Source organism: Lemur catta, chromosome 1 (assembly GCF_020740605.2).
Source record: "Lemur catta isolate mLemCat1 chromosome 1, mLemCat1.pri, whole genome shotgun sequence".
Lineage (NCBI taxonomy): Eukaryota > Metazoa > Chordata > Mammalia > Primates > Lemuridae > Lemur > Lemur catta.
In genome coordinates, this window is record NC_059128.1 from 110,130,207 (window position 1) to 110,334,378 (window position 204,172).

The 204,172-nt window shown below is 52.2% G+C and overlaps 8 protein-coding genes across 25 annotated transcripts; 6 read left to right on the plus strand and 2 right to left on the minus strand.

Annotated features, from left to right (window-relative positions):
• Positions 1-337: 337 nt before the first annotated feature.
• ILF3 (interleukin enhancer binding factor 3) lies at positions 338-28,673 on the plus strand. 5 transcript variants are annotated; one of them, XM_045545859.1, is made up of 20 exons: positions 340-528; positions 12,710-12,802; positions 13,173-13,402; positions 13,556-13,733; positions 16,339-16,486; positions 17,790-17,881; positions 18,271-18,366; positions 18,996-19,107; positions 19,538-19,635; positions 20,206-20,317; positions 20,403-20,513; positions 20,854-21,053; positions 21,453-21,620; positions 21,932-22,069; positions 22,212-22,388; positions 22,489-22,642; positions 22,815-22,868; positions 26,206-26,571; positions 27,337-27,465; positions 28,004-28,673. In XM_045545859.1, exons 2-20 carry the CDS (start codon positions 12,800-12,802, stop codon positions 28,138-28,140), a joined length of 2,703 nt encoding a protein of 900 aa, XP_045401815.1. In that variant the 5' UTR covers positions 340-528; positions 12,710-12,799; the 3' UTR covers positions 28,141-28,673. The 5 variants fall into 5 exon arrangements, with proteins under 5 accessions (XP_045401850.1, XP_045401833.1, XP_045401841.1 ...); XM_045545867.1 differs by having other exon boundaries at positions 21,944-22,069; XM_045545877.1 differs by lacking the exon at positions 27,337-27,465 and having other exon boundaries at positions 339-528.
• Positions 28,674-36,947: 8,274 nt separating this feature from the next.
• Positions 36,948-42,504, plus strand: QTRT1 (queuine tRNA-ribosyltransferase catalytic subunit 1). Its single transcript, XM_045545908.1, has 10 exons — positions 36,948-37,212; positions 37,453-37,521; positions 37,620-37,758; positions 40,262-40,340; positions 40,414-40,529; positions 41,343-41,481; positions 41,687-41,762; positions 41,886-41,995; positions 42,093-42,180; positions 42,265-42,504. Exons 1-10 carry the CDS (start codon positions 36,970-36,972, stop codon positions 42,415-42,417), a joined length of 1,212 nt encoding a protein of 403 aa, XP_045401864.1. The 5' UTR covers positions 36,948-36,969; the 3' UTR covers positions 42,418-42,504.
• Positions 42,505-44,876: 2,372 nt separating this feature from the next.
• On the plus strand, positions 44,877-121,142 carry DNM2 (dynamin 2). 11 transcript variants are annotated; one of them, XM_045545936.1, is made up of 21 exons: positions 44,877-45,274; positions 71,026-71,099; positions 78,731-78,880; positions 79,680-79,883; positions 82,253-82,351; positions 85,784-85,944; positions 88,951-89,093; positions 92,705-92,840; positions 95,291-95,358; positions 95,978-96,116; positions 98,214-98,300; positions 100,118-100,188; positions 103,459-103,510; positions 104,429-104,440; positions 108,028-108,141; positions 113,050-113,159; positions 114,380-114,491; positions 115,031-115,195; positions 117,313-117,617; positions 118,228-118,479; positions 120,272-121,142. In XM_045545936.1, the coding sequence occupies exons 1-21, from the start codon at positions 45,114-45,116 to the stop codon at positions 120,309-120,311; spliced, it is 2,655 nt and encodes an 884-aa protein (XP_045401892.1). In that variant the 5' UTR covers positions 44,877-45,113; the 3' UTR covers positions 120,312-121,142. The 11 variants fall into 11 exon arrangements, with proteins under 11 accessions (XP_045401892.1, XP_045401965.1, XP_045401874.1 ...); XM_045546009.1 differs by having other exon boundaries at positions 117,313-117,545; XM_045545918.1 differs by lacking the exon at positions 120,272-121,142 and adding an exon at positions 119,061-119,966.
• TMED1 (transmembrane p24 trafficking protein 1) lies at positions 120,426-123,355 on the minus strand. Its single transcript, XM_045546021.1, has 4 exons — positions 123,093-123,355; positions 122,326-122,423; positions 121,995-122,178; positions 120,426-121,335 (listed from the first exon to the last, which is right to left on the minus strand). The coding sequence occupies exons 1-4, from the start codon at positions 123,273-123,275 to the stop codon at positions 121,117-121,119; spliced, it is 684 nt and encodes a 227-aa protein (XP_045401977.1). The 5' UTR covers positions 123,276-123,355; the 3' UTR covers positions 120,426-121,116.
• A 7,646-nt stretch (positions 123,356-131,001) lies between these two features.
• C1H19orf38 (chromosome 1 C19orf38 homolog) lies at positions 131,002-143,722 on the plus strand. Of its 2 annotated transcripts, XM_045546034.1 has the most exons (7): positions 131,004-131,148; positions 132,587-132,895; positions 135,718-135,810; positions 137,209-137,236; positions 138,015-138,058; positions 139,365-139,399; positions 143,140-143,722. In XM_045546034.1, exons 1-7 carry the CDS (start codon positions 131,118-131,120, stop codon positions 143,284-143,286), a joined length of 687 nt encoding a protein of 228 aa, XP_045401990.1. In that variant the 5' UTR covers positions 131,004-131,117; the 3' UTR covers positions 143,287-143,722. The 2 variants fall into 2 exon arrangements, with proteins under 2 accessions (XP_045401997.1, XP_045401990.1); XM_045546041.1 differs by lacking the exon at positions 139,365-139,399 and having other exon boundaries at positions 131,002-131,148.
• A 1,297-nt stretch (positions 143,723-145,019) lies between these two features.
• CARM1 (coactivator associated arginine methyltransferase 1) lies at positions 145,020-183,952 on the plus strand. 2 transcript variants are annotated; one of them, XM_045546055.1, is made up of 16 exons: positions 145,020-145,351; positions 167,286-167,411; positions 169,500-169,606; positions 170,532-170,636; positions 173,310-173,420; positions 174,258-174,435; positions 176,321-176,411; positions 176,630-176,711; positions 181,658-181,743; positions 181,910-181,999; positions 182,448-182,585; positions 182,665-182,754; positions 182,856-182,968; positions 183,114-183,191; positions 183,431-183,499; positions 183,680-183,952. In XM_045546055.1, exons 1-16 carry the CDS (start codon positions 145,132-145,134, stop codon positions 183,817-183,819), a joined length of 1,824 nt encoding a protein of 607 aa, XP_045402011.1. In that variant the 5' UTR covers positions 145,020-145,131; the 3' UTR covers positions 183,820-183,952. The 2 variants fall into 2 exon arrangements, with proteins under 2 accessions (XP_045402011.1, XP_045402019.1); XM_045546063.1 differs by lacking the exon at positions 183,431-183,499 and having other exon boundaries at positions 145,040-145,351.
• A 355-nt stretch (positions 183,953-184,307) lies between these two features.
• On the minus strand, positions 184,308-189,090 carry YIPF2 (Yip1 domain family member 2). Of its 2 annotated transcripts, none has more exons than XM_045546074.1 (9): positions 188,697-189,090; positions 188,132-188,292; positions 187,957-188,040; positions 187,289-187,385; positions 186,137-186,253; positions 185,890-186,056; positions 185,620-185,802; positions 185,389-185,524; positions 184,308-185,294 (listed from the first exon to the last, which is right to left on the minus strand). In XM_045546074.1, exons 1-8 carry the CDS (start codon positions 188,725-188,727, stop codon positions 185,408-185,410), a joined length of 957 nt encoding a protein of 318 aa, XP_045402030.1. In that variant the 5' UTR covers positions 188,728-189,090; the 3' UTR covers positions 184,308-185,294; positions 185,389-185,407. The 2 variants fall into 2 exon arrangements, with proteins under 2 accessions (XP_045402030.1, XP_045402039.1); XM_045546083.1 differs by having other exon boundaries at positions 187,298-187,385; positions 188,697-189,088.
• Positions 188,925-190,390, plus strand: TIMM29 (translocase of inner mitochondrial membrane 29). The gene is made up of 2 exons (XM_045546095.1): positions 188,925-189,204; positions 189,281-190,390. Exons 1-2 carry the CDS (start codon positions 189,111-189,113, stop codon positions 189,967-189,969), a joined length of 783 nt encoding a protein of 260 aa, XP_045402051.1. The 5' UTR covers positions 188,925-189,110; the 3' UTR covers positions 189,970-190,390.
• The last annotated feature ends 13,782 nt before the right edge of the window (positions 190,391-204,172 follow it).

Sequence of the window (204,172 nt, forward strand, 5' to 3'; positions counted from 1 at the left end):
CCCTGCGACACGTGGTAAGGGCGGTTCAAAAACCGCCATTGCCAAACCAGCGCGGCGACCTCATCATGTGATGCAGACCTACCTATACGGCCAAGGGAAGGCGCAAAAGCCCTCGTCACATGGAGCAGAACTCGGAATTCGCTACTGTCACATAATGGAGCTAAGCTCTCCAAAGAGGAGACCGGCGCCACGTGACCAGCCCACGCAACGCCCACGCGCCTGTTCACGTGACCACAATCCACCTCCTTATCTCTGTTCACCCCGCCCTCCCACTCCGGCTGGGCCTGCGTCGAGCCGCAACGCGGCGGCAAGGGGGCGGGGCTCCGGCCGGTCACGTGCCCCCGCACCTCCCCGCGCGCGTCCGCCTGCCCGCTCGCTCGCCCCCGGCCCCGGCTCCTCCTCCTCTTCTCGCCATTGCAGTTGGACTCAGCAGCCCGGCGCGTACCGCGTGGCTTTTGGGGGGAAGACACCCCGGCGGGCTGTGGCAGGAGGGCGGCGGCGGCGGTCGGGGAAGGGGACGCCGACAAGGTAAGCGTCAATGTGGCGGCCGGGCCCGCTCCCGCCTCTGCCCCTCCCCCCGCCCTCCTCCTCAGCTCGGTCTCAGCTGAGGGGTCGCGGTGACGAGGCTGAAGGCGCCCCGCGCCCTCCGCCTCCGCCCGGTCCTCCCGCCCCTGCGCCTGCTTCATTGCTGTCTCGCCGGCCTCGCTCCCGCCCTCAGCCGTTACTCTCCCCCATTGTGCCGAGGAAACAAAATGGCGGCGGCGAGGGCCCAGTGCGCGCGCATCCGCTCCCCCCTTCGCGGCCCCTCGGCCCGCTGCGGCGCCACGCGCGGGGGGTGAGCGCGCACCGGGCCCCCGGCCGCCGCCTCCGCCGGGCCCGGCTTTGTCTGTTGCGGCGCCAGAGCTACGCGCGCACGTGCCTGGAGCACACACCCCCTCGGGCCCCGAACATCCTGGCGGGGGCTTCCCCCTCCTCTTTGTCTCGGTCCCGGTCCCGCCCCGGGTTCCAGGAGGGTCCCACGTTCCCGAGGCGGGAAACGTCGCCTCCTTTGTCCTCACAGTGCGCGGAGAGGCGGACCCCCTCCTTGGAAACCCTTTACCCACGCGGATTGCAGGGGAAGCCTTTGTGGGTTCGCCAGGTTCCCAAATGTCTGGTCAGCCAGGCCTCCCTCAGAACAGGATTCAAACTTGGGAGGGTTTAAGGTTTCTTTTTCTTTAGTGTTTTCTTTAGGTATTTTCATTGATGTTGAGTGTTTTTCAGATTGCTTAAGATTTGTATCTTTCCCCCAAAGGGATGCGATGTTTGGGTGCACTGTAATATACCAAGATTGCTACCCAAACGTGGGTGCTTAAAATCTCTTTCTATATTTTCTCAAGTAGTTGAGTGACTGGGATTCTTGTTGTCTACTCATGGGGTTCTGCCCCAGTAAATCCTATGCCTGGATGAATTATTTGGGGTGTACAGTGCTCTGCATGCTGTCTCTCAGCTCAGTGTCCAAACGAGGGGAGAGTAAGTGATCTCTTATCAGTATTTACAAAATAAGTTGCCGCGTGATGGATCAGCGAGGAAGCATCGATTTTCGTGTTAAATCTTCCTTTTGTGGGCTTAGGTATTTCAGTCATTCTGAATCTGCCTTTATGGTTGTTGAAGATTCTACTGTTTAAAAAATGAGTGGTGTGATGGCATATCTGGGGTCCACGGGAGAACACGAAGTGCCTTCCAAAGTTAGGATTCAAATTTAGAACTTCAAGCTCTCTTTTCCTCAGGTATTTGGGAATCTCCAAGGATTGCTCACAGTGCTGCCACTATGCTTTGTGTGTGATGCTTTGTGTGTGGTCTCGTGGGATGTAGCTACTGCAGCCGCTCAGACTGTGAATGAAGTGTGGGAACCAGGGCCTCATTCACAGCTGAAAAGAAGGGAGAAAGGCCCCAGGACACTGGGAGGTGTTACTGTCCCTATCCAGTAGTGGTGGGGTCTTTGCCCTAGAGCTGTCTCTTGCCTATGTGGGTAGCTCTTGGTCCCAGGATTTGTGAATGGAATCTGTACAGGCGCTGGTTCTGTCTAGGGTATTCTTTAGGTCAGGTTGGTGGCTGGCCATGACTGCCACGCTTGGTCCTGCCGGCACTGGGCACTGATTTATCAGTCTCCCTATCTTCCTGGAGCTTGGACAGCCTTTTTCTGTAGCTGAGAGGTGCCTAATTGTTTGCGGGGTTTTTTTTTTTTCTCCTGATACAACTTGTCTAATGCCTGCAGGCAAAATTTCCTTTAGCTTCTTTTAGTATTCTTGATAATTTTAGAGGCCCGTATTCCTGAGTGAGAAATCTAAAGCTGTTATTGTTCTCAAGTTCTTACTGTCAAAATACCACATTGACAGCAGCTGCTAATTTTGATCACACAAATACTGTGCTCCCTGGTTAAGGCCTACAGGTAGGGACAGGTGGAGCCATTGATGGGGAAAAAGCCTTCTATAAGACACCTTCTTTGGCTAAACAGTAGACAGCATCTTATGTGTCTTTAGGCTTTAGCAAGATGTGGGGTTAGAAGTGTTCTTACTTTTGAAAAGGGCTTTAGAAATTTTCTTTGGGCTGGAGCGGCTCCCTCTTACCTCTTTCACGCTTCTTCCCAGTTTCTTATGATCACCTTTCATGGCCTCAGAGACGTGATCACTTTCCTCATTTATACCTCTTGGATTTGCCACCCTGCTACATTTTGTCAGCAAGTTAATTGACTTTGTGCAGTTTTGAAAGATGTGTAAATGTTACCATTTAGTGTTAGCATGTCTGGCCCCAGAAATTGTGACCTATTTGAACCTTTGCAGGAAATGGGATTTTCTAGGTTCTGTTTGTTGGAGATGTGTGTGTGTGTGTCTGTGTATATATATATACACAGACACACACACACACATATATGTATATATATATATATTTTTCCCCCTTAGCAGAGTCCTAGGAGAGGAAGATATGATTTGTTTCCACTGGAAGGGTTTGGAGTTATCGGTAGCTAGTGGTTTCACTGGAATCTATACCCAGTGAATGAGTGAAGAGGGTTGGGGCCGTGAAGGATTGAAGGTGGACTTCAGTGTCCTGCTACAGCATTTGACAGTTTTATCTGAAACATGTAGGTGATCTCCTTGCATTATTATATAGGGCAAGTTGGTGCTGAAAAGATAGTGAGAGCAGGATATCCAGGTGTGTGTTAGGGAGCTTCATCAGTGTACTGATTTATTTATTTGTTTATTTTTTTGAGGCAGTCTTGCTCTGTTGCCCCAGGTAAAGTGTAGTGGCGTCATCATAACTCACTGCAGCCTCGAACTCCTGCGCACAAGTGATCCTCCTGCGTAAGCCTCCCAAGTAGCTGGGAACTACAGGTGCACGCCACCACACCTGGCTAATTTTTCTATTTTTTTTTTGTAGAGATGGGGTCTCACTCTTGACTCAGTCTGGTCTCAAACTCCTGGCCTCAAGCTACCCTCCTGCCTTGGCCTCCCAGAGTGCTAGGATTACAGGAGTGAGACAACTTGCCCAGCCTGATTTTGAAAAATTTTTAATGATATTTATGATCTGTTAAATCCCTGTGAGATTTTTTTCCAAGGCAACACTTCACAGGTGATCCTCTTATAAATAGCAATTGGAAATTCGGACGCTTAACATCTGCTATTTTAAGATAAGTGAAAGCCATGTCCAGTTGAAATTTAATTAAAAGTGTAGCTAGTAGTTTTAAAAGGAAAATGTGTTAACTATCTAAGGATCATTTTTTGTGGACCATATATGATCACCAAGGAACATATAGTCACAAAATCAAATGTGTATCGTTTTATTAAAGTGTTTAAATAATTTGCTTCAAATTATTTTTATAAACTTAGGTGATTAGTGAGAGGTGGTTCTACTGGCAATTTGAAGTCCATGATAGTTTTTCTTCAACATGCCAAACAGCTGTCCTTATTTTCATTAAGATTGGGGTTCAAGCTCTCAAGGGTAATTAAGGTCTTATTTGGAGATAAATCAATCTTCCAGGCCACTTGCTTTTAAGGTACTTTCTCTTATGATTGGGAGTGATTTTAAAGAATGAAATGTTGCAGGTTAGGTTTGCTTCTCAGTTGTACATGTAGATTTTTTGCAGGTTAATAATTGCTGTGTGTTCATAATTAAGAGGAAAAAAACCCCCAAATATCACCAGTATTGAAATAAGCAGCCCAGCCCGATGCCTCATAGCTTAATAAATATTTGTCCTGTGGGTGACCTGTGCAGAATCCTTTCAGGAAGGAGTAACGGCTGGCCAGCAACCATGGAGGTCTGTGGGAGCTCACTGGTGACCACTGCTTTGCAGTGTGTGTGCAAACTGACAGAAGAGAAGGGAGGAATTGAATCACTTCTGAAGTTGATTGAGTTTTTTTTTTTTAAACGCAAGGCTTCAACTCTGAAAAACAGTTTTGGCAGTTTCTTACAAAACTAAACTGCCAGCTATCATATGGCCCAGCAATTATATTCTTGAGTGTTTATCCCAAAGAAATGACAATTTATGATTACACAAAAACCTACCTACAAATGTTCATAGCAGCTTTATTGGTTAGAGCCAAGGACTAGAAACAACCTAGATGTCCTTCAGCCAATGAATAGCAAATTAAAATGTGGTACATCCATCCTTGAGAATACTACTTAGCAGTAATAAAGAATCATCTAATGGTGTACATGCATCTTGGATGAAACTTGAGGCCATGTTTCATCCTGCTGAGTGAAACAGACCAGATCTGGAAGGTTACATACTCTGCAATTTCATTTCTAGGGCATTCTGGAAATGACAAAATGGTAGAAATGGTGAATGGATTAGCAGCAGCCGGGGATTAGGGATGAGGGAGGTTCGAAGGTGGATGTGACTCCGCAAGGGCAGCAGGGAGGATCCTTGTGCCTTGGCAGTGCTCTGTGCTCTGTCAGTGTTCTGGTTAGGATTTTGTGCTACAGTTTTGCAAAATGTTACCATTGGGGGAAGCTGGGTAGAGAGAGGATCTGCTATTTTTTATAGCTGCATGTGAAGCTGTAATTATTTCGGAGTAAAAATGTTTCACTTAAAAAAGGTACCCTTTACTACTGTAATAATTCACATGTCTGTTACTATATAACATCGTTTGAGAGAGTTGGTCTTTTTTTTTTTTTAACTAGGAAAACCTGCTGATTGAAGTAAACACATTAAATTTGCACACGAGGTTTTGGGAAGGGTTGCCTCTGTCTCCAGCCAGGTGTGGGAACGTTTCCTAGGTTTGCTCCTCCTGCACCCCTGCCTCCTTTGCTGCCTGAAGAGCATGTTGGAAAGGTTTGCTAATTCCCACGTGGAGTTGTGTTCAACATTTTTCTGTGATACTGTGTACTCTCATAGGCAGATATTAAAGTGTTTCTGTTGGTTCATCCAAGAGCACTAAACCTTTTTTTTTTTTTTTTAAGAGACGAAGTCTCACTATGTTGCCCAGGCTGGTCTTGAACTCCTGGGCTCAAGCGAACCTCCCTCCTTAGCCTCCTGAGTAGCAGCTTAATTAATCTTTTTAATACATTTCATTTGTAGTATTAGTCCTTAAACTTTTCCTACATTGTCACTTACAATCCTTCCTATCTGCAACTGTGAGGCAAGTGAGATTTTCATTTTTGACCCACCTCCGAAAAGGTAAGTGGTTTGCTGGAAGTCCCACAGCTACCAGGCTGGAGAGGCCAGGAACAAACCCTAGCCTCCAGGCTTCTGTCTCTTGGACTAGCTGGTGCTTCACAGTATGAATGGGCCTGGCACATCCTGGGTCTCCAGAAACATTTTGGGGAGCAACCTGTATTTGCCAACTTTTTATTTTATGAAGGAAAATATCTTTTTAATTAGTTATTATATACCATCTCCATTTTTCTTAACAAGAAAGGTGGTTTTAACACCAAAAATACACTTAGAAATAGTATAAATAAAAACAGAAGACTCAGTAAAGATTGAAAATGTTTGTTAAAATCTTTATTCCTAACTTCGACATCTCTGTTTGGGCCTGTAAAAACATTGTTGCAGACTAAACAGAATTGCACTTGACTTTGCCTTTGGGTTGGGGCTTTAAATTTCTAGAGTGGTAGTGATAACCAGATTTTATTTTATTTTACTTTACTATGTATGTATTTATTTCGAGATAGGGTCTCAATCTGCCACCCAGGCTAGAGTGTAGGAGTGTGATCATAGCTCACTACGGCCTTGAATTCCTGGGCTCAAGTGAGCCTTTGGCCTCAGCTTCCTGAGTACCTGGGACTGCAGGCTCTCGCCACCATGCCTGACTAATTTTTGTTACTTTTTGTAGAGACAGAGTCTCACTATTGCCCAGGCTGGTCTCAAACTCCTAGCCTCAGGCAATCCTCCTGCCTTGGCCTCCCAGAGTGCTAGGATTACAGGCACGCATCACCACACACATCCCATAACCAGATTTTAGATTGGTATCACCTGGCTAGGTTGCTGTGTAAAAATTATTTTCGATGTGTTCTTTATCATGTGGCTATGTAAAAGTTTAAGGAGTCACCAAGAGATTAGTATGTGTGTATTGTTTCAATTCGCAGCCCAGGATAGGCAGGCTCCAGAGGTCATGAAACCAGGAGCTGGGTTGAGTCTGTATAAAGTGCACAGCCTAATTGGGTCGCTAAGATAAACATCCACTTCAGGACCATTCCTCAGAGTCGATCAGGAGGGCTGCAAGATTTTATGAAATACCCTGGAAGAGAGGTGGGGCCATACCTTTTAGGGTGTTGCCACTATGTCTGTTAATTCCACCAATGTTTGTTGATCCATGCATGCTAAACTTGGGCATGTTTCTTTTCCAACAGCAAGTGCCATTAACCCTCATACTGTAATTAGTAAGAAGTCAGAAAGATGGCCATTGCACCACAAGCATAATGTTTTGTGGTTAAGGTTCTATGAGTGTGCCTGCTGTGGGTGGGCTGGTTTCAGGAACAAAAGAAAGAAACCTGATCCCTGCGTGTTAGAACATCCCAAACCACACAGAGGTCATTTAAAATCCTGATACTTTACTTACCACTTGTTCCTGCATTGGGTTTCTTTTCAGAGAAACAAGTTTTGCTGGTGCCCAGGTTTGAATCATAACGGGGCTGCAGGAGCAGCTTTGTTCAGCATTACAGCTTTCTTTTAAAGTTAGATTGGTAGGGGCAGTGGAGTGTTGAGTGTGGGTGGGTGCTGTAGGCTTCTCGCCAGCAGTGTTCCTCACTGAAAATCCTTTCAGAAAGGTTTCTGCTCACTCTGAAAACGCCTGCATCAGTCAGTGAGATGAATTCTCTGAGGCTTGGTTGGATGACAGATCTGGGCTCACATAGACAAATGAGGTCAGTTTTCTTGCTCTCCAAAGGAGTGATAATTCCAGTTTTTAAACATTTGTTTTAGTCAAGATAATTAGTACTCTTACTTGCTTTGTCCACTTGAATCAGGAGGCATTGCCATTGTGCCTGGTCTAAGGAAGAGGGCCCAAGGATGAGTGGACACCACCACACAGGCCAAGTGTGGTGGTCAGAGCCAGGCAGGTTCCAGCGAGGTCCTTCAGGGATCCCTTTGTGGGCCTGCCTCTCAGAGCAGAGGAAGACGAAGTGAGCACGCCCACTGTAGCAAAAGGATGCCTACGTTTCTCGTTTTTACCAGTGAAGACGGCAGATGGACCACCTACATGGAGGACATTTATGTGAAGACAGGTGTATTGGGGGTGTGTGCATGTCCTGGAGGCATTTTTGACATGGTGATTTTTAGAGGCAGAATCTCGCTCTGTCACCCAGGCAGGAGTATGGTGACAAGATCATAGCTCACTGCAACCTCGAACTCCTGGGCTCAAGTGATCCCTTGCCTCAGCCTCCTGAGTAGCTGGGACTACAGGTGTGAGCTCCTGTGTGTGGCTAGGGGTGATATTTTTTAAAATTTATTTTAATTTTTATCTTTTAAATTGATAAAAATGATTTATATTTAGGTGTACAACATGTTTTGATATGTGTGCATTGTGGAATGACTAAATCCAGCCACGTGGCCGCCTTTTCTGTGTGCATTTCCTTGGTATAACTTTGCCCATCCTTCCATTTTTAACTTTTGAGAATCTTTGTTTTAGATGTGTCTCTTGCATACAACATATTGTTGGTTTTATTTCTGATAGCTTCTAAAAGTTTTTTCCCCTTAATAGGTGATTAAAATCCATTTACATTTATTGGTATGACATTTGGTCTCAGTTCTGCTGTATTATTTTATGCTTTGTTTAGTGTGTTTATATTCCACATTGTGTCGAATCTGTTACTGAAAACTCGGCACTTGTCCACAAGGCTGAATCAGAAGAATGAGGCCGAATGTTTTGGGGAGGAGGAAAGACATTTACTTTGCTGGCAAAGGGGAAAAAGGGCAGACTTTCTCCTAGGGGCGATATTTTGACCCAGTGATATCTTGTTGCCTGGAGGTTGAAGGGTGGTTTTCTACTTCTGACCCCCTCTAATCTGTCAGTTGGTGTTTTTATTAGAAATTCTCAGCATTCACTGGGGCGAGCTTCAGTCCTTTAACAATTTTCAGAGTGTGAAGTTGGGATATAAACATTTCTGATGTGGCAAATCAGGTTTTTTTTTTTTTTGGAAGTATCTATAGACTTATGAATTTGTGTAAATTTAACGTGCTGCATCAGTTTTAGTTATATTTTTGTAACATCTTATGAAAGTATTCAAACATTCAAAAAAGGTGCCACAATTTTACAGTGAATACCTATCTGTAAAACACAGCCTAAGAGAGTGTCGTTGACGTTTGACTATACTTGTGTTTCATACATTTCTCCATCTGCCTCTTGTTCTGTTCCATTCTTCTGTCACTTTATTTATTTATTTATTTATTGGCATTTTTTTTATTTCAGCATATTATGGGGGTACAAAAGTTTCCGGTACGTATATTGCCCTTGCCCCCCCCCCCCCCCGAATCAGCTTCAATCATGTCCATTCCCTAGACAGTGCGCATTGCACTCATTATGTATTGTCACTTTATGACGCATTTCAAACTAAGTAGCACAAAGTTGCTGCAGTATTCCCTGTATATAATAAGTAGACTTATGTATTTATAGTTTTTTTTTCTTTTGAAACAATGTACAGATCTTGAGTATATTTTTCAGTGAGTTGTTTGTTTGTTTGTTTGTTTGTTTTTGAGAGAGGGTCTCAGTCTGTTGCCCTGAGTAGAGTACAGGCTTCATTATAGCTCACTGCAACTTCAAACTCTTGAGCTCGAGTGATCCTCCTGCCTCAGTAGCTAGGACTACAGGCACAGGCCACCATGCCTGGCTAATTTTTTGTATTTTTGGCAGAGATGGGGTCTTGCTCTTGCTCAGGCTGTTCTCGAATTCCTGACCTCAAGTGATCCTCCCCCCTGGCCTCCCTGAGTGCTAGGATTACAGGTGTGAGCCACCATGCCTGTTCAGTAAGTTTGTTTTTTTTTTTTTTTTTTTGAGACAGAGTCTCAGTCTGTTGCCTGGGCTAGAGTGCCATGGCGTCAGCCTAGCTCACAGCAACTTCAAGCTCCTGGACTGAAGCAATCCTACTGCCTCAGCCTCCCAAGTAGCTGGGACTACAGGCATGTGCCACCAGGCCGGCTAATTTTTTCTATATATTTTTAGTTGTGTGGTTAATTTCTATTTTTTTTTAGTAGAGGCGGGGTTTTGCTCTTGCTCAGGCTGGTCTCGAACTCCTGACCTCAAGTGATCCTCCTGCCTTGGCCTCCCAGGGTGCTAAGATTATAGGCATGAGGCACCGCACCCGGCCTGTTCAGTAAGTTTTGACCAGTGCATGCACCCAAACCTTACTAAGAGGTACACTGTGACCATCACCCCAGAAAGCTCCCATGGGCCCTTTCTCACATGATCTCTGCTACCATCCCCCAAAGGCAATCACTGCTGGCATTTTTTTTTCCAGTTTTGATTAGTTTTGCCTGTTCTAGAACTTTATATAGGTGGAAGCATTATTTTTTTGGTTGTCCCAAAGGTAGCCAGTGGGAGCCCACACAAGTGAGTTCTCATGTCCTCTGGACAAGCTGGTGTCAGTCTCTAGCCCTTCTTTGCTTTCTTATGCTACAGTAGGACCCTGGCACACCTGGTATCTATCTGTCTGTCTTTCTTTTTTTTGGAGACAGAGTCTCGCTCTGTTGCCCGGGCTAGAGTGCCGTGGCGTCAACTTAGCTCACAGCAACCTCAAATTCCTGGGCTTAAGCAATCCTTCTGACTCAGCTTCCCAAGTAGCTGGGACTACAGGCATACACCACCATGCCCGGCTAATTTTTTCTATATATTTTTAGTTGTCCAGATAAGTTCTTCCTATTTTTAGTAGAGACGGGGTCTCACTCTTGTTCAGGCTGGTCTTGAACTCCTGACTTTGAGCGATCCTCCCGCCTCGGCCTCCCAGAGTGCTAGGGTTACACTGGTGTATTTCTTGTCATAAGCGAGGAATAAACCACTTCTCCAAGGAGCTCCTTCCTTCCCCCTCCCCCCATATAAAAAGGGGTTTACTTAGATGTTAGAATCATGTAGTGACTGAACAGACATAAACCGTCCTGGGCTTCAGCTCCTTTTTAACAGGTTTTAGGCAATATCTATCTTAGAAAACCCTTAATGAAAAGGTCTTAGCCACCTGGAACCTTGGTTTAGTGTCCCTACGTTTGATGTTTGTAGTGGATGCCAAATTTGAGAGGTGGTAAGTGTAGACTGAGGTGTGGGCTCCTGACACCATGTTGGACTTGCAGGGAAGGAAGAGTTTTTCTCCTTCAGGGTGTATTAAATGGTTAGCTCTGGGGGAGCTGGAGACTTGGCTGAGTTGTGTATCGTTGTACCAGCATCGTGCCCAGCACCTGGCACGGGAGAGGTACATGCTAAATACTTGTTGAATAAATAAATAGGATTTTAAACATCAGCCCACATGATCAGATTGGTGAGATTCCAGCACAGACATGGCCAGCAGTGGTGGCTGTGTGACACAGGATGCATGAGGACAGTCAGCTATAGCTGACTCCTCACCATTTAGCTCCAGAGCTATTTCATGTCCCAGAAAACAGGCTGTGATTGGTTTTTTTTTTCAGCTTTGGTTTAATTTTTACGTTACTTGCCATGGCTGTACTTTTGTAAAAGTGCTTAAGTTTACTACGGATTTAAGAAAAAAATTTAGAACTTTTCAGACATGTACAAATGAATCCATCACCAGCTTCAACCGCTGTCGCGCTTCCCGGAGCATTTTAGAGCAAATACCAGGAATATCATTTCAGCTATAAGTTTGTCTTAAATACGTATGGAACAGATTAAGATATTCTTTTCAAACACAACCACAGTATCATTCTCTTCACTGAGTGAATGATAGTTTCTTCCCTTCTCTCATAAGGCTGCGCTTTGGCATGTGGATGACTCACTCAGCCTGTACAGCAGCCTGGGGGTGTGTGTCCTGTCGGCAGTAGAAGCTGCTACCATTTTTGAGCATCTGTGGGATTTGTGCTCATTTAATTTTCACAGTCTCCCTGCAGAAGGTATAAGGGCCACTTCCATTTTGCAGGTATAAGTAGGAAGCTCCATAGAGACTTTTCAAGGCCACGTGGCTAGTGGCTGCGTAGGCAGTGTTTCAGGCCTAGGTCTGTATAGAAGCTTCCACTTGGGATTGGTCATCCACCCCTCCGATCCCGTGCCCCTTCACGTCCCTCTGTCATCCCCACCCCCATCACGGGGCCTTTGACTGTGCCATGTCTTATTGCCTGGCTCTGCAAGGGCATCACCTACCATTCAACCCTGGGATTTTAAAGTTTAACTTTGGAACCTTTAAATTTCCAGTTGGAATTGCTAAGTAGTCCTGAAGCATTGTGGGAAATTCTTGTTTTGCCCAATCCTATCAGTTTATCCTCGAAGCTTGTACCTTTTCAGGCTTGAGCCTGCTGTGCTGGCTGGTGACTAGTTTAGATGGAAGGGTAGATTCATCTGTTGCATATTACGCTGATGGGAGTTTTTATGTTGTTTACTCATTTAGAAGATTTCAGTATGGACCAGACTGTTGGCACTGAGTGGGAATTGAGTAGGTTGTAGTCGGCATGTTATTTAGAGATCAAAATGGTAATTACAGCTCCGTTTGTCCTGAAGCCTTCTGTTGTGCACTTTAGTTGTCTCTGCCTCTACAAAGCTGGACCCAGTGTGGTTGTCGTTGTCTGCCTGACATTTCAGATACTCACTCTGCAGGAGGTTCTCGCCTTCCTGTGTTCCAGAGGCTTTTGGGTCCTCCCTTGTGCCTGACTCCCGTCTCCATTACCCCTGAGGACTGGAGCTCCTTCTCTCGTTTCCTTCCCCGCACACCAAGATTTTGATGAACGTTATCTACCTGTAGCTTTTTTTGGAGGCTTGTTAATGTTTTTATGTTTTATATTTATAAAAATTGGAACACAAATGTCAAGAAACAATGAAGGAAGAAAGGTAAAAAAAAAAAAAGACCATCTGAAGTAGTGGGGGTCTGATGGCAGACCTGGCTTCTAGAAACCAGCTGTTTTCATTTTAAGGGCATTTTATAATTAGCAGTTTGATGCCTTGGCCTAGCAGTGGTTACTTGGAAATAAAGATGTGTCCTGCTGTGTTAACAGGCGCTTTCATGAGGCAGCTGCGCATCGTTCTTGCTGCTGAAATTAGTCCATCTCTGAATTATTTGGAACTAAAAAGATTTTCTGATCTTATAGATAGTTGAAGTATTGATAACACCAAGGAAATCTGTCACAGTTTGAAAAGATAAAGTTTGATTTCCAGACACTACAGAAAAAGGAGTAAAAATGGTAAGTTTTTTTTTTAATCACCAGATACTGTTCTTCATTCATGTATAAAGATGTTTGTAGCATTTCCCCCGAAGCGTTGGATTCTGTTACCATTTTCATTAGACTTTCTGAGTTACAAAGTAATAGAATATGTGTGGTATCAGCACAATCCGGATTGTGTGGAAACATACAAAATAAGTGCCCCATTGCTCCCTGTGCCCAGCGAATAGCAGTTAAGCTGGCTTGTCCTTGTCAGTCCTTCAGTTGTGTTTGTACAGTCTTATTTTTATGCAAAACATAAAGCATAATTGTGAGTTACTACAGCTTACAAGCTCAGCGCTGGGCTGCCTCTCTCTTTACATCATTTTTAACTTAGTTTTCACACTTCCAGCGTCCGATGCGAATTTTTGTGAATGACGATCGCCACGTGATGGCAAAGCATTCTTCCGTTTATCCAACGCAAGAGGAACTGGAGGCAGTCCAGAACATGGTGTCGCACACTGAGCGGGCGCTCAAAGCTGTGTCCGACTGGATAGACGAGCAGGAAAAAGGCAGTGGCGAGCACGCCGAGTCTGACAGCATGGACGTGCCCCCGGAGGATGAGAGCAAAGAAGGGGCTGGGTAAGTGTGAGGTTTTGCGATGGTAGTTTCTGTCTAGGGAGGCTAGCCAGTGCCAGGGTCAGCATCTCTCTAAGAAACTCCAGCCTCTCACGGGCCTCTGGGTTCTGGCCAGAACGAATTCCTCTCTGAGCCATGCTGTGGTCTGTCCCTCAGGGAACAGAAGACTGAGCACATGACGAGAACCCTGCGGGGCGTGATGCGGGTGGGCCTCGTGGCAAAGGGTCTTCTGCTCAAGGGGGACTTGGATCTGGAGCTGGTACTGCTGTGTAAGGAGAAGCCCACGACTGCCCTCTTGGACAAGGTGGCTGACAACCTAGCCATCCAGCTCGCTGTAAGTGTGACCGCTGCCGATGGTGGGGTGGGGGTCTGGTGGGGGTGGGATGTGCTTGTCAAGGACATGGGGCAGAGGACGAGATGCCCGATTTGTGCCGTGCACTAGGAAATACACACCAAACTCCCACTTGCACTCGTGTGCTCATACCTTCTTGTAGGTAACAGGCAGGATACCGCAGAGCTGCTGAGGTTCTGTGGAAAGTGGCTGACACACTATGGTGGCACCCAATGCTCTGCCAACCAGTAGGGACCCAGTGCCTACTGTGCACCAGGGTGCAGGAGGCCAAGGTCATCATTGGGTGTGAACTTTATATCCAAACTGTGTTGGATGGATGATTAGATAGATAATACAGTCATTAACTTTTTCTCCCTGATCAGACCTGGATAAAAACAAAATCTGTTTTTAGTAACCCATTATGTCTGGATGTTGTGGCTCACACCTATAATCCTGGCATTTTGGGAGGCTGAGGTGGGAGGATTGGTTGAGCCCAGGAGTTCGAGGCCTCAGTGAGCTATGATGACACCACTGTACTCTAGCCTGGATGACATACCAAGGCCATATCTTTTAGAAGAATAAATAAAAACCCACTTATTTGTTTCGTAACAAAAGGAATGCATAAATAGTGGCTTCTGACATTTATTGAACGTTTACTATGCCAGCCAGCCCCTAGGCCAGACAGGCTCTTTACCTGTGTTATGTCTTACTTACCTAAGTAGTACCTAGGTGTGATTGAGGTGCAGGGCAGCTGGGTGATCGACCCTGGGACCCCCAGCTCTGGGGCATTGAGAGATGTCAACCTCTGCTAGGTGCTGCCTCCTCAGGATGCAGTCACCTGGATTTAACTACAGGATAAACAAAAGAAGAAAGTAAGATGACCCTTGAATCACATTCCTTAGAAAGAAAAACCTGATTCACTTTCATATGTAAGCAGGGATTTGGTCGTGTGTGACTGACAATTTTGAGGTTCAGGACAAAGATCAGAAAGTGGAGCTAATGTACGTTAGCTACTGACAAGGAGCTATTTAAGGTGAAGCCCTAAAATTTTCTTTTTACCAATAATTATTAAATTAATTTATCCTTATCTATAACAAGTATATTAAATGAAGCAAATTGTTGTAAATGTTTCTAAAGGAAAAACAACTTGTGTAAAGAATCATTCCTTAAAAATAAAAAGAATGGGGCCAGGCGCAATGGCTCACACCTGTAATCCTAGCACTCTGGGAGGCCGAGGCGGGTGGATCACTCGAGGTCAGGAGTTGGAGACCAGCCTGAGCAAGAGTGAGACCCCGTCTCTACTAAAAATAGAAAGAAATTATCTGGCCAACTAAGATATATATAGAAAAAATTAGCCGAGCATGGTGGTGCATGCCTGTAGTCCCAGCTTCTTGGGAAGCTGAGGCAGTAGGATCGCTTAAGCCCAGGAGTTTGAGGTTGCTGTGAGCTAGGCTGATGCCACAGCACTCACTCTAGCCCGGGCAACACAGCGAGACTCTCTCTCAAAAAAAAAAAAAAAAAGATAAAAAGAATGCGCGTACAATTTTCCATTAATGGTTTGTAACGTGTGATTTTTTTTTTACACCCCCCCCCCAATGGGACATTAGGCAGTGTCTGGAAACAATGGGGGACGAGCACTGTTACTAGTACCTAGTGGGTGGGGGCCAGGGGTGCTGCTAAACACCCTATAGTCGAGTACAGTGGTTTGCGTTGTAGTCACAGCTACTCAGGAGGCCAAGTGGGGAGGATCTCTTGAAAAATTCAAGGCTGTAGTTCATTATGATGGCACCTATGAATAGCCACTGCACTACAGCCTGGGCAACATAGTGAGACCCCATCTCCAACAAAACCCAAAACACCCTGTAATGCACAGAGCAGCCCCTACCCACCGCAAACTGAAAATTATCCAACCCAGGAGATCACTTGTGCTGAGGTTAAAAAATTCTAATTTAGACTTTCTCATACATTTGTCCTCCCCCCATGATATTTGTTTCCTTTAACAGAAATAATAAAGCTTGGATTTTGTTTATCACACTATTGTGGGCTTCCTTGTAGACATGCATTTGCAGCGAGTGTATGCTCTTATGCATCATAGGACACAGACTTTTTTGCTGCACATGGTTTTCATTCCACACTGTCCGGCTACTCATACTGGCATGAAAATAGCAGTGGCTGGTTGCCCACTCTGCAGTGGACACTGCTTCCTGTGCAGTGTCCATCAAAGCTTTTCGAAGCTTGTGGCGTAGGTCATGCTGTTAAGTACATTTTACAAATTAGAAACCTCAGTCTTAATGAGATTGATTTATCCAGAGTTATCTACTTAAGTGGCAAAAGGACGAATTCCTCTTGCCTCCTAAACTCTTCCCCATTATATCTTAAAGCTCCCATGGAAATCACTTTTCACTGCAGTTAGTCATCCCCTCTCTGGAGTACCCAGAACACGGCCCACAACCTGGCCAGCTAGAGGGAGATCATGATGGCCCAAAGAAAAGCAGTCCTGGGACATGACACCCAAGAAATTGGCCTTTCTGCTGCAGGATCTGGTGGACCAGATAAAATGGTTGATTGCCTTAAGATAATGTTTTGAAAGTTCCATTTTCTTTTTTAGGCTGTAACAGAAGACAAGTACGAAATACTGCAATCTGTCGATGATGCTGCCATTGTGATAAAAAACACAAAAGAGCCTCCGTTATCTCTGACCATCCACCTGACATCCCCTGTTGTCAGAGAAGAAATGGAAAAAGTATTAGCTGGAGGTAGGGAGGCCGAGACAGGCCCGCAGGACTTTGAAAAGGTGGTGTTCCCTCACTATTCAAATGTGCTATTCAGTTTTAGACTGCTTTGGTAAAAGGCTATTTATTGGTGTAGATTTGACCACCTTTACTCTGAGATCACATCTCCCGTTGGCTTTGATTGAGTACTTGGGAGTTTGACAAAACGGTCGCACTAAAAGTGAGTAGCACTTTTCATAGGGGATTGCACCATTTTTATCTTAATCCTTGAATGTTCTCAAACATAAGTGTGAAACTTGTTTTTCTGTTGAGCCATTCTCTGGCCTTGCAAAAGTGTGTCCCTGGCAATTTTATGGTTTTTAAATGACGGCAACCAGACGGTTTCTGCATGAGCATCACGTTGGAGTTGTACAAACAGCTTGTGCTGCAGCAAAACTGAGGGCCTCATTTTTCTTCTTCCATTGGCGCTTTTAATCAGCTAGAGTGACAGAAACACGAAGAGCTGATACAGAGTTTTGGATAAAGTTTTAAAAATTGTATGAGTTTTTTCCAAACCACATCTTTGGACCTAATACGCTGATGATGCGTTCACCATTCATAGTCCACCCAGGGCCCCTCATGTGCCTCTTCCCAGGCCTTATCCAAATCCCTGATGTACAGATAGCGGAGAAGATGAGCGCTCCAGTTGGGCTGCAGCAGAGGCTGGCATAGCGCCCTTGTTGCTGTTCTGTTCATTACCTTCAGTTCTGACTCATCTGATTCCGACTACCAAAGCCCTTCTAGTTTATCAATTTAGGGACGCTGGACCTTTGACCAACAGGACTCTCTCTGTCACGGGCTGGGGCTAGGGCAGTCCTACCTAGTGGGCGGAGGTGGTCCCCTTTGCTGCAGATGCCTTGGGATGGCTGTTGTGGGAAGCAGAGAGGGAGTTCATTTCCACTCCCCCGCCTTTTTTTTTTTTTTTCCTATCAAAAATTTTAGAATAGCTAATTTATTGGGAGAACATGGGGAGGAGGCTCGGGAACAGTCTATTAGAAGATAGGATCCACCTATCTTCCCCCTCCCCCATGAGATTATCCCGTTCAGAGTAACTTCCCACTTTTTTTTGTTTGTTTTGTTTTTTTCTGGAGGGGCCTCCGATTTTTGTGATTTCCTCTCAGGGCCGAGTTCAGTGCACTCTAGTTTCTCCTTCCCTGGTCAAGGGCGGAGATGAATTCAGCTTCTGGGAAATTCAGCTGCCCTTTAGGTCGCTGCCACATCCCCTTTCCACCTGACAGAAACCCCTTGGTCAAACTGTGCCTTGTCTTCTTATTCCATCCATGAATAGAAACGCTATCAGTCAACGATCCCCCGGACGTTCTGGACAGGCAGAAATGCCTTGCTGCCTTGGCGTCCCTCCGACACGCCAAGTGGTTCCAGGTTTGCATTTTGTTCTTCTATTTGTCTTTTGGTAGAGCATTCCTAAGTTTTAACTTGGCTAACTTTTACCATAACGATTCTTAAACCTTGACGGTAGCCGTGCTGAACTTAGCGCCTGCAGACACGCAGCTGCTAAAGGAGCGCACATCCACAAATTGACACCCCCAAAGGAGGCTGTGACTGAGTCGGTGGGCTGCTGCTGCTGCTTTGTGTTAAGAGTAACATTCTTCTTGTATATGCAGTGGAACCGCTGCTGGCCACGCACTTAGTGGTCATGAACGTTGACCGCTTACCCTTGGCAAAGCAGCACCGTAAGACTTGTGTTTTTCATGTTGGCCTGTGTTCGGGAAGTTGCCTTAGCCTAAAGAGCCTGTGCTTTCTTCTCCTAGGCCAGAGCCAACGGGCTGAAGTCATGTGTCATTGTCATCCGGGTCCTGAGGGACCTGTGCACCCGTGTGCCCACCTGGGGTCCCCTCCGAGGCTGGGTAAGCCACCATGTCACTGTGGCCACCAGGGGGTGGTGGGTGCAAAGACCCTCTCTCATATGCCAGGAACACTTGATGGTGAATAGACAGGAGTGGCCCTTTGAGGTGTGGCCATCATGTTCCCTTCAGAGCTGCTCTTCAAACTGTAGCTGCTGCGTTCCACACCTTGGGTGGGGTATGGGGTATCAGGGTGAGATGGGCCCCGCGTGGAGGACATGTAAGCAGTGATACCCTCCACGAAGAAGCGTTTGTGAATGCTATCAGACAGGGGTGGCAACCTAGGGCCTGTGGACAAGTTCTGATGAGCTGCCGATTTTGTTCCAGTGTATAGTTATTAATGGTTTTGTATTTCTGAACATGTACGTTTTAAATATAAATACCTATATCACAGCCTCAGCTTTGCCTCTGGGCCCACACAGCCTAAAAGATTTCATGTCTGGCCCTTTAAGAGAAGGTTGGCTGGCCGTTGGCCCAGGTGCCCTGGCTTTGGCTTAGCCCCCAGGCTTTGGCTTCACCAAGACTGGATGATTGTGACTCCCAGGCGTCCTGCTACACACACACTGACAGCTCCCCAGCATTGGCTGACCCTATCCTGCAGGCTGTGGCTCACTGTCCTCTTTCTCTTCCAGCCTCTCGAGCTCCTGTGTGAGAAATCCATCGGCACAGCCAACAGACCCATGGGGGCCGGCGAGGCCCTGCGGAGAGTACTGGAGTGTCTGGCGTCGGGCATCGTGATGCCAGGTTGGGGCCTTGTGCTTTGCAAGTGTCAGGGCAAGGACAGGGATCAAGGCCCCGAGGCCACTTCTTCGCTGGTCCAGTGACTGGGTTAGGGCAGCAGCAGCTCCGTGTCCACCCCCTGTAGGGCTGAAGCATGTGACTACCCTCTTGCACCATCATATCCAGCCCTGTGCCGGGTCCGCAGCCGTGATTTGGAGGGCGGATCCAGGGGCAGTGGTGACCCACTCCCACGTGACTTTCTTGCTCTGAGACACATGTGGATTATTTCTGTCAAGGGCTGGATGCCGAGTGGGTCACCGAGCTCGGCGTGTTTTCCAGAGCTGGGTGTGGATGGGGCGTGGGGGGTAACGCACCTGGTTCCCTCAGCCAGCACAACTCTTCCGAGATGCTAAAAGATAATCCTCTGCATATCTTCCTTGTTTCCTGCCTTCAGATGGTTCTGGCATTTATGACCCTTGTGAAAAAGAAGCCACTGATGCTATTGGGCATCTAGACAGACAGCAACGGGAAGATATCACACAGAGTGCGCAGGTATAGTCATCGCCATTGCCAACGTGAGCCCTTACCCAGTCTATACTCACTGGCTTCCAGTTCCATTACTGGGTATTCTCAGAGCAGCCCCTGGACTTGCAGGCTCAGGTTGGGGATTGAGGTGAAGGGATTGTGTTTGATACAGGGTGCCCCAATCTGGGCTTCTTCTTTCCCCTGGGGCCATGTGTGGTTGTCATCTGCCCCCTTGGCCTGCTCGAGTGCTGTTTTCAGACACCGAGTTCAGCGGGGAGATGTGTTTGTTGTGTGGACCACTTTGGGGGTCCTCCCCCTGCAGGCCCACCACGTGGCTCCGTGTGGCAACCAGTCCCCAGGTTGGGGTCTCCTGTATTCCTCTCGAAGGGGGGTGGTCACAGGCTGGCCTTCCCCTACAGCAAGGCTGGGCCCGAGCAGCCAGGGCCTCCCCTGGCTGTTGGGAGACCCCTTGCTGTTGTAGGGGAGACCATTAGCAGCCCCTCAGCTCCTGCCCCTCCTCAGAAGGCGTTAGTGAGCAACACGGACTTGGCCTTGAGCGCAGGGCAGCTGAGTCAGACTCCTTTTCCCCTCCTCCAGCACGCACTGCGACTCGCTGCGTTTGGCCAGCTCCACAAAGTCCTGGGTATGGACCCTCTGCCTTCCAAGATGCCCAAGAAACCAAAGAATGAAAACCCAGTGGACTACACTGGTAAGCCCATGGCGGCGTGCGGTTGCTGGGGCGCTCTGCAGGGCGGCTGCCTGCATCCTCAGCGCCTCTGCCTGCTCTCCCGCAGTTCAAATCCCCCCCAGCACCACCTACGCCATCACTCCCATGAAACGCCCGATGGAGGAGGACGGGGAGGAGAAGTCTCCCAGCAAGAAGAAGAAGAAGATTCAAAAGAAAGGTATGGACGTTTGTCAGCACTACTTCCTTCACTCCCAGCCTGGCTCCCAGTGAGGTTCATCCTAGTGGTGCAGTGCCTGCTTTTGCTTTTTCTTGGACTCAATTTTTAAGTCCTTTCAGCAATGATTACATATAATATGGGTGCTTAACACGAGTAGAATGGTGGTACCTCAGCTGGTAGTCACAGAGACACTCAGGCCAGGCCTTGGTGCACATGGCCATGTAGCTCCCTATGTCATGCCACAGAGGCAGTCACCTAGTGTTCAGAATTGACTAAAGTGTTCTTAGGCAGAGACCTGCTGAAGTGCTTATCCAGAACCATCTTGCTGTCCTCTCTTCAGAGGAGAAGGCAGAGCCTCCCCAAGCTATGAATGCCCTGATGAGGCTGAACCAGCTGAAGCCAGGCCTGCAGTACAAACTGGTCTCGCAGACCGGGCCTGTCCACGCCCCCATCTTCACCATGTCAGTGGAGGTCGATGGCAATTCATTCGAGGCCTCTGGGCCCTCCAAAAAGACAGCCAAGCTGCATGTGGCCGTTAAGGTAAGTGTGGCGGTCTCACTGTCCTCTGAACCTCAGAAGCATCGTCTTCATCTTGGGCTTCTTCTGAGCCATCGCCCCTCAGGGAAGCCCTCAGTGTGGAGACCATGCATCTTGGCAGGGTGGGGCAGATCCTGAAAACACAAGTCGTTAGCCATGTGGCCCTCTGCCAAGACATGTGACAAGAAAAACACCTTCCTCACTGGGGCTGACGAATAGAGGTTGTCCAGTCAGGGCCTCCCGGGGAGCTAAGGGAATGACTGTCCTCCAGGTGGCTGGATTTCTACCCTGGGAGCTGGTGGTTTAGGTATGCCGGGATGCCTGTTTGATGGAGAGAATCCATACAGGTGACTCCATGCTGAGCTCTCCCTCACCAGAGCCTGGGGGTCCCTGTGTCAGCAGGTGTTACAGGACATGGGCTTGCCGACGGGCGCGGAGGGCAGAGACTCAAGCAAGGGGGAGGACTCGGCAGAGGAGACAGAGGCGAAGCCGGCCGTGGTGGCCCCTACCCCTGTGGTGGAAGCTGTGTCAACCCCCAGTGCTGCCTTTCCCTCGGATGCTACTGCCGAGGTGAGCCCGTGGTGGTCACTGGGAACAACTGCTAAGTCAGGGCTGGCAGGCCTGTGCCCGCAAGCAAGGCAGTTACTGGGCCTTTGGTTTTTCACACACAAGTGGACCTTCCCTGCCAAGAGCCTGCACAGGGAGCTGGGGATTGCCCCCGAGCCGTGGCAGAGGGTCTTGCTGCTATTTGCAGAGTGAAGAGGGTCGCATTGCTGGGAGGCTCACACACCAGTTGGCAGCGACTGGCAAGGGCTGGCTAGGAACACAGGGTTGAAAAGCTCTAGCTGAGGTAGCTGGTTTTCTTTGCCGTTTCCTCTGAGAACGTGAAACAGCAGGGGCCGATCCTGACAAAGCATGGCAAGAACCCGGTCATGGAGCTGAACGAGAAGCGGCGAGGCCTCAAGTATGAGCTAATCTCTGAGACCGGGGGCAGCCATGACAAGCGCTTCGTCATGGAGGTGAGTGCTGTGCCCAGCCCTGAGCTTGCTGGGAGGGTCAGTCCGTGTGGGGGCCGGGAGCTCTGGAGAGGGGCTCTGACTTGGGACCCCAGCCCGGAGGAGAGGTGCTTAGTCATCCCTGACATGCATCTGTCCTTTCCAGGTGGAGGTGGATGGACAGAAGTTCCAAGGTACTGGTTCCAACAAAAAGGTGGCAAAGGCATACGCTGCCCTTGCGGCACTAGAAAAGCTTTTCCCTGACACCCCTCTCGCCCTTGATGCTAACAAAAAGAAGAGAGCCCCTGTACCTGTCAGAGGTGGACCGAAATTTGCTGCTAAGGTGAGCAACTAGTTACCTGAGAACCTTCTGAGCTTGGGCACGAGTTCTCCTGTGGTTGCAGTGTGAGTCGAATGTAATTTGTCTGCTCTCTCCTGTCCAGCCACATAACCCCGGCTTTGGCATGGGTGGCCCCATGCACAATGAAGTGCCCCCACCCCCCAACCTTCGAGGGCGGGGACGAGGAGGGAACATCCGAGGGCGAGGCCGAGGGCGAGGATTTGGTGGCGCCAACCACGGAGGCTACATGAATGCTGGTGAGGGCCCTTGTCCTACACTGTACCTGTGTACCCTGCTTGCATGCTCTGGGATTGTCCATGCTCCCTTGAGCCCATGGGGCCCCTGGGGTTGGGCTGAGTCTCCGGTAGGGGCAGGGCAGACCCACTGCTGACTCCCGGACTCCTGATAACCCTGTCTGTCACCTTCCAGGCGCTGGGTATGGAAGCTATGGGTACGGAGGCAACTCGGCAACAGCAGGCTACAGTAAGTGTGTGTTTCTCTCTGTCTGACTTGGGAAGCAGCCGCAGCTTAGCTCCTGGGCCCAGTTAGCGCAGGGCGGCCAGCAACAGCCTGGTGGAGGCTTCAGAGTGTGTCGCGAACCTTTTTGCAGTGATTAGGTCAGAAAGTCCTCAAGCCCCCCGTCCCACAGAGTGGGACTGATTCTTTAAGAGTTAGCACGTGAACTCGTGTGACTGCACGGTGTCTGGAAAGTCAGAATTTTAAATTTCTCTGCTTCAAGCCATGCGAAGCACCAATCTTGTGAATACGCTTTTCGTGATAGTGCACAGCTCTTGTCTTGAGAAGGAGCCTTCACTGGGGGGTTACAGGAGCAGAGAAATCTAAAACATGAATTTCAAATGTGGCGCTCTGTGCCCTTTTTCAAAAGAATTCTAATTTCTTCTCTCTGCTCTGTCTCCCCCTTTTGTAGGTGACTTTTTCACAGACTGCTACGGCTATCATGATTTTGGGTCTTCCTAGAGCGTCTAAAAGTATTGCACACAAAATCAACTTTTTACTCCAATTTCCTCCAACTCCAAAACCCAAAGTGTCCGTGCTGTGTCCCTGTGTGTGCTTCACTGGGTTTCTCAACCGTGGCTTTTCACCGCAGCTTGTCTGAAACTCTTAGCCTGCAGAATTTAAGACAATGGCAGTTTTTATCGTGATTTGCCTTTGAACTTGGTCATATTGAAGTTCACAATAAGTGGAAAACAATTTTTTCAGAGAATGTATTTTTGTGCAGAATTGCACAGAATTCTAGAGCCAGCGTTGTTCAGCATCAAGGCAAAAGCCCACCTTTGCTTTTTATGGAAAGCATTACTTTATTTAAAAGACAGACAATGACGCATTTTAATCTACCTTTGTCTTAATTTACAGCAGGTTTTGTATGAATTTTTAACCTTTTAACAAATTCCCAAATCTGGTTGATGCCTTTGACAGTAATGAAAACGGTTTCATCACATCTGAATCCAGAGCAACTGGCTTTTTTTTTTTTCCTTCTGAGCATGTAAATCGTAGGGATTGTGGGGAATTGTGTATTACGCTGAGTTAACTTCTCCCGCCTTTTGTAAATGCTCTGGTGGGTTCTTGTTTGGGGATGTGGTATTTTGTGGCTGGTTTAGCTAGAGAGTGAACTCTCAAAGGTATCAAAACTGTGCTTCCATAAATAAGTGCAAGAAACAGACAGGCTTAAAAGGGTAGGTAACGTGAAATTTTGCAAGTCCTAATTACAACTGCAAATGCATGAGATTCTGGATTTTTTTTTTTTTTTTAAATGGGGCTTTAAAAATAAGGAGAGAGCCACACATGTCCCTGCTTCTCCAGCCAGTTTTGGCTTCAGCAGGGCCTGTGCCACACTGAGTGCACAGTTGCCACAGACTCCAGAGGCCTGGCAGCTTCTGCCTGTGCGCAAAGGTACACAGGGTCACCCCGGCACTTTACTGGTGCCCCCGTTTTCTGGCGGGAGCCCCCCTTGGAAACCGTGGTTTTGGCTCGGGTCAGCAGTTCTTTCTGCAGCAAAGCCTGCCTCTGTGTTGACTTGCAAGATTTGGCGTTACTCAGGCAAAAACCGGTCGAAATGGTTACTATATGATTTGTTCCCAGAGGTTTGAAACATTCAGTGAAACTTTTTAAAACTTTGATTGCATGATGTATTTTTTTTTTAGAAAGTTACTGTTTGAGAATAATGTCTTTTTATACCAGGAAATAGTTCTCCTGAATGACATTGAAAACTTCCCCTCCCCTTTATTTTTTTTTAATCAATACATGTTAAAGTAACAAGGCCTCGGTACTTGCGTCTTCATTCATTCCCGGCTTCAGGCGGGGCAAGGTGGTGTGCTCAGTGCAGGACACTGGGGAAGCTGGGCCTGGGGGGCTGGGGGGGGACTTTCTGAGGGGGATTCTGAAGATCCTGTCCTCTCAGCCTCCTCACTGAGCCTCCACACATTTGCTTTCTCGCATTGTGGGACATATCCTTCTCCTTGGTGTGTTGGCTTTGTGATGGGGCGGTGGGGTGGGGAGAAGGCCTGCCTGTACAACACAGTTTGCAGATCAGTTCTCTGCAAACTACTGTGCAGACAGTCCATGACACACACATCTCTAGTGGGTGGAGGCACGTGAGGACTCCCAAGATGGCCCCACCCGGCAGACGTGAGACCCTTGGTGCTCAGGCTGGGAGGGAAGGACAAGCTGAGTGGGAGTATCTCCTCGCCCTCCCACCCACTCTGGGCCTAGCTGAGCAGACACCCCAGCTGCCTGGGCCAAGGCAGTCATGTGCTCAGGCCTACCTGCTTAGGGAGCCCAAGAGCCCCGCTACCCTATTGTATGCTGGGCATTGCTGTGCCAGGCTGAAGCACTGGCTGCCCCCACCACCTGGCCTCCAGCCGTGCGCACTCGCTGCTGTGGCCCCTGGCTTGGGGTTTCCTTGTGCAGCGTTCCCTTAGCCAATGACACTTGTCACTCCATCTGAGTCCCTGGTGGGGCTGCCTATTAACCTAGTGACCAGAAGCAGGGGCCTTGCCATCACATTCTCAACTTCAGGCCTGAGAATGTGGCGGCCACACTGCACGCTCATCCGTCCCGCTGCTCAGTCCCGCCTGTGCCCAGCGGCTGTGCTGGGAATAAGGAAGGGGCCTTGGACCCCCAAGGCCGTAGCTTGAGGCCCCACTTGGATGTCCTGATCCCAGCCTTGGCCAGTTGCCCTTCCCACGAGGCTGGGGCTTGCTCTGCTCCTTCAGTCATGTGTTTGCACAGATAACACTAGAAAGTGCCCGGTAGCATTGGCAAAGTCCCTATTTCTCTTCCAAGAACCAGCTTGGACTAGTTGGTCTTCTGAGAATGCTTGACAGTCTTAGGGGCCTTGTCAGAGAGCATCTCCTGGGGTCCCCAGGCCTGTGCCTTCCTAGCCTGTTCCCAGCACAGTGGGGAGGAAGGGGGTGGCCCGCTGCTTTTCTGGGGCTTTGCTTTTTCTGTCACCGTTGGGGACATCTGGGTAGCCAGCAGCTAGCCGTGAATGTCGTCCTGCGCTCGGAGCCCATCTCATTGTAATGTTGACATCTGCTACAAAAGCTGCTGTCGTGCACTGCTTGGCAAAGACCCATTGTTGTCATCAGCTGATGGGTGAGTGGAGCTGAAGGCTGGGCCGCCCTGAGCAGGGCTGCTGTAACGACGGGAGGCCACCGCTCCTCTCTCCTTCCTCCTCCTTGCTGCCTCTGTGCAGCAGGCTTGCGGGTCAGCCTTCAGGGCCCACGGCTGTGACCTTCCCTCCTCTCCCCTCCTCCTGCCCTTCCCGATGCTACACCTGACCCGCTGCCTCCCTGTTTAGGTCAGTTCTACAGCAACGGAGGGCATTCTGGGAATGCCGGCGGCGGTGGAGGCGGGGGCGGTGGCGGCTCTTCTGGCTACGGTTCCTACTACCAAGGTGACAACTACAACTCACCGGTGCCCCCAAAACACGCCGGGAAGAAGCAGCTGCACGGGGGCCAGCAGAAGCCCTCCTATGGCTCAGGCTACCAGTCCCACCAGGGCCAGCAGCAGTCCTACAACCAGAGCCAGTATAGCAACTACGGCCCCCCGCAGGGCAAGCAGAAAGGCTATAACCACGGACAAGGCAACTACTCCTCATACTCGAATTCCTACAGCTCGCCTGGGGGCGGGGGCGGATCCGACTACAACTACGAGAGCAAATTCAGTGAGTTGTCTTCCAGCACCCCTCAGCCTGGCCAGAGTCTGGGCCCAGCGGTGCAGCCCATGGAATGGCAGAAGTGTGGCACTGTTGGGGGACCAAGAGGCAGTCAGGGTGTTGGCTGCGGGCGGGTGTTAGGAAGAGCCAGGAGGCAGGACCCCCAGCACCTTTTCCAGAGGCGAGTGTGGCTGAGGCCTCTGTGCAGAGGTGTGGGCTGGAGGCTGCGAGGTGACCTCTTGGTATCTGTTGTAGAGACAGTGTTGCACCCAGTCCCTGAAAGAGCCTGATTTGCTTTCTCCTCCGCTGCTGCCTGTCCCTCACGAGCCCAAGTGGTAGGCTGCCACTGCACAGCGGCCAGCGAGGCAGATGGAATGGCGTTCAGCAGCGGGCTTGAGGCTTCACAGAACCTCTGCTGGGGCGTGGGTGCAGGAGGGGTGCCATGTGCTTGGTGATGCCGGGTGAGAGCAGAGGCGGCTGCTGTTGGTTTTTGGCTGGCAAGCTTGGGTTGGAGGAGCAGGTGGGAAGGCAAGACAGCTGGCTTCAGAGCTCGGTGACCATCCAGGCCTATGGCAAGGTGACCTTGCAGGGCTGTGGCTGGCCCCTGGCACATCTCTGTTGGGCTGATGTATGCCACCTTTGAGCAGACAGGGAAATCTGCACAGGGCCTGCGCCAAGGCCCTGCCACACCCAGGAGTGCATCCTGAGGCCTCTGGCCGCCCCGAACCGTGTCTTTCCCGAGGCCCCTTAACCACCCTGTCTTCTCTCCCTCAGACTACAGTGGTAGTGGAGGCCGAAGCGGCGGGAACAGCTACGGCTCAGGCGGGGCATCCTACAACCCGGGGTCACACGGGGGCTACGGCGGAGGTTCTGGGGGCGGCTCCTCATACCAAGGCAAACAAGGTGGGCCTGGAGCTGCAGGTGGCACAGTACAGGGGTCCCGTCAGATGCTATGAGGAGGGATGTGGACCTGGTGGGAGCAGAGAGCAGCGTGGGCAGGCCACAGTGGCTGTTGCGCCATGGCTTTGCTTGGGGACCTGTGAGAACACAGGCTCAGGCACACTACCAGCTGCTCGGACTTTTCAGGGGAAGCCAGAGAGCGTGCAGTGTCCCCAGTCTTAAACATTGGCACTTACTTGAAACGTAGATGACACTAAGGCAAACAGGGCTGTGCTCTGTGGTTCGGGCCAGCAGCTTGGCACCTTGGTCAGGTAGCCTGAAGCCACAGTTTCCTCTAGAAGCCAGGATCACAGTGATCCCACCTCTCACGATGTTGGTGACAGACTTGATGATGTGTGACAGGCAGTTAGCAAAGTTAGAGCCTGCAAGTCTGCCCACTTGTGTCCTTGCCGTCTGTGTCTCGGGTTTGGGCTGAGGTCCGGCGCTCTGGTGGCTGGGCAGGTCTGAGTCCCTCAGCTCTAACCGCCCCTCTCTCTCCTAGGAGGCTACTCATCACAGTCGAACTACAATTCCCCAGGGTCTGGCCAGAACTACAGTGGCCCTCCCAGCTCCTACCAGTCGTCACAGGGCGGCTACGGCAGAAACGCAGACCACAGCATGAACTACCAGTACAGATAAGCCCCCGAGGGGCGGAGATTTGTACCTTCTGCACTTACTCCCCATCGGAAGATCCAGTTTTATGCATCACAGTTAACATGTCAACCGGCCCCTCCAGGCCCTGCCCCCACCCCGTCCACGTTGCTGTGTTGTGAGGTGCAGCGGGTCGCCTCCGTGGCCCGTCCTGTGACCCATTATTTAGCCGTGTTTGGGACTCCGTGTCTTCAATGGTTTGTTAGTTGCCATGACAACTTTGTCTGGGTAGAGTTTTGCGTTCTGCAGTTCAGTATCCCTCTGTCTATTTACAATTGGTGTTCGTGTTAACTCAGTTTGTCTTTAAATAGTTACAGAAGGGATACGTCATCTGTTAATGCTTTTGTGAAGTGAGTTAAACGAGCTTTATGTATTTTAATGCTTTAGTGTTTCAGTTTTATAAGTGAAGATTTTATTTTAAAAACCAGTGGGAAAGAGTGGGGGTTTTTTGTATGTCTGGGTCATTCAGGCAGTACATCTGAATTAAGATGAATGTAGACAAATAAAGAAAAAGAAAATGGCGCCTGTCTTAGGCCTGGGTGTCTGACCCACCAGCAATGGATGGGCAGGTTCCCCCACTCTGTTCCCGCTCTTGGGAAAGCAGGGTGGGCTGGCAGGATAGTCCCCGGTCACCAGGGAGGGTCCACCTCCAAGCCTCTAGACACCTTTCCTCTGTGCTTGGCAAAGATGAGGTGCCTGGTCACCTGAGGTCTTGTGGATGCAGTGTCCCAACAGGCTCTGCACCGCCCGGCTGTCTTCGCAGTTGTGTACAGTGGCCCACGCTGGTTTTTGAGGTCTGATCACAGATCTCTGGCAAGCTTTGTTTTCTGCTCCCTGATTCTGGCATAGTTTTAAGTGCAATTTCTCATCGTCGTGGAGTGAAATGTCCCTGTAGGATCCATACCTCAACCCAATTTGACAAGGGCAGGTGTGACCTGGGTAAACCCCAGCTGCAGACCATCTGTGCCCGGATGGAGCTGTGTGTCTGTGCTGCAATCTTGACCCCTAGTGCTGCACCGCCCAGAGGCTCACAGAGAGGGGAGCTGAGGCTCTTTTCAGTTGCCCAAACTTACTCCAGCAGATGTCTGTAGAGCAGTGATTCTCAACCTGGATCGGTGTTGCCTCACAGGGAAAGGTTTGCAATGTTTAGAGGACGTTTGTCACCCCTAGGCAGTGCTCCTGGCATCTCGTGTGTAGAGGCCAAGGATGCTGCTAAAGATCTGCCCTGCACAGAGCAGTGCACACAACATGGCACACAGGTGGAGAAACCCTACCCTACCGCAGCCCCTTCTCCGCTCTCACCCTGCCTAGGGAGGGAGGGGGCACGCTTTATGGGGGCAGTAATAGGATTGCCTTTGCCCAGGCGCTGCTTCAGCCTATCTGGGAAGAGCTTTGCATAGCAGGCCTGGGGACCTCACCTCTCTGCAGGGACACAGCACCTCTTGCCAGTTGCCTGCAATGCTCGGAAGCTGCCTCTGCACCCGCAGACCAGGCGCTGTCTTGGGCCTCAGCTATAGCCAGCCCCTTGGCCTCCCGTGCTTGGGTAACCATGGCCACTGGCTGAAGCAAGGACCCTGCTCACAATCAGGTGATGTGGAAGGTCAAGAAGCGAGGACCCTGCTCACAATCAGGTGATGTGGAAGGTCAAGTGCTTTCAGAGGATAAATATCTGCCGCCTTGGAGGGTGGAAGAAAGGGCTTCTGCACTAGAGAAGGAAATGCTGAAGGAATTCTTTCTGCCAGAGCAGAGGAGGTCCCAGATACCAAGTGGCCCAGCCCAGTGAGAGGTGGGAAAAAGGTGGCCCCATGATGCAGAAATTCGAGTCATCCTGAGCTGCCCTGGGATTTCACCAGCCCAGCAGTGGTGGAGGCATAAGAGGACAGACCTGAGGGACGGTCCTACCCTGAGTGATGGGGGAAGTATTTACGTCCCCTGTGCTCTCCCAGACGTGGACAGGGCTAGGACAAGAAGAGATGCCTGTGAGATCATCAGACCTTGCGTTTGAGGTGCAAGGATACAATCTGCAGAGGGAACCCTGCGTCCTTCAGACACCGAGGGAAGAGAAGGAACAGACCCAGTCCGCACCTGCTATGTCCCTCCGAGCTCCAGGCAAGCACCTGCATTCTCAACACAGGTCTTTCCTTCCAGCCACTTTCCTGATCAGCTTCAACCACCATCACATTGAATCCTAACGCAGTACAGGGGAAGGGACCTCCTGCCTGCTCAGAATCTGCGGCCTAGTCAGGCACCTGTCCCAAGGGGACAGCTCATGAGCATCCTTGATGCCCTAACTCCACTCGCTGGGGCCGATGGTGCCATGATGCAGTTGGCTTGTGGCAGTGTCAGGCCTTGCAACCTGCCACACCAGGAAGCTTGGTTCAGAAGATGTGGCTGTCACTTTGAGTGGTGCTGAAGGCCTTCTAGGCCAGTTCCCTTCAAAACCCTGGAAGCTGACCTGGGCTAGGTCCCCCTTGGCCCAGCAACAGGTGGGCAACCGGTGGCTTATGATGAAGAGAGGTGCCTTGGCCCACGTGCTTCGGGTGGATGGTGTCCTGCATCTTTTAGTCACCAGGGGAGGACACTGGGTGCATCAGCAGGAAGGGCAGGGTGCCCAGGAAGGGCCTGGCAAGTTGATCAGGATGGGGTACTTGGTGTCTAGGCCGTGGGGTGACTAACCAGGGACTGGGCGCACAGGCCAAGAGAGCTGTGGACATGTGTGCAGGACTGGGGTGAGGGAGGGAAGGGCAGGGCCTTGTAGGGAATCTGAACAGATTCCAGGGGTCAGGGGCAAGTATTGGGAATTGGTGACCTGGGACCAAGGGTAGCCTGTGATCCAAGAGGGGCACAGATGCAGCATTTCCACTGCCCTGCATTTAGCGCAGTTGCTGAGGCCTGATTGTCACTTTGGGCTGGGACCTCGTCTGACCTGGGGGTCACCCCCTAGCTGCCTGATGGCCCCCTGCCCCTGGCAGGGAAACGCTGTTCTGATCACTGAGCCTCCTGATGCAGTCAGGGGTCCTGCCCTGAAGGACTACTGTGTGTCCCTGTTCCCTGCAGCACAGTGTGGGCCCCGCCCTGGCTGCGCACTGCACATACTGAGACGTCTGCACAAGATGTTGGGCAGCAGCGACACAGCAAGCCTTCCTGGAGGCCACATGCTCGCTCTTAACCCATCCCAGAATAAAGGACTTCTTGTGTGCATCGTTTCATTATTCGGCATGTGTTTATCGGGTGGTAATTGTGCGTCAGGTTGTGCGCTGGGTGCTGAGAATGTGAAGGTGAACTGGGTCCCTGTTCATGGGGAGCCCTGTCCCAGCGGGGCAGAGAGTGTCAAGGAAGACTTCCATGTCTCAAGGGGGACAGTGTGTGAGCTGGAGCCAGGTGTGTTGGGGAGGGTGGCGGGTATGCCTGGAAAAGGTGCTGGCATGAGGGGAAGTTCAGCTGAGGGTGAGATGGACCTCAACAAGCTGAAGTTGGAGGGGGGCGAGGTGCAGGGGAAGCATTTTGGACAAAAAAGGGAGTGGTGAGATCCTGCCCAGAGGCCAGCAGGGGAATGAGAGGCATTAAATGCAGCTCCAGGCAGAGGGCTTTTGAGCCTGTATTGTGAGGGCAGCAGGGAGCCATGGAAAAGGTTCTGAGCTGGGAAGACTCCAGGCCAGTTTATGCTTAACAGCAGTTCTTGAGGCTGCTGGGCAGAGTAGGCATGTTGGGGAGGTGAGAAGGGGGGCCAGAGACCAGCAGAGAGGGCTGAAGTCTCGGACGCTGGAGTTGAGGTTTCAGTGATTTTAGGTGCAGAGTCCAGTGGACTAGGTAAGGAACAGCTCCGGGACTGAGAGGGTTCAAAACTGCATGGCCCATGTTGAGCCCAAGAGGGACATCGCCTTGCATGGAGAGGGTCCCAGACTCAGGGGCCCTCCCCTTTGCTGTGGGAAGACCAGCAGGAATGGAGAGTCACTGTGGAGGACATCCCTGAGGTCACAAGCCCTTCTAGTAAACGCTGGCACCTGAGCTCAGGGGGCTTGGCAGCCTGGCTGTGGAGGCGAGAGGGGAGAGAAGATCATGGAGGGTCAGCCCCACACCATAGTTGGACCACCTGGAGCAAATATCCTTCAGGCTCCCAGGACTCCTATGTCAAACCCTAACGCCGCTTTGTAGTGATTACAAATTCGTGTTCTGCTGGTGTGGGTCCCAGGACCTGAGCACCCACTCCCTAAGCTCTCCTATTCCACGGCTTAGGGAGCTCGCCTGGACAGCCACAGAAGATCCCAGAAAAGGCAAGTTCGGGGTCTAGTAGTCGCCATTCCTGGCCCCGCACGTGGGGTAAAGCCTCTGCAAACCTTCCCAGGCTGCCCGTGCCCACCGCTTCTTCCGCGCGCAATTAACACGTCGCCTCCGAGTAGGATTTCACAGACTCCGCTGCCAACGCGCCCGGCTCTCTGAATGCCTCCCGCTTGGTCCTTGAGCGCCGTCAATAATTTTTCCTAATAGGACACTGTCGCAGGGCCTGCTCCTGCCTGGTCGCCCACTTCGTGGAGCGCGCCAAGGCTACAGGGACATCTGCAGGCCACGCCCCCAGGGCGCTGCGTCCTGGGGCTCCAGGCAACGCTCTGGCGCTGTCCGCGGTGCTGAACCCGCGCCCCCGCGCCACTTCCCACGGCTGGTCTAGGACGCCCCCAGGGGAGCAGCCCCAACACCCTCAAGTAGGTGCCACTGAGCCTCCGCTGCACCCTACCCCCAGGTTACCTCTGGGTGAAAGAGAACCCACTTCCCTCGACGTTCTGTTAAGCAAGCCCCACCCTCGCACCACATAGCTCTGCAGAACCCGAGCTTTGTGCTTCCTCACTGCAATGAGGGCTGGGAAAGTATCTGGCAATGGCAACCTCTACCGAGAGGTAGCCTTGGCCTTAACAGATACGGTATTCCGTAGACACAGGCAGGCTAGGGTGGTCAGGTGTTAGGTAGCCAAAGAAGCAGAGGCTGTATCAGTTTCAGAACAGCAAATACAGGCAACCATTAATCCCACCATCCATCCATGCAATCATGGTAAATGCGTTCTGAAGTCCAGAGGATTCCCTGCAACACACCTGAAGGTTCAGGTAATCAAGAATTGTGAACAGGTCAGAGCTCCATGAGAAAGTCACCCTGCAAAGGATAAAGATTCTCAGATCTGGTGAGATAATAAAATGCTATTTTTGGAAGTCAAACCACTGAAAGTCAACATTGGTTGCACATTGGAGTCACCTACATTTCTCTTTTTGTTTTTGTAGAGATGGGGTCTCACTATGTTGCCAAGGTTGATCTCAAACTCCTGGCCTCAAGTGATCCTCCTACCTCAGCCTCCCAAAGCACTGGGATTATAGGCATGAGCCACCACACCTGGCCTATAGTTGACTCTTGAACAAAATGGGTCCACATGGCTCATGCCTGTGATCCTAGCACTCTGGGAAGCCAAGGCAGGAGGATTACTTGAGCTTAGGAGTTCGAGACCAGCCTGAGCATGAGCAAGACCCCATCTCTACTAAAAATAGAAAGGAATTAGGCAGACAGCTAAAAATAGAGAAATTTAGCTGGGCGTGGTGGTGCGTGCCTGTAGTCCCAGCTACTTGGGAGGCTGAGGCAGGAGGATCACTTAAGCCGAGGAGTTTGAGGTTGCTGTGAGCTAGGCTGATGCCATGGCACTCTAGCCTAGGCAACAGAGTGAGACTCTGTCTCAAAAAAAAAAATAAAAATTACAACTCAAGTGATAATCCACAGTGCACTCCATAGGTGATTATAATGCACTCATATTTTGGGATAATAGGCAACTGTTGAAAGAAACAAAGAGACCATGTACTGAGATGATGTTCCCCCGTGAGCCAGTTTATGCAAACCTACCCCTAAAGGCCTAGGAAGCAGAGAGGCAGAAGAAAGAGGCTGACATATGCAATTTCTCAGGAAGAAACATTTAATTGGGATTTATGAAAGAACCCATGTATGTCCAGGGCTTACATATTTTAGGGAAGCAATGTGCAGGACAACTGAAGTCACCCCTCAAGGAAAGGCAAGAATGCTATGTGCATCTGCCTAAGGGCAGGATTTACAGTCAAGGTTCTGATCTAATGACAGGATTTATGTAACAGTAGATAAAGTAGAAATCTTAGAGGCATTCCCAGAACAGGGATTGATTAGAAGTCAACATGCTGGCAGGATGCAGTGGCTCATGCCTGTAATCCCAGCACTTTGGAAGGCCAAGGAGACAGGATCACTTGAGCCCAGGAGTTTGAGACTAGCCTGGGCAATATGGTAAGACCGCTTCTCCCATCCAAGTATTAACCAGGCCTGACCCTGCTTAGCTTCTGAGATCAGACAAGATTGGGTGCATTTAGCATGGTATGACCATAGATAAGACCTCTTCTCTACCAAAAACTAAAAAAAAAAAAAAAAAAAAAAAATCAACATAATGGATTAGTATCAGAGATGGAGATGCCTGAGCCTCCACTCATGGGATGATCACCAAGGTACGGACAAAAAGCTAGGTGCAGCCCACCAGTGTAACTAGAGGCCTCCTTTTGTGTAAAAGGGCTACATATATGGTTTTACCTTTGTATTTGCTTCTGTTTGCATGAAGAAATACTGGAAGAACACAAGACTCTAATAAAACGTGTTACAAGAAAGTCTGAGGTGGCAACTGGGTGGATGGGGTAAGAGTGAGTTTGTCTTTTACACACTTTCTGAATGTGTCACACATTAAAATGTGAAATACTAAAAATACAGAAAAGTGCATAAAACATAAAAGTACAGCACAGTTCAGTGTCAACTCTTATGACAATCCCAAAAGACAACCATTTTGTATTATTGGTCCACCTGAAAAATGTATTTAAAAAATTTGAAACAGTAAATTAAGAAAAGAAGTGTTTGGCAGCTCAATCATACTGAATTTCTCTTCTTTTTCTTTTCTTTCTTTCTTTCTTTCTTTTTTTTTTTGAGATAAGGGTCTTGCTCTGTCACCTAGGCTAAAGTGCAGTGGCATCATCATAGCTCACTGCAACCTCGAACTCCTGGGCTCAAGTGATCCGCCTGCCTCAACCTCCCCAAGTGCTGGGACTACAGGTGTGAGCCTCCATGTTGAATTTAACTGCCAAATCACCTAAGCTGAGTATTGAAATTTGTCAAAAAATGTTTGACACATCTGAAAAGATGCTCAACCCCAGTTGGAATCATGGCAATGCAAATTAAAAGCCCAATTGACACCATTTCACACAGAATTGATTGGCAAAATTTAAGAGTTCTGAAAATACCAAGAGTTGGCAAAGATGGGACACAAAGGGAGCTTTTTAAAGCTGCTTTGCGGGTGTCAGCTGCTGCAATCACAGTGAAAAAAGGTGACCCTTCTTTGTACAGTTGAATATACCCCTAAAACAACACCAATTTCAATAACAAACCCCGAAACACTGAAAAGACCACAAATCCATTAATTCATTGACTGGAGAATGTGTAAATAAGCAGTAGTTGGTCTATACATCTATTTATTAGTCAGGGTGTTGCTCTGATGCCCAGACTGGAGTGCAGTGGCCTGATCATAGCTCACTGCAACCTCAAATTCCTGGGCTCAATGCATCACTGCCTTGACCTCCCCAGGTCCTGGGATTACAGGTGTGAGCCACCATATCCAGCCAGGAGTGGTTTTTTTTTTTTTTTTTTTTAAATGAAACCTCATGTGCCACCTGAAAGGAATATTCTTGACATTAGGAGAGGGTGTCAACATTTTCTGAGGTGCAGCAACAGCAGTGAAAAGTATTAGCCATACATGGGGAATTCAGAAAGGATGAATGTTGCACACAGAGGAAACAACAAATGCAAAGGCCCTGAGGTGGGCCTCCTTGAGGGGGTATTTTCCAGGTGCGGGCTCACAGTGGATGCTCCACCAGCCTAGGAAACTGGCATCATTAGATTTCTTACAGGAGAGGAAGCTTGCGGTTCCCAGATGGGCAGTCTTTGCCCAGAGTAGCCCAGTTTGAAGCAGTTGTCATGCTCTGGTTTCTCTTCAGGTCGCATAAATCCTTCGCCTTTAAAAACGGTTGTTATCTGAGAGGCAACGTTCTGGGCCAATGGCGCTCTCTGCTGGCCAGGAAAGCTATCATCTCCATTTCCAACGAAAACGATTACTGTGTATTATATATTAGATATTGTTATTATACATGGAACACAAACAGCGCTCGATAAATTCGTGACCCCGCCTCCTTTACCCCTGTGTGGCATGGAGGCTGGCGCTAGTGGGGGATGTATATATAGGTGGGCACTGAATAAACAGGTGAACGAATAAATGTAGCCAGGTTTTGGGTTTTAGCCTCTCCCTCTGTAAATCTGTAAATAAAAACATTCATTCTTTTATTAAATAAACTAATGTTTATTAAGCACTTGCTATGTGCTAGGTCCTGTTCTAAGCTCTTGGGACAAAGCAATGAACAAGACTAAAGCCTGTGCCAGGCACTTTGTAGAGATCACCCTTCTCGTTCAATCTTTACAGCGTCTTTACACGGAGATGATGCAATTCTCTACATTCTACGCAGGATAAAATTGCTGCTCAGACAGGCTTTGATTGTACCGCACAAAGTGGCAGGAAGGGGATTTATACCAAGAACAATTTTGATTCTTCCAGCTAGCGCGCTGTGCACCAGCGGGAAGTGGGCGCCCGGCTGCGATAAGCCGGGCGGATGTCCGTTGTCATGGTTCCCTGATGCTCTCCCAGGGCTTCAGGCCCTGACGCGCGTCACGTGAGTGCGGTCAACATGGCACCGCCCACGGGGCTCCGCAGCCCACGTGGTTCCGGCAGTCAAGATGGCGGCGACGGCTTCTCCGGCTTCTCTGGATTCGGCTCCGCGGATTATGCGGCTGGTGGCCGAGTGCAGCCGCTCCAGGGCCCGGGCGGGCGAGCTGCGGCTGCCGCACGGGCTGGTGGCCACTCCAGTGTTTATGCCAGTGGGCACGCAGGCCACCATGAAGGGCATCACAGCCGAGCAGCTGGACGCTCTGGGCTGCCGCATCTGCCTAGGCAACACTTACCATCTGGGTCTGAGGCCGGTGGGTGGGGTCTACCCGCTCGTGGTGGTGGCGGAGCGTGGGGAGCCGGGGGGCGTCCTCCAGGCCCCGGCACACCTCCAAAAGTCAATCAACAAACCATAATGCGCACCCCTGGTGGTCCAGGTCCTATGCTGGGCGTTAGAGAGCAGCGGGGACACAAGTCGTTCAGCCCCATCCTCCAACATGGGCCCCCCAGGGTCGTGCTCACCCCTAAACTGATATTTTCTTCCCCCAACTCAGGGCCCGGAGCTGATCCAGAAAGCCCACGGTCTCCACGGCTTCATGAATTGGCCCCATAATCTGCTGACGGTGAGGTGGGGTCAGGGCCGGGATCCGAGGACGCTTCTCTGGAGTGAGGGGTCCTGCGTCTCCACCCCGTGACAGCCCTGCGGTGGGGTTTCCCCCAGGACAGCGGCGGCTTCCAGATGGTGTCCTTGGTGTCTCTGTCCGAGGTGACAGAGGACGGCGTCCGCTTCCGCTCGCCCTACGACGGCGATGAGACCCTTTTGAGCCCGGAGAAATCGGTGCAGATCCAGAACGCACTGGGTGAGTAGACCCCGGGGAGCCTCCCCTTCTCCTGTCTGTCAGGAGTGGAGGTGAGGCGGGCCCGATCATTAGGTGGTGTGTGGTTTGGGATCAGTCACTCCTTTTCCTTAGCTTTAGCTGAGCCAGCTCAGTGGGGGCTACCTGGCCCTGTGAATACTTTTAGGCTCCTCTGTATTGAGATTCTGTGGCCTCCACGCCTAGCTTTGGGACTGGGATTCTGGTTGTATTACATCATCCTTGGAGCATACAGTACACACTGCAGACAGGCGTTGGTGAAAATGTCATAATTAGGCAGAAAAAAGCGCAGGTAGAAGGTATTGTATGTTTCCATTGGTATGGAAAAAAAAACAATCCCAAAACACATATATGATTTGCTTTTTTTTTTTTTTGAGACAGAGTCTCACTCTGTTGCCTGGGCTACAGTGCCGTGCCGTCAGCCTAGCTCACAGCAACCTCAAATTCCTGGGCTTAAGCAATCCTTCTGCCTCAGCCTGCTGATGATTTGCTTTTAGTTGCATAAAACATCTCAGAAAAGAAACCTGGCCAGGTGTGGTGGCTTATGCATCCCTATAATCCTAGCACTCTGGGAAGCCAAGGTGGGAGGATCGCTTGAGGCCAGGAGTTTGAGACCAGCCTGAGCAAGAGAGACCCAGTGTCTACAAAAAAAATATAAAAATTAGCTAGGCATGGTGGCATGTGCCTGTAGTCCCAGCTACTCGGGAGGCTGAGGCAAAGGGATGGCTTCAGCCCAGGAGTTTGAGGTTGCTGTGTAGCATAGAGTGTGGGTATACAGATATCTGTTTGAGTCCCTGCTTTGGATTCTTTGGGTATCTACCTAGAAATGGAATCTCTCGATCCCATGGTATATACACTTCACTTTTATTACATTCACATGTAAGAATCTTCATACTACATTGTATTTTTTTCTAGACCTTTTTGTTGGTAAGAAACTAAATTGGATTTTAAGAGAGTTTTTAACCACCTCAAGTTTGCTGTCAAATGAACGTGCCATAGCATATGAAAAAGCACTCCCTTTATTTATTTATTTATTTATTTTTTTGAGACAGAGCCTCACTCTATTGCCCAGGCTAGAGTGCTGTGGTGTCAGCCTAGCTCACAGCAACCTCAAACTCCTGGGCTCAAGCGATCCTCCTGCCTCAGCCTCCCGAGTAGCTGGGACTACAGGCATGCGCTACCATGCCCGGCTAATTTTTTTTTCTATATATGTTTTTAGTTGTCCATATAATTTCTTTCTATTTTTTTTTAGTAGAGACAGGGTCTTACTCTTGTTCAGGCTGGTCTCGAACTCCTGAGCTCAAACAATCCACCCACCTCAGCCTTCCAGAGTGCTAGGATTACAGGCGTGATCCACCGTGCCTGGCCCCCCTTTCTCTTTTTTAATGGACTTTATTTTTTTGAGCATGTTTAGGTTCACAGCAAAATTGAGTGGAAAGTACAGGGAGTTCCCATATGCCCCCTGTCCCATACATACTGCCTCTTCCACTAACTTCATCGCCTGCCAGAGTGGTGCATTTATCATTGATGAACCTACACTCATACATCATTATCACCCAATGTCCCTAGGTTATATTCGGGGTCACTCTTGGTTTTGTACATTCAAGGAGTCTGGACAAATGTATAATGACACAATTCACCATTGTAGTATCATATAGAGTAGCTTCGTTGCCTGAAGTTTTGTTTCTTTTAATGTAAAAACACAAAAAATGGAGAATGAATTCCCATTTCCTCTTTTTGAAATAAGGGTTTTATGCATTTCTTGACTGATCAGTGCCAAATCATCAAATTTTCCGCTATCATGAAAGGTTTTTCTCATGTGTAGTTTGTTTGTTTGTTTGTATGAAGCCATCTGCATTTGACCCTGGATGCCTGGGGCCTTTGTGCCAAGCGCCGTTCTGGCCTGTGTGGGGCTGGTTGTGTTCTTGTGTTGTCACTTTACCTTTTTCTCAGTTCGTTGCATTTTGGGGAGCTACTAGTTCCATCTGGTCCATAGTTCACATTAGGGTTCATTGTCAGTGTCCTACATCTTATGGGTTTGGACAAATTTATACAATGACGTGTATCCACTATTATAGTATCATGCAGAGGAGTAGAAATCCTGTGTTCTGTGAAAGCTTTTGATCCAGAAAAGTCTCTGGGTGTTGGAATTGTGGGAAAGGAACATTTCGTTCAGGGCTGTGCCAGGTTTATTTAAGCACAGCCGTATTGACGATGTGTGGCTTCCCCATCTTGTCATGGGGCAGTGAGGAATCACTTTGTATATTTGGGGATTTCATTCTGTGTGACAGGACAGGATTTTGAACTGGGGGAGGGGCAAGGTCAGATACACATTTTGAACAGCTCCCTCGGGGCTGCCGTATAAACAGATCGGTACAGCTACACGGGAGTCAGCAAGATGCTGGGCAGGAAGGTTTTGGAGGGGTCCAACTTGTCTCCACCAAGACATGGGGGCTTCCCAGTGACAGTGCTCCTGTCTCATCCTAAGGCTCGGACATCATCATGCAGCTGGACGACGTCGTCAGTAGCACTGTGACGGGGCCACGTGTGGAGGAGGCCATGTACAGGTAGGCACGTGCGTGTGTGTGTCAGGGCAGGGTAACCTGGTCCTTCAGCCTAGTGACCAGGGCCTTCTTGCAGGTCAATCCGCTGGCTGGACCGCTGCATCGCAGCCCATCGGCGGCCGGACAAGCAGAATCTCTTTGCCATCATCCAGGGTGGACTGGACGCAGATCTCCGGGCCACCTGCCTAGAAGGTGTCCTTGTTATAATCCCACTCTGTCCTCAAACCTCTCCTTCCCCCCTTCCCATTCCACTATTTTTTGTTGTTGTTTTTTTTTGAGACAGAGTCTCGCTCTGTTGCCCAGGCTAGAGTGAGTGCCGTGGCGTCAGCCTAGCTCACAGCAATCTCCAACTGCTGGGCTCGAGCGATCCTACTGCCTCAGCCTCCCGGGTAGCTGGGACTACAGGTGTGCATCACTATGCCCAGCTAATTTTTTCTATTTTTAGTAGAGACAGAGTCTCATTTTGCTCAGGCTGGTCTGGAACTTGTGAGCTCAAGTGATCTTCCCACCTTGGCCTCCCAGAGTGCTGGAATTATAGGCGTGAAACACCGTGCCTGACCTGCAAATTTTTTTAAAACAATTTTTTGTAGAGTGCTGTTGCCCAGTCTGGTTTGAAACTCTGGGGCCCCCAAAGCGTAGGCAACAGCCACTGCGCCTGGCAAGCCTCACATATTTTGTTGCAGAAATGTTACGGTATTTGATGTCTGGCTATTACTCAGTACATGGGATGTTCACTGTTCTCAAATCTGGAAAATTCTGAAACATATCTGGCTGCAAAGGTTTCTGCTGAGGGTTGAAGGAGAGGGTCTTGTATAAGGCATTCACTCAATGAATGGAAGCTGAGATCACCAGCCGGCCCCTCCTCCCAGACGGACCATCTGCCTGTGTCTCTCTCTGTCTCTCCCTAAGGGACGGTGGAGGGTCTGGGCAGGGTCCTTCCTGGGGATAAGGACAAAGCATGTTTCCTTTTGTCTGGTCACCCCTCATCTTACTGTGTACCCTCAGAGATGACCAAGAGGGACGTGCCTGGCTTCGCCATCGGTGGCCTGAGCGGTGGGGAGAGCAAGGCCCAGTTCTGGAAAATGGTGGCTCTGAGCACCTCCCGGCTGCCTAAGGACAAGCCCCGATACCTGATGGGGGTCGGGTACGTTAAGAGGGAGACAGAGCCTTTCCTGTGGGGAGTGGATTCCTGGGGACCTCCTGCCCTGCTTGGAGAGGAGATGAAGGAGCACATGCTGTCCCCTGGGGGCAGTCCTGAGGAAATGTGGTCCAGTCCAGGGGAGTTCATGTTAGGAGGGGACCTGGGAAGCTGGAGCCCAGGGCTAGAGGCTCTCTGCTCCCCTCTCCAGCTATGCCACGGATCTTGTGGTCTGCGTGGCTCTTGGATGTGACATGTTTGACTGTGTCTTCCCCACTCGGACTGCGGTGAGGCCCTGGGCAGGGGCAGAGAGGGAGATGGGGCTGGGGGTTGGGGGATGGGGGGTTAAGGTGAGGGTGGGGCTGGGGAGGTTGGAGACCCGCCTGACCCGCCTTCCCCTCCTCCCTTAGCGCTTTGGCTCCGCCCTGGTGCCCACTGGGAACCTGCAGTTGAAGAAGAAGCTGTTTGAGAAGGACTTTGGCCCCATAGACCCCGAATGTACCTGCCCCACCTGCCAGAAGTAGGCAGGATGGCAGTGGGAGGGCTGAGGAGGGGCGAGGGTGTGGAGGGGGATAGGGTGGGCTCTGCTGAGCTGTGCCCACCGTCCTTGTCCGCAGGCATAGCCGAGCGTTCCTGCATGCACTGCTGCACAGCGACAACACAGCCGCCCTGCACCACCTCACTGTGCACAACATTGCCTATCAGGTGGGCCAGTGCCCCGGGGCAGGGAAGGGGTGGTCTGGGGCCTCCCGGGTGCCAGTTGCTGACGTTGACACCCCCTCCCTGCAGCTGCAGCTGATGAGCGCCATGCGCGCCAGCATTGTGGAGAAGCGCTTCCCTGAGTTTGTGCGCAGCTTCATGGGCACCATGTACGGGGACCCCACCCTCTGTCCCACCTGGGCCACCGAAGCCCTGGCTTCCGTGGGAATCACACTGGACTGACCTGGCATTGGGGAAGGGGGGAAGGGGCTGGAGCATACTGAATGGTTTTTTTTTTTTTTTTTGGAAGGTTTTTTTATTCTAATTTAACGAGTGTGTTTGTGTCTTCTTGGGGAGGTGGTCTGTCTTGGTCTCCTACCCGGTCTCAGCGTCACTTCGCTTGGATATCTCCCCGTCCCACTGATAATAACAAGCAAGTATGATGGCACCTGGGGACTAGAAACCACCGGGCACAGCCCAGCATGTAGGATTTTTTCCCAGGGTGGGAGCTGCATCCCTTTCCTGTGGCCCAGGTCCTCCTGCCACCCTGGAGGTGGCCACTGCTGTCATCCCCATTTTTGCAAGTGAAGAAACAGGCCCAGGGAGGGGAAGTAGCTTGCTCAAGGTCATTACCATCAAGGAAATGGTAGCTTGGCTTTAGTGCTTACACTCTTACCCTTGACTCTGCAGATATGTGGCCCAATCTCACACTCAGTAAACACAGTGATGACAATAGGTGTGATCTAGCAGGTGCCCACACTATGTGGCACTGTTGTAAGAGGCTGTCATGTGTATTTAATTCTTGCAACTTTATGATGTATGTACAGTTATGTTCCCACTTTACAGAGGACACTGAGGTTCAGAAGAATGAAGTCATTTGGTCATTATCACTGTCTTAGTCTGTTCGGGCTACTATAACAAAATACCATAAACTGGGTGGCTTATAAACAACAGAAATTGGCCTGGTGTGGTTTAATCCCAGCACTGCAGGAGACTGAGGCAGGAGGATTGCTTAAGGCTAGGAGTTCAAGACCAGCTTGGACAACATAGTGAGACCTCATCTCTACAAAAATATTAAAAAAACAATTAGCCAGGCATGGTGGCGCAGGTCTGTAGTCCCAACTACTCAGGAGGCTGAGGCAGGAGGATCGCTTGAGCCCAGGAGTTCAAGGCTGCCGTGAGCTATGATGATGCCACTGCAATGCAGCCTGGGCAACTGAGCAAGGCCCCGTGTCTACAAAAAGTAAAATAAAATAAGCAGAAATTTATTTCTCACAGTTCTGGAGCCTGGGAGAGTCAGATCTAAGTGCCAGCAAATTAGGTGTCTGGCTAGGACCTGCATTCTATTTTTTTTTTTTTTTTAAGCCTTCAGCCTTCTGAAGGACCTGCATTCTAGATGGTCATGTTTTCTTTGTAACCTCAGATTGTCGAAGGGGAAAGTGAGCTCTCTGGGGTCTCTTTTATAAGAGCCTGAATCCCATTCTTGGGAGCTCTCGTCTTATGACCTAATCACCTCCCAATTGCCCCCGCCTCCAAATAACATCACATTGGAAAATAGGTTTCAACGTATTGGGAGGCTTGGGAGGTCACAAGTAGTCAGACCACAGCAATCACCCAGTAAATAAACAGGCCCAGGATCTAACCCAGACAATTTTTTCTATTAATACTAGCACTTTGGGAGGCCGAGGCGGGAGGCTCTCCTGAGCTCAGGAATTCTAGATTAGCCTGGGCAACACAGTGAGGCCCCGTCTCTAGAAAAAGTACGAAAAATTAGCAGAGTGTAGTGGCGCCGGGTTGTAGTCCCACCTACTCAGGAGGCTGAGGTAGGAGGATCGAGGTTGCAGTGAGTTATGATCGCTCTCCAGCCTGGAAGACAGGGTGAAATGCTGTCTCTTAAAAAAAGAAAAAAAAATCCATGGTGCGCTAAAGATGAAGAAGCGGCACGTGAGCAGAAAGGGTTAAGCATTTGCCAAGGCGTGGAGGCGTGACTTTAGTGGCTTCTCTCTCTGGGAAACACTAGCACCGCCTCACTCTCCTCTGCAAAGTGCATTGCGTCCCTGCTCCCAGAGCTGGTTTGCAGGCCGGGAGCAAAGATGGATTCTGGGACTTGTAGTTTTCTCCAGAGCACGGAAACTCAGAAGTGACAATCACCGGGTCCCACCACGAGGTGTCGCCCTTCGGAGAGTACTGTGGGTCTTTTCCTGCACTTCGGAAGACTGTCGAAGACATCCTACAATCACAAGGAAGAACGGGACTTTCTCGGATTGACAGATACAGTTCTCAATCAGAGTCAAGATTCTGATGCTAAAACCCACCCTCTTTTGCCTTGTTGGCTGAAGGAACGAAGTGGTATTTATATAAGCCAATGGGAAATTCTTAGGGAACTAGGTAGTGTCAGGTGACAAATCAATGTCTAAGGATTGATTCCTAACACCATTGGCCAACCTTTTCAACTGGCGGGACTTCCATCCAATAAGACAGTCGGACTCTGCCAATGGGCGGAACCAATATGCCTTTTCCCGAAACACCGCCTACCGGCGTTAATAAATCGGTGTCCGCAGCTATTGGTTCTTGCACAACAGTGACAGTTCTTTCGTCCAATGATCCTGTAAGACGGTCCCCAGCGGGAAGGCTTACTCAGCCATAGGCCCGTGCTTGGCTTTGATTGGTTCGTATCTCTGAGTGGCTGCGCCGTCGGCCAATCGGAGGCGGTGCGAGGGCTTTGGGCGCAGCCCCGGGCCCGGGGCGGGAGGTCGCTCGGGTCGGGTGTCGCCTGAGAACCGGATGAGGCGGCGACCGTGAGGCCGAGCCGGGAGCGGGCGTCGCGCCGAGGCCCGGGCGGGCGGGGAGCAACGGCCATAGACGCCGCGGGGCCGGGTCGTTGAGGGTCGGGAGCGGGCGGGGAGCGCGGGGCGCTCGGGCCGGGAGCCGCCGGCGCCATGGGCAACCGCGGGATGGAAGAGCTGATCCCGCTGGTCAATAAGCTGCAGGACGCCTTCAGCTCCATCGGCCAGAGCTGCCACCTGGACCTGCCGCAGATCGCCGTGGTGGGCGGCCAGAGCGCCGGCAAGAGTTCAGTGCTGGAGAACTTCGTGGGCCGGTGAGCGAGCGCGCCGGGGACTGCAGGCGGGAGAGCGGCGGCCTAGGGCGCGGAGGGCCGACCGGGAATGGCGCGCCCTGCGCCGCCGGCGTAACTGCGGCGCTTGCGTGCCCGCGACGGGTTCGGGGACAGCGAGGCGGGTCTTGTGGATCGCCCCGGCCAGAGGTCTCCCTGCAGGGGCTGGAGAGCCGGCCCGGACCCCAGGCACGGTCTCAGGGGCCGGAGGCCGTGAGACAAGAGGTGCAGTGGACCCTTGCGGTCTGTCTGGTCCCAGCTTTTGTGTGTCAACTGTGCCATCTGGTCGCCTGTGGGTCAGGAGTAGATTCACCTTCTCCTCTGTCTGGCTGGCTGTTGGGGTGAAACCTGCTACCTAAGTATCAATCGGGACGACCCCTGCCGTCTGGCTGGCTGTTCATTTATCTGGAGCAGCCTCCGCCGTCTGGTTGGCTGTGTCCGTGTGCTGGGCAGGTACCCCCCACCCCCGTACCACCATTTGGCTGTCCATCTGTCCAGTCCCACCTGGCGGCCCCTTGCTGTCTGGCTAGCTGTCTAGGGTGACCTCTGCTGTTTGGCCGCCCATCCGAGCCTCTCACAGACTTCAGCCCTTAGCAGTCTCACTGTGCGGTAGCCTCAACTGGCCTCCACTGTCTGAGTGGCTGGCTGGCTGGCTGGGCCCTAGGGGACCCTGTTGTCCCGTCTCGCAGACTGAGTCTTCAGCTTGGTCCGTGGTGAATGCTGGTTCCTCTCTTCCAAGTGAATCCTTCTGTCTCTCTGTCTGTCTGTCCCACCTGGTGTCTGTCCATCTCCTAGTCTGCCCGTCACTGCCTTTGTCTGGCCCAACCCTTCAGGTAGGGAGTGGGGAGAAGGGAGCGGAAGGATAAAGCTTGAACCTCCCCTTTCTCTCTCAGTTGGAAGTAGAACCCTGGGGAGAACTTTCTCTAGGATTCTTTCTTGGCCCATGTCGGGGTTCTCCAGGAAACACAGGGGCCAGCTCCCCAGCTACAGCCTGCAAATCACAGGCTTCCTTGCAGCCTGGGAAAGGACTTCTCACCCAATCAAGCCTCAGTGGCAAGAGCTGGGATGTAGTCTTCCCTGGGCAGCCCTGAGAAGCCTCAGTGTGCCCATCTGTCCAGTGGGCAAATTCCACTCTCTTGGCTGTTTCCAGGATACAGGAAGCAATTGAATGAGAACAGTCTTCCCCCTTCCCCTTTCCCATCTCTTCCGTTCCAGGAAGTACTCCATTTGTGAAGGTGTGGCTGCCAGATGATAACCTCCTCCTCCTCCTTGTCATCACTGTTATTGTTATTATTGCTGGTATCAGTGCTGAGGGTTAATGTTGGTCCAGCTGGCCCCAGACTGAGTTCTTTCTTGGTTGGGCATCTTGAATCCCACAGTGAACGAGTAGGGTAGAGGTTCTGTTATCATTCTTATCTTGGAGAAGAGCCGGAAGGAAGGCTGCGAAAGGAAGGCTGCAAAAGGACTCTCTGTTCACCCAAGGCCACCAGGCTGGCGCATGGCAGAGCCCGGCTGGGTGCCCAGCCCTGCCCCTGTCGTCCAGAGCTCTGGGGCTTTGCTCCCAGGGGCACAAATTTCCTTCTTAGCTGCTTTGTCGCTGTCATATCGTTCTCTGTCTGCTGTGGCAGAAATGTGTAGACTTAGGGTCGGCCAGGGCTGCCTTTCTCAGGCTTGGCTGGGAGCCCCTCTGAGTGGCAGTCTTCCTTCCTGCCCAGCCTGCTGGTGGGGGCATCTGCAATGCTCAGTTTTATTTGCCTTGTGATCTTGCACAGATTGTTTGGCCTCTCCAAGCCTCAGTTTTCCCTCCTAAAAATGGGGCAATGATCCCTCAACAAGATTGTTGCAAGGATCCAGTGACATGGTGCCATTGAAATGCTTGCTTAGCACAGCGCCTAGCATGAGTACTTTCACTTAAGCGTGATGAGGGCGGCATTGCTATGATCCCCATTTTACAGACTGGGAAACGGAGGCTCAGAGAGCTGAACACAGCACTCTTGGCTGTTAGGAATTGGGGGCCCTGGGTTGGGGACACAGGTCTCCTTCCCATCCCCACCTCTCCTCATTCCCTCTGCCCATTGCTTTTCCCTCCTGCCCACCCTGGCATCTAGCGGCTGCCAGCTGCTACTGAGCTGGCTCCTGTGGCAACCTTATAGAAATTGCTTGTTAAAAGCATTAATTCAATGCCTCACTTGGAATTGCACTCCCTGCTTCCTTGTAAATTTGGCCAAACTGAGCCAAGAATATGTTTCCTCCCTGGCACTGGAGATGTGTACCGTGAGCATCTTGGCTGACTGCCAGGTGTGAATGGGAGAGTGTGTCAGGGGCCTGTGGCCAGGCCAGGCACCTGGGGTGTCTGCACAGGCCACTTCATGTCATTGTCATTGCCCCCTCCTTGTGGATTTTCTAAGACTATGTTCCGAATGGGAATGGCCCAGTTAGCTCAGCCCTGTACAGTTGAGAGAGAGTGTGTGTGTGTGTGTGTGTGTGTTGGGGGGGTGTGCAGATTGCTGGCCCCTGGGGGCTGCCTGCTTGCTGGGTTTTTTGTTTCACCTGCATGACATTTAGAAACCTGTCTTTAATGAGCTGCCGATGTTTAAAAATTAGATTTCACATCAAAATCCAGATTTCCGCAGTGCTAGAATGCACCCAGATCTTTAGAGTTTAGTGGTGGAGCACACAGACTCTGAGCCCAAAGCCTGGCTCCACCATGGTTGGCTATGTGACTTTGGCTCTCTGGGCCTCAGATTCCTTTTCTGTAAGATGGGGTGATCACTGGACACTGCACCCCCACCCCCCATGAGGGAGTGGATGAGTGAATGTGTGCTGAGTGCATGGGTCCTGCACCGGTGACGACTGCTGTTAGAAGCATCATCTGGCCTTGGTGGGCCTCCATCCTTCGTGGCACCAACTGCTTGGATTTCAGAAGCAGCAGCCACTGTTCCGGCAGACTAGGAGTGGCCACTTGAGCTGCCACAGTTGCCACCACTCCCTAGCACCCACCCAGGCCCAGCTGACATTTGCTTGGTCCCTGGTTTATCTGCCCTGTCCCAGCAGATAGACTTGGAGCCCTAAGAAGGGCATGGTTCCCTCTTGACACCTGTCATTCAACCTCAGGAGCTGGCAGGAGGGAAGAGCTTGGGAGGGGCTTGGGAATTCCCCGCCCACCCATCCAGAGAAGAGCAGGAAGAGGCTGGGGCCCCCAGCTCACATTGCACATGCTGGCCTGAGTCCTTGAGGTTCCCCTCTCTGAGGTTCAATTTCCTCAGCCAGGAAACCTGGCTGTTAACACAGCAGATAGGATCTTTTTCAACTCATAGGACTGATAAAGTCACCTGGTGCCTTGTCATTGCATGCTTATGAGATCTTGGGCCAAGGACTTCATCCCTCCTGTTCAAAATGGGAATTATACTAGCACTTCTTTCTTAGGATTGAATAGGGATTCAGTGAGATCACGTGGAGTGCTGGGAACAGTGTGAAGCACAGAAAAAGCACTCAAAACATCAGGTATTGTTCATTTGTTCATTGAAAACTTTTCTGAGCACTTTTCTTTGAGCACTTTTCCTCTGTGCCTAGGGGCATAGCCCTGAGCAAGTTACCAAAACCCCTGCCCTGGGGGAGCTGGCCTTTTTGCAGGGGCAGATAAAGGAGAAACATGGCAGAAGGTGACAAGTATGATGGAAAAAAGGGTTAAAGGAATATGATAAGGGAGAGCTCTCACTGGGGAAAACTACATTTTGTTTGTGGGTTTTTTTTTTTTTTTTTTCTTTTTTTGAGACAGGGTCTTGCTCTGTTGCCCTGAGTAGAGTGCAGTGGCGTCATCATAGGTCACTATAGCCTCAAACTCCTGGGCTCAAGTGATCCTCCTGCCTCAGCCTCCCGAGTAGCTGGGACTACAGGCACATGCCACCACGCCTGGCTAATTTTTCTATTTTTTTGTAGAAATGGGGTCTCACTCTTGCTTAACTGGGGAGATGGGGGTAATCCTCAGGACCACTGCCTTCTCCTTGATGGGCACCAGTCCATTGCATGTCAGATGACTCTTGGCTCGTGTCCTTCCTAGACTGAGGGTCATGTGATCTGCCCCCTGGTCTGGTTTGTCCCTTAACAGACATAGTCTGACTTTGTTGCCTGGGCTAGAGTGCCGTGAAGTCAGCCTAGCTCACAGCAACCTCAAACTCCTGGGCTTAAGCAATCCTTCTGCCTCAGCCTCCCGAGTAGTTTAGGACTACAGGCATGCACTAGCATGCCTGGCCAATTTTTTCTATATATTTTTAGTTGGCCAGATAATTTCTTTCTATTTTTAGTAGAGACAGGGGTCTCACGCTTGCTCAGGCTGGCCTCGAACTCCTGAACTCGAGCGATCCACCCGCCTCGGCCTCCCAGAGTGCTAGGATTACAGGCGTGAGCCACCGCGCCCGGCCCATTTTTAAACGGGAATCATGACTGCAAACAAATAATTTGGCCATGAGATATTTACACCCATTTCGCGTATGGCGGTGGGAAATCGGGAGCAAAAATGTCCAACAATAGGGGATTTGGCCGGACAAACAATGCGTCCAGACAACCGACTGTGAAATAGCTACTGAGAGGGATCTAGAAGAATATTTAATGACCCAGAAAGCTGAGTAAGACCTGTTAGGTGCCAGACTGAATGGGCCATGTGATCCCATCTTCTTTTTTTTTTTTTTTTTAAAAAGTTGTATTTGCTTAGTCAAAAGCCCAGAAAGACATAAACCACCCTAACCCCACACATGAATTGTTTCCCCATGTGATTCTTGGTTTGTTTTTGCTCATTTGGGGATTATGTTTATAACCAGGAAGACAGATTTCTTCAAAGCTCGGCTCTAGACTGTCTAAATGCTTTTTCGGGGTTATTTGTCCATTGGTAATGTTTTTTGCTAGGTACACAGCACTGAAATCCCCTGGTAATAAGCTGGTTCATTTCTGGGTGAGGGCAGAGGATGGCCTCGTGGATGTTTCTAGATTCAGAGCTTTCCAAGGTAGCCTGGGAGGAAGGGGCTGGCCACCGAATGGAACCCTGTCTCTCTCCCAGCGGTTGCGTTTGGCTCAGAGCCACATCTGCCAAGCTTTCACCTGATTTGAATGAAAACGCTGAAATTATAGGTTCCTCAACCACTGGAAAAAAAAATGAGAATGTCATCTAAACCTTAATTTCCTGGGGTTGCCAACTACATGCTGTGATTAAGCGCTTATTGTGTCAAAGCTTTGGGAAAATTCAAGCCAATAATGAGATACTTACAGGGCATTAGCTACAATCTGAATACAGGAAAAAAGTGGCCCTGCCTTCTAAGCAAGATTGCACACGAGAGGGAAGACGCCTGCTTCCGGGTGTGTTTTGGGTTTTCTCTTAATTATCGGGAGCTAAGTCCCTGCTGGGTGGTTGGGAATTTTCCTCTGTGGAGTCCCTGTTAGCTTGAACAGAGAGCTGGGTGACTATTTCAGTTTCATCTGCTACTGGTTGCTTATGACATATTGAGGGCTGATGTTGGTGGAGAATGACTCTGTGCCATGCCTGGGGACTTACGTGTAAAATCTGACCGCATGGTCCTAGCAGCGCTGGGGGTGGGGGCAGCTTCTGTTGTTAGCATTCCTGGTTTACAGGTGGGGAAACTGAGGCCAGAGATGGGGAGACTGGCTTGAAGTCACAGGGAGGAGTACAGGAGCTGGAGCTTGCATTGGGTCTGTGTCCTCTAGAGCTGGATATCTGGGGACAGCAGGGACGGGAAGGTGTGGGCCTGCCTGTTGGCAGTGGGGCCACCATGGCACTTATACCAAGGATGGGGCTGAGATTATGAATAGAGTGACTTCTGGCATTTGGGATGCTTTCAGGTTGTTAGTTGTGTGTTCGACTGGCGTGCCAGGTGCTGGGGACGTAGTGGGGACCGAGCTGGACAGAGAACAGGAGACCAGTTAAATGAGCAAGATTTTTTCTGCACTGCATTGGGCAGGGGGAGGGACGGGGGTGCTGCTGGGGGCTGCTTCAGATTTGGCTGTCGGGGTGAGTGCCCTGCAGTGGAACCTGCCCTGTAGGGAGGGAATAGCAGACACAGAGGCCCCTGCACATGCCCTGCTGGGTGCAGGAGGCCTATGAGTGTCAGGATATTGCCCATCAGATGTCTGCTTTTGCTAAATTTTAATTATGTAAGTAGAGCTAGGAGACAGCATTCTAGTAAAAAGGGAACTGTTACAGATAGGGAGGAACACATCGCCCACTTTTTCCTCCCAGCTCCACGTGGGATCAACATTGTCAGTTTGAGGTATACCCTGCCAGATCTCTCTCGTGCTTTTTTGTACATATGGACATGCCGCGCGTGTCGTTGCCTGTAGGGAATATTAACATATAACACTGACTGGTATGGGTGGTTCTTTTTTTTTTTTTTTTTTTTTTGAGACAGCGTCTCACTTTTTTGCCCGGGCTAGAGTGAGTGCCGTGGCGTCAGCCTAGCTCACAGCAACCTCAAACTCCTGGGCTTAAGCGATCCTACTGCCTCAGCCTCCCGAGTAGCTGGGACTACAGGCATGCGCCACCATGCCCGGCTAATTTTTGCTATATATATTTTAGTTGGCCAGATAATTTCTTTCTATTTTTTTAGTAGAGACGGGGTCTCACTCTTGCTCAGGTTGGTCTCGAACTCCTGACCTCGAGCGATCCACCCGCCTCGGCCTCCCAGAGTGCTAGGATTACAGGCGTGAGCCACCGCGCCCGGCCTGGGTGGTTCTTTTTCGGCGTGTTTTCCTTCCAAAACTGGGGTCACCCATTCATCTCATTCAGCAAATGGTTTGCCAAGCACTCAGCACATCTTCGAGGTCTTTCGTTGTTGGTGTATTTGTAACTGCCGCTTGGAGTGCCCTGACTGCCCCCAAGGGGGTAAGGAATGGAGGTGAGGGGGGTGGCATGGAGGAGTCGCTGTGCCTGTCCTAGTGATAGATTATAGCACTTTGCACCTTCCTTGTGCTGTGATCCTCGCTGGGGCTTTGGCACAAGGCGCCCCACCCGCTTTGAGGCCGGTGCTTGAACCTGCTTACTGATGAGGAAACTGAGGCACAGGGCTTTCCCAAGATGCTGGGGTTTTGAGTGGTTAGACTCAAACCCAGAGCCTTGGACCTGAGACTGGCTGGCATGTACCTCACCCCTGGCTTGGTCAGAATTTCCAACCTTCTGTGTCTTTGGCAATGTCCCTGTGTGCCAGGCGCTGAGTACTGTGTATCCTCTGGGGCCGCCCCCATATGGACGAGGCAGCTGGGGGTCTCCAAGCCCCCTCTCTGCCCACTTCTTCACTCAGCACATTCGTCCTCAGTGGAGAGCAACGCTGTCCTGGCAGGGGCTGAGGCAGGGTTGGAGTGGGGATGTCTCAGCAAGGGAGACCAGAAACTCCTGACCCCCAAAGGCACATTCTAGTGGCAGATTGGTGGGACAGTGTGCAGGGTGGACGCCCATACTGGGAGTCTTGGAGTGGGAATGGTGGTCAGGGAATACTTGGAGGAGACAGCAGTGGCCAGTCTTCCCGCTGAGGTGACAAGGATGGGCAGAAGCAGAGAGGTGACCTGCTGAGCTCCTTGTACCTTTGTGCCCATTCCAGGGGGCAGGGGGACAGATGAGACCTGGGACTCACCTTTAGGGGTTCACAGCCTGCTTGCGGGTACGGGGACCCTGAAGCAGGGGCATCTTCCTTCCAGGGTGGGCTGAGGTTTGTCCGTGTTGATAGAGGGAGTGATAATCACAGGCTAAGACCCCGAGGTCGGGCAGCGTGGGTGTTTCTCCGGGCTGGATTCCTGGCCTGTAGAGATGGGCAGCAGGGTCCCCTCCCTGGGCTGTGGTGAGTGATGCCCCGTATAGCCACCCGTGGGATGCCCCCTCTGACTCTTGCTTCCTGTCCAGGTGCCAGGTGGCCCTGGCAGGAGAGGGCATCACTGCTCTCTATGTTAAGGGAGGACTCTTGGATAAAACCTGAACCCACTCTGACCACATACACATGGGGCTGTGGACGGGAGGCCAGCAGAGCTGTCCAGGCCCTGGTGACACCCCCACGCCCAGACGAAGGAGGAGGCACCCTGGAGACTGCCCATAACACATTTTCCCAGTGATAAGAGCCTTTCAGGGCTGCTAGCCTGGCGGGCCAGCCGCGTGGGGAGGAACAGTCCCCAGCTGGAGTGACCCCGCCTGCCGGGTGATACGCCCTGGCACGACCAGGCCAGCCCCAGAGGAAGCCCCCAGGGGGGATTGGGACACAGTTCCATCTGTCCTGGCCACAGGGCCTCTGTCTTCTGTGCTGATAGACAGGGTCCTTCTAGGGGTTCGCATCCTCCTTGTCTAAGAGACATCCCAGCTGGCGCTGTCATCAGGAACCTACCAGCTATAAGGACAGTGCCTTTGGAAGTTGGTTTTTTCTGTCTGGTGAGGCAAGGGAGAGCCCAGGATCCATAAATCAAGATCAGGGGCTGTGACTGGAGCCACAAGCCACTGGCTCAGCTCGAGAGAGTCTTCCTGTGGTTTTGGTTGGTACGTCTTCTTGTCTTGCAATACTGAGCTTCCTGTCGTCTGGGCGGAAGCTGGTCAGACGGAAACCCAACTTCTGGAGTGTATGGCCCAGTGGCACTGCTTAGTGGCACTGCCTGGCAGAGGTTGCCAGGGAGCTCAGGGCAGGCTGCTTTCTGAGGTGTGCAGGTCTCATCTGGAATATACTCCCAGCACTGGGGGAAAAATGATGTGCTGGCCGGATTTTTAAACTTTTTTTTGTTTGTTTCTTGTTTTTGAGACAGAGTCTCACTCTGTTGCCTGGGCTGGAGTGCTATGGTGTCAGCCTAGCTCACAGCAACCTCAAACTCCTGGGCTCAAGTGATCCTACTGCCTCAGCCTCCCGAGTAGCTGGGACTACAGGCATGCGCCCCCATGCCCGGCTAATTTTTTCTATATATTTTTAGTTGTCCAGATAATTTCTTTCTATTTTTAGTAGAGATGGGGTCTCACTCTTGCTCAGCCTGGTCTTGAACTCCTGACCTTGAGCAATCCACCCGCCTCGGTCTCCCAGAGTGCTGGGATTACAGGCGTGAGCCACCATGCCCGGCCTAAACTTTTTCGTCATTGTAGGAATTGTTCAACTGTTTACTCATTGTAAAAAAAAAAAAAAAAAAAAAAATTCACTCTATCTGGAAGTGGACAGAGTAGGGTGGAGATTTGTACTGCCCTTTGCACAGAAACCACCTCTATCAGTGTGGGACTCTTGCCAGATCTTTTTTGTTTTTCTTTTTCTTTTGTTTAAGAGGTGGGGTCTCTCTATGTTGCCCAGGCTGGCCTCGAATTCCTGGCCTCAAGCAGTCCTCCCACCTCCGGTGCTACAGGTGTGGGCCACCATGCCTCGCTGCAGATCTACTTTCTATGTTTCTAAGTGGGAGTGCCCTCTGCCCACCCACCCAGTGCGACTCTACACTCCGGCTCCATAGCCCAAAGTCTCATCAGAATGTGAACTCCTTGTTCCAAGTCCTGGCTATTTAGTGCCTTCAAGGGCGTTTGCCTTTTTGTTTCTGTTTTGTTTTTAATCAACTTTTTATTTTGGAATAATTTTAGATTTACAGAAAATAAATGAGCTTGAAATTTATAGAAAAGTTACCAAGATAGTACAGAGACCTCCTGTTTCTCCTCCACTCAGCTTCCCTTAATTGTACATTTCTCACAATAGGAAATTAACCTTGGTATATTACCAGTGAGAAAGGCAGTCTGTTGAGATTTCTTCAGTTTTTCCCACTGTGTCTGTTTTCTGTCTCAGGATCATCCCACATTGCATTTAGTTGTCACGTCTCCTTAAATCTGGTCTGGAAGAGTGCCTTACTCTTTCCTTGGTTTTTATGACCTTGATATTTCATAGAATGCCCCTTAATTTGAGCTTATGTGGTATTTTCTCATGGTTAGCCTGGGGTTGTGAGTTTTGGGGAAGAAGGCAATATTGGTGAGGTGCCCTTCTCGTCTTCGAATCCTGTTGGGGTATATGATATCAACAAGAGTTATCACTGATGATGTTGACCTTGGCTGTGGTGGAGTAGCCAGGTTTCTCCACTGGAAAGTTACTATTTTTCTCTTTTTCATATCCTTTGGAAGCATAGAGGGTTCTTTTTCTTTTCTTTTTCTTTTTTATAAAGACAGGCTCTCACTCTGTCTCCCAGGCTGGCATGCAGTAGCGCATGATCACAGCTCACTGCAACCTCAAATTCCTAGCCTCAGCAATCCTCCCGCCTCAGCCTCCCAAAGTGCTGGGATTGCAGGGGAGAGCCACCATGTCTGGGTACATTTTTAATTTTTTGTAGAGATGGGGTCTCGTTTTAATGTGATGGTTTGAATAGGTAATACATCCACATGACAAGATTAAAAAATGTCATAAAATTTGGAGAAAGAAGCCCGGCTTCATAGTTTCCCTCACTTTCTCCATGCATATTGAAGCAAATATTAATACAAATGTGTCTTATTCTCCCCTCGCCCAGAGGGCAGAATATAACTGAATATAAATATAACTGATTTATACCCTGTTCTGCGCAATGAGATTGTTATTTAACAGTATTTCTTGAAGATCTTAGTGTATCAGCACATAGAGAGCTTGCTCATTAGTTTTTTTTGTTGTTGTTCCCTGGAGGTATAATTTAGGTACAGTAAAATCACCCTTTTTAGTGTTGAGTTCTATAAGTTTTGACAAATGGAAACAGTTGTATAATCACCACTACAATGAAGATACAGAACACTTCCATCACCCCCCAAATCCCCCTCCCATACCCCTTGAAGTCACCCCTCCTCGACCTTCGGCACCTGGCAGCCACTGATCCGTTCTCCAACCTCATGGTTTCCACTTTTCCAGAATTTCATGTAAATGGACTCATACAGCCTTTTGATTCTGGCTTGTTCCACTCAGCATAACGCATTTGGGAGTCGTCCAGTTTGTATTCATTAATAGTTTGTTCCGGCCGGGTGCAGTGGCTCACGCCTGTAATCCTAGCACTTGGGAGGCCGAGGCGGGAGGATCCTTTGAGCTCAGCAGTTCGAGACCAGCTTGAGCAAGAGCGAGACCTTGTCTCTACTAAAAAACATAGAAAGAAATTATCTGGACAACTAAAAATATATAGAAAAAATTAGCCAGGCATGGTGGCGCATGGCTGTAGTCCCAGCTATTCAGGAGGCTGAGGCAGGAGGATCGCTTGAGCCCAGGAGTTTGAGGTTGCTGTGAGCTAGGCTGATGCCATAGCACTCTAGCCCAGGCAACAGTGAGACTCTGTCTCAAAAAAAAAAAAATAGTTCGTTCCATTTTATTCCCCAGGAATATTTCATGGTGGGGCTGGATGGCGGTTTGTTGAACCATCCACCCCCTGAAGGACATGGGGTTGTCGCCAGTTTTGGACGATTATGAATAATGCTGATATAAACATGTATGTACAGGTTTCTGTGTCGCTCAGAAGAAATACAAGCCATTTTTTTTTTTTTTTTTTGTGAGACAGAGTCTCGCTCTGTTGCCCGGACTAGAGTGAGTGCCGTGGCATCAGCCTAGCTCACAGCAACCTCAAACTCCTGGGCTCAAGCGATCCTCCTGCCTCAGCCTCCCGAGTAGCTGGGACTACAGGCATGTGTTACCATGCCCGGCTAATTTTTTCTATATATATTTTTAGTTGTCCAGATCATTTCTTTCTGTTTTTAGTAGAGATGGGGTCTCACTCTTGTTCAGGCTGGTCTCGAACTCCTGCCCTCTAGCGATCCACCTGCTTCAGCCTCCCAGAGTGTTAGGATTACAGGCGTGAGCCTCCGTGCCCGGCCAGTACAAGCCATTTTGATTTAACTTTTGTATGACTTGCAAGGTATAGGTTGAGGTTTTAATTTTTTTTTTTTTTTTTTGAGACAGAGTCTCACTCTGTTGCCCAGGCTAGAGTGTCATGGCGTCAGCCTAGCTCACAGCAACCTCAAACTCCTGGACTCAAACAATCCTACTGCCTCAGCCTCCCGAGTAGCTGGGACTACAGGCATGCGCCACTGTGCCCGGCTAATTTTTTCTACATATTTTTAGTTGTCCAGATAATTTCTATATTTTTTAGTAGAGACAGGGGTCTCGCTCTTGTTCAGGCTCGTCTCGAACTCCTGAGCTCAAAGGATCCTCCCGCCTTGGCCTCCCAAGTGCTAGGATTACAGGCGTGAGCCACCGCGACCGGCCAATTTCTTATTATTTGTTAGTAGAGACGGGGGTCTCGCTCTTGCTCAGGAGGGTCTCAAACTCCTGAGCTCAAAGGATCTGCCCACCTCGGCCTCCCAGAGTGCTAGGATTATAGGCGTGAGCCACCGCACCCAGCTGGTTTTAATTTTTTACTGTTATTTTTTGGCATATGAAGGTCCAATTGTTTTAAATGCTGTTTATTGAATAGACCATCCTTTCTCTATTAAGTTGCCTTTGGCAGAAATCAATTTTATGCGGATCCATTGTAGACTGTCTGTTCTCTAAGATTCATCTGTGGGTCTTTTTGCCGAAACCACATTTATTATTGTAGCTTTATAGTAAGTCTTGAAATCAGGCTGTGTGTGTCCTCTTTGTTCTCCTTTTGCAAAATTGTTTTGGCTAGTCTAGTTCCGTCGGCTTCACGTATACATTTTAGAATGAGCTTGTTTCAAAAGCAAACAATTCTTATGAAAAGTAAAAGAATAAAAATTTAAAAAATCAGCTTGTTGATTTTTACAACAAAGATTGTTGTTGTGTCAGTAACCTGGACATGTGCGTTATTAGTTTCTATAACTGTGTGTTTTTCCATCCACCGGCACTGCCTACCTGGGCCAGCGCACGCTCTACCTCCTTGATCTTGTATCTTGTACCTTCCACCTCTTCCCTAGCTCCTGGGCTGTTCTCCCTGCAGTGGACAGAGTGTGCCTGTTAAGAATATGTCCTTCCTGGCTGGGCACTGTGGCTCACGCCTATAATCCCTTGGCACTTTGGCAGTCCAAGGCAGGAGGATCACTTGAGGCCAGGAGTTCGAGACCAGCCTGGGCAATATAATGAGACCCTGTCTCTACAAAAATTAAGAAAAGATTAGCTGGGTCTAGTGGCACTGCCTGTGGTTGCAGCTACTCCAGAGGCTGAGGTGGGAAGATTGCTTGAGCCCAGGAATTTGAGGTTGCAGTGAGCTATGATTGTGCCACTGCACAGGCAACAGAGCGAGACCCTGTTTCTTAAAAAAAAAACAAAAACAAAAAAACCTGCCTCTGCCCAGAACCCTCCATGGCTCCCAGCTCATTTGGAGTAAAAGCTAAAGTCCTCACTGCAGCTCCTGGCTACTCTCAAGCAAGTCAGGCTCTGTCCCACCTCAGGGCCTTTGCACGTGCTATTTCTGCCTCAGATAGCTCTATGGCTCACTTCCTCAAGCTCCGTCAGGCTCTGCTTAAGTGCTGCCTCCACGGTGGTCCTCCCTGGCCACTCTGCTAAAATGCCCTCATGCTGTTAACTCTGTCTCCATGCCCTGCTCAATTTTTCTTGGAAGCATTTATCACTTGCATCATTGTCCTATTTCTTTGTTTGATTTTTTGTCCATCTCTCCCTATTAGAATGAGTAAGTGGTAAGTATGGTAAGTGATTGGGAAACCCATCCTCTGTCTGCATACACTCATTGATCTATATCTCAATCACTGAGCAGGACTCACTCAGCAAAGTCCGCTGAGCCTGCTCTGTGGCCAGGGTCCGATCTGGGCTGCTGCCACCTAGCTGGGGCTAAACAGCCCTGGTCGCGACTTTGCAGAGCTGGGCTGGTGGAGGGAGGCCCATGTTAGTCAGACACAGCACAGGGTCACAGAGGGGACAAGGGACAGGAGGGAGAAATAAGAACTGGCCACACACAGTCAGGGGCTTGGCCTTTCCTGGGAGTGTTTGTGTGTGTCAGCAGCAGCTTTTTATCTTTAAGATGGACCTGTTTGCTTGTTGGTACACGGGGAGTTCCTGTCCATTTTTTTCCCTTACATATCTTTATTGAAATGTAATTCACACAACATCCTTTTGAAGTATACTATTCAGTGGTTTTTAGTAGATTGACAGAGTTGCGCGACCATCACCACTATCTAATTTCAGAACATTTCCATTTCCCCCAATTCATGCCATATCTGTTAAGCACTCATTCCCCACCACCAGCTTCGGGCAGCCACTCATCCCCTTTCTGTCTCTGAATTTGCCATATCCAGACACTTCTGATAAATGGAATCATTTCTTATAAATGGAATCATGCAGTTTGTGGCTTTTTGTGTCTGTTTCTTTCTTCCAACATCATATTTTCAAGAGTCATCCAGGCTGTAGCATGTACCAGTGCTTCATTCCTTTTTATGGTATAAGAATTTTCCATTGTTTGGATATTTATGGCACATTTTGTATATCTGTTCATCGGCATTTGGGCTTCCATCTTTATGGCTTTTAGGAATAATGGTGCTATGGACATTCATGTATTATAAGTCTTTGTGTGGACGTATATGTTCATTTCTCTTGCCTAGGAGTGGAATTGCTGGGTCATATGGTAACCCTTATGCCATACTGCCACTTTCCCAAAGTGGCTGCACCATTATACATTCTCACTACCAGTGTATGACAATTCCAATTTCTCCACATCCTCACCAACACTTGTTATTATCTGTCTTTTTGAGTTTAGCTTCCGAGTAGGTGTGAAGGGGTATTTATCTCAATCTCATTGGGAGTTTTTTGCATTTCCTTAATAACTAATGACAAGGTTTTCACGTACTTACTTATTGGCTGGTTGTATATCTTCTTTGGAGAAATGTCTATTCAGATCCTTCTCCTGTTCTTAAATTGGGTTATTTGTCTTTTCGTTTTTGTATTGTAAGTTAAAGACTGCTTTTTCTTTTTTTTATTTATTTTTATTTTTTAATTTTTTTTGGAGTCAGAGTCTCACTCTGTTGCCCGGGCTAGAGTGCCATGGCATCAGTCTAGCTCACAGCAACCTCAAACTCCTGGGCTCAAGCGATCCTCCTGCCTCAGCCTCTCGAGTAGCTGGGACTACAGGCATGTGCCACCATGCCCAGCTAATTTTTCTATATATATTTTTTAGCTGTCCATATAATTTCTTTCTATTTTTAGTAGAAGCGAGGTCTCGCTCTTGCTCAGGCTGGTCTCAAACTCCTGAGCTCAAAGGATCCGCCTGCCTCGGCCTCCCAAGTGCTAGGATTACAGTTGTGAGCCACCACTCCTGGCCTCCTTTTTTTTTGAGACAGAGTCTCACTCTGTTGCCCAGGCTAGAGTGCCATGGCGTCAGCCTAGCTCACACCAACCTCAAACTCCTGGGCTCAAGCAATCTTCCTGTCTCAGCCTCTCGAGTAGCTGGGACTACAGGCATGCACCACCACAGCCGGCTAACTTTTTCTATATATTTTTAGTTGTCCAGATAATTTCTTTCTATTTTTAGTAGAGACGGGGTCTCGCTCTTGTTCAGGCTGGTCTCGAACTCCTAACCTCCAGTGATCCTCCTGCCTCGGCCTCCCAGAGTGTTAGGATTACAGGCGTGAGCCACCATGCCCGGCCTCATTTATTTCTTTAATAATTCTTTATTATTTCCTTCCTTCTCTTTGCTTTGAGTTTGGTTTACTCTTTCTTTAGGGTTTTGTTTGTTTGTTTGTTTTTGTTTTGAGATAAGGTCACGCTCTGTTGCCTGGGTTAGAGTGTAGTGATGCCATCATAGCTGCTGCAACCTAAAGTTCCTGGGGTCAAGCGATCCTCCTGCCTTAGCCTCCCAAGTAGCTGGGACTATAGGCGTCCATGCCACTGGGCCTAGACAATTTTTATTTTTTTTGTAGAGATAGGGTCTCACTCTTGTTTAGGCTGGTCTGTAACTCCTGGCTTCAAGCAGTCCTCCTACCTCAGCCTCCCAACGTGCTAGGATTGAGGCATGAGGCACCGCACCTGGCCTTTTTGTAGGTTCTTAAGGTGGAAGATTAAGTTACTGAAGTCAGAAAATCTTTTTTAATATAGGTGCTTATATTTATAAATTTCCCTCTAGGTACTGTTTTAGCTGCATCATATACGTTTTGATATGTTGTGTTTTCATTGTCATTTATCTCTATTTTTTTATATTTTTTAATTTTTAAAATTATATTTTAATAGAGATGTGGTCTCACTCTTGCTCAGGCTGGTCTCAAACTCCTGAGCTCAAGCGATCCTCCTGCCTCGGCCTCCCAGAGTGCTAGGATTACGGGTGTGAGCCACCGTGCCCCGCCAATCTCAGTGTTTTCTAATTTGCCTTATGATTTCTTTGATTCATTGGTTATTTAGCAATATGTTAATTTGTATATATTGATGAATTTCTCAAATTTCCTTCTGTTTTTGGTTTCTACCTTCATTTCATTGTGGTTGAAGAACATACTTTGTATGATTTCAGTCATTTTAAATTTACTGAGTCTTGTTTTATGCCTTGGCCTCAAATATGGTCTATCCTAGAGAGTTTTCTCCATGTGCAGTTGATAAGAATGTGTATTTTACTGTTGGGTGGAGTGTTCCAGACATGTTTGTCAAGTCTTGTTGGTTCATGGTGTTGTTCATGTTTTCTGTTTCTTTGTTATTTTTTGCTTGGTTGTTCCATCCATTATTGAAAGTGGGGTATGGAAGTCTCCAACTGTCACAGTTGCATTGCCTATATTTCCTGAGCCTTATGCTTTTTAACGGCTGTGTAGTATTCCTTGGTCCCTCCTGGTCCCACTAAACCAGTCACTCTCCTACATGAACTTTGAAGTTGATTCTAGTTTTTCCCCTCCTGTCAGAGCCTTGGGGGTCGACAGACTTGTGAGTCTGCTATCTGTGTTCAGGGCCGATCCCCTGAAGGCGGTTGCTGTGTTGGAAAGGACACAGATTTAGAATGATGTTGCCAGGCCCCCAGGAAAAGCTGTGCCAAGGAACAGGATCTTTGTCTGTTGTGGTGGTCATGGGTTGACATCCTGCTCCCCTCTGTCACCTTTGTCAACTAGTCCTGTGGAATGGGATCCTCCGTATGCCAGGCCCTGGGCTTCATGTGCTTCGTCCTTCTAGGTCTGCTGCCAACCCAACGGGTGGGCCCTGTTGTTAGCCCCACCTTACAGGCAAAGAAACTGAGTTCTGGGTAAGTGGTGACCCTTGCCCTGGTCACACAGTGAGGCTGTGGCTGAGCCACTGGGCTATAGATTCTGTACCCAAAGGTCTGCTCACCAACTTGTCCCCGTGAGGAAACTGAGCCTGGCCTTCCTATCTTCAAAGTTCAGGGAGCCGCCGAGCCAGCGTTGGAAGGAAGAGTGGGGGGCACCATGCAGGCATCTGGTGGCATCACTGTCCAGGTGGACGTGCTGGCCGTGGGGCAGGAAGCACAGTGAGGGGACCGGGGTGTCTGGAGCCACAGGAAGGAGCTGGGGATGGCAGGGAGTTGGCTTGTGGGCCAGTGGGAGGGGACAGGACTTTGTCCTAAGGGAGATGGAGGGCATGGGTGGGTTTTAATCCCGAGCTAGGTGTGATCTGACGGAGGGAGGCACTGCCCTGGCCCAGGGAAACATGGCTCAGGATGTTAGGGTGGAGGAGGGGAAGGAAGCCTCTGGGTATGTTGAAGGCATCTGCTGAGAGGCGAGCTTTTGGGGATGGGACAGAGGAGACCCGAGGAAGGAAGGGAGGTGTGCATCACTGTGGTCTGGGTCGGCCTGGATGGTTCCTTGTGGCGTGGCTCCCATCACTCTGGGAGAAGGCTCTGGAACTGGGAGAGGGCTCTGGAATGGAGGGAAGGGGAACACGCCTGCTACAGGCCACTACCCACTCTCTTTGAAGGAAGGGGTCAGCACAGAGGCTGGCTCTGGAACACCAGGAGTGGGGCAGTGCCCTGCCTGCCTGTCATTCCTGCATATTTAGCCTTGTTGTGTCTCCTGGGCCCTCAGGGTGGTGACAGATGCAGAGCAGGGAATCCATGTGTGGGGGCCACATGTCAGGGCTGCAGAGCCGGTGAGCGCTTACTTCGTACCCCTGCCACCTTCACTCTCAGCCCCCCACCCTCACACACCCTGTTTCACAGAGTGGGACACCTGGCCGGACAGGAGAGACTTTGCTGCCCAGGTCCCACAGATGGCCTATGGCAGGGCCAGGCAGGGGACACAGGGTGTCACTGCAGTGTGGAGAAGTTAGGACCACTCCGAGGGCACCCCCACAGGATAGAGTTGGAAGCTCTAGGTCCCCAAATTGAAATCATTTCCCTGTCACCATCGACAGTGTTGCGTGGCCAGCAGTTACTTGGGGCTTCTCAGTACAACTGAAACATTACAAGGTAAATATTTGCCTGTGATCAAGGTTATCAAAAAGTTGTAAAAAACTGAAATTCAAATTACGTTGGAGACTATAAAACAAAGTTTTCCGTTGCCACTCCTCATGTGACCTTTACCAGGCCTGCTGTCTCTACACAGGTAGGAAATGTGCACATGCAGAACATAACCCCAAATTGGGCTGGGTGCGGTGGCTCACGCCTGTAATCCCACCACTTTGGGAGGCCGAGGTGGGAGGATCCCTGTTGGCCAGGAGTTCGACACCAGCCTGGGCAACATAGCAAGACCCCGTCTCTACAAAAAATTAAAAAATTACCTGAGTGTGGTGGCATGCACCTGTAGTCCCAGCTACTTGGGAGGTGGAGGAGGATTACTTGAACCTAGGAGTTTGAGGTTACAGTGAGCTATGACTATGCCACTGCACTCTAGCCTGGACGACACAGTGAGATCCTGTCTCCAAAAAAAAAAAAAACCCAAATTGGAGGCTATCATCCTCCATGTATAGTCTGGTCTGCGCATTGCACTTGGCTTTCAGTGCTACAGCCTAGATTGCTTCCTGGACTCGTTCCCAAGATTGATTTAGCCAATTCCCTGTGCATGGGCATTTAGGTCGCTATAGGTTTTCATTCGCTGCAGGGAGTTGGCCTTGGTTGCAAAGCCAGACAGTTGCAGGTGGGGAACCTGCAAATGTGGGGCATTGGCCGTGCACCAGCCAGAGTGGCTCTAGGTGCTGGGGAGAGGACGCTCAGCACCTCTGCCTTCAACGTGCTGGCAACGTGGGCTGCGGGTGGGAGTGAGTAGGGGACAGTCAGGCCTCTCTAGAGATGTAGCATGTGAGCTGAGCACTGGGTGGCCAGAGGGAGCAAGGGTTGTTGAAAAGCTTGGAGATGGCCAGGCACGGTGGCTCACGCCTGTAATCCTAGCACTTTGGGAGGCCGAGGCGGGTGGATCGCTTGAGGTCAGGAGTTCGAGACCAGCCTGAGCAAGAGCAAGATCCCATCTCTACTAAAAATAGAAAGAAATGACATGGACAACTAAAAATATATATAGAAAAAATTAGCCTGGCATGGTGGCGCATGCCTGTAGTCCCAGCTACTCGGGAGGCTGAGGCAGGAGGATTGCTTGAGCCCAGGAGTTTGAGGTTGCTGTGAGCTAGGCTGACACCACTGCACTCTAGCCCGGGCAACAGAGTGAGACTCTATCTCAAAAAAAAGAAAAGAAAAGCTTGGAGAAGAAGGTCATTTCAGGCAGGAGATTCCAGGCAAGTACAAAGGCCCTGAGGCAGGAATGTGTTTGTCCTCTTGCTGGAGGGAGGGAGGAAGGTAGGTGACAGGGACACGGGAGCCCTGAAGGGTTAGGAACAGAGGAGGGCTGTGATCATACTCACATCATACTGAGTTTTACTTTTATTGGATGGGGGAACTGCTCCTTTTGCACATGCATCCAATTCCCCTCTGAGACAGGTGGCATTATCTCCACTTAACAAATGAGACACAAAAAGGTGACTCCACACACCCAGATTGTCCACAAAGGAAATGGCATATCTGGCTGATGGTCTGGAGAGTCCCAGAGCCATGGCCACGAATTGCCACAGGCCACTTCCTGCTTTTGCCACCAGCCTGACCTGTCCCTTAGATGAGACCATGTAGCAGGTGACACCAATGCTTGAGTGCCAAGGGTGGGGCTTGCTCTGGGAGTGACAGGATTCCTGGGCAGGGAGGAGCTGCTGACCGGGGATGTCATGGAGAATGATGCCCGGAGTGGGGCAGGGAGAGCCCAGCAGGTGCTGCACAAGCCTCAGTCTCCTCATCTGCAAAATGGGAGACATGGTTTTTGCTTCCACCGGCACTGGTGGCTGTGTCTGTGTTGGGTGCTGTGGAGACAGCCACCAGCATACCGGACTTGGGCCCTTGCCCGCATGAGGCTGCTGCTCTAGTGGATTGGCAAGGTGGGATGGGGACACAGCCTCGGGAAGGAATTACTAAACTGGAAGGAGTCAGTTGTGCGTGGTATGGAGCATTGAGCGGGGTGGTGTGTGAGCTGCTTCACACTGGGGTATAGGGAGGAGCCAGTTTGCTGTGTGAATGCTGCAGGAGGAGGATGTGTAGCCTGAGTTAGGGACATCCCCTGCCCTGCCGCCTGCCCCTTGGCATGACTACATGGCACCTGCCTGGGGACACTGAGTGTGGGCTGGCCATCCACGCCAGGTGACCGTTGGCTATTGCTGGAGGGAGGTGAGAGGTGGGTGTGTGCATGGCTGTATGTTGAGGCTCCAGAGGTCGAGCGTGGAGCTGTACTTCTGCTCTAGCAGAACCACAAAGGGTGCCCCTGGCTGGGTTGGGGTGACAGGGGTGTCTGCCTCCGTGGTTTCCCACCTGCCTTCCCATCTCTGGCTTTGCTCCTTCCTCGCTGAGGGGCCTGGACAAGTCCTGAACCTCTGAGCCTCAGTCTACCCACCTGGAAATAGGGCTGTTGGCCCTGGCACTGTCCCTTTGGAGTTGTCAGAGGATGTGCTGAGATGTTGCCTAAGATGGGGTTCGAGCCAGCCTCACAGACGGCCAGTGCTCTCTGTACAGCTATCAGAGCCCTGAGTGCAGGGGCTGGGCGTGGACAGGGTCCCGGAGTGTGTGGCATCTGCTGAGGGCTCTTCCTGTGGCTGGCGCCAGCAGGCTGCAAACTCTGGCTGTGGTATTTTGTAAGTCCTCCTGGCCACATTCAGGCTTTGAGAAACTGCTCGGATGAGCCCATATGGTGATGAGGAAGGGATCCCAGGCCAGGGCTCTTGCCCAGCCTCTGCCGCTGTCTCGAGGCTGCTCAAGTGAAGGGTGGCCTGGCCCCTGGGCACCAGCTCTGGGCCACTTGCTGACTCATCCTCTGCTGGCTTATCTGGGAAGGCCTAGGGTTGGACCTGCATCCTCCCTGCATGTAGCCGGAGCCGTCCCCACCCTTGAGGGGGCTGGAAGTCACAGGGCTCCTCCTGGGGCCTTGTGCTATGTTCAAAAGACAGTAAATAAACAGTCCAGGCTTCTGATCTACCCGGAAACTACCCTGTGCCTCTCCCAGCGTGATGGGCTGCCACCTCCTGGCTGCCACCTCCTGGCTGCATCCCTTCCTCCCTGCCCCCTACTCCCTTCCAGGGAGAGGTGGCGTATTTTAGAGCTTAGAAGAAGAGGCTCCGATTGGGCGAAGCAACTTGAGCTAGGCCACACAGCTGGCTGGGCCCTCCACGGTGGATAGGTAGCGTCCTCCCATCCTACAGATGGCAGAGCCAGTGCCCAGAGAGGGGCAGAGACCTGCTCAGGGCCACATAGCTCATGGGCACAGGCTGTCTGGCCCCAGAGTCTGTGTTCCTGCTGTCCATTCAACAAGCATTTAATGAACACCTGCTCTCTACCAGGCACTGTTCTAGGAGCTAGAGATTCTGTGGTGAACTGGCCAGGTACATATGTCCTGGCCTGCCACAGGACTGGATCCCCTGCCCCCCAGGAGGCCATGTTAGTGGGCATGGGAAAGGGCGTGCATTTGGGAGGGAGGGGTGCAAGCCACAGCATCTGCCAATGGCGAGGTGGGGAGGGCCTGTGAGGAAGGGTTTCCTGGTGGACGGAACAGACCCTGCAAAGGCTTAGAGGCCAGAAGTGCCAGAGAGATCTCAGTGGAGGCTCAGGGTGCTCCCCACAGGCAGGAGTGCAGCAGGGCGGTCATAGCTCACTGTGACCTGGAATTCTGGACTCAAGTGATCCTCCTGCCTCAGCCTCCTGAGTAGCTGGGACTACAGACATGCAACACATGCCCGGGTAATTTAAAAAAATTTTTTTGTAGAGATGGGGTCTTGCTATATTGCCCAGGCTGGTCTTGAACAATCCTCCCACCTCAGCATCCAAGACCACAGAGGCAGGGAAGTCAGCCCAAGGTCACACAGCACGGAGGTGGCTGAGCTGGCTTTGGAAGTCAGGGCAGCCTTGGCACATCATAGCAGCAGGGAAGAGAGAGGAGGCGGGTAGGCGGCTTTCAGTACTCGCCCAAGGTAGGTGGGATCAGGGAGGAGGAAGTGGATGACTGAGGCTTGAAAGTCACTTCCAGCTAAGTGTTCTTGGCAGAGCTGCTTGGGAGGCGGTTTCCGGAAGAGCCTGAGTGTCCCTAATGCTATGTTGCAACAGGACCTTTGGACCAGGCCCATCTTTCTCACTGAGCCCCTGGGAGGTTTCTGGGGGGCTGCTTTTGGGGCTGTCCAGGCCGATGTTGGGTGTTGCCCACCCTCTGCATGCAGCAGTCCAGGAGCTTCCGGGAGCACAGTCGGATGAGTCCCAGGGTTCCTGGTGCTCCCAGCTTGGCGTGAGAGGCCCCCCCCCGTGTCTGCCCAGCTCCTACCTCAGAATCGCCACGAGAACTCTGCCTCCTTTGCCTGGGCTGTGGCCTCTCCTTGTCATTCCGGCTGGCCACTGTGGCCCCAGCCCCAGAAAGCAGGCTTCTCCTGCATATGCCCAGAGCTTTCTGTGTTTATCTTTGACCTCACACACGCCTGGAGTTCTTCTGATGCTCTAATTGTCTGTTGTCTGTGCTAGCTGCTGGTGGCATCAGGGCGTCACCATTGTCCTCACAGTGCCTGGCACCTCAGACAAGACATGCCCAAAGCACAGTCACAGGACAGCACAAGCGAACATCAGTGGTTCAAAGCCTGGCCCTGGCCAGGAGGGTTGCTGGAGCTTCTGCTTCACACGTGGCCTGGTGGTCAGGGTGCTCGGACCCCATGGGTTTCAGTCCATGTTCCCACTCCTCCTGGGTGCTGTGTGACCTCGGGTAGGCATCCAACCTCTGTGCCTCTGTCACATCTGTAAAGTGGAGCGAACAGACCTATCTCGTTGGATCTTGTCATGCTTAAATGGCTTAATCCATGGAACGTTCTCAACTCCACGTTTGGCATATCGTGATTGCTCAAGAGCTGTTGGCAACTTTATTTTTTAAAAATGGTATTGTAGTTTTTGGGAATCAGTAACACATGTGCATGATACAAAACTCAGATGTTCTAGAACATGCAGTGACTCCCTCCCAATCTGGCCGCAGTTGGGGTCTCTATCTTGTTTCTTTTTGGTTTTCATAGTAGCAAAACACAGGCATTCTAATGTACCTTTTCTTTCTTTTGTTCTTTTTATTATTATTTTTTTAATAGTGAAACTGATCAGTACAAACCTTTTTTTTCCCCTCACTTAGTGTACCCAGAAGGAAGTTCCACATCCAGAGATGACAGGCTCTTGTGTGTATATAGCTGCAAAGTGGCATGGGTGGTCCATAATTTATATTTCACTACTTCCCCCTTACTGGGCTTTAAAATTCTTTAAGATCTGAATTTTTCTTCTTATTGGGAAACTAACAAGATCGTAACCATTCCGTGGGCAAATTTTTATTGTCGCCAGAGATGGGGTCTTGCTCTGTCGCCCAAACTGGAATGCAGTGGTGTGATCATAGCTCGCTGCAGCCTCCAACTCCTGGGCTCAAGTGATCCTCCTGCTTCAGCCTTCTCAGCTTTGACTTCAGGTGCACGCCATCACGCTTGGCTAATTTTTAAAAATTTTTTGTAGAGATGGGGTCTTGCTATATTTCCCAGGCTGGTCTTGAACTCCTGACCTCAAGCGATCCTCCCATTTCAGCCTTCCAAGTAGCTGGGACTACAGGTGTGAGCCGCTGTGCCCAGCTCTGTGGGGAAATTCTAATGGAATGTCCACTCTGTGCTTTTGTATCTGAATCTTTATGAGTTTGTCCTCTTGGGCTTATTTATATCTGTGAGATTTCTTTCTCTGAGATTTTACTTAGATATGGTAAATTGGATAAATCTTAAGTGTGTACATTGATTTTTCTCATGCTATGCCCTCGTAACCACTGGTCAGATCAATAGATAGGATGTGGTCTTTATCTCAGAAGGTTTCTTCCTGCCCCTTCCAATTTCCCAAAAGGGAACCACTGCTCTGATTTCTATCACCAGAGACTAGTTTTGCTGGTTCAACTTCAAGTCCGCCCTGTGACTCAACAAGAGAAACAAGGGCACATGTCTATGAAAGGCACGTATGGGAATATTCAGACCAGCCTCATTTATGGTGGCCCCAGTGGGAAAGACCGCAGATGTCCATGGAATGGTGAATGGATGAACAGACCATGGGCAATCCACGCAATGGGACACGATTCAACTATGAAAAGTAATGAGCTTCAGACATACCCAACAGTGTGGAGGGCCCACACAGAGAGATGCTGCTTCCCCGGGACCCTCCGGGGCCCCCTTCGAGGGTTCCCAACATGGGTAGGGCTACCCTTCTGCTCAGGAGGGCAGTAATGCCAGTGACACTTGGTTGGGGACCTGTCATGCTGTCTTGCTGTGTGTGGGACACATCTGCCCAATACTTGTTTGCCCTTCCAACATCCATCTAGGTGCAAACTCTGTTTGAAATTTCCTGAGCCTAAAACCTTTTGCCATTTTATATGAAACAACAGTGTCCCTTGTGAGGCTTCAGTTGCCCTGAACATGCTGATCCTGCATCAGTACCCAGCTAGACATGTTCATTTTCCTTTCTCATGGTACAGGGTGGCCTGTGGTCTTCCTGCTTGGTGGAATACAGGCAGATTCACTGTTCAGTCAGTGCAGGGCTACTTCCTTATGTCTTCTAGGGTGGTTGTGCCTGAGTAGGTCCATTGTGAAATGTATAGGATTTTTTTCTTCTTAGAAATGAGATTTCGCTAAGTTGACCAGGGTAGACTTGAACTCCTGGGGTCAAGGAATCCTCCCACCGAAGCCTCCCTAGTAGCTGGGACTACAGGCACCTGGCAGTGCACCCAGCCTCGCATAGGATATTTATTTTTCCTAAACAGCTCTATTGAGGGGTTATTTATATACTGTGAAATTCACCCATTTTGAAATAAGTGAATCTTAGTAAATTTTCGGTAAATTTTAGAAAACATCACCATAGTCCTGTTTTAGAACATTTCAGTCACCCCAGAAAGCTCTCTGCTCTCTGTCTGCTGTCAGTTCCTGTCTTCTGCGGCTGTCGATGTGTCTTTTCTGGACATGAAACACATCACGTCATCAGCTACTTTGATTTCATCTTTATATCATGCATATGACATATTGATTTTGTACCTGTAGGAAATGTATTTCCCTATTGAGTATTGGGGAGCTTGTCTAAGCCTTGTCAAGGAAAGTACCCCCTGGGAGTCTGGGGTGGGGCACAGCCCGCCAGAGGGAAATAGTTCCACTGGACATGACCTTCAGTCCAGACCCTCCCCAACGCCCTTGGCCTCATGACCCTCCAAGAGCAGAGTGTTCCCCAGGGCCCCGCCAGGGTTGGTGTCTTTGCTGAGGTTGCCCAAATTGCAAGACTGAGTTGCTGCACCACGTGTGGTCACACTTCCTGCCCCTCCAGCCGGACGCGTGAGTAATTTCTGTCCCTTTCCCCCCTCACAGGGACTTCCTTCCCCGTGGTTCAGGAATTGTCACCCGGCGGCCTCTCATTCTGCAGCTCATCTTCTCAAAAACAGGTACGGTGGGCGGCCCACAGCTGCAGCTGGAAATGAACGTGGACTTGGTGTCCAGGAGGAGCTGGGCTGAGGGTGGAACTTGGGTCCTGGGCTGTGGTTTGGTTTTGAATTCACTTGTTCTATGTGCGGAGGGAAGTTGAAAAACAGCTCAGTGAACACACACACCCACGCTGCAAGCCCTCAACTGTGACCAGGGTGCCAGGCGCCATGTTTATTTTCTATGTCATAGATAACATGTTTTTGCTGAACCTTTTCAAATTCAGTAGCAGACATGGTGACATGTCCACCCTCAGTGCTTCAGTGCACCTCCCTTTGCGATAAGGATACTATCCTATGTTGTCACAGAAACATGCCCATGAACAGGAGTCATTTCCTGCATGTTGTCCGAGTCCCAGTGTCTACTCCATGTGTTGTCACTTGTCCCCCAGAGATCTGGCTGGTTTTGTAGCTGCTCTGATCCATCCCACACTACACTTGTTTGTCATGCCACCTTCTCTTTTCATAAGAGCAGCCTTCCCACCGTCTTTTTAATCAGACATTGCTGGGAGAGACCCAGCTGACTGAATACAGAATGACGACCCCCATGTGGATTATCCCCCCCCACCCCCTCACCCCCGCCTCAGTTTATTTCTGTTCTTCCCACACAAGGCTGACTTGAGGCCGGTGTGTGTCCCAGATGGACATCCACTCGGGCCTCCTTGGAAAGGAAAACTGAGGCTTAGCCAGGTCACCTGCGTTTCCAGTGGGGCCGCAGATCTGGGATCTGCACCCAGGCAGATCTCACCTCAGTCACGCCCCATCCAGCCTTCCCGCCTCCGTCCTCTGGCTCCACCTACCCCAGTGAGCTCTGCCTTGTCATAGGCCAGGGGACGGGCCAGTGCGCTGCCTCCTCTGGGTTCCTGTGTCCAATCAGCTTTGCCAGGAAGGGGTAGGGCCGAACAGGGGATTTCAGAAGCTTTGGAGCTCGGCCCATGTGGGTTTCTGTTTCTCATTCAGCAGGTTGGGGAGCAGTAGTGAGAATCTACATTTTTAATGAGTTCCACTGTGATGCTGCCAAGGCTGCTGGTCCCTGGCCACCTGGGAAAGCATGCCCTGGCAGGTGGGGGGCGGGGCGCTGAGACGGCCCACCTTCCAATCCTGGCTGGTAGGAAGGGACCTCCGCTCAGGACAGTGGAGAGAATAGCAGCTGCGTTGGTTGTTGCCCCGAGGACCACGTTATTTGATACGTGGAGGGGAGGAGTGGAGAGGAGCCTCTGAAGAGCCTCTGCTGGCAGGGGCACCAAGGGCAGGAACACGTGCTCAGGGCCCAAGGGTTAAAGCTATTGCTAACATTCCCAGCTTACAGAGCAGGGAGCTGAGGCTTCCCTGACCACTTGCCTGAATGCTCACAGGAGTGTCGTCTTGAAAGCCCAGCCTTAAGCCCACTTTTGAGACTTGTGTCCTTAGGTTGAGGTGTACCTTGACCAAATTCCTGTGGTTGCTGGTGGAGAAGGACCTCCGGGACCAATGCCAAGGTGGGGCACAGGAGCAGGTGTCAGAGTGGTGGGGGCCACAGGAGATGGGTTGGCATCCCTGCTGGAGCTGAAGACATAATTGGATCCTGTAGGGCTGGATGGGGGTGTAGGGGGGCTCCCACATGGGTGTGACCTTTCTTGTGTCTCCCAGCTCACGGCTCCCCACATCGGGTGGCTCTCAGATTGGGGAGAGACCAGCTCAGCCCCCTGGCTGCCATGTTCAGGAGGGACAGGTGGGGACAGGAACGTAGGCAGGGTGGAGGAGGCAGGGAGAGGTAGAGAGGTTGGTGTGGTACCAGGCAAGGGGCGATGGGGCCTGGCCCAAGCAGTGCCAGGTGTGTGTGTGTGAGAGAGAGAGAGAAGGGGTGTGTGTGTGTGTGTGTGTGTGTGTCTGTCTGTGTGTGTGAGGGGCAGTCTAGAGTGACCTCCAGGCCAGGCACTAAATAGCAAAGGTACCCAGACTGGGGCAAGTGGGTGGGAGGTGGGATGCCCTCCTAATAGGAGGGGGGACAATGGGCACATTGTGGGACTCTGACTGCTGGGCTTAAGGGGCCTTGGGGGCTACACGGGACTTTGTTGCTCCTAGAGATTGAAAATTTGTCAAGCTGGCTCTTGGTGACCAAACTGGAGTCAGGCTGCCACCCTTTCCTGGCCAGGGACTCAGGCAAGTGACTTCCACCTCTGTGCCCCATATCCTTGTCTGTAAAATGGGGGTAATAGCAGTGCCTTCCTCATGGCCATGGCACCCCATTTGGCTGTGGCATGGCTGCCTCCTGTGGAGTCTGGAGTCAAAACACGTGGCCCCTGAGGCGAGCCCTGAGTCCTCCTTTCTGACTCCTGTGACAGCCAGCGTTACCCAGCTCCCCTTGTTCAGACTGGGCTCAGTGAACCATTACTTTTAACCAGCATAGTTTAAAGATTACCTAAAACTGCAGCCACCAGGATGTTTGGCGGCCTCTAGGTGAACCCTGTCCTCTTTGGGAACCACCCCTGAGCCTCATAAGCCCTGAGTGCTGGTCCCTGTTCTTGTGTGGAATGTGGGTGAGGGGCCTCATGAGCTCCCCACCCCTGACCTTCACCTTGACTTTGGTCTGTGCTCACAGGAGCCAGAGGAGAAATGTGAGGACTTGGCTCCAAGGCTTCCTATTGGCCTCGGAATCCAGTCCAGGCTGCTTCTCATGGCTTTGTGGCCCTGACTGGGCCCTGCTGGTCCCTGGCACCTCACCTCCTCCTGGTCCTCAGCTGCAGCCGCTGTCTCCCTCCTGATGCTCTGGCCCAGCTCGTCTCTTCCCACCTCCTGGCCTTTGTGGTCACTGTGCTCCCTCCCTGAGACATCCTGGCTCAGTCTTCTTCCTCCTCCACTAGTTGACTCCCATCCCCACCCCAACCCAGTCACCCTCCGCTTTTGTCATCCCCGTTCCCACCCCCACACGTGTCACGTGACATCCTTCTGTCCTGCTTTTGCAAGTGTTTTCTTGATGTTCTCTGCCCGCACAGCAGGAGGTGAGCAGTGGTCGAGTGAGCAGAGCTTCCTCTGGTGCTCCCGTCACTCGCATCGCCGCCTGAGCTCCTGTCAGATCAGCAGAGACATTAGATTCTCATAGGAGCATGAACCCTACTGTAAACTAAACTGCACATGCCAGGGATCTAGATTGCGGCTTATGAGAATTTAATGCCTGATGACCTGAGGTGGAGCTGAGGCGGTGATGCTAGCGCTGGGGAGTGGCTGCAAATACAGATTGTCATTAGCAGAGTGGTCTGACTGCACAGTAAATGTCATGTGCTTGAATCATCCCGAAACCATCCCCCGCCCACCTCCCCCATCTGTGGAAATATTGTCTTCCATGAAACCGGTCCCTGGTGCCAGAAAAGTAGGGACCCTTGCCCTAAGGGCTGCCACTGTGTCCCTTCTGGACTTGTGGGCAGGAAGTGGGCAGGGTAACTTTATCCAGTACCTTCCTCCAGCCAGCCTGGCCCTGGCAGGGCCCCTCCTATAACCCTGACAGACTCTGGCCATAGCCTCACGCCTGGAAGAGGAAACCAAGCTGGCATGGATCGGGCTGGGATGCCAGCCCAGGCTGTCACCTTCCCAATGGCAATGTGGCCTGGACTGGGAGATGTTCATGATTTGTCTCAGAACAGAGAGAGCTTGAGAGCCACACACATGTAGGCAGTGCTGTGTGCTGCACCCCCTGCTTGATTGGCTGGAGGTTCTGAGAAACGGACCTGGTCTGATCATGTGGGACCCGGGGTCTCCCAACCGTGTCTTCATTTGTTCCTCCTGGGGACACCTGCCAGTGCCAGCACTGGGAAGACAGATACTGTCTCCCTGCCATCAGCGGTTAGCCTGCTCATTCTGCTCTTTGCTGGGGTCAGAGTGAGAGAGGATGGGATGATCCGAGTCATTGGGGGAAACTGAGGTGCTGGGTGTGGCTAAGGTGACGACCCCGCTGGGCACACTCTCCTCCCTCTCTTCTCATCACCTTCCCAGCTCCGGCTGTGGTGCCAGACAGGCAGGAGGCAGGTTTTCCCGGCAGAACCCGGGCATTTCGAAATTCTTAGGAAATGCCAGCAGGCACGTGACTGGTCTGCCTTTAGGGCAGGGAGGGCCATCTTCTGACCAAGTTGGTCTCTGTAAGCTCCTTTAGAACTGGAGGGTCGCAGGTTGGAGGTGCCCCAGGTGCCCTGACCCCAAGAAGGTGGCAGCCTGTACTTGTGACTCCCTTTTCTAAGGGTCTTGCATGGAGGATCGGCTGTTTAGCACCATGGGGACCAGCTTGGGAGTTGGTCACAGGGGTGATAGTCTTCTAGGCTTGAGCACATAATGCTTTGTAATACACTGTCCCATGAATTTTTAGCAAGCAGCTAGCTGTGTACCAGGTATAGGGAGAGCAGTAAGTGACCCCAAGTCCCTGCTCTCTGGTGGGTCTGGCTTCAGTAGAGGGAGACTGGATTAGAGGGAGGGCAGAACCTCTCTCTAGAAAAAGCCACTAGTACAGAGAGCCCACAGTTGGGATGTGGTTGGGAAGCCCTGTGGTGGGTGAGGGTGGCTGTCTCCCTCGCTTGGCAGCACAGCTGCTGGATGAGGGCCCGGTTTATTGCTTCTTTCCTGCCATGTATCGGGTGCTGGGCTGGGTCCCGCAGAGTCCCCAGGGCCTGATCACATGCTGGCAGAGAGCCTCCCAGAGGGGACCCAGGCTGACCCTCTTCCCAGGGAGCAGTGCAGGGTGGCGGTGGGGAGAGCTTGTTCTCTCTGCAGTGAGGGCGGAGGGTGTCGCTGTCAGAATGCTTTGGTGTTGGCCCAGGGACCAGAGGAACTGGCTTTGTTATCTGCAAATGCTGCGGCTGAGGGTGGGTAGGGATGGAAGGGCAAAGCTTGGCAGTGGGGACCAGGACAGGCAGAACCAATGGTGGCTCAGTGGCTTGGCCTTGGCTGCTGGGGACAAGTCGACAGGGAGCTCAGCCTTGAGGCTTCTGACGTATTCTCCAGCATTTAAGCACGTGTAAGGCTGAGGAGCCCCCTTATAATCTGTTTCTCACGTTTTTATTCTCCTCTCACAGACACCAAGGTGTAGAGAGGGAGCCTGGCCACTGGGCCACCCCTGCCCCCGCCATGGACTTCTTGGACCCTGAGTGTCCTCGGGGCATGGCAAAAGGTCACTGCTTCTGAGAGATGGCACAGGCTGAGAAGGGCAGAGTGATGTGAACTCAGAAGTTGGGGAGAAGGAAATTTTAGAGTCTGGGGCATGTGGTGAAGATTGTGGCTTTTACTCCAGTTGAGGTGGGAGCCATGGAGGGTTCCAGGTGGAGGAGGGGCAAGGTCTGGCATTAAGCTCCGTGGAGTCTGGAAGCTTTTAAACCTCAGACTTGACTCTGGAATGCAACATTCGCTTCCAAAGTGCCAAGGAGCCCAGGGAGGAAAGGCAGGCAGTTGGGGACAGGCCTGGTTGGCTCCTGGGCTTTCTTGGGCACAGATGGGTGTGGTGCTGCTGCCCACTGACCCACTAGGGAAGAAGCTGTGGCTTTCTGGCACCTTCTCCGGTGGGTTATGACAGAGTCCTTGGGGCCTTCTGCCTGCTCAGATGGTGGCAGTGCTGGCTTCTGCTCTTCTTGTGCCAGCATTGACTCATTAAGTCCTCATTCAGGCCCTGTTGTGATGCCTATTTTATAAATCAGTAGACTGATACCCAGGTGTGCCCTCCGACTGCAAACTGAGCTCATAACTGCCTGTGGCAAGCTGCCAGCACACACTGGGCTCTGGGGTGCTGGAGCCGGCAGGTCATGGCCCCATTGGTTTGATCCAGAGTGACCTAGCTCCAATGAGAAAGGAGGCCAAGATGCAGGCAGGGAAGGCTGCCTGGAAGAGGGAGCAGGCAGGCAGGCCCTGGAAGAGGAGGAGGAGAAGAGGCGGAAAAGGTGGAGCCAGGCTTTCCACACACTAGCTCTGGTGGGGCAGAGGTCTGCTAGGGAGGGGCCTGTGTCCAGCCCCAGAACCCACTTCCCCCCACATTCCTTGAAGGGGGTCGGTCTCTCGTGGGGGCTGAGCCTAGGACCTAGAACTAGAAGAGAACTGAGGTTTGCTGTGGGGGGTTGGGGGCTGTTCCATTTTTAGTGGCTGCTACAGGAAGAGCAGCAGAGTGTTTCCTCTTGTCCCCGTGGAGGGCTGGAGAGTGACTGTCCTTGGGAACTGGGTCAGCTGATGGCAGGGCTAGAGTTGGCGATAGGGATCTTGGATCTTCCAGCTGGTGTCCCTATTGCCCCCGCACTGGGTGGCCCGAGCCTGTGCTGGGCACAGTCCTCGGTGATCTGAGCCCACTGAGTCTTCCTGACCCTGCAGCTAAAGTTCTGTGATGTGAAGATCCTTCTCGCAGCCTCAGAAAAGCTGTCTAGCTTGAGAGCCCCTACCTGGCATCAAAATATCTGAGTTCTGAAGCCTAGCCTCGTCACTGAACTTGAGCCATGTAACTTTGCCTCTCTGGGCCTCAGTTTCCTCATCACTGAAAGAGGGATAAGGAGAAGCCCACCTGCTAAGGGACTTGGCAGGGCCTGGCCAGACTGAGCAAGGGCCAAATGTTGGCCATGGTTTGTTAGGTTGTGGTGATGGGATGGGCCACCTCCATGTGTAAGGAGGCTTCTTTCTGCCTCCTTCCACCTCTGGGTGGAGATTCTAGACCCGGCCAGGCTTTCTGCGTCTCAGGGGTCCTGACTTGCCTGTGTGGCAGCCGATGGTATGGCTGTGCTATTCATGTCGCCAGGTCTCCTCCTGGTGGACATTGAGGCAATTTCCAGTTTTTTACGCTTAGAAATGACACAGCAGTGCACATCTTTGCATCTCTGCTCAGGCGTCTGTCAGCAGGACGTATTTCCCTCTTCTTTTAGCGTCACTGCAGGAGCTGTGATCTCTGATCCTTGAGGGCCTCTACCCCCCACCCCCAGCATTTTACTATGAAAAACTTCAGCCATCTGAACAAGTCGAGGCATTGTACAGGGAACGCTTATATGCCCAGGGCTTCTGTCCCACGATGAACGTGTTCTATGTTTGCTTTGCCCCAGGTCGGTGTTAGGGGACTGGGTTTCTCTAGGTTGCTGATAGAACCCACGCTGCCTCATTAGTTACTCAGGCGTTTGCTGTCATCTCAATCTCTGTAGGCTGTCAGATACCCCCGGGTTCTTACCTCTGCTCTAGGGGCTACCCAGAAAGCATTTCATCTAAGGGGTTGTGTCTAGGTGGGGGCCCCTTGGACAGACAGGAGGGGAAGAAGGGACTCCAGACGTCTACACAGGCTTTGGTGAGGCCAGCAGGGGTGCCCCATTCCCTATACCTCGAGAGCACTTTACGGAAGAAGAGCAAGTGAGTGCCATAGACATGCTCCTGGGGTCTCACTGAGCTGGAATGTGCCGGCAGCCTATGATTCCCCTAGAACCACAGCTTTTGTCTCCTGTGACCAGGATCCACCTTGCAGGAGGTCCACATTCAACACAGGACTCGGTCGCTACATGATTTTTTGCTTTTTCTGCTTACGAAAGCGCTTCCCCTGGAAGTTCGCGCACTCCCCTCCCCACACACAGCAAGACCACTTCTGTTTCTCACCATGAGCATCTCTCTTCACTTTTCAGAGTATGCTGAGTTTTTGCACTGCAAATCCAAAAAGTTTACAGACTTTGATGAAGTCCGGCAGGAGATCGAAGCGGAGACTGACAGAGTCACGGGGACCAACAAGGGCATCTCCCCGGTACCCATCAACCTGCGCGTCTACTCACCACACGGTAGGCAGCACAGTCTGGGACCTGTCCCTGACTCCGTCTGCCAGTCATGGGTAGCATCTGCCCACTCACAAACCAATATGCCACTGCTTATTGTCCTTCACATGCACACAGCCGTCTCGATACGTATCTGTCACGTGTGATAGGTGCATAGCACCAAGAAATCTGTCTCAGCTCTAAGAAAATGCAGCATGTCAGGGAGACTATTGGGAGTGGTGAGGACTGGGGCAGATTGCAGCCATATTCCTCCTTTAGATTGATTCTAGTCTGCAAATGTCCTGAGTTAAAACTGTATCACTGTCCAGGCATAGTGGCTCACACCTGTAATCCCAGTGACTTGGGAGGCTGAGGCAGGAGGATCATGTGAGGCCAGGAGTTTGAGAACAGGCTGGGCAACATAGCAAGACCCCATCTCTACTAAAAAAGTAGAAAAACTAGCTGGACATGGAGGCACAAACTGGTAGTCCAAGCTACTTGGGAGGCTGAGGCAGGAGGATCACTTGAGCCCAGAAGTTGGAGGCTGCAGTGAGCCATGATGATGCCACTGCACTCCAGCCTGGGTGACAGAGTGAGACCTCATCTCTTAAAAACTATCACTGGAATAGAGTTGGTTCAGGGTGTCTGTAAGATGGAGTCTAAGAAAGGTGAATATAAGATTATAGGTGTGGTCCAGGCAGAGTGTCAGACCCCATGCTGATGTCTAATCCCCGAGGAACACGGGGAAGTGGCTGAATCACTGCAGGGCTGTGTGTGCTTCCCCTCCCCTGGCTCTGATGACCTTTCCCTCTCGTTTTCCTCCCAGTGTTGAACTTGACCCTCATCGACCTCCCGGGCATCACCAAGGTGCCCGTGGGGGACCAGCCCCCAGATATCGAGTACCAGATCAAGGACATGATCCAGCAGTTCATCAGCCGGGAGAGCAGCCTCATCCTGGCCGTCACACCTGCCAACATGGACTTGGCCAACTCGGACGCCCTCAAACTGGCCAAGGAGGTCGACCCACAAGGTAGCCACCGAGTCCTGGGGCAGCAGCTCCCTCTTCCTCTGAGCCCAGGACTTGCCCAGCCTCCTTGATTCCAAGTCACTGGAGTTGTCATTTGTGCCTGGGCGCTTTGGGAAAAGGCCTCCTGGGACACAGCATTTCCTGCGGGAGCCAGCAGTGCTGGAGTATGTCCCTTGAGAGATTGTTGTGCAGCAATTGGACAGTCCTCCTTGGACATGACAGTGCCCATGTTGCAGGAGCTAATCTTGCGGGGGAAGAGCCCAGGCCTCCCAGAGTGCAGATCCCACCTCTAGAAGTTACTCATCCTTCCTGAGGCTTGGTGTTCCCCCCCCCCGCCGTATCAGAGCAGGAACATCAATCCCAACCTGTAGAGCTGAGACAGGGTTCGGAAGTCATCTCCATAAACCACTCAGGGCTGGGCAGGTGACATCAAAGAGTGACTCGGTACTGATGCACGTTGAGGGCTGTAGGGAGGACTGTGGACTGTGGTGTCCCTGGCCATGGGTGTTCAGAGTCAAACCTTCCAGATGGCCTTATCATCAGTACGTGTTCGCTAAGCACCTGCCATGTGGCAGGTTCCCTTTTGGCCTTGGGAACTCAGCAGGGGCCAAGAGCAGCCGGCTACCTTCTGGGGAGCTGAGATCCCGGGGCGGGTACAGTGCAATAAGGATACAAGCAAGTGAGAGCACGGCAGGGGGTGGTAAGTGCTAGGAAGAAAATAGAAGCCGTTGAGAGTGTCAGGGAGTGAGTGGTTGGGGACCTCTGATAGGCCAGAACAGAATGATTAAAAGAGGAAAATGGACAGTGGGTGCTAATGGTCTGGGGGTGATTAGAGTGTGGGGTGCACAAGACCCAGCACTGAGGCCTGCGTGGCTGCAAGGAGGGTGGGAAGGGCTGGGCCCATCAAGCTGGCGTGGTGGTTTGTAGTGGGGGGCTGGGGTGTGTTCTGAGAATGTTGGGGTTTTTAGCCACCTAGACACACATGGACGTCCATTTTGTACAATGCCCTCGACTGTCAGGGTTCCAGAGTGGTTTGCAGGGAATTGGGGACCAGCGAGGGACTGGGTCAGTTGTTGAGGGCAGACAGGCGTGGTGACTCTGGGTCAGGCCCGGGGGCAGAGGTGGGGTAGGGGATGCTGACAGCCCTATTCTGCACTACACCTCCATCTCCTTAAGGTCTTCTGGGGCACACATTCCTGGGAGGGGCCACCCGCACCTCCAGGGCCTGCTCTGGGAGCCCACAGCCCTCCAGTCCACCCCAGCCATGTCCCCTGCAGTTATGGCATGAAATGAGCTGTGAGTATGACGAAGACTTCAGACACTTGAGGCTTGATCAGGCAGTGACAAAATGGGAATCCGTTTGTGAACTCAATGCTGGTCTTATTCTTTAAAAACAATTTTGTTTTTTGCCTTCAAAAGTATTCACGATTATTACCCAAAAAGTATTCATGATTATTACCCAAACTTAAAAAGTTGCCGATGGAAAATATAGAACCCAAAAAGTGACAGGTCCCTCCCCCTGTAGAGATATTAGTGGCTACGCTTGGTAAATGTTCTTACATACAAACTCACATTTTTAAAGAATGGGGTGATCTTTCCTTATTTTACTGTTTGTGTGTGTGTGTCCCTATGTTATACCATAGTGACAATGTCAGTCATCCCCTGTGAGGCCTGTGTTGCTATCCATAGGATGGCCCATTGTTGACTTGGCCATTCCTTTGTTCTTGGCCATTTAGGTTGTTTCTGGTCTTCCATGGACAATGCTCTGGTATGATCAAACATTGCCATTAGAATTGATGGCCCTGGGACCCCTCCCCAGTCACATCCCTCTACTACACTCTCAGTGCAGAATATGAGCTGGTGGGGGTCCCAGGGAGGGTATGGCTGTCACCAGGTTGGCACCCACCACTTGGAAAGAGAGTTGGTGGGGTGGTTTCCAGAGTGGGATTTTGGCCATTCTGGTGAGTGGTAGCCCTGGAAAGCCACTTCCGGTTCAAATGTTATATTGGGACTTTGCTCCAAATCAGAGTACAACATCCAAACTGACCCAGGATTCCTGTTTTCATGAGGTTGCCCCTGACAATGTCAGATGTTGGTGCTCTAATAAAAATGACAATGGTGGCCAATGTTCATTACTGAGCATTTGCCTCGGACCAAGTTCATCCTCATGGACAACCGTCTGATATCGGGGCTGTCACTGTCTTCCTTTGACATGTGGGAAATTGGGGGCCAGGCAGGTGACAGTTGTGGCTTGGCCTACATTGCACGGCCTGGAAGTGGTGGGGCTGGTTGGACCCTAGGTGGCCTGGAGCCACCAGCTCGTGCTCTTTGCTCATGGCGCCCTCTGACCTCTGACCTCTGGGCTTTTTCAGGCCTGCGGACCATCGGCGTCATTACCAAGCTCGACCTGATGGACGAAGGCACCGATGCCAGGGACGTCTTGGAGAACAAGCTGCTCCCCTTGAGGAGAGGTGTGGCTTGTGTGGGGGTAACAGGGCGCTAGGGAGGCAGGAAGGATGGGCTGGGGTCCAGCGGCATGTCCTTGTCATTACTGCAACCTTGCAGATGCCAGAAGGCGAGTCACCATCACCTGTTTCCCAGCTGCCCAGCTGTGACTGCTTCTACTTGTCATTGTAAACTCTTCTCCCTGTTTTTCCCTTTTAACATATGCATGTTTTTTTTCTGATTTGTATACGTTTGTTTTGCAAGTGCACCTGCTTGTTTCTGGAACAACAGAAAACACGTGTGTGGAAAGAGGAACCTAAACTCAACCCATAGCCCTGCTTCCCCCAGTAGCTGCTAGTTAATCTTTTGTGGTTGTCCTTCCAGAAAGCTCCCTGGGAGTTGTAACATTTAGTAATATTTTTATTACTTCCTATTAGGAACATTTGCAAACTTTTCCCTAAAGTAAACAGACTAGATCAAAGAGCCCTGGCGGACATGGTCCCCAGCTTCAGTGGTTATTAACACGCAGCCAGTATTGAAGCCCCTGAATGTCTTTACCTATGATTTCTTCCTGGGGGATTTTAAAGCAAATCCTAGGCATTGTATCATTTTACGCATAATTACCTTCATCTCTTTTGATACAGTTCTCCTTCTTGTCCCCTTTGTTTTTTCTATACCATTTATGTACCGAAGAAACCAGATCATGTCCCACATTTGGGATTTGGCCAACTGTCATTCCCTATAAACTGGTAATTAGATCTAGACAGAGGCCTGATTAGGTTCCAGTTCAGGATTCCTCATAGGCGTAACCTAAGTGTTTTTATTTAGTGTGTTTTAACAATATTTAAAATATTTAATTTTTTCAGAGCAGCAGTTTCAGGTTCATGGCTGCATTGAAAGGAAGGTTCGGGGATTTCCCATAAGCTCCCTACCCCCACGAAGGCATAGCCTCCCCCACTATCAACATCCCCCACTGGAGAATGGGACTTTTTAATAAACGATGAGCCTATATCGACCCACTGTCATCTCCGAGAGTCCACGGAGTACATCACGGTTCACTCGTGGTGTTATAAATATTTTTATTTTCAAACCATGAGATTAGCAAGTGTTTATTGAGTGTCTATTATGTACCAGGCACTGTTCTATGCTGTTGATGGGTAAGAACTCATTTCATCCTGATGACAATCCAATGAGCTGGCTCTGTTCTTATCCCCATTTTATGGATGAAGAAACTGAGGCATGAGGAAGCCAAATCCCTCAGCCCAGCTCTCAGAACTAGCAAGTGACAAAACTGGTTTGAGCCCCAGCCCTCTGGGGCCCTGCTGCTTTGCAACTTGCTATTTCATTTCAGGTAAATATTTCCAAGGCAGGTAAATACTCTTCAAGACGACTTCATAAAGTCCCATAGACTTCCATAGACGAGGGTGCATCGGCCATCACTCCATCCATCCCCATGGCTTGGATGCTAAGGCTGTGTTCTGGTTTTCACCAGGATGCAGTATTGAATATCCATCTAGGTTTTTATTTGTTTTTTTTTTTAAGCCACTGCTGTCAGCTGTGGACACCTTCATGCTGTGGCAGTGTCATTTAGGTATTTTCTTTAACTCTGGAAGTTTCCACCTCCCTGTCTGGGATTGGCAGAGGGAAAACATTCAGACCTTGGTGGCCACCTTCCTCCAGCACTGCTGAGATACTGACTGGGGACGTGACCCGGGACCACAGGGGAGCATGGTTGGGACAAAATGCAAAAATCTATTTGGCTGCAAAGATCGAGACTGAGTAGTGCATCCGAGCCTGGCCGAGGTTTAGGGAGGATGGGTTAGTGCTGAAGAGGAAGCAGACTCCGCCTGGCCCCACACCCTCCACCAGCCCCCCTGACCCCGGGCTCCCCAAAACACTCTTGGGCCTCCACCTTACCCCCGAGGGGTCTTGGGGCCTGTGGGTGCCAGCTCAGCTGAGATCCGACGGCGCGGACCTCCTCTGCTTCTTCTCTCCTGACTCACTGGTGTCCACAATTCTCCTTTGCTGCCTTCCTTTCTGTTGGCATGCATGAAGGCTCTTCCTGTCTCTGTGTGCTTGTCCCGTGTTCTTACCTCAGGTCTCGCAGAGTCCCTGCCCCTGCTTGCAAAGGACACAGAACCCCTGCTTCTTTAAAGGAGCTAAACCAGGCCAGCTGCCTCTCCATGGCGCCTGCCATTTCCTCCACACGCCGTCACCCAGATGATAGTGAGTTTGGCTTCACTCCAATCTGGGGGCAGATCTTGGTTCTCCCACTGTGACCTCACTTTGGCATGTCTTGGTGCCCTCATCTGCAAAATGGACACACTGACAGATCTAGAGAAGGCAAAAGCAGTCGCATGTGTACCAGACCCTCAGGATAAATGGCACATGGCTCTTCCCTTCTTTCCTGGAGAAACATGTACAGCCCCCATTGCTAAGACAACGGAGTATAAATACACGTGTTTTCTACTGAAGGCCTTTTGCTCTGTATCTCCAATCTACCTTTCCGATGGGGGTCTTGTTACATTGCCCAGGTTGGCCTGGAACTCCTGGGCTCAAGCCATCCTTCTGCCCCAGCCTCCCGAGTCACTGGGACTTGAGGTGCCCGGCTCTCTGTTCTAGCTTTTTGAATGCCATCTCCCTACCTTTCCCTTCTGCCAGTTTCTTTCTGTTCAAATATGGCAAATCTTTGCTTTGAACTAGTGTTTTTATTTGAAAAATAGTTTTTCATGGTTTAAAAATTCAAAACCATACTGAAAGCTGTAAGTTGACGAGACTGACTCCTGCCTCCCTCCTCTCTCTCCCTCTTCTCATATTGTCACTGTTCACCGCTGCTTGTGTTTCATTCTGGAAAACTTTAACACAAGTACAATCTTTTTTTTTTTTTTAAATCACTCATGTTTTTTTCAAGTTCCTTTCTAATTTAATGTTTTATGTGTAAATCTACGATCCTTTGAGAATTAATTAATTTTGATGATCTTCCAACTTTGATTCTTTGCCAACAATATTCATTCAATCAACCACTTTCATCTGGGTGTATTTTTGGACTTTCTATTCTGTTCCATTCATCCCTCTGGGCACAAACGCCCTGATATCCCCAACTGTTTAAAATATGCTAGCTTTATAGTAGGTTGTGACGTTTGGCAAGATCACCTGTGCCCCTTGCGCTTGTTTTTGAGATTTTTCTCTTACCTGTCTTTGTGTCTTTGAAACTCTGCTTGTGGACTTCGTTTTCCCCAAAGGTCTTTCCTGTCACAGGGGATAGATGCCGTCTCTCCTTCCTCTGAGCCCTCATGTAGCTTTTCGGGGCCGCCTTCTGCCATGTTTGCATCTGTTGTGTTGTTTCACAGTAATGTGTTATGCCCCAATCTATGCACAACTCGTGGGACAGGATCCATCTCTACCCCTGAACTTTACACCTGGCATTGCCCCTGCCCTAACTCTTTCTCCCCCTGCAGGGTACATTGGTGTGGTGAACCGCAGCCAGAAGGACATTGAGGGCAAGAAGGACATCCGTGCGGCACTGGCGGCCGAGAGGAAATTCTTCCTCTCCCACCCAGCCTACCGGCACATGGCCGACCGCATGGGCACGCCACACCTGCAGAAGACCCTCAATCAGGTATGGCAAGAGTTTGGCGCCACCATGTGCAGTGGTGCAGGCTACGCACTGTACAATAGCTACGATCCAAACTGGCCCTGGCCTTAGGCTAGAACAGCACTTGTTTTAGCAAAATGGGTTCGGTCCACATTTATTTCTGCTGTAATAAATGCATTTGATTCAGGGCCTGGTGAAGGCTGGATGTTCAGTAAGTTGATGCTGCCTTTTTTTTTTTTTAGAGACAGGGTCTCACTCTGTTGTCCAGGCTAGAGTCTAGAGTGCAGTGGTGCAATCATAGTTCACTGCAGCCTCAAACTCCTGGGCTCAAGCGATCCTCCTACCTCACCTTTCTGAGTAGCTGGGACAACAGGCACCTGCCACCATGCCCAGCTAATTTTTTCTTCTTTTCTTTTCTTTTCTTTTTTCTTTTTTTGTTTGAGATAAGGTGTTGCTCTGTTGCCCCAGCTAAAGTGCAGTGGCATCATCATAGCTCACTATAACCTCAAATTCCTGGGATCAAGTGATCCTCCTGCCTCAGCCTCCTGGTACTACAGGCACACGCCACCATACCCAGCTAATTTTTCTATTTTTGGTAGAGACGGTGTTTCCTTATGTTGCTCAGGTTGGTCTCAAACTCCTGGCCCCAAGCAGTCCTCCTGCCTTGGCCTCCCAAAGTGCTAGGATTACAGGTGTGAGCCACCATGCCTGGCCAGTTTTTCCTTAGTTTCTTTAGGGACAAGCTCTTGCTATGTTGCCTAGGTTGGTCTCAAACTCCTGGCCTCATGTGATCCTCCCATCTTAGCCTCTCAGGATGCCGGGATTACAGGCACGAGCTTATTACTATGATTTCAATTACCATTGTAATTACTTAGTCACACACCCAGAAGCTGGCATACAGTTCCTGGAGTTGGTGACCTGGGTTAAGAACATCTGGCTTGAACCAAGGCTGGCACACCAGATGGTGGCTAGGTGGGAGGACCCTGGAAGCTGACCCTGGAGGGTCCAAAGCCCAGCCCAACCTCTGAGCCTTGTCAAGCCTCTCTCTCTTTGTCCATCAATCAAGAATCGTCCCTCTCTCTGCCCCTACGGCTAGTGCCTTCTCAGTGCCCAGCACATGCGCTGTGTCAAACACCGCAGCATCCAACACCAGCAGCGCCGGTCCTTAAGTGTTTTGCTGTTGTTCTTTTTTAATAGGTAATATGTTCATAGGGTGCATAAACAAAAACAGTATTAGGTACACAAAGCTGTGCCCCATATCCTCCCCTCCTCCTTCCCCACAGGCACCACTGTCCTTATGTCACCTGGGAGATATTTCTCCCTTTCTTACCGTAAATGAAGACGTAGTCATGGACCCCGTCACCTCGGGCTTTTTTCTGCTCAGCGATATCTCCTGAAGCTCTGTCCTCGCAGCAAAGCATCCTTCCTCACTCTCTCCTGCAATTGCACAGCAGTCCCTGAACACATGGGCCCCACTGGGGAGGTTTCCAATCGTCCTAATTAATAGCATCATTTTGCGGACGTGCAGGGTTCTCTGTGAGGTCAGATCCCCACTGTGGGATGAGGTCGTGACACCCTCATAGGCAGCGCCTGTCTTTGGCCGCCATCCTGGTTTGCCCAGCCAGCGTTGCCCTTCCAGTGGGCAGTAGCAAGGGTAAGATGTTCCCGCTTGCTGCTTTCTGGCAGCTTGGGGATGGCAGGATGGCCTCGGTGACAATCCTAGAGTCATTCCTTCCTGCACGGGCTGGGGAGACAGTAGCTTGCAGAAGGCCTATTTCTAATGGGAGGGTGGACACGAAACAGGCCACCGGCTACCACCACAGTCAGGTGTTCGCTAGAGGTGGGGACTGTGAAGACAGCTGGCGTAGAGCAGGAGCCACCCAGAGGAGGCTGCCCAGGAGTGTAAAGAGGGAAGTCAGTGTCCCCGGGAGGGGCCCCCCAGGAGGGGAAGCTGGGGCCACGAGGCAGAGGGCAGGAGGGGGAGGAAGGGAAGTAAAACTCGCCTGGCGGTGGCGGGGGCGTCCTCTGAGAGGCAACGGGCAGGCAATCCAGGTGGCATGTTGGGAACTTGGTGGGGCTCGGCCCCTTCAAATCAGGGCTTGTCCTGAGCCAGCCGTGATCCTTGCGATTCTGACATCTGCAGCTCCCATAAAGGGGGCGCCTGGGCCTTGGGGGCAGGGACCCCGTATGTGCAGGACTTTGGGTGGCCCCACCAGCTCCATGCCACCGAGGTGAGGCTCCTTCAGGCCTCTTTCCTAGCTCAATGGACACGTTGTAAATGCTTTTCTTTTGTAGGACACATGGCAGCAAAACTGTCTTTTTCACTTTTCAAATATCAGCTGATTTTATGCCTTTTTTTCGCATTCATTTTTTCCCCTCTTTGTCGAGCCCAAATCCAGTGAGTATCCCGTTTCCTCCTTTTCCGTGACGGGCACTGCCTTCTCCAGAAGTGCCAGTGTTACCACTTCCTGGGCTTTCTGCTAGTGACACTCAGGTCCTGGAGAAGTGGAGGTGTCTGTATAGCCCTCCTCCTCCGACGTCTCCCTCCGTCCCTCCCCCCTGCTTCCTTCTTTCTTCTTTTTCTCCTTCTTTTGTTCTTTCTTTCTTTCTTTTTCTTCTTTCTTTCCTTTTTCCTTCCCTGTTCTTTTACAACCTTCCTTATTTCCCTGCCTTCATTGTCCCACCCTCAGCAGTAATGTCTTCCCCTCTGTCCCCGTGGAGTTTCTTCTCTAATCGCGTATCTTCAGGATCATTCCCTGTCCTTTTATACCAGATGCCCTGATTGCTGTGCCCAGCCCCCTCGTGCTGTTTGTGGCATCTCAATCCCTAGGACAGCGCCACGCCACTCCCCTCTGCCTCTGCTTGCCCCGGGTTCAAGTGTATCAGTAGCTGGATGTTTCTCCTGGGGTTGTGGGGTGTGCTCGGCTCAGGCTGGCGTCATGGCATCTGTGCTCGGCAGGGTCAGTGGGCTTGGGCTTTTGTGGCCCACTGCCCCTGTGCCCCCTCTGATCTCTGGCCTCTCTTCTGCAGCAACTGACCAACCACATCCGGGAGTCGCTGCCGGCCCTGCGCAGCAAGCTGCAGAGCCAGCTGCTGTCCCTGGAGAAGGAGGTGGAGGAGTACAAGAACTTCCGGCCTGATGACCCCACGCGCAAAACCAAAGCCCTGCTGCAGTGCGTACCCTCCGCCTCCCCCTCCCCCAGCCTGGCTCCCTGGCCGCCTCCTGGCTTCCACCCAGCCACTGGGTCCCCTAGGCTGGGTGCCAGTTGTCACTCACCCATTCATTTGTTCAGCAAACATTTGTCACGAGCCTCCTGCAAACCAGGCCTTGTACTAAGCAGCAGGTCGCCTCAATGGACAGGGCCCAGACTTGCCCCCAGGGTGCTCAGAAAGGGGGTAGGGGACAAATGGGACAGGACATAAATATGGAAATGTATAGTGTGTTCAGTGGCTAAATTACTAATGTGGGGGAGGGGCTTGACCGAGCTACAGTGGCAGGATCGGGGAATCCTCCCTGGGCAGGTGCGAGACAGGGAGGGAGCCACGTAGAGCGGGATGCGGCCCAGCCGGGGCAAAGGCCCTGGAGCACGGCTGTGGTGCTCTAGTGGAGTGAGTGCGGGGGAGCGTTGGGGAGGTGACGGGGCAGGTTGAGCAGGGCGTTGTGGGCACAGGGAGGGTGTTGACCTTTGCTGTGATGGAGGTGGGAGCCATGGAGGGTTCTAGGCAGAGGAAGAGGTTCCAGACTGACCCAGGTGTTCAGAACTCCTCTGGCTGTTATGGGAGAACAGACATGGGAGCGGTGGTAGGAGCCAGAGCCAGGGTTAGATTCTTCTGCTTGGTCCCTTGGAATCCCCACCATGACCGTGGTGTGATCCAGCTGCCCAGCTGTGAGGTAGCAGAGCAGGTACAGTCCTCAGTCCAAGGCCTCACTCACACCCCTCCTGGTTTCTGGCCTGCAGGGGACCCCAGGACACTAGACTGGCCAGACCAGAGCAGGGTGCCCGGGATCCTGGGGCAGGGCAGATGGCAGATGGCAGCCTGCATGAGATGCTTCCTACGGGCACTGTCCCCTCTGGCCATCGCAGCCCCAACATCCCCCTACCCTCTTTGCCACGCAGCAATACAGGCTGGTGGGCTTGGGGCCGAGAATGCCTTTATGCCCCGGCGACCTCAAGTGCATTGTGGAAAGCTTGCTGTGGGGCAGATGCTGGCCCTTTGCAGGGGGGTGGGGTCTGGCGACTAGAAAGACGTCTTTGCTATGGAGGCTGAGGCCTGAGGATGAACTCAGACCTGCTGGGTGACCACAGGCAGGTGACCACACCTCTCAGCCTCACTTTCTGCACCCATGAAATGAGGGCAGCAACAGCTGTCACCTCACGTAGCCATTGGGAAAAAACCCAGGATAAAAGTGCTGGTCGTGAGGTCCTAGGTGGGACCAGGCCAGGGAACGCCCTCCAAAAATGGTCTTCACCTCCAGGGCCTAGGACATTATGTAACCAGTGCCATGCAGGGCACTGTCTAGGTAGTTTTGACATCACAGTGGAGACAGACTGCTGTCATGTGCTGCCCCTGCTGAGGGCTGGGCCTTCTTGCTTTAGAGTTGGTTTTCTATGTTGTTTTTGAGACAGTCTCTCTGTGTTGCCCAGACTAGAGTGCAGTGGCGTCATCACAGCTCACAGTAACCTCAGACTCCTGGGCTCAAGCGATCCTCCTGCCTCAGCCTCCTGGAGTGCTAGGATTACAGGTGTGAGCCACCACTCCTGGCCCTAGAGTTTTGTTTCGTTTTGTTTTTTTATAGAGACAGGGTCACTGTCTTGAACTCTTAGGCTCAAGTGATCCTCCCACATCAGCCTCCACAGTAGCTGGGACTGCAGGCTCACACTACTACGCCCAGCTGATTTTTAAAATTTTTCGTTACCTGCAAACTCCATCCTGTGAATAACACCGAGGTCGTTTAAAAGTCTCTAGCAGAATCCTTCCCTAGGCAGAGGGGACTGGGGTCATTTTTCAAACCAGTTCTTCTCTCTTGGCTTTTTGTTTTGTGCCTTGGGTCTCTCTGCTTCTAGAACTTGGAGCAGGGACCCATGTCCCCTAGGTGTGCAGTTCTGGCTCTACCCTCAATGACCACTTGTCTATAATGGCCAAGGGTCGTTCACAGATTTCTTCTCTGCCCTGCGGAGGGGTGTGTGAGTTTCCTGAGGCTGCCGTAACAACATTCTGCAGACCGGGTGGCTTAAACAACATCATGAATGTGTCGTCTCCCTGGTCTGGAAGCTAAAAGTCCAATGCGGAGGTGTTGGCAGGGTTGGTTCCTTCTGAGAGCTCTTGGCGGTTGGCTGGTGATCATTGGTGTTCCCAGCCTCTGCCTTCATTGTCCCATGGTGCTCTGTCTTGGGTGTGTCCAAATTTCCCCATTTTATGAGGATGTCATTCATGTTGGGTTAAGGACCTGCCCTACCCCAGTGTGACCTCCTCTTGACTAATTACATCTACAATGACCTTGTTTCCAAGTAAGGTCACATTCTGAAGTACTACATGCTAGAACATCAACCTGAATTGTGGGGGACACCATTGAGCTTTTATCCATTGCCCAGAATACTCTGTGAGTGCAGCTTAGGCTGGGCCACAAGGGCCACCCTGGAGACTGGCACACTCATGTGCTTCATTTGTCATCTCCTCAGCCTGGTGGCTGTCAGCAAGTGGCCACAGTCTCCATCCTTGTCCAAACCACTCCTTTGTCTATCATCTGTCATTTGTTTAGTGTTGTGCCTTCTACAACCTTGGCCCCGGTGTGGCCCACGATTCAAGGTCCTGGTTCCAGGCGCAGCATTAACATTGGCCTTGGTGTGTCTCTTGTACATGAAGAGCTGGGCTGTTCTCTGCTAAGAACTGCAGACCGGAAGCTGCAGGCCCAGCTGGGGGTGGGTCCCCTTTGCAGGAGCTCCCCGCTCTGAAAAGCACCCCAGGATACAAAAATTCATCTGAGTTCTTTACTGTTCACAGTGATAATAAGCAATGCTGAGAGATTTTTTTTTTAAGGGCCAGGCGGGCTTCTAAGGGGCCACACATGCTCTTATCACCTTCTGTTCATTATGAGTCCTTTTTAGTTTTTTAAAAAAGATAGGTAGATGGCTAGGAATTGGCAGCAGTTTTTCTTTTTTGTGGGTGCACAAAATAACAGTGCGTTTTAGGATCAGCGACTTCTTGGAGTTGGTGAAATCTAGAAACTTCCTTAATACTCACAATGACCCTATGAAGTTGATGCTGTTACCATCAGCCCACTTTGCAGAAGAGGAAGCTGAGGCTTAGAGGGGGCAAAGCCACCTGTCTAAGGCCTCACGGCCATTAGTGGTAGAATCTCAACCACAGCAGGCTGGGAGGTGGAAGGAACCTGCAGAAGCCACTGGAATTGTGTGGAGGGGCTACCTGTTCACCCCACCATCCTGCCAGGTGAAGCTGAGCCTTAGGGTAGAGGTTGCTGAGCTGTGACCCTTGAACTTTGCCCTCCTCATCTGCAAAGTGGGAGTCCTCACACCTGTAATCCCAGCACTTTGGGTGGCTGAGGTGGGAGGATCGCTTGAGCCCAGGAGTTCGAGGCTGCAGTGAGCTATGATCGTGCCACTGCACTCCAGCCTGGGCAGCAGAGGGTCTGTTAAAGACCCTGTCTCTTAAAAAAAAAAAAAAAACGGAAAAAAGAAAAATAAATTGTGGCTTAACTTGGAACATCACTCCAGATCTGTGTCGAAACCTCCACTTTGATGTCGGGTTTTCTTCTTCCTCGTAGGATGGTCCAGCAGTTTGGGGTGGACTTTGAGAAGAGGATTGAGGGCTCGGGAGACCAAGTGGACACACTGGAGCTCTCTGGGGGCGCCCGGATCAATCGAATCTTCCATGAGCGGTTTCCCTTTGAGCTGGTGAAGGTATCATTCCTGGGGCTGGACCCTTCCCTCTCTGCTCAGGCACCCTCCTGCTGGCCTCGAGCTGGGCCTCCCCTGGGGCCATGAGGTCTCGAGCATGTGTCCTAGAGAAGGTTTTCCCATTGGCTTTCTTCCCTGAGCAGGCAGCTTAGAAGTGTTGGGCAGAACAGTGTGAAAATTCCTATTTTCTCCTCTGACAAAAACCGATACACATTCCTTACAAAATACAAGAAAATATAGGTAAACTCGTCCCCAGCAAGTTGTTGAAGGAAGAACAAAACAGCATATAGAGCCAGCATGTGCAGCATGAAGATGACGTATATGTAACATCTTTATGTTTGAAATTGTACACCTGTGTCTAGAGGTGTTTCTTTGTGTGGACAGATCTGTAAGGATGTTTGCAAATGTCAGCTTGGGCTGCTGAGATTTGCGACTTTCTTTTTTCTTCTTTTTGGGGGTGGTGGTATGTGTTTTGCTTGAAGTTTTATACTGTTTATAGTGAGCAAATAGCATTTTTATAAAAAACAAAGTTCTGGCTGGGTGCAGTAGCTCACGCCTGTAATCCCAGCACTTTGGGAGGATTGCTTGAGGCCAGGAGTTCGAGACCCCCCTGGGCAACACAGTGAGAACTTGTCTCTGCAAAACATAAATAAAAAATTAGCCGGGGCCGGGTGCGGTGGCTCACGCCTGTAATCCTAGCTCTGGGAGGCCGAGGCGGGTGGATCGCTCGAGGTCAGGAGTTCGAGACCAGCCTGAGCAAGAGTGAGACCCCGTCTCTACTAAAAATAGAAAGAAATTATCTGGCCAACTAAAAAATATATATACAAAAAAAAAATTAGCCGGGCATGGTGGCTCATGCCTGTAGTCCCAGCTACTAGGGAGGCTGAGGCAGTAGGATCGCTTAAGCCCAGGAGTTTGAGGTTGCTGTGAGCTAGGCTGATGCCACGGCACTCACTCTAGCCCGGGCAACAAAGTGACACTCTGTTTCAAAAAAAAAAAAAAAAAAAAAAAAATTAGCCAGACTTGATGGCATTATGCCTGGAGTCCCGGCTACTCGGAAGGCCAAGGTGGGAGGACTACTTGAGCTCAGGAATTTGAGATTACTGTGAGCTACGATCACAACACTGCACTCCAGCCTGGGAGACAGAGTGAGTCCCTGTCTCAAAAACAAAACCAAACAAACAAGCAAACAAAAAAAACCAATAAAGTTTCTTTCTGTAAAAGGAGCAAAACACTAATAACCCTAATACCCACAGACAAGGCCTGTTAACTCTGGAGCTTGTATTCGTTCAGAATTAGTTCCGTGCAAATGGGTACACTTGTCTGCATACACAAACATACTGTGTATTGTCATTGTACTTGTGTGTACGTGCATATTTTTTAAACTAAAAATTTTTGTGTCTTTGTACCCTGCTGTTTTCACAAGGTGACCATCTTTCCAAACCAGTCATATACACAGTGGATTGTTAATGGCAAAACAACATCCTATTTTATGGATGTGACACTATGCATTTAACCAGTTTCCCATTGTTGGACACTGAGTTTGTATTTACTTTTTTTTTTTAAGAGATGGAGGTCTCACTCTTTTGCCTAGGCTAGAATGTAGTGGCACAATCATAGCTTACCACAGCCTTGAACTCCTGGCCTCAAATGATCCTCTAACCTTGGCCTCCCAAAGCACTGGGATTACAAGTTGAGCCACCACTCCTGACCCTGTATTCACATTTTTTTTTTTTTTTTACAGTTATGAATAGTTCTGGTCATGTAGCTAAATCTTTGTTAATTCCCCAAGATAAATTTCTAGAGCATTTGAACTACTAGGTGACAGTATAGGTGTGTTTTTTGAGGTACTTGATATGTGCTTCCAAGTAGCCCATAAGAAAGTTTATATAGGCCGGGCACGGTGTCTCACGCCTGTAATCCTAGCACTCTGGTAGGCCGAGGCATGTGGATCGCTCGAGGTCAGGAGTTTGAGACCAGCCTGAGCAAGAGTGAGACCCCGTCTCTACTAAAAATAGAAAGAAATTATCTGGCCAACTAAAAATGTATATAGAAAAAATTAGCCGGGCATGGTGGCACATGCCTGTAGTCCCAGCTACCCGGGAGGCTGAGGCAGGAGGATTGCTTGAGCCCAGGAGTTTGAGGTTGCTGTGAGCTAGGCTGACACCACGGCACTCACTCTAGCTGGGCAACAGAGCGAGACTCTGTCTCAAAAAAAAAAAAAAAAAAGAAAGTTTATATAAACTCGTGTTCCCACTAACATAGTGAGATTGTTCATTTCACAGCATTGTTGCTGAAACTGGATTTTAATTTTTTTTTTTTAATTTTGACCAGTTAAATATTCTGCCTTGTGAATACAACTACTCATTGGAGATAGGATTTCCCCAAGTACACACCTGTTGTGGGAGTGCCCCAGGTACCTCCTTGCAGGGGTTTTGTTTGTCTCTTCTCAGATGGAGTTCGATGAGAAGGACTTAAGGCGAGAGATCAGCTACGCCATTAAGAACATACACGGAGTCAGGCAAGTTCCACGAGGAGAGTTGCCATGTTCCCTGCCCTCCGTGGTGCCACCCTCCAGCCAGTCGGTCCCCCAAACCTCTGGGTGCCCCAATCATGAGGCCTTAGGAGGGCTTTGGGGTGGTTCTCAGTAGCCGTAGCGCCTCCCTGTGCATCTCATAGGGCACTTGATTGTGGCTGTGTTTTAGTCCTGTGGGTCATGGGGCTATCCATGGCTCCCGGTTAAATATGGCTGGGTTCCCACCTAGTCTTGGCAAGAACCTTAGTTTCCATGGTAAGCTAAGAAAGCTCACTGTAGATTTGCCTAGTGTGGGGCTGGGGGCAAAGCTGAGTTAAGATCACAGGCATCCAGCATTTGTCCCCATCATGGGTCACCTGTTTGCCTCTTGGTCCCCTACCTAGGCTTACAAAGGTGGAGTCACTCCAGTTGTCTGGACTTTCATCACCATGGGGTCCTCGGGTCACACTGGGGACTCCCTGGCGGTGGACTCAGGCATCTGACCCCCAGACTTGATGTGGCCTTTATTTGTTGTTGGGGACCCGGCCAGTGCCTAGGAAATTGCTGACCGTGCTTTGTTTCTCTCTGACTTATCTCCCCCGCCCCCGGGTGTGGACGGTTTCAGGACCGGGCTCTTCACCCCGGACTTGGCATTCGAGGCCATTGTGAAAAAGCAGGTCGTGAAGCTGAAAGAGCCCTGTCTGAAATGTGTCGACCTGGTTATCCAGGAGCTAATCAGTACAGTTAGGCAGTGTACCAGTAAGGTATTGCACCCTCGGCAGGGTGACCCCTGGCCTTGCGGAAACGGGGGTACGGGGGTTTGGTATCAGGCTCCCCGTGTGGCATCGACCCCACTGGTGCTGTTTGCCCCCCAGATTGCCCCAGTGTCCGTGAATGTGGCCTCTAGCCGGAGGCTGGGGTTGGAGCATTGAAGCCCGGGCCCATCCAGGAGGTGCCAGGCCTCCAAAACTGGCCAGACTGCTGGACAAGTCTTGCTGGGACCCTGATACCAAGCCTAGCATGTGTCTGACGGAACTGGGGCTCCACTGGGCTGTCGCTTTGCTACCTTCTGGGAAGCAGAGAGGGACCCTGCGTCATTGCTGGAGGCCGAGCTCCCTGGATCTCCCCAGCTGTCACCCCTTGTTGACAAATGCCCAGCCTCCTCCGGCTCCCCTGGAGCCAGTGACGTCTCTGTTGCACAGCGCTGGGAAAGGCCCACATGCCAACAGCATAGTGAGTGCCTGGGTGCCCAGCACGACAAAGCCGGCTGGGCTCTTAAGTGTTCCCGCCAGCTCCCTGCACCCCGTGCTGTCTCCCTGGGGCAGCCCATGCTCGGGTCCACTGAGGCACAGTGCCTCTGTGCGCTGTGGATGAGCGTTCCCCTCCACTCGGCAGGACGCCCGGGCTCCCGGGCCTGTTTCCCAGGGCAGCATGCTTTGGCCAAGCAGCTGAAGTGCCTCCCGGTGGGCAGCCTGTGCTTGCACAGCCAGTGTCCCCAGCACTCTGGGTTGCCAGGGAATTTCTGCTTGAGCCCTCTGTTCTCAGTCTGGAAAAGCCCACATTTGCTGCTTAAGCTCCTTCGATTGGAAAAGGGCAGGGGGGAGAGAAACCCCGCCCGGCTGGAGACTGTCACTGCAGAGCCCGTTGTCACGGATGTGCAAATCCAAGGCCTCCGCACACCTTGGCTGTCCATATGATGACAGCAACCCCTAGCACTTCTAGAATGAAACCCCGACCCAAGCCCACCCCCAGCCCCCAGTCCTCTGAGATCCGAAGCAGCTTCCGGGGCAAATGCGGGCAGGTTCCTCCATGCATGGACTAACTGCTGACACTGGTTTCTTCTTTCTCTCTGTCTCCTGTCCCGTGTGTGTGGCCTGCACTGTCTCTGGGTATCTTTCTGCCTCGTCCCGCCCTCCGCATGACCCAGGACGGGGCTCTTCACCCCCGACATGGCCTTTGAAGCCATTGTGAAAAAACAGATTGTAAAACTCAAAGAGCCAAGTTTGAAGTGTGTTGACCTCGTGGTCTCAGAACTGGCCACAGTCATTAAAAAGTGTGCCGAGAAGGTAACAGGTTTCGTTCTTATCATCTCCGCATCTGTCCCCGCCTCCCCCCCACTTTCATTCATTCGTTTCAACCCGAGCATCTGGAAGTTCTGCCTCGGCAGGAACCCCCTTCTGTGGACCAGCCGTGGCTTGGCAATGTCTCAGCACTGCATCAGCAGATGGGGCACGGGGAGTTGCATCGAAAGCGTGTCCCATCTTTGCAGTTGTAGTTGTCTGCAGGGGTACCTGGCCTTTGACATTGTCAAATACGACTCCACCATCCATGAATGTGGTTTGGTCGGGTCACCGCTGTAGGGAAGGCAGGGGACAGTGGGGGTGGTAGGGGAGTGGGTGCCAAAGATGCAGCCATCAGGATTGGCTTTCCACTAGGGTGTGTCCCTCCGAGGCAGATGTCCCAGCTGTCACTCCACCGACCTAGAACAGGAGCTGTGTGCTCACGAGCTTGGCAGAGGCCCTCAGTGTTCCCGCTGTCACCGAGCGCTGGGGGGGAGGGGCTGCCTGGAACCCTGCGTGGCAAACACGAGCCACCTGCTTTCTCTGCCACCTCCCACCTCCCAGTCGCTGGCTGGAAAAGCAGCTCTGCTCTTGCGTGGGTGCCCTGGTTTCTCTCCAGCCCATGGCGCCCCCACTGTCCTCTTGTCTCCCGGCTAGAGCTGGGAGACAGGAGCAGGGTGGGGGCTCGGTGGGTCCCCCCCCATCTCCCTCCCTTCCTTCCACATACTCCACTCGTGTGCTGCATGCCGCATCCTGTGCCACAAGGACCCAGCCAACGTGGCCTCTCCGCTGTTCCCCCAGCTCAGCTCCTACCCACGGTTGCGAGAGGAGACGGAGCGAATCGTCACCACTTACATCCGGGAACGGGAGGGAAGAACCAAGGACCAGGTATTGGCTTTTTGTCTTAATTTTCAGGTACAATTTAGATGTAGTAAATTTTGGGCATACTGTTCTATGCGTGTTGACAAACACACACAGCAACATGTAACCCTCCCCTCAGTCAAGATCCAGAGTGCTTCTGTCACCCCCCAAAATTCCCATCCCTTTCCTCTTTGTCCCAAACCCCCAGGCACTGGCCATTGCTGGTCCCCTCCCTGTCCCTCCAGGTTTTCGAGTGGACTCCTATGCGTTTGGGATTCATCCACATCGTTTGTTGAGTGCATCAGTCCTTTGTTGCTTCGATTGCCATGTAGTGTCCATGGAGTGGGTGGAGCTTGGCTTGTTTACCCACTTGCCCGTCAGAGGACATTTAGAGTGCTTTTTGCGTTTTCACATTTTCTGGCAATGCCATGCAAGCACACACATAGGTAGCGTGGGACGCACTCCCACCAGGCTGCCCCGCCCTGCAGCATCAGGCTCACCTGCGCAGACTGTCCCCGGGCCATCACTTCGCCTTCATACCACCCCACACCTGTTTTGAGTCACGTCCCTCTGTTGTCCTCGCTGGCCTCTTTGCAACTGTTTGTTCAAATCAGACTCGAATGGAGTGTGTGTGTTGTATGTGCTCCTTACATCGCTTTGTGTAGGACAGTCCCTCTCCTTGCCATTGATGGGGACGAAACCAGCTCATTGGTCCTTCGCAGAGTTCCCCAGTTTTGATTGGCTATTTGCCCCCTCTAAGCCCCGGTCCACCTGTGCCTGTTTCCTCGTAGCTGCTACAGCTGGGAAGCTCTATCAAAAGCTTGAGAGCATCTGACTCCCTGTGTTATTGTTAGTGAGAATGCTGCTGCCCCTTCCGAATCCATCACAGCCCCTGACACCTGACAGAGTCGACACTGCCGGGTGTGATCTAAGAGTCCTGGGTTGGTGAGACTCAGGTCTTATGGAACAGTGGCCCTCTCACGGACGGAGCACTCTAGCGTTTTTCCGGCAATCCTACAAGGTCCCAGTGCTTTGTGCTGTTTTATGTTTGAGGACTCAGAGGCACATCTAGGGGAAGGGACTGGCCCAGGGCCAGTGGGGGCCACCTAAGCCCCTCCCCCCTGGCAGCCTAGACCATTCTCAATGGGAACCAGGCCAACCAGTTGTCTGGGGCTGTGGTTCCCATAGAGCAACCCCATCCTGGGCAAAATAGGACACAAAGGATTCGAGAGGGTCTCAGCAAGTGCAGCAGCATCCTGGCAGGTGCCTTATCTGAGAGTGAATCCTTTCCAGCTCGTGTGTGTGTGTGTGTGTGTACATATGTGTACACTCGTGCATAGATGCTTGTGTGTGTTGTGTTATATTTTAATGTTTTCACTTGGCCAAATTAGCTTTGCAGTTTTAATGCAGGGCTTACAGCACGCCAGGTGGGGAGGGCCTTGGAAATTGTTGAACCCTTTGCGGTCGGGCATCTGTCGCCCCATCCCATGGCTCGGTAACATGAGGGCCAGAGTCACGTGGCCAGTTAGTGGCCGAGCCGAGACTCTGACCCTCAGTGGTCAGCCCTAGAGGCCACACCCCTGTCCACCTTGCTGGGCTCTCTGGCGCTGCTCTGTTGGCCCAGGCTGACTTGCCTGCGAGGCCCTGGCTTCTGGAAGCACCCACTCCGCTTTCCCCTGCGGGTCTCCCCTGGGGTGCGCGTGGTGGGATGCGGCTCCTGTTGTGCCTGGGACACCGTCCGGTTCCTGGGCGCCCCCTGCTGGCCGGTGTGGGACATGCTGCAGCCCTGCTCCTTCCACCATGCTTGGCCCCTTCCCTCAAGGGTAACCCCCACTTTCCCTCAGATTCTTCTTCTGATCGACATCGAACAGTCCTACATCAACACGAACCATGAGGACTTCATTGGATTCGCCAAGTATGTACTTTTGGGGACAGTGGCTGATGGGTTGGCAGCCATTCAGAGCCAGGGAGGTGGTGCAGTTGGGGTTCCCTCAGAAGGTCTCTGTCAGGGGTCCTGGGGTGAAGGTAGAGCGGCTTGACAACACCTGGAAGCTTTCCTGGGCTAATAGTGGCTCCTGTCCCAGTGGTCCCCAACCAACAACCTTCCCTTAGCCCTCCCAGCAGTCAGCGGAAGGAACAGAGGGCAGTCCTGTGGTCAGACGGCTGGAGAAAGGGCCAGGCCAGCCAGCTGCAGTGCTTTCCCCTGTGCCCCTCCCCCCATTTGCAGGACTTGTCAGAGCCTTCATCAACTAATGTGTCCTTTTCCCAGACTCAGCCCTTTCATAGACAGCATCTCACAGGCTCAGGGCTCCGGAGGCTGCTCTTTGGGAAGTGCCGCTTGGGGTCTTTCTGTCTTCTAGGCATATACTGTAGATTTAACACCAGAACATTCCATGGCACCCAGATGAGGGGCCAGGGCATGGGTCTCTGCTTTCGGCAGGATGTAGATACAAATGCTGGCTGTCTCAGGTGTCGCCCATCAGCCCCTGGACCCCCTCAGTGAGCTTAGGCGTCACTTGGATTGTTCTCATGGCCCACGAAAGTCTTCCAGCCTGAGGCTGGTAGCATAACAGCCCCTCACTAGCCACCTTCCTTGTAGTTTAGCAGGTATCGCGGTGTGCCTTGTCCTGCCAGGTCTCTGATGAAGCAGTGAGTAAGCCTAGACCCAGGCCCCCACCCACAGATGAAGGCCCCCAGGGGCAGGGACAGACCGGCACCCAGGCAGTTAGGACACGGCATGCTCAGTGCTGGTGGTGGCTCTGCAGGGCACAGGGAAGCCCCAAGGGTGGCCTAGTCTGGCCTTGATGGTCCGGGCAGGCTTCCTGGAGGACGGCCTCTAGAGCCACGTCTTGGGCTATGTAGTCACTTGGGTGGACGTTTATCGATGGGCCTGATGGAGTTGTTTGAGGGTCTGTTCTGTGCTGCACACAAAGGAGGTGAGTGGAAGAAGGAAGGAAGGAATGAGGGTGTCATCAGGAGCTCCTCCCTGAGCCCACACAAGCTGAGCTGTCCCTGCAGGAGGTGGCCTAGGGAGCCCTGCATGTGGGCCGCACCCGGCCCTGGAGGAGGCAGCCCCTCCTGCCCCTGCTCCTCCGGCCTCCAGGTGTGCGAGGGCCGTTGCCTCGGGTCCCCCCTCTTTGGTTGCACTGCTATTGTCTTTTCCTCACCTTGATGTCTCTGCTTCTCACACTTCATCCACAGTTCCTTCTCACACTCTCTCCTGTTTTTCCTTTGACCACTCCACTCTTTCCTCTGGATTCCTGGGCCTTCCCACCTCCCCCAGCTGTTACTATACTGAGCAGCTGGTCACCGGGTGGGTATTGCCTGCTGTGTGCCTTTCCCTTGGTGTGTGAATGGGGACACCCTGGTTGGGTGGCCCCAGCCCTGGGTGGGACAGGGCCCACTGAGGAGCTACAGGATGCTGTCTCAGAGCCAGGTCCAGTGCTGGGCCATTAGGCTAGGACAGCAGACAAGCCAGCTGTAGCTCCTGCCCGTTCAGCCTGCGGGCTGTGGAGATGGCATCGTCAAACCAAGTGTCACAACCACAATGAGAGTAGGAAAATGGGGTTGGGGCTGAGCACAGTGACTCATGCCTGTAGTCCCAGCACCTTGAGAGGCCGAGGCGGGATGATTATTTGAGGCCAGAAATTCAAGATCAGCCTGGGCAATGTAGCAAGACCCCTATTCTACAAAAAATTAGCTGGGCATGGTTGTGTACCTCCATAGTCCCAGCTATTTGGGAGGCCAGGGCAGGAGGATGGCTTGGGCCCAGGAGTTTGAGGCTGCAGTGAACTATGATGATGCCACTACACTCTAGCCTGGGTGACAAACTGAGACCCTGCCTCAAAAAAGAAAAAAACACAAGGAAAAGGGAGTAGAAGAGGGGACCTAGGATGTGGCTTGGAAAGACCTTTCTAAGGGAGTTGTGACAGCCAGATGACAGGTAGGGGACCCCAGAGAATTGGGAATAAGGAAGTCACACTGCAAGACAAAACAGCGTATGTAAACCAAGGCAAGGTGGAGGTGAGAGGGCAGGCGACCGAACCTTGTCACCAGGAGGGCCCCACAGGCCAAGGGGAGGATGTTGGATTATTCCTCAAGGCACGTGGAAAATTCCAGGCAAGGGAGAGGGGTCACCATGTGGGCTGCTGTTTGAGGGAGCTGGGGTGAGGGTGCAAGCCAGGAAGCCCTTAGGAAATAGCACATCACGGACCTCACTGTCACCCAGCCATCGCTGCAAAGGTTGGCTTAGCTTGGTCACACCTCCTTCAACTGCCATTGATCAAACTCCTTCCTGTACTTAGAGTTGTGGGCTTCTCACTGCCCTCAAAACACTCAAAACAGGGCCCAGAGCAAAAGCCCTGGAATAAACTCACTGAATGTTAGCATAATCATTGGATAAAATTCTGCCTCCATTCTTAGTTTTGCAGACTTCACTGAACTTGAAACAGAAGCCTACTTTCTGCCTTATCCGACAGCCAACTTGAACTCTAAAGCCAAACCCCAGAAGCAGTCAGGAAAGGAATGTGACCAGGCTGATTTGCTTTTTCATATCGTTCTGAAAGTTTCAGCTAAAGCAATATGATAAGAAAAGAAAATACTGGGGATAAGTAACAGGAGATATAAATTGTTTGCAGGTGGTGATGGGGTTGTCAGAGTAGAATATATAAGAGAACCAGCAAGGGATAGATTAGGTGCCCACTTACAAAATGCAGCATGGACTAGCCAGGAAATAGGGTGGAGAAAGAAGAAAAGAGATCTGGGACTATAGACAAATAAGGAAGCTTGCAGAAAACACGCCCAGTTGACCTTGAATGTCCTCTGGATTTGAGTCAGGAATTGTGCAAGATGAGTGGCGTTTCATGGTGAACAGCTGTCACCTGGTCAGATCTCCTGGGCTAGACTGTCCTGTGGTTAGAGCGGCTTACAACCCGGTGTTGGGATCAGAGTTGGGAAAAGTTAGTGACCCCCAACCAGCCTGCTGCTCGGGTGACCCTGGAGCCACCACGGCTACCTCCCAGCCACCTGGGACTCCAGCTTCTCGTATTCCCTCTTAGAGAAGCTCCAGAATTTATTGACTTCTGGAAATAACTGGCACTTTCCAGGGTGGTCTAAGATCAGGGCCTTGTTCCTCATTCCTCCTGGCGTCTCATCCGCATGAACCGTCCCTGTGCTTTGGTTTCAGTGCGCAGCAGAGGAGTACGCAGCTGAACAAGAAGAGGGCCATCCCCAATCAGGTAGCCACCCACTCCGCAGCCCGCCACTCCACCCTGGGGGGTGGGAGGGCACTAAGGGGCGACCAAGCCCCAGCAATGGCATCTGGTCCATGGAATGCCATGCCAGAAGCCTTAACACAGGGCCACCCACTCTCTCGGCCTCTGTTGTCCACTTAGGGGTTGATGTTTCTGGAAAACGATCTAAGACCTGACACTCTGGCAGGGTCTAGGGGGCAAATTTCACCCACCCAGAAGTTCCTGTCTGATATCCAAGGCCAGGGTTAGACCTTGACCCTCAAGACAGAGGTCTCTGACCTCATCCAGCCTTTCCAGCTCGGTCCCAGGGATTGGGAGCCTGCAGGTGGGAACCGGTGGGAGGCTGCATTGTCACCAGCAGCTCAGGGGGCCCTACACCTGGAGAAACCTTGAGCCACATGAAGGGTTTTCTACCTTGACATTTTGCCCTAGCTCGGTGCCATGTGAAATATGAATGGCTTTATAAATTGCCAGCATCGGTGTCTTTTTTTCTTTTCTTTGATAAGAAAACCCATTATCTTTGCAAAATTTCCACCAACCTCCTCCCTTCTCCACATCGGGTGGGGGTGGGGCCCCTGCTGTTTCCCTCACACAGTTATAGAGCCCGTTGGAAGGACGAACATAACCACTGCATGAATTTTTTTCGCGCTTGCCGTAGGTAATACATATGTTGTTGCTTTTTTGTTTCGGGAAATGATAATGAATTAAATATTATTAACACCATGAATTTGATTAATAGCATGTAATTTTTTTTTCTTTTGCTGTTTTTTCCCTCTGCTGTTCTCTTCCCCCTTTTTTGTGCTATTCCCACTTTTTCTTTGTCCCCTTCACGTCCCTCTCGTCTCTTTTCCTCTGCCTGCTCTTCCTTGATTTACCCACAATCCTAACTTTGCGTTTTCAAAGGGGGAGATCTTGGTAAGTACCTGCTTAGTGTGGTAGCAAACGCTAGAGAACTTAGTAGTGATGGAGACCCCACCCACCCCATAACATGCCCTCCCCGCCTCCCGCAAAAAACAATAAAAACAACAAAAATACTAAAAATTGAGCTAACCTGGAAACCCCATGCCATGGCTGACCCTGAACTTCGTTTGCGTTGCCCTGGGTGTAAGTCTACTCACACAGACACTAACCTGACTGCCACCCTTCTCGGAGGCCCACCCCTGCAGCCAATTCCTGGCAGGTTTGCCTGATTTCCTGTAGGTCAGGGATGGCAAATACTCGGTTGACACTGCGTCTGCCTCCCCTCACCTCCCTGGCCATAGAAGATTTTGCTCAAACCCTACTGGAATTTGTTCTTGCTGCTGCCGCTCCTTCTGTCTCCCGTGCAAACCCAGACATTTTCCCCTCCTGTGCCCATAACAGACATGACTAATGGATCCAGCACTCCTTCCCCTCGTACCTCTCCTACATACTGTGCCCACGGCAGACATTGCTAATCAATCCTGGCATTCTTTCCGAATAAGCATGCCATCACTCCTGTTCTGTGGCAGATAGGTGTTAACTGTCTGATTATAGTTTTTTTCCCCTCTGTGCCAAATGCCTCCTGTGCCCATGGCAGGCATGACTAATCCATCAGGGACCTCCTTTGTAGATGATGCCACTGTCCTCTTGCCTCCATGGCAGATGTGATTTGCTCATTGGTGAGACTATTCTGTTCCACTTGCTCCCTTCTCTCATCCTTTGCCTGTGACAGACATTGCTAATTGATCCTAGCACCCATTCCCACCTCGCCCAGAATTCTCAGCACAGTGCTGCAGGCAGCTCCTGCCAATCGATTGGCGTGGCCCACCATGATCAATCGTATTTGCTACCCCTGCTGTAGGTAACACTTGTGCAGAGACTGCTCACCTCTGGGCCTGAGCCTGTTTCAGGGTGCTCACGTCCAGGCAGCTGGCCTTCACCCCAGCTCTTGCCCTCGGAGAGCACAGTCTGGGCCTCCAGCCCTGACCGAGGCTCCCTGCTCCGGGATGTCCCCCCACTGCCAGCCACTGAGGCATTGGGTGGGCTGTGCTGCGGCCCTCTGGCAGGGATCTTCTGGTGACCCTAGGATCTTTCCAGTAGCCGGGCTGATCTTGTGCCAGAGCTCACTGTTCCCAGGTCCTAGAAGATGCAGACGGCCAAAGTAACAGCCTGGATGGATGGCCGTGGTGGCAGAACCACTCAGTGGGCCTTGGGGCCGTGGCTCCTGCTTTCTCCACGTGTCCCTCCCCAGTCACATTTGCACTTGTACAGTGTCCTCCCCCGAACAGGCCAGGCCAGGCACCTGCTCACCTCTTACTCCGAGAGGTTCAGTCATTGTTTTCCTACCAAATGCCACACCCCCAGCCCCACACAGCCCAGCCCTGCCATAAGCCTGGCTGTGACCTCTGGGTCTCCCAGTCATGGATTCCTTCCCTGCCCGGGTGACTCAGGCCAGGACCCTCACCCTGGGAGGAGCTGGCCCAGCTTGCCTGTGGTCCTCGCTGTGCCACCCCCGGCCTGCTGCCCGAGCCGCCCCCATGTGCCTGCATGCCTGTCCCTGTGCACCCCAGCCCGCGGGACCCTGCCTGCCTCTTCTGCCTCCCACCCCTGCTTCCTTCTAAGCCCAGTCCCCTTGGGATGTGTCCCTTTGGCACACATCTGTCTTTCTGATGGGGAGGCCCAGCCCCTCCCTTTTCTCTGGACTCGGTAGTGCCTGTGTCTGCCGCCCACAGCTTGCTGCTCCCCGGGGGGAATTTCGTCTCTGAGCCCTTCTGGGGAAGGGCATCTCGGGGGTTTTGGCCAGGCCCGACCAATAGCTCATGCTCCCTGAGCATCCCTAGCCAGGACCCAGGCCATGTCCCCCACCATGGTCATGTACCCCAAGGCACAACCAGAGCCCATCCGCCAGCTCTGACCGCTACAAACCTTGGGTGGAGGAAAACATGCTAGGCCACGGAAGGAGTGTCGGGCACATCTGTCACCTTGGGGAGCCATGCTGGGCCTGGGAGTGGGGGTAGGGGTCACCATGTGGCGATTTCTCCTCTGTGGGAGCCCTGACAGCCTGTCCCCTGTTCTCCCTCCCCTGGTTGTCATTCAGTGACTGAACCAAGGTCTGCTAAGCATTTGCTCTGTGCCCGGCCCTGGGCTGAGACCAGGCAAGGTGACCCCCGACCCTACCACCCTGGGTAGATGAAGGCGTTCCCAGAACGCTGAGCCTTTAGTGCGAACGTTGGGACACCCCGGTCAAACGGGGAAGAGCCAGTTACTCTGTTGCCAGGGAAGATGCCGTGACCTTGTTGGGGCTGCTGGCCCCTACCCCATCACCTGCCAGACAGCCTTGGATGGGCAGGTCCCAGAGGTCACGACCTGCCCCAGATAGTTACAAGAGTCCTGAGAGCGGTCTCATCATCCCAGGCAGGGAAAGTCGGTGCCCTTGGCCTTGACAAGGGGCACCAGGTGGCATCACATGCTGTCCCCAGCCTGGGCAGGGACTTCCATATGGCGCAGAGAGCTCCATAACCACCTGTCTTTATCGGAGCCCACATGCAGCCATGTGGAGGGGTGAAGGGCAGGGCAGGTCAGGGCAGGCAAGGTGAAGTCCTTGAGAGAGCACCTACTAGGGCAGCCGCCCACACTGATCCCGGGGGCCCCATCTCTGGTGCTCCTGCTCTGCCAGCCCTTGCAGCTGTCCCCAGCCACGCTCGGCCCACCCTGTGCAGCCTGCATGGCCCATCGCCACTGCGGCCCTGCTTGTGTCTCCATGTGCTTCCTGCTGTCCTGGGTTCCCCAGTCCAGAGTGAGTCCCCTGCTCAGGCCTGGCTTCTGCCCCCCAACTCAGATGACAGTGTGGCCACAGAAGCCCCATCCATGGGGTCTCCCAGCCCAGAGCCCTGAGGTATCAGTCAGGGAGCAGTGTGGCCACCAGGCTTGACACCAGCACAGGGCATGATCTCTACCCCTGACAGTCCCTGTGGGGTCCCTTAGGAGGCCCCCTGGACTCAAACCTCTGTCCCCAGTCCCTTGGGTGGAGTTGTCCCCCATAGCTGGTGAGCTGAGTGCATGTGAGCCCACAGCGAGGGCAGCAGTCAAGGCTGTGCACGGTGAGGTTCTGCCTGACAGCCCCCCGAGCAGAGAGCAAGAAAGACCCTCCACGGCAGGGGCGCTTCCTCCAGCCCTGCAGCGACACGCCACCTTCAGGTGTCACGTTCCACATGCCACAGCCCCAAACACAAGCTGGAGACACCTCCTCTGGACCCCATTCCACCAGGCGCCATTTTGCCTCCTTTGCTAAACTAACTCCAAGTGCAGAGGGGTTGTCAGGGTGCCCTGGTTCCCGTGAGTCCCAGGCCCAGGGAGGCGGTGTCTGTTTGGTGGAAGTGCTTGGGGAACGGCGGCAGTGGCTTTCCTGGCTTCGGGCTGGAGGTGTCTGCCGGGGTCGGCTTTCCGTCTTGCTGTGTGGGCAAGGGCGCTGGCCGCTGTGCTGGGGAGTGGGCCGGGGCGGCGGGGCGCTGGTCGCCGCTAAGCCACACGCTCCTCTCCAGGTGATCCGCAGGGGCTGGTTGACCATCAACAACATCAGCCTGATGAAGGGCGGCTCCAAGGAGTACTGGTTCGTGCTGACAGCCGAGTCACTGTCATGGTACAAGGACGAGGAGGTGAGTGGCAGCAGGGGTGGGGAGATTGGACGCTCCTTCCGGGTGGCACTCATGCATTCACGCCATCGCTGTCCCAGCATGCCCCAGAGCTCACCATTGGGACCGTTACCAGAGTTGGAGGGTGCCCTGGTGCACCACCCGTGGCACACACTGTGTCTCAGGCCCTGTGGGGTCAGGCGTCGTGGCAGGTGGGCTTCCAGAGGAGGGAAGGGGGGTGGCAGGTGAGGGACCTGCCCGCAGGCTGGAAACAGGCCGCAGCGTCCAGGGCACCCTGAGAGCCTCACTTTCACAAGAGGGGGCACAGCCGTGGGTCAGGGGCTTCCATCCTGGGGGTGCATGGCTTCCATCGCCTACGGGACCTGCCAGGGCCTCAGTTTCCCTGTCTGTGAAGTGGGGTAGAATGGTCCCTGCCCACTCTGTGGTGCTTGGCCACAGTGAAGTTTAGAGGCCTCAAGGCTATTGAGTTGGGTTTGTCACAGAGGCCCAAAGCAAAGAGACTTGCAAGGATGGAAGTCTGTTTCTTGCTCGTGTCTTGGTGAGCTTGGTCGCCTGTGCCACACGTCTGTCCAGGATCTGGCCCTGCCTCCCCTGTTGCCACCTTAACACAGGGGTCCCCCTTGTGGTCCAAGATGGCTACCCTGAGCCCATCACTGCGCGGTGGCCTCTAGTGGCCCAGGGAAAGGAAAGAGCCCGGGAGCTGTGAGCCCAGCGTGGTTTGTCCTGGTGGTCACCTCCATTTAGTTCCCCAGCCATGCTCTGCAGGAGGGAACTACCCCCCATCCCGCCAGTGCACCATGGAGCCTCAGAGAGTTGCACTTTTGCCCCCGACCACACCGCGGGCTGAGGTCTGGCTCCAGAGCTGTGCATGACCTTGAGCATGTGCTGGTTGTTCCTGGGTCCGCCCCACCTGCTTTCGTCTTGGGCTTTTGGGGTATGCTGTGTGCAGGCGCCCCCTGCTGGGAGCTCGCTGGCAGCCGGCCCAGCCCGACCGCGTGTGCTTCACCTGGGCTTAGGGTGCAGCCCGGGAGATTGCAGGGCGAGGGCGGTCCTCGTGCTTGTGAAGCCCCTGCCCTGTGCCAGGCTGGCTGGGTGGGAGCCCACCGAGGCCACCTGTGGAGGGCACCCTCCTCCCCCTCTTTAGTAAACCCTCACACCACCCTGGGGATGGCACTGTTGTCACCTCCATTTGCCAGGTGAGGAGCCTGAGGCTCTGAGCAGTGGCTTGTCCCCCCTTTACTGAGCAGGGGAGGGTCCCCCATGGGGTGGGCGCCTGGCCTGTGAGTGTCTGTGGGCCCACACTCCCCGACCTGAGGGATACCTCAGCCCCGAGACCGGACCCCTCCCCACAGCCTAGGCCTGACGTGATGCCTCTCAGGGAGGGCGTGTGGGAGGATGGGGCGTATGTGCCCATCCCCCTCCACACAAGGCCAGAGACTCAGCCCTGGAAAGTTCCTGGAGCCTTGAGAGCCCTGAACCCCCCAAGTCGGGTGACTGTTTCTTAAACCCAGGGTGGTTTAAGAAACCCCACGCGTCTGGGTCCAGTGGCTCATGCCTCAAAAGGGCTGGGCTGGGGTGGTGGCACAGGTGGTACTTTCACCCTTTCTCCCCTCTTCTCACGTCGCCACCTGAAACCCGGACTGTGCTGTGGTGTGTCTGCTGTCAGGTACGCCAAGGGCTGGTCTCCTGCCTTTTGGCTCAGGGGATGGTGGGCCTTATGGGGTCCCCTGGGTGGGAGCCTTACAGGGGTTTCTGGGCCCGAGCCACTGCCCGGCCACTGGCATTGCAAGTCTGGGTTTCAGAGCGCCTCTTCTTAACTTGAGGACAGCCCTTGGTGTTTTCCTCATCTGGGGTCTAAAAGCACGAGCCCCTGACTCCCCACTCAGGGCCCAGGCCGGGGCCAGGAGCGTTGGGCACGCTGTAATGGGATCGGGCAGGCTGCAAAGGGGGCCCTGCGTGCCTCCCAGACACAAAGCCGGTCAGATCCGAGCGGCAGGTGTGGGATCCGGACCCTCACTGCCTGAGTTGGGATCCCAGCAGGGATCCTTGGCGTCCCCCATGTAGCCAACACTCCCAAGGGACAGGCGGCCACCTTCTTAAGAGACCTCGGTAAGAGGCAAGAGATCAGTCTGTCTTTATTTATAAAATAAACAAGAGAAGGCATTTACAGCCATGGGGTAGGAGTAAAGGAATGATTCCCCCAGAGCCCCCAGCCCCTTGGCTGGCCTTGGCAGGCAGAAGGGGGGGTCCCTCTGCCGTTTTTCGGAGCCTCCCCTCCCACCGGGCCCTCTTTAGTCCAGAATCTTCTGTTTGAGTCTCCATCCCAGTGGAAAGCGGGTGTTGAAAGATGACACTCACCTCCACGTCTGCTTCGCTCTGGGGGTGGCAGAAAGCTGGGGGTTCCAGGAGGTGGCCCCGTGTCCTGCCGTTCGCCCGAGCCCAGCCTAACCAATGTGCAGACTACTGTACGCATTCAGCACCCTCTGAACAGGTAGTCTGAACACTGGGCTGGCGGGGCCGGCTGTCTGTCCCTGGGCCCCCCCAGGTGGCCGCTGAGCCTCAGTGCCTCTGAGCAGGCGAGGAAGCCACTACTCCTCCCGTGACAATCCGCTTTGACTCTTCTGACGTGGCAAGGCTGGGGCCCGCTTGCATCTGGAGAAAGTTCTGGGTTTTCAGGAAATCCTAAAGAGAGGGGGAGGAGGCAGGAGCAAGGTTTGGGTCTGTGGCTTCAGTGTGCAGGAGAAGGTCTAGCTCTTTGGGGGTCGGGACAGGGAGGAAGGGCGTGCGCATGCGTGTGTGTGTGTGTGTGTGTGTGTGTGTGTGTGTGCACGCACGTGCATGTGCGCGTGCATGTGTGTTCTGTGCATGTGTGTGTGTGTGCTCAAGTGTGCGTGCCGGCCACCCCAGAAAGGCAGCCACTGCATTCTGGGCAGAATCACACTCTAAGCACTTCCAGATGTGGTGTTTTGCTGGGAACCGGGACAGACTGTGACTCAGTTACTTGGCCTGGCTGGCTGGCTGGAAGATTCCGGCCTTATGACACGATAAGGTCAAGGCAGCAGAGGCCCGAGTGCAGACTTCCAGGCTTTTCCCACCAAGCCCCCCGCCCCCGGCCTCTTCTAAAGCCCCCAGAACTATTCCCTGAGAGGTTGCGGGACCCAGGCTGGGGATGATGGATACAGCCTGTCTTTGCTGCGCTGTGAATGGGGGCAGGGTGCCCTCTCTCTGTGGCGCCCCAGCTGCCCTGCTTCCTCCTGGCCCAGAACCTTGTAGGCTGACCCTAGAGCCACCGGAAAGGGCAACAAAAGAAACCCTCCCGGGCCCCATGAGCCCCGTGTCTGCAGGATTCGCAGAGCTTCTCACATGGCCGAGTCCACAGCTCAGTGTCCTCACTGAGGCACAGATGGGGAAACGACAGCCCAAGGGCACATGGCAGGGCAGGCGCAGAGCTGGCATCGACCTCAGCTGTGCTGAGCTTCTAACACCACATGTGCCAAGCCTGCTGCCCGCCTCCCCTGCCAAGTCCTGAAGCTCCCAGCAGGAGCCCCCGTCCCCTTCCCCGTCACCGGGGCTGCTCTTGCATTTGGAGGCAGCAGCCATGTTAGGCTTCATTCTGGGGCCCTCTTACAGGGCCATGTCCCAGTGACGGGACATGTGAGAATTCCCCCAAAGGCGCCCAGGTGGTGCAGGTCCCCCTAGGTGCAGTGCAGAGAACCTGGCTTCTGAGGTCCCGCTGTGTGGCCCTGAGTGGCCAGCTTCCCTCTCTGAGTGTGGTGTCCCCATAAGCAGCTTGGAGCGGGGAGGATTCTGTGAACTGAAGGCCGAACAGCGTTTGGCGTCGGTCACTGGGAGCCGCTGCTGTGGATCATGTGGGCTTGGGAGGAGGGCCCTGACCCTGCACTTGGGCTTCCAGATGTAGAGACCCTGGCCACCCCCTCCGTCCCTGGCACCCCTACCAGCAGAGGATTATGGGGACCACAAATGATGTCCCTGAGGGGCCCAGCTCCATATTGGGACCACAGCAGCTGCTTAGCCAACATGGGTGGGTGAGTGCCGAGCTCTGGTGCCACCCCCAGCTCCGTGACTCTCCAGCCTCTGTCCCTGGCCGAGGGGCGCACCTTCTCTGAGCTGCCTCCCTGACAGCGATGGGGATGGCAGTGCCCGGGCCTTGGTCAGCGCTTGCTGAACGAGGCCACCCTTAGGAAGGAAGTGACACTTCTGTAGCTTTGGGCTCAGCCATCATTTTTCCAGCTTTGGAATTGTCTGAAGCAGCCAGGCTGTAAATCCCAGCTTTGTCCTCTCTGTCCCTCAGTCTCCCTCTCTGTAAAATGGGCTCATGGTGGTAACTTAGTCATAGGCTCCTTGGGAGGATGTAAACCCTGTTGGTGGTTCCAGGCACCCCATCTGGAGGGGAGGAATGGTTGGGTTCTGGGCACAGTCAAAGCTGACTGATTCGAGCATCCCCTGTGAGTGTCAGAGGTCAACCAAACAGATGGCATCTACCCTTGAGGAGCTGCTGCATCTGTCCGGTGGCAGGCAGTCAGTCGCCTAGGTCCATAAGTGTAAGACACATGGTGTGGTGTGTTCTGCAAGGAAACACCTGTGGGGAAGAGAATGCAGGATGGTGGCAGGGTGAGGGAGCCCTGCGGGCGGAGGGGGAGCAGAGGCCCCACATGTGCAAAGACCCTGGGGTAGGAGCCCAGCTGGGACGCTCAGGGCGGGGCTGGGAGGCCAGCGTGGCCAGGGCGGGGTAAATGGAGGGAGGGCGGTGGCAGGTGAGTTAATCTGCAGCAGCGACCAACACAGGGAACACCAGGTCCTGGCTGTGGCCCTTGCTTCATGCTCTGGCCTGGGACATCCTGAGTTGTCACATAGACTGCCCAGGGTGACCCCTTCCCCTTCCACCCACAGGAGAAGGAGAAAAAGTACATGCTGCCTCTGGACAACCTCAAGATCCGCGACGTGGAGAAAGGCTTCATGTCCAATAAGCACGTCTACGCCATCTTCAACACGGAGCAGAGGTGAGGGCGCGCAGGGGCCCGGGGCGGGCTCGGGATGGAGACCAGTGGCCTCGTCCACAGACATTCAACAGCGTTCATTGAATACTTGCTCTCGGTCCCTGCTCTAGGGACTCAACGTTCTAGAAAGAATTGGGTAAGAAATAGAAAAGTGCCACGGGTGCTCCCGATGCTGGGACAGAGACGACCTTTATGGGCAGAGATGGGAACTGAGGGAGGGTCCAAGGAAAGTGGGAGCCATGGAGGTTTCTGAACAGATGGAGGGCCCCGGGCCTGCTCAGGTGCTCACAGGCGCCCTCTGCTGGCTGTGCGGGGAATAGACAAAGGCAGGAGGCGGGGGACCAGGGCAGAGGCGACTGCCTGGTCCAGGTGGGGGTGGTGATGGAATGAGACCCCCGTGGGGCTAAGGATACAGGGGAGGAGATGGCAGGTTCTAGGCAACGTCAGAGCTGATCCAATGCTCTGGCGGATGCAGATGTGAGAAGGAAAGGTGAGCTGGTGCCGACCCCAAGGATTGGGGTCTGATCTCCTACAGGGACCGATCTGCTGCCATTGGCTGAGCTGGGGAAGGCATAGGCAGGTAGACCTGGGGACAGTCAGGAACGCACACCGGGCCATGCCAAGGGAGAAGGGGCATCAGGGAGGCAGCTGGGAGGTATGAGCTATTTAATGTAAATTAATTGAAATGAAATAAAATTTAAAATTCACCTCCTCCGTCTCCCTGGCCCCATTCTTAGCACTCAGAAGCCACCTGTGGCTTGGGGCTGCCGCATAAGACAACGCAGGTAGAGACCGTTTCCACCATCACAGAAAGTTGTGGTGGATACGCTGCTCTAGGCCTTTCTGAAAACGCCTGGATCGGAGCTGCCCAACCAGGGGTGGCTGTCGTGGGACACATGCCCATCTCGGGGGTCGTTGGCCCTCCTTCCCACGGGAAGGACAGAACGGGCAGTTCCCAGGAAAGGACAGAAGTCACCTTAGGGCACAGATTCCACTGCATGCCGACTTTCTCTGAGCTCAGGCCCCGTGCTAGGGCCTATGCCATTTGCTGTAGGTGGCGTAACTCACAGCAACCCCTCTGCATGGCCTAGCGAAGGTGCTAGCACACCCTGGCACCTCTGGGTTAGGAGTTTGTGGGTCAAGTTTGAGTCCCTGCTCCGTCTCCTGGTGGTCAGCCATGTCCACGGGCAGGGTCAAGTGTGCGCCCCTCCCTCCTGCCGCAGGAATGTCTACAAGGACCTGCGGCAGATCGAGCTGGCCTGTGACTCCCAGGAGGACGTGGACAGCTGGAAGGCCTCATTCCTCCGAGCTGGGGTCTACCCCGAGAAGGACCAGGTGAGGAGCTACCCTGCCTGGCCCGCACACCTAGAGCTGAGCAGACCCCATCTGGAGGGGAAGGCATGCTGGCCCACGTGGCAGGCCACTTCCAGGCTGTATTTGCCAGGACTCTCTGAAGGCACTTAGCCAACAGCCACTTGAGTGTAAAATGCAAAAAGGGGGACGGTTTGTCTTCAGTGCCCAGAAAGTTCTCCAACTGAAGCCAAGGACAGGGACACACAGAGACTGGGATTCCATCTGCTTTGTTGTCTCTTTTCTCCTCCCGTCCTTGACGTAGCGTGAACACAGCCGCCCTCAGACCCCAACAAACTAACATGTTGTTCCAGTCCTCGGGTGACAGGATCCAACCCGGCTTATGCCAGGGTCGCCCCAGGTCTGGGCACGTCTGGCCAGGGCCAGGCAGGGCCACATGGTGCCAATAGGGCTGCCAGGGGCCAGCCTCAAAAAGGGTCAGCTACAGGTGGGACAGGCAGGAAGCTCCCAGACTGCTTCAGGCTGCAGTCACCCCTCACCACCAACCCCCCTTCCGTTTACAGGCAGAAAACGAGGACGGGGCCCAGGAGAACACCTTCTCCATGGACCCACAGCTGGAGCGGCAGGTGGAGACCATCCGCAACCTGGTGGACTCGTACGTGGCCATCATCAACAAGTCCATTCGCGACCTAATGCCAAAGACCATCATGCACCTCATGATCAACAACGTGAGTGTGACACCAGAAATCATCTCTGTCAGGTTGCGACCATGGCCTTGTGCTAGGCAGCCGCAACCTCCTGGTGATCAGGGCCACGGTCCCCCTTCTCTCATGGGTGTCCCCTGCCTGCCCCCCGGGCTCCTATGAACCTCTCAGAGCTTTGGGCTCCACTTGAGTGAAATGTAGCTCAGCTTCCTGGAGAGATTGGGGGATTTTCGTGTCAGGCCTGCGATTTAGCATTGGTTTGTGTTGAGATTGTCAAAGACAGAAACCTGCGTGATGTGTTCTCCTCAGTGGTGATCAGTGTTAACAGTTTCGTGGGAGTCCTGGTACATTTCCTCACCTACAAATGGGACTGGTGATATACATGGCTCTGTGGCTATGAAATTTACAATGCATATATATGCTTTGTCCCAGCAACTTGACTTTGAGGAATTCCTCCCACAGATACACTTGCCCACATGCAAAATGAACTGGTACGTGGTTATTCTTTTCAACAATATTCTGTAATAACCAAAGGTTGGAAATAACTATCCATTTATTAATAATATCCATTTAATAGTCCATTATTTTAAAAAAGAAACGAGGAAACTTCCTACGTCTGTAACTTCCATCATTAAAGAGAAAAGATGTAGAACATCACAGAATATATAGGAAGCCTCCATTTGTGTGAAAAAGGGAGGGGCAATATATATGCATAGAAACCTCTGGAAGTTTGTACAAGAACCTGGTCAGAGCAGTTGCTTCCCAGGATGGGAAGATGGGGGCTTGGGAGGCCAGAATGGAAGAAGGCATTTTCACTGTACCCGTTTATACCTGTAGATTATATTTTATTTTCCCATTTACTGGTTTTTTAAAAGTTAAGTTTTTGAACAGCAAATGCATTCACATAGATGACAATTCAAAATCCATGAAATGTAGTCATCTTTGCAGCTATCGAAAGTGCATTTGAAGGCCAGGTGCGGTGGCTCACGCCTATAATCCTAGCACTCTGGGAGGCCAAGACGGGCAGATCATTTGAGCTTGGGAATTCGAGACCAGCCTGAGCAAGATCGAGACCCCGTCTCTACTAAAAATAGAAAGAAATTAGCTGGGCATGGTGGTACATGCCTGTAGTCCCAGCTACTCGGGAGGCTGAGCCAGAAGGATCACTTGAGCCCAGGAGTTTGAGGTTGCTGTGAGCTAGGCTGACACCACGGCACTCTAATCCAGGCAACAGAGTGAGACTCTGTCTCAAAACAAAAAAAAAAATAGAAAATGCATTTGAGAAAATTCAGCATCCTTTGCTTTTTATTGATACCAGGTCTCACTCTGTTACCCAGGGTGGAGTGCAGTGGCACAGTGATAGCTTACTGCAGTCTCGAACTCCAGTTAGCCTCTGGCCTCAGCCTCCCGAATAGCTGGGACTACAGGTGTGCACCGCCATGCCCAGCTTTGACATCCAATCTTAATAACATAATGGTAGAAGAAGTCTTCCATTATGAGATATTATAAATCTATTTATCTATGTATTCTCATCTCAAAGCCCATCTACCTTAATGAGGAAGCAGTGGAAGCATCCTCTTTAAAATCAAGCAGTCATTTCCACTTTTATTGGATACTCTTTTAATGTTACTAGCCAATGCAGTTAGACAAGCAAAATAATTTTAGAATTATGAACATTGAAAAAGAATAAGAAAGATGATTCCTATTTTTAGAAGCTCATGTACACATGAGCTCTTGTACCTGGAAACCCCAAGAAATGTAACTGAAACACTTCTCTGTCCCATAGGAGGATCCAAAAAGGGACAGAGTATAAAAAAAGTAATGAGCAGAAACTAGTAGTGTTTGAACAAAAGCTGGATAGAAAATACAATGGGAGAAATGAAAGCATTAAGATACTAAGAATAAGTTTAATAAGAATCTGATGGGATGGGATAAGATGGGTGGGGAGAACATTTGAAAGGACCCCCGAGGGCCTCAGAAGACCACTGGATGGACGAGTCACCTGCGCTATATGCGTATAGGGTAAAATACAAAGGAGGCCCCAGCATGTGCGGTGGATGCTTTTCCATCCAGTTGCAATGGCCTGCTGAGTTCTTGGTTGGTGTGGTGGGAGGAAGGCCTGACCCGACCCTTGTCCCCAGACGAAGGCCTTCATTCACCACGAGCTGCTGGCCTACCTGTACTCCTCGGCGGACCAGAGCAGCCTCATGGAGGAGTCGGCCGACCAGGCCCAGCGGCGCGATGACATGCTGCGCATGTACCACGCCCTCAAGGAGGCACTCAACATCATTGGAGACATAAGCACCAGCACCGTGTCCACACCTGTGCCCCCACCCGTTGATGACACCTGGCTGCAGAGTACCAGCAGCCACAGGTCTGGGACACTCGGTCACCCGCATGCCACGGAAGCTGCTGCCTGCAGGCTCCCAGCTCCCTCTGCCTGTCGGTCAGGGTCCTGGCAGGAAACAGGGCACAACCCATGGGTGGGCAGGGTGAAGGGGACTAAGTCCCAATGGCACAGCACCCAGGCCTGGCCCCAGCGGGAGCTGCTGCCCCGCTGAGGTCTGACAAGACCAGAGACGCGGGCAGGCACCAGTCGGAGCTGGAGCTCCAGGACAGGAAGCCACACAAAATACCCCTAACTCCCTGCTCAGAGGGTACTGCCCCCTGAGACCTCAGGGAGCCATGGAGTTCCCTAGGGAGAGGGCATAGCATCTGGGCCTGGGGAGCAGCAGGTGCTGGGCCAGGAGGCATGTGGGCCCCATGGCCCCCTGAAGGCATTGGGGCTTGATTTGGAGGACAGGGCTGTGCTCTAGAAGGGTCTTCAGCTGTGACAGTAGATCAGAGGTTGTGGGGCCCGAGAGGCCTTGTATGTGGGACGTGCCTGGCCCTGTGGGGCTTGTGGGGGTGTGGGCAGGACAGCAGGAGCCCTTGGGGGCTGATAGCGAGGGAAGGCAGGCTGGGGCCAGGGCCGGGGCTGAGGTTGGGGATGCGAGGATCTCACTGCACCCGGGGCACCCCGTCCCTCCCAGCTCACACCCTCTCTTCCTCCACAGCCCCACTCCACAGCGCCGACCCGTGTCCAGCGTGCACCCCCCGGGCCGGCCCCCAGCAGTGCGGGGCCCCACGCCAGGGCCCCCTCTGATTCCCGTGCCGGTGGGGGCAGCAGCCTCCTTCTCGGCACCCCCTATCCCATCCCGGCCTGGACCCCAGAGCGTGTTTGCCAACAACGACCCCTTCTCGGCCCCGCCTCAGATCCCATCTCGGCCGGCGCGGATCCCCCCCGGGATCCCCCCCGGAGTGCCCAGGTAAGGCCAACCCCTCACTGCCTGCGCCTGGGTCTCTCCTCCAACTGGACACCCTCCTCACGGGCTCTCATGCCCAGCATGGGGGTGGGGGCACCATCCTCATCCCTACTTTGCTAGTGGGGAAACTGAGGCCCAGAGAGGCCAAGTTGCTTGCCCAAAGCCACAGAGTGGAGGAGTCCAGGTGACTCCAGGGCTTGTTCCCTGCCTACGTGGGTAGATCACCATGCAACTTGGGGACCCCTCATGCTCATGCCTCCCCCCCGCCCCACCCTCTTCTCCTTCCTGCCCCTGCCATCCTCAGCCTGCCCTGCGGGCAGGTTCTACTCTCAGTTCTGTAGGGAAGCTGAAGTCCAGGGAGGGCAGGGGACTGGCCCAGGGTCACATGGCAGGCGAGTGACATTTGGCAAACTCCTTCCCAACACTCTGGCAGCCTGCAAAGCATTCAGCACTGGGAGCACCCTGGGGTGGGGGTGGGGCCGGGGGGCCGGGTCCTTGTCCTGCCCCTGCATCCTGTCCTGTGTCCTGTCCTGCTGTGGCCTCACTGCGGTCTGCCCTCCCATCTGTCTCTATTCTCTTTGCAGCAGAAGACCCCCCGCTGCGCCCAGCCGGCCCACCATTATCCGCCCTGCCGAGCCATCCCTGCTCGACTAGGCCGTGCAGGGGGCACATTCTGGGGGCCTTGCGCACCCTCGGTGCAGGAGCTTCGGTGGTCTAGGCCCTTCCGCCACCCCTAGGCCGGGACCAGGCTCCCTGCAGGCAGCCCCTGCTTCTCCCCTCACCCCGGCCTGTCCCGAGATGGACACCGCATGAGACAAGGGGCCCTGCAGCCCCCAGTGGGGGGCGCAGGAGTGTTGCACTTTGGGGGATGGGGTCTCAGGGTCGCAGAGGGGGCACCTGCAGCCTGGGCACCTCCTTGAGAGGTCTAGGCTAGGGTGGCGAGAACTCTGCCAGGGCCTTCTCTGGCCGGGAAAGCCCACGTGGAGCAGGCCTTCTGGTAGCCGGGGTGTCATGGCTGTCTGTATCCCCCAGTCCCTGGCGGGGTGCAGAGCTGTGTGTCCACCTCTCACCAGTGGGAGCTCCCCAGTGGCGAGCCAGTCCCAGTGGGTGCAGCGCTGCCAGCCCACCAGGCCCGAGTTGTACATAGTCCTTTCTTGGCCATATTAACCACACAGCCTGAGCCCGGCCGGCCTCGGCTGCCAGAGGTGCCTTCGCCACGCCCGGAACTCCCAGCCCGGGCCAGCCTCGCTGTCTCTGCTCTCAGCCCTGTTCTCCTCCTGGGACCCCAGGGTGGCTTGGGCTCCGGGCTGTGTGGGTTGGGGGGGGCTTTGGAGGCCTCTCAACCCCACCCAGGCCTCTCCCATGGGGTTGGCCCCGGGCAGCCTCTCTCTGAGCAGACCTCGCTCTCTCCTCGCTCGGTTTGACCACTGTAAGTGCCTGCACTCTGTATCCTATTAATAAACTAAAATAAAGGGAAGACGCTTCTGGTGGCTGCTGTGTGGGCCTTTTGTGTTGGTGTTCAGGCTGAGCACGCAGGTGCCTCCGGCCCTCGCCGCCCTCCCACTCCTTACTGGGGGCTCTACTCTGGCGACAGGGGCGGGTGTCACTTCTGCTGCAGGAAACCATGCGGTAGACATTCCCCACTCCCCCACGCCACCACCACACTCACACAGAACTGGCTGCTGCCCGACATGCAGGGGTTCCCCTTCTCTTGCCCTCTTTGGGGGGCCCAGGCCTTGTGGCCCAGCTGGGGACACAGTTAAACTTTGCTCTCTGATTTTTCTCTTGTGCCCAGGCGACCACCTCCATCGGCTCCCGCACGACCTTTCTTCTGAGCTTCGTGGGAGACCCCACCCTCACCCCTGCCCGCCTGGCTGCCCCTGTGGTGGGGGCAGGTCTGTCCCAGCTGGTGTCCCCAAGCCCCTAATCACCAGGCTCTATGATTTTCTGTCCATAATTTATTGACTCCAGTGCCCAGGCCAGACAGCCCTTTGTTCTCTGAGTCTCCAGCTCAGGCTTTGGGCAGGCCACCCCTCAGCCCTGTCTGGGGCCCCTGCAGGGAGAAGGGGAGGGCCAGAGGGTCTTGCAGGCCCCTGCTCCTGGAGTTCTGTTACCAGACCTCACAGCCAGCTGGGGCCCCACTGAGCCAAGGGGCCAGGGCCCCTTCCTGTCGGATAAAGCGACTATCCTGGCAACAGCTCTGCAGCCATGTTTCCTTCCCAGTCCCTGAAAGAAGCAGCAGGCCCCCTCCCAGCACAACCTGGCTCGGGGGGCCCAGGCAGGGAAGAGCAGGGTTTGCTTCCCGGGCCTCATCCCATGCGGGGCAGCACTGACACAGGCTGGAAGACTTGGGCTAAGGCACATTTACAGTGGGGTGGGAGGACCAGAAAATCCAATGGTCCCCCACGTTGCAACACTGCAGTGCCCCCCAGCACGACTTCCAGGAAACTAGATGCAGCTGCTGAGCTGCCCCTCCCAGAGGACCAAGGCCTGCAAGCCAGCGGTGTCCCCTGCCTGCCCAGAAGCACCAGGCTTCATCTTGGGCCTCCCCTCACAGGAAAGTTGGGGAGGGACCCCCAAGTCCACACGCACATGCCCCACCTTCCCTCCTTTATCCCCTTCTTCCTTCCGGGGCAGAGGCTACGTGGGCATGGGGCGCTTATCCTGGAAGAAGCGCTTGACCGTGCAGACCTGCAGCACGGCCACCAGCAGCAGGACGGCCACGTTGATAGCCGACCAAAAGTTGACCCGTTCCAGATTGCCCTCCTGCAGGTTGCGGTCGCGAGCCTCAAAGGCCCGCAGCAGTGTCAACATCTGGATGCTGCGCTCCAGCCGGGTCCTCATGGTCTCAATGGACTCCTACAGGGCAGAGGAAGGAGCAGGGTCAGAATTCTGCCCTTTGCAAAGCAGTGACCAGTAATAGCTGGGGGGAAAGGGGTGAGACCATGTTGGGCTGGGGGGCACAGCTGAGAACACAGCTGCCTAAGTCTGAATCCTTGCTCTTCCACTCTCTGGCTGTGTGACCGTGGGCAAGTTAATTAACCTCTCTAGGCCTCAGCTTTTTCCTTTTCTATAAACCTCAAAATAGATGTGAAAATTGAATGCCTAAATAAATGTACAGAACATGTTTACTCATGGTTGAGCATAGTTGCTGAAGCTAGACTGCCTGGATTTAGGTACTCCTCCACCAGTGGCTAGCTGTGTGGCCTTGGGTTGCTTAGCTGCACTGTGCCTCAGTTTCCGCAACTGTAAAATGGGGATAATTAGAGCACAGGAGGTACTTCATGGGGTAGTTATAGAGATTTATGAGTTATTTCAGCCCTTAAAATAGGGTTTACACTTAGAAATGGGCTACTTAATGGAGCTGCTATTGTTACAATTAAGTTGGGGGCACCATGATGTGGAGGAGGTTCGGTCAGGCCAAATGGGGGAACTCCAGCTGAAGAGAGGGCAGGGGCACCTTGCTGCCCAATGCCGGAGATCTGGGAGGGGTGGCCCCCATCTCAGCCTGGGCACACCTTAATGTCCTCCATTTTGACATCCAGCATTTCCTCCGGCTCCACGGCCTCTGCCCAGCCCTCAACCTCCTCGTCATCTTGCAAGCTGTCAAAGATGAGTTCAAAGAACACCAGCTTCTCAGAGATTGTGCTGAAGGAGTTGTCAAAACATAGCTTGTAGTCTCCGGCCTCTGTGGGCTCCACCCTGGGCAGACAGACACACAGACACACAGTCATGACTCTGAGTGGCCAGCGAGCCGGGCTCTGCAGGGCAGGCAGGGCGGTAACCTGAGGCTGCAGGGGAGGGCCAGGGCTGTAACAGAACCCAGGCAGGCAGCAGAACTTAACTCACGTGTGCACCCCATCAGCCTTGCGGGAATCGCTGACCAACAGCACACCCTGAGGGCTCTCCAGTGTGAAATCCACGTCCAGCCCAGCACCTCCAATCACCTGGGGAGCAGGTAAGAGTGGGTAGACGGTTAGCAGCTGGCCAAGGGCGCCTGCCCAAGAGAACCAGGGCTAGACCAACCAGACACACCCATGCCGACCACCAAGGGCAGACTTGAGCACAGACACACCTACAACCCGGTCGCGACCCTACCAGTCCCTCTGGCCACAACTCTTGCCATGCCTCCCTCTTCATTAATATAACAGATTCGGGGGCGATTCTTTCATCTGGCCACGCCCCCTACCAAAGTCCTTGACGGACGTTTTCTTGACCACACCTCCTCACTTAGCTCCGCCTCCAAAAGGCGATAGGGCCCTGCCCTCTTTGCCTAATCTTATAAAATGTTTGCATTGGCCACGCCCTTGTAGCCTCCCTATCAGCGCACTAGCCACGCCCACCAGCGAGAGTCTTGTCATCTGAGAGGCTCCCTCAACTTCCCATGGGCCCCGCCCGCTCCGGCAGTCTCATTCTAGCCCCGCCTCCTTCATTACGCCCACCCATTCATCTCCCGCGTGCCGTCCCCGCCCCTTCCCTCTAGCTCTCCCGAGCTCCGCCCCCGAGCTCCTACGCACGGGCTCCTCCCCCTTCCCTCTAAGACACGCCTCGCCTCGGCTGCTTGGACACGCCCCCTCTCCCTGACTCCGCTAGCTCTGCAGCCCGGGACCGTCTACCTGGTACTCGGTCTCTAGGCTTGCGTTGGCCGGCGCGGACTGGTAAAAACACTGCTTCCTCCCCGCAGGCAACAGGAACGTGAACTCGCCGTCCTGGATCGGCGGGGGTCCAGCCCCTGCCACCTCCACTGGAGGCAGTAGTAGCCACAGGGCCAGGGCTAGGGCCGCGCCGGCCGCCATCATCCGGGTCACACTCTGGTATGCTCACGGGTCGCGGCTCCTTTAAGGGCTGGCCCTGCCCCCTGAGCTCATTGGCAGCCTCTTCTGTCCATAGCGAAGCCAGGAGTGAAGGACTCCTTGAGACACAAGCTGCCCGAATGAATGCCTAATGTGCCTAAAAACACTCAACTGCCTAGAGACTTTTTCTGAAAGACCTTCACCTCTAGTCTTAACCACTTGTGGGGAAAAGTGACAAAAGTAAGCGCCATGATGGCGCATCTTTCGCAGGCAAAACCTAAGACAACTAAGGTAGAGGCGCCCGGGTCCTACCAGGGCACCTCCCTGCGGTTTTCCCAGAGTACTCCGCGCGCGACGCCCGATTGGCAGTCCAGGCTGGGTGGAGCGATCCCAAAATAGCGGCTGGACGTGGCCCTGTGCACGACCCGTAGGGCTCGCCTATAAAATGCTTCAGCTGGGGCGGGGTGGAAATCCTAAGGGGAGTGTGTTGTGCGTGACTTCCGAGGGTGGCCCTCAGATTCGACGTCCGGCCCCTCATTTCCTTTGCGCCTTAGAACCATCACTTTTTTATCAGTTTCCTCGTATGTAAGCTGAGGGTCATGGAATGACCACTCTGTAGGGCGGCTGTGAGAATTGGAACAAAGGCTGGCCCTACTGAGCGCTCAGCTTTCCTTGCTTAGAGTCAGTAGAGGGGCTTCGTCCCACCCTGCATCCCCAAGGTCTCAAACTCGAGGGCCTGCAGGTAAACAGCGTCATTAAGTTGGCCTCGGGTGAGGAAAAACGACAGCCCAGGTGAGGTGACTAGAGTGTGGGCCTGAGAGCCACAGCCCACCCTTTATCTGAGGCAGTCGCCCCGCTGAGCCTCCGTTTCCTCATCCACAAACTGGGGATGATATAATAGGCCTAACCCGTTGAGCTGTTGTGAGGACTAAGTGAGATAATGCCTGTTGAGTGCATGTGTCACACCGCGGGGCTTGGCACATTGCAGCCCTCTGTAAATAATAATGTTACTTGGTTCCCGATTCATTGGCCACCATTGGGCAGCGTGTCACTTAACCTCTTCCCTCAGTCGAGTTTAAAGGATCTGGCGGCCACGTTCCTCTGGGAAGCAGACAGAAAAGCAAAAGCCATTGGACTCTACTTGGTGATCCCATCTAAACGTTTTTCAAAAATGCCTTTAGTCTTCAAAGATGGACCCAGGATAGGTTGGCAGGTCGTGATAATTACTCTTCACATACGGCAGGTGATTGTCAGCCCTTTCTTGCATTTGGAGAACTTAGGGAAGTAGCAACCGTTTGTAATGTCTGCTTGATATTCTTCACTCCAAGTTTTTCTACCATGAGACTCATTGCTTGGATATTTTGAAGTAGTAATGGAGAATGGGTGATTCCCTTTTTTTAATGGATTTTTTAAAATGTGATAAAATTTCACGTTGCATAAAATTAGCCATTTTAACATTTAGTGAGGTTCAGTACATTCACAATGTTGTGCAACCGCTGCTTCTATCTGGTTCCAAAACATTTTCATCAGCCCAAAAAGAATCCCTGTACCAATTAAGCAGTTATTGCCCATTTCCCCCTCACCTCTCCTCTGGCAACCAGCAGTCTGCTTTCTGCCTCTATAGATTTATCCACTATGGATATTTCATATAAGTGGAATCATATGATGTGTGACCATTTACATCTAACTTCTTTCACTTAACATGTTTCTGAGGTTCCTCCATGTATCACATTTTAGTATTTAATTCCTTTTTATGGCTGGGTAGTATTCCATTGTGTACACATACCACAGTTTATCCATTTTTTTTTTTTTTTTGAGACAACCTCACTCTGTTGTCCAGGCTAGAGTGCCATGGCATCAGCCTAGCTCACAGCAACCTCAAACTCCTGGGCTCAAGCGAACGTCCTGCCCCAGCCTCCCAAGTAGCTGGTACCACAAGCATGCATCACGGCACCCAGCTAATTTTTCTATCTTTTTTAGAGATGGGGGTCCTGCCATGTTGCCCAGACTGGTCTTGAACTCCTGGCCTCAAGTGATCCTCCCACCTCAGCCTCCCAAGTAGCTGGGACCACAGGCATGTACCACCATGCCCAGATAATTTTTTTCTGTATATTCTTAGTTGTCTGGCTAATTTCTTTCTATTTTTAGTTGAGACTGGGTCTCACTCTTGCTCAGGCTGGTCTCAAACTCCTGAACTCATGTGATCCTCTGGCCTCAGCCTCCCAGAGTGCTAGGATCACAGACATGAGCCACCTCGCCAGCCTATACATTCATTGTTGATTTACATCTAGGTTGTTTTCACCTTTTGGGTGTTGTAAATAGTGCTGTTGTGAACATGTGTGTATGTATATTTGTCTGAGTACCTGCTTTCAGTTCTTTTGGGTATCTGCCTAGGAGTGGAATTGCTGGGTCATATGATAATTCTATGTTTAACTTTTTGAGGAACTACAATGTGTTTTCCCCAGTAGCTACACTATTTTCCATTCCCACCAACCATGTATGAGGATTAAAATTCCTTTGCATACCAACACTTAATGATTTTCTGTTTTATTTTTATTATAGACGTCCTAGTGGGTATGCAGTGGTACCTCATTGTGGTTTGGATTTGGTTACCCTGCTTACTAATGATGTTGGTCATCTCTCCATGTGCTTCTTGGCCATTTGTATATCATATTTGGAGAAATATCTGTTCAAGTCTTTTGCCCAAAAAAATGGTTTGCTTATCTTTTTGTTTTTGGATTGTAAGAATTCTTTATATCTTATGGAAAGGGAGTAAAAAGAAAAAATAAACTAAAAACCTCTCCCAGTCTTTGCAGATCTATGCTGGGGTCTTCCAGTGCTTAGCCAGAGTGTTTACAGCTCTACCTTAGCCTTCACTTACTGCTTGTGCTCAGCCTAGTGATTGGTGAAAGCTTAGGGACTTCTCAGGTCTTTTCTGAACATGCATCCTACCCTGGGCATTGCACATTGCTTTCTGATTCTTCAGTATACATGAATGCCTTTATTACCCAAAGAAACTTTCGCCACCACTTCTCCACTCAAGCTCTGGCATGTGTGTTGTTTTCCTCCATTGTAATCTTTTGCTCCAGACATGTGTGGGTTCTTCCTTTGCCTTCACAGTGTTTTCAAGGAATATATTCTGAGTTAAGCAAAGACAAAGACCTGAGTCAACCCTTCTGTAGCCTCTAGACATGTTAGAACAAACACAATGCAGTCACACTTAGCTTAACAGTGAGGATACTTTCTGAGAAATGCATCCCCAGGCAGTTTCCTTGTGCAGACATCATAAATTGCACTTACACAAACCTAGATGGTATAGCTTACTACACACCTAGGCTTTATGGGCTAGCCTGTTGCTTCTAGGCTACAAAGTTGTACTGCATGTTACTGTACTGAATTTGTAGGCAGTTTAACACAATGGTAAGTATTTGTGTATCTAAATATTGAAACATAGGAAATGTACAGTGAAAATACAATGATATAATCTTACGGAAACAATGGCATCGTATATGACTGAAATGTCATTATGTAGTACATGACTGTACTTTGAGAATGGAGGCTGCCTCAATGGCGATATCACTCAGAAAGCTCTTGATCTTGTCAGATCTTAGAAGCTAAGCACGGTCAGGCCCAGTTCGTATGCGGGTGGGAGAATGGAGGCTGCTCTGTTCCCTCGGGAACCAGGACTCCATCCTGAGAACACAGGCTGCTGTCCTCAAGACTTGTGCAGTGCAGAAGGACATGGGGGCAAGGACAAGTGAAAATACCACAAAGCTCTCCTGCCATGTTCAAGTTGCCTTTGTCTTGATTCAGTGTTTGCTTGATTGGCATAAACCTTTGTTTTCCAATATCAAAGGACAAAATGACAACACATTTAATTAAAGATCTCAGTTGGCTTTATCTGTGATTCTAGATACGGCAATGCTAAGCAGGAAGGTTGGAAAATAGCTCAGTTTCAGTTTGGTGATATGGAACGTTGGCATGGGTGACTCCATTTTGATTTTTAGTCTGGTCTGTTGAAGCCTAGTGTAGAAATTTAGTCTGAAACAAGGGCCTCCTATAATTTTTATTAAACACCACCAGAGTTTGGGTAAAGTTGATTCTGACAGTTTTTTGTTTATTGGTTTTTTTTGATGTTTCTGTGAAGGAACGGGCCGTTGGAGCTACCTATTCCACCATTCTTGCTGACCTCTGGTGACTCACGAATGGGGGATTCATGTCCTTTGAGTAAACAAACAAAAACAAAAACTCTCCTCCCCAATTATGATTCAGCAGGTATTTACTGAGCATCTGACAGTGTGAATACAACAGACACTGACCATCTGTGTCCTCATGGAGCTGATAGCCTAGCGCAAGAGCAAGACAATACACAAGTTTAGCCTTAAGGTTATTTCAGCTATTTATAGGCACCAAGAAGTCAATGCTAGGCTGGGTGTGCTGGCTGATGCCTGGAATCCCAGCACTTTGGGAGGCTGAGATGGGAGGATCACTTGAGCCCAGGAGCTTGAGACCAGCCTGAACAACATAGCAAGACCCCTTCTCTACAAAAAAAAATTAAAAGTTAACTGGGCATGGTGGTGCACACCTGTAGTCCCAGCTACTCAGGAAACTGAAGTAGGAGTATGGCTTGAGCCCAGGAGTTTGAGGTCACAGTGAGCTATGGTGCCAGTATACTCCAGCCTGGGTGACAGAGCAAGATCCTGTCTTAAAAAAAGAGAAAGAAAAAAAAAAAACAGAAAAAGAAGTAGTAAATGCTAGGCAGTATAGGCAGTAGATGGTAATGGGATGGCTAATTTAGCCTAGGTGGAGTCAGGGAGGGCTTCCCTGAGGAAGCAGCATTTGAAATGAGACTTGAAGTAGCAAGGAGAAGACCCTATCAGAGAAAAGCCACATCACGGTGGGACCCTGTTCCGTTTGTGGTATTGACCTAGAATCTTAGCCTGCTGGGGTCCTTACATTCCTGAGGGAGGAGCTCACAGATGCCCTGAAGGTCAGTGATGCCCTGAAATTATAACAGTAGATTCTTGCAGTGTGTGCTGGGCAGTCTCTGTTCACCCCACCAGCCCCACTCTCCACCCTGCCCTGCGCCCCGGGAGGCCAGTCTCTACAAACCGTGTCCACTTGGCCTTTCCCTCTTGCTCCCAGGTGAATTTGGCCCTGGCAGATCTGAGGGCTGGAGCAGGAGGAGGATGTGGAGGTGTTGATATATATTTCCTGGCTTCTTCCCTGTTGGTCTGCATCTCTCTACCAAAGCCTGCAACTACAGCTCTCTTCAATTAGCTTCCGTGACTGCTTCCTCCCCACTAAGGTCAGGCCTGGGGTGATAACAGCTCTCTGACCCCAGGAGGAATCGGCATTGCTGTTCACCCTACCCGTGACTCTTGAGGGCGCCATCTGTGTGATACTTGACCAACCCAGGTATGTAGTTCCATTTTGCTGAGCAAAGGGCCCAGTGAATTCAAAATTCCAGGCTGTAGATTCCTGCACCATATTAAATGGCACCAGGATTAAGTCTTTGCATACAGCCAAGGCCCTTTGTGAATACTGTTCCTTCTACGTAGATTGCCCTTCCTCTCTCTCCTTCTCAGTCTCTGGAGTCAGATGTTACCTCCTCCCAGAAGCCTTCCCTGAACCTGTGGGATTAAGAGCTCCTCTTGGTGACTGCCACTGCCATAGCACTTCACCACCTGGACGACTCTCATTGTCTACTCGTCAGCTTTGTTCCTGAACTCTGAGCTCAGAGGGCATGAGCTGTTTGTATTCATCATGATATGCCTGGCACTCAGTACAATTCTGGGCCCTTGGCGAAACCGAGTAAACAGTTGGTGCCAAAAATGAGCCAGGAATCTCACTTAATTCAGTCTCCTACACACCCGGAAAACAGCCACAAAAATTGCCTGAGTGGATGTTTTTTGGCTTTCAGGTCAAATGATTGAGAAATCTTTATGATGTGCCAAGCCCTGGGGACATTGTAGGTGACAACACAGGCCCCATCCCTGCACTCTTGGAGGAAGAAACCTGTTTTAAGAAACCATGAAGGAGCCAGGCACAGTGGCTCACACCTATAATCCCAGCACTTTGGAAGGCTGAGGGGCTGGAGGATCACTTGAGGCCAGGAGTTCAAGACCACCCTGGGTAATAGTAAGACCCCATTTCTACAAAAAGTTTGTAAAATTAGCTGAGTGTGGTATTGCACACCTGTAGTCCCAGCTACTAGGGAGGCTGAGGCAGGAGGATCACTTGAGCCCAGGAATTTAAGGCTGCAGTGAGCTATGATGGTGCCACTGCGAAAAGATTAATAAAAGATTAATCAAACTGATTAACCCCTAGCAAGACTAATAAGGAAAAAAGAGAACACACAAGTTACCATTGTCAGGAATGAAAGAAGGAACATCACTACAGACCCTACAGACATTAAAAGGATAATAAGGGAATATGAACAACTGTATACCAATAAATTCAACAACTTAGGTGAAATGGGCAAATTCCTTGAAAATGCAAGCATGCTAATTGCAAGAAAGGAAAATTACAAGGTACTGTGGGAGAATTCAGCAAGGGGGTTTCTCTATGTCCAGAGGGGCCTAGAAAGGTATCCCAGAAGTTATTATTACTTTTTTTTTATTGAGACAAAGTCTTGCTCTGTTGCCCAGGCTAGAGTGCCGTGGCCTCAGCCTAACTCACAGCAACCTCAAACTCTTGGGCTCAAGGGATCCTCCTGCCTCAGCTTCCTAAGTAGCTGGGACTACAGGTGTGTGGCACCACACCAGCTAATTTCCCAGGCAAAGGAAGCAGCACATGCAAAGTCCTGGAGGCTGGAATGAGCTTTTTGTGTCCACAGAATAAAGTCCACTCTAATGACCCTTTTTGATGTTTGGTGACCACACACTATATCCTTCCTGGGTGTAAACCTCCCGGCCAACCTGCTTGGCTCGAACAAAAATGTTTTAGAAAGACCAAAGCAAAACTCACTGGTAAGACAGAACCCTGGAAGTTTCTGGACTGTAAACAGGTAGCAGTTTATTCTGCAAACTATATCATTTTCCTCAATTCTGGAGCTAGTGTTTCCTTCACCAGCCTGATGAGGCTTTTCTTCCCTGTAGCCTCACATTGGGAGTGCTCACAACCCACTAGGCCCTGCATTTCATACCATGAGTTCTTATTTTGATTTTTTTTTTTTTCAACATAGGGTCTGGCTTTGTTGCACAGGCTGGAGTGCAGTGGCGTGAACATAGCTCACTGCAGCCTTGAACTTTTGGGCTCCATCCCATGAGTTCTTTGGATCTAATGTCCATTACTATTAATATTAGCCCCATTCTGCAGAGCAGCAAGCTGAGGTTTCTAGAAAGAAAAGCCTTGTCTGAGGTTGCAGAGGCTAAGCCCTAACCACCGTGCCCTCCCGCTCTCTGCCCTTCATTCCTTTCAGTTTGGGCACAGGTTGAGCTGTGGTTTGTGATCTGGGTGCGGGTTTCCCAGACGGCCCACTGTTGTCGCCTTTCCTCATGCCCAAGAGTTCTCTTGGGGAGATAGAAAAAACAAACAAACACCCAACTGTTTCATCCATTTTCTTTCCTCCGATTTGTAGAGGCACAGCCACGAGGTTGTAGAGAGGTGCCAGGGTCTGGTGTGCGTTTGGGGAAGGGGTGGGGAGAGGAGAGAGTCCCTTTCAGTGCCCAAGTGTGTGTGTGTATGTGTTTGTGTGTGTGTGCAACTTCCTGCCAGTGAGGAAACTCTCCGCTCGAATCAGCTTTGGTTCTCCTTTCCCCGATCTGGCCTCACAGGAGGAGTTGGCGGGCAGCCGTGGGCCCCTCTGGCCTTAGCCAGATTTCCTGGCCAAACCCGGGAGGAGAGATGCCCTGGACTGTCTTGCTTTTTGCAGCTGGTGAGTCTGATGCCACCCCTGCCCCCTTGAGGACCCTAACCCTGCACCCCTCCAGCTCCTGCCCACCTTGCTGCCCTGGGGACAGAAACGGGTGTTTGGGGAGTGGGGGGTGCCTCCCAGGTGATGGAGGAAGCTGAACCCAGGCGGGCGGATGGATTTGACCGTGAGCCCTGGAAACTCCCCAGGAGCATTGATTTTTCTCGTGAGGCTCCTCGTCGCCTGCCCCAAGTCAAGAATATCAGAAATATCATCACCCAGCTGTGCCCATGCCCCGTGACTCAGCCCTGCTTAGCCTCTGCAGGCTCCTACCTTGAGGGCTGGGGCAGCAGGAGGGTTTCCCTGGGGGTGGTGGCCGGACAAGGGAAGGCTTGTGTAGACCTCACCTGGCCAGACACTCTGCTCAGGAGACGGCGGGCAGCTGGGGGGAGAGTCTGGTCCCCAGGAGGAGGTTCCTCCTGCAGGAAACTCCCAGATCCATATTCCCCAGCACAGTCTGGGAAAGAAGAGAGCACCCCTCTGCCCTCTCCCCTCTAGCTCTCCCTCAACCCCGCTCCCCTACCTCCTGCCACTCTGGCCGCCTCCTGGCTGCGCCATGAACACCCCCGTGCCCCTCCCATCCTCTGAGCCTTTGCGCGTGCTGTTCCCTCTGGCTGGGATACTCTTTCTCAGCTCTTCGCACGGGTCCTTCTTGCTACTCAGGATTCAGCTCAGATGTCATCTCTTCAGGGAAGCCCTCTGGGGCCACCCCAGCTAACTCAGGCTTCCCATCACCTAGAACTTCCTGTCTCCGCCGGGCGCGGTGGCTCACGCCTGTAATCCTAGCACTCTGGGAGGTCAAGGCAGGAGGATCGCTTGAGCTCAGGAGTTCGAGACCAGCCTGAGCAAGAGCCAGACCCTGTCTCTACTAAAAATAGAAAAATTAGCTGGCCGTGGTAGTGGGAGCCTGTAGTCCCAGCTACTCGGGAGGCTGAGGCAGGAGGATCGCTTGAGCCTGGGAGTTTGAGGTTGCTGTGAGCAAGGCTGACACCATGGCACTGTAGCCTGGGTAACAGAATGAGACTCTGTCTCAATAAAAAAAAAAAGAAAGAACTTCTTGTCTCCTTGAGAGAACATCATCTCCATGGGGCAGGCATGGCTGTCCATTTGTCCCCACCACTGTTATGTCCCCAGCACCTAGAACAGGGCCTGGCACATGGTGTTGTTGATTAAAGTAATAAGACTGTAGTTGTGTTGCTACTTAATAACCATTGCTATTATTATAAAATGATACAAACACAGGGACCCCTCACCACATGCCAGGCACTCAAGTGCCCTCAACGTTGCAGTGGGGAAAGGATCACTAGATTCCTGGTGTACATAAAATCTAAGGCCCAGAGAGGGTGATCTACTTGCCCAAGGCCACACAGCCAGGCCAGCCACCCCTTATTCTGCACCACAGGCTCCTTGGCGATCCCAGCACCGTCCATCCTGCTGGTGCCCCCACACCCGAGCAGCCAAGAGGACCCCATCTATATCTCATGCATGGCCCCCGAGAGCTTCCTGGGGGCGAATTTCACACTGTACCGAGGGGGACACGTGGTCCAGCTCCTGCAGGCCCCCGCAGACCACCGTGGGGTCACTTTCAACTTGAGTGGTGGCAGCAGTGAGGCTCCAGGGGGACCGTTCCACTGCCAGTATGGCGTGATGGGCGAGCACAGCGAGCCCCAGCTGTCGGACCTCAGCGAGCCTGTGCACATCTCCTTCCCAGGTAAGTACTGCCAGGGGCTCGATTTTCTGATCCCGACCCTTTGCATGTATGTCTCCTCCTTTTAGACGGAAGAGCCAGGAATAGCCAGGCTTACAACCTGCCAGGACTTTCTTGCCTTTCCTTTTTTCATTCTCTCAGCCACCCCAAAACGGGATTTGTTGGTTCTCTGAATTGAAGTCAGCTCCCCTGGCTGCCTTCAGGTATAGCTGGATCCAGGTGCTCAAAGATATCAGGAATCGGCCGGGTGCGGTGGCTCATGCCTGTAATCCTAGCACTCTGGGAGGCTGAGGCGGGTGGATCGCTCGAGGTCAGGAGTTCGAGACCAGCCTGAGCGAGACCCCATCTCTACTAAAAATAGAAAGAAATTATCTGGACAACTAAAAATATATATAGAAAAAATTAGCCGGGCATGGTGGCGCATGCCTGTAGTCCCAGCTACTCGGGAGGCTGAGGCAGTAGGATCGCTTAAACCCAGGAGTTTGAGGTTGCTGTGAGCTAGGCTGACGCCACGGCACTCACTCTAGCCCGGGCAACAGAGTGAGACTCTGTCTCAAAAAAAAAAAAACAACAAAGATATCAGGAATCGTTGGCTACCTCTCAGCTTTGCTTCCTTCTGTGTCTTATTCTCAGGCAGGCTTCCCCCTCATGGTGGCAAAATTAGAGCCATGATTCTCCCCATTTTGCAGATGAGGAAACTGAGGCACAAGAGATTCGGGCACTTGCCCAAGTGACTCAGCTAAGAAGTAGCTGAGCTGGGATGCTGTGGCTGCCAAAGACCAAGCATTGAACCTCAACACTATACTGCACCCTCCCCTCTCGGCCACATAAAATTTTTGAGCACCTACAGCCGGGTGTGGTAGCTACACCTGTAATAACAGTACTTTGGGAAGCTGAGGCAGGAGAATTGCTTGAGGCCAGGAGTTCAAGACCAGCCTGGGCAATATAGTCAGACCCTATCTGTACAAAAAATTTTTAAAAATTTGCCAGGCACAGTGGGTCAGGCTTGCAATCCCAGCACTTTGGGAGGCCTAGGAGGGAGGATCGCTTAAGCCTGGGAGTTCAAGGTTACAGTGAGCTATGATAAGCCACTACACCCCAGCCTGGGTGACAGAGTGAGACCATGTCTCTACAAAGAAGCAGCAGCACTAAATGGGTTGAGGAGAAGCCAGCACTGTCGGTGCTGGGGCAAGAGTGTTGCGGGCAGAGGCCCTGAGGTTGGAGCATCCCTGATGTGTCTGAGGAACACGGAGGAGCCCAGGGTAGCTCAAGTATAGTGAACAAGGAGGAAAATGGGGGGCAGACAAAAGCAGGGAGGTGACAAGGAGGATCGTGTTGGGCTTTGTGGGCTGCAGCAAGGACTTTAGCTTTTCATCTGAGTGAAACAGGAGCCCCGGGAGGGCTGATGTCTTTTTCTGGTCTTCCCAAGAGTGGAGGCTGGGTATGGGTTATAGATCAGGAAGTAGGAGCCAGAAGCCTTCAGTGGCCCTCTGTGTCACCATCAACCTTCCCCGTGCAAAGAGAACCTTGTTGGCAGCTGAGGCTTGCAGATGACAGAACAGTTCTGTGTCCTTCCAGGCCTCGAGTTCCTCTATCAAAGGCCCCCTTCTCTCACCTTGGCCTTGTGGTCTTGAAGTGAGGAGGTGACAACTGCCCCAAATGAATGAATGAACAAGGCCTGGCATTGTGAGAATACCAAGCGTCTGTCTTCTACCTTCCTCCTCCTGGCTTAGCTCCTGACCTCTACTCGGGTGAGGTCATCTCTCTCTGCTGGGAGGGGAAGCTGAGTCCTTTGCAGAGAAGGAAGCTCTGGCACTGTCACTCCCATCCCTCTGTGGTGATCTCTGTGTGGATCTCAGTGTCCACCGTTTGGCTAGGGGTAGATGCCATCTGACCCACTGGAACCCAGGCTATAAGTCACTAAAAACTTGACTCAAACTGGCTTCAGCAACAAAAAGGATTTGTTGGTTCACTGAACTGAAGTCAGCTCACAGGGCTCACTTCAGGTATGGCTGGATCCAGGTGCTCAAAGATTCCAGGCCTTTGCCCACCTCTCAGTTCCGCATTCTTTTTTTTTTTTTTTTTTTTTTGAGGCAGAGTCTCGCTCTGTCACCCTGGCTAGAGTGCCGTGGCGTCAGCCTAGCTCACAGCAACCTCAAACTCCTGGGCTCAAGCAATCCTTCTGCCTCAGCCTCCCGAGTAGCTGGGACTACAGGCATGTGCCACTATGCCCGGCTAATTTTTTCTCTATATATTTTTAGATGTCCATATAATTTCTTTCTATTTTTAGTAGAGACGGGGGTCTCGCTCTTGCTCAGGCTGGTCTTGAACTCCTGATCTCGAGCGATCCACCCGCCTCGGCCTCCCAGAGTGCTAGGATTACAGGCGTGAGCCACCGCGCCCGGCCTGTTCCGCATTCTTGTGTGTCTTATTCTCAGGCAGGCCCTCCCCCTCGTGGTGGCAAAATTGTGCCCGGCAGCTTCAGATATGTCTCCTACCAGTTCTGCAGTGCTAGCCAAAGAACTACACCTCTTTTCCCAGTGGTCCAGCCAAAGTCCCAGAATTAGTTTTCATTGGCTCCGCTTGGACTACATGCTCATCTCTGAACCAATTACAATAGCCATGGGGGAGGGAATATGCTAATTTGCTGGACACAAAGTTTGCTAAATCCCCAGGGTTCAGCAATACCACACAGCAAGTCACACAGTTAGGGGTAATGGGGAAAGAGCTGCCTCCTCAAAAGAGAGAAGACAGGTGTCCCACCCTCTCCCTGTCCCCCTCAGCTCCATAATCTGCTCACTTTCTCTTTTCCCATTTTCCTCTAGTTCCCACTTGGATCCTGATGCTGTCCCTGAGCCTGGCTGGAACCTTCTTCCTCCTTGCGGGGCTAGTGACCCTTGCCGTGGTAGTCAGGAAAGGTAACAGCACGCAAAGAAAGCATGGCCCACGAGCTGCTGGTTTGTAACTTCTAGAACATGCAAATGTGCTCACACACCCAATTTTTTAGGAGCACAGAGGCAGATAGCATGGGGCGGTCCTACTCCAAAACTTAGCTATGAAAACACCTTCCAGAAGAGACAAGAAAATTCCCTGTGAGAAAATTCTGGAGAGCAGGGAAAATTGATAGTCATTTATTTTTTTTATTTTTATTTATTTATTTATTTTTGAGACAGAGTCTCACTTTGATTTTTTTTTTTTTTTTTGTGGAGACAGAGTGTCACTCGGTGTCCCGGGTAGAGTGCAGTGAGGCTGGGTCACCGCAAGCTCCAGGTCCCGGGCTGTGAGCGATCCTCGTGCCTCAGCCTCCCGGGTAGCTGGGACTACAGGCGCTTGCCAGAGCGCCCGGCTGGGTTTTGTTGGTTTTGAGTATTTTTTTTTTTTGGTCTTTTTTGTGATTTTTTGTTTACGGAGACGGGGTCTCACTGCGCTCGTGCTGGTGTCGATCCGGCGAGCTGCAGCTATCCGCCCGCCGCCTCAGCCTCCCAAGAAGCTGGGACTACAGGCGTGAGCCACCGCGCCCGGCCCAGAGTCTCACTTTGTTGCCCGGGCTAGAGTGAGTGTCGTGGCGTCAAGCTCACAGCAACCTCAAACTCCTGGGCTTAAGCGATCCTACTGCCTCAGCCTCCCGAGTAGCTGGGACTACAGGCATGCACCACCATGCCCGGCTAATTTTTTCTATATATATTTTTAGTTGTCCAGATAATTTATTTCTATTTTTAGTAGAGACAGGGTCTCGCTCAGGCTGGTCTCGAACTCCTGACCTCGAGCGATCCACCCGCCTTGGCCTCCCAGAGGGCTAGGATTACAGGCGTGAGCCACCGCACCCGTCCTGATAGTCATTTATTTTTATTGTGGTAAAATATATTCTACATAGCATGAAATTTACCACTTTAACCATCTTTAAGTACACAGCTCAGTGCCATTAAATACATTCGCTCTGTTGTGCAACCATCACCCTTCATCTCCAGAACTTTCCCATCTTCCCAAACTGAATCTCTGTCCCCATGAAACACTCACTCCCCCTTCCCCCTTCCCCAGCCCCTGTCAACCCCTGAAATTAATATTTTTAAAGGAAAACAATTTTACATGCTTGTACTTCGTTTGAAGTTTTTACCGACACTCGTTACCCATGTAACTTAAAAAAGAAATGTTTGTAGTAGCTGGTGTCAAGTGGCAAATTTGCCCTGGGAGAGGGGAGGCTGGTTTGCAAATATATGAGAGGGGCCTTGAGGGGCTTTCATTCTTTTGACTTTAGAAAGTTGTGGGTTGCAACCAGGACCAAATTCTAACAAGTGCTTGTTTGTTTTTTGTTACAGTTAGAGTCAAAAATTTACAGAGGAAAAGGTGAGACCCATTCCTGGAGGCTCTCAGAGGGTGGTTGGGGGACAGAGGATACTTTCCTGGCTGGGTGGGTGCTCCACCCCCAAACAGCACCCCCTGGAGGGACGGTCGTGTAATAGAAACAGGTGGTGCCATTTATTAAGCGCCTACTGTATGCTGGGCACTGTGCTAGGACTCCCTGATGTCAGAGCTCGCCTTATCCTCACAGCAGCCCTGGAAGCAGGCACTGTGAACAGTCCCACTGTACAGATAAGGGGACTGAGGCTCTGTGCTGTCACACGGGGACCAAGTTGCGGAGCCTTTCTTACATCCATTTGCCACTGGTTGCCAGAAATTGTTCCAGTCGTTCTGGATATCCACAGTGGATTTCTGGGGATCTTCCTGAGGTAGTGCTGTAGCCAGTGGCCCTGGGTCCTGGGCACCAGCATGTCCCAACTGGCCCTGGCCTTAGTTTCTCCCCTCCGAGAGGCGGGGAGACACCCATTGAATCCCAGCCTCACCTAGCTGCGGGGCTCCTACAGGAGAATTTCCATCTCATAGTCTTTTCTTCCACCTGGCCGAGAGGCTGTCACACAATGTGACACCTCTGCAAATCTCTGTCTTTCTCTTTTTGTTGCGTTCCCTGTGCGGGCACATTTTGGGGAGGATTCATGGGTAGGTGGATGAGGAATGAAGGCGAAATATATTGGGTCTGGTTTGGGGTCAGGGCTTTCCAGAATAAGCCTCCTGTCTCAAGGGGCAACTCCAGCACCCTGTCACTTTCTCCTCAATCCCTTTGCAGAGATCAAGAATCCTGCTGGGCCCAGATCAACTTCGCCAACACAGGTCTGTGTCTTTCCTGGCTGCACCCAAGCAAGATCACCACTTCAAACCCTCGTCATTCGCTACTCAAAACCTTCCTGCAGCGGCTTGTTCCCCTTAGGGCAAAATACACCCTCTCTATTACTTCCCCTGGGCTCCCACCTTCTCTCCTTGCCCCACCTCCTCCAGGAAGCCTTCCTTGACTCCCTAGACAGGGTTTGTACTTGCTACTTCCATGCACCAGCACCCCACCATTCTTCTCACCCCTCAGTGGAACCACAGTTAAGTATTCATTAGGTGGCCGTGTTTAATACTCGCTTCCACCGCTGGACGGTCACCCCACGGGGGAAGGACTCTGGCGTCTGTCTCTGGCCCCCAGCCCTGGGGCCCAGGTTGCCTTCCAGACGTGTCATTCTGCAGGCTTCCACAAGGGGGCGCGCGGCAGCCAGGCCGGGATGTGCGATGCTCCGCTGCAGGGGCCCCGAGCAGAGAAGTTCTATTCTCTGTACTTCATTCGCTGTCCGACACAACCATTGAGCACCTTCTCTGTGCTAAGATCTGGGAATGGTCCGGGCACAGTGGCTCACGCCTGTAATCCCAGCATTTTGGGAGGCTGAGGCGGGAAGATGGCTTGAGCCCAGGAGTTGGAGACCAGCCTGGGCAACAGAGCAAGACCCTGTCTCTTAAAAAATAATTACCCAGGTGTCGTGGCGCGCACCTGTAGTCCTACTACTTGGGAGGCTGAGGCAGGAGGGTCACTTGAGCCCAGGAGTTGGAGGCTGCAGTGAGCTGTGATGACGCCACTGCACTCCAGCTTGGGCAACAGAAAAAGACCTTGTCTAAAAAAAAAATAATAATAAGATCTGGGAGAGTCCCGGGATGACCAAGACAGGTGCAGTCTCGTTCCAAAAACAGCCAGTGGTGCCACCAGACCCTGTCTGGGACAAGGCTTGTGGTCCCTGGAAGAAGTGATGTTTAAGCAGAGCCCTGCAAGAGAAGGAATAGCTGGGTGGATGATCTAGCAATTGGGGGGAGCTTGGGGAGGGGGAATAGCCGACAGGTGTTCCTTCTGGATAGTGAGAGTTGAGATAAGGCACCCATTTGCCCGAGGGCAGCGAGAGGCCCCCAAAGGGGAGGTTTGGGCGGGAGAGAGACATGGTTCCATTTGTATATGTGAACAGTTCACCCTGCAGAATGGGTTGGAAGGGAGCAGAGAAGATGCTGGGAAATGGTTCCCACCCCCTTCCCCTGGGGCTGGGGGTAGGGGGCAGCGAGCAGGGAAGTTAAAACTGCTCCCCACCCCTGGATTTTCTTTCTCTTTCTGTTACAGACATGTCTTTTGATAACTCCCTGTTTGCTGTCTCGGTAAGTGGTTCCTTTTCCTGGAACTGGTTTCCTACTGACTGTCTTAACTGCGGGAAGGAGGGGCGGCCACCAGGCTGGATCAATGTGCTGTCGCTGAGCTTGGGGGGCTAGGAAGAAGCCCAGAGTCACTCAGCAGGGGCTCCTTAGTGAGCAGAAAGTTGGCTCTGAAAAGCCAGGGGGCAGAGGACTGAAGGTGGCAACAGGTGGATCCCCCAGGGCTGCTTGCTATCATGGTCAGCACTGCCTTTGGACCCAGTTAGGCCAACCCCTCTGAATGGTGACAGAGGATTCCGAGTGACCTGGTGGCCTCTTTGAGCTTATTCATGGAGCCTCATGACAATATGATGTATGCTGTGGTCCCGTCCTGGTACAAAGCAGTCTAGTTTTGTGTTCAGTCTCAAGGACTTCAGTTAACTGTCCCACTGTGTTTCCATCTAGGGGAGAGTCTTAGCGAACCTGCCCCCTTTTTGAGGGGTATTGTCCCCCTACATGTTGGTGCAATTGAGGTGGGAGCCATGGAGGGTTCTCAGTGGAGGAGGCGTCCCGATTCAGGTGTTCATTGGCGCTCTCTGGTGGCTTCTGCAGGGAGGACAGATGGGGGCCAAAGTGGTGGCTCCCCTGAGGGGCTGGGGTGTGCCCCAGGGGTGGGTGGTTTGGTCCAGTGTGTTGGCAGGTCAGGGTAGAGTCAAGGAATGGGAAACACAGCACTGTTTTTGTTTCACTTTCTTTTCTTTCTTTCCTTTTTTTTTTTTTTTTGAGACAGAGTCTCACTCTGTTGCCCGGGCATTCGGGCTAGAGTGCCATGGTGTCAGCCTAGCTTACAGAAACCTCCCACTCTTGGGCTCAAGCAATACTTCTGCCTCAGCCTCCCGAGTAGCTGGGACTGCAGGCACAGGCCACCATGCCTGGCTAATTTTTTTCTATATATTTTTAGTTGTCCAGCTAATTTCTTTCTATTTTTAGTAGAGACAGGGTCTCGCTCTTGCTCAGGCTGGTCTCGAACTCTCGAGCTCAAACAATCCACCCGCCTCAGCCTCCCAGAGTGCTAGGATTACAGGCATGAGCCACCATGCTGGACGTGTTTTTGTATCAACGAACAGGCCAAGGGGGAAAAGGGAGGGTCGGGGGTAGGGGGTGGAAGTGGGGACAGGCTTGGAGGGACAAGAACTCAGAGACTGCCACTGTAGCTGGTGGTGCCTGAGAGCAGATGGGGACATGGGTCTGGAATTTTGGAGAGAGGTCAGTTTGAGAGATGAAGACTCAGAGCCACTGGGCTACAGATGGTGGGAAGGAAGGGGGCTTGGCATGCGCCGGTCAGACTTCAAATCCTGAGCATATAAGGACAACCTGGCAGACAGGGCAAATTCTAAAACTGTCCATGAGCATCCGCACAGCTCAGGATACCATCCGGGTGATCCCCCCTCTACCCCCCTTTTAAGGCATTTTGTTTGTTTGTTTTTTTACTTTTTTTTTTCTTAAATTAGACATGAGGTCTCACTATGTTGCCCAGGCTGGACTTCAAACCCTTGGCTCAAGCGATCCCCCTGCCTTGGCCTCCCAAAGTGCTGGGATTAGGCCGGGCGTGGTGGCTCACGCCTGTAATACTAGCACTCTGGGAGGCCGAGGTGGGTGAATCACTCAAGGTCAGGAGTTCGAGACCAGCCTGAGCAAGAGACCCCATCTCTACTAAAAATAGAAAGAAATTATCTGGCCAACTAAAATATATATATAGAAAAAATTAGCCTGGCATGGTGGCGCATGCCTGTAGTCCCAGCTACTGGGGAGGCTGAGGCAGTAGGATCACTTAAGCCCAGGAGTTTGAGGTTGCTGTGAGCTAGGCTGATGCCATGGCACTCACTCTAGCCTGGGCAACACAGCGAGACTCTGTCTCAAAAAAAAAAACAAAAACAAAACAAAGTGCTGGGATTACAGGCATGAGCCACCTCGCTGGGGCTCTAGTTTATTTTATTATGGTAAAATACACATAACATAAAAATTTACTATCTTAACCATTTTTTCTTATTACTGAGCCCAATGAATGTCCCCATCTTAACCATTTTAAGTGTACAGTTCAGCATCATTAAATATATTCATGTTGTTGTACAACCATCAGCACCATCCATTTCCAGAATTTTTCGTCTTCCCAAAATAGAACTCTGTACCCATTAAACACTGACTCCTCCTTCCTCCTTCCCTCAGCCGCTGGATACCCCCATTCTACTTTCTGTGTCTGTGGATTTGCCTATTCTGGACATTTCATATAAATGGAGTCACACAATATTTGTCCTTTTGTGATGGCCTATTTGACTTAGCATAGAATGTCTTTTTTTTTATTTTATAGATTGTTCTCTAGAACAACATAAAATATCTTCAGTGTTCATCCATGTTGTACCATGTGTCAGAGTTTCTGTCCTTTGAAGGCTAAATGATATCTGACCATATAGACAGACCACGTTTTGTTGAGCCACTCATCTGTTGCTGGACACGGGTTGCTTCCACCTTTTGCCTATTGTGAATAGCACTGGGGTAAACACGGGTGTGCAAATATCTGAGTCTCTGCTTTCACTTCTAGTTTTTCTTTGAAGCGTTATACAAGCTGTGCTGTTGGTTGAGACAATAACGAAGTAGCTGACATGTCTCTAGCTTTTACTATGCCCTGGCTGAGGGCCTGATGTTCAACTGTGGGATTGATGATTTTCTTTTTGCAAACTAGGACACTAAGCATAGTAAATTGGCTTTACGAGGGTGGCTCAGCTAGGGAGAGGCAGGACTGTGAGTGGAACCCAACCTGCTCTCCACTGCCTGGCTTCAGTTCTAGCAAGCTCATCTCTCCTTGTCTCTCTGTTGCCCAGTCTAGAGTGCGGTGGCATCATCATAGCTCACTGCAACCTCAAACTCCTGGGTTCAAGTGATCCTCCTGCCTCAGCCTCCTGAGTATCTGGGGCTACAGATGCACATGCCACCACACCAGCTAATTTTTCTTATTTTTTGTAGAGATGGGGTCTCGCTATGTTGCCCAGGCTGAAGTGCAGTGGCACAATCATAGCTCACTGCAGCCTCCAGCTCCTGGGCTCAAGCGATCTTTCACCTTAGCCTCAAAAGTAGCTGGGACTATATGTATGCACCACCATGCCTGGCTAATTTTTCTTATTTTTTGTAGAGATGGGGTCTCACTATGTTGCCCAGGCTGGTCTCAAACTCCTGGGCTCAAGCAATCCTCCCGCCTGAGCCTCCGAAAGTGTTGGGATTATAGGCATCAGCCATTGCGCCTGGCCGAGGGTAGACTTTTGAAGGTGGTTTTGAGGGAGCCCAGAATGGGACGCAAGAAGCAGATAATAGTAATGGCTGTGTGCGCTTAACATAGAGCTTCTGATATACCAGTTGCTTTTTCTATTTTTACTCCTTTAAGCCTCATAGCAATCCTAGTAGGTGGGTACTAAGATTATCCCTATTTTGCAGAAGGGGAAACTGAGACACAGAGGGGTTAAGTCACTCAACTGCGGTCACACTGCCTGGAAGTGATGGAACTAGGATTTGAACCCAGGCTCTCTGGTCCCCTACTCAGCAGAGAGAAGGGCAGGAGAATGGAAGGCCAGGGCAGGTGTTTGTGGGTGTAGGAGGGAGACGGGATGAGATGAGGCCTGATGGGCTAGGAGAGTCTCAGGCTCAGTAAGTGGGGACACACTACATCCTGAAACTCCAGATCACCTGGTTCTCTCTTTTTTCTTGCACGGACAAAGAAAATGACTTCAGAAGAAGACTCAGCCACCCCGGATGCTCGCTCAGGGACCACTGTCATCCCCGGAGACTCTGGAGCCCGCAAGAGGCCCACCTCCACATCATCTTCGCCTGAGCCCCCCGAGTTTAGTACTTTCCGGGCCTGCTAGTGAGGCTGAGAATTGGGGGCCCCCCTCCATCTCCCGGCCTTTCAGGGCCTGAGGTCCCTCCAGCTACTTCTGGGGGGCTTGGGCTGCTGCTCTCTCAGGGAATTGAATGAGGCGATGAACTGGATGCCTGGCCTCCAGACTTTCGTCACAGAGGAGTGGGAGAGGGGGCATAGGCCGGCCTGGAGGCCGGACAGAAAGCAGGAAGACCCACTTTGGATTTTCAGCTCCTCAGGACCACCAGACAAGGAGATGTCAGGATCCCTTCTGGCCCCCCACTAGGGCCATAAGAGGTCCCCACTCCCCAGCAGCACAGGATTGGGCACTTGCCTCTTCCCCACTGGGTTTTTTGAGCATAGGGTACCCGGGGGTGTTTTCCGTGTGTCTGCCCTGCTGACATGCCTAAGTTATTCCTTATAACACGTACTGATATATATTCCCAAGGCCTTTATGGAGTGTAACTCTTCAAGCCTGACACCTCTGGGGTCCAATTGTTGGATGGCTGGGCGGTGAGGGGCGTGCATGAATTCACTGCCTTTGAGGTTCACCCCCAACTGCAGCAGGGAGGTGTTTGTGGAGGCCCGTGGGGTTGCGGGGAGCAGGGCAGTGCCCCGTGGGGTCTCTGCTAGGGCCTTTGCATTAGGGGTACAGGAGGTAGAATGATGGGGACGTGGGGGCACAGGGACATTAAGGAGTTAGGAGTAAATGACATTCAGGGAAGAATGAGAGCTGGGGTAGGTGGAAGTGGCCGAGAGCCCCTTTGTGCCCCCCAAAAGGGATGGGGCCCTTGAACAGTGGAGGGCGGACTGGGAGGGAAGATGGTGTGTGTGTGTTGGCAAAAGGGACACGGCTTGTCTGGCCTCACTGTCCAGCCATCACTGGGGGAGGGGCGAGAAACTGGGGAAAGGGGGGCTAAGGGAAGGGCTCAGAGAGGAGGGTTCGAGGATTTTTGTGTCCAAGGAAACAGTCAAGGGTTAAGGGTGGAGAAGGGGCAGGGGGGACGGAGACGATGTGGAATAGAAGAGGGGCGGTTGACTCAGGTTCAGGTTGTGCTCCGAGGTGGGGCGGGTCTCAAACAGCTTTAACAGCCGGGCGGGGCCATGGGCTGGGGGCGTAGTCTAAGCCCTGGCCACGCCCTTCTCTCAGGCCCTCCCCAGAGCTGGGCGCCGCACAAAGCGAATGGGAGCGAGCAGCACAGGTATGGGGGCGTGGCCTCTCCCGGCTGGGCCCCGCCTCTAGGCCGGCCGCCTCACAAAGCCGGGCGGGGCCGGGGGCGGAGCCCGTTCTGAGGGGCGTGCCCGAGCCGCCGCAGCGGCCCGCAAGCCCGGGGACCGCTTTACAAAGCGCAGGCGTTTGCGCGGGGCGGGGCCCAGGGCGTGTCCGTTTGGCCTAGCCCCGCCCTCGCCCTTCCCGGGCCACCGCACCGCCTCACAAAGCTTGGCCGTTGTTGCGCCGCGGGATTGAGGGCGGGACCCAAGCCTCCCGGGGCGTGTCCTCGCGGCCAAGCACTGCCCCCGACGCCCGCTCCCGCCCCCGCCGTTCCGGGGCGGTGGAGTCACCTCACAAAGCGGCGACCGTTCGCGCGGGGCGGGGCTGGCCCTGCCCCCGCCGCGCTCGCTGCCTCCCGTCGCCCAGGGCAGCCGGCAGGGGGCGCTGCGCCACGGGGCCGGGCCGCGGCGGCGGCGTCGAGGCGACGCGTGGCCGGCAGGCGGCGCTGCCCGGCTCGGGCTCGGCCTCGGCCTCGGCCTGCGCGGCGGCGGCGGCGGCGGCGGCGGCAGCGGCGGCGGCCTGGGCCCGGGCGCGGCGGCGGCGGCGGCGGCAGCGGCGGGGCCTGGGGCCGGATCTAAGATGGCAGCGGCGGCGGCGGCGGTAGGGCCCGGCCCGGGCGGCGCTGGGGTGGCAGGGCTGGGCGGCTCGGGGCCCTGCACTGCCGTGTCCGTGTTCCCCGGCGCCCGCCTCCTCACCATCGGCGACGCGAACGGCGAGATCCAGCGGCACGCGGAGCAGCAGGCGCTGCGCCTCGAGGTGCGCGCCGGCCCGGACGCGGCGGGCATCGCCCTCTATAGCCGTGAGTGCGGGGCTGGGGGCCGGCCTAAGGGCCGCGCAGCGCGCGGAGCTGCGCACGAGGCCGGCCTGGGGCGGGGGGCCGGCGGGGGAGGGGCCCCAGCCGTGGGGGCCGGGTGTGGGGTCCCGGGGGCTGAGCCGGGGGCCCAGAGTGAGCGGTGCGAAGGATCGGTGGCAAGAGACAGAGAGGGGAGAGACGGCGCGCGCGGTGGCCGGAGGGGCGAGGCGCCCTGAGTGAGGAGGGAAGCGGGAAATGGGGAGTGAGGGGCCTGAGATGGGGGAGGGGTGGGTGGGCAGGAAGTGGGGGGCTGAGAGTCGAAGGGGAATTCGGGCGTGGGGGCCGGTAGGAAGGAAGGAGGGCTGGGGTGCGAGAGAGGTGGGAGTCTGGGGGCGGGTGTGGCCGCCTCGGTGGGGAGGAGGGGAGTGTGGGCGGCCTGTGGCCATCTCTGGGGACCCCCTGGAGGGCTAAGAACAGTTGGAAAATGATTCCTAGTTTCGAGCGCCTGGGAGGACCGCGTTCCACTCTGCTGCCGGGCTTGGTGTGCAGGACCCCCGAGTGGGAAACTTCTAGACCTGGGGATCGGGCCCCTTCGGGGATGGTGCGAGCCACAGTAGGTGCTCCCTGTGGAAACGTGGAAAGGTAGGGCCCCTTCCTGGTGCCGGGCTCCGAAGTAAGAGGTAATACAGCCGCCTCCCTCGCCAGGCCACACTCCTCCTGTCTTCGTTTTGGGCATGTGAGAAGCTGGTTACATTTTCCAAAGCTGCTTTTCAAAACTGACATTTCAGTGGGGCGGGTGGGAGGGCCCCGAGGATCACAAATGTGCTTGCCAAGGCCCCCTCTGAGTCTTTGTAGTTCATCCTTTTTCTTCTCTTGTTACTCTTTCTTTTCCTATCTGCACTCTCAGATTCCTCGTGCACATTTTGCTATTCTGTTTCATTCGGCTTTGTCTCGCAGGGTTTCGTGCGCTGATGCTCTAGGGAGCCACTCTGGAGGCCTTTGCTGGCTTTGGCCCCGTGTGAATTTTTGCCACTTTGGGAAGGGGACTGATCCAAAGGGAAGCATGGGGAGCAGTTGGTTCACATCGGGTTCTCCTGGCACCTCGACTTTGAAAACATGGACTAAAGGAATTGTGGCTGTCATCCAAGTGCGATGCGTCTTTTTCCTGGGGCAGAGCTGGGGTCTTCATGGACCAGATGAGGGGACGGAAGAAGGGTATCTCAGATGGGTTTCGGAGCTCAGGGCACACTTAAGCTCAGCAGGACCCCAGATCACAAGCAAGCCCATTCATTTGGCAGGCAGAACAAAGTAGGGCATGGTTTCTCAAACTAGGGTCCCAAGGTTTATTTATCCTTAGAGGAGTCCTAGGACAATTGGTTATCTTTTTTTTTTTTTTTTTACATGGGCTGGATGGAAGATTGGGTATCTTTTTTAAAAAAACTTTTAAAAAAAGAGTTTTAGAACAGTTGTAGATTTGTAGATTTCTAGGGAACATAGTACAGAGAGTTCTCACCCCAAGCCCGGTTTCCCATGCTTGTATCATCTTACCCCTGGAAAATGTTTACATTTTGTGTTTTTGTTTTGTGGATAATCCTGAAAGCGTTACTAGTTATAAAGACAACACTTCACTTCTCTTTTAAGAGGTAATTTGTAGCGTTTGCTTCAGCAGCACATATGCTAAAATTGCAACAATACAGAGAAGATTAGCAAATTTTTATTTAATAAAAAAGAGGTAATTTGTAACTGAAGCTTTCTTAAAGAGGAGAAAGTCCACATTTCTCAAACAGAGATCCTAAGTTTCAGATGATATATATTTTCAGGGGTCTGAAATAATTTTTTTTTTTTTTTTTTTGCCTTTATGCATAAGTAACATTGGCTTGGGCTTAAGAGCATGGTTTCTGGAGGTGACCAAGCTGGATGTATTCATTCCCAGGGTTGCCAAAACATATTACCACAAACTTCATGACCTAAAACAACAGGAATGTTGTTTTATACATTTTCTCAGTTCCAGGCCAGAAGTCTGAAATCAAGGTGTCAACAGGGGCATGCTCCCTCCAGATGTCCGAAGGGGGAATCCTTCCTTGCCTCTTGCACATTCTAGCTATTTCCTGGCTTATGGCAGCAAAGCTCCAGTCTCTGTTTCTGTGTTTCTTCTGATAAGGACACCAGATGTTGGATTTAGGGTCCACTCTATATTTAGGATGACCTCATTCTGAGATCCTTAACTGCATCTGCAAAGACCCTATTTCCAAATAAGATTCCACACACAGTTTCCAGGGGTTACAATTTGGACTTATCTTTCTTGGGTCTTGTGTCCTGACAGAGTACTAGCAGGGTGGCTTTGCATCTCAGTTTCCTCATCAATAGAACGGGGTTGATGTCAGGATCGTGTGGCATGACAGGTTTGCTCAATAAATGAAACCTCTTTGGAGGTAACCCCTGCTCCCATAACAGGCTGGTGATGGCCTCAGAGTTGGCTGGGTCAGTGCTCGGGGCGAGGCAGCATTTGTTCAGGAGTGGTCCTGGACAGAGCAGGAACAGAGGACGAATTGCTCGGAAATGTGCCGGGTGAGTGCAAAGTCCTGGGGCCGGGCTGTGAGGTTGCACAGGCCCAGATGTGAGGGCAGGGCCAGGCTGCTGGGCACGGAGTGTGGCAAATAGTCTCCTGGGAAAGGTCCGAAGTGGTCCAGCCACTGGGAGGAGGAGGGGGAATGTGGCAGCTGGGTGGAGCAAGGGGGAGCTCCCCCTTACGATTCAGGGGTGCACCAGGCTGCTGGGGCTTCAGGCCTTCTCTTGGGATGCACTTCCTTCCCCGACTTCACCATTTTCCCACTGGGACCCTTCTGGGACCTGAACACTTTGGCCAAGAAAGGTGTCAAGAGCACCCCACCTATCCATTGTGAGGTTGAGTGTTTCGAGCCGCTTGTGCTTGCAGACTTCCAGGATTCGAACTGGTGGGTGGATGGGGACATGCAGAGGGCTGGCCAGGACACTCATGCGAGTCCCCCAGTGCCTCTCCTATGGGGGGCAGAGCAGAGGCATTTTTGGATGCTGGTGAGGGCCCTGAACATGGAGTCCGCCTCCTGCTGGTCACCAGCTCTGTGGCCTTGAACTAGCCATTCTCCCTCCCTGAGCCTATTGCCTCACCTGTAGTGACACTTACCTACACACGGCCTCAGTTGCCTCCTCTACAATGGGAATAATGTCACTTAGGGCCCAGGAACGTGGGTGAAGTTGATTGGGCAACGCGAAGCAGCGTGTCTAGTGTGTAGCTGTCATTTGGAAAATAGTAAATATTTTTACAGGTGTTAGGGACAGCAATGTCATTGGCATGGCATAGGGGTGAGCTGGCTTTTCTAGGAGGGGACCCCTTATGCTGTGGGGTTATCCAGCTATCTTGTAGTCCTAGGGATGGGAGAAGGACCTTGCCAGATGTGACAGGGCTGGGAGAGGAATGCAGGAAGCGGGACTTAAAACTCAGCCCTTGATGTCTGCGTCTACACCCTCCAGTGGGAAAGATGACAGCTGCAAAAGGCCCTGTCTCAGTCACTGCGCAGTCAACAGTTACCCTCCCCACCCCTTCTTGCTATTTGAAGTCACCCTGGCCTATGTCCATGGGAGTCGCCAAATGACGACTACCAGAACCAGGCCATTTTCCCTGGGTGGGGTGGGGGGGACCCTTTGGCTGGTCTTCCCAGGCCTCGATGAAGCTTTGGCATCGCCTCTGGAGTTCCCGGACACAGGCTGCTGTCCCCTTGAAAGCAGGCAGCTTCTTGGGGAAACCTGCTGGGGGGTGGCCAGGGAAGAGAGCACAACAAACTCTCAGTTCCTCAGCCTGGTGGCATCCTTTCTGCAGATGACTGTGTTGCTTTTCTTTCTTGGTCAGCACGAGTCAATGTGGCCGTTTCTCTAGACTCTCCCACCGCATTGGCTAAGAAGAGCCGTGCAGCAGGGCGGGCTCTGTTAGGGCCTAGATTTCAGCTTGTGGGGGGCATGCCAGGGAACGGAAAGCCCCGAGAAAAATCCCTTGTCCAAAGAAGGCAAAAATCAGCCTGCTGTCACAGAACTGGGGGGCTTATGACTTCCTTCTGTCATCACCTGGGACACCCCTGACAGTTGGCAGTGGGAGGTACAGAAGAGTTTATGTGCCCTGCCTTTGGGACATTTCTGTGTCAAGCTGGAGTGACAATCGAGAAAGTTAGTAACACCAGAAGGGCATTCGTGTTTCCATGGTGCCTGCAAGTTGCTAATGGCTGCTGTCATTGACCAATTTACTGTGTACCAGGCTCTGCGTAAACTTGTGTTAGAGGACTCAAATGCATGACCTTGGGGACAGCTAGGGAAAGGACAGTGGTTTACATCAGGGCTTATGGGCCAAATGGAGCCTCCTGTTTGTTTTGTTTTGTTTTGTTTTTGAGAGACAGGGTCTCTGTCAGCCCAGACTGTAGAGTGCAGTGACATGATCACAGCTCACAACCTCTAACTCCCAGGCTCAAAAGGTCCTCCCACCTCAGCTTCCCAAGTAGCTGGGACTGCAAGCACATACCACCACGCTCAGCTAATTTTTGAAAAAAAAAATTTGTAGAGATGGGGTCTCACTGTGTTGCCCAGGCTGGTCTTGAACTCCTGGGCTCAAGTGATCCTCCTGCCTTGGCCTCCCAAAGTGCCAGGATTATAGGTGTGAGCCAGTGTGCCGGGCCATGTGGCCTATTTTTATATAGTCAGAGCTAAAAGAGGCTTTCACATTTTTGAAGATTGATTAGGGGAAAAAAAGAAAATCCTCAAAGAATATTCAACTGAGACCACAGTGTCCTATAAAACCTAAAATATTTACTCACTGGCTCTTGACTGAAAAAGCTTGAGGACCCCTGGAATGAATGAATGAGGCAGCAGGTGGAGGTGGCCCGTGAGAAACTTGGCTCTAGCCAACTTTAAGAGAAACCAGAATCCTTTCTTTTTTGACTGTGGAGTGTCCTGCTTGCTGAGGCCAAGTAGAGTAGACTTACTGGATTGTGTGGGCTCGTTGACGTGCCAGTTGTAGCCCTTACTATATGCCACCACCGATCCTAAAAACGGTCCTCCAAGGTCAGAGATACCAATCCCATTTTACTGGTGGAAAAACAGAGGTGAAAGGACTTAGCCCACCAAGTGACGTGGTCAGCTGGCAGCAGGGCTGGCTCTGGCACTCAGGGCAGCTGGACGCCTGCCTTAACTGTTTGTGTAAGTGGTTCAGTGACAGAAAGGTCATCAACGTCCAGTTTATCTGTGCATAACAGAGACCCAAAGTAGCAGAGGCTTAAACAAGAGGGCATTTGATTTTCATGCTCTTGTGCGAAAGTGTGGAGGTTAATGGGTGCCACAGTCTCCAGGGCTGGTGTGGAGGCTCTTGGAAGTCTTTGGACTCAGGTTTTCTGCCATTCCTAAGGTGAGGTCTTGTCTTCGTGGTTCATTTTGGCTGCTGGAGTCCAGCCATTACACCCTGATTTCCAGACGGCAGGGTTAAGGGGAAAGGGTGTAAAGATCACAGGCAACATCTGGGGTCTGCCAGGGCAGGGAGAGGGATAGGGATGCCTGCGGAGCTTGCAAACTGGAATGTAATGGAACGGTTTCACCTTAGCCTGCTCCAGAAGCAGGTCAGAGCTCAGAAGTCATGTTCTGGAACAAAAGGTGAAGTCTGCCCAGGGCATCAGGGACAAGATGGCAAAGGCCAGGGGTAGCAGGTGACTTGCCTGCAGGGTATGTCACAGTTCACATCGATGTAGATGCCAATATTTTCAAAACTGGGTGATTTCACATCAAATTCTGATTTTTGTCTTTCTGAAAAATTGGAAAGGTTGGCAACCCTGGGTCTATATGCCCCGAGGCTGAGTCAGGTGGCGATGCTACCTCCAGAGGGGACACTCGGCCCCAGTCCCCAGAGTTACCTCCTTGCTCACTTGCACTGGTTTGTTTCTTCAAAGGGAGAAGCATTTCTCTGAACCCAGGTTTCTATCAGGTGTCTGTCACCCTCAGCCCCACGCCCTCCAGGCAGCTGAGTTTGAGCCCCTTGCTTCAGATACAGACGTGGGTGGGAAGTCTGGTGACCAGTCCTAGCCCTGCCCATTCGTGCCATGCCCGCCCTCAGCCCCTCCCCTTCCTGGTCCCACCCAGGCCCCCTGCTCCTCATCTGCAATTGTGAAATCCAGAAGTTCTGAAACTCTAACTTATTTTTGCTACTCATTTGACAGCAAAATCAGACCTGACCCAAACTCATACGTTGGCAAAATGTGACCCGACCTACCATGTGGGGCTCTTACTAGTCTCTGTGTACGCAGTTTAGTGTGACTAGTCACCCATTTTGCTGCAAAGACCTGCTTGGTTACGGACGTTGCCGAGACTCCTGGAGTAATATACATTATCTGTACCTTGTCACCTTTATAAAACTCAAAAAGTTTGTAATCCGAAACACACTGGGCCCCACGTGTTTCGGGTAAGGGACTATGTGCCCCCTGCCAGGGTCTACACAGGGGCCCTCATGTGAGATTGTGTTGGAAAGTTGCCAGCTCCGTGAGCAGCCCCTGGTCACCAAGTGCTGGCCTTCTACATAGGGGTCTAGACAAGGTGGGTGGGCAGGGACTTTGAACAGAAGCAGGAGTGTGGTGTGAACTTGCCAATGACTTTGAGATGCCAGGCTTCAGACACCTCTGACCAGCTTGGATTTAGCAGGTGGGGAGGCTCAGGAGACCTTCCATGGCAGGTGTGGTTTCTTTCGCAGAAACCTGCTCAGTGTCTGGTACCTGCTGGAGAACCTGGGAGGGGGTGAGTTTGCCAGGACATCCCAGGAAATAGCCACTTACGTCAGGCCAGGATGGAGTGACAGATCTTGGCCACATCCATCTGCTCTAGGTGGAGAGTTGAGGCCAGGAGTGGCTTCCATCATCTAAGAGAGCTAAGGATTCTTTTTTTAGAGACAGGTTTTCACTCTCTTGCACAGGCTGGAATGCAGTGGCATGGTCATAGCTCACTGTAACCTTGAACTCCTGGGTTCAAGCAATCCTCCTGCCCCAGCATTCCAGGTAGCTGGGTCTACAGGCACGCAACACCACGCCTGGATAATTTTTAAATTTTTTGTACAGATGAGGTCTTGCTATGTTGTCCAGGCTGGTTTTGAACTTTTGGCCTCAAGTGATCCTCTTGCCTCGGCCTCCCAAATGCTGGGGGGTTACAGGTGTGAGCCATTGCGCCCGACAGAGCTAGGATTCTTAATCTGGTCTGTGGATGGCCCCTGGGGGCTCCCAGGAACCCCTCAAAATTGAACACAGTTGTGTAAGGGTAGAGGCAGAATATTCAGTGGCTGTCACCTCTGATGAGCCTCTGAAACACGGTGACAGTGGCACCTTCCTGGAGGCTGTCATGGAGGGGCGAGAACACGTAAAATGCTTTGCCACATGTGCCTGGCTCCAAGTAAGTGCCTGTACATTGACCACCGTGTTGCCATGTAGCCTTTGCACATTCTTCTGGGCACAGCCTCCCCTAATTTCACTCAGCTTCTCAGAGGGATCTGTGACCATGAAAGGGTGACAGCCCCTGGACTCCCCTGACATCAGATTGGGGAGTGACTTGGCTGCCCCTGGCTGGGTGGGGGGGCTGTGACGGGGGCGGGGAGAAGCTTTGAGGGAGGAGAAGTCAGCGCTGTCTGATGCTGCAGAGATCAGAGCAAGAGCCGAGGGCTGGTCACCGGATTTGTGAGCAGGAGGGCACAGACAACCTCAGAGAACAGCCCCCTGGAGGGCTGGGGTGGAGAGGGGGCCCAGGCAGGTGGCAGGTCTGGGGTGGGGGTTCGGTGCAGTGGAGCTTCAGACGGAGAAGTGGGGAAGCCGGCCTTTCCCAGCCCACCAAGACCCGCCCTTTGATTCATTCAGCCTGAGACACGCAGGGAGAGGGGACTCACTGTCTCTTCCGTGTGGTAGCTGCCATTCGTCCAGCTTTAAACAGTCAGCAAAAATTCACCTAGCGTCTGCTGTGTGCCAGTTACTGTCTTAGGAGCTGGGGATATGGTGACACCCAAGATAAACACAGGGTTCCATATTTGGGGGCCTGGAAACCTTATGCCACAAGCGCTATGTCAGCAATGACTTAAGCTGGTTAGTTCGCAATAGTGATCAGTGATCAGTGCCTTGGAGAAACACTACCTGAGGGGCTCAGGATGCTGGGGGAGGGTTTCTAATTGGGGTTGGGGGGCTGGTCAGGGAAGGCTTCCCTGCTTCCAGGGTGGGGGTAGGGGGTGGGGGGAGGGCATTAAAGCCACTGAGAAGAGCACAGCAGGGCTCAAGGCTAAGCGCTGATGGGGGCCATCTGTCACATCCTGCTCCTCACCATCCGCATGACTGTGTGCCTCAGTTTCCTTAGCTATCAAATGGAGATCTTGACAGTGTCTACCTTAGAAGGTTGTTGGGAGTGGTGAGCTGATAGAACTAAGTGCTTAAAATAGCTCCTGGCACAGTGGGAGGGAAGACCTGCTCTGGGAGTGAACTCATGGCCAAGGACAGCCTGGGCCAGTGGGGGAGGGGCAGCCCCAGCAAGGGGCGGGGTGGGAAGTGACACTTGAGATGGGGCCATCATGGGCGAACGCCTCAGTCTCCCTGAATCCTAGCTGCCTTGTTGGTGAGGAGGGTTCATCGAGGGGCTTTGCTTGTGACAGGTGGCCTTGGCCAGGGTGACGTTCGTGCCTGGACCTCAGACACACCCCTCACACTTCCCCACTCCTGTTACACTCCCAGTCTTGGGGAGCAGAGTGAAAGCAGATAAGAAGCCCAATCTCCCCGCTGCGGGGGAAATGGCCCTAGGGGCACCCCCAAAGAGAATGGCACCTGAGGATCTGAGGGGAGAAGGGAGAGGCTGGTGGCTTGGTGGAAAGGAGGGAGCTCCTGGGATGAGGAGGGCTGGGTGGCAGGGTCTTCAGGGGGTCTGCTGTCAGCCCTGCTGCTCTCCCGGGCCTGTCTCTCTCTGGCAGGGCCAGGCCAGGCCTGCTTGGTCTTCCTTGGCTGGCACCATCTTCCCTTCTCCCTCCTGGGCTGGGGCAGTCCTCTCTGGGTCCTGATCTGCAGCTGCTGTAGAGCCTTCCCTTGGCTTGACCTTGTGATCTTGACCAAGGGACCCTAGTTCGTCTCTCTTCAGTTTCCTTCTGTCAGTGGAGGGGGTTTTGTGGATCGGCCCACACTCAGGTAGGGGAATCATTGGTCTCCTAAACCTGCTCTGTAGCCTGGAAGAGAAGATGTGTCCCCAGGTGGCCAGGTATGGCAGCAGATCGTGAAACCCTCAGAAGACAGGTAGAGCCCGGAGGGGCACAGAGGGGCCTTGGCCATCCTGCCCTAGACCCTCCTTGTCCCCAGTGACTCAGGAGAGGAAGCCCTTTCCTCTGTGTGTGGTTTATCTGTCCCAGAGGGTTCCCCTTCAGTCTCTGGACCTGCTCCGGGGACCTCGGGGACCTGCTTGGGGAAATTCAGGATTCAGTCTCAGGGATGGTACAGGGCAGGGCTCCATCTTCCCAGAGAAACCACGGTACCTGCTCTGTCACTGTTGGCACTGCACATCTCTGACTTTTGATTGAAGAATCTGGAGTCCCCTATGCCTGTGGTCCCCAATGCCCAGGCCTCAGACAGGTACAGGACAGGTACGGGTCCGTGGCCTGTTAGGAACTGGGCTGCACGGGAGGAGGTGAGCATGGGCGAGCAAGTGAGTGAAGCTTCATCTGTATTTGCAGCCGCTCCCTGTCAGGGCATAAGCTCCACCTCCTGTCAAATCATCAGGGGCATTAGATTCTCATAGGAGCGAGAACCCCATTGTAAACTGCGCACGGAGGGATCTAGGTAGGTTGTGTGCTCCTTATGAGAATCTAATGCCTCATGAGCGTTAGATGTTGTCCTGCGTGACACATACTGTGTAGTAGCACACTCCATTATACTATCAAAGGTGGAGCTGAGGCGGTGATGCTAGCGCTGGGGAGTGGCTGCAAATAACAGATTGTCATTAGCAGAGTGGTCTGACTGCACAGTAAATGTCACGTGCTTGAATCATCCCGAAACCATCCCCCCCACCTCCCCCATCTGTGGAAAAATTATCTTCCATGAAACCAGTCCCTGGTGACAAAAAGGTCGGGGACCACTACCCTATGCCATCCCCTGCCACCTTTGGTCCCTGAAAATCAGATATGTGAAGGAAATTGAGACCAGGCCTAACTCAGGCCTGAAGGAGTTGGGTTCAAGGATTCCCTCATGTGTCTGCTGGAGATCTCTTTATTATTTGTTGAGACTGTTCTTTAGTCAACACACACAGGTGCCCAGGCCTTAGGTGTTCTGTTTGGTGCATTGGACAATTGTGTCCTGTGTCACCGCCATCCAAAGCCAGCCGCAGACCTTGTCCTGTCTGAGTTGTTTTTGTTCATCTGGGCAGCCCCTTCTTCCCCATCTGCTGGTCCCCTGCTGCTGGGCGGGGCAGTCTTGGAAACAGGTCCAGACTGGTTTGGGGGGGCTCCATGCCCCCACCATCCCTGCTGGGAGAACCCCCTTTTATTCTCGTTTTGTCTGTCTCTTTAAAGCGATTCATTACCCACAGCCTTGGCAAGAGCCGGTGGGAGCGGTTTTTCTTTAAGATCGTTGGCAGGTCTTTTCTCCCGCTAATTGTGTTCCCCATCCGGGTTGGTGCGATCTCACTGGATGCCTTGCACATGGAAGCGGGATGGCTTTATGTATAGAAACCTGCCTGGCGACTGGGCACGCAGCAGCGCACGACTCCCAGGGAGCACCTCCCGGCCAGCAGCACTGCCACCAAAAGGTCCCTGGCTCTAATGAGAAAGGGTTGCTCTTGTCATCCCCCCTCTGGGGGGCACATGTGAATAAATAATCAAAGACAGATTGGGAGGCCTCTTGCAGACCCAAGAGGGACATACTGGAGAATTTGCCACATTCTTCCCTGAGCAGGAAGGGAAGACGAGGGCAGGCGGAGCTTTCAGATTTCTGTCCTGTGCCCTTGAGGGACCCTCATGCATCTGAGCCCTTGAGCCCCCAGCTTGGGGGTGACGGGGTGCCTGGCTCTTATACCCGTCCTCCCCCTGCCTGTCGCTGCTGCCAGGCCAGACCGTAGCTAATGTTTGCTGGGTCCGAGTGAGGTGCCAGGCGGGCCCTGTTCCAAGTGCTTTGCGTTCATTGACTGGTCTAACCATCAGAACAGCCCCGAAGGTGGGCCTAGAGGCACCATTGGTAGGGAGCCATGGCACACTCCCTCATTTTGATATAAACAAGGGAACTGAGGCACTGAAAGGTTGCTGGCAGAGTCGAGACTACGAACCCAAGTCTCGCCCTGAGGCCCCACTCAGCCCCGTCTCCCAGCCTCAGCCTCCTCCAAAGTGTGCGAAGTGAAAGTAGATTAAGCCCTTGGCATGGAGGAGGCGCCCACCCAAGGCTCCTCCCTCCTGTCCCTTCAGGTCCTTGTCCTTTGTCACCACATTGGCCGTGGTGGCCTCTTTCAAGGCTCACCAAAGCCAGGTTCCCCTCATTCCTGCCTCATTGCCGGTTTCATCCCAATGTTAGGCAGTGTCTGCCCACCCCTGCCTGTGCCACAGCTGGCGTCACACCTAGTGAGGCAGCTACAGAGCCTGGGGCGGGCGGTGCCCCTCCTAACCCAAGCCTCCTGCTCTCTGAGCCTCAGTGGGGCCATTTCAGAAGCCCTTCCTGCAGCTTTGGGGCCCCAAGACTCTCTTTGAGGCCCCTATTCCTCCTGTGAGCTGATGGTCAAGCCTCTTTTCAAGATAGACCCTAGGCAGGGACACCACCTGGGCTGTAGCCCCTGGGCGGCTCCTCCCCACCCCAGCTGCAGTCTCCCCCCTGGGTATTCCCCACTGAGGCAGCCCCTTCTCAAGCCTCCTGTGGCTGCCCTGGTCCTTGGCTTGAGGCCCTTTAGCTGGCCTGAGGGCAGGCCCCCAGCTCAGAGCATGGAGGGTCCCAGCCTCCCCGGGTGCCCGCTGCCTGGGCTCCTCTTGCTGCTCCCTGGCACACCTCATTCCAACTTGGCCTTCAGGCCCCTGGAAGTGTCCCCTCTGCAAAGGGCCTCCCCTGCCTGCGTGGTCCTTGCAGAGCGCTGCCGGCCCAGCCCCTGCTCTGTGTCACAGGTTGTGGAGTTGTTTTTTGACTAGCTGCTGGGACCCCAGGCTGAGCCACTCAGAGCATGTCATCGCCCTATACCTTGGTTTCCCTTCTTGAAAATGGGGCTAAGGGCAATGTAGAGGATGGCTGGGAGGGAGCATTAACCAAGACTCGGCGTGACAAACACTAAGGGTATCGCTGGGTGTCCCATAAATCACAGCTTCAATGTCTCAGCAGAGAAGAAAGGCCAGGCGAGCCGGCCAGGCGTGTGGAGCAGGGGCTGGTGCCCGCCTTGCCCCCTTTCCATAATTATCCTCTAAGCTCCAGCTCTCAGGGGCCGGGGAACCCCAGCTCACATCTGCTGTCCCTTTTGTAGCTCACAAAGCCCTGGGCAGGCAGCAGCAGCTGATTAGCATGGCTGCAGGAGACATTTGCATGTAATAGCCCCTGATTCAGGCCCCAAGTGTTCTTTCCAGAAAAGCCAAGCCTTTTGCTTTGTCTGAGCCGCCTTTTCTTGGGGTCCCTTTCTGCACAGCCCACAACCGCATTCATGATCAGAGGGGGAAGCCTTCAACCTTTGTGGCCCAGCTCTCTGAGGGGAGCCCCCCAAGCCTCTGACCTCCCGAAGCTGCTGGGTGATTTATGAGGTTTGGGTGTCCCCAGTGCAGGGGCCTTTCTCCAGCCAGAGGTCACCCCAGAGGCCGTCCTGTTGAGCCAGCATTGAGTGGCCAGTTTCCTCACATCAGACCCTGTGGTGGGGGTTGGGTGGGGAGTGGCCTTGGCCTTCCCAAGGTGCAAACAGGAAGCCTAGAGAACATCACTCTCCCCTACCCAGGTGGCCACCTCTCAAGCCTGCCCATACACCTCCCGGCGTCCTGTCACTGTGCGATTTCAGAGTTGTTTTCTGCCTCCTGGAAGCCTGTATTCTCAGGGACTCCTGAAGTAGATTTAACTTTTTGACTTGGTGGGTTGCCCTGTAAATTGCCAACCTCAGAGCCCACAGTGAGCCTTTTGGGCTGGCCGAAGTGGCTGTTTGTTCTTACGAGATATTTTCAAAGGAATAAAGGCAAATAAGCCAACACCCACGCTCATGCCACCCTCATTTCAAGAAAGAAAACGTGGAATAAATGAAGGGCCCAACCTCCCAGATCGCCCTCCCCAGAGGCCACTGTCCTTTGACTGGTGGTCAGCCTGAAATGGCCTGAAAACCTAACCTGTAACCTGGGGAGCTTAAAATGAGGAGTGTTCCCAAGTAGTTCTTGAAGCCGATCTTCGAGATGGCGAGAGGAGTGTGCTCAGCCTGGGGCTGGACGCCCGAGGGACTTCCTGTGGAGCTGGGTACCAGGGGTGGCCACCTGGGAGACAGGGCCTGACACCTGGCCTGGGCCCAGCATGGCCTGGTGTCCAGAATTCTCTCTGGGGCTCCTTCTCTGTACTCTTTGCCTCGGGCCAGAACATGCTGGGGACAGGAGGGCCAATACTGGTGTTTTGTGCCAACACGGTATACCCTACTCTGTGCCTTGGGGGTCTTAGGCTGGGCACAGGGCGTGTTCATCCTCCTGGCAACACTCTGAGCCATGCGTTACTTTATTTTTCTAAACAATAAAGCTGACACCTAGGAATGTAAAGGTCCCTTCCTCACAGGTGGCAGAGCCTGGGTTCAAACCTGGGAGTGACTGAGTCCAGAGCTGGGGTTCTGGTACCTGCACCTGGCTGGGCAGGTGGCCTCCCTGGGGCAGTGGGGGGAGGGGGCAGAGGGCTTTCCCTGGTGACCACAGTCTGGAATGCAGGCCAGGGAGCCCTGCTGCCCTGGGGCTGGCCCAGCCACCTCCCATGTTGGTCACACCCACTGGGGACTGAGGGGTGGGTGCGGGGCTTGCTCTGGGAGATTCAGGCTGCAGGAAGTAGGGCTGTCCTCCAGCGTGCAGCTTCGTCCCAGCAGGGACTAAGGGCAGGTCCCACTGCCCTTCCCCATCCAGCGGGGTGTGAAAGGGTGAGTGTAGGGGGCCCAGACAACCTCCCACCCCACCCCCAGCCTTCGGAGATGGCCTTTTGTCTGGTTATCTTTCATGTGCAAGGTGGAAATTCGAACCACTCTGGAGGGTGTAACATGAAAAGTCAGTCTCTTCCCTTCTGCTTGCGACCTTTGGTTTTTGAGGCACACACAAGCATGCATAAATCTCTCCTCGGCCCCACGGAGCTTCAAGTTATGCACATTTTCACACAAAGGAGGAGGAGGGTGCAGATTGAAAAATATGACTCCCTTTCCAGAGGCAGTGCTGAAGTCATTTTATTGTGTTTCTAGGCAAGCCCTGGGAATGCCTGTGCCCTGCCCCTCCCCCCATCTTTGCCATGCGTGCAGATCGGAATCTATTTCTTTTAATTGGCTGCACATTCATTCATTCATTCGATGGGTATTTTGGTTTTCTGCTGCTTTGGAAGTGTCACCATGACATGGGCTGCCACACAGCCACCGTGGGCTCCCGGGCTCCTGGGCTCCTGGGTCTGGTGCTCTAGGGGAGGGCAGGGCTGGGCCAGAGGAGCCCAGGGTGACCTCCCAGTCCTCAGATACCCTCGGGCTGGGCAGAATGTGGTAGCAGCTGCTTCTCTGAGGACAGTGCTGGAGGATCCATTACGGCAGGAGAGAGTGGCCAGGCTAGGTTAGGATTCCTGGCTTGGGATTCTCTTCTGAGACAGGCACTGATCTGTCACTGATGATGGCAACACCGGCTGCTCCTGTTTATTAAGCACTTACTACACTTGCCACTACCTCGCATCCTCACGACAGGGAGGGTTTTTCATCCCCTTTTACACCCATTTTATAGATGGGGCTCCTGAGGTCGGGGTAAAGGCAGACTCTGGGTCTAAGGCTCTGACCTAGCACCGATCCAGGGGAGTCCCCTGGGGCCAGCTGCCAGCCCCTCCACGTGGGTCATGTCATTTCACCCTTTGGGATGTGTCACCATTGCCATTGGACAGATGAGAAAACTAAGGCCAAAGCTGGAGAAGGGCAAGTTCGGCCCTGAAGCCGAGTCCTCCTCGGTGCCAAAGCACGTCCTCCTTACCATTACCCTTCTTGGCTTCCCTCTGGGTGATCCCAGGGTCACTCCTCCCTCTCTTGGGCACGCAGGGGCAGAGGGGGAGCTTCTGGCACCCACAGTTTGGAAATGAGGTCACTGCTGGGGCAGTGGTGCCTGGCTCAGGTGTCAGCTCCTCCTCAATCTGTCTGGAATCTGCATCACACCCCGATCCGATCCGATCTGATCCGATCCATGCCCATCGGCTTCCCTGCTTCCCTTCCTTCCGGCACTTCCTACCAGCTCCTGTAATCGTGTCTCCTCGCTGCTTGGTGAGCGCTGTCTGCCTCCCACTGTCGACTCAGAGCGTGGGAAGGCAGGGCCTGGCTCTCTCTGGCACTGCCGCGTCCCCTGTGCCCGCGCCTGGCACACAGCCGAGCAGGCGGAGCAGAGAGGTGCCGGGCGGGTGGGCTTAGGGGAGCACCTTGATTTGTCCCACCTGCAGGTAGAGGTGGACTGGGGGTCTCGTTTCTCCTTCTTACCTAACTCTTCTCTTCCACTATGGAATGTTTTGCCCTGGAAGGTGAACAGCCCGTGTTTTATTTGGCAGTAGGAGGCGCTTTAATAAGAGGCCCAGCACTGGGACAAGTGTTTCTACAGCCCCTGTCCCTCCTCCCTCATAAGTCTGCCCAGACCAATAGCTTTAATTATCCCTCTTTTGGTGGCTGTAATAGTTTTCTTGCTGGAGAGGCAAGAGCCTGAAATGGGGCCTTTCCCCCGCTGAGCTGGGGGCAGCTTTTCCATCTTGCTCTCCACCTCCTCCCTCCCACCATCTGCCAGAGAATGTCCCCATCAGGGGTTCTGCAGGAGGAGACAGTTTAACTCCATGGTCCCCCTGATCTTGAGAGGCCCAAGGACCCTCTGCTTCTTCCATTGCTTTCTGGAAGCAAGGGGGCAGGGAAGGAGGACCGCAGTAACAGCAAGGGGTGTGACTTCCCCATCCAAGGGCATGCTCACGGTCAGGGGCAGGCCAGCATTCGGACCTGGGCATCTGGAGCTCCACACCTGCTGCCACCTGTGCTTAGGGAAGTCGCTCAGGTCAGCACCCTGTCGGGCAGGTGTTCAACAAGGAGCCTCTACATGGGGGGGCTTGTGGAGGAAGCGCTGGAAGACCTCTAGGAGTAGGTGACACAGAAGCAGGAGGGGAGGGGAGGCTGTTCCCACCTAAGGAGCTGCTGAGGCCAGAGAGAACCTGTGCTGTGGTCTTGGCGAGCAGGGAGTGGTGGAGGCCAGCAGGGCTTGGCTGGGGAGACGCAGGGGGCTGCTGCTGGACTGTGGACACTGGTGGGTACATGTGGCCCCATAGGGGGGTTTGGACTTGTCCTGGAAGGTGCTGGGGAACCATGGGGAGTGTTCAGGTGAGAGGCCACAGCAGACTGTGTCCAACACTGTGCAACTTTCAGGGGGACTGAGAGATGACTGAGGCATGACAAGTCCTCCCGGAGCCATCTGGTCTGAGTCTGCAGAGACAGGTCTTCCTGCTCTTGCGAAGCCCTCCGGCATGCTGGGCCCGGCCCTGGGTTGGACCCAGCGGTGCAGCAGTGAACTGTCCACACCCACTGCTTTCCTCGATGTTTTCTTCAAGCCTGGGACCAGGAGTCCCTGTGCCTCAGGGCCCCCCAGATTCTGCTGCCCTGGGGAGCCAGCTTGGGTTGGGCATGCAGGGGACTGATCCCAGTCTCCTCCCCAGGCTGGGTCAAGTGCCACCTCTCAGCTCCCACAGCGCCCACCTAGGGATTCTGCCTCCTGTGGGAGGGGGAGCCTGTGGCTCCACTGCTCAGTGTCCTGTGAGCAAATAAGGAAGTGGGCAGTGAGCAAGCACTTTGCAAATAAAGTTTTATTGGCACACAGCCATTGTCACTCATTTATATATTGCACGCTGCAGGGCAGGACTGAGTGATTGTAGCAGCGATTGGACTGCCCACAAAGCTGAAAATATTTACTGTCTGGTAGAAAGTTACAGAGAAAGTTGGCAGAGCCGTGCTCTAGGAAGCACAGAGAAGTTGTGTGGCATGTTGGTAAGAAGCAGGGACCCTCCCTCACTGTGTGACCTTAAGCAAGATACTTAACCTCTCTGAGCAAACGAGGGTGATAGTGACAGTGGATACTCCCAGGGGTGATGTGAGGAGGACATGGAGGTCCATGTAAAGCGCTGAGACAGTGTAGCCCCTAGAGAATGCTGTCTCTCGTAGGTCCTGTGACATCCCAGCCCCTGCAAGGTGTGGGCAGGTAACTGGGGAAGGGGGCCTGCTTCCTGGGAAGCGAGACAGGCTGCTTCAAAAACGTGGCAGTTTTCTTACCCCATCAGGGATCTGCCTGTGTGCCGCCCACCCTGTGGGGTTGTCCTCCCGTGGCCCCATCAGCAGGACAGGCTGCAGTGTGGCAGGCAAGCCAGTGGCACCAGGCTGTGCCCAGGGGCGGCCACTGGGTGCGCCTTGTCTTGGGAGCCTCTCTGGGCCTGTTTACAGCTCCGTTCTTTTACCGCAGAGGGAGGAAATCCCAGCTCTGGCTGGCACCTGGCACAGCCGCCTAGCCTCGGTCACAGCCCCTGCCTGCTAGCCCCTCTTCCTATCCCCCACCTCTGCGGACTGTGTGCACACAGCCCCCAAAACACACCCTCATACGCAGCAAGCGTGGATCGGTCTCTAGGGGCTGACACGCAGGGCCTTTCTGAACCTTGGGGCTTTTGAGATCCTGCCTCCTTCTGAGGCTCACCCACCGCTGGCTGGATAAAGAGACACCTTGAGGGGGTGGTCTCTAGCCTCGGAGGCCACCAGGAGGTTTCCTATTGGGTGGGGCCACATCTGTGGGGGGCACCGAATCGCCACAGCCCAGTCTAGGGCCCTGTGGGTCCCGGGCCTGAGGCTTCCTCTTGCCTCCCTGCTGGCCTGCCATCCTGGCGTCAGGAGGCAGGGTGTGCATCCTCCACCTGGCCACAGGTGATCCTGGGCCAGGTGTGCAGTTGTCCCCTGGGCCCATCTTAGTGAGGGGAAGGGGGAAGAGGGAACAGCATGTGCAAAGGCCTGGAGCCTGGTGCGTTTAGGGCCTGGAGGATTGAGTGACCCTGTGGAGGGGCTGGGGAGGGTACAGTCTTGACGAATGAGGGTTATAGGTCACACAGGGCCTTGGCGGCTAGTCCCAGAGCTTGGAAGCTCGGACATCTCCTGGATCAAGGTTTTTAAAAGGCACAGAGGAACACAGTCCTGCTTGTTGTTTTTCTTTTTCTTTTTTTTTTTCGGTTTGGTTTGTCAAATATTTCCCAGGTGTCTCCTGTGTGCCAGGGCCTGGCTTGGGGGACGTAGCTGTGACTGTCAGAAAATATCAGCTCTTGTGACTATGCAGACCAGCTTTCCCTCAGCCCCAGCTGCCCTGGCCCAAGCCCAGTCCCCGCTGCTTGCAGCCAGGCTTCACTTGGCCACAGGTCCCGTGGTCGCCTGCCCGGCGCCAGGTTGGAGAGGGGTGCGTGAGGCAACGGGTTGGGTTGCCAGGCTGCTTGGTAAACAGGCCCTCCCTGGGTCTGCTCACTCACACCACACATGCTAACAGATCTCCTTTATCTCCTGGCCCAGGAGGGTTGTGGGCTTGGGCACTGTGCCAAGGCTTGTGTCCTTTCCTGAATATGGGGGCACCATGTCTTGAGTCCCCTGAGGGGGCAGTGTGGTTGTGAACCTGGTATGATAGCCTGACAGTACTCTCCTCCTCCTGGGGTCAGGAGCTTCCTCCAGGTCCTGGCCCCTCAGGAGGGCAACACCTGGCTTCTGGCATGGGAGGGAGTCTGGCTGCACCCTGGGTGTGCTGGGGACCTGCCCCCCAAGGGCCTGGCCCAGTGAATATCTGGACTCGTTAACTGGGAACATTTTATTTTTTCTATTGAGGTAAAGCTCGAATATAAATGGAATCATATATCATGTGACCTTTTGTGTCTGGCTTCTGTCACTTAGCATGGTGTTTCTGAGATTTATGCATGTCATAGCATGTATCAGTGCTTCATTACTTTTTTTTTTTTTTGAGACAAGAGTCTCACTCTGTTGCCCAGGCTAGAGTGCCGTGGCGTCAGCCTAGCTCACAGCAACCTCAAACTCCTGGGCTCAAGCAATCCTTCTGCCTCAGCCTCCCTAGTAGCTGGGACTGCAGGCATGTGCCACCACGCACGGCTAATTTTTCTCTATATATTTTTATCTGTCCATATAATTTCTTTCTATTTTTAGTAGAGACGGGGTCTTGTTCTTGCTCAGGCAGGTCTCAAACTCCTGAGCTCAAACGATTCGCCCTCCTCGGCCTCCCAGAGTGCTAGGATTACAGGCGTGAGCCACCACACCCGGCCTGCTTCGTTACTTTTTAAGGCTGAATAGTATTTTCATTTTCCAGATATACCATATCTTGTTATCCATTTGTCAGTTGATGACATCATTTGGGTTGTGGTTTTACCCTTTGGCTATTGTGAATAAGTACTGCTATGAATATTTGCACGTAAGGATTTGTTTGAGTCTGCTTTTTTATTTACTTGTTTTTTAGAGACAGGGTCTCCCTCTGTCACCCAGGCTGGAGTGCAGTGGTGAGATCATAGCTCACTGCAGCCTCCAACTCCCAGGCTCAAACAATCTTCCTGCCTCAGCTTCCTGAGTAGCTGGGACTACAGGTGCACACCACCACACCCAGTTAATGTTGTGTGTGTGTAGAGATGGGGTCTCCTTATGTTGCCCAGGATGGTGTGAAACTCCTGGGCTCATGGAATCCTCCTGCCTTGGCATCCCAAAGTGCTGGGATTACAGGCGTGCGCCACCACGCCCAGCCCCAGTTTATTTTTTTTCTTTTGTTGCTCATGCTCATGTCATATTTAGGAATCCTTTGCCAAATCTAAGGTCACAAAGATTTACTCCTATGATTTTTTCCTAAGAGTTTTTTAATTTTACCTCTTATATTGAGATCATTGATCCATTTTGAGTTTTCATCTGTATATGGTGTGAGGTAGGGGTCCAACTTCATTCTTTTCCCTGTGGCTGTCCTGTTGTCCCAGTAGCATTTGTTGAAGAGACTATTCTTTCCCTGTGGAATGTTCTTGGCCCCCTTGTGGGAAAGCAATTGACCATAAATGTTAAGGGTTTATTTCTGGATGCTAATTCTGTTCCATTGATCTACATGTCTGTTCTTTTGCCAGCACTACTACACTGTTTTGATTCCCGTGCCTTTGTAGTAAATTTTGAAACTGAGATGTGTGAATCCTCCAAGCTTTGTTCTTTTTCAAAATCGGGTTGGCTATTCCCGGTGATTGGGAACATTTTTGCTGCATTTGCACTCATACTTGTCTCTGTAGTTGATTTTGTTGTTCCTCATTTGATGAGAACATTCAAAAGCAAGTGGCAGACACCACAAGAATTCACTGTAAATATTGCTGCGTGTACCTTCTAAGAGCAAAGGCACTTTTCTACAAAACCACAATGCCATCATCACATCCAAATAATTTAAAATTGTTGTATGAACATTCTGAACTTACATTTCCTCAGGCTGGAGTGCAGTGGTGCCATCATAGCTCACTGCAGCCTCTAACTCCTGGGCTCAAGCCATCCTCCCGCTTCAGCCTCCCGAGTTGTTGGGATTAGGCCCCCACCACTGGACCCAGCATTTGTAGCTTTTCAAAAACGTTTTTCACTGGGCCCCAGCCCAGGGTCCCACTTTGCGTTTGATGGCTACTTCTCTTCGGTCTCCTGCTTTCTGCAATAGTTCCCAGCAGTGTTTGTCTTTCCTGACTTTGGCTGTTTTGAGGAGAACAGGCTGGTTGCCTTGTAGACTGCCCCACTATCTGCCATTGTCTGTTTTTGTCCCCTTAGGATGAGGCTAGGGTAGGCGTCTTTGCCTAGAAACCACACAGACTCCATGTCTGTCCCCCTGCAGCGTGGCAGGGGCACAGCGCCGCGTTAGGTGGTTCTGTTCCTGGTGACGCTCAGTTTCATCGTTTGACCGAGGTGGCAGGGAGTGCTGCATGCTCATGGAGTGAATGCCAAGCGACAGTCACAGTGAGAGCTTGGGGATGCCATGCTTCCTGTGCACCGACCCTGTGATGTGTCATAACTTGCTAGAGTCCTGCTCCACTGTCAGCCCCTTCTGATAGTGAGAAACCCATGGCTCCAAGAGGCTGCATGACCTACCTGTGCCACACACTGAGCAGGAGGCGCAGGTGGGGTGTGAGCCCAGGTGGGCTGGCTCTAGTGGCCACTCTCAAAGTCACTACACCACACAGACCCAAGCAGGAAAGGGCTCAGCTGAAGGGACCAGAAGTGACTTTGGCTGTGAAGGCCATGAAGGCCAGTGACACCCCCCATGTGACACAGCAGGACCTGTGAACAGTGCCCAACTCCCTCACTTGGTCCTGGGACTGGCTGCTGGTTTCCAGTGACTCTCTTGTCCCTGCTATAGGTGCCCTTTCCTCACCTGTATAGCACTGAGCAGTGGCCCTGTCTGCCCACCTCAGCCTGTGTGGGACCAGGACGCCTTTGCCGTGTCCCTGTCTCAGCCCTGCTCACCCTGTGGACACAGGCTGTGTCCCTGCTGCCTGATGGGCCACCCCCTTGTCCTCAGCATGGACTGGGAAGGCAGGGCACCCGGTGGCACTTCCAGAATGGTTTTGTGGCACTGAGGAAGAATCTGGGGCTGCCAAGGGGCGGGAGGGAGGGGGACGGGGACACGGGCTCAAAGGAAGGCGGATGGTGGGAGCCACCACTCACGTCAGCCTCTCTTCTCTGGCAGACGAAGATGTGTGTGTGTTCAAGTGCTCGGTGTCCCGAGAGACGGAGTGCAGCCGTGTGGGCAAGCAGTCCTTCATCATCACCCTGGGCTGCAACAGCGTCCTCATCCAGTTCGCCACTCCCAATGGTACGTGGCCCGCCCTGGGTCCCAGTGACATGCAGCCTGAGCCCCAGAGCCCCCAGTGGGCAGGGTTCATGGAGCCTGGCCAGATGGTGGCCCATCCATCCCGGCAAATGCTCTGCTGCCATCAAAAATCATATTCCTGTGTGCACGTGTGTCCAGAGTCCATTCCCATGGCCTGGAAAAAACGCTATGCCCCAAACCTGCCCTCACTGGCTCCTTCAGGTCCTTCAGGGCTTGGCTCTTATGTCCCCTTCTCTGAGACGCCTGTCCTGACCACCTGGGCCCAGCCTTCCCGATAGCAGCTAGCGCCTGGCTGGCTGTGGCTGGATCGCAGGGGTGGGGCAAGCAGGTCCCAGGGGCAGACAGAGCTTGCCCTGGGCTCTGAGAGAAGCTGCTCTGGGGGCCTAAGCAGACTTGTCTGGGGACATGGGTGGACACATGAGATCCCTGAGGAGGGCTTCGGGGACCCAGGCAAGCGCAGCTTGGGGTTTGGGGCGGGGGGTGGCAGTGGAGACTGCGAGCAATGCCCAAGGCTGGAGACTGTCTGAAGGTCCCATCCCGGGACTTGGTCACCGAACTGCTGTATTGGCCCCTACCTCCTCCAGCCGGAGCCATTTACGCTCCACAACCCATTTCTCTCTTTATGTACATAAATAATCCCATTCACTGTTTAAGAAAAGAAGTTAAGGACCAGGCGTGGTGGCTCACGCCTGTAATCCTAGCACTCTGGGAGGCCGAGGCGGGTGGATCGCTCGAGGTCAGGAGTTCGAGACCAGCCTGAGCAAGAGTGAGACCCCCGTCTCTACTAAAAATAGAAAGAAATTATCTGACCAGCAAAAAATATATATAGAAAAAATTAGCCGGGCATGGTGGCGCATGCCTGTAGTCCCAGCTACTCGGGAGGCTGAGGCAGGAGGATCGCTTAAGCCCAGGAGTGTGAGGTTGCTGTGAGCTAGGCTGACGCCACGGCACTCACTCTAGCCTGGGCAACACAGTGAGACTTTGTCTCAAAAAAAAAAAAAAAAAAGAAGTTAAGAACACCACCACCAGGAACAAGTTTGACAGTGGTATTATAAATCTCAGTAGTTTTTTCCTACTCTGTGACTATTTATATTGTAATATTTTTTGTTTCCATTCTGTCAGTTTTTTAAAATTGCACTAATATCTACATAACCAGAAGTTGACCATTTTAACCCTTTTTAAGTGGACAGTTCAGTGGTAGTAAGTACATTCACATTGTTGTGCAACCATCACCACCATCTGCCTCCAGAACTTGCTCATCATCCCAAACCATGTATTTAGATTTTTAAATTTTTTTAGCAAGGGAATGTCACAGTGTTGCTCAGGCTGGTTGCAAACTCCTGGGTTCAAATGATTCTCCTGCTTCAGCATCCCCAGGGCCTGGGACTACAGGCTCGAGCCACGGTGAATGACTATTTTAATTTTTTAAGAGATTATCTTATAATTACTGTTGTGCTGTTTTTTCTTTTTACTAAATATGATTTAGCAGCCATGATTTTGTGTTAATAAATGTAGCTCATTTTAAAGGCCTGCGTAACCGCGGCTTCCTGGGGCAGGGTGGTGGTCAGTTCCCCACTGTGCTCCTCTGCGTCCATGGGCTTGATCCTGTCCCCTCTTAGTGGACATTGAGGTGTCCACTGCCATACACACATGCTGTCCTAAGCTGCTGGGTGGACCTGGGCTTATTTGCCAGTTTTGACACCCAGGCCAGGGGGTGTGTGCTCAAGAAAGCTTTGCCAAGCTGCCCTTTGGTGAGGAAACCCCAGGCCCACTCCCATCAGACATCGGCGTAATGTGCAGGGTCACTTGCCACCACCTTGTGATAATCACCAGGGGGCAGACATGGCTGCCCTTGTCTTCTTTGAAACGTGAACATTGCATTGTTTTCTGGGAAAACACATCACCAGCCACACACGTTCAAGGTAGCAAAGGCAGGGTGTGCAGCCAGACAGAAGGACAGTCACAGCTGTCCAGAACTTACCCTCCCAGATAGCCACAGCGCACCGGCCTCCTGGGGCAGGTCACTGACACCCCACCCCCACCCCTGGTGACTTGGCTTCCCTGTTTCAGATTTTTGTTCCTTCTACAACATCCTGAAAACCTGCCGGGGCCACACCCTGGAGCGGTCCGTGTTCAGCGAGCGGACGGAGGAGTCCTCTGCGGTGCAGTACTTCCAGGTGGGTTGTGCCCGCCCTCGGCCCGGCTGCGGCCCCCAGCAGCCCCCTTCCCACCCCCCGGCAGGAGGCTGCGCAGCACAGGGCAGGCCCACCTGGGTTCCCGTGCTGGCTCTGCCCCCTACTAGCCGCGTAGCCTTGGGCAGGTTTCCTCCGCTCTCCGGGCCTCAGTTTCCTCATCTGTGAAGCGGAGATGCAGGTGCCTGCTTAAGAGGGTTGCTGGAAGGAGCTGAGTGCAGGCGAAGCTCAGGGCCACAGGTGTTTTGAATGACGGTAGAGCAGTTACAATGTCCTGAACAGTCCCCGCATGCCAGGCCCTGGTCTGAGTGCTCTCGCCTGCACAGAAGCACTCAGACCCTCCCAACAACTCTAGGAGGTAAGTACTATTATTGTCCCCATTTTACAGATGAGAAAACTGAGGCTCAGAGAGGTTAAGTGACTTGCTCCAAGTCACACAGCTATTATGCAACAGAGCCAAGATGGGAAGCCAGGTCTGCCTGATGTCAAAGCCTGTGCCCCTGCCCAGGTGCCACGCTGCCTTCTGGTCGCCCGTTGTCTTACAGAGAGACCCCGCACCTCACCTGCCTGGCGCTCTGAGCTCTAGGGTTCTGCTCCTCTGCTTCTCTGGGGCCCCCAAGATGGGGCAGGTGGCCCCGTGCAGGAACCCCGCCTGTGGCAAATCTTGAGTTCTCCTGGGCGGCATCCAGGTCCAGGCAGCATCCAGCTGTGTCCTTCGGCTGCAGTGACTGTCCCCACTGGGGGTTGCCCTCTGGCTTCCTGCTCCCTCTCCCGGAGGTGCCAGTCAGAGGGTGTGCGGCCTCCAAAGGGAGGTTTGTGCCAGAGGCGGCCCTGCTGTCACAGAGCTGGCCTGGGGCTCGGCCATCTGTCATGCCGCGTGCCCTGTGCCATTGGTGTGTCTCTGTTCCAGTTTTATGGCTACCTGTCCCAGCAGCAGAACATGATGCAGGACTACGTGCGAACAGGCACCTACCAGCGTGCGATCCTGCAGAACCACACTGACTTCAAGGACAAGGTGAGTGGGTGCCTGCAGCCCACTCTGGCATGTGCAGGAGTGGGGGCCTAAGGCCACTAGAGGTCCCTAGAGAGCCGGGGGGACCAGCTCCATGCCTATCTCCATGCTCTGTAGCCTCTATTTTTTCCCCTTTTCTTTCTTTTTTTTTTTTTTAAGAGACAGGGTCTCACTCTGTCACCCAGGCTGGAGTGCAGTGGCACAGTCATAGATCATTGTAGCCTTGAACTCCTGGGCTCAAGCAATCCTCCTGTGTCAGCCTCCTGAGTAGCTGGGACTACAGGTACACGCCACCACACTCGGCTAAATTTTTTTATTTTTTGTAGAGACAAGGTCTGGCTGTGTTGCCCAGTCTGGTCTTGAACTTCTGACCTCAAGCGATCCTCCCTCCTCAGCCTCTTCAGTAGCTGGGGCTACAGGTGTGCACCACCATGCCCAACTGTCTATTTTATTTTTCATTGCTCTTTGATTTTATCTTTAATTTTTTCAGATTACAAAAGTAAAAGCTACTTAATGTTTAGACTCCACACGGCATGTGCAGCGCAGGCATCAGAGGCCTGGCACTGCCTTCTGATACAGCCGCTGTGCCCGGCGTAAGGTCTTTCTCTGGGTTTTCCCCGTGCAGACCTGAGCAGCAATTTTAGAAGTTTATCACTGAGGCCTTTTATTTAAAAAATGGAATTGAATTGTATTTTACATACTTTTCTGGAAAACACTTTTTTATCCCGCTAATGGCATATCTTACTATTTTTTTTCTCCCAAGCCTTAATGAGACATGATTAACAAAGAAAAATTTGGCTGTGTTTAAGGTGGACAACAGTGGCATTGGATGCATGTGTACATTTGTGAGATGAGTACCACAATCAAGTTCACATCCGTCACATAGTTACTTTTTCTGTGTGTGGTGAAAACACTGAAGATCTAATCTCTTAGCAAATTTCAAGTATAGTCAAGCACTGCATAACAACAGTTTGCTCAGCGATGGACCGCATATAGGACAGTGGTCCTGGAAGCTCATGATACCGTATTTTTACTGTCCCTCTTCTATGTTTAGATATGTTGCCTACAGCGTTCAGTACGGTAACTTGCTGTACAGGTTGCAGCCTGGGAGCAGCAGGGGCGTGGCACACAGCCTGGGTGTGCAGTCGGTTTGTGTAAGGGCACCATGACGATCGGACAGCAATGGAGTCACCTAACAATGCATGTCTCAGCACCTAGCCCCGTTGATAAGTGACGCACGACTGTACACAGGACAGTGCCATTCACTCTAGTCGCCATGCTGGACATCAGGCCCCAGAACATCTTGGGACCTGCTGTTAGGTCCCGGATATACTGTAAACTACCAGTCACTTCCCTGCCTCCTTTAAAAGCTTTTTTTTTAATTTTTATTTTTTTGAGACAGAGTCTCGCTCTGTTGCCCGGCTAGAGTGAGTGCCGTGGCATCAGCCTAGCTCACAGCAACCTCAAACTCCTGGGCTCGAGCGATCCTCCAGCCTTAGCCTCCCGAGTAGCTGGGACTACAGGCATGCGCCACCATGCCTGGCTAATTTTTTCTATATATTTTTAGTTGTCCGACCAGTTTCTTTCTATTTTTAGTAGAGACGGGGTCTTGCTCTTGCTCAGGCTGGTCTCGAACTCCTGACCTTGAGAAATCCTCCCGCCTTGGCCTCCCAGAGTGCTAGGATTACAGGCGTGAGCCACCGCACCCAGCCTTTTAAAAGCTTTTTAATATTGCCAAATAATGGACACTCATGATTACAGAGACGGAGAGGGAACAGTACACAAGTAGAAATTGATTCCCTTCTTGTCCCGTTGCTCAGAGGTTTCCGTTTTGAATACAGTGGGAGCTTGTGTTTTCCTTCAACATATCTTGGGGCTCTACGTGGGTCCACGTGGATCTGCCTCGTCCAGTGCCTGGGTCGTGCTGGGTCCCTGGGCCCCGGGAAGGGGTTGTCCTGACATGTCCGCCATCTGCTCTGGCCAGGCCAACCCCAGCTTCCTCCTGGCCGCCGGCTTGAACGTGCTGGAGTAGCGCTTGGGGCCTGGATGGGCCGTGCTGCTTTGGCGAGGTCCCTTTTTGCTCCCCCAGAACAGAGATCCATTTCCTGGTTCATCCAGTGCTCTGAGGGGCACCCCAAGGCCCTCCCAACTGATGCCAGCTTCCTTACCGGGTGTTCACTGTCCCAGAGCAGTTCTCATTAGAAAGCTCACGCACATCTCCACCAGAAAACTGCTCTCATTCCACTCATGCAGCAGCAATCCCACAAATCCAGAACATAGAGTGTTCTCCCAACCCTGGCCTGATCTCTGCCAAGTCAGTGTCACAGGGCAGCACCCCTGGGGGGTGCCCAACTGGTGTCAGGGTTTGGGTGTCCCACCCATGCCAGCCAAGGCACTGGCTACTTCTCTGGGCAGGAATCAGCATGGATGTGGGAGATGCTGCCACCAATGCCCCCCAGAGCCACTTTCCTCCCCAAGAGGGCCACAGATGTCCCAGAAGGATAGCTCCTCCTCCTAGAGGACTGGCCCCTGGCTCAGTTGTCTTTAGTTGTCCGTTTATTTTGACCAAGCTGGAGAGTGAAGACAGGCCTGGGTGTGACGCCTAGTGACGCACACATCCCTTATAATCACTGTCATCTCCTGGTGTCCTGCTCTCCCCTCTCCCTCCTCCCTCAGATCGTTCTGGACGTTGGTTGTGGCTCCGGGATCCTGTCATTTTTCGCTGCCCAAGCTGGAGCAAGGAAGATCTATGCTGTGGAGGCCAGCACCATGGCCCAGCACGCCGAGGTCAGCGTCCCGCTGGTTCCCGCCCAGCATCACTGGCCCCCTCAGTGCTGTGGCCACCCCGGCCCGGGGAAGCCACCAGGAGACCCGATTCCTGGCCCGGGAGGTCTGAGGATGTCACTTCTGTGCTTTGTTCTCTCCCTTGTCCCAACAACCGAGCGGTCAGGGAGGGAGGGGCCCAAGGACCCTGAGTCCCCTCCATGACTGACTGGTCACTCTTGGGGTCAGGGCAGTTGTCATTTTCTATTTTTCTGCTTCCGGCACTAAAACTTTCATTCGCAAGGTTCAAAATGTAAAAGCTACAAACGTGCAAACAGGAAAAATGCTCTCCTGCCCCACCTGGGGTCCCCCCCAGCCCAGCCTCCCTCATGAGCTATGTCCTCGAAATCTTTCTAGAGCTTTCCTATGTCCGTAGAAGCGAGCACCCATCTCTTCCTGCAGTGGAGGCGTGCCACCCTCCTGCTCCTTGCTCTGCCCCTGTCCCGTGTGTGGTCCTGTCTGTAGGACAGATCCTAGCCTTGGGATCACTGGCTTGGGGTGTGGCTTTTGTGGCTTTGCTGGCTGTTCCAGAGTCTGCTTGTCCTCTCTCTGTGGCCATCAGTAGCTGTGGGGGGACCCAGGATGCCGCCATGGGGCAGCCCCGAGACAGGGCTGGGCCTCTGTGAGCTCTCAATGGGCCATGGCTGATCCTGGCTGTGGTTGGGACACTTGTGAAGGAGGCAGAGGGGCACTTGGTGGCATGTGGGGACAAGGCCCTCCCTTGAAAGGAGGGTCTGGGGAGGGCCCCGTGGCAGGCAGGCTCTGGGAGCCTGCATGACCCTTCGGCCGGCCCGCCCGCAGGTCTTGGTGAAGAGCAACAACCTGACTGACCGCATCGTGGTCATCCCCGGCAAGGTGGAGGAGGTCTCACTCCCCGAGCAGGTGGACATCATCATCTCGGAGCCCATGGGCTACATGCTCTTCAACGAGCGCATGCTCGAGAGCTACCTCCACGCCAAGAAGTATCTGAAGCCCAGCGGTGAGTGTCCCTGCTGGCATGCGGGGCCAGTGGGGCTGGGTGGGTGGCGAGCTTCTTGGGGGGCAGGCTGGGGCAGCTGCCAGGCTGGGGCGTCTGCCGAGAGGCCAGTGCTGCACTGCCAGGCAGGCAGGGCATCCAGGGTACTTTGGCCAAGCCCCCAGGCTGCTACTTAGTCGAGCTTTTGGTGGTTCAGTTCTCTGCTTGCCTGTGTCAGTGGCCTGGGGTGTGGGGGTTCTGGGCCTTTCTCCCATCCCTACCCCTGCCCCACTCCAGCTGGCTGTGGCTTCAGGAACCCTGGGCCCCAAACAAGGCCAGACATCAGCTGCCCACCTGCCCGGACAGGATGTGGAGATGTGGAGGCGTTCCCCTCAGGTCCCCAGGGAGCCCCTGGACAACATCTTGTGTCTTGGTGCCACAGGACAGCTTCTGGTTGGGCCTGGGGATTGGGACAGATTCCGAGTTCTCTGACAGGCCCTGCTCTCCTCAGAGTCTGGGAGGTGGGGTGCGTGGACACATGGACGTGTGTGGGGTGTAGGTGCATGTGCGAGTGCTGGGGGGCAGCTGTATGGCGAGCCCATCTGTCACCTCCTGTCCGTGCCTCTTGGTACGAGCCTGTGAGTCACTGGGCAACTGTGTACATCTGCCTGTCCGTCACCGTGGGCCTCTGCTTGGTTCTGGGTACATGTCTGTGTTTGAGTGTTCCTGTATGGGCAAGGACCTGGGGCACAGAAGTCCCCAGCCAGAGTAGCAGCTGTGGGGCAGAGCGTGGGAAGCTGCAGGCTGGCGGGGCCCCAGCAGGCAGCAGTTCGCTTGGTCTGTAGGGAAGTTCTCACTTGGGTCCTCTCACCATCCCTGGATCCAGGCCTCAGAGACCTGCCTTGGGGTCAGCTTCTGGAGGTGGGCGGTGGCTACCCCTTCCCACAGCTGTGTCCTGTATCCTGTGTGTGAATGTGGAAGGTGGGGCTTCTGTCCAGCTCCAGAAGCTCTTTTGAGGATCAAAGGTAGCCTTTCCCCAGCCACACATCTCTGGGCCAGCAGAAGCCAGAGGTGCCTTCGGGCTGGGGACACTTTTCCATGGTGCCCCCAGGTCCTCCAGAGCATGTGGCCCAGCGTGTGGCTTCCAAGTCTGAGCTGAGTATCTCCCCCTGCCCCCACAGTCGTGCAGCCCAGCATTTCTAGCCTCTGCTACAGCCTGGAGGGGGCGAGGAGGAGGCAGAGTCCTGCTGGCACCTCAGGGCCTCCCTTCCCCAGCTTGGAAGGGTGGGGGGGGCCCACATCTGGCGGCCAGGTGTTCTCCAAGGGCAGGCGGGGCCTTGGAGCCCTGACTCATGTCTCTGCTCATTGAGTCACGGATGTTGGACCCTGTTCCTCCTCCTCTTTCAGGCCATGTGTCCAGATCTGGGTGGCTAAGCGGTCCACCCTGCCGGCCTGGTGTCTGCCAGAGCCTGGGCAGTGCCGGTGCTGGGAATTCGGCTTCCTCCACCCAGCCTATCGCCTCCACTGAGGCCCAGTCTACACCTCCCCCCATCCAGAGCAACTTTGCTTTCCCCAGCTGCGTGTGCATGGATGACAGCATCTGAGAGCCACCACTTGGTTAGCTGTGAGGCCCTGGCAGGTCCCTTTCTGCCTCGCAGGCCTAGTAATGGGACATAAAGATAAGCCCACTCACCTCCCCCGGCTCGATCGGATTCACTGAGGTGGCACAGGTTGAGTGGGCATCAGGGCAGATGTGGCACTCAGGACCCCTGTGTCGCATGATTGCATAAATGAACGAATGAGAGGCTGGGAAAGCCCAAGGCTGGGGATCTTGGGGCCCTCTGGAAGCTCTGCTAGGCCCTGCAGGATGCGCTTCCTGACGCCAGTACCCCCCTGCCCCCAATCCCAGGAAACATGTTCCCTACCATTGGCGATGTCCACCTCGCACCCTTCACAGATGAACAGCTCTACATGGAGCAGTTCACCAAAGCCAACTTCTGGTGAGTGTGCCCTGGTGTCCTGCCTGGGCCCCATGGCCTGCCTTCTTAGGGACCGTCCCTAGCTACCCAGGGAGCCTCAACTCCTCTTGTTCTCCTCATCCTTGGTAGGACCTAAAAGACTTGGGCTGCACGAGGGCCAGCTGGGAGAGAAGGCAGGGCTACCCCACCTGCCTCTCCTGCGCTGGTGACCTTGCCATCGGGGTGGGGGCTTCCTGCAGGTACCAGCCATCCTTCCACGGAGTGGACCTGTCAGCCCTCCGAGGTGCTGCAGTGGACGAGTATTTCCGGCAGCCTGTAGTGGTGAGTTGGACACCCAGGGCATTGTCACAGTTCTCCATGGACATGGCTCTCCTGTGTGTGATGGGAGGGGGCATGGCCTTCATCCTCAGGCTTTGTCTGAGCTGGGCGTGCAGCCTTGGGGCAGCCACTGCCCCACTCAGCCCTCGCTTCTGCCCTGCACAGAGCTCTCTCACAGAGATGTTGCGACTAGAGTGGCAATGCATGTAGAGCACTTAGCACATAGCAAGCAGACGGTATGTGCCAGCTGTTAGTATATGACTTGATCCTTAGTGATCTGTGTAGATCCATATTCAAAAATCAAGAGTGTAAAAGAGAAATGCCTCCCTACCTCCGATCCCACCTGCACAGCTTCCCTTCCTGTAAGCAAACAGTGTTTCTTATCTTTCCAGAGGTTTCACACTTAAATGTACATATATAAATACATGTATTGTTTTAACTGTTTTTCCTCACAAAATACAGCATAATCAACATGATGTTCTGTCTTAATTTCTCTGTGGTCATGTAACGTATGATTTCATTTCTTTGAAATTTGCTGAGATTTGCTTTACGTTCAGTATGTGGTCTCTTTTGGTTAATGTTCTATGTGTACTTGAAAAAATACATATTAATCACTTGCAGAATGCAGTAACTAGGTCACATGTGTTAATCACATTGGTCACAGTTTCTCTTTCTCTCCTTTTTTATCTGTTTTTCCTATCTATTACTGATCATGGACTTGTTGATTTTTCCATTTCATTATGATAATTTTTGCCTTATATATTTTGACATCATGTTAAGGGCATACAAGCTTAGGTTTGTTATCTCTTCCTGTTGGATTGATTCTTTTGTCATTATAAAGTGTCTCCTTTTATCTCTAGTAGTACTTCTTGCCTTAAACTCTATTTTCTTGTAGTAATCCAGCTTCACCAGCTTACTTTTGATTAATCTTTATGTAATCTATCTTTTTCTGTCCTTCTACTTCTAACTTGTTTTCCTTATTACTTAAGATTTGTTTCTTGTAAGCAGCATATAATTTTATTTTTTAAACAAGATTGAACTCTTTGTTTTTCAATTAGAATATTTAGACCATTTATATTTTATGTAATTACTGATCTGTATGGGTATAAATCTATAAATCTATCTAATCTTACTATTTTTCTACTTATCCTGTTTTTTCTTTATGTTTTCTTTGCCTTCCTTTTTTTTTTTTTTTTTTTTTGAGACAGAGTCTCACTCTGTTGCCCAGGCTAGAGTGAGTGCCGTGGCATCAGCCTAGCTCACAGCAACCTCAAACTCCTGGGCTTAAGTGATCCTCCTGCTTCAGCCTCCCAAGTAGCTGGGACTACAGGCATGCGCCACCATGCCCGGCTAATTTTTTCTATATATATTTTTTTAGTTGGCCAGATAATTTCTTTCTATTTTTAGTAGAGACGGGATCTCACTCTTGCTCAGGCTGGTCTCGAACTCCTGACCTCGAGCGATCCACCCGCCTCGGCCTCCCAGAGTGCTAGCATTACAGGCGTGAGCCACCACGCCCGGCCTTCTTTGCCTTCCTGTTTAAAATAATTTCTATTTTATTATTCTGTAACACGCCCATCCCCATGTTTTTCACTAGTTTTGGGAGACTCTTGGACAGTATCTCTTTAAACACTATCTTTGCCCATCCGGTTTCTCCTTCTGTAATGCCGATTACATGTACAGTGGACCTTTTCACCATGTCTCAGATAATTCTTAAGACATTGCAGTGAATGTATCATGTGATTCTTACATACTTTTCTGTCTTTTCCATCCATTTTTTTCTCATTACTTCCTTCATAATTTATACTGCTCCATTGTCCAGTTGCAGTTCTATCTCGTGTCTAGTGTGCTTTTCTAACTCTTAATTTCAGTTACTTTAATTTTTCAGGTCTAGTTATCCTAGTTCTCTATGAAATTCTCCATTTTTTTAAATCCTTTTTTTTTCTTTAAATATTAGTTGTAACTATCTGATCACTTTCAGTGTCCGGAATGTTTCTCTTTGTTTCTAGTCTTGGTTTTGGGTCCTGGCCCTTTGGTCTTGTCTCTTGGTGTCCCTGACCATTGAATGCCAGAATGACAAATTATAGAGGGTCTGGATGCTGTTTTTCCTTCCAAGGAGTTGTTTTTCCCAGGCAGTTAGCCATATGGACAGATCACCTTGGTCCCCTTAGGCATTTGAGATATTTTGAGGCTGCTTTTCGGACTCTATTTGGCTGGCCTACTTCCTGGCTTCCCTGTAGGGCAGCAGTTCGCAAACATTTTGGTCCCAGGACCCCTTTACAGTCTTAAATATTGAGGATCCTAAAGAGCTTTTGTTTACATGTATCTATTAATACATTGTCAATATCTCTTGGTATTACAGACTAAGGCCAAGAAACTTAAAAATCAACCCATTAAAAAAAATAATAAACCTATTACATGTTAACATAAATAGCAATTTTTTATTTAAAAAAATATTTTCCAAAAAATTTTTTTAGTGAGAATATGGCTTTTTTTTTTTTTTTCTTTCTTAAGACAGGGTCTTCCTCTGTCTCCAGGGCTAGAGTACAGTAGTGTCATAATAGCTCACTGAAACCTCAAACTCCTGGGCTCAAGTGATCCTCCTGCCTCAGCCTCCCGAGTAGCTGGGACTACAGGTGCCACCACCACACCTGGCTAATTTTTCTATTTTTAGTAGAAACGTGGTCTCACACTTGCTCAGTTTCGTCTTGAACTCCTGGCCTCAAGTGATCCTCCCTCCCCAGCCTCCCAGAGTGCTAGGATTACAGGCGTGAGCCACCATGCAGGCCTGAGTAGTGGCATTATTAATGGGTACATGTCTTGTCTGGCTTAATAGAAGATGGCCAAATTCTGCATCTTCAAACATCTTGGTATTATTATGAAAACAGCTTTGACCTTGAGGGTGCCCTGGTGAGGCGACCACTGTTTGAGAACTGCTGCTTTAGGGCGCAGCCTTCAGTGTCTTAATGCAAGCCTGGCGGTTGGCGGGGCCCTCCTCCTAGCCTTCCCAGCACCAATATGCTGCCTGTTCCTCTCCTCGGTTTTCACGTCTCTTAGAAGCTTCTTTCTGCTTGGTTTTTTGGTTTCCAGCCTCCCCACCCCACGCAGCTCAGGAACCGGCCACCGCTGGAAGTGCAGTTGCGTGCACACCATCCACCTCACTTTTCTGCTTTTCCCTCTGCTTTAGCATCATGGTCCCTTAAGCCCTGAGCTCCCATTTGCTTTCCCCACCCAAGGAGGCCCCTGAAAAGCCAAGGGCTGTTTTCTGCCCTGCCTAAGGGGAAAGGGCAGAGGCCAAAAAGGGCTCTTCTCAGCACATGTCCCCTTTTCTCCAAGATCTCAGCCCCTGAAGTCCTGGCTGCTCTAGTTCCTCCCCAGTGCTTCCAACAACTGGCTTATTTTTTTCCTTTGTATTCCATTCAGCTCACATAGTTCATGGAAGGCAGCACCCAGTTTTTGTTGTTTTTGTTTGTTTGTTTGTTTTGTTTTGTTTTTTTGAGACAAAGTCTCACTCTGTTGCCAGGGCTAGAGTGCCGTGGCGTCAGCCTAGCTCACAGTAACCTCAAACTCCTGGGCTCGAACAATCCTCCTGCCTCAGCCTCCCGAGTAGCTGGGACTACAGGCATGCACCACCATGCCCAGCTAATTTTTTCTATATATATATTTTTTTTTTAGCTGTCCATTTAATTTCTTTCTATTTTTAGTAGAGACGGGGTCTCGCTCTTGCTCAGGCTGGTCTCGAACTCCTGAGCTCAAACGATCCGCCCGCCTTGGCCTCCCAGAGTGCTAGGATTACAGGCGTGAGCCACCGTGCCCAGCCTGTTTTTGTTTTTGTTTTTTTTGGTTTTGTTTTTTTTTTTTTTAGACAGAGTCTTGCTTTGTTGCCTGGGCTAGAGTGAGTGCCGTGGCGTCAGCCTAGCTCACAGCAACCTCAAACTCCTGGGCTTAAGCGATACTACTGCCTCAGCCTCCCGGGTAGCTGGGACTACAGGCATGCGCCACCATGCCCGGCTAATTTTTTCTATATATATTTTAGTTGGCCAGATAATTTATTTCTATTTTTAGTAGAGATGGGGTCTCGCTGTTGCTCAGGCTGGTCTCGAACTCCTGACCTCGAGCAATCCACTCACTCGCCTCGGCCTCCCAGAGTGCTAGGATTACAGGCGTGAGCCACCGCGCCCGGCCGTGTTTTTGTTTTTTTAAAGAGATGGTGTCTCACTGGGCATGGTAGCTCCCACCTGTAACCCCAGCTACTCTGGAGGCTGAGGCGGGAGGATCACCTGAGCCCAGGAGTAGTTGGAGGCTCTCCAGCCTGGGTGACAGAGCAAGTTCTCCATTTCGTAAAAACAAACAAACAAACAAACAAACAAACAAACAAATGAGGTCTCACTCTGTTGCCCAGGCTGGATTCGAACTCTTAGCCTCAAGGGATCCTCCTGCCTCAGCTTCTCAAGTGGCTTGTGCCACTGCACCCAGCTAACACCCAGTTCTTTAACTTGCTTTTTTCGTTAGCTTGCTTAGAAGTTTATCTTGGAGATCTTTCCCCATCCTTTTACAAAGAACCTCTTCATTCTTTCTCACACACACATGGTCTTTTAATGGGTGGGCTCTCATTGTCAGCTGGATGGTTTCCAGCGTGTGGCTACTCCAAACAGTCAGAAATTATACACATGAGGTTTTTCATGTGTGTGTGTGTGTCTAGAGATACCCCAAGAGTGTAACTGCCAAGTCTCTGTTGCGGATGAACATTTGTCACTTTTCAAGCTGTCACCTGATTGCCCTCCCACCAGGTCACCCTCCCCTGTGCCAGGTCTGAGAAGGGCAAGCTGATTTTAGCCCAGCGGCCTAGAGGCCATGGCCAGACCGAGACCCTGGGGAAGGGACAGGGCTCTCCCTTTCCACGCTGGCCCCTGCGCCAGAATCCAGGTCACACCTGTGGTCTCTCTCAGGACACATTTGACATCCGGATCCTGATGGCCAAGTCTGTCAAGTACACAGTGAACTTCTTAGAAGCCAAAGAAGGAGATTTGCACAGGTACCGGCACGCGCGCCCCGTCCTGGGCCCAGCTTGGGCCGAAGGTCAAGGCCACCACTGGCTCCCACTGGCATCCTGCTGTCCCAGGGCAGGAGGGCAGGGGCCCCAGGCCTCTGCACTGGGCCCCCCTCTTCTGTCCCAGCAGCCACTGCCCTTTGCCTTCCAGGATAGAAATCCCATTCAAATTCCACATGCTGCATTCAGGGCTGGTCCACGGCCTGGCTTTCTGGTTTGACGTTGCTTTCATCGGCTCCATGTGAGTGCAGCAGAGCAGGCCATGCTGCTCCCAGGGGTTCCTGCCGCTGTGACCCGGGCTGGGCTGGGGGTTGGGAGCTTGGGACATGACTCTTCTCAGCTCCACTGTCCCTTCCAAAAGGGGGTGAGAGCTTGTCTTTGAGCAAGAGACTGTTGTGGGTGGGGCGTGTGTGTCTGCTGTGTTCTGAGTACTGTCCCTCGTGGGCCCTTGTCTTGTCTCTCAGCATGATGTGTCAGGGTGAGTAGGCACCTCGTGGCTGCAGATCCCTAGTGCACACGTGTATGTGCATGTGTGTGTGCCTGGGAGCCAGCCTGTCTCAGCTCCAAGGCCCCAGGGGGACCCATCACAGCGGGGCGGACACTTGGGGAGAACTCAAGGTATACAGGGTGGGAGGTTGCCCGAGTGGTGGCACTGGCCCAGTCAAGTGCATGCCTGTCCCTCTTGACAGAATGACCGTGTGGTTGTCCACGGCCCCAACGGAGCCCCTGACCCACTGGTACCAGGTCCGGTGCCTGTTCCAGTCACCACTGTTCGCCAAGGCTGGGGACACGCTCTCAGGGACATGTCTGCTTATTGCCAACAAAAGGTGTGAGCTGCTGCCTGGGGCTGGGGGAAGCAGGTTCATCCGCCCCCTGGCTCACGTCACCTCCGTGCCCTCTCCACAGACAGAGCTATGACATCAGTATTGTGGCCCAGGTAGACCAGACAGGCTCCAAATCCAGTAACCTCCTGGATCTGAAAAACCCATTCTTCAGGTAGGAGGGGCCCTCAGCCCACTGGGGGGTGCTGCCCCGGGCCCTGCAGCCACCCCACACCCCGCCGGCCTGCCCTGCCCATGGGCCTGTCTCTGCCACAGATACACAGGCACGACGCCCTCGCCCCCACCTGGCTCCCACTACACATCTCCCTCCGAGAACATGTGGAACACGGGCAGCACCTACAACCTCAGCAGCGGAATGGCCGTGGCTGGTAAGTCAGCCCCACCCATAGCGCCGGCCCACACCAGGGGAGGGCACAGCCAGCAGCCCTGGGTGACAGGCCCAGCCCCTCCTCTGCCCTGGGGTGTGCCTCTGGCACCCCCACACAGGACACTGACATCTCCCCCTTGGTGCAGGGATGCCGACTGCCTACGACCTGAGCAGTGTTATCGCCGGCGGCTCCAGCGTGGGCCACAACAACCTGATTCCTTTAGGTGAGTGGCCCCCCAGTGGGGCGACAGCGGGTGGTGCCCAGGGCTGCTCTGGGGCTGGGAGGGGCTGGCGGCTGGCCAGGTCAGCCTGTGCTTGGTCCCTTCACCTCTTGCTCTTCCTCGGGGCTCTCGGCTAAGGCCCTGGATCCTCTCTGCCTCGCTCTGCTGCCTACACTGTGGGCTGCGTGGCTGGGGGCGGTGACGCCGTCTCCCTTCCTTCCTTCCTCCCTCTCGCTACGCAGCCAACACGGGGATTGTCAATCACACCCACTCCCGGATGGGCTCCATAATGAGCACGGGGATTGTCCAAGGTAACGGCGGGTGGCAGGGGCGGGTCCCTTGGGGGCCCAAGCTAGCGTATGTCGCTGTCCGTCTGTCTGGGCGCCAGCCTGCCCTGTTGCCTGCCCTCTCTCTCTCTGTCTCTGACTCTGCCGGGGGCCGGGTGGGCCGGGCACAGCGCTGGCCCCTCAGTGCCAATGCCCACCCTGCAGGGTCCTCCGGCGCCCAGGGCAGCGGCGGCGGCTCGAGCTCGCACTATGCAGTCAACAGCCAGTTCACCATGGGCGGCCCCGCCATCTCCATGGCCTCACCCATGTCCATCCCGACCAACACCATGCACTACGGGAGCTAGGGGCCCCGCCCCACGGACTGACAGCACCAGGAAACCAAATGACGCCCCCGCCCATCCTGCCCCACCTGGCGGCTTTCCCCCTTGTACTGGAGGAGCCCGAACACCTGGTCACAGCCCTCTTTGCTATGGGAACTTGGACACTTTTTTACACAATGTTGCCGCCACCCCCACCTCACCCCACCCCCACATCCTGGCCCTGAGCGCGTGTCGCTGCCATATTTTACACAAGATCATGTCATGGGAGTCCTTGTCCCCACCTCCTGCCCTCTCCACCCTGACCTGGATTTGACATCTGCTATAACAGGCATGCTGGGGCCTGCCAGCTGCGACAGGGTGGTGGCGGGGGGGGGGGGGGGGGGTGCAGGGGAGCAGCTGCCCTGCACATCCCTCGGCACCTGCCCCTGGCCTGGCTCCAGAGGGAAGGCGGTCTGGCCAGGCGGGGCCTCCCCTTCGGCGACCAGGCCTTGGTCACAACGGGCGTGACATGCTGCTTTTTTTAATTTTATTTTTTTACAAAAAGAACCAGTGTCAATCCACAGACCCTCTGAGAAGCCAGGCTGGCAGGCCGAGCCAGCAGCCCCTCCCCCAGACTCAGAGGCTCAGCGGTGAGGGCGGCCTGCCAAGGCCCCTCCCCACCAAAGGGTTCACCTCACACTTGAATGTACGACCCACCCCATTGTCAGGAAGGCCTCCGTCCTCGGCCCCTGCCTCTTGCTGCTGTCCTGTCCCTGAGCCCCTGCAGGTCCCCTGCACCCCACACCCAGAGCTAGAACACGTGGCCGCAGGCCCTGGGCCTGGAGGGAGAGTCACCGTCAGCCACTTGGGGCAGACAGACACACCTCAAGGATCTGTCATGGAAGGCGTCCTTCTCCCTGTAGCTAATGTCAGGCCTGTGTATTTCCCCTCCATACGCATAGACGCTCCAGTCCCTACTACTAGGATGGCATTTTGGCCCCTCCCCAGACTGGGAAGGGACCATGCAGGGACCTCCCCCTTTAAAAAAAAAAAAAAGAAAGAGAAAAATGAAATAAACAGCCGAGGAAATGTGTGTTTCAGCACAGGCAGTTTTCTTCTCCTTCTGCTCCCTCGTTTCTAACACCCCAAACCCAGAGCTGGAGCTCAGGCCGGGTGCGGCCCCGCAGCGCGCAACCAGGCATGACGGGCGCTCGGGAGGGGCTGCCCCTTGGCCCTGCCTCCTGCGGCGGGCGAGTGGAGTCGTGTCAGGGAAAGCAGGAGGTCCCCGCAGGCAGCCGGGGTTGTGGGGGCCCCTGGCCCTGCTCTGGCGGAAGCACCCTGCTCAGCTGCCCCTCCCCCGCCTTTATATAAATTCTCTGAATCACCTTTGCATAGAAAATAAACGTGTTTGCTTTGTAAGAAAAGTCTGGAAAGCAGCAGAGTGATCTTGAGGTGTCAAGGGAGCCTCCAGTCATCGTCGGGGTGTGGCTGACAGACAGACATGTCCCCTGAGGTTTTCCCTGGAAAACAAACTCCCAGTAGCAGACCCAGGACTTGTCACTTTGGGGGCTGGCGGAGGGCAGTGCCCTCGCACAGCTGGAAGCGGCTCCTTACCTGCAGGATCTGGGCCTTCTTAGGAGGTGGCCATGGACTGCGGCAGGGTGGATGGCAGTGGCACATTTGGGGGCAGAGGTGAAACTTGGGGCATAGGCGCCAGGTGCTCCGGAGGCAGTGACTGGAAGAAGTACAACTGGACGAGCCCCCCGGGGTCAGCAGCAGGGCCAGCCCACCACCCCACCCACCACCACAGCCCGCAGCCCCGCCTGGGACACCCTAGACATGCACCTTACAGCCCAGGGCCAGGAGAGCATGGAGCAGCACAACGGCAGACAGCAGCGCCACAGCCACCAGCCTGGTGTCCTCTCGGACAACCGGCCAGAGGGTGAACACCAGCCCAGCAGCTGACAGGGCCAGGGCCAGCGCCCCAAAAAGCCACTGCAGCCACGGCACGGGAATGAGCCACAGGACCTAGGGAGGACATGGGCAGCTGGTGACCACACTGGGTGACCCCCCCACATGGCACCCAGCACCCACTCCTCACTGGGCCACACTCACCACCATGGGAATGAAGATGAAGAGGGAGTAGCCGTAGACGCTCACGGTCTCCAGGAAGGTGTAGGGCCCCATGCGTTCCCGGACACCCTTGCGCCACCACAGGAAGCCCCACAGCGCCAGCGGCACCAGCCACGCGTAGCAGTAGATGGTGATGCCGGCCACAGTCACTGGGGGCAAGGTGGGCAGTCACCCCTGTTCCTGGGAACCCCTGGCTCCCCCAGCCCTGCTGGGTGCTGGACCTGCTTACCCTTGTGGAACTGGGGGCTGTAGTGGATGGAGGGGTCCCTCCTCTGGGCCAGCACCAGTGTCAGGTTGCCGGTGACAGCCAGGACAAAGGCCAGCGTGGCACAGATCCAGAAAGGGCCTGGGGAGAGGAGGGGCCACTGAGGCTCCCAGACCCAGCACTCCCAGGACAGTAGGACGTGTCCCATCTCATCCGTGCTGGGACCACAGCCTCTTCCAAAGCCACCCACCCAACTCACCAGGTCACTGGTGACCTGGTGGCCAAATCCAGTGCCGGCTCTCCACTTATCATTCCCCTGTGGAAACCCTCAGAACGTGGATTCAGGGTTGCATGCTCTTGGCCTTTGTCTCACCTCGCTAAGGGCAATCCTTCCACCTCTATGGCCTCCCCCTGCACTCCCCGACCTCCTCCCCTATGTGTGTGCTCACTCCTGGCGTGCCCCCTCCAACCCTGGGGCCTCTGCCCTGAACTGTAGGCTCATGTTCAAGTTCCCACAGGGGCATCTCCAACTCCATCCCTCTAGCAATCGTGGCAGAAATCCCTGGAGCCATCCTCGGCTCCTCCCCTCCTTGCCCCCATCTACTCTGACAGCAAGTCTGGTCCCTCTATGAATCCAGCCACCCACAGCCTGCGCCTACCGTGACCACCTCTGCGCCATCTCCTGGCTTCTGCCTTCGAACCCTACAGTGGCCAGAGGAACCCTGAGAACATGCAACTGAGATCGCTTCTCACCACAGCGTGGGAGGCCCATGTGATCTGTCCCCTCACCTCTGCGAGCTCCCAGCTGCAGCTCACTCAGCTCCAGTGACACACCCACCCTTCAGTTCAGGCGAGTTCCCACCGCAGAGCTTAGGCACTTTCTGGAACCCTCTTCCCCTAGGTCACTCCCGCTCCTCCCCATGTCAACAAGGCTCATTCCCTTACCCTCCTCAGGGAGGCCTGCCCTGAAGCTCCTGTGCAGGACAGCAAGGCCGTGTACACTCTGAACTGCTCTGCTGCTCTCTGGCCCCGCCACCTCTGCAGTCTGTCTCCATCTCCCTGAACAGAAGGTAAGTCTCCTGGTCTGTGCAACTGATTTGTTCTCAACTGAACACTGGGGCCTGCCACTCAACCCACATTTGTAAAGTGAATAATCCACTGAACCAAATGCACAACCTCGCTCACCGTACAGATCCGGCCGATTCCGCAGATGGTGCCGGACAAAGTTGTGGCCAGGCCGGGGCAGCAGTGAGCCTTTGATCCGGTCCATGACCTGGGGGACAAGGCTAGGGTACAGGACGGGGCCTCCCATCCATGTTCCGTGTGCACGTCTGCTCATTCTACCCCTTCCTCTCCTGCTCCAAACCCTTCCCTGACTCCCCATCACCCTCAGGATAAAACCCAAACCCCAGCTCCTTAACAAAGGCCCTTGGTGATGTGGCTTCTGCCTGCCTGACACCCATCTCACACTCTCCAGCCAGATCCAGCACCAGGAAGCTTCTGAGACACTTCACATGCTTCCTCTCACCTTTGGTCTTCTGCATATGCTGTTCCTGGTGCCTGGAACATACTTCTGCTTCCCCTACTCTGTCCTGGGGAAATCTTCCTTCCCCTTTAGATCTCAGCAAATTCCTCACCTCCTCCAGGAGGCCTTTCCCTGAGCCACCAGATGGTGTGTCTCCCCTATTTTACCACAGCCCTGGACACACCATAACCCTTAGTTATGGTCCCTTCTAACCACCTGGGTGGGAGCTTTTTTATCCCACGGAGCCATGCCCAGGTGAATGGTGGCTGAACCCCATGCGAGACTCTAAGCCCCATCCCACCTGCTTCTGAGGCCTGACCTGTGAGGTGTCCACGTCAAAGAAGCTCTGATAGTAGCCAAAGGTCCAGAATCCAGGCTGTGGCTTCTGCTGCTCCTGTAAGAGCTGCACAGCACAGGCTTTCAGTGCCTGCCCTGACAGCCTGGGTCAGCTGGGGGCTGGACAGAGGCAGGGCACGGGGACTTAAGTGACTCACCGCTGCCTTGTCACTGTCCTCCTCCACCTCGTCCTCGGCTCCATAGCTGCCACCTGAACCCACAGCCACAGCCACGTGCCCTTGTGGGGTCAACTGATTACTTCTGCTCGTGGTGGCTGCATCTGGGGTCTCAGCCAGAAGATTAGTGGCTTCTTCAAATTCTATGGAGAGGGAATACGGGACACTGGCATATTGTTGGGGTGGAAACAATTTGGCTTGGCCCACTGCTCATCTGGTGGGCTTCTGTGATAATTTCAGTGCTCTCCCTAGGCAGGGCCCAACATCCTCAGTTTGGGGGAACGGAGAGTAGGTCTGTTCCCTTTCCCTAACATGGACTGCAATTTAGAATTGGTCCTGGGATGGGGTCAAGATCTGGGGACTAGAAGCTCAGGTTTGAGGTCTGAGTTCAGGATGGGAGCGGGGTTCGAGTTAGGGATGGGTGTCTCTCCCTGGGGGTCAGGGTTCACGGCCCACTGGGGTTCGGGTTAGAGGAGTTGGAAGCTGCATGGGAGGTTCTGGCGAGGGGCGGGAGTAGGAGCTCCGGCCACGTCTGGGCCGCACTCACCGTGGAAGGTCAGCTCGTCGGCCGCTGCCATGGTCGCTCAGGGGCGTCACCACATCCCTCTCTGAGAATACAGGCCGAGCGGGCCCGCGCCCCTTCCGGAGCCTGTCCGTCAGCCTCGAGCCTTACCTGGCGGCTAACTGCGCCCACGGGGGCTTGCACTGGCCGCCCGGGCCCCACAGGTATACTCTGCCTACCTCACCTGAGTCCACCTGAGCCGGCGCGGCTGGAGCTCTCTACGCCTGCGCGGCCCGCCCACCAGCCAGACGCGACCCCGCTTGGACCGGACAGCAACATCCGGTGACGTTCCGTTTTCTACTCTCTTCCGATGGGAAGCCACTTCCGGCCACGTTGGCGCGTGCGCAAAAGGCTCCCGCGCATCAAGAGTTCCTTTTCGGAAAACGGACCCCAAGGCGGATGGCGGCGGCCGCTCTGAAGAGACTTTGGTCCCGAGGCCGTGTAGAGGCGGGCGACGCGGCGGCAGAGAAACCGGGCGTGTGGGCTCGGTTGGGTGAGTAGTAGCGGAAGGCGAAGGGATGGGCTGCTGCAGGGGTCGGGCCGCTCTCACCGCGCTTCTCTCCCCTCAGGCGCCTGGGCCCGCTCGCTGCTCCGGGACTACGCCGAGGCCTGCGGGGACGCGGCGGCCGCCGCTCGGGCCCGGCCGGGGCGCGCGGCGGTATATATGGGGCTGCTGGGCGGCGCGGCGGCCTGCTGCGCGCTGTCGCCGAGCGAGGCTGCCTTCGAGGAGGCGTTGCTCGACTCGTCGGGGACCCTCCTGCTGCTGGCGCCGGCCACGCGCAACCGCGACTCGGAAGCCTACGTGCAGCGGCTGCTCTGGCTGCGAGGCCGCGGCTGCCTGCGCCACGTGAACCTGGGGCTCTGCTCGCTCGTGTACGAGGCGCCCTTTGACGCCCAGGCCAGCCTCTATCAGGCCCGCTGCCGCTACCTGCAGCCCCGCTGGACCGACTTCCCGGGCCGGATCTTGGATGTGGGCTTTGTGGGTCGCTGGTGGGTGCTAGGGGCCCGGATGCGCGACTGCGACATCAACGAAGAAGAGTTCCTTCACCTGCCGACACACTTGCGCGTCGTTGGGCCCCACCAGCTGCACTCCGAGACCAATGAGCGGCTCTTCGACGAGAAGTACAAGCCCGTCGTGCTCACTGATGATCAGGTGGACCAGGCTCTGTGGGAGGAACAGGTCTTGCAGAAGGAGAAGAAGGACAGGCTCGCCCTGAGCCAGGCCGACTCGCTGGTGCAATCGGAGGTCCCGAAATGAGTTCAGGGCTCCGAGCCCTGGCAGACTGTTTGCCCGGAATTGTGCAATTGGTGTGAGTGAGCCCCACGTGCAGAGTCACTGAGATGTTATGTGTAGAGTGTCCTTTCACTAGGTTTTTACAAGTTTGGTGAAGCCTTTCTCTCTTTCTCTTTGTTCCTTGTTAGCTGAAGTTAATTCAGAGCCTTCTTGGTTTAGCAGTTGGGGAGAGCAGAGTGACTTGACCTTGTAATGTTTATCACTGCCAGAGCTAGTAATGAGCCTTTTACATAATCCTTTATTTTCCCCCCACTGGGCCTCACAGTCCCCATGACATTGGTCAGGTGACTCTCAAACTTTCCCACGACCTTTCAGATTTTTTTTAAATTTGAGCTGAAATGTTTTTATTCTATGATCTATTCTGTTTTTTATTTTTATAAGTAACATTTATCCCAGGCATGGTGGCAACATAATGAGACCCCATCTCTGAAAACATTAGAAAATTAGCCGGGTGTGGTGCCCCTGCGGTCCCAGCTACTCTACAGGCTGGAGCAGGAGGGTCGCTTGAGCCCAGGAGTTCAAGACTAACCTGGGCAACATAGGGAAACCCTGTTTCAAAAAAATAAAATAAGTGACACTGAGACATCGTGTGTGACCTTCACCCAACTTGCCCCAAATGGGAACACCTTAAATAACTAATACTAAAGTAGGGAATTGACATTGGTGTGGCTATTTGGATGTTACAGGGAAACTTTTTGCAAAAACAAACTGGTTTTACTATATTGACAGTGATTAGAAGTGACTTGGAAAGATAAAGCATTTTCTGATCTGTAAATCTATATGGAATCATAGATTCTGTGTATGTTATACTGCAGTAAACCTAAAACAGAGTGCTATGAAAAGGAGTAAGTTAGTGTATGTGCTTCGTACTTAAGTAGGTAATGGTAGTCATACATTTAAAGCTAAAGTATTAAGGGAATGAAACTATCTGTCACCTCAGTGGCCTGTGGCTAGTTAATAAAACTAGGAAATGAAACAACCGTCTTTTTGTAATGTTTGTGTTTGTGTGTTTTGCCAAGTTTTGGCACTTGAACTTTCCATTCATAATATGAATGCATTGAACACGTTGATTTTTATACCCTTATTTGTGGGGCAGGGGAGTATCTTGTAAGTCAGCATCTCCATTTTACAGAGGAAAAACTGAGATTCAGAAAGTTTGTTATTTTTCCAAGGCTGTGGCAGACCCAAGATTCAAAGTCTGTAACTCCCAATCCTGTGACTTAATCCTCGATCCGGTGGAACTATCTTTAATCTTAATATGTTGTCAGAAGTTATTAAATACTGCTATCACTAGCCATAAGTAAAAATTAAATGTGAAAATAAACGTATAAAAATAAATGCAATGAAAACAAAAGACAAATGGTAGTAAATTCTAATCCTACAACATTACCTGCCAAAGTCTACATAAATGCTGCCCCGATTGTTAGAGGAATACCACCCAACTTCAAGGAAGGGTTTAGGACATGCTGGCTTCAAAGTGGGACTTGTTTCTGGCTATGATGAGAAGTATTGAAAGAGGAGCCACGTGTTCATTGGCTGGAGTGCAGTGCCATGATCATTGCTCACTGCAGCTTCAATCTCCTAGGCTCAGCAATCCTCCTGTCTCAGCCTCCCCAGTAGCTGGGACTTTGAGTCAGTAATTAAATGCCACTTGTGACTTACAGCCAGGGTGATTGTTCCACACAAATTCTCTGAAGCTACCGGAGCTGTGAAGCTGAGAGGCTATTGGTAGGAACTGTGGCTTGGCTTTGGTCAGGCCTTTCCCTGAGGAGAGTCCTACTGTATTTTGCCCCTTGCCCTAGCAGTTCCAGCTTCCTGCGTCTATTGTAAGGCAAGAGGATGGGAGCTGTGAGATGGGAAGGGGACTGAGTGGACCTGGTGCTGTGCATCTTGGGGTACAGTCTTCCTGTTCACTGCTGAGCTCCCAGCACCCCACAGTGCTCAGCCCGGTGTGGGCCTCAGCAAAGTTAAGAGAGTTGACAGATACTGCGTGTGAACATTGTGGGTGGGAGCTGGATGGTCTTGGTGGAGAAGGGACGTGGCCCTGTAGTCTCAATCTTGCTCTCGAATCCGAAACAGCAAAGCAGTTGTATTGCCTACATTCCCATAAGGACAATAGGATCTTGGGGATAAGTGGGCTTTTCAAAAGAGTTTGGATCTCAGCTTTTACGCTGTCTAGCTTTGTGAGTCAAGTGACTTCTCCATGCCTCAGGTTTCTTATCTGTAGTTAGGGTTGTTAGAAAAATTAGATACCACACTAGAGCACTTGGGTCATAGCAGGTGTTCACCGTCCATGGTGTAGCTGTGTGGGGAAGAGTATGGCTCTGAATCCACACTGTGGCCTTCCCACTTTCCCAATTTAGGGCAGAGGGGCCACTGCCCCGCCTACTGGCACGGGAGCCACCATGTGGGTAGGACTCAGGAAATGGTAGAGCCAAGGTGTGCTTGTCCCTCAGGGCCACAAGACACTGGAATCTAATATGAACAGTTTCAAATTTTTCCTTCTCACAAAAAGAAACGTATATATATTCTTGATTAGCTTTAATCCTTTGTTTTCAGGCCGGTCCAGGAGTCATCCTCCATCACATCTCCACTGTGCAGTATCTTTCCCACTGTTGTGATTAGGAAGGCCAGCAGAGGGCACCAGAGATTCAATTTTGAGAACGGGGCTGGCTTCTCCTCAACCTTACTTAGCCCCCATGGGAATGGCTAGCCTCAGGTTCCTTTTGTCCGCGTGCAGCAGTGGGCAGAGGTCGTGCATTGCCACATGCATCCTTTACCACGCTTTAGAACTGGTCAGATGATGGCAGAAGTCGGGGCTGCTGGGAGGGGCCGCCTCCATCCCTGGAGCTTTGCCTTTACCTAGTCAGCTAGCAGAGGAGGCTGTGAGTGGTTCTGTGTGGATGGGCAGTGCCCTTCCCTCCAGACACCTCCAGGAACTCTCCTTCCTGGAGTTTTGGGAAGAGCAGGATCACCCAGTTTTGCTTGAGTCCAGGAGTTTGAGGCTGCAGTGAGCTATGATAATGCCACTGTCTCTTAAAAAAAGAAAAGAAAAAAAAAAAAAAAAGGAAAGACTAGGCAGCCACTGTCATGGGTAGATGAGAGGCTTGGCACTGCTAGATTTTCCTAACCCTCAGGCACTGAATATGCCAGTAATTAAAGGAAATCCTTTCTAAATTCCATTAAATACTTGCACCTTAAACACACAATGATCTTTTAATCTTCCCTCCGAGACCAGGCTCATCCTCTCTGCCACTGAGCTAAGATGCTTTACTAAATTCCCCAAGACATTCTCCTGGTCAGTTTGTACAAGCCGCAAAAGAGAGGCAACCTAATGATTTTTTCCTAACTTGGGAATTAAAGTGTGTTGAGGAAGGTGCAGTCCTGAGTTGGGAGCAATGTGGTTTGATTCCATCAACATCTGCCCATGCCAGGTGAGGCCAGGCACTGTTAGATCCTGAACAGAACACTCTCCCAAAAATGGTACCTACTAGAGGGTTCCAGCTACTTCAAACTCCAGAAAATGCAATCTCATCTTGGGTGGCAGCCAGACATGCACACAACCTCAGTGCAGGATGAGACTGTCAAATAAAGGACAGGACAGTTGGGTGGATGAGAACCAAGCTGTTTAATAACAGCAATCACTTCTGGATGGTGGGAAAATGGGTTATGTTAATAATTTTATTTTCTTTTTGCTCATCCCTATCTCCTAAATACTGTACATGGAATACATCATAATAAAAGTTCAATCAGTTGTGTGTTTTTTTTTGAGACAGAGTCTTGTTCTCTCACTCTCCCTTCGTCCTTCCCCAGAAAACCATTTACCCACTTTCTGTCACTCACAATGAGCTTGCATTTTCTAGAGTTTGAAATAGATGGCATTATCCAGGAAGTAGAATCTTTCTGGCTTCTGTCACTCATCATAATTGTGAGATTCAAGCTACATGCATGTTTCACCTGAAACATTCATTCCTTTGCATTGCTGGGTAGTATGGATACACTCCAACATGTTCATACATTTACCTGTTGGGAGATATTTGGGTTGTTTCCACCCACCTTAGTCTCCTTGGACGCTGAGCTCTATCTTCTCAGCTCAGGGGGGTCTACAGGCTCTGGCTGTTTCCCTGTCCCCTGCAGCAAGTCCTGGGAGCTTTCTTAAGGCAGTACACTGGGTCCCTGATAATACTTCCCTTGCATGTTTGGTTTCTCAGGAATCACTATCCCTCCCTCATTGCCTGATGTCCGGCATCTTGAAAACATTTTATCATATATTTTGCCCAATATATATTTGGGGGTTGTGTTGGGTGGGAGATTAATCTGGCCCCTGTCACTCCCTCTTGGCTGGAGTGGAAGTCTCACCCCATCAGCACTGGAGCCCTCACTTCCCCTTCCAACTTCCATCCTGTCCAATCTGCTAGGCATCCTCCATACTGCTGCCAGCCCTTAACATATTGATCGAGGCCAGGCGTGGGTGGCTCACGCTCATAATCCCAGCACTTTGGAAGGCTGAGGCAGGAGGATCGCTTGAAGTCACGAGTTCAAGACTAGCCTGGGCAACATAGCAAGACGCCCCCCCCATCCCCACAAAAAAAATTAAAAGTAAAATAATAGGTTTAGTTTTAGGTTTAAAGAAAAATTGAGCAGATATTAGAGAGAATCCCCATACACATCTCTCTCCACCCCCATAGATTCTCCTATCATTAATATCTTTCTTGAATCTGCAACAATTGTTACAACTGAAGAACCAATTATCATTAGACTCAGGCAACATTCTAACCAAGATTCATTTACAATGTATATGTAACATACATATTAATATACAATGTAATATTACATTATACGTAATATACATTGGTTCAATTATAACCATTTACAATGTAAATGTAATAGTTTAATTAGGGTTCATTCTTTTTTAAAAATTAATATTTATTCATTTATTTATTTTTGAGACGAGGTCTTGCTATGTTGCCCAGGCTGATCTTGAACTCCTGGGCTCAAGTGATCCTTCTGCATCAGGTTCCTGAGTAGCTGGGATTACAGTACAAGTGAGTGCCACTGTGGCCGGCTAGAGTTCACTCTTGATATGGTGCATGCCATGAGTTTTGCCAATTGTGTAATGGCATGTGTCCATTACAATATCACATAAAATTGTTTGCCCTAAAAATTCTGTGTTTCTTTCACCTATTCGTCCCCCTCTCTCTCTCTTCTCCCTAACCTCTGGCAACTACTGGTCATTTTATTGTCCCTATAGTTTTGCCTTTTCTATTATAGAATGTCATATCGGTGGCATCATACAGTATGTAGCTTTTTCGGATTGGCTTCTTTTAGGTAACAAGATGACATTTAAGGTTCCTCCATGTCTTTTTGTGGCTTGATAGCTCATTTCTTTTTATCACAGAATATATTCCTTCCCCTTGTCTGGATGTGCCCCAGTTTGTATATCCACTCACCTGCTGAAGGACATCTTGGTTACTTTAGAGCTGACTTCGCCAGTTTTGCTGGTGGCCTTGGAGGATGAGTCTGTGGCACATGGTGAACACCAGAGGGCGGCATAGCCCCCTCTTCTCTCCTAGTGGGGGCACCATCCATTTCCCCACCTGCGCTAATCCGCTTTCCTGAACTAACCTTGATGTGGTCTTTGCCATGAGCTAGGATCGATCTGGAAACCATTTGTGGGAAACATTAAGTTGGACATACTTCCTTTGGAGTAAAAACCAGGGTTTCATGACTCGACGTTTCCTCGGAACTGATGGCGGTTTTCTCGCTTCCACACATACAGGACTTGTGCAGAATGGTGGGCTAGTATCTTTCCCCCAAAGAAGTGAATGGAGGTGCCAGCTGGATCATCCGTCTCTAAGCTGAACTTGGTGGTGGGACAGCAGGGAGGCAAAGTTGCCCCAAGACCTGATTCCCTAGGAGGGCAATGCCAGCAGCCCCCTGCCTAAGGATCACTGGACCTGGTTTTATGAGAAATCAGGGGACCCAGCAGAAGGGGGCATGGCTTGGGAAACACGTTGCCTCACTTTGGTCTGAGGGACACACCTGGAGACAACTCATTCCTCCCTGTGGTGACCCTGCTAAACAGCTATTGCCAGCTGCAGATGGAGCTTCCCTGCCACGTGCACAGAGGGCACCCGGATGGATTCACACACAAGTGTGACTGGCTACCCGAGCCGTGCCTTGCCTCCCCTTCACCCTGTGTTGTCAGATGATGCTCTGTAAGGCAGGTATTTGCTCATGAATACTGGTTTATTTATTTGTTTATTCAATTTTTTTTCTTAGGAGACAAAGTCTTGCTCTGTTGCCCAGGCCTGGAGTGCAGTGGTGACATTACAGCTCACTGCAGCCTCAAACTCCTGGGCTCAAGTGATCCTCCTGCCTCAGCCTCCCGAGTAGCTGGGACAATAGGCGCGCACCACCACGCCTGGCCCCTAATGTTAACATATTGCATAATATGGTAGAATTATCTAAACCAGGAAATTAACACTAATCTAAAACCATTAGGTAATCTATACTCCTTATCTGAATTTTGCCACTTTTCCTGCTAATATTCTTTTTCTGGTCCTGGATCCAATTTAGAACACTATGTTGATTTAGTTGTCACATTTCCTTAGTCTTTTCTAATCTGTTCCTTTTTCTTTGATTTTAATCTTTGAAGAATAGTGATTGGTTACTTTGTAGAATGCAGTACACCCTCCATTTGAGTGTGTCTGATGTTTGCTCATGGTTTGAAAAATAGGTTTTTATTTTATGTTAGTATTTTTTTTTAAGAGATGGTATATCACTATGTTGCCCAGATTGGCCTTGAACTCCTGGCCTCAAGTGATCGTCCCACCTCAGCCTCCTGAGTAGCTGGGACTATAGGCTCTCACCACTGTGCCCTCCAAAATAGACTTTGAATTATTAATTCATGATAGATGATTATACACTGAATCCTACAGAGGGAAAATTAGGCATTTAAAGCAATTTATGTGTTCCCATGGAAACTGGAGTGAAGTTCGAACTATTTTTTATTCCTTATTTCCTGGTCATTCTCTCATGTCCTTTTTGAAGGGAAACATCAGCTCCTATTGGTGATTCCAAATCACAGATGACAGTTCACTGTAACCTCTAACTCCTGTCTTCAAGTAACCGCCCCCACCCCCACCTCTGCCTCCCAAAGTGCTAGGATTATAGCTGTGAGCCACCACAAGTAGCCTAGATCATATTTTTTTTAGCTCAGTTGCAGGTTTACAGGAAAATTGAGCATTAAGGCCAGGCGTGGTGGCTCATGCCTGTAATCCCAGAACTTTGGGAGGCTGAGGGGGGAGGATCACTTGAGCCCAGGGGTTCCAAATTACCATGAGCTATGATCATGCCATTGCACTCCAGCCTGGGCAACAGAGTGAGATCCTCCCCCCCCCATCTCTTAGAAAAAATAAAGTAAAATAAACAGGAAAGCAGAGTAAGTGGGGTTGGGAGAGCTCAGTGCTGGGGGAGGGGCTGTCATGCCAATTGGAGTAAAGTGTGAAGGCTGAGAGGGAGGGGCTACGCTGTAGAAAGAGAACAGCAGGGCAAAGGCCCTGTGGCAGGACCATGCCTGTCCCTGGTGGGCTGTAGAAATGAGACCAGAGCGGCTGGAGTGAGTGAGGACTAGAGTAGGTGATGATGGGGTTCCTTGTGGGCCACCATAAGGATGTACGCTTAGGTCGATGTGGCTGCTGGTCTAAGAAAACTCCAGAGGCTCTGATTTCAGAAGCAAGACATGTTGTTTTCACTCACCTTGCACTAGAAAAATAATGTATGGCTTCTTCCACTTCATTCTGTTGGAAATTTTACATAGAAAGAAAAATCTCAATCTGGACTTCTAGGGGAGGCTGGCAGGGTGCAACAGGGAACACCACAACAAAGGGACCAGCAGATGATCGTTAGAAGGAAAATCAGCCATGAATCCGCCGAAAGAACAGCTTTTCTTCTGAGTGAAGGCTCTTGGCAGTAACTGCCCCGTGTGCTCGCTGACTCACTGCCTGGCGGGCACTCTCCTAATCCTATTCTGTCTTGTGGGACTCCAACTTGATCTCAGAAGGGCCTATGATGAGGGTGCATGGCAGGGAGCTCCATGTCCCCTCGATTTAGAAATAGCCCATAAATACAGATGTCGTGATCTTGATTACATGCAGGTGGTTTTTTGAACGTCCCAGGCAGAACAGCTAAGCAATCCATTCTCAGTAGTCTAGGGCTGATTCTTCTCATTTGTAGATTTGTCACACCTCTCAGCCAGTACCTGAAATGGGTTGCGAGGACCCAGGCAGGGCTCAGCAGTGGATAGCTGGATGGTCTACATTTATTGCTGTTGATGATTTTTTAAAAAATTGTGGTGGCCAGGTGTGGTGGCTCACGCCTGTCATCCTAGCACTCTGGGGGGCTGAGGCGGGAAGATCGCTTGAGCCCAGGAGTTGGAGGTTGCAACAAGCTATAATGACACCACTGCACTCCAGCCTGGGCAACAGAGAGACACCCTGGGTTCCTCAAGAGAGGCAGAAGAGAGGGGATCATTTGAAGCCAGGAGTTCATCCTGTCTCAAGAAAAAAATTTTTTTATTAAAAAGAAAGTCATACATGCCTTCTCATGAAAAAAAAAAAAACAAATAAAGTCGTACAAATGGAATCAGACAGTATATAACCTTTTTGAGATTGGCTATTATTTAAATCATCATAACTCCCTAGAGATTATTTCATCAAAGTTGTTGTGTGTTTCATTTGTTCATTCCCTTTTATCGCTGAGTAGTACTCCATGGTATGGCCAGATCTCAGTTCATTCTACCATTCACCTGTTGGAAGCATATCTGGGATGATTCCAGTGTTGGGCATTTACAGATAAAATTGCTATGAACATTTACGTGCAGGTTTTTGTGTGAATGTAAGTTGTTATTTCTCTAGTATAAATGCAGGAGTGCAATGGCTGTGTCATGTGTTGTATGTTTGGTTTTTTTTTTCCCCAGAAACTGTCCAGCTGTTTTCCAGTGTGGCTGTACTATATTATAACCTTATCAGGGATGTATTCCATATTTATTTCAGTTTCCCCACATCCTTGCCAGCATTTGGTGTTTTTACTATTTTTTGTTTTAGCCATTCTGATAAGTGTTGTGATACCCATTTTGTTTGTTTGAAGAGACAGGGTCTCACTCTGTCACCCAGTCTTGGTTCAATTGATCTTCCTGTCTCAGCCTCCTGAGTGGCTTGGACTACAGGCACATCTACCATGCTTGGCTAATTTTGTTTGTTTGTTTCTTAGTTGGCTAATGTTTTGTTTTTGTAGAGATGGGGTCTCATATGTTGCCCAGGCTGGTCTCCAACTTCTGGCCTTATGTGATCCTTCTGCCTCAGCCTCTGAAAGTGCTGGGATTATAGGCATGAGCCACGACATCTGACCCATTGTGGTTCTAATTTGCATTTTCTAATGGCTAAAGATGCCGAACACCTTTTCATGTGCTCATTTGCCATCTGAATGTTGTTTTTGGTGAAATGTCTAAATATATAAAGCCTAGGGCCGGGCGTGGTGGCTCACGCCTGTAATCCTAGCACTCTGGGAGGCCGAGGCGGGTGAATTGCTCGAGGTCAGGAGTTCGAGGCCAGCCTGAGCAAGCGAGAGACTCTCGTCTCTACTAAAAATAGAAAGAAATTATCTGGCCAACTAAAAATATATACTGAAAAAAAAATTAGCCGGGCATGGTGGCACATGCCTGTAGTCCCAGCTACTCGGGAGGCTGAGGCAGGAGGATCGCTTGAGCCCAGTAGTTTGAGGTTGCTGTGAGCTAGGCTGATGCCACGGCACTCTAGCTCGGGCAACAGAGTAAGACTCTGTCTCGAAAAAAAAAAAATTCAGCACAATATTCAATAAATGATTAATACATGACATATTCAACATTTTATCATAAAATAGGCTTTCTGTCAGATGATTTTGCCCCACAGTAGGCTAATGTAATTAATCTGAGCACACTTAGGGTAGGCTAGGCAAAGCTATGATATTCAGTAGGTTAGGTGTATTAAATGCACTTTCCTTTTTTAAGAAATGTCTTGGCCGGGCGCGGTGGCTCACGCCTGTAATCCTAGCACTCTGGGAGGCTGAGGCGGGCAGATCATTTGAGCTCAGGAGTTCAAGACCAGCCTGAGCAAGAGTGAGATCCTGTCTTTACTAAAAATAGAAAGAAATTATATGGACAGCTAAAAATATATATAGAAAAAATTAGCTGGGCATGGTGGCGCATGCCTGTAGTCCCAGCTACTGGGGAGGCTGAGGCAGTAGGATCGCTTAAGCCCAGGAGTTTGAGGTTGCTGTGAGCTAGGCTGACGCCACGGCACTCTAACCAGGGCAACAGAGTGACACTCTGTCTCAAAAAAAAAAAAAGTCTTTATTTTTCAGAGACAGGGTCTCTCTCTGTTGCCCAGGGTGCAGTGCAGTGGTGTGGACACAGCTCACTACAGGCTTGTACTCCAGAGTTCACGCGATCCTCCTGCCTCAGCCTCCCAAAGTGCTGGGATTACAGCTGTGAGCCACTGTGCCTGGCATAAACGCATTTTCAACTTAGGATATTTTCAATTTATAATGGATTTATCAGGATGTAACCCCATGGTAAGCTGAGGCAGCTATATATATACTAATATATGCACACATACACATACACAGTCACCCCTCAGTATCTTCAGGGAATTGGTTCCAGGACCTCCTGCGATACTAAAACCTGCAGATGCTCAAGTCCTGGATATAAAATTGTGTCATATTTGCATTTAACCTATACACATTCTTACATATACTCTATTTATTTTTATTTATTTATTTATTTGTTTGTTTGTTTTGAGACACAGTCTCACTCTCTTGCCTGGGCTAGAGTGCCGTGGCGTCAGCCTAGCTCACAGCAACCTCAAACTCCTGGGCTCAAGTGATCCTCCTGCCTCAGCCTCCTGAGTAGCTGGGACTACAGGCACGCGCCACCATGCCCGGCTAATTTTTTCTATTTTTAGTTGTGTGGCTAATTTCTATCTGTTTTTAGTAGAGACAGTTTCTCACTCTTGCTCAGGCTGGTCTCGAACTCCTGAGCTCAAGAAATCCTTCCACCTTGGCCTCCCAGAATGCTAGGATTACAGGTGTGAGCCACCGCGCTCAGCCTCTTCCATATACTCTAAATCTTCTACACATTACTTATTATACCTAATACAATGTAAATGCTATGAAAGCAGTTGTTGTAGGGAATAATGACAAGAAGAAAAAGTCTCTACGTGTTTAGCACATTTGCAATTTTTTTCAAATTTTTCAATCTGTGGTTGGATCTCCAGATGTGTAACCCATGAGTACAGATGGCCAACTGTACATATAAAACCCATTGTTGGCTGGGCTTGGCGACTCATGCCTGTAATCCCAGCACTTTGGGAGGCAGAGGCAGAAGGATCGCTGGAATCCAGGAATTCGAGACCAGCCTGAGCAACAGCAAGACCCTGTCTCTACAAAAAATAGAAAAATTAGCTGGGCGTGGTGGCACACGCCTATAGTCCCAGCTACTCAAGAGGCTGAGGCAGGAGGATCACTTCAGCCCAGGAGTTTGATGCTGAAGTGAGCTGTGATGATGCCATTGCACTCCAGCCCAGGTGACATAGTGAGACCCTGTCTCAAAACAAACAAAAACCCCCAAACCCAAGAAACAACCCATTTTTGATTATTCTTGATGGAGGCCCAATGTGTCATAATTCACACCTAGTACCTTAGAAGAGCTTAATAAATTCAACTTAAAACATACTGTAGTTAGAGTAAAACACCTACAAAATTTCTGACAAGCGTGGGCAGTTAGGTTTCCATCTGTAGTTGGTGGAAGTGGCATGCTTTGGTATAAACATAATGTGACATGCTGGTTATTTTCTCAATCGTGTTAAGAATAAAACCACAGCCGCCTGCTAAAAGATATCTGTCACCCTGGGTTTCTGACTTGGAAGGACTACTTCATGTTTTCTGCATCGTACATCCCACTGCTAGGTTTGGGGAAATCACTATCTTGTGAGGCAGGTGTTTGAGGGCAATAGGTCATGTGTGATGAATAAATGCATGTTTGGTTAATAAATGATTTTTTTTTTTTGAGACAGTGTCTTGCTCTCTTGCATGGGCTAGAGTGCCATGGTGTCAGCCTAGCTCACAGCAACCTCAAACTCCTGGGCTCAAGCAATCCTTCTGCCTCAGCCTCCCAAGTAGCTGGGATTACAGGCACATGCCACCACACTCAGCAATTTTTTCTACTTTTAGTAGAGATGGGGTCGCACTCTTGCTCAGGCTGGTCTCCAGCTCCTGACCTCAAGTGATTCTCTTGCCTCAGCCTCCCAGAGTGCTAAGATTACAGGTGTGAGCTACCATGCTCGGCCATAATTGATTTCATGTTCCAAAGAAGATCGGAAGATATTACTGAAAAAGTATCCACCTTACACTAGCAACTGAAGGGGATGCAGTTTACATGTTCAATATAGTGAACTTGGGTGAGCATTTTATTTCAAGCTTTAATGTTGAGTCATAGAACGGAATCCATTTTCTGTGATGGTTTGTTTTATGCGTCAACTTGACTAGGTTACAGTGCCCAGTTGTTTGGTCAAACATCAGCCTAAATATTGCTGTTGTGCAGGTATTTTTTCAGATGTGATTAACATTTAAATCAGTTGATGCTGAGTAAGGCAGATGAGCTTGCATGACATGGGTGGGCTTTGCCCATTCAGTTCAAGGTCCTAAGAGCAAAGACTCAGTTTCCCAAAGAAGAATTTCTTAAGAATGCAGCATAGAAATCCTGCCTGATTTTCTAGCTTGCTGCCCTGTGGAATTCAGACTCAAGGCAGCAACATCAAGTCTTACCTGAATTTCCAGCCTGCTGGCTTGCCCTACAGATGAGGTTTTGAACTTGGCAGCCCCTGCAATCACATCAGTCAATTCCTTAAAATAAACCTCTAGGGCCAGGCACAGTGGCTCACGCCTGTAATCCTAGCACTTTGGGAGGCCGAGGTGGGAGGACTGCTTGAGCTCAGGAGTTCAAAGTTGCAGTGAGCTATGATTGTGTCACTGCACTCCAGCCTGGGCGACAGAGACTGTGTCTCAAAAATAAATAAATAAGCCTCTATAACTATTTACCTATGTCCTATTGATTCTGTTTCTCTAGCGAACCCTGGCTAACATATCCTTTGACTTAATGACATCACTAAAGAAGGCCACCATTCTTCAATATGAAAAATACAAGAAACTCCCTTGTAATGTGGTGTCAGGTATACATACCACAATTTGTTAATGTGTTTATCTGTTAATGGCCATTAAGGCTGTTTCCACCTTTTGGCTATTGTGAATAGTGCAGCATCAATGAATATTTATTTACAAATATTTGCTTGAGTACCTGTTTTAAATTCTTTCGGGTACACACCTAGGATGTGGATGGTTTTTTAAAGTCACAAGACTGGGAGCCAAAGGGATGCATGTAGATAGAGGATCAAGGTCCTGGGGAGATTCATTATTAAGAGGTCAGCATGCAGAGAAAGAAGGAAGCCACAAAGGAGACTAGGAAAGAGCAGTGAAGGGGATGGGAACAAATCAAGGAGAGTGGTGCCCTGGAAGCCTGAAGTGAGGAGATTGTTCTAAGGAGGGAAGTCAAGGAAAGTGAAGATGAGATCTGTTCACTGGATTCAGTAGTAAGGAGCTCACTGTGACCTCAACAATAGTCATTTTGGTGGAGTAGGAAAGGCCTGAAAGGAGAAAGTTTAATGAAAATTAGAAAAGACCTAAATAAATGGCGAGATATACCATGTTCATGGACTGGCAGACTTCATATTATTAAAATGGTGATTTTGCTCAAGTTGATCTACTGATTCTGTGCAATCCCAATCAAAATCCCATCTTGTTTTTTGGTAGAAAATGACAAGCTGAGTCTAAAATTTACATAGAAATGCAAAGGACCTAGAGTAGACAAAACAATTTGAAAAAAGAACAAAGTTGGAGGACTACTTGATTTGAAGATTTATTATAAAATGACAGTAATCAAGGCAGTGTAGTCTTGGCATAAGGGCAGACGTATAGATTGATGAGCAGAATGGAGTCCAAAAACAGACCCACACTTAAACAGCCAATTGATTTTTGACAAAAGTTTCAAGGGAATTCAATGGGGAAGAGAACAGTC

Bases quoted from the DNA above. Each gene is read 5' to 3' on its own strand.
- ILF3 (XM_045545859.1), top strand. The intron at 16,487-17,789 runs GTAGGGAGGCCG...ATCCATGAATAG, and splicing joins GGAAAAAGTATTAGCTGGAG to AAACGCTATCAGTCAACGAT. The intron at 19,108-19,537 runs GTTGGGGCCTTG...TCCTGCCTTCAG, and splicing joins GTCGGGCATCGTGATGCCAG to ATGGTTCTGGCATTTATGAC.
- QTRT1 (XM_045545908.1), top strand. From the start codon at position 36,970: ATGGCGGCGACGGCTTCTCCGGCTTCTCTGGATTCGGCTCCGCGGATT. The intron at 37,213-37,452 runs GTGGGTGGGGTC...CCCCCAACTCAG, and splicing joins ACCATCTGGGTCTGAGGCCG to GGCCCGGAGCTGATCCAGAA. The intron at 41,996-42,092 runs GTAGGCAGGATG...CCTTGTCCGCAG, and splicing joins ACCTGCCCCACCTGCCAGAA to GCATAGCCGAGCGTTCCTGC.
- DNM2 (XM_045545918.1), top strand. From the start codon at position 45,114: ATGGGCAACCGCGGGATGGAAGAGCTGATCCCGCTGGTCAATAAGCTG. The intron at 79,884-82,252 runs GTAGCCACCGAG...GGGCTTTTTCAG, and splicing joins CAAGGAGGTCGACCCACAAG to GCCTGCGGACCATCGGCGTC. The intron at 82,352-85,783 runs GTGTGGCTTGTG...CTCCCCCTGCAG, and splicing joins GCTGCTCCCCTTGAGGAGAG to GGTACATTGGTGTGGTGAAC.
- TMED1 (XM_045546021.1), bottom strand. From the start codon at position 123,275: ATGATGGCGGCCGGCGCGGCCCTAGCCCTGGCCCTGTGGCTACTACTG. The intron at 122,179-122,325 runs GTGAGTTAAGTT...CTGTCTGCCCAG, and splicing joins AAGGCTGATGGGGTGCACAC to GGTGGAGCCCACAGAGGCCG. The intron at 121,336-121,994 runs GTGTGCCCAGGC...TCTGCCCTGTAG, and splicing joins TCAAAATGGAGGACATTAAG to GAGTCCATTGAGACCATGAG.
- C1H19orf38 (XM_045546034.1), top strand. From the start codon at position 131,118: ATGCCCTGGACTGTCTTGCTTTTTGCAGCTG. The intron at 131,149-132,586 runs GTGAGTCTGATG...TCTGCACCACAG, and splicing joins TGTCTTGCTTTTTGCAGCTG to GCTCCTTGGCGATCCCAGCA. The intron at 139,400-143,139 runs GTAAGTGGTTCC...GCACGGACAAAG, and splicing joins ACTCCCTGTTTGCTGTCTCG to AAAATGACTTCAGAAGAAGA.
- CARM1 (XM_045546055.1), top strand. From the start codon at position 145,132: ATGGCAGCGGCGGCGGCGGCGGTAGGGCCCGGCCCGGGCGGCGCTGGG. The intron at 170,637-173,309 runs GTGAGTGGGTGC...CTCCTCCCTCAG, and splicing joins ACACTGACTTCAAGGACAAG to ATCGTTCTGGACGTTGGTTG. The intron at 176,412-176,629 runs GTGAGTGTGCCC...GGCTTCCTGCAG, and splicing joins TTCACCAAAGCCAACTTCTG to GTACCAGCCATCCTTCCACG.
- YIPF2 (XM_045546074.1), bottom strand. From the start codon at position 188,727: ATGGCAGCGGCCGACGAGCTGACCTTCCACG. The intron at 187,386-187,956 runs GTCAGGCCTCAG...CTTGTCCCCCAG, and splicing joins TTGACGTGGACACCTCACAG to GTCATGGACCGGATCAAAGG. The intron at 185,525-185,619 runs GTGCATGTCTAG...GGGCTCGTCCAG, and splicing joins TCCTGGCCCTGGGCTGTAAG to TTGTACTTCTTCCAGTCACT.
- TIMM29 (XM_045546095.1), top strand. From the start codon at position 189,111: ATGGCGGCGGCCGCTCTGAAGAGACTTTGGTCCCGAGGCCGTGTAGAG. The intron at 189,205-189,280 runs GTGAGTAGTAGC...CTCTCCCCTCAG, and splicing joins GGGCGTGTGGGCTCGGTTGG to GCGCCTGGGCCCGCTCGCTG.